General features: G+C 45.0%; 1 protein-coding gene across 1 annotated transcript; it reads right to left on the reverse strand.

The window, feature by feature from the left end:
- Positions 1-41274: 41274 nt before the first annotated feature.
- LOC134400383 (ubiquitin-ribosomal protein eL40 fusion protein-like) lies at positions 41275-160250 on the reverse strand. The gene is made up of 2 exons (XM_063128713.1): positions 160237-160250; positions 41275-41751 (listed from the first exon to the last, which is right to left on the reverse strand). The coding sequence occupies exon 2, from the start codon at positions 41737-41739 to the stop codon at positions 41353-41355; it is 387 nt and encodes a 128-aa protein (XP_062984783.1). The 5' UTR covers positions 41740-41751; positions 160237-160250; the 3' UTR covers positions 41275-41352.
- Positions 160251-235000: the final 74750 nt, after the last annotated feature.

Below are 235000 nucleotides of genomic sequence, written 5' to 3' on the forward strand. Positions count from 1 at the left end.
AGTTACTTCCTAATCAGGTGTCTTACAGTGCAATCCTAAGCATGTCTACGCAAAAACAAACAAACCTTTGAGCTTTATCCTTGTGGAATCTGGGTTTAGTATATAGTAAGAGGAGGCAGAAGTGTCACCAGCCACCTTTGTAACAGTTACAACTTCCGTAAAGCTATTCTGTTTCATTTATGTGAAATAATTAGTGCTAAAATGTCATAATTGAGGCTCCCACCCACTGCTAGCCATTTCAGAGCTGACCAGCTCCATCACAGTTTTTGACAAAACCATTTTCTAAAAGCAGGCAAAGGGGGGCGGGGGGGGGGAAGAACCAAAATGATTAAAAACTTCAATTCACAAAGTGACTTTTATTTTGATAATAAATAACATACGAGTCACATTGCAAAATGAGACCCTTAATCATTTCCTGCCACGTTATCTGTCAAAATATAGACAGTGGGGGGGGGGGAATGATCAGTCATAAATAAAAGGTAACTTTCTATTTTTGCTATATGAGAGACAGGACAGAGAGGGGGGGGGATTGTTCCATCACTGTTTTCTGATACCGATCTTTGATGCAAGTGGGGAGAATGCTCAACGTGCATAACCTCATATCCTCTTTGTTCAACAGCATCAGGCACTTATTAATTTGTGCATAATTACTATCTCTCACTCTCAATAGGAGCTAGGGGGAAAGTAGCATCATGATTAAAATTATTAATAGAGGGCTTTCAATGGGGGGATTCTCAAATATGCCGAGAGAAAGTAGGAGACTGATAATGTAGAAATTCATATGAGTTGAGAACTTAATGGGCTTTGGCAAGTCACTCGGCTGTGGAACAGGAGGGGTGAAAAGTAGGGTTTTAAGAGAACTTCATTGCAGTTCATTTTGACCAGGCTCTATTTATTTCACACCTTTTGGAACAAACACGGATTCCAATGCAGCCTGCAGGCAACGTCCATACATTTCTGAGCGTATACGTTTGACAGCATGTGTATATTTGAAAAAAAATGTGCATAAATAGACTTTAATGTCTATTAAAGACATTAAATGCATACATTTCAAAGATGTACACATTTGGAAAAATGCACAAAATACACATGGATTTTCATGCGAATGAAAGAAGAGGAAGATGAAGATGAAGACGAAGACAAAGAAGAAGAAGAAGATGCAATCTGAGATGGACTCGAGACATCATTATTATTATTATTATTATTATTATTATTATTATTTCCCACCTTTTCCCCAGTACTGGGACTCAAGGTGGTTTGCAAGATTTAAATACACAAAATTAAAACATATAAATATAAATTTACAAAAGTTAAAATAGAATTAAACCTGCAGTAAAATTAAAAAACATATTAAAACAACAACAACAGTAGAAACAGATTCCAATATATTAACACAGGTCCAATATAGTTCCAAAAGCCTGCTGAAACAAAAAAAAATTTTTTTTGCTTGTCTTCGAAAGTGTAGCACAGAGGGAGCCAGCCTAACCTCTCTGGGAAGAGAGTTCCAGAGCCTTGGAGCAGCCACTGAGAAGGCCCTCTCCCCCATATCCATCGGGTGTGCCTGGGATGTTGGTGGGACTGAGAGATAGACTTCCCCAGAAGATCTCAGAGCACGGGCAGGCTCATATGGGAGAGTACAGTCTTTCAGATAACCAGGACCCAAGTTGTAGAGGGCTTTATAGGTGATAACCAGCACTTTGAATTTTACCTGGAAACAGACCAAAAGCCAGTGAAACTGTTTTAACAAGGGAGTTGTATGCTCCCTGTAAAAATGAGCTTTGAGATGGAATTATTCAGTGTTTCAGCAAGCTCAGGTTTGGTTGATTTGCAGCTCCCTAGTTTAGACAACATGTGAATAGACTAGAGCAGTCCTAAACTAGCTAGCTAGGTAAAGGCATTCAATATGATGGTCATCAAAATAATATCCTGAGACCTTTTACTTCACTTCTGACTTTTCTCTTCTCCTCTTCCTCTGCCTTCTCTTCTTGCCATGACCTCTTTTAATGCCATTGGTTGATTGGTTGTGATGTCACAGTCTGATTGGTCTTACTTCTGCTGATAAGTCATCTCTCCAGGGCGGGCACTCAGCTCTTCACCATCACAACCTTTCTCTCACTTAAAAGGTATGTATGTATTTATTTATTTGATTGATACCCCACCTTTCTACATCCCCCCAAACAGCTTAATCTTCAGTTTTCAAAAATAATTATTTCAGCTATTAAAGCAGTTACTTTATCATTATGTCTAATGCTGCAATATGAGCCTCGTGTGGTGTAGAGCGGTAAAGCAGCAGTTTCTGCAGCTGAAACTCTCCCCACGGCCTGAGTTCGATCCCAGCGGAAGCTGGTTCTCAGGCAGCCGGCTCAGGTCGACTCAGCCTTCCATCCTTCCGAGGTCGGTAAAATGAGTACCCAGTTAGCTGGCGGAAAGGGAATAACGGCCGGGGAAGGCAACAGCAAACCACCCCGCTATAAGGCCTGCCAAGAAAACGTCAGCAAAAGATGGCACCCCTCCAAGAGTCAGTAATGACTCAGTGCTTGCACGAGAGGTTCCTTTCCTTCCTAATGCTGCAACCCTGTACACACTTACCTGAGTTATGGGCAGGACTGTAAAAATTAGGAAATGGTATGCTTTGAGGACTAAGAATAAAGGAAAAGGCAATGCAAAATGTCAATTTATTACATTACATTTTCTGAGATTTGAAAAGAAGCTTGATGCTTATATCTTGTTTAGCATTCTGTTCCAATAGATCAGAGTAAGGGCCCATCTAATTCAGTATTCTGTTTCTGACAGAGGCCAGCCTGGTTGCTCTGAATGCTCACAAGACAGGGCATGAACGTGACAGACATTCCCTGTTATCATATCTTAGCATTTGGCATTATTCAGTGGTATAGGGATTCTAAACCGGGAGGCTCAATTGCCACCAGAATGAAGAAATGACTACAAGGTTTGAAGTGCCACCCCATTGTGTAGAGAACGTGGATAACAAGACACTATTCTCCCTTTCTCATAATACCAGAACCCAATGGGATCATGCCATAAAACTGTTTGATGGGAAATACCAGACAGGAAGGACTACTTCACACAGCACATAGTTAAACAAAGCCCTATGAAGAGAGACTGAAAGAATTGGACATGGTTAGCCTGGAGAAGAGAAGATGGAGGGGAGATATGATAGCACTCTTCAAATACTTGAAAGGTTGTCACACAGAGGAGGGCCAGGATCTCTTCTCAATGCTCCCAGAGTGCAGGACATGGAATAATGGGCTCAAGTTAAAGGAAGCCAGATTCCAGCTGGACATCAGGAAAAACTTCCTGACTGTTAGAGCAGTACGACCATGGAATCAGTAACCTAGGGAGGTTGTGGGCTCTCTTATGCTAGAGGCCTTCAAGAGGCAGCTGGACAACCATCTGTCAGGAATGCTTTAGGGTGGATTCCTGCATTGAGCAGGGGGTTGGACTCGATGGCCTTGTAGGCCACTTCCAACTCTTCTATTCCATGAGTCTATGATTCTATGATCTATGGAATTCACTTCCACAAGCTCTAGTGATGGTCACCAATTTGGATGGCTTTAAAAGGGGGTTGGACATATTCACGGAGGAGAATGCTATCAATGGTTCCTAATCCTGATGGCCATGTGCTACCTCTGGGCAGCACTCCTAGAATCATAGAATAGTAGAGTTGGAAGGGACCTATAAGTCCATCGACTCCAACCCCTTGCTCAATGCAGGAATCCACCTTAAAGCATACCTGACAGATGGTTGTCCAGCTGCCTCTTGAAGGCCTCTAGTGTGGGAGAGCCCACAACCTCCCTAGGTAATGGGTTCCATTGTTGTACTGCTCTAACAGTCAGGAAGTTTTTCCTGATGTCAAGCCAGAATCTGGCTTCCTGTAACTTGAGCCCATTATTCCATGTTCTGCACTCTGGGAGGATCAAGAATAGATCCTGGCCCTCCCCTGTGTGGCAACCTTTCAAGTATTTGAAGAGTGCTATCATGTCTCCCCTCAGTCTTCTCTTCTCCAGGCTAAACATGCCCAGTTATTCCCATCTCTCTTCATAGGGCTTTGTTTCCAGACCCCTGATCATCCTGGTTGCCCTCCTCTGAACATGCTCCAGTTTGTCTGCATCCTTCTTGAAGTGTGGAGCCCAGAACTGGATGCACCAGTTGCTGTTAAACATGGTCAGGAGGGTGCTGTTGCACTCATATACTGCTTGTTGGTTTCTGGGTTGACAGCTGGTTGGTCACTGTGTGAATGCTGCTGTAGATGGACCCTTGATCTGATCCAACATGCCTATTCTAAAATTCTTAAGTTCTACCTTTATTAACATGAACATGAATCTAAAATCAGGGAACAAATACACAGGTCAAATGTGGGCATAATCTAAATCTCAGAGACGTCATCCAGCATCCAATAGTCTTCCCCTGTACTGAAGCTCCAGTTTCACAGTCGCCATGTTGGAAATCAGCCAAATCCAAATAGCTGCCAGCACTTTGATGTAGGTGAGAAAAAAAATGCACCCATGGCCACACATGGAGCCCCATAAAATCCTACTCAGCCCTCTATCAGTCAATTAGTTGATTTTACACTATTGCACAGGGGTGGGAAGGTGGGTGGGAACTGCATTAGTATCCAGGGGCCAGGTGAACGGCAAGATTCACCTTAGACAGACATGCCTCTGGCTACCCGTCCCAATGTTTACCCACATTGTGATGTGGGGATACTTTTCTCTGCATCCCCCATTCCAGTGTAAATGAAGAGACAGGCAAATCTGCCCCTGGTAAGAGCCATCGGAATGGACACTTTCTTTCTTCGTGCTTCATTCAAAGCATGCATCAATATTGGGTTTTATAACTTTTCCTGAATTTGTAAATGTCAGAAAATAGGAAAATAATGGCCAGCAAAATCGATGGTCAATCTGTCTCGGTATTACCAACACTGACTGGCAGCATATCTCCACTGTTTTAGAAATTAGTCTTTCCCAGTCCTATCTAGAAATATCAGGTATTACACCTGGGATCTTTTCTGCATCCATGCATCTGCTCTACCACTGAACCACAGCCTGTCTCCTCAGAATTAAACGGCATTCAAGACCCTATGGTTCTGAATAAATGGATGATTAAAATAGGAAGCAGGACTATACCTAGTCTATCTGGCTCAGTATTACCAACATGCCCTGACATCAGCTCTCCTGGCTTTTAGACAGGGGTCATAGAATCATAGAATCATAGAATAGCAGAGTTGGAAGGGGCCTACAAGGCCATCGGGATACAAACAACAACAACAACAACAACAACAACAACAACAACAATAATAATAATAATAATAATAATAATAATACTGTCTCCCAGGCTGCCTGCATGTCCTGATCTGAAATGGCCCTATGGGAGGAATAAACTGATGATGACTTCCCCTGGGCAGAAATGAAGGAAGCCAAGGAGGCTCAGAGAGGTGACTGTACAGTGAGAGACAGGTCACTCACACACACTCCTCAGCCATCTCATAAATTAAAGCAAGCACAAGAACCTTGAACCAAACCCATGAGAATTTCTCCACAATTTCTACTCCTTTGAATTTCTTTTCGAAAGCAATTTCTTTTATATCAAAGTGGATGAGAATGATTGGCATTTTTGTGGGAGAAATTTTTGGTACAGCACTAGTATTTCATAGAATCATAGAACCATAGAATAGTAGAATTGTAAGGGGCCTATAAGGTCATCGAGTCCAACCCCTTGCTCAATGCAGGAATCTACCCTAAATCATACCTGACAGATGGTTGTCCAGCTGCTGCTTGAATGCCTCTAGTGTGGGAGAGCCCACAACCTCCCTCTGTAACTTGTTCCATTGTTGTATTGTTGTACTGCTCTAAAAGTCAGGAATTTTTTCTGATGTCCAGTCGGAATCTGACTTCCTGTAACTTCATTCCGTTATTCTGTGTCCTGCACTCTGGGAGGATCAAGGAGAGATCCTGGCCCTCCTCTATGTGACAACCTTTTAAGTATTTGAAGAGTGCTATCATGTCTCTCCTCAATCTTCTCTTCTCCAGGCTAAACATGCCCAGTCCTTTCATTAGTCTTTTCTAACTTTACCCAGAGATGCCAGGGATTGAATCAGGGACATACTGAATTCAAAACATGTGTTCGGCGACTGAGCTATGGCCCTTCCCCAACTTCTTAATGGAATTGCTTCCGTCACTTCAGCCCAAGGTTAAATAAAGTCACCTTTCACTGTGGGAACAATACCTGTCTCGGTTTACTGTTTTCTACACACAGTTAGGTGAGGAGAACAGAACAGAGACTTTGGACAATGCCTGCATGCACATTCCCACCTACCCACCCCAGATACCTTATGCTTTTTGGAATCCTCCCTATACTATTGTGGTGGCTGTTCATCAGTAAATACTGCAGATGGCCACCTGGACTCAATCACTGTTCTGTTTCCTACACAACTCCTCGAGTGAACATTTGGGGAACAGGTGTTCTCCTTGCCCTGGAAATCAATAAAGCAAGAGGAGAATGAATTCTTCAGCTCCTGCAGCTGCCCTTTCCTACAGCCCTATAACAACCCAGGACTGAATTCCTTCACAAAAGAGGAATGTCCACGAGCTTCACCTCTTTGTGGCAGCACTGCAGTGGGTGTGTTGGGGGGTGAGACTAATTACATTTGGATGTGAAATCCATAAAGACTAATGAATCCTGCAGACCAGCGATCAAGTCTGTTGTTCCTCGGTAACAGCTTGTGGGCTTTATTTTCACTGCAGGTGAGTTTAAACGCCACCCTTGTTTTTATTTGCCCAACAAGGAAAATGCAGCTGTTCCACGATTGTGCGCATTTCTTCTCGATAATTTCAATAAAGGCCTTTCCAATTTATATGCAAAGTAGGTTCAGCTCTCAGACCTCTAGCAAGCTGTTGGTGCGGCCTTTGATATCTGAAGTCTTGGATGGCGGCCACATTTGGGAACATTTTCTTCAGAAATGACTGCAGAGGAATACAATGCTCTCTCTCTACCCCTCCTCTCTCTCTTTTACCCAGCAACATTTTGCAAATCTCATTTCATGCAGATGAGCACTGGCTCACATAAGGGCTGGTCTTTGCATAAGATGGAGGGGATACATGTGGCATCATGTTGGCACTCCAGTAGAAGTAGGTGGCTGGCTGAACGTTTCATGTTGTGATTCCCTAGTGACCACAGACAGCTTCCCTTCTCCTGGAAATTGTCAAATGGCTAAGCAATGAAGCTAGCCAACCAGCTGCTCAAGCAAGTCATAGAATCATAGAATAGCAGAGTTGGAAGGGGCCTACAAGGCCATCGAGTCCAACCCCCTGCTCAATGCAGGAATCCACCTTAAAGCATCCCTGACAGATGCTTGTCCAGCTGCCTCTTGAAGGCCTCTAGTGTGGGAGAGGCCACAACCTCCCTAGGTAACTGATTCCATTGTCGCACTGCTCTAACAGTCAGGAAGTTTTTCCTGATGTCCAGCTGGAATCTGGCTTCCTGTAACTGGAGCCCGTTATTCCGTTTCTTGCACTCTGGGAGGATCATAGAATCATAGAATCATAGAATGTGGGAGAGCCCACAACCTCCCTAGGTCACTGATTCCATTGTCACACTGCTCTAACAGTCAGGAAGTTTTTCCTGATGTCCAGCTGGAATCTGGCTTCCTTTAACTTGAGCCCGTTATTCCATGTCCTGCACTCTGGGAGGAACGAGAAGAGATCCTGGCCCTCCTCTGTGGGACCACCTTTTAAGTATTTGAACAGTGCTATCATGTCTCCCCTCAATCTTCTCTTCTCCAGGCTAAACATGCCCAGTTCTTTCAGTCTCAGAAAAGTATATGAAAGAAAAGGGGGGATAGTGTATTTTCCTGGCCTGACCCATACTAGAAACCTATTTACAATTCTATAGAAATATGATGTGACATTCTGCACTTCCAGGTCAATAACATCAAGTTGTATGGGATTCCATGCCCCTTGAGGCAGGTAGAAGCTGTAGCTCAATGGTAGAGCACAAGCTTCGTCTGCAGAAGGTCCCAGGTTTGATCCCAGGAATATCTGAAATCTTGGAGAGCCATTGCTGCCAGCCAGTGTTGACGATACTGGTATAGATGGACCAGTGTTCTGACTCAGAATAAGAACATTTCCCATGTTCTCATGTCCAAGAGGGAACTGACAGCATCGCCCCTACTGCTCTACCATCTCACTTTGCAAATGGTCACTTGGTGTGCTGCAGCCTTCAGCCCAGCAGGATCAGTTGACCTCAGGATCCAAATTGGTCCTTTTCAGCCCTATGTAAGTTGTTACTCTGGGCTGGATCCTCAATCTAAGCAACTCCTCACGCATAGAGCTAAAAGTGTCAGCTCCAGGTTTGGTGTTGCTGAGGGGCATTGGACAATGCGCTCTGAGTAGCCTCACCTCCTTGTGACTTCTCACTCATACTGTTCGTCATCTGTGCCATCAGCTAGAAGGAGAGGCAAACTGAGATTGCTGTAACTTCTCCTTGCTCTTGTCACTGCTCACATGCCTGGAGAAGGCACATGAAAAAGCAGTTACAGTTAGGAGGTCATGGCTTAGAGGGTCAGCAGTGGATCCACACCTGGGATCTGGGCAGGTGCTTAGTGATGCAATAAGAACATCAGAAGAGCCATGCCGGATCAGACTGATGGTCCATCTTGTCCAGCACTCTGTTCACACAGTGGCCAACCAGCTGTCTCTGGACCCACAAACAGCACCCTCCCACCCATGTTCCCCAGCAACTGGAGCTTATAGGCTTACTGTCTCTGATAGTGGAGGTAGCCATCAGAGCTAGTAGTTATTGATAGCCCTTTTCCTTTGCTGTCCCTCCATTTCCTGAACATGACTGAAGCATCCACGTTTGCTGGGCTCATTAAGCAAGGAGATTACGCTCAGTAGGATAATCCTGGAGAAAGCAAGAGGAGGAGGGGGAGAAGAATCAGGACCACAACACTTTCTAAGTTTTCACCTGTAGGAAGGTCAGCTGATCATGTTTATGAATAGGTTCTGATAAGAAGAGCCCTGCTGGACCAGACCAAGGGTCCATCTAGTCCAGCCCTCTGTTCACCCAGAAGCCAATCAGCTATTGACTAGGATCCCACAGGCAGGACACAGATGCAACAGCAACCTCCCACCCACCTTTCCTAGCAACTGGTGTATATAGGCTGACTGTCTCAATACTGGAGGTAGTGCATAGCCATCAGGAGTAGTAGCCATTGATACCCACATCCTGATGCTGGCTCTTCCAGCTATTATAGGTTGAAATACCTTGAAAGCTTTCTTTAACATACTAAACTGGTAGGCTACCTCCTAGTTACCCACATGGAATCTAACACACACAGAGAGAGAGAGAGAGAGAGAGAGAGATTGCAATTCATCATACCATCTAATGAAATTCACATGACATGCCATAATGTTATAAAGCAGGACAATGTGATGATGTGAAATCAGATGATTTTCTTATTCTGTAGTTCCTTGAGACTTAGCAGGTAAAATCCAATGGATGTCAAAAAAAGAAAAGAAAGAGAACCTTGAATAGCTGCAAGTGGGTCCTGCTGACTGGAACTCTTTCCTACTAGGACAAGAGGATGTTGTCTCAGCAGGTAGGTAAGGCCAACTGAATGAATCCTTATGTAGGGTGACAAGACCTGCAGTGTCTAGAACATGTGACTGGATTGTCCTTGCCTGGTTGTGTAGCCTCAGCCTGAGACTTCTCCAAGACTGGGCAGATGGAGGCTCTTCCAGGGACTCATCCTCTGAGCCAGAGGGCAAAGACAGGGCTGTGTCCTCTGGCTGGGAGAGCCTTGAATAAGACACTGACTGTTCTATCACTAGGGATGTAGCCTGTGCTTCATCTTCATCAGAATCCTCTGCTAAACACTGGAAAGTCTGAGTACTAGGGGTCATGATATTGATGAAGTTCACTAGACATATTGGGAATTGGGAAGAACTAAGCACAGGAGTGCCAACTTTCGTGGCAGTTCCGTGTCAACCTGGGCTGAAACATTATTCTGTGAAAATCCATGATGTTTGAACTTTCCATGCTATACGTGTCATTTACAAGTATAGATGGCATGTAAAATGTGTACCGAAAAGCAACATTGGCGAAATTCCAAGAAAACACACACAAAAATGTTTCAATTAAGCTAGGAAAATTGCCTGTAAGTGTCAATTGGAGCTGAGATGAAAGAGAGCCAAATTTTGTGAATATTTTTATATCCCTCTTGTTTAGGGGCTCTTCAGAGTGTTTTAGAATGATGTGAGGAAAAACTCAGTGAGGAAAACTTTTTGGGGGTGGGGGGACAGCCTAATTCCAAATGTTCCTTTCTCTCTTCAAAAGCCATCAAGAGATAGATAAATAAATAAATAAATGGTGTATCACTTCTCCATTGAATTTCTTTTTGAAAGCAATTTCTTTTATAACAAAGTGAATGAGAATGGTTGGCATTTTTGTGGGAGAAATTTTTGGTACAGCACTAGTATTTCATAGAATCATAGAATCATAGAATAGTAGAATTGTAAGGGGCCTATAAAGTCATCGAGTCCAACCCCTTGCTCAATGCAGGAATCCACCCTAAATCATACCTGACAGATGGTTGTCCAGCTGCTGCTTGAATGCCTCTAATGTGGGAGAGCCCACAACCTCCCTCTGTAACTTGTTCAATTGTTGTACTGCTCTAACAGTCAAGATTTTTTTCTGATGTCCAGTCGGAATCTGGCTTCCTTTAACTTGAGCCCATTATTCCGTGTCCTGCACTCTGGGAGGATTGAGAAAAGATCCTGGCCCTCCTCTGTGTGACAACCTTTCAAGTATTTGAAGAGTGCTATCATGTCTCCCCTCAATCTTCTCTTCTCCAGGCTAAACATGCCCAGTTCTTTCAGTCTCTCTTCATAGGGCTTTGTTTCCAGACCCCTGATCATCCTGGTTGCCCTCCTCTGACCATGTTAGCATTGAATTAGGGTTGCTATCTTTTCTTTTCTTTTCTTTTTTCTGATAGGATGGTAATACTTAAACCTACATGGCAGAGAGGAACCAAATTAGCCTTTCTGCACAAGGAATAGTTGCAGCTATTGAATTTGGCATGTGCAAATGGGTGAGAATTTTGTTTTAAGTTGTTGTTGTTTGTAAATACACATTTACTGAAATTCCATTATATGTTCATATTTGGGATGGAAATTACTTGAGATTTAAAACTTTGTAATGCTGGAGAAATTGAAATTGGCAAAGCTGTCCATCCCTACATCTGTAGAGTCTTGACAAATTCCATATAAAGGTAAATTCTAACTAAAAGTATATGTTCCTCTCTGAGGAGTTTTGAGAGAAGCAAAAAGAGTTTCAGGAAGATTAGGGAATTTCTCAAGGGCTTTCACAACTTCTCATTTACAAGTCATTGCTCTGTTGATTTTAAGAACTGCAGTGGAGTATAGAAAGATGGCAAGCGACCAAAGTCATTTAAGGCTCCACAATGTAGCCCACTTGGCATTCAGAGTGGAAAAAAGAAGCCAATCTCATACCTTGGTCGAGAGAGATGAGTTCCTCTTAATGTGATAAAGACTGACCCCATAAGGCTACAAGCGAGGTATATTAAATGAAGTGAGTTAAAGCTGCCTTCTGCTCATCTATACTGAATCTGGCCTACAGATGATAAAGGTTTGATCCTCCACTGTTTCTTCTCCTTTCTTTTCCACACCCTCCATTTCACGAGCACTAAATTTATCTCTTTCCACCCCCCTCAATGTTAAAAAGGGAAACCAGATGCCGTCGCTATTAACTTTTGGAATCGACTGTCATCTTCCTATTAAATCCTTCCATCCAAGTAAAGCCAATTATTTGCTTGATCTAAAAAGGTGCCGAAAATGGAGACGCACAGGGTTTCCGAAAGTCCACTTTAATAAGACAGGTGGGTAACTAATAATGTGGAAAATTGCCTGCAGATTGAGGAGACTGGGAATGACTAATGGCCAAAACTAAGCGAGTAAATTAGTTGCCAAATGATACCATTTGCGGGAGTTGCGCGAAAGGGGGACTCGATGGCCCAGAAGCATGTGGCACTCCTCGTCGAGCAGAGCACTTGAGTGTGGCCCAAATTCAGAAGAGCATGCTATCGACTTATGGCCGGGCGAGTTTTTTGTTCCCTCTCCCCTTGACTTTTTAATTGCTATTATTCTTTCCACGGAAAGGATGCTATTTGGGTAAATGCTTAATATCACGGGCACAGGAGCCTACTTCCGTGACAAAGTTGTGATCAAGGTCAAACGTGCTGAAGCAGAGATGCTCAGGTTGTTCTGCAAACCAAGCTGACCTGGTTTCGAAAAGAAGAGAAGAGAAAAGTCACCGGGGTGAGGGGTCACCGTATTGTAGAAAGGTAGCCGTGTTAGTGCGTTGCATTGAAAAAACAACAGAATCTTTTGGTACTTTAAAGATTAACAAATGTATTCAGGCATAACCTTTAATGGGATGTCAGGGATGCTTTAGGGTGGATTCCTGCATTGAGCAGGGGGTTGGACTCGATGGCCTTGTGGGCCCCTTCCAACTCTGCTATTCTATGATTCATGTACATAAAAGGGTAGATGGTCGAGAGAGAGAGAGAGAGAGAGAGAGAGAGGCATTCAAGAGGCAGCTGGACAACCATCTGTCAGGGATGCTTTAAGGTGGATTCCTGCATTGAGCAGGGCGTTGGACTCGATGGCGTTGTAGGCCCCTTCCAACTCTGCTATTCTATGATTCTATGATTCTATGTGGAAGAAGAGGGGGAAAGCACTGCGAAAAGGCTATGAGGGAAAGAAGAGGCTGGCTCTGGTGCCATAAAATATGAAAGGAGGTTTTCTTTATATTCCTTATCCAAAATAGAAAAAAAAAATTGAAAAACTTTCATCTGTAAACCGCCCGGAGAGCTTCGGCTATGGGGCGGTATTATAAATGTAATACATAAATAAATAAATAAATAAATAAACTAAATTTGTACAGACGCTCAACGTTTCGGACCTGGAGATCCTTCGTCAGGAGCTATAAAACATTCAGATAAAATATATACCAAGTCATATTGCATTATAAACAAATTCAACCAACTTACCATTAAGTAAAAGGAAACAACACTTATAGTCTGATACAATATATAGAGACTTACACTGAATTGTCACTGGACTATATCACAATAGTGAACCTACTTGTGAACCTATATCACAAGTAGGTTGTCACTGGACTAACCTACTTGTGATATAATCACTCTACCAGTTGTATTAGAGTCAACAGCCATAATTTACTGAGTTTGTATTTTTTACTATTATTACAGCAAGTCTAATTATACATATTAATATTAACTCCACATTCACCACCACTCCCTAAATCTATTACTGGCTGTATAGTCATAAATAACGTCTTTCATTTATCTCTTAATGTTATTCGTTATATCATAGAATCATAGAATAGCAGAGTTGGAAGGGGCTTACAAGGCCATCGTGTCCAACCCCCTGCTCAATGCAGGAATCCACCCTAAAGCATCCCTGACAGATGGTTGTCCAGCTGCCTCTTGAATGCTTAGGGAGCCCACAACCTCCCTAGGCAATTGATTCCATTGCCGTACTGCTCTAACAGTCAGGAAGTTTTTCCTGATGTCCAGCCGGAATCTGGCTTCCTTTAACTTGAGCCCATTATTCCGTGTCCTGCACTCTGGGAGGATCAAGAGGAGATCCTGGCTCTCCTCTGTGTGACAGCCTTTCAAGTATTTGAAGAGTGCTATCACGTCTCCTCTTCTCCAGGCTAAACATGCCCAGTTCTTTCAGTCTATCCTCATAGGGCTTTGTTTCCAGACCCCTGATCATCCTCATTGCCCTCCTCTGAACACCTTCCCTATATGACGGATGTGCATCAGATTCGAACAAAGCCCAAAGGCTCAGCACAATTGGTTGACTTCAATCCAGTTCTGTTGCTTCAGGAGGTGAAGCAGTCATCCCTTGGAAGCCAACAGACATGGTGCCTCTCCTGAATGAGGATGTGTTGGTGCCTCATATTTCAGAGATGCAGAAACTTCATGTCTCCTGCAACTAGTATCTTTTGGTTTTTTTTCTCTAAATGCTGATTATGAACAAAGAGAGGGAAGGAGAAAGTGTAGCTGACTGACTGACAGGTCCCATTTCTAATCCTAGGTCAGACTTTGCCTGGGGTCCAATCATTGTGCTTTGGGGAAGGACAAGGATGGGGCTGTGAGATGGGAAAAACACCAGTAGGGAAAAAAGCCTTTAATTGGTTTTCAATCATCATGATTTCCTAGCCCCTGCACCTATCCTTATGGGGTGGGGTGGGTGGTATTTCTTGGCTGCCTGTCATTTGTAAAACAATGTTCCACAAGATATAAATTGGGATTAGTGTCATGCCCGTGCTGGAGGAATCCTCCTTTGAGGTGGAGCTAGAGCTTCCAGAGATATCTAACACCAAATAGCTCTAGAAGGAAGGGAGTTCTACCTCTGAGGCAGAGCCTGGACAACTACCTGGCCACTGAGAGAATCATTGCCTTAAGAAGCAGGACATACGACTTCTTTAAGGAAGAATGCTTGAATATAAAGAAGGACTCCACAACAGAAAGTTACTCCTCAAGAGCATATCCTCTAGTGAACTGCAGCTGAGCCTTGGGTGGGGCTCTGGAAGCTCTGGCACTTAAGGTTTTATGAGTTTTGTTGGCATCCACCCTGCAAGTGCTAGGCTTTAGAGCAGTGGTTCTTAACCTTTTTTGAGTCACGGACCTCTTTGAAACTCTAGTGAAAGCTATGGACCCACTCCCTAGGAAAATGCACATAAGCACATAAACACAACTTTGCATGAATACACTTTATTTTATTGAAAATTGATTGCCTCTACAGTGTATGGCATACACAAAGTATGAATAAAGTGAACAAGCTTAACAAAAAATATGTTTCTCACTCTTTTTCATGCAAAAATTAATGGCAACTCCATACAAAAATGGAGATACAGTGTTTTAATTTTTTTAAAAAACCAACTTCAGTGATTCCCATAATAAAGTGAATATAAATTTTTATTTTACTTTCACGGACCCCCTGAAGCCCATCCATGGACTCCTTGGTATACATCTGAGCTGAGGGCAATGAAGCAAGAGGGGAGACGGCTAGAACGCAGGTGGAGGAAAACTCGTGCTGGGTCTGATCGAACACGGGTTAGAGCTCACTATCGAGCCTACTCTGTGGCGGTGAGGGTGGCAAAGAGACAGTTCTTTTCCACCAGCATTGCATCTTCTCAGTGTCGTCCGGTGGAGCTTTTCCGAGTGGTTCGTGGCCTGTTACACTCTGGGCCAGGGCGAGAGATGGTGGAACCCTCGGTAGCACGCTGTGACGAGTTTGCACGGCACTTTGAAGATAAAGTCGCTCAGATTCGTCATGAATTGGACACCACACTTAATGCAGCACCACTAGTAGAGGCATTCAGAGTGCCGTCCGGTTCAGTTTTATTGGATGAGTTTCAGTTTTTGAGGCCCGAGGATGTGGACAAGGTGCTTGGCCAAGTCCGGTCGACCACCTGTGTGCTTGACCCTTGCCCCTCGTGGCTCATTACATCAAATAAGGAGGGGATCGCCGGCTGGGTCCAGGAGGTTGTAAATGCCTCCTTGAGAGAGGGAGTGGTGCCGGCCTCTTTAAAAGAGGCGGTAATTAGACCACTCCTGAAGAAGCCTAATCTGGACCCGGAGGATGTTAACAACTACAGGCCGGTGGCTAATATCCCTTTCCTGGGCAAGGTGCTTGAGCGGGTGGTTGCAGGACAACTCCAGGCACTCTTGAATGAAACGGATTATCTAGATCCATTTCAATCGGGTTTCAGGCCTGGTTTTGGAACGGAAACTGCCTTGGTCGCCCTGTGGGATGACCTCTGCTGCGAGAGAGACAGGGGGAGTGTGACCCTGTTGGTTCTCCTGGACCTCTCAGCGGCCTTCGATACCATCGACCATGGTATCCTTCTGGATAGGTTGTCTGAGCTGGGAGTTGGAGGTACTGCGTTGCAGTGGTTCCGCTCCTACTTGGATGGCCGATTCCAGAAGGTGGTGCTGGGGGATTATTGCTCTGTGCCGTGGCTCCTAAGCCATGGGGTTCCGCAGGGCTCTATCTTATCCCCTATGCTGTTTAACATATACATGAAGCCGCTGGGGGAGGTTATCCGGAGATGTGGACTGAGGTGTCATCAATATGCGGATGATACCCAGCTCTACCTTTCCTTTTCATCAAATTCAGGTGAAGCAGTGACTGTTCTGAACCAGTGCCTGGGCACTGTAATGGACTGGATGAGGGCTAACAAACTGAGACTCAATCCAGACAACACGGAGGTACTGTTAGCGGGTGGTTCATTTGTCCGGCGAGGTGATGTTTGCCCTGTCCTGGACGGGGTTGCACTCTCCCTAAAGGATCGGGTCCGTAGTTTGGGGGTGCTCTTGGATCCAGAACAGTCACTTGAGGCACAGGTGAACTCAGTGGCAAAGAGCACCTTTTATCAGCTTAGGTTGATATACCAACTACGCCCTTATCTGGACAGTGATAGCCTAGCTACAGTTAGCCAAGCTCTGATAACCTCTCGCTTGGATTACTGCAATGCGTTATACGTGGGGCTGCCTTTGAAAATGATCCGGAAGCTTCAGCTGGTACAAAATAGGGCAGCCCGTTTACTAACAGGGACTGGCCGGCGAGATCACATTACGCCAATCCTTTTCCAGCTTTATTGGCTGCCAGTCCAGGTCCGGGCTCGATTCAAAGTGCTGGTATTGACATTTAAAGCCGTAAACAGTTTGGGGCCAGGTTATTTGAAGGAACGCCTCCTCCCATATGTACCTACCTGGACCTTAAGATCATCTACAGGGGCCCTTCTCTGTGAGCCCCTGCCAGAGGAAGTGAGGCAGGTGGCTACTAGGAGGAGGGCCTTCTCCACTGTGGCACCCCAGTTGTGGAACGAGCTCCCCAGAGAGGTCCGCCTGGCGCCTACACTGTACTGCTTTCATCGCCAGCTGAAGACCTTTTTATTCACTCAGTATTTTAACACTTAATTTTAACTTAAATTTAAATTTTACTGTTTTAACTCTGTATTTTAATTTTATACCAATTTTGCTGCGTGGTTTTATCCTGGTTGTGCTTTTTAGACTGTATTTTGTATTTGTGCTTTTAACCTGTTGGTTGTTTTATTATGGTTTTAATTTTTGTGAACCGCCCAGAGAGCTTCGGCTATTGGGCGGTATAAAAATGTAATAAATAAATAAATAAATAAATAAATAATAGGTTAAGAACCCCTGCTTTAGAGAATTCACAGGGGGCCCTCCCCATGAATTGACCAAGCCCTGCTCAACTGACCCTGCTCCAAAGAACCAAGCTTGCTGAGTGTTCTGGAGGCTGTGCGAAACTCTCAAACCCTTGGCAAAGTGCACTTTCTGGGGCCTCCAGAAAGTGAACAATTCCCCCCACCATGGCATTAGTGTGGCTGGGGGAATTGAGCACTTTCTGGAGGCCCTGGAATGCACATTTTGCTCCCCCACACACACCAATTAGGGCCTTAAAGGCACTCTTAATACAAAGTTAAGAGGGCCTTTAAGTCCCTGATTGGTGGGGGGTGGGGGAAAATGGGATTTCCCCAAGATTTCCCCAAATCTCGATTCAAGTCTGTTACATGAGGTGAAGTAGGAAGCCTCCATACAGCATTCTCCTGGCTTCTACGCTTTTGGCCAGGAAGCAATGATAAGAGATCTGACCAAGGGCATGTCTACAACCACTGGAGGGACGGGGTGGATCTCACAATATTCTGATTGTGAGATCCTTCCCTTTGTACAGACACACGTGTGACATCCCAGAAGGGAGGAGGGATATTGTGCCCGCCATTTTCTTTTCTTACCTTTTTACAGATGGATGAGCGCATGTGCACTGCAATGAAATGTGAGGTTTGTTTATTTAAAAAAGGACCTGCTCCCACTCCGCTCACCCAACCCTCGATGGGCACAGAGCACCTGAAGAGCTCTGTGCCCTGTGCCAGGTTCCCACCTCCTCACGTTTACTCATGAGGAGCTGGGACAAAACCAGGATGGGCACCCACACCTCCTGCGGTCTCGGGATGATCCCGAGACCACGGGGAAAACTGGGGAAAAAGTGTCCCAAGGTATTCCCGGGAAATGGAGAGATCATCCTTCCCTGGTCCTGGGATCCCCTGTGCATCATGTGGACACACAGGGATGATCTCGGGATGATCCCTGGGATATCGACTGGTGTAGACATGCCCCAAGTGTTCATTCCCCATGATTAGTAAAAGGCAATTCCACATTTGGATGTGTAGATAATGGTATCATACGAATTCAAGAAAAAGCATTCATTGACCGAAATGTGCCAACGGGGGTCTCAATATTGCAATTCCCCTTGTGTGGAAGAGATTTGAGAATAGATCATTTTAAAAGGCTGACTTGCTGAATGTGGGTAAGTTCTGAGTAGCCAGGAAAGAGATCTTGGGGTTAGGTTGCTGAGTTCATTCAAAGTGGTAGGTGAAAGGAAGGGCAGGCACGGAACTGGAAACAGCAAACTCTGTGTGAGGGTGTGAAGGTTTGAGGCCTACAGAAGCAAAGTAAAAAGGTCAGGCCTTAGAGCCCAGTGTTTGTTAGTTTGTTTGTTGTTTTTGCCCCCCCCCCTCTTGGGAGGGTATATTCCTAAGAGGAATAGTTCCATTTCTAAAATTAAGATTCGTCTCTCAGTTAAGTATCAATTCCTGAGTTAACTTTCATTTCTTCTAGTATGAAATGATACTTTCATTACGGAGGGAAGAGGGGAGAACAGGGGAGAACTCCAGAGAAAGAACACAGAGAAAAAGCAGAGCATGAGAAAGCAGCAGCTGGGAAACCCTAGTGCAGCTAGGGTAAAAGAATTTGCATTTTTGCAACTTCTATTTTCTTTCAATGCCTTTGTATCGCTCAACTCGATGGAATAAATATATATAATTGTACATTACTTGTTTTACTTTACTAGTAAGGAAAGGAAAGGAACCTCTCGTGCATGCACTTGAGTCATTACTGACTCCTAGAGAGACGCCTGCTTTCGCTGACGTTTTCTTGGCAGACTTTGTAGCAGGGTGGTTTGCCATTGTCTTCCCCAGTCGCAGTTACCTTTCCCCCAGCTAGCTGGGTACTCATTTTACCGACCTCAGAAGGATGGAAGGCTGCGTCGCCCTGAGCCGTCTGCCTGAGAACCTGCTTCCGCTGGGATCGAACTCAGGCCATGGGGAGAGTTTCAGCTGCAGTAACTGCCGCTTACCACTCTCCGCCATACTAGTAAAGTGTTGTGTTAAACCTCAAGTGTCTGGAGTGTCACTCACTCCATGTCTACAGCTTAAACCCTACATTACTAGGAAGGGGAAGATAAAGGAAGGAAGGTTTAAGAAGTTGTTCAGGGTGTCCAGAGAATTCTGAAAGAGGAATTGAACTCCAAACTGTTACTATTGGAATGTATTTTTTATATGTTTCCATGCAGCTAGTTGCCCCATCTCAATATATAGTGCAACACTGGAAAAAGTGCAGAAAAGAGAAGCTAAAATAATAAGGGGGTTGAAGAAAGGCTAACATATTTTGGGTCCCTTAGCTTAAACAAACAAGATAAGTAGAAAGGGAGTATATGACTGAAGTTGATCAAATTATGAATGATGTAATAAGAGTGTACAGAGAAATAGTCCTTCATCTTACACTAGGAATAGATGAAGCTGTCAGATTTATTTGGTTTCTTCCAGTTTCTTATTTTTGCAGTCGTAAGTTTCTTTCCTTTAGAACTTCAATTATTTTTTCTTCTAATCTTATGATTGGTTCATCCGAAATATTAAGATTTTTTTTTTAAAAAAAAAAGTCTGCATGAAAATCCATGCACATTTTTATGTACCTTTGTCTGTATTCATTAACACAGATAATTTTATATGCAATTTGATAATCTTTTCCCCGATATAATGCCATTTTCACTATTATATGCATTTTTGTATGCAAGTCCAGTAATATAAACATTTGTGCATGCATTCTTTTGAAAACTGGGAACTCTATTACAAAATTCAGGCGAAGGAGAGCTGCTTGTGTATTCATGTAGGATTGCAAAATTAGATAAATTCACATTAAAATGAAAACTGAACCAATTCCCGTCCTTCACAACTCAAGGTCATACAGTCAGAGTTCTTGACACCAGTGTCAGAACAGACCAAAAGAAGTACCGTTTCACACAACACATAATCTATGTATTGAGCATCAAGGTATAGGTGATGGCTATTAGCTTTCATGTTTTTTTGTTTTGTTTTGTTTTTAAACAGGATGAGACAAAATTATGGAAAATTGGGGTATCAAATCCCATAAGCCACAATGTTGTTTTTTGTTGTTTATTTGTTGCTTCCGACTCTTCGTGACTTCATGGACCAGCCCACACCAGAGCTTTCTGTCGGCCGTCGCCACCCCCAGCTCCCCCAAGGTCGAGTCCATCACCTCCAGAATATCATCCATCCATCTTGCCCTCGGTCGGCCCCTCTTCCTTTTGCCTCTCACTTTCCCTAGCATCAGCATCTTCTCCAGGGTATCCTGTCTTCCCATTATGTGGCCAAAGTACTTCAGTTTTGCCTTTAATAACATTCCCTCAAGTGAGCAGTCTGGCTTTATTTCCCGGAGTATGGACTGGTTTGATCTTTTTGCAGTCCAAGGCACTCTCAGAATTTTCCTCCAACACCACAGTTCAAAAGCATCTATCTTCCTTCGCTCAGCTTTCCTTATGGTCCAGCTCTCGCAGCCATAGGTTACTACGGGGAATACCATTGCTTTAACTATGAGTACCTTTGTTGTCAGTGTGGTGTCTCTGCTCTTAACTATTTTATCAAGATTTGTCATTGCTCTCCTCCCAAGAAGTCAACGTCTTCTGATTTCCTGGCTGCAGTCAGCATCTGCAGTAATCTTTGCACCCAGAAATGCAAAGTCTGTCACTGCCTCCACGTTTTCTCCCTCTATTTGCCAGTTATCAATCAATCAAGCCACAATAGCTGCATGGAATCTCCATGTTCAAAGACAGTATTATTTCAGAATATGAGATGTTGGGGACAAACCATTTTTTAGGTTCATTCTTTTCATGTCCTCTTTGTGACCTTCCTGGAGGGCCCTAGCTGACCACTATTGCAACAATAATATTTTAATAAATTAATGATGGATTAGTTGGAGCTCTGGTCCAACTGAGCAGGGCAACTCTTACATTCTTAATCATGAAGGATAGCTTGGGAACCAAATCAATAAACATTGGAATACAATAAAGGTTTGAAAGATAACACATCAGCCTGGTTCGAAATCACATAGCTAGCTTCTTTTCACTCTGTCTCACAATTTCCTTCTAATGATATGCACTTCCTATTTCAGATTTATTCTCTTTCTGCTGCATGCAACCCATCACTTCTGGAATGCTCCCTCCAATATATTTCCTAGGTGGAGTGGTAAAAAGTCTATAATTTGATACAAGACTTCACAACAGGTGGCTAATTGTTTTTGCTCTCGGCCCTCCAGGACCTTAATGTGTGAGTCAAGCTTTTGAAATCAAGAGTGAATGTTGAGCAAATAAGCAAAAGATTGGAAAAGAAAGACCCATCATAAGGAACACAAGGGGAAGGATGGAGCACTATTTCTCAGGTTTCAAGGCCCAGGGTGAATTAACATGTTCGAAAGAATACCTCAAGATACGGTTGCCAGCCAATCAAGGATTTTCCTGGACCAAACGGAAATGTATTGTTTTGTTTGGTTGCCAGAGTTGGGGAGGGGGTGAAAAGGGAGGGAGGCCCAGAAGGGCTCCCCACAATACATAAAGTTGTAACCAGACTGGGGTGACAGCCATTTAGCTGCCTCTGTCCTAAGGGCTATGATAGACTCTATTTCTTCGATTCGAAGACACACTTTTCCCCCCATATAAACATCTCTAAAAATGGGGTGTGTCTTAGAATCGCGGGTGTGTCTTAGGATGTTTTTTTTTCTGTTGGTGGTACTGAAATTAGTGTGTGTCTTACAATCGACGGTGTCTTACAATCAAAGGAATACGGTAATTACCCTTAAGATGCACTTAGCTTTCACCATGGCAGATCTTTGTAACTTTGTAATTCAGTAAAGTTGTAGCCTTAGCTTACCCAACGTTTTATCTCCCACCCCTGTGTATGGTCACAAATCAAGGGACAGGTTTTACACAACTTTACTTATTATGAGATTTGCCAGACTATGTCCAGTCCATCAGAATTAGGAAAAAATGTAACAGTCCTCCAAAGCTATCCGAGGAAGCCCTGTATTGAGTGCATTATCCGTACTCACGCAGTTCCTAATGAAACTCCTGCAAAGTCTTCATTTTCACGCAATGGAAACTAGGTACCATTCCCCCCCGCCCCCAAACCCCTTTCTTTTATTCTCTCGCTTTCCGTAATTTTCCTCGACATCAGTGAGAATTATTAGTTGTGCTCACCCGTGCCACACGTCTTGGTTACCTCTAATTGAAATGGAGGTGATCTTGAGTGGCAAAATTGGTTAAGAAACTCTTTCAAGTGCCTCGTTTGTATAATTTATCAGGGGAATCAAATGCTTCTGAGTTTGGATCATTTAGTTCCTGGGAGCTTTTAATCTCTGATCATATCAGGAGGTGGGACAGGACTTGATCATAGAAGAACTTGATGATGACTTAGAAATTTATTTACTGTGTCAAACGCTGATGTTGCCAGAAGAGCAGTTTGAGGTGAGAATTACCTTTCACAGAAAATTAACTACAGGAAGCTACTTAATTTGAAGGAAATGCAGACCTTATAAGTTTTTTTTCCTCAATAAATTCCTGACATAGAATGGGAACATATTTGTACTTGCACACGCTTAAATGATTTCTTTCATCAAGCACCAGAGTTAAAGGAGAACTGCTTACAGAAGGGCATTAAAGTTGTCTTGATGTGACTGAAGAGGGAGAATTGATTTGATAAAAGCTATCCACCTCTCTGTTCCAAATGTAGGGTCACATATACATGTTCAGAATACACATCTCAGCACGCAGATATGCTCTGTACATATAACATAATGAGGTGAAAATGAAGTTGTAGAGCCTGTGGTCTCATCTACACCAAGCAGGATATGGCAGTATGAAAGTGGTATATAAAAGGCAGGAGCCACACCGAGCAGGAAAAAGCACTATGAAAGCGGTATATGGTATGTGTCAATGGGCCCCAACGGTTGTCAGTGCACTTCAATACCGCTGTAAAGCAGTAGTGTGGCTCCTACCTTTTATATACCACTTTCATAGTGGAATATCCTGCTTGGTGTAGATGAGGCCTTGGGGTGGAGCGTGGTTCAGTTTAGGGTGCTGGAGAAATTCGAGATAGACTGAAGTGAAATTGAATTTCTAGGAATCCAACCTTTAGAATCCACTGTGGACTGGCTATGAAGTATCTTCGGACATCCGAATTTGTACTTTTTCCTTCCCCCAAATTCATGCAAATTCATTTGCTATAATTTGCTTTATGCTGTAAAGCCATAATTTGCCATAAAGACTGATCTCTTCCAGCAGGCCTACCCAGTTGAACTTTAAGATGCCTTTTTAATAATGTGCTGCTTTTAATAATGTATTTGTTTTAAATGTTTTAAATAGTTATATGTATTTTATGGTGTCTGTATTTGTGTTGTACCCTGCCTCGATCCAGAGGGCGAGGTGGGTAACTATTATTATTATTATTATTATTATTATTATTATTATTATTAATTATTATTGGAATATGCACATTTCTGCTGAGACAGATGTCCTACTTGAAAATATGCGAGGGGAAAAGTCTAATGGAATGGGGGACTATATGCTAACAATTGTGAAACCATGGGCTTAGCTAGGCCGACCGTTCTAGCGGGACAGAGGGGTGAAGATCTCGCAATATTTTTAATGCAAGATCTCCCCCTCTGTTCACATGCAGCATGCAGCGACCTCAGAGGGAGAGGCGTTGCGCCCACCATTTTGTTTGTTTTTTCTTAGAGAAAACTTGTTTTTTCTTAGAGAAGTTGTGCATGAGCTCTCACGTGCAAAAGATAAGGTGTTGTTGTTGTTTTTTAAAATGCCCAGCTCCCCCCATCCTGAGGAGCTCTGTACCCCGTGCACAGGTCCCGGATCCTCGCGAGGAACTGGGACAAACTGCACCGCCCACACACATGTTCTGCAGTCTTGGGCTCAGCCCAAGACCGCAGAGAAAGCAGGCCTAAAGTGTAAGGCGAGATCCCAGGGCAAGGGAGGGATCATCCCTCCCTGATCCCGGGATCCCCTGTGTGTCATATGGATGCACAGGGATGATCCCAGGGATTGCCCCGGGATTTCACCCCGTCTAACTAAGGCCCATGGATTGGCCAAGCACCTGATGACACCATGGTTACTGCATGCTTTGAAAATAGCAAGGCCTGGCTCCTAATGTCCCTGAGAATTATCATGTACAAGCATTACTCTCCCCCAACTTATTGAATACATGGCAACTCTCACTTGCTTTCTGAAATGCTGCAGAATCATTGTACCACCTCATTCTCCAGCACATGCACACCAGGCCCCAGTGATTGGTTGTTCTAATGTTTTCTCTGTCCTGGTGATTTCACAAGTGCAGTCAATCTCAGCTACTGGATCAAATTAAGATCCAATACAGAGGCCACGTCTACACCAGCTGTTTATTCAGGGATTATATCGAAGCCATCCCCACCGGGTCACATGACGTCCACCTACTCCAGTGGTGATCTCGGGTCGAACCTTCAGTTATTCAGGAATATCGCTGACTGCTTTTGTCACATTTTTCCAGTTCTCTCGCTATGATCTGGAAGTCCACACCGGTGTGCCCCCTTCACTAAGCTGCTGCTGTTCGGTGTGTGCTCCTGACAGTGAACAGCCAATCCGCTGTCAGGGGTGTGTGCCTGGGCGTCAGCATGTTTCAAGTGTTTCTTTTTTCTTTTCTTTTTTTACACATATTGATCCGCAGGAGCGCATCTTCAACACGGTACCTCTCCCCCCCTGCGTTGCTGTGTGTCTGCACTGATGTGCATCCTGAAAGTATTTTTTTTAAAAAAAAAAAAAATCTGTGCCCTGTACCCATCTGTCCAGTCCTGCCCACTTTTCCTGATACACATTCAGAAGAGCCATCATGGGGTACACATTCTTCCGCAATGGCTCCTCTTTACTTTTGGGATGCTTCCCTTGCGTGTGTCCCATGAGAGATCATCGCGGAAGCAGGAAACTTTGTGATTATCTCTCCTTCATTGTGAAAGGGCTGTAGGTGCAGATTAGGCCTTAATTTCCTGTAGTGGTTTGACAGCTACCACCAGAAATTTACGAGCAAAAACAAATTGTGATTGCTACCCCATGCTAGCATCTGGTGCTCAGATGTAGATTGTTGAAATGAAACCAGATGATCAGAGGCAATCACGGCTAAGACATGGTGATAATTTTCCCTAAGTTCTCCCTAAGACATACCCTGAACTCGGAAAATTTCCACATTAAAGAGAAACCTAGGACACTCCCATTCCCTGTGATATCTTTTTTTCTACATGGAAGGATTATGGAGAAACAATCAGTTATTTGAAACACCCCGCCCCATCTTCAGTCTGAAATGGTACAGTTCAGACACAGGTAGATTTCCTTGCGTGAGAAGTAGGCCTTGCTTATACTGTGAGACCACACCAACAGCAAAACAACTGTACCGATCACAAGCCAGGAAGTATCTAAGAAGCAGAAGTTATTTTAATCTTGTTTCTTTCTTTTTCTTTTCAGGTTCCAGTCTCTCTCTCTGTCTCCTACCCCCTCCCCCTTACCTCCAAGTCTGAACACAGGTCTTCAGCAACAGTTTTGACAAATAATATACCCTTTTGGAAATAACGGTCATGAAACTAATCTACAAAGGACTAAGATAAGTATTAAGGATAGCAGGCAGTGTGGATTGCAGACTCCCATAGGTTCAAAGGAAACTCACAGTAAATATTTACCTTGGTTTGTCTGCCATGGAATTACTTTGTGAAACTTACCATGAAGAAGATGGCTTTTCCCCCCAGTTATTTGCAGTATCATTTCTCAGAGTAATCTGTGCTTTTCTGTTATTGGTTTATTTCTTTCCTTCCTTTCTTTCCCTCCCTTTCACACTGTAAAGTTAGATTGGAAATGTTTAAGCTGTGCTCACACAGTGTGGCAAATTCCAAAAAGTAGTTATCCTGGTGAACAAACACAACCTCTTCCCTCAAAGCAACATGGCTTTTTCTCCCTTCCATTTTACTGTGGTCACTGTCAACCCATTACTTGGGGTACAGCCAAATTGTCCCTTTAGATAGGTTTTTAAAAAAGACGTAAAATACAAAGATAAACAGTTTCAGCTTTCTAATATCACTACTATGCCTTTTCCTTTCCTTTTCCTTTTTAAGAAGCTGTGCATCCTTATATTCAGTTGCAGTTTGTAATGCTATTTTCTGCCCTTAATAATAGATTCCATTATAGCTGCTATTGTAAAAAAAAAAAAAAGAACCTGATGAATGCTTACATACACATGGACACGACACAGTTTCTTCTTAAGAAAGCTGAGTTCATACCAGCTCAAACAATCAGCCCAACAAGTCCAGTATTTTATTTATTTATTTATTTTATTATTTTTATATAGCGCCCCACAGCCGAAGCTCTCTGGGCAGTTTACAACAATTAAAAATAGTAAAAATTAAAAGTATACAAAATTTAAAAACCATCAAAAACATAAAAAGTATAAAAACAGTATCCATTTAAAAACAACAATTCTGGGGTCCATTAAAAACAAACTTAACGTTATTAAATGCTGTTAAAATGCCTGGGAGAAGAGAAAAGTCTTGACCTGGCGCCGAAAAGATAACAACGTTGGCGCCAGGCGAGCCTCATCGGGGAGATCATTCCACAGTCGGGAGGCAACCACTGAAAAGGCCCTCTCCCTTGTTGCCATCCTCCAAGCTTCCCTTGGAGTAGGCACCCGGAGGAGGACCTAAGATGTTGAGCGCAGTGTATGGGTAGGTTCATGTCGGGAGAGGCATTCAGTATAGTATATTCTGATTGGGAAGATTGGTATTCTAACCTCCAAGTTAGATTACTGCAATGCACCCTACGTAGGGGTGCCTTTGAAGATAGTTCGGAAGCTGCAGCTTGTGCAAAATGCAGCGGCCAGATTGATTTCGGGAACCAGAAGGTTCAACCATATAACACCTGCTCTGGTCTGCTTGCACTGGCTGCCTGTATGTTTCCGAGCCCAATTCAAGGTGCTGGTTTTGACCTATAAAGCCTTACACGACTTGGGACCACAATACCTGATGGAATGCCTCTCCCGACGTGAATATACTCGGTCACTACATTCAACTTCTAAGGTCCTCTTCTGGGTGCCTACTCCAAGAGAGGCTCGGAGTGTGGCAACGAGGGACAGGGCCTTTTCGGTGGTGGCCCCCAGACTGTGGAATGATCTCCCTGATGGGGCTCGCCTGGCACCAACGCTGTATATATTTCCGGCGCCAGGTTAAGATTTTCCTCTTTGCCCAGGCATATGGCTGCACATTTTAATCACCCACATGTTCATTTTTTAACGGTTTTTAATGCTTTATGTGTGCATGTTTTGTGTTTTAAAATTTTAAATTTTGTATACTTGTTTTAATCTCAATTTTAGAATTTCTGTAAACTGCCCAGAGATCTCTGGCTATGGGGGCGGTATATAAGTGTAATAAATAAATAAAAATAAATAAACAGCTATCCGTGGACTCAGGCCAAGGTCTTTCCTACCACTGACTACCTTTTAACTGGAGAAGCTTCAGACTGATCCTGTGGTTTCCTACAAGCAAATCATATGACTTCCCATCTCTCCTTTCCTAATTTCATCCCTCCCCCTAAGCCCATAGTTTTAATAAAACAATTTCCCGGAAATTGAAAGTTCCTTGAAACTTTCTCAGGGCTTCCTCAAGGAGAACCAATTAGTGGCAAACATGTTTCCTTTAAACTCCATCACTTATCACCCCATGTAATGTCAAACTACAATGTTGGGTAGGGTGACCATATGACTGGGTTTTTGATGGCAAATCCAGGAGGGGGAGGAGAAATCCGGATTTTTTCCCCAAAGAGCAGCTCTAATGGGAATTAACAAAAATGCTTATAAATCTGTCATTTTTAAAGATAAAGAGATGAAACTTTGTACAATGATAGGATTTAGGTAGAGCTTTAGCCACACCAAATTTGGAACAGATCCGTTCATCCATTGATTTTTTAGGAATTTTTTTAAAAAATGAGGTTTTAAAAATATTATTTTAAAAAACTGTCATTTTTAAAGATAAAGAGATGAAAGTTGGCACCATGATAGCTTTTAGGTAGAGCTTTAGCCATACCAAATTTGAAAAAGATCTGGGGCCAGTAGCAAACACTGTTAACAACAACAGCAGCTTGCATTGAGTGAAGATACAGTCAGAAAAGATATTTGAGGGAAGGGGAGAATGTAACACACAGAGTATAGCAAAAGCTTCAAAGTACAGCAAAACCTACAAAAGTAGGAGTGAGTGAAGTTAATTTCAGATACATTGAATCTCTCACTTGTTCTTTATTTCAGTGATTTTAACATTAAGATGTTATGTAGAACAGATTTGTCTTAAATGTATGCTTTAAAATCAGACATGTGACCAAGGCTATGATCTGGTGGGCACACCCCCTTGGTGCTGGACATGCCCCCTTGGGGCGACCATGTTGTCCTCCTTTTTGGTTTCCAAAATATGGTCACCCTAACGTTGGGTGTTTTCGATGTCACACTCAAAGTTCATTCAGGACAACAGGTTATGCCAACAGTTGAGATTAACGCCCTGTATGAAGTGAATGTTCACCCCAAACTATTTCCCAGAACCATCAGCAACATGCTAGAATTCTGTGGAAAAGATGCAGAGGGCATGTCTATACCAGCCCTATATCCTGGAATCGTCCCTGTGCAACCACATGATGCACAGGGGATCCCGGGAGCAGGGAGGGATGATCCCTCCATTTCCCTGGGATAACTGGAACCACTTTCCCCCCAGTTTTTCTCACAATCACGGGACAATCTTGAGGAGCATGGGCAGTGTGGGCACCCATCCGGGCTTCTTTCCTCCTCCCCATGAGTAGTGGGGGTCAGCAGAGGGAAGGAGCTGGGACTGGGGGAGACCAGGGACATCGGGGGGGGGGCTTTTTCTTTTTTAAAATGTTCTTTTGCACTGGATCACAAGTGCGCTCCATCTCTGTCTTTTTCTCTTTTAAAAAAAAGGCAGGTGTGAAGGTTTGAGGCCTACACAGGCTTGGGTTTGGTTTAAGCCTGAACGCCCAAAATTCTCCTGATGGGAGGGGGCATTCCTTGAGTTTCATTTTCCCCCTAAAGGAGTTAAGTTTCATTTCCCCAGTTTTAGGTTACCTAATTGTTTGGTTTCAGTTCTGGGGGAGGGTATAAAAAAGGGTGGAGTTAACTGTTCAGGAGGAGAGAGTGGAGGAGCTGCAGAGAGAGCCAAGGAGAGGAACTCTGAAGAACAGCCAGGAGAAGGCTGGAAGGGACTCTAGGCCAAAGCCTACTGGTGAAAGAGTAGCTAGGCTAGAGGAAACTGTGTTTGCATTTCTTTTATTTCTATTTTAAATGCCTTTTAAAGACTTACAGCTCTGTTTGAGTAAATGCCTTAAGTTTATATATCTTTGCCTTATATCATTCAACCAAGTAAATAGTTGTGTTAAAACCTGGTGTTCAGGAGTGTCATTTACACCTCGCCTAAGGCCAAACCCCCACGTGACTAAGAGGGGAAGGTAAAAAGATATTGGATGAGAAAAAGGGCTCTTAAAGAGGCAAGATATCTTTAAGGAGCTAATCAAGTGGTCCAGAAAAAGGAGGAATCTTGACAGAGGGCATGACAGGTATAGGTACCCAAGGACGATCCTGGAAGCAGGTAAGTCCGGGATCGTCCCCCCACCCCTCACCTTCCTATGGTGTAGACATGCCCAGAGTTTCCTCAGCAGCTGAGTTAATGTAGAAAGTTTTTTTGAAGGCAAAATGTGTAAAATGAGTAAACAAAACAAAACAAAATGTGTAAACAAATGTGTAAAATGTGTAAACAAAACAATATGTGTAAACAAAAAAAATCCAGTAACTGTGCTTCAAATCAAAATAATAGTCAAATGAAAGCAAAAGAGGAGACCACCCTACTTCCAAAGCGACTACCAAGGTCTCTCTCATGCCCTTTTACATAAGAACATGAGAAGAACTAGTCCAAGCATTCTGTTCAACCAGCCGCCCACAAGAAACCCAAAGCAGGGCATGAGCGCAACAGCACCCTCCTGCCCATGTTCCCCAGAAACTGGTGTACATAGGAATAATACCTCTGATACTGGAGACAGTATGTATCCCGGTTGTGCTTTTATACTGTATTTTGTATTTTTGTTTATAACCTGTTGGTTGTTTTATTATGGTTTTAATTTTTGTGAACCACCCAGAAAGCTTCGGCTATTGGACAGTATAAAAATGTAATAAATAAATGAATAAATAAATAAATCAGGACTAGTAGCCATTGGAATTTGTCTAAACTTCTTTTAAAGCCATTCAAATTAGTGACCATCTCTATGTCCTGTGGCAGCAAATTCCATAGTTTAACTGTGTGCTGTGTGAAGAAGTCAAAATCTAAGAATGTTTAGGTGCAGGTTGGTTTTTCCATTACAGATGAAGTGTCTTAAAAGTTCTCGCTTTCTCTCTTTCAAAAGAGGAAGTTTTGTTACTGCTTCAAGCATGCTTTGGCTATCTTCACCAGCCCAGTAGTGGTAATTTGGGACAAAATGTCCCATGGGGATGATGCTATCTCATGGTGAAGGAGAGCAGCCATCTCCTGTAACCCACCCAAGAATGCACATGGGAACAATGTTCCATCATGACACAGCATTGTTTCCTTGGGGCATGGTATCTAACATCACAAAGGAATGCTACCAGGCTGCTCATCAATCAACAGAACATTCAAAGAATTCCCACCCACAAAGTTCTTGATTCTCAGCCACACACACATGCACACACAGCCTCCCGCTTCTGTGGCACAATACTCCCTCTTTCTCATAGAGTAGAAAGCAAAAGTAAACAAAGAGCACATGACCCATTCACTGGGCATTTTTATCGTGCCACTTTTCCTGCACACAGTAGATCATGGCAAGCTTCACTTCTAAAAAAAATAATCGAACTTACTGGGGTCTTATTTTGTGACGGAAAGAAGGCCAGAAGGAGCAGGAGACTCATGGGAGGTGGATGGTGTCGTCGAAAGGACTGGAGGAAAACCATGAGTGGGCAGTAATGAGTGTGCGATAAAAAGCTCGTCTGAGGATGCTCAGAGTTTTTAAAGACTGAATCATGCTCCAGTTTCAGTCCTAGTGGATTTGAAGGAAAGCCCACTTTTCCTCAGGAAGTACAATGAACTGCCCAAAGGGGTCCAATAGAGGTCAGGATCGGGTCAAATCTGACACATAATACCTAGATCAGCCTTCCTCAACCTGGGGTGCTCCAGATGTGTTGGACTACAGCTCCCAGAATGCCGCAGCATTCTGGGAGATGCAGTCCAACACATCTGGAGCGCCCCAGGTTGAGGAAGGCTGACCTAGATGGAGGTACAATTGCCGCTGATGTGTACCTGTTCCACTATCACGTAACAGTTAGCTCTGCCTCGAAATAGGATGAGCTTTATCTGCCCATGAGTGGGAAGCAGTGTCATAACTACCCCCTTCCCCTTCTTCAGGTGTTGAGGGAGCCTTCCTGAGCCACTCCCCCATCACCTTAACGGGGCCTCAGAGCGCTCACTGATATTCTTACCCATCTGCATTACATTTCCACACAATCCTGCCACTCTGACCAAATAACTTACTAAACAGATTAAGACAAGCTCCAGTCAATAATTGTCAGTCTCACCAGTTGGACAAGTCTAGACAAGGAAACAACAGGAACAACAACAACAACAACAAAGGCCCTGCCACTGTATGCCAATCTGGAAACAGGCAAACATTACTACTTGGCTCCGAAGAAACCAGTTCATAGAATCATAGAATCATAGAATAGCAGAGTTGGAAGGGGCCTACAAGGCCATCGAGTCCAACCCCCTGCTCAATGCAGGAATCCACCCTAAAGCATCCCTGACAGATGGTTGTCCAGCTGCCTCTTGAATGCCTCTAGTGTGGGAGAGCCCACAACCTCCCTAGGTAGCTGATTCCATTGTCGCACTGCTCTAACAGTCAGGAAGTTTTTCCTGATGTCCAGCCGGAATCTGGCTTCCTTTAACTTGAGCCCATTATTCCGTGTCCTGCACTCTGGGAGGATCGAGAAGAGATCCTGGCCCTCCTCTGTGTGACAACCTTTTAAGTATTTGAAGAGTGCTATCATGTCTCCCCTCAATCTTCTCTTCTCCAGGCTAAACATGCCCAGTTCTTTCAATCTCTCTTCATAGGGCTTTGTTTCTAGACCTCTGATCATCCTGGTTGCCCTCTTCTGAACACGCTCCAGCTTGTCTGCGTCCTTCTTGAATTGTGGAGCCCAGAACTGGACGCAATACTCTAGATGAGGCCTAACCAGGGCCGAATAGAGAGGAACCAGTACCTCACGTGATTTGGAAGCTATACTTCTATTAATGCAGCCCAAAATAGCATTTGCCTTTCTTGCAGCCATATCGCACTGTTGGCTCATATTCAGCTTGCGATCTACAGCAATTCCAAGATCTTTCTCGTTTGTAGTATTGCTGAGCCAAGTGTCCCCCATCTTGTAACTGTGCATTTGGTTTCTATTTCCTAAATGTAGAACTTGGCATTTATCCCTATTAAATTTCATTCTGTTGTTTTCAGCCCAGCACTCCAGCCTATCAAGATCACTTTGAAGTTTGTTTCTGTCTTCCAGGGTATTAGCTATCCCACCCAATTTTGTGTCATCTGCAAATATAGTTAGTCCTATATAAAACAATTTGGGACCAGGATACCTAAGAGAGAGCAAGAAAGAGAGTGCCTTCTCTCTTACCAACCTGCCCTGTTGCTGAGGTCATCAGTGATGGTTCCACATGGACCTAGGGCCTGACTGCTGGAGTCCACCAGGAGAAGAGCCTTTAGGGTGGTGGCCCCCATTCTGATGAACTCCCTGCCCCCCTTGAGATCAGGCAGGTGCCAACGCTCCACTGTTTCCAGCGTCTCCTGAAAACAGCTCTTTCCCAGGAAGCATTCCTTAACTGGCCAGCCACGTTTTTTATTGGTGTTGTGTTTTAAAATGAACAATTTTAATATGCTGTTTTAATCTTTTTATCTTTTTACTGTTTTAGATATGCAGCGGTATATAAATATTGTAAATAAGTAAACTAAATAAATAAAATGGGGGCGGTGGGACTTCAGCCTACAGCTCAGGATGTTTTTAGAACATTTTTAGGATGTTTTTAACAACGTATAGGAAAGGAACCTCTCGTGCAAGCACTGAGTCATTACTGACTCTTGGAGGGACGCCAGCTTTCGCTGACGTTTTCTTGGCAGGCCTTATAGCGGGGTGGTTTGCCGTTGCCTTCCCCGGCCGTTATTACCTTTCCCCCAGCTAGCTGGGTACTCATTTTACTGACCTCGGAAGGATGGAAGGCTGAGTCGACCCAAGCCGGCTGCCTGAAACCAGCTTCTGCTGGGATCGAACTCAGGCCGTGGGGAGAGTTTCAGCTGCAGAAACCGCTGCTTTACCGCTCTGCGCCACACGAGGCTTCAATGTACAATGTATATTATGTTTTAATTCAGTTTTATGTATTTTATATTTGCTGCTATTCCCCACCTTGATCAGAATGGAGAGGCAGGTAAGAAATAAAATGATGATGATGATTATGATGACGATGATGATGTGGGAGAAGGGATCTTCTCTGTAGCCTCAGTCTTCAGGGTCTTTTCTGCCATTTGAGTTCACTTCTAGCAGCAAAGCTCAGCTGGGGAGAAAAAATGACTGTCGTAGCTGAACAATACTCAATTTCTCCCCCCCCATTTCCATGTGTGCTAACAACAACAACAACAACAACAACAACAACAACAACAACAACAACATTTCTTACCCTCCTCTCCCTCTGGATCAAGGCATGGAACAACATAAAATACAAAAATATTATAAAATACATAAAACTGATTTAAAACATAAGAACATCAGAAGAGCCCTGCTGGATCAGACCAAGGGTCCATCTAGTCCAGCACTCTGTTGACACAGTGGCCAACCAGCCATCGGCCAGGGATGAACAAGCAGGACATGGTGCAACAGCACCCTCCCACCCAGGTTCCCCAGCAACTGGTGCATGCAGGCTTACTGCCTTGAATACTTGAGATAGCACACAACCATCAGGGCTAGTAGGCTTCCTATTATTTCTCCTGGGTCTCCCACCAGTCAGCTTCCTGTGATGACCACACTGGGTTCCTCTAGAGAGGGAGGAAAATGTCTCCCTATCCACATTCTCCACACCATGCATATTTTTGTACACCTCTATCATGTCTCTCCTCAGCTTCCTTTTTTCCAAGCCAAACAATTCCATTCTTCATTGGAGAGTTTTATTGAAAGCCTTTTGGAAGTCCAAGGGCCTTGCTAGATGAGGCTTTAGCCCGGTGTGAGGCCTGAGCTCGTCCCTGTGCGTCCAGATGACACACAGGGTATCCCAGGCTCAGGCAGGGGTGAAACCTCCCTGGGCCCAGGGTAACCGGCACCTCTTTTAGCCCAGTTTTTCCTGCGGTCTTGGGCATGTAGCCAGGTTGGCCGCTTTTCCCGGCTACCACATTTACGCCCAATTAGCCGGGAAAAGCGGCGGATGGGTCGCAGCGCTCCCCCTGCCGCCGATGTCCCCAGCCTCTGTTCCCCCCTGCTGCCAATGTCCCCTAGGCTGTGATGCCCGCCGCTGATGTCCCCCGGCCTGTGATGCCTGCCATGCAGGACATCGGCAGCGGTGGGCATCACAGGCCGGGGGACATCGGCGGCAGCAGGAAACGGAGGCTGGGGACATCGAGGGGGGAATCGGAGCCAAGGGGAGATCGGGGGAAGGGGGAGCAGGGGCCCCATTTTTTTTTAAAAAAAAAACCACTTACCTTTAGCGGTGGTGCGCTCCTGCGCATGCGACCCCTTTACCTGAAAATAAAAATGGCGGACGCGACGGGGCTTTCCTAGACCCTGTCGCATGTTGCGTGTAGACAGGAGCAACAGCCCACGCTACTTCTAGCACGGACTGGCCCCTCTACATGCCCGGATTTAAAGATAGGTCAAGCAAGGCACCAAGTAAACCATGTCCACCAGATCACCCCTGTCTACATGTTTGTTGACATATATAAAACAAATACATTATGAAAACAACAGCCAGACATCTTAAAATTTGACTGGGTAGGCTATGGGTTTGTGTATTCCATTTTTTTCTCTTGCTGTTCAAATATACCCTTGGATTCTGCTGCACCTTCAACACACCTCCCCCCCTGCATAAGACATAGCAAATTCTAAAACTTGCTAAACAGTTTCTTCTTTTTTCCTGGTGTATTACCCAGTCCTTCAGTTGCCAGCATCTCTGCAGCTGTGGGAGACCAGTAGCCGTAGCCAGTAGCCACAGACTGTATGATTTAGGAATGTATTTTGAAGAAAAATGGAAATTTAAATATGTACTAAAAGAAACTGCCCCACCCCACTTATTTCAAAATATTAAAACACATATTAAAATATGCATTTTCATACTTAAAAATAAATAAACAAAACTTGCAAAACTGGCATGGACTGGAAAGATTTGTCCTCTGTCGTACCACTTCCAGCACTCTGAAACACACACACACACACACACACACACAAAATACATAAATAAATAAATCTGTCTCCGGTGGGGCTCAGAGCTTAATTCTTTTCATGCCTCAGTATTGTCACCTATAAAATGGGGATAAATGGCTGCTTACATGCTACATTGGTCCAGGGACTCGGCGACTTCTTCCGCTACCACGAGGGCAAATGTGGAACAAATAGATAATAATACGAATTAACATTTCAAATGTCTCTCAGATCCGTCACTCAAAGGGCCCCATATAAATGCCAAACATTATTAATACTAAGACGGCCTCATGTGGGAGCCGTGAGGATTAATTAGTTAATGTTTGCACAGTGGCTTTGAAAATGAAAAGCGTAATCTCGGAAGTACGGAGTAGTTGCCGATTATTTATTATCCTGAAAGATATATAAGGCCCCTCTTGAGTCACTTTTGTTCTGCTTCAGTGGAGCAAAGTGGACCCGCTGAAAGCTGTTGCACTAGATAAGAGAGGGGAACTCTGAGCTAGTGTATTGCACTGTGCCTCCCCTGCCCAGCTCAACACATCAGTTCTCGAATAGCCTCGCCTCTGAAATTTGGCCTATATTGAGATTTGAGCTACGTTTGGGAAATACTCCCCTCCCTTAGCAGGGATGTGCAAATCGAAAAAGAAAAGGGGGATGTGCAAATCAGAAAAACAAACAAACACAGGAGCTCATTGCAGGTGAATAGAGGGAAGGGGGGAATAAAGAGATGAGACCAGGAGGGGATCTACACAGTGTCGTGAAGGCGCTTGCGTGCGCCTGCAGTGCGCCCTGAAACTCATTGTGTAGATCCTGCCAGAAGAGACGGAGGAGGAGGCAGTGGCGGCGGCCCCGCATCGCCCCTCGTGGGACGGGGCAAAAAGTTTCCGGGCTCGGCGCGTCCTTGTCGCCGCCGCCACCTGCTGCCAGTGAAAGAGCCACCCAGGTCAGAGAGCTCGGCGGAAGAAGGCGGGGCATGTCCCACCATTGGCATCATGTAGCCTCCTCTAATAGTGAGGGGCATGTCTCTTCCACACACACACACACCCCTCCTGCAATAGCCCCCCCGCGGCCACGTGAACGGGACATGGGGGAAGGGCATTTGAGGTTTTTATGGATTCCACCTCACAGATCATTCCAAATGCATCTGTATCAGATTACAAGCCTTGTGCAGTTTTCATTTGCACAGAAATTTGTGTGCATTTCAGGGCCACCAAAAGTACATTTTTTTTTTAATCCCGTTGGTTCAAGTATGTTTGTGCAGATTCCCCCCACCCCCCGAGGGTCATTTTTCATGTACATTTTTCAAATGTATACATTTTTGAACACATAATTCTTTGGCCTATGAATTATTATTATTATTATTATTATTATTATTATTATTATTATTTCTTATTTTATTTATTTATTTAAAACATTTATATCCCACCCTATATCGTTAAGATCTCAGGGCAGCGTACAGATGAAAGCATACAGTATAAAACAGTAAATATACACAGCTAAAAACAAATTAAACCATGAACTAATTTAAAACAATATGTAATTTAAAAGCAGTAAAACAATTAAAACAGTTAAAACAATGTACCATCTTAGTGAATTTAACCATTAACGGCTTATCAGTGTTGGTGCCAGTCAACTCCCTTTGGATCGAGGCGGGGGATATTATTAAATACAAAAATACTATAAAATACAGTAAAAAAATGATTTAAAACATATATAAAACAACTAATACAGGTATGTACAGACTTTGACTTCAACTTGCATTTGAATCTGTGTTGAATCTGTAAGGTGTGAAATGGGTCAATTCTGGTCTAAAATGAACTGAAATCAATTTCTTGAACATCCCTACACTTTAGAGAGAGCAGCTGGAAAAGTAAATGGACTTTAGTGCTGAACAGCAATGCCCCATTGCAGCCTCGATGTCATGGTCCCTCCTGAGGAATCGTCGTCTGAGGAGGAAGTGGATTTACCAGAAGTTGTAGACTCTCCTTCCTCCGAGGACATACCAGAGGCAGCGCTGCAACCTCCATAGTGCTACTCAGAGTACTGGAGTGGATGGTCCTTCTCCTCCTCCTCCTCTGCATTTATATCCACCTTCTTCTTCTTCTCCTCCTCCTCCTCCTCCTCCTCCTCCTCCTTGTATGTATATCCACCTTCTCCTCCTCCTCCTCCTCCTCCTCCTCCTTCTCCTTCTTCTTCTCCTTCTCCTTCTCCTCCTCCTCAGATGTCAGGGTTGGGCTATTCCAAAGTGCTGAGCATGCAAGGTGTTGACACCAACCCTACATACCTACTTGAAGTGGAACAATGCAGGGAACCCAGAAGCTTTTCCATTTCATTCAGCCAATTATATGAACCGGCCCTTTGAGTGGAGAACACAAATTAAGCATATTGCCATGACTGCAACATCTGGGTCAAAATGCTGACATGGAATTGCTGTTCAAAAAAAAAAAGAAAGAATACAAAATGTCACCCTAAAGCAAGCTCGACTTCTCTAGTATTATTTGGCTGTCATTTCTCAGTAGATCAGTGTTATTAGCATTGTTTTGTTTTTGTTTTCAAGAGGAGAAATTAAAAGTGGTTTATTTAGAAGAGTAAGGCAGGAGTGTATCCAAGCAAACTGTAGCTCGGGGTCCCTGCAATGACATTTTCTTCCCGGCTTCATTAACTTGCATAGCTTGTTGGGCTTTAGCCGTTTCTAATTAATTCTTTTACTGGCTTTTTTTGAATGTGTATCATATCTGGCAAACCATATAAAATGAAGAAATCTCTCTAAGGTTTTACCCTTTTAATTATTATTTTTATTGCTTAAATGGCGCTCCCGAATTGCAAATGTTGACATTTTAGTTGATTCTCTTCATTAGAGTTTTCAAAAGGAAGGGGGTTGGGAAAGAGACAGGGAAATCATACAGATAGGAGGAGAAATTAAAGATAAAATAATGCAAATATATATATATATATATATATATATATATATATATATATAAGACAAACAAACAGATTTCCAAGGACACAAATAAATCAAGTTCTCAAAGGTCTTTTTAAAGTCCTTTTAAAGGCTAAGAAGGAAAGGAATGTTAGTGGTAGGTAGGGATGATGGGTGCAGAATTCAATTCAGTTCGTTTTTGACCAGAATTTATCCAATTTGCATGCTCCAGAACTGAATGCAGACCCAAATGCAATCTGTGGTCTGAGATCCATATATTTCCAAGCTTGCAAAATTATGCACATAGCAAACCAAAAAATAAAAAATCCTAAAAAGTATGTTTTAAAAATACAGGCAAACATGCTTTAGTCAATAGAAGAAATGTATGCAGATTGTTATAATACACACAGCTGATGTATACATTCATATATATATATATATATATATATATATATATATATGCACAGATTTTTATGCAAGAAAAAAAACCCCAAACTCATAATTCACCCACACAAATACTCATTCTATCTCAAATGAAAAGCCGGCACCAGTACCTGATATAATCGGGCAGCTATGAAGTCCGCAGCAGGGCCTACCACTTTTAATTTCCCAGAGTGCCTAACCTAGTGTTGGTCGAGAGCATTGTTGAAAATGAACAATGATTGGTGCTGGGCATTGATCAGAGGAGCAGCACTGCTGAGTAGGTCTGTTGGCACTGGCAGGGCAGTGGTGTAGGACAGGGCCATCAAAGGGCTGTGTGCCAAAGGCCCCTTCAAGCTTGCAGCTGTTCCTGCTCCAACATCCTCCTCCAATGAGAAGAACCATTGATACTAGCGCTGTGCTGAAAATTTTGATTGTTCCATTTTTGGCAAGAAGGGTGGGTGGGTTTAAAACAAAAACTCTGGTGGAAGAGGCTACAAGAGGTGAAAAAATTGAATAACGTTTCCCTTTGGGAGGATGAAAGGATTTCCACTTACCTTGATAAGTGTAGGCCATGGCTAAGGGGATTCTTCTTCTCGTTCTCCTTCTCCTCCTCCTCCTCCTCTCCTCCTCCTCCTCCTGCACTAGCTGGAGCCCAGGATTCAACCCAGCAGCTCTTTCTGAACTCCCAAGAGACCACGTGACCTCACCCACTCCTGTAGGTATTCAGGAAGGGGTCCCAGAATGCAGAAGCTTCTTTGCAAAATCATCATCATCATCATCATCATCATCATCATCATCATCATCCTGTTCTTGCAGCAACACAGAACAAGCAAGGTAAGTGTTTTCCTAAAGCTCCAAAGTCCCCTTTGTTCATGTTTGCAGCAGCCTAGGGCTCTTCACAAAAAGGCTTCTGCAGCCTGGAAGTTCTTCCTGAATGCCTACAAGAGAGGGTTATGTCAGTGCTGTAAAGAGTCTCATGCTGGGGAAATTGAAAGAAGATCCTTCAGCCATTCCCAAAACTTTAAAAGCTATGTGAAAATGCTGCTCCCCTCCCCAAGGGGAAAATTATTTTAAATTCCCCCAGTCCCTGCAAAAGAGGCAGAGAACACAATGCCTCTTTTGTGGGGAGATAAATAATTCCTGAAAATAAGGGGCACTAATTGATACACTATGATCAGGTGAGGAGACACTCCTGCTAGGGTGACCATATTTGGGAAACCAAAAAAGAGGACACCTAGTGTGTGTGTGGGGAAGCAGCTTTCTGAGTCCTGCAGAAAGTACATTATTCCCCCGCCACCTTAAAGAACCCGATTGGAGTGGAGGAGGGGAAAGGATTTCATTCTGCACCACCACCATCCACTCCAATTGGGGCCTTTTCTATAATGTCCACGAATGACCCACTTTCCCCTTTAAGACCTCAATTGGAGCTCAGGGTGGGGGAATGACGTGCCTCAAGAAAGCATGTCATTCCCTCCTGCCATGCTAATGGCAGCCTTAAAGGGGAAGGTGTGTCATTCCAGGACATTATTGAAAATTATAGAAAATCCCCCCTGACACCATGGAAAGAACAAAAACCAGGACAAATCCGGGGAAATCCTGACAGTTGGTCACCCTAACTCCTGCTCACGTTGGATGCTAACCTATTTGGTTACATTGGTCTGAGGCCTTAGCTAGACCTAAGGTTTATCCCGGGATCATCTTGGGGTCATGTAAATGACACACAGGGGATCCCGGGAGCAGGCACGGACAACCCTGGGATGATCCCGGGATAAACCTTAGGTCTAGCTGAGGCCTTCGACTCAATAACACACTTTTAAGGAAGGACACACTATTCCACTGTAGCCACTGTGGGTTTCTCAAGGTAACAGTAGCATCAAGAGGAGCAGAAGAGAGGACTTCTTCACATCATGGCCCACTTACCATCTCCTACATCTCCTCCACTGAGAATTCTGAAAGCTCTGATACCACCTGTCCCATGAAGCTGACGAAACTCAAGGAAGAATGCAGATGAATAGAGGAATACACTGAGAAATTCTTTCTAGACTTCAAGCCCCAACTGGATGCTTACATCATCCCTTTTTTTTTCTTGGTGCACTGGAAGTTTTATTCTAATGGGGGGGGGAAAGTACCCTGGAGACCGAGAACTTCGCTGCAACAGCGCAGACGTGGGGGTGTAGCAGAGAGCGATGCAGCCGTACCCTTTACTTCACCTTCTTCTTTGGACGCAGGTTGTTGGTGTGGCCGCATTTCTTCTTGCGGCAGTTGACAGCACGGGGGTGCAGGTGGGCGTAGCACTTGCGGCAGATCACCTTGTCGCAGTTGTACTTCTGGGCAAGCTGGCGAAGGGACGGCTCGATGATCCCTCCACGGAGACGCAGCACCAAGTGAAGGGTGGACTCTTTCTGGATGTTGTAGTCCGAAAGCGTGCGCCCGTCTTCCAGCTGCTTCCCGGCAAAGATCAGACGCTGCTGGACTGGAGGGATACCTTCTTTATCCTGGATCTTTGCCTTGATGTTCTCGATGGTGTCACTGGGCTCCACCTTGAACGTGATGGTTTTGCCCGTCAGGGTTTTCATGAAGATCTGCATTGTGGCAGCTGAGTGTCACCCTCCATGCGCCTCTTGCTGCCTCTCCTCGTCCAACGGAAAGAGCGCTCACATCATCCCTAAGGAATTCATGGCCCTCAAATTCCTCATGCATCCCTCACTATTTTATGGATTGTAAAAATTTTGGGGAATACTGTCCAGCATAAGTAGTAAACCTATTACGGGCAGTTTGTCCCTCCAATTTCGCATAGCCAAACATGACATAACTGTGGGTGACAATTTAAAATAAAATAAAATAAAAGCTGCTTCTAGAGGCAGCAAGACACAAAAGAAAGTGCTCTTTAAAAACTAATCTGTTTTGCAGAAATAGAGAGCATTGCATCTTTTGTTTGTCTGAAAATTGAAATAGCTATTTGGAATAATAAGGGTCATTAGGCCTTAGTGACTCTTTTTCCGAACCTCTATCTAATAGTTAATATAATTTTAATTATTTTATTGCATACCCTTGATTAAACTGTGTCTTTTAATAGGACCCATTATGTCCAACTCATTTTAGACCATTCAAGCCATTAATGGCCAGACAGTCCCCAATTTGCCAGGTTCAAAGGTGGCAACTCTGAACATATGAGGTATGAGACAGAGTACATTGTATGAGCTTCTGCATGAGCCATTATTCTCTGCAAGGTTCCTGATAGTTGTGAGGACCTAATATGCAAAAGTCTGGAGTTCTCTACCCGCTTAACTGGGGATAAGCCCAATTGAAAAAAATGGGACTTATTTCTGAGTAGGCAAGGATAGGATTGTGCTGTAGAGCACAAATGCATACTTCCTCGGAGTAGGCATCATTGAACTGTATGGGGTACTGGGCTGCCAAACTGCAATGCTGTGCATGCTTACTTGGATGAAATCCCCATTCAGTGCAATGGGTTTTGTCTCCAAGTAATAGCCTTGGATTGCACAGCAGGGAAAAAGACACCAAGTGGGAAACAGAATTCCCAAGGATATTCTACTTCCCCGCTCAGAAAGGATCTTTTTAACAGACCCCTCTACCTGCAATCCTATATGCACTTCCCAGGGAGTAAGTTCTGCTGAAGTCACCTGGGTGACCATATGAAAAGGAGGACATGGCTCCTGTATCTTTAAGGACATTTCTAGCTATACTAGAGTCAACACTTACAAAAGAGGGCAGGGCTCATACAGCTTTACCTGTTGTGATGAAGAGGGGATTTCACCAGGTGCTGTATGCATAAAAATGACACCTTGCTGAAATTCCCTTTTCTCTACAACTGTTAAAGATACAGGAGCCCTGTCCTCCTTTTCATATGGTAATGTTAACCTGGGCTTACTTCTGAATAGAATTGTATAGGGTTGCACTGCCCATTTCACTGAGTATCTCCCAGATATTTTGCCCTAGCAGAAGCCTATAAATAATAAGAAATTGTTTTGCTTTTTCCAAAGCTTAGATGCTGCACTATTCCTTTAAGCCTGAGAGTAGAGAAGTCCACTAGGCCTGAATTCTTGGAATTGGGAAGAGTAGAATGTCACCAGTACCACTGCTTAACCAACAACCTATTTTCCATAGAGCATAATTAGAGAGATGAGAAACTCCCTGAAGAAATTTGGCTATTGTTATCAAAACCATCAGGGCTGGGGGCTTCATAACATCTTCCAGTGTTCCTTTGATGCCTTCCATGATAGATTAAGAAAGAAGAAGGGCTGTAAAATAGGACTGTGTGGTCGATATTGTGTGGGGAAAGAGATCTCTTTCATGCAGGTGGTGAAGCTTGATCATCTGCCAAACACTTTGGACAGCAGCCTCTTCAGTTCAGGGCATAATGCCATTGTTCTAATTTTCCAGACTGCAACACCTTGAGCAGAAGTGATTGCCAGAAGAGTAAAGCTCAGAAAATGTCATGGATTAGAACAGAGCATTTGGGGGCAAAACAGAGGTATTTCTTGTGCAGGAGGGGAGAAAGGAAAATGTTGAGCAGCTTACTGTGAAAGATCAATTTGAGCATGTGCTTTCAATTGATCTGGAGACTTTTTAAACTCTGTATTTTTCAGATCTCACAAGATCTTTGTAGCTTAATCTTACATAATTGTACTGGCTACCGGGCCAGGTTTATGCTTTTGGTACTAGTGTTCAAAGCCCTAAACAGCTTCAGTCCAGGATACCTGAGAGAGTGCCTTCTCCCTTACCAAGACTGAGATCATTAGAGGGCATGCTCCTGGTGGTTCCACATGGACCTATGGCCCAATTGGAATCCACCAGGAGAAGACCAGCTGGACATCAGGGAAAACTTCTTGACTGTTAGAGCAGTACGACAATGGAATCAGTTGCCTGGTGAGGTTGTGGGCTCTCCCACCCTAGAGGCCTTCAAGAGGCAGCTGGACAACCATCTGTCAGGGATGCTTTAGGGTGGATTCCTGCATTGAGCAGGGGGTTGGACTCAATGGCCTTGTAGCCCCCTTCCAACTCTGCTATTCTATGATTCTAAGAGCCTTTACTGTGGTGGCCCCTTCTCTCTGCCCCTGGAGGTCAGCCAGGCACCAACACTAGGCTGCTTCTGGCACCTCCTGAAAACAACTCTGTTTTGAGAAGCCTTCCTCAACTGACCAGCCACTGTTTTTTCTGGTTCCTTTGTTTGTAAATTGAGCAATTTTAATTTGTTTTTTGTATTTATTTATTTATTTATTTATTTATTTATTATTGCATTTATATCCCACCTTTTTTCCTCCAAGGAACCCAAAGCAGCATACGTAATCCTCCTCCTCCTCTCCTTTTTATCCTCACAACAACAACGCTGTGAGGTAGGTTGGGCTGAGATGTCTGTGATTGGCCCAAAGTCACCCAGTGGGTTTCCATGGCTGAGTGGGGGCCTAGAACCTGGATCTCCCGGCTCCCAGTCTGACAATTTAGCCACTACCCCACGCCAGCTCTCACACCACGCCAGCTCTAAGGTCCCTAAGGTCTCAGACAAATTCATCTGCTTTGTATGGCAAAGTTTTTATCAGTAGGGGCTCTCATCTTCAAAGATAATTCGTCTCATCAAAACTCACTCTGATCGACACATAGCTTATTTATCGATAAAGGCTTTCAGCTTAGATCATCATTCATGATTAGGGCAAAGTTACCACAGCCTGGGTCACACACTGCTGACTGGATCCTCACCATCCACCTGACCTTACTTGCAGCAACCTCCTCCTCCCTCAGCAAACCGCCATTTTGTAAAGGGCCGTTTCCATAAATGGCAGCTGCAAAGGAGAGATTTACACAAAATTACAGGCATAAAAGATTTATTTATTTATTTTTTACCTTTATATACCGCCCCTTTACCAAAGCTCTCTGGGCTGTTTACAAAGGTTAAAAACAAAGAACATTAAAAAATATAAAAAATTAAAACCAACAAAAGCATAAAAACAACAATGTCCATTTAAAACAACTATTCTAGGGTCAGTTAAAAACTCAGCATTTAGACCATTTATGCCTGTAATTTTGCATAAATGTCTCCTTTAGGAAAAATTGCTAGGCCTTGAGAAATTGCCAGGCCTCAAGCCCCAGCCGGATACCTGCAATATCCCGATTAATGACTGCTCTGTGGTTTGCTGAATTCAGTGGTTCTTTGAGCCTGACAGGACTGAGTGAACATTGGTGAGTGTCCTGCTGCAAACAATGGCCGAATCTACATTACTGCAGCTGTAACGTTATAGATAGCTCTGGATGACGTCAGTGATCACGTGATGATGTGTTCCTTGTATCGTTATACCGAAAGGTTTTGTACCGTTTTACCTTTCGTTGTAACGCTTCTGTGTCGTTAGACTTCTTTCAATGTGCTCTGTTGCTACGATGTCTTCTGTGTCGCATTGCAAAACTAATGTCACATGATAGCATTCTTCAAATACTTAAAAGGTTGTCACACAGAGGAGGGCCAGGATCTCTTCTCGATCCTCCCAGAGTGCAGGACACGGAATAACGGGCTCAAGTTAAAGGAAGCCAGATTCCAGCTGGACATCAGGAAAAACTTCCTGACGGTTAGAGCAGTGCGACGGTGGAATCAGTTACCTAGGGAGGTTGTGGACTCTCCCACACTAGAGGCCTTCAAGAAGCAGCTGGACAACCATCTGTCAGGGATGCTTTAGGGTGGATTCCTGCATTGAGCAGGGGGTTGGACTCGATGGCCTTGTAGGCCCCTTCCAACTCTGCTATTCTATGATTCTATGATCCCTCACCGGGCATCCTGTCTGATGCAACTTCCTCTACGCGCCTTCAGTAACCATTGTTAGAACTGGTGAATGGAATGTGCTAAATCTTTCTAATTTTTAAAACATTATTTCCGAGGCATTACATGCAACCTACCTTGGGTAAAAACTTTTTTTATTTTTTATTTTTTTATTGAAGGATGTGCATCCTTAATTTAATTTAAAAAAAAAAAGTAAGTTTTTACCCGAGGTAGGTTGCATGTAATGCCATGGAAATAATGTTTTAAAAATGAGAAAGATTTAACACATTCCGTTCACCAGGCATCCCTACACTTTCCTCAAAAGACAGACAACTCCGACAATTAAGAGCATGTGCATAAAGGAATGTTAGCTAGAGAGGCGCAGAAAATACAAAAACAAGGAAGTGGGAGGCGCAGAGAAAGGACAGTCTGGGAATTGCAAGGATCACAGAAACGAGAAGAAGAAACAACACAGACAACAGGGCAACGAACAGTGTGTTCTGCAACAACGTTACAAGAAAAGGTAAGTAATGCTACTGAGCAACGGTATACAAAGTAGCGATACAAATTACAATGTTACAAAGGCTCAAAAAATCGATATGAGCAGAAGTGTAGATCCACACAATGCTTGAAGAAAGAAGGCAAGCCATATATACTGTAAGTGATATGTACTGCGTGGTTTTATCCTGGTTGTGCTTTTTATATTGTATTTTGTATTTGTATTTTTAACTTGTTGGTTGTTTTATGATGGTTTTAATTTTTGTGAACCGCCCAGAGAGCTTCGGCTATTGGGCGGTATAAAAATGTAATAATAAAAAAAAAAAAGTGATGGGAAATTCCCATAGAGGCCTGGAGAGGGGTGAAATTGGTCTCAATCCCTCCCTAGTCCTATACTTGATTTCTAGCAACACAAAAAATAACACACACCTCCTGATGGGATTCTCTGTGACAGAGGAATCTGTTGCTGATACTTGAGCACTTCAGATCACGTGCAATGCATGACATCTAATATTGTGCTTTAGAAGACCTTTAATATTCATAATCTGAGCTAGTATTGAAAGGCTTTTCAGAAAGAGAGAGGCAGATAAGGGAAAATAACGAGAAGCAAGCTCATCAGGAATGGCAAAGGCATTTTGATGGACTAGTTCTGAAAGCCTTATTTGAGAAAGAGCTACAGCTCACAGATATGTGAGAAGTGACCATATCTCAGTGCTGGTGCCCATGTTTTACATGCATAAGGACCCAAATTAAATCCCTAGTATCCACTTAACGAATTACAGGCTGTAAGGCTGAGAAAGGCCTTTGAGAGACCTGTAGAACTGTTTCCAATTAGATTAACTGGGTGAGATGAACTGGAGAACTGACTTAATTTTTCCCCATTTTTTTCATTGTGCATGTTAATAAAGCAGAACAAAAATAAATAATGAAAAACAAAAACAAAACAACATTACATATTTAGGAATATCATCATTTTCCCCATCAAATATACCATTTGGTGTGTTTTTTTTTTAAAAAAAGGGGGGGAGTTATGCATAGGTTTCAAGAAAAGCAGACCAAACATCCATGTATTTATCCACTCACAAGTCATGCCTATAACACCCATTCAAATGTTAGCATTGTTAAGTCCTTAGTCAACTGCATTATGGGATGGGAGGTGAGCATTTATCCTTCCAACGTGATCAGGTAAGTCTTTTAGCTGTCCTAAGGGCTCTGAAAATCCATTTGCACTGACTCTGTGTTAATTTCCAAGAAGCCGGTAGGTAGTTTAGGAGGACATGCACATTGTTCCATATTAAAGATTGTTTCAGTACAAAGTTTATCCTTCTTATAACCTTCTCCCAAAAGGGAGGCAGCTTCAAGTCCTATGAGTAAATGTGGAAGGAATTTGGCATGTTTAGCCTGGAAAAGAGGCAATGTAATAATACGGATGTCAGAGGGATCAATTTTGGGGGTGGAGATCAGTGGGTTTTTGCCAGCTAAGACCCCGGGAGGCCAACTCATGGATCCCTGAGGTGGCTCAACTTGGCACATACTGACTCAGGTGAGCTTGCAATTTCTGCTCTTTTTTATGTGCAAATCTTGATTTGCGCAAATTCATGGCTGCTCCGTTTGGCTTAGCAATTCCCCGGCAGGAGAAGGGGGGGGGGTCTGACTCAACCAGCCCAGACACACACCCCTTCACTGCTGCTTGTTAATCCTTTACAGTCTAGGTTCTCAAGGAAACCACACCACACTCCAGAATAGGGACCAAACACTCTTATTCTTCACACACATACACTGTCATAAGGGTCCACACATTAATGTTAACAATTAGGAGGTTTGGGGGAAGAACACGGACAAAGGAATAACAAAGGAAGGGCACTTCACCCTTCCCTTTCACACTCTCAAGCTTAACAGAATTCACACTCGCTCCCCGATTAACCACCCCCACCAGCCATAACTCTGGCAAGGTCCCTTGCCCCAATTGTACTCAAATCTATTCTAAAACAAAATAAACACCTAACTCTGTGACTCAGCCTTTGTTGCTCACCCTGACTTGGTTTTATGCCACTCGAGCTAAACTCCTTCTCTCAGCGGCCACGTGGGGCCTCCGCCATCCAGCCAGTCCGGCCTGGATGCTCTGACTCACCACACACACGCTGGACTTCTAACACCCACAGGAAAGAGACCAGACCCTTAGGTGCCTACACCTTTTATCCCTTTCTGGAACCCCCTTGTCACCAGACCCACCTTAACCAATAGAAACCCCATAGCAACCCATACCTCTCCCGAAGGGAAGGGGTAATGCTCCCAGACATTGCACATCTGCAACTTTTTACTTTCCCCCCAGTACCAGCCTGGGGAGGCTTTATCAAATGCCAGGCACTTCTCGCCCAGCACAGCCTTGGCACTTCGCTTACTACTCCCTTTTCAGACACAAAGAAACCCCTCTCCCTGGGATGAAGCAAAAGATGTTCTTTTAAAGGGACCATGGGCTCAGCCCATGACACGGACATTATAATAAAATGTGATTTGTGCAAAACTGCAGCCGTAAATAGCGTGAGCAGCTTTGTTGTAGCCAACATTCCATCACGGCACCTTCATTCAAATACAGAACCATCAGACATCCTCAGGTTGTTTAGCATTGAGCAGGGGGTTGGACTCGATGGCCTTGTACGCCCCTTCCAACTCTGCTGTTCTATGATTCTATGATTCTACCCTCTGCTCAAATGGGACCGATTTCAATCCAACCTTACTATATAGAAGACAGAAACCTGGCCTCATATTTCCCTTGTAATGCAAACATCAACTTCCACTGCACCAGCACACCCTATTTATGACACATCATCACTCAAACGTAAGTCTCAACTCAAACACATACATTTTACCTATTTACCACTTTGCCTCCAGTCACTGAAACAAAAACAAAAAAATAACGCTTGAACATATTCAAGTTTTATCTCAAAAAAAGTCAGTTTCTTTACAGTGCCTTTTTCTACCAGGAGAAAATCCCTGACTTTGAAGGGGGGTGGGGACTTCAGGCAGCATGGGAAGAGTCAGGGATTCAGGGGAAGGGCCTACTACCTGACATCACCACTGGGAGGTGAGCCAGAAAGCAACGTGCCCCCCCAGCAGCTGAACAGTCCCCCCCCCCTGTTTTCTAGGAGGCTGAGAAAAAGGAACATCTCAAGGTTCAGGAAAAACTTCCTGACTATTATTATTATTATTATTATCATTATTATTTATTTATATAGCACCATCAATGTACATGGTGCTGTACAGAGTAAAACGGTAAATAGCAAGACTCTGCCGCATAGGCTTACAATCTAATAAAATCATAGTAAAACAATAAGGAGGGGAAGAGAATGCAAACAGGCACAGGGTAGGGTAAGCAGGCACAGGGTAGGGTAAAACTAACAGTATAAAGTCTGCAGAACATCAAGTTTTAAAAGCTTTAGGAAAAAGAAAAGTTTTCAGTTGAGCTTTATTAGAGCAGTATGACAATGGAATCAGTGACCTAGGGAGGTTGTGGGCTCTCCCACACTAGAGGCCTTCAAGAGGCAGCTGGACAACCATCTGTCAGGGATGCTTTAGGGTGGATTCCTGCATTGAGCAGGGGGCTGGACTCGATGGCCTTGTAGGCCCCTTCCAACTCTGCTATTCTATGATTCTATGATAAGGATTTCATACAAAATACATAAATAAATATTTTCTGAGGAATTTTGGTTCAGCTCTAATTTTTACAAAACATGAGGGAGAACTTGCTGATGGTATTTGCTGTGCAACAGTGGAACAACAGGTAATGGACTATCCTCCACAAGAGGTTTTTCAGCAGAAGGTGGGTAGTTCCAAATCAGGGATGACATAGCTGACGATGGGAGTTGTAGGCCAAAAATCTGGAAGACCACAAGTTGCCCACTCCTGTATTATAGGTACTTATTTTGTGCATGAGCAGAGGGATGGATTAGATGTCCTCAGAAGCCCTTTCAATGATTCTATAGATTTGCCTCCATTCAGAATCTTGCTAAACTCAGCTGAGTTGCTCTGGTCTTGTTGCCCTACTTCCATAATTAACTGGAGTGATTCAGCAATTTCCTTCAAGTGCCTCAGGTCTGGAATTGATTTACGCCACCTCGCTTTGTACTCGACACAGGGAAGATTGTGTGGGAGTGTGCAAGACAAAAGAAAATACTATTTGATGGCATGCAGGTGGGTATCTCAGGAAAGACGATGAAGACTGTGGGATCACGCAAAGGCAGAACTGTTTAAAGATTCTGTTAGGCGTCATGGTTGATACACAAAACCTGTTTTCAAGGAGATACAGTTCTACTAGGTAGAGAACTGCAGAATAAGAACAGAGTTGAATATATGCCATTATCACCAGGTTCAATTTTTGCACCTCTCTGATTGACTCGTGAGAATTGTCGCAAATGGAGTCTGCTTTGAGAGGGAGCATGAGCTCCACAGTGGGGCGTTTTGTTTGAAGTTTCAGTCCCCTGGTACAGTCCTCAATTCTTCTGATAGCAGGGCTGGGAAGTATCTCAGTTGGGTATCATTCAGGGGCCCTCACAAGCAGAGTAGGGATGGACTGATCTGTCAATCTTAGCCTCACTGAGATTGTTTGGATTTTGAGGTCCACCATGTCCTGTCCTGTTTCAGCATGAGCTTGTGTTGATGTTGTTGTTGTTAAAAAATCGATACAGAGAGTAGTGCACATATTTTGTAATTTCTGCATTAATGTACACATTTTTGTATACAGATTTAAACCTACACATTTTTTGATATTTCAGACTATGAATCAGAATCTGATTCTGAACCAGAGGAAACAGGACTAGAAATATACCAGCCAACACAGGAAGTGAGGGAGGAGATTCTCTGAGGCTATTCAGGAGCCAGAGATGAATCATCACCAGCCTTTATCAGAGAAAATGCTCACAACTCAAACTGGCAGAGCTAAAAGAAGTCGAGAAGTGATCAACTTGGCTAGCTTCTTCTGAAAGTCTTTTTCAAAAGAATCCTCCCTGAAGTAAAGTGGCTCAGGGAAAAGACCTTCCCTTTTGCTGAAAGGACAATCGTCTTGCTTAGCCACCCAGGTTGTAGCCTAGAGGAAAGTTCCTAGTCTTTACACTCTTCAGGTGTGAAGAGATGTTTATTGGCTGAATAAAGTTTTGTGGATAACTTGGCAGACCACTTCATTGTCTCCCATCACAGCGGGAGGGCCTGGAAAACCTCAACAGCATGTTTTGTGGAATGTATCACAAGCCCAGAAATAGATGTACTTCCAACCACAAATTCTCTTTGAGTCTACATTTGGATCCAGGAGGTGAAAATTGGGTAACTCCACAAACAACAACAGCACCCCTCAACTGAGCAAATTTATCATACAGCCTTAAATCAGAATCCACAACCCTGGGCAAGGTGACCGATGGTCTGATTTGGTTATGGAAGCTTCATATGACAGCAGAATCTAGCCTGTTACTGGGTTCTATGCTGAACAGGGCATCTCTGTTCCACCTATTTCAGTGAATGTCTTAATCTGGGTGACACTTGCTCAACCCTCTTCCCTGTGGAGTCTCCTCCAGCCTGGTTCCTACACAGTCAGGCTGTAAATCAGAGGTTTGTCTCAAAGCTTTATCTTGCAGCTGTGGCTGAAAGGGAGTCTTGCTTTCCTTCAGCCTGTAATCAAATGGGAGGCCAGGCAGAGCCAGGCTCCCAGGACTTGAGTTTCCCACAATTAAACTGGATCCCCAATTATCTTGTTCTAAATCTGAATCAGAGTCTGTCTCTGAACTCATACACCCCACAGAGGCTAGTGGCAATGGCACTGTGCTTGACAAGCACAGATGAAAGAGTACAGGGTTTAAACATGATGTATCTATCCCACCTAAAAAACATTGTAAAAATGAATGGGGTGCTTTTTGCCAGCACTCTTCCAGAGATGAAGGTTCTAGACTGCCCAACCAATAAGACAAGCAACACCCTCTTTGTAGAACTTTGTAGGACCTTAAGATCATCTACAGGGGCCCTTCTCCATGAGCCCCTGCCAAAGGAAGTGAGGCAGGTGGCTACTAGGAGGAAGGCTTTCTCCGCTGTAGCACCCCGGCTGTGGAATGAGCTCCCCAGAGAGGTCCGCCTGGCGCCTACACTGTACTCCTTTCGTCACCAGCTGAAGACTTTTTTATTCTCTCAGTATTTTTACACTTAATTTTAACTTAAATTTAAATTTTACTGTTCTAACTCTGTATTTTAAACTTATATCAATTTTGCTGCATGGTTTTTATCCTGGTTGTGCTTTTTATACTGTATTTTTTGTATTTGTGCTTTTAACCTGTTGGTTGTTTTATTATGGTTTTAATTTTTGTGAACCGCCCAGAGAGCTTCGGCTATTGGGCAGTATAAAAATGTAATAAATAAATAAATAAATAAATAAATAAATAAATAAATATGCGTCTGACATAAAACGTATTGCTGGTGCCTCTCCCATTCCAGATGAAGGATCCGTCCAATGTGATAGCTGAATCTGGCCTCAACATTGTCAATGGGACAGTGCCCTCCACCATGCCTAAGCACAGCAAGCTAGCTTGGGGGTGCAGGAGAAAGGCTGCAAAACACCTACAACTCTGTCCCCGGACACCTCTCTCCTGCCCCTTCACCCTCTCCAAGCATCTGCCACCTGAGGCCACCACAGTCTGCCTCATGGTAGGGACAGTCCTGTTCCAGAAAGACACACATGCAGACAAACATATATACAGTTACTCTCAATGATTCCCATAAATCTTAGTCGGCTTTATTCAAAGTGTTTTATTGCTGAGCAACACAACACACAAATGTCATAGTGTGGATTGTGTATCAGCTTTCCAATTATGCATTAAAATCACGTCCATGAACTTAGAAGAAATAAACAATCAACTCACTATCGACAAACGATCAATTGAAAAAAACAAGAATTGGCGAACAAGGCAGAAACATGTTCTTGAACAAGAAAAACGCTTTCTACAGCCTTGTTACATATTAATGCCTAGATGGGGTGGGGAAGTCCTCAAATTTGAATCAAACTGAAAGAATGATGTTACAGGAATCACACAGTTTTATGCTGTGTTCCCACAAATACACATTGGAAGATGTGTGAATTTTGTGTGTGTGTGTGTGGGTTTTTTTCTTTTTCACCACAAGAGCTTCTACAAGGAAAGCTGAAATAATCTCTCTTTAGCAAACAGTAGCCCTGGCTAAAGCAAACTTTGATTACACAGACAAGAGGATCTCGTGTGCCTGATAAAACCTCCAACTCCAGCACCCTGTAATCCTTTCCTGATAGGTTTGGGCTTCCTCCTGAAGCACACTGAGGCCATCCAAGTCAGGAGATCACAGACCATTAATATCTAATGAAATATGAATGTGTGGCCCAAGGATATATAACTAGAGGGCAACACAAGACCTGGACTTCAATCCTGGGCCTGAGCAAATGGAGCAGATCTTATGGAGAGACGTGTTAGGAAGACAGGAATCAGACCGTTTGTCCATCTCATCCAGTATTATCGACACTGACTGGCAGCAGCTCGGGAAGTTTTCCTAGAAATTCTGGAGTTCGAAGCTGGGACTGTCAGAATTCAAAGCAGATGCGCTTCCAATGTGCTAGGCCCCCCTCCCAATCCCCCCCCTGGGTAGGGATGGAAGGACCGTTCTATTTCTAGTCCACGTCATTTTTCATATACATTCAGTCATAAGTCCATTCTGTCCCATATCTGCAATGAAAAAGGAAAATGTACAGAGGCTCACATTTGTGAGTGGAGAAGGAAGCGTAGAATAAAGATGCAGACACCAGAGCTTGGGTAAACTAAGGCCTCTTTATTAAACAACTGGGTAGCTTCATCCCTCCCTGAATCTGCATGTGAAAGTGCGGGAATTAATGTCCTTCTCTCAGGCCACTTGCCTGGCATTATGGGTGAGCCACTCTTCAAAGCAAGGAGTTGGGAAAGCCAGCTCCTTCCTTATCAGACACTTTGTTAGCGTGGGGAGACCGCCCTATTCCACCCCACTTGCTACCATAACAACAGCAAGTAGGTGAAGCAGGTCTTCAAAGGCATGTGATATCCTGACATGGGAGCTGCATATCCCCCGAGGAGCAGGAGCTCTGGTTATACCAGTCACCAAAAGGTGCCAGAGTGCTCAAAGTCCCTATCTACTATAGCCAATTCCCTCACCACCTTGCCACGAATTAACCTATTTATTCGTCCTTCCCCCATAAAACTCCCAGTATGAAGTAGGCAAAAACCCTGCACAATGTGGAAGGAAAAATTCCGACTCAGCCCTCCCTGCAAAGGGAGCGACTGGCTGATCCCATACTAGAAGAAAGGAGGGGCGGTGGGGTCAGTGACCAAAAGAGGCTGTTGCCTGGCGCGGACTGCCTTTATAGGCACAGCCCTGCCCTGCCTCACGTGGCACATGTGTGCACTTAGGGGAGCTTCATTCAGCAGCTCCCCAGATGCAATGCCCGGCTTCCCGCCCAAGCCATTGGGCTGCGCAGACGTCGGGTTTATTTTCATCCGTAGCGTTCCCTCACAAATATGGTTTGCACACAACTGTTTCTAATATGCACATGAGTGCACACCACTTTCTCTAATATAGGCATTCTTGTAGACAACTTTCTCTAATAACTGCATTTTCTTTAACAGATTTTTAAGCCAAGGACTGCATCACAGAATTCACAGAAGTCTGCAGTCCCAAGGGTACTTTTCTTCCAATCAGCATATGTGTCCAGGACATGTAAATTGGGCTCTCTTAAACATGTGGACCAAAGAAAATTCACCCCACATCCTTACCCTAAAGGCACTCACTGCCTGTGTACTTGTTTCTGCACCTCTGTAATGGCCGGTCAACCTGTACATTTCTAGATAAACAGATCATAGAATCATAGAATAGCAGAGTTGGAAGGGGCCTACAAGGCCATCGAGTCCAACCCCCTGCTCAATGCAGGAATCCACCCTAAAGCATCCCTGGCAGATGGTTGTCCAGCTGCCTCTTGAATGCCTCTAGTGTGGGAGAGCCCACAACCTCCCTAGGTAACTGGTTCCATTGTCGTACTGCTCTAACAGTACGAGAATGGCTATGAAAACACCGTAGGTTTCCACTGTTTCATCATACAAAGCATCGGTGGGCAACACATGGTCCATGAGCTGTATGCAACTCCAGTGGCCTTCATTTTGACGCCCCACTGCCCCCCACCCACCCAGTAACCAGATTCTGCTTCTCATTATGGACAGATTCTCCTTTCTTTTCAAACCTAATCCATTTTTTAATTATTACTTTTTGTAATTTCAATGGCAATCTTACCAGCTGAGGACAGGGGTGCAGACCACAATAAGGGCATGTCTACTCTAGTCTTTACCCCAAGGATCATCCCTGTGCGCCCACATGACACACAGGGGATCCCAGGGGCAGAGAGAGATGGTCCCTCCATTTCCCTAGGATAAACGGGATGGCTTTTAGCCTGATTTTCCCCACAATTTTTGTCCCATCTTGGTTTCATCCCGAGCCTCGTGTGACGCAGAACGGTAAAGCAGCAGTTTCTGCAGCTGAAACTCTCCTCACGGCCTGAGTTCAATCCTAGCGGAAGCTGGTTTCAAGCAGCCGGCTCGGGTCAACTCAGCCTTCCATTCTCCCGAGGTTGGTAAAATTAGTACCCAGTTAGCTGGGGGAAAGGTAATAACGGCCGGGGAAGGCAACGGCAAACCACCCCGCTATAAGGCCGGCCAAGAAAACATCAGCGAAAGCTGGTGTCCCTCCAAGAGTCAATAATGACTCAGTGCTTGCATGAGAGGTTCCTTTCCCTTCCCTTTCCTTGGTTTCATCCCACCTCCTTGGAAGTAAATGCAAGGAGTCAGGAACTGGGCACAGGGCACAGAGCTCTTCAGGCGCTCTGTGTTCTTCAGGGGGGAAGCGGGATTTGGGTTGTTGTTGTCTTCTTTCTTACTTTTTTGTTGGAGCGCACATGTGCTCCTCTCCCTCTCTCATTTTTTTAAAAAATGGCGGCCGCGACATCCTTACAGGATATCGCACAGCTTTCTGGACACCCAGGGAGGATCGCGGAAGACGGTAAGTCTGTGATCCTCCCTCTACACCCTTGTGGTGTAGAGATGCCCTGACTTCCAGGGGCAGCAAAGCAGCTCCCTGACCACTAGAAGTTGCTCACCTCTGCAGGTAAAGGCTCTGCTGAATTCCTGTTTGCTTGAAGAAGGAGGAACACAGAACAGTATGAATCACTCTGATACCTGCATCCTGCCAATACTTCATTTAAGAAATTGCATCTCACCATGTCTGAGAACAGTGATTCAAATGTAGCATGTTTATAGCTAGGCAGAGGTAGTGTTCTCCAATATACCACATTCAATGTGTTCTTATGCTGCAATGTCCAAGTCATCCCTCAATTAGCGCACTCTGGAAGTGTCCAATTTTAGACTGGGCTGTGTCGGACTGCCATCTTGTGCCATCTAAATTTTAGAAAAGGGAAAAGGCCAGCCAACCTTAATTACAGAATGACAATCGATGGGTTCTGCAGGACTAATTGAGATATGCAGTCTTTTGTTAACTGGGTCAAGCCTGGGTCATGAGAACAGGTGGTTGAGCACACTGTCATAACTGCTGGCTTAATATTTGGCTCTGAAATGTCCCCAAAGTTGGAGGGAGGAGGGCTAGGATCATTATCCAAAGATTGCTTAGAGAGGTAGAATGGAGACTGATGGGGAAACAGCTAATTATCACCTAATCTTCCAATTTTGGAAAGCAATAAAATTCAAACAAGACTGGCAAATGATTGAATATTTGATGAAGAAGCTGTCCCCTCTGCCACCCTGGTCAGCTGCTCCTCTCTGGCCTCAATGTGTATCATGTTGAAGAAATATGGACTCTGTATGGTGCAGATCTATCACTGGAGGTAACTGACAAAGCTCTCAGTTCTTCTCTAACGTATTGCAGGCTTTTTGCCTTGATGGCCATTCTTTGGCTCTGCCCTTTAACAGGAGTATTTCTTGCTGAAAATGTGTACCCCTGTGCTATGCATCTTTACTCAGAGGTACATAAGAAGAGCCACCCTGGATCAGACCAAGGCTCCATCTAGTCCAGCATTGTATTAACACAGTGGCTGACCAGCTGTTGACTGGGAACTCCATAAGCAGGACATGGATGCAATAGCAACCTCCCACCCATGTTCCCCAGCAACTGGTGTACATAAACTTATGACCTCTGCTACTGGAGGTACCACATAGTCATCAGGACTAGTACCCATTGATAGCCTTCTTCAGGAATTTATTCCACTCCCTCTTAAAGCCATCCAAATAGGTGGCCATCACTCCATATTGGGGTAATGAATTTCATAGTTCAAATACATGCTGTGCGAAGAAGTATTTTCTTTCAACTGTCCTGAATCTCCCACCAATCAAATGCAGGTTCAAACAAGTTTCAAGCAGAAAAGTAGGCAATCTAGTGCCCTGCAGCTGTTTAGACTACAACTCCCATCAGCCCTGACTAGCATGGTCCAAGGTGAGTGATTATGGGAGTTGTAGTCCAAAACATTCAGAGGGCACTAGAGTGTCTACTGAGAACATCAGAAGAGCCCTGCTTGATCAGTCCAAGGGTCCATGTAGTCCAACATTCTGCTTACACAGTGGCCAACCAGCTGTTGACCAGGAACACTCAAGCAGGACACAAGTGCAATAGCACTCTCCCACCCATGTGTCATACAACTGCTCTGCATAAGTTTACTGCGAGGTAGCACATTGCTATCAGGACTAGTAGTGATTGATAGCCTTCAGAAACTTATCTAACCCCCTTTTAAAGCCATCCAAATTGGTGGCCATTAGTGTGTGGAACTGATTATCAACTAATAGATTACAGGATTATAATCACCTCCCCTTACCACCACCCCCAATAAAAACCCAGTAAGCACCATCCCATGCAAAAACAGAAAGCAGCCACAACTACAGTGAGAGCATTCATACACTCCTTTGTTATCTTTCATTTGGACTATGTAAGGCTGTCCTTGAAAAATGCCTGGAAACTGCAAGTTGATCAACAAGAAGAAGCTTCATGTTCTTTCAGCTCAGGACTCATCTGACATATGATCTTTATTTATTTATTTAAAATATTTGTATCCCGCCCTATTTCATTAAGATCTCAGAGCGGCGTATTGATAAAAGCATACAGTATAAAACAATAAATCTGCACAGTTAAAAACAAATTAAACCATGAACCAAGTTGAAACAATATATACAAAGTTGGGCCATGGCTAGACCTGGCCTATATCCCAGGATTGTCCCAGGATCATCCCTGTACATCCAAATGACACACAGGGGATCCCGGGAGCAGGCAGGGACGACCCCTCCATTTGCCCGGGATAATCCTTAGGTCTAGCGAAGGCCTTGATCTCTTTGGATTGCATGAAGGGATGGAAAGAGCAGTGATATGCATTAGGGTGGATTGATCAGGGGGCTGGACTTCATAGAATCATAGAATCATAGAATAGCAGAGTTGGAAGGGGCCTACAAGGCCATCGAGTCCAACCCCCTGCTCAATGCAGGAATCCACCCTAAAGCATCCCTGACAGATGGTTGTCCAGCTGCCTCTTGAATGCCTCTAGTGTGGGAGAGCCCACAACCTCCCTAGGTAACTGATTCCACCGTCGCACTGCTCTAACAGTCAGGAAGTTTTTCCTGATGTCCAGCTGGAATCTGGCTTCCTGTAACTTGAGCCCGTTATTCCATGTCCTGCACTCTGGGAGGATCGAGAAGAGATCCTGGCCCTCCTCTGTGTGACAACCTTTTAAGTATTTGAAGAGTGCTATCATGTCTCCCCTCAATCTTCTCTTCTCCAGGCTAAACATGCTCAGTTCTTTCAGTCTCTCTTCATAGGGCTTTGTTTCTAGACCTCTGATCATCCTGGTTGCCCTCTTCTGAACACGCTCCAGCTTGTCTGCATCCTTCTTGAATTGTGGAGCCCAGAACTGGACACAATACTCTAGATGAGGCCTAACCAGGGACGAATAGAGAGGAACCAGTACTTCATGTGATTTGGAAGCTATACTTCTATTTATGCAGCCCCAAATAGCATTTGCCTTTCTTGCAGCCATATCGCACTGTTGGCTCATATTCAGCTTGCGATCTACAACAATTCCAAGATCTTTCTCGTTTGTAGTATTGCTGATACTACAAACTGATGGCCTTTTAGGCCCCTTCCAACTCTGCTATTCTATGATTCTATGATTCTATCACTGGAATTCTCCAAACTTCACCTTGAAACTCAGGCCATAGCTAGATGTGGCTTTATACCGGTATGATCCCCAGGATCGTCCCGGTGTGTCCACATGACACACAGGGTATCCCAGGATCAGGGAGGAATGATTCCTCCCTTGCCCCAGGAGATCTCGCCCTCCCCTTTAGGTTCAGTTTTTCCGCGGTCTCAGGCTGAGCACTAGGAGGCAGGGGAAAATAACTTTCAAGGGTGCCCAGTTCCATTCAAAATAAGAATCATCACAGAGAGTTATTAAAAATCCAGAAAACGCTCCTTCTAAAGAAACAATGTGTACTAAATACTTGGATCACTCTAAATTTTAATGTTCACATTTGTTTCCTTCACCACAGCTCGACATTGTTGAATGTTGCAAATAATTTAGCATTTTTCTCTAAAATGTGTTAGGAAGATGCAGCAAAAATTATTAAAATGTATTAAAGGAACAAAGAATGGGATTAATTTTCTTCTTCTCTTTTAATTCCAGGGCACCAGTGGGGTATTTAATATGGGTTAAACCACATCCAAAGCTCTTTTCATTAGACATTTAACATCAATGACTAAGAGCTTAATCAGCACATACCATTTAAGGGCTCTGAATGGAAGAATTGGACTGTACATTGCATTATAATTTATGGGTTTTTTTTATGATTACATAAGGGAAATGCATTTTTCATGCTTTTAAAGTGTTCTTTTGTGATGCTCCCAAAAAGTACATTATTGTTCTGAAAATGGTGTTTCAATTTGGTGGCAGAGCTGAAAGTCACTGGAGTGGAGAAGATAACTAGGAAAATCCTCAAAGTCTTGCCTCGTTTTCTTTTTTTACTAGAAGTTTTAAAAAGTGCCTTTTTTCCAACACCTGATAGTGATCATTAAAGATGGATGAATCTGTCTCTTGCTCTTTTTTTCGCTTTCCTTTCTTTCTTTAACCTCAAGTTCTTTCTGTACCTAAAATGAAGAAATTTGTGAATGTTGGTAAATTCTTATTAAAAATAAACAACAATGAATTGAAACTAAATCCTCGCCCATCTGCACCAGCTATGTTCAATAGGTACAGTAATTCCCAGAATGGCGAGGAGCAAAATCTACCTGTCTGTCATATAGCTGTTGAGGATGAGAAGTTAGTCAGGAAAAAAGAGGTGGGAACTTTAACTCAGCACTGTCATGGTTGAATATGAATAGCGATTAAATCCAGAGTATTAAGAATTAAGCACTCAAATCCATGGGGTTGGATAGATGGATCTAGAAATTTGGTTTCTCCCATATTCTTTTCATTTTTTAATCTCAAGTTATTTTCATCCCAGATATAAAGAAAATTGTGTATTTTGATAATTTCTTATAAAAATAAAGAAAGAAAGAACTGAAATGAAATTTTGAATGTCGCTTCTGCCTTCCTGACTAGGGATGCTGGAAAAATTCAAAATGGATTCAAGCAATTTTGGATGTCTATGAATCTGAAGATACTGCAATGGACAGCTGGACAACCATCTGTCAGGGATGCTCTAGGGTGGATTCCTACATTGAGCAGGTGGTTGGACTCGATGGCCTTGTAGGCCCCTTCCATCACTGCTATTCTGTGGTTGTATGATTCTATGATTCTATGAATATCTTCCAAGTCACGTGGATTCTGTGGGTTTGCAAACTGGTTTATTAGAACATAAGAACATAAGAAGTGTCATGCTGGGTCCATCTAGTCCAGCACTCTGTTCACACAGTAGCCAACTAGCTGTCAGCCAGAGACTAACAAAGCAGGACATGGTGCAACAGCACCCTCCCACCCATGTTCCCCAGCAACTGGTGCACACAGGCTTATTGCCTCAAATACTGGAGACAGCACACAACCATCAGGGCTAGTAGCCATTGATAGCCTTTGCCTCCAAGAATTTATCCAACCCCATTTTGAAGCCATCGAAATGGGTGGCCATCATTACATCCTCTGGTAGTGAGTTCCAGAATTTAAATACGCACTGTGTGAAGAAGTCCTTTCTTTTGCACACAAAAGGTGCCATCCCATGAAGCTGAAACTCCCACCAATCAGCTTCATGGGATGACCCCTTTGGATTCTAGTATTATGTGAGATGGAAAAAAAATGTCTCCCTACCCACATTCTCCACATCAGGCATCATTTTGTACACCTCAATCATGTCTGCTCCAAGCTAAATACCAGCTGTTCTTACCTTCCTTCATAGGGGAGATGCTCCTGCCCCTTGATCATTTTGGTTGCCCTTTTCTTCACTTTTTGCTGCTGCTGCTGCTGCTTCTTCTTCTTCTTCTTCTTCTTCTTCTTCTTCTTCTTCTTCTTCTTCTTCTTCTTCTTCTTCTTCATCATCATCATCATTATCATTATTATTTTCCAGGATTGTATGCAAATTTGGTCATATGAAAGTACAGAAGTTGCTGGGAAATATGTAATTTTAAACAATAACAACTACAACAACATATACATCTTTGATCTCTCTTTAGCCCCTTCTGTATAGCAATCCTGTGTGTGTACCCACACACTCTTTGATCATTGACTGTATGTTGCTCTAAGAATATGCAAAACGTTACGTGCCAGTGAACTTTCTATAATTCTGGTGGACTTGTTTACATACATCTCTAAAGGGGGTGGGGACACCAAATCCATCAATGAGTGAATGACAGAATGAAAGACACCTGGCAATCAGTGAAAAACAGAATGGATTTAACAAAATCTGTGTATTCCTATTTTCCACTGCGATGCTTTGGCCATTTTTTCCACATCATACACACCTTAAGCCTCATCTAAATATCATGAATTATTTTATATGCAGTAAAAATGATTCTAACGACGTTATCTTGTGGCAAGCTCAGAGCAGAAATGCCGATGAGTGTCAAAATGGTCTATTTGTGTATCATTTCACAGTCGTCTACAAATAATTCAGTCACCACTTAAAGAGTACCTGGGGTAAACTGCGCGCACATCAGCTGTTCTATCTGAGATGATTACAGCAAATTAAATGACTGTCAAGGCAAATGTACATTCCACTTTAAGGATCTTTATCAGAATTTTAAAGAACCATCATATTCCAAAGAGCACGCATTCTCATTTCTGCTTGCCTTTAGCAACACTGGGTATTGCTAGCTGTTGCGATATAAAGCTCACTTCCCCTTCTTTTCCAACCAAACACGTGATTTTTTTTACCTCTTGCTTCTATCTTTGAACAAAGCAGTATCTTTTCTTATCCTGAAATGCTCTTATCAGCAGAAAGGTAAGACAAGGAAGTATCAAGCGACAGCATTTGTTTGGTATTGAGAGGAAGGGGGGGGGGAACATTTAGGTCATCCAAAGGAGATAACCCCATCTTCTCAGATCCAAGTCCTTATTGTTCTGGAAGGAAGTTGAAAGCATATGCTGAAAGCTACCTGACCACTTTCTACTTTGGAAATCAAAGGAAGTGTCAATTTGCAACTTGAGAATTGTATATCCGTAGTAGTTCCATTTTGGAACACTTACTAAAAATAAATAAATCCTCCATTCCCTCAAGCAAATGTCCAAGGATTAGATTTCGAGCTTTGGAAGTTGAGCTGACTTCTTTATAATTCCTCCAGTGTAGGGGCATGTCTACACTAGGCGATATCCCAGGGATCATCCCAGGATCATCCCTGTGTGTTCACATGATGCACAGGAGACCCTGGGAGCAGAGAGGGATGATCCCTCCATTTTCCCGGGATAACCAGGATGGCTTTTAGCCCAATTTTTCCTATGGTCTCAGGATCGTCCTGAGACCACGGGAGGTGTGGCCACCCATCCCAGTTTGATGTCGGCTCCTTGTAGGTAAATGTGAGGAGGTGGGAACTGGGCATGGGGCACAGAGCTCTTCAGTTGCTCTGTGACCATCAGGGGTGGTGTGGGGAGAGCGGGATCTCTCAGTTATTTTGGGCTGCATTAATAGAAGTATAGCTTCCAAATCATGGGAGGTACTGGTTCCTCTCTATTCGGCCCTGGTTAGGCCTCATCTTGAGTATTGTGTCCAGTTCTGGGCACCACAATTCAAGAAGGACGCAGACAAGCTGGAGGGGGTTCAGAGGAGGGCAACCAGGATGATCAGGGGTCTGGAAACAAAGCCCTATGAAGAGAGACGGAAAGAACTGGGCATGTTTAGCCTGGAGAAGAGAAGATTGAGGGGAGACATGAGAGCACTCTTCAAATATTTAAAAGGTTGTCACACAGAGGAGGGCCAGGATCTCTTCTCGATCCTCCCAGAGTGCAGGACACGGAATAACGGGCTCAAGTTACAGGAAGCCAGATTCCAGCTGGACATCAGGAAAAACTTCCTGACTGTTAGAGCAGTACGACAGTGGAACCAGTTACCTAGGGAGGTTGTGGGCTCTCCCACACTAGAGGCCTTCAGGAGGCAGCTGGACAACTATCTGTCGGGGAAGCTTTAGGGTGGATTCCTGCACTGAGCAGAGGTTTGGACTCGATGGCCTTGTAGGCCCCTTCCCATTCTGCTATTCTATGATATGATTCTATGATCATTGTTATTGTTTTTTTTTTTAACTCACATGCGCTCATTATCTGTTAAAAAATAATAATGGCAGGTGCGACATCCCTCATTCCTCTCAGGATGTCGTGCACGTGTCAGTCCAAAGGGGAGGATCTCACGAGCAGAATATCCCGAGATCCTCCTCCACCCTCCCATGGTCTAGACATGCCCTAGGAGTCAGGACACTGGAAAGAGAGTTGGGGGGAGGTGATAATAGGTCATGGAGTATTTCCATCCTACCCTTATTTTTGAGGCATAGGTGCAATAAGTGGACAAACACCACAACAATCCGATCATATCAATAAGAATATATATCAGCAGATCATTGTGTTTGCCCACTTATTTAACCTTTGTTGACACCTTTGTGGTGTTGTTGAGGCTCTAGAATCTCTGCTTCTTTCTCAGAAGGCTAGCTATGCAGAAGCATACGATCAGAAAGTTGTCATTTATAGTTGCCGTCCTCCAAACTAAATAAACTGCAAGAAGCAACCCGTGCTTATGCACACAGTACAAGGACCCTGGCTTATGCAAATATATTCCCAGCATGGAGAGGATCTTGATGTATCTGCCTGCCATACAGCTGTTAATGGGGGGGGGAGAGGTGGCAACCCTAAATCAGCACTAACATGGTTGAACATATAGAAATTCAATCCCAGATGTTGTATTTATTTATTGCATTTTTATACCGCCCAATAGCCGAAGCTCTCTGGGCGGTTCACAAAAATTAAAACCAAGAAAAGCACAACAAAATAACCACCAGTCTAAAAACACAAATATAAAACAGAATATAAAAATAGCAAAGCACTCGAAGCCCTGGGCCTGGATGGATGGATGTGTTAATTTCACTATATCCTGCATTCAACGTTTATTTAAAACTCAAGTTCTTTTTGTCCCAAATATCAGGAATTTTGTGATATATATATATATATATATATATATATATATATATATATATATGTGTGTGTATATATATATATATATGTATTTGTGTGTGTGGACTGAATTGAAATTCTCAGCCATTCTTAATCAAAAGGCACATTCAGGTAAAACACTCCAAAGCCTGTTTATCTTTTAATTCTGCATCCCCGGAAACAAAGATTGTGCCATCCAATCATGCTCCAAAGACATGGAACTAGCAATCTCGGCAGCACCCAAGGCCACCTTCTTACTTTTAGCATCTACGTGGCTACCTGGTTTGATCAGATGGGCAATTGACAAGTAGGAGGTATCTCCAATTTGTAATTTGAGCTAATAACATCCCAACTCCTTTGACTAAATCAGGTGTCCTGTATGTCTCACTCAATGGTTCTATTGTTTGACTACATAAAGTCAACAAAGGTACAGTAACAGATTCATCATGTAAAAGGAAAAGGGTGGAGGAGGTTTTCACTGAAGATGTGTTCTCTCTCTCTTTCTGGACATGGCTAGATGCGGGTGGTAGAGGGCGATGATCTCACAATTTTATGATTGTGAGATCATTGCCCTCATCTACATGTGGCGTGCAATATCCCAGGAGGAAGAGGATGTCACACCCGCCATTTTGTTTTGTCTTTTAATTGGAAAAGAGAGCAGGAGTGCCCCTGTCAAAAGGTTAGTTGTTGTTTTTTAAAGGAAGAAAAACACCTCCCCTTGCTCCTCCACCCCACCCCCGATGGGCACAGAGTTCCTGAGGAGGTCCCTGCTTGGGTCCCGGCTCCATGTGGTTACTCGCAACAAGCCCTGAGAAAATCGCAATGACAGGCCACATGTTCCGCAGTCTTGGGATTATCCTGAGACTGCAGAAAAAATCAGAATTAAACTGTAGGGCAATATCCCAGGGAAAAGGTGGAATCATCCCTTCCTGCTCCCAGGATCCCCTGTGCATCATGTGGATGCACAGTGATGATCCCGGGCGATCCCTGGAATATCACCCCATCTAGCCATGCCCTCTCTCTCTCTCTCTCTCTCTCTCTCTCTCTCTCTCTCTGTGAGTGTGTGCGTGCCGATGACAAAATTATTTACATTTTGCTATTTCATTACACAGAGGCCTAACCTACGCCAAACAGGATATTGCACTATGAAAGCGATATATAAAAGGCAGGAGCCACACCACCAATTTATTGCGGCATTGACGTGGACTGATTACTGTTGGGGCCCATTGACACATACTATACACCACTTTCATACCGCTTTCATAGTGCAATATCCTTCTTTGTGTAGATTAGGCCAGAGAGAGAGAGAGAGAGGATAAGTGAGATCTTTGCATGTGAATGATAAATCACAACCTGCAGATATAATCTGGTAAGAGGGAAAGGGAAATTGTGGGGGGGGGGATCCAAACCAGCTGGAATTGAAAGAGTGAACATCAGACGACGAATCAAGGAACGTTTGTAAGCATCACTTTTTTACTATTTTGTCAGTAGAAAGTGTAAACCAAATGGAACCAGAAAATGCACAGGGTGCTGAAGAAGTTTTATAGTCTTTGTTCATTGTCGTCACCATTTTATATCTCTACCTAAGTTTTGGGGGGGGGGTCTCCCCCCCCACACACACTCTTTTCTATTTTTATTGAAAAGGGAAAAAAAGTTAAAAAAATATGAACTTAGGAAAAAGCCAATTTCATGTGCTGTTAATTTAATTCCTAACATAAAACCTCACTTCTTCTGATGGAAAATGAAATTACCCTTTCTACATCCTTTTTATCTGTCAATTAAATTCTTTTTCCCCACCCCGAGCCGACACCAAAAAAAAAAAAAAAAAAATCCACCTTCCTTCGCATATGCAAATATTGGTAATATTTCCCAAGCCTGTGAGAAAATGAAAATCCAGAGAGGTAGCATTTTTGATGGTACGTATTAGAAGAAACCTGCCTGCTTTTCACACAAAGAGGCTATAATAGCATCCTCAAGGCACTCACTCACTTTGCACAGGGTTTGTGATAGCTTAGACGAGAAGCAGTTTAGCTTCTCATCTTTTCATGATTTTCTGCAACTCTATATCTAAAGTAAGCAAAATCAGCCTATTGCTAATCTGCTATCTCTCAAACATTGGTCTCTCTTCATTTGTTGAGCTACCATGATGTCACAGCATTCTCTCCAAATGGTGCTGAGGAAGAAGGAACAGCCATGGAATGTAGAAAGTCAGCACTCCTTGGGAGAATGACATAGGCCTTAGCTAGACCTAAGGTTTATCTTGGGGTCATAGAATCATAGAATCATAGAATAGCAGAGTTGGAAGGGGCCTACAAGGCCATCAAGTCCAACCCCCTGCTCAATGCAGGAATCCACCCTAAAGCATCCCTGACTGATGGTAGTCCAGCTGCCTCTTGAAGGCCTCTAGTGTGGGAGAGCCCACAACCTCCTTAGGTAACTGATTCCATTGTCGTACTGCTCTAACAGTCAGGAAGTATTTCCTGATGTCCAGCTGGAATCTGGCTTCCTTTAAGGGGATGACCCCTCATCCCAGTGTCGTCCCTGCCTGCTCCCAGGATATCCTGTGTGTCATTTATATGAACAGGGATGACCCCGGGACGATCCCAGGATAAACCTTCAGTCTAGCTAAGGCCATGGAAACCCAGCTGACCAGGGTCAACCTCACATAGATATTCAGGGCTGTGGGCTGCAATGTGTGAGACTATTAAAGCCTGATTCAAAGTGCTGGTTTTAACCTATAAAGCCTTACATGGCTTGGGACCACATTACCTGGTGGAACGCCTCTCTCGACATGAACCTACCCGTACACTACGCTCAACATCTAAGGTCCACCTCCGAGTGTCTACTGCGAGGGAAGCTCAGAGGATAGCAACAAGGGAGAGGGCCTTTTCTGTGCCCCCCCCCAATTATGGAATGATCTCTCCGATGAGGCACACATGGCACCAACACTGTGATCTTTTCAGCATCAGGCTAAGACTTTGCATTTCTCCCAGGCATTTAACAGCATTAGTTGATTTTTAATAGGGGTGTGCACGGACCCCCCGCTCCGCTTCACTTGCAGATCCGCCATTTTCCGGATCAGGCCGCTCTGCCCCGCCCCCGCTCCGCCCACTTCCGCTCCGCTCCGCTCAGAGCTCCGGATCCGGATCCGGAGCTCCGGTTCCCCCCCCATAGGCTTGCATTGAAAGCTAAAAAATTATACAACTTTTTTTCTGTTCAAGTTAGAAACCTCATGTTTGGCACATGACACCTCATGGGGATATACACACGCACGCCAAGTTTCAAAGCAATCCCATCATCCCCTGATTTTTGGCGAATTTTTGAAAATCGGGCACCCCACACACAACATCCCTGCGAGGTGGGCAGGGGAGGAGGGAGGGAAGGCAGGCAGGCATGCAGCTGGCATTTCTGGGGGCATAAGGAAGTGAGCCAAGGATAAGCCAGTAATGCATATAAAATGGAATAAATCAATAAATAAACAAAGGAGGGGTGGAATTAAAAGCAGCAGTGTTGCTCAATAAACAGCAAGAAGAATTTTTAAAAAAAGGCTATATCTGTCTTTTACCAGCAATAGGGGGACGTGCCCGGGGGAGGGGGAAGTAGCTGCCAGTTCAAGACAGCCACCAACAGCTCTGAGAAGAAGTAAAACGCTCACTTCAACTCATAACAGGCATTGCTCTACCACTGAAAAGTGACCATTCACTTCAACTCATGATAGGCATTGCTCCACCGTTTTACTCTCTTTGGAAGGCTCTAATGGCCTTCCAGTGCAGGAGAGAGTGGGGGCACGTCCACGATGAGATGCCCTAGGGGAGCTCATCCCCTTGCACCACATCTATTCAGTTGTTCACCAAGGTTAGGGTGGGGAGCAGTGCTGTGTTTTTCTATCTCTTATTCTTGGCTTAGTATATGATTTCAGGTTGTGTTTGTGCATTTGGTGGGGCTACTGTGTTAAAAAACACGGGGAAAAGCCCGTTCAGATGAAGAAAGAGAAGTTTCCCAGAATCCCAAGTTACCTGTTTTGCCTATGCCCTCCTCCAACTTTGGGATCATCATGACCGGGAGCTGACTCTGCCCCTCAGCCCTTTGAAAAAGGTATTTTTCCCGCCGATTTTTTAAAAACTTCTAGCGCGCGACCCGTACGACGCAGAAAGTTGAGAGTAGTCTCAAAATGACCCCCATCCACGACTCTCTGTGCACAAGAATTTTCAGAACGATAGCTTAACCCCCCCCCCAGTTATCCCCGATTCTTTCCCTCAATGCAATCCTATGGGCGAAAAGCCGAAAACGCCGTTTGAGCCGCGCGGTTGACCCGATTTTCACAAAAATATAGCACGCGACCCAGACAATGCAGAGAGGTGAGAGTGGTCTCAAAATGACCCCCATCCACGACTCTCTGTGCACAAGAATTTTCAGAATGATAGCTTAAACCCCCCCCCCAGTTATCCGCGATTATTTCCCTCAATGCAATCCTATGGGCGAAAAGCCGAAAACGCCGTTTGAGCCGCGCGGTTGACCCGATTTTCACAAAAATATAGCCCGCGACTCAGACAACGCAGAGAGGTGAGAGTGGTCTCAAAATGACCCCCATCCACAACTCTCTGAGCACAAGAATTTCTAGAACGATAGCTTCAAAAACAACCTAGTAATGCGCGATTATTTGCCGCAATGCAATCCTATGGCGAAATGTTTTCAAGATGGCGACCGGAGCGCTCCGCCTGAACTAGGAGCTCTGAAAAATGGGCGCTTCTCTTCGCCTTGCTTCTAGGGGGTCCGCGGTCCGCTCCTACTCCGCCTCTGGGTAAGGCGGAGCAGGCCAATCCGCTACTGCTTCTATGCTCCTAATCGGAGCGGATCACACCCCTAATTTTTAACTAACTCCAAAACTAGCTTTGCCCTGGCTGAGTATTTAAAAACTGTTTTAAATGTTAGCTGTTTTTATGCTTTTGTTTTTAAATTTTGTATATTGATTTTTAATGTTCAGTCTTTTTAATCTAATATTTTTAATCTTTGTAACCGCCCAGATAGCTTCGGTTATGGGGTGGTATATAAATGTAATAAACCATAGGGCTGTGCACGGACCCCCCAAACCGCTTTGTGGCCTGATCTGCAACTTTCGGATTGGGCTGATCTGTTTCGGGTCAATCCGACCTTCCCCCACTCTGCTCCACGGAATGAGATCCGGAGGGGCGGATCAAGATTTTGCTACCTTCCCTACTTACTTGCCTCCGTGGCACACGGTGAAGGCAGGTAAGTAGAGGGGGGGCAAAATGGGGGCCGAATAAGCCTCCTTCCCCCTGCCCCCTTACCTGGCTCCACCACCATTGCTGCACAGACTGCGGCAGCGGAGCCAGGTAAGCCCCCCTCCCCCCACTTACCTGCCTCCGTCGTGGTCTGGCTCAGGCTTCAACTGAGGCCCAGGTCTCAAAGCGGAAGCAGGTCACAGCCTGCTTCGGCTTTGAGGCCTGGGCCTCAGTTGAAGCCTTCGCTGGATTGTGACGGACACAGGTAAGCCCCCCCTGCCCCCTGCCCCCTTACTTGGCTCCGCTGCCATCACTGCATGGACTGTGGTGGTGGCAGGTGAGAACCCCCTCCCCCCTTACCTGTGTTCGGAGCTCCGGATGGAGGCGAACTGCTTTGTCTCGATCTGCAGCTCCTCTGACCCAATCCGGATCTGCCTTTGGCGGAGGCGGATGGGGTCGGTTCGCTCCGGATTCGCGATCTGAATTGGAGTGGAGCACAGCCCTAATGAATAATAATAATAATAATAATAATAATAATAATAATAATAATAATAATGCTCTGGGTTTCAATGAGGATCCGCAAAAAAAGTGAAAGTGTGTCGAGTGAAGGGGAGCCTGATGTTTCTGCTCCAAAACAGCTCTTGTTATTTGATTTGTTTGATTGCTTGTTTGCTTCTCAATAAATAGTGGAGCTGAGAAGAGGGAAGGCTAGGAAATCCAATGATGCATCCCAGAACACAGGATCCCTGTTTCTTCTATTCCCACCACAGCCAGGCAAGTGGGGGAGATACAAAAGGGCTACATGGGTGGGTGGGAATGGATGGGGTGAAAGTAAACCCAGTTAGGATGCATGGAAGCATCTCAGATTGGAGGAAAACATTACAGTTCACTGTGGTTCATATTCCAATTGGCTGGCTGTGTGTCTTTTTTCCATGCCTCACGCTGTAAGTGGGGTGGGAGCATGTTAGGTTGATTTGGTGGATTTTCTTTCAATTGGTCACATTCCCCTAAGTAGACTGGTTTGATTAGGATATGGATTGGGATGGTGAACATTTATTTATTTATTTATCATATTTATACCCCGCTCCTCAGCCAAAAAAGTCTCTCGGAGCGGCTTACACTTAGCAAAAAAGACAGTCCCTGCCCTCAGGCTTACAGTCTAATAAAGACATGACACACAAGGAAAAGGAGTTCAGGAGGGAAGAGGTAAAGAGAGAGAGAAATTAAGTGGACTGGGAAAAGGGCTGATGGGATTGTCCTGCTCCCGAAGGAGGGGAGTCCAACTGGAGCAGGCCCCGATGTTTCCTCGGCCTGCTCCTGTCCCCTCGGTCCTTCTTCTTCCCCACAGGGCCAAGATGGCAGTTTGCCCTGTGGAGGTGGGGGAAGAGTCCAACAGGAGCAGGCCCCGATGTTTCCTCTGCCTGCTCCTGTCCCCTTGGTCCTTCTTCTTCCCCACAGGGCCAAGATGGCAGTTTGCCCTGTGGAGGTGGGGGAAGAGTCCAACAGGAGCAGGCTCCGATGTTTCCTCGGCCTGCTCCTGTCCCCTCGGTCCTTCTTCTTCCCCACAGGGCCAAGATGGCAGTTTGCCCTGTGGGGGTGGGGGAAGAGTCCAACAGGAGCAGGCCCCGATGTTTCCTCGGCCTGCTCCTGTCCCCTCGGTCCTTCTTCTTCCCCACAGGGCCAAGATGGCAGTTTGCCCTGTGGGGGTGGGGGAAGAGTCCAACAGGAGCAGGCCCCGATGTTTCCTCGGCCTGCTTCTGTCCAGTCGGTCCTTCTTCTTCCCCACAGAATCCCCACAGATTCTGAGGCATCGTTGGTGGTGACAATGATGAGGGCCTCCTGCTGAGGGTTTTGCAGCCCCAGTGGGGGGCGGGGGATAAGGATTGCCTGAGGACCCATCTCCCCTCACACACCTGGTGTTTCACAGCCCAGGGGTGCATGACAATGGATGTCCCCCCTTTCCCCAAAGGGGGAAATCTTGGGGGTGCCAATTCTATAAGCGACATCTAGCAAAGAACGTTTTGCACAATAACATTGTCCAGCTAGTGTCAGCATAGAGGAAGAGCTGTTCGGGAATCCCCTTTTTCAGATCAAATTTTCAATCCATACAGTTGTGTCATCTCTTTATTGTCCCACCTTCTTCACTTGCAACTGGTAAATGCCAATTATTACCTTACGGAGGATGTCACTGTTTGAAATGGATGTGGCACAGTAAAAGCTTGTGAAAAGCTTACCATGAGTAAAAGTCATATCTAAACCACCGCCTACTTTTGCCACCATTGGTAAACAAACAAACATACACCTCTTCTGGAACGAAGACTTGGAAGAAGGAGTTAAACTGTAAGGTTCATGTTGGAAGTTAATGCAGCCTCACAGGAAGCACAGATTTTCTGTAAGTATTCCAATATTTTTCTCCTTGGACACTATAGCACCTTTTGCACAGGTCAGTTTCCTTGGAAGGAGGTAGGGCTGGTGGTTTAGGAAGACACATAGGTGTGTGCAAGGGGTGTTCTGGGTGTGCCCAGGCACACCGTAATGTCTCAAGCAAAAAGCGCCGAATTGTGGGAACCATTCAGTAGGGATGCAGAGGGGGATCCAGATGCAATGGGAACGGTCCTCTGCCTGCCCTCCGGCTACTCTACTGCCACTGTCCTCAGCAGCAGGAGTGAGAAGGAATCGTTCTGCTGGGAGACTTTCTCCTGGGAGCCACACTTCAAAGAGACCAGGAGGAGGGCTAATGTCGCCTCGTAAGCCCCTCCTCTGGACAGCGTCACCACAAAATCCCACCAATGCCGGGGCTCGAAGAGTGTCTCCTTATATCCCCCTCACCCGCAATGGCCCTCCTGTAGCCAGGTAAGCTGAATGCAGAGTAGGGTATTAGTGTCTACAATTTTTAATAAATAAATAAATAAAAATAATGTTTGCCTTTAAAAATATATGTTATACTGTGCAATCACTGCGAATTGTGTACAAAGGGAAGTTTTCCAGTTTATAATCTGCTTTTACTGTGAAGGACTCCCAGGGATCCCACTTTAATTGTGCTTCTTCGCCAAAAGAAACGTCGTATTTTAGTACCCCTTTAAGAGCGAATCTTTTGTTGTTCTCCGAGCGGCCACTGGGGGCGCAGGAGGAGGACTTGATATGTTTAAAGTACAAATTAAACAAATGCTTACATCTGCATAAGCTATAAAGATAAAGACATCAAAATTGGCACAGTAATAGATATTAAGAAAGGGTTTCAGATTACCAAATTTGAATCAGATTGGGTAATCCATTGACTTTTTATGATTTTTGTTTTTTTTTACATTTCTCCCCCTTAAACTCTTTCCTGGTATGCAAAGGATCTTAGGAGCGCCGCCTCCGCCAAGGGTGTGATTTAGCTAACAACAACAATGACAGCTTTACGGTATGGGGATAATTCGAGGGAAACAGGTATGTGGGATGAAGCTTTCAGTAATACAGCTGAAGAAAGAATGTAGTCAAAGAATGTGCACAAAAAGAGTCAACAAAGCATTGGCATTATTGTAAGAACACCATTTTACAAATGGTTTCCACGTGCCGTGGAGGCATTGCAAACCAGTGTTTGCTGTCATTTGTCACTTCCAAATGATTAAAGTAATTCATACTCTTTGATATGAGAAATCTGTTGTACACACACTTCTATTTTTCTCTCCTCCGCCACCACCTTTTGGTAGCGTAATCAAAATGCGAAATGCATTGGGAGAAATTAAACGAGAGGCAGAGGCGTGAATCATAGACTCAATTTGCATGTTTGGTCCTTTGGCTCATTAGGGAGTTCAGAGTTTTCCAAGTGGGGAAGTGTCACATTTACATATCGTTACACAGGCATGCAAATGTTACCCAAAGACGATCATTTATGCAAGGTATTATACCAGGCTCGTGGGCTGCCAAACAGTAAATCCGGCCTTTAAATAATATGTATTTTTTGCAAACTTGGCATAATGTGATTGTATTAGAGGATTGGCCACTGGGGCCATTTCTGGAGATGTCAGCATTTCCATTATAAACTCATACATTGTTGGGCGGGGGGCACGTCTATTGTAGGTCAGCCAAAAATCCACCAGCTGAGACAAAAAAATAATAATAAAAAAATCTCTAGGCTTTCCAATCATGCTCTCTGTCCCACAGCAAATTTCTTTTGCAGATTAAAAAAAAAATAAGACAGTTCACTGAGGCCATTTCACAAAGGCAAACACACAACAGCTACACAGCTGCAGTGGAACAATCCTTTATTGTAATTCGAAAAGGGAACCAAAAAAAACCCCAGCTTTACTAAAGTTTAACCTCGAGGTCAGGCTGGGCTTGACCCAGAAATTACTAGGTGAATTTTTATGACCTGTGTTACAAGGGAGGTCACCCGAGATGCTGATAATGGTCCCTTTTGGCTTTCGAATCCATCAGTCTATGAAACTACCCAAATTGCTCTGCCTAGCAATCTGACATAACACACACAAAATTGCTTGCCATTACAGTCCATAATGGGAAGTTGTAATGCCTTGGAGAATTAAAATAATACTCCCAGCTCCTGAATGCATGCTGCTGTTGCTACGTTATTTCAGTTTAGAAAGCTTAAAGGCAGACAGATCCTCTGATATAGCTGAGGCAGTGGCTAATTTCTGAAAAGAGAGGAAACAGTGCATTCTGTCTGCTACTCCCAGTTGTCTCTGGGCTTGCTGTGAACATATAAGAAGAAAACTACAAATTGTATTCACCGACATGCTTGATACCCTCTCTCTCTCTCTCTCTCTCTCTCTCTCTCTCTCTCTCTCTCTCTCTCTCTCATTTTGGACATTTTCTTTCCTTTTAAGTATGCTTTGCAGAAACATTAGGATCTTCAATTAAACTGCCCTCAGATATAGTCCTGTGATATACACTAGTAGCCAAATCCAATTGGCTTGAGGGCATGGTATTAAAGGCAAAACTGAAGTACTTTGGCCACAAGACAGGTTACCCTGGAGAAGAGGCTGATGCTAGGGAAAGTGGAAGGCAAAAGGAAGAGGGGCCGACCAAGGGCAAGATGGATGGATGATATTCTGGAGGTGACAGACTTGACCTTAGGGGAGCTGGGGGTGGCAACGGCCGACAGAAAGCTCTGGCGTGGGCTGGTCCATGAAGTAACGAAGAGTCGGAAGCGACTGAACGAATAAACAACAACAAAATGTCACATTGTGGTGTTTACCCTGTGATCTCTGACTAGGTGGGATCCCTCATGTGACTGATCCAGGAAGGAGAAAGTAATGGGCCATTGGTCAGATCCAGCATGGTCCTTTATTCCACTATAGGGAATGTAAAGCCATTAAAGAGTGCCAGTAATAAAAATCAGGATCAATCATGAAAATTGCTTTTATGAAACAGAATTGATTTTCCACCCTCCACCCAAAAAATAAAAATAGCCATCATCATCATCATCATCATCATCATCATCATCATCATCATCATCCTTACACACAAAAATGGACATTGTGAAGTTTTGGTACAACCCACCCAAATCCCATCACTTATTCTTTTATGTTCAGAATTGACTCTTACCACGATCACATCAGGATATTTAATACACAATTGTCTTTGCAATGGGTGGGTGGGTGGAATCCATCTTTCCTTGAAACAGATTACAAACGCTTTGAAGAAATGGTGCCATCGACTCCATAGATGATCCATTCATTCAGCGTTTCTGAAATGGCAGCATATTTTAAGGGGCAATTTTACTACATCAATACTGTGAGGATTATCAGGCACTTGTTATGTGTTTGAACCACACTTTGCAATCTATGGTGGTGTTCTTTGAGGATTTGTTGAAAAGAGATAAAGATCAATGTATTTCAACAGGACTCAAAAGGGATGCTAAGAATCTGCATATCAGAAAAGTCCATCTGAACAAGGTGGGGAAAAAAATCACAGGACTATTTAATTTAGAATAAAGGGAAGTAATCTGTGACATGATAGTGGTGTACAAAATCATGCATGGTGTGGATACAGTAAATAAAGAGACTTTTTATCCACAGAATTCACTGTCACAGGATGTAAGGACAATCACTAATTTGAATGGCTTTAAAGTGGTTAGACAAATTCATGGAGGAGAAGTCTATCAATGGCTACTAGTCCCAATGGTTATATGCTATTCCCAGGACACAGCTAGACCTAAGGTTTATCCTGGGATCATCCAGGATTTGCCCCTGCCTGAGCACTGGATCCCCTGTGTCTCACCTAGATGAATAGGTTTGACCGCTGGATGATCCAGGGATAAACCTTAGGTCTAGCTATGGCCTCAGTATCAGAGATGGTGTACTTATATACAGCAGTTGTTCGGGAGTATGACTGCAAGGGTGTTTTGCACCCATGTCCTACTTGTGGGTTATCACCGTCAGAACTGGCTGCCTGCTGTCTGAACAGAATGCTAGGCATGGATCCTTGCTGTGGTCCAGCAGGGATCTTCTAATATTCTTATGTTCATTTGGAACTACAATTTGAGTTAGGGCATGTCTACATCAGCTCTATATCCTGGGATCATCCCAGGATCGTTCCTGTGCATCCAAATGCCACACAGGAGTGCCTGAGAGCAGGCAGGGATGATCCCTCCATTTTCCTGGGATAACCCTAAAGTGTAGAAAGGGCCTTATACTTCCAGTAACCCAAGCAAAATAAATATTCTTAAACACATAACACTTGCTTGACCTGATCATAGATCCATTTACTCCCGTGGGCAGTTGCTCAGCCATTGTGTGAACTTAATGTTTACTCTGTACAGCACCATGTACATAGATGGTGCAAAATATAAATAAATAAATAAATAAATAAATAAATAAATAATGGATGGAAACTGCCCTGATCCAGAACAGCTCTTCTTATATAGTCCAGCATAAGTATAGTATTTAGCTCAAAGCAGTTAACCGTCATGGTTTGGCATGTTCTCTGAACAGTGCCATTGAGTATGGTTGTCCAACTAGCTGTGGACCCACCTAATTGTAGTTTTGTCCAAACCACATTTTATTTATTTGATTTATTTCCTCCAAGGAACCCAAGGTGGCATACATACATAATCCTCCTCCTCTCCTTTTTATCCTCACAACAACAACCCTGTGAGGTGGGTTGGGCTGAGAGTCTGTGACTAGCCCAAAGTCACCCAGTGGGTTTCCATGGCTGAGTGGGGACTAGAACATGGACCTTCTGACACATGGACCTTCTGACCAGAACATGGACCTTCTGACACATGGACCTTCTGACTAGAACATGGACCTTCTGACACATGGACCTTCTGACTGGAACATGGACCTTCTGACACATGGACCTTCTGACTAGAACATGGACCTTCTGACACATGGACCTTCTGACTGGAACATGGACCTTCTGACACATGGACCTTCTGACTAGAACATGGACCTTCTGACACATGGAGCTTCCAACTAGAACATGAACCTTCTGACAAATGGACCTTCCGACTAGAACGTGGAACTTCCAACACTCTAGCCACTACTGGCTCTACACCTCCGACTAATGTAGTAGAAAATCTGGGTTCAAATCAATACGGTGTCTGTGTGTTTGTATGTGGTGTGTGCATGTGTGAACGACATTTAAGTATCTACATAATAACCTAGATTGACTCCATTTAAAGTTAATTTAACCTTTATTTAATTCAAAGGCAGGTAATTTGACTTAAACCTTTTAAACTGGTTAACAGACAGAGAAGTACAAAGACTAGGTCAGGAGGGCTGCTGTGATCTGGGGTTTGTGTTGCCGTATGTCTGTACGTGAGAGCTCAGAGCACCGCATAAAATAAACCGTTCATTAAGAAGCAGGAATGGCAGGCCTTAAATCATGCCTTTATGCCATTTTAACTGTTTTTAACTAGCACAAAATGGTTTGTTGGAATTATGCAAGTATAGATCATTTTAATTTGAATCGTTGTAGAATCATAAAAGGCTCGGTTCTTTCATTTTCCTGCCTTCAAGTCAGCTATTTTGATTAAAAAATAATAAACCGTGGGAGGCCACAGGGTCCTTGCAGGTTCTCCGAGCTATCACGGATCCCTGATCTTTGGTGCTAATTCTTCTCATTAATATTAATAAAAAGAAGGGGGGAACCATGATAAGCTATCTCACAGCGCAGTGCCAGGAAAAAAAAGAAGGGAGGGGGTGCACATGCAATTAATTCCTTGTAGTACTTTTAAATGCTTATGGTGCACAATGGAAAGAGATGCCTCCAGAGTCCAAATATCAGTTAATCAATAATATATTTTCTGAAATAGAACTATGTTTCACACACACACACCCTCTACTTTTGAAGCTACATTAAAATCAATTACATGCTATTTGGGTTTAATTTTTATTTTAATTTAAACTCAAAACAAAGGGGAAGTTTGCATTTTCCCTACACTTTTCTTGCCAGTTTCTGGTGTGTGTGTGTGTGTGTGTAATATTCTTGTTGCTGTGTCTTGGAAACTTGTGATCTTCAAAGTGAGCAGCGTTATGACCAATCCAAGGTTAGCAGCATCCCCAGGTAATAATACTTGTCCCATAGTCCAACAGGAGAAAACAAAGCTGGAATTTCAGAACATGGCGAGGACCAGATGTCAATACAGATTTCACTGTCTAGAGGTGTGTGTGTTACATTCTCACTTTAGAATCACAGAATCATAGAATAGTAGAGTTGGAAGGGGCCTATAAGGGCATAGAGTCCAACCCCCTGCTCAATGCAGAAATCCACCCTAAAGCATCCCTGACAGATGGTTGTCCAGCTGCCACTTGAATGCCTCTAGTGTGGGAGAGACCACAACCTCCCTAGGCAACTAGTTCCATTGTCGTACTGCTCTAACACTCAGGAAGTTTTTCCTGATGTTCAGCCGGAATCTGGCTTTCTGTAACTTGAGCCCATTATTCCGTGTCCTGCACTCTGAGAAGATCGAGAAGAGATCCTGGCCCTCCTCTGTGTGACAACCTTTCAGGACTTGAAGAGTGCTATCATCTCTCCCCTCTATCTTCTCTTCTCCAGGCTAAACATGCCCAGTTCTTTCAGTCTCTCTTCATAGGGCTTTGTTTCCAGATCCCTGATCATCCTGGTTGCCCTCCTCTGAACACACTCCAGCTTGTCTGTGCCCTTTTTGAATTGTGGAGCCCAGAACTGGACACAATACTCTAGATGACGCCTAACTAGGGCTGAATAGAGAGGAACCAATACATTACGTGATCCCTTGCCTCTCTCTTTCTGTGTTCAACATATCTGGATATTCCATATGACATGAGACATCCTGCTTGTCTCCCATTTTGTACAAGAGAGCCCCTCTGGCTTGCAGAGGTTAAGGTGGGTCCAGTGAGGGTCTGTTGTACAGGTGCTCACAGAATGTAACTGAATGGAAACTGCTCACCTGGTCTGGAGGGTTACGATACTCTCTGGAGCAGGCTTGAAAGTCATACGGTGGGCTGCAGGCAAAGGGGAATCTGCTTACATGACATTTGGTTTAAGACTGAATGGAGATGACAAGAGGTAAAGTTTGAAGGCCAAGTCAGAAATCATTAATCTACCAGGTTTGAGCAGCATGCATAAAAGGCTTCTCAAATAAGAAATTCTTGATCTTCTTCTAACCCACCCACTGTGAATACAACTTCACTAAAATCTCTTTCCTTACTTAAGGATTGGAAGGTGGTCAATATAAGAAAGGGGTGGAGGACATGTTTTGCATGCAGTAAGTCCTTGGTTCAGTCCCTGGCATCTCCAGATCATGATGGGAAAGATTCCAGTTTCAAACTTCAGAAAGCTGTTTCCGGTCAGTGTAAACCAGGGGTGGAGATGGTGTGGCCTGACATATGTTGTTGAACTGCAACTCCCATCATCCCTCACTGTTGGCTATGTTGGTTAGAGCTGATGGGAGTTGGTGTCCACCAACATCTGAAGAACCACATATACCCCAGCCTTGGTATAAATGATGGTGAGCTAAATGCACCAATGATCTAACTTCATACAAGGTCACATCCTTTCTAAAACCGTGTGTGTGTGTGTGTGTTTTAAATGGGGGCAAGTGAGGCATCTGCCATATTCTGCTCCAGCGAGGCTCTTCTTATGGCCTCACCAGAGCAGGACTGGAGAGCTCAGCATCAAGTACATCCAGATATAGACATCATTTGAACTCAAATTGTTGCAATTGTAGAGGATCATGGCTCAATCTGCCAATAACCCCTTTGTGCAGGGCACATAATGTAGTCATTTTGAAGTTCTAAGCAGCGGAAGCTGGTGGCTTCAATTTTAGTCGGGGTGTGAATCTGTTCTGGGTTCTCTAGAATCCAGAAGTCTAAAGGTGCTGTCGAAGGCGCTGAACCCAATTTGGTGATAGGGTTCAGCACGTTTGAGAGTTCTGTGGTGTTACCCCACAATTTAGTATCTTGTATATGTCTAGTTAGTATGTTGGGTAAGAATGGAATGATAAAACGGAGTGGGTGTGGTTTGTGATGTAATAGGTGGGGGGGAAAGAAGTATAAAAGGAGAGTGTTGGGAGTTTGTGTGGTGTGTGAGTTTGAGGAGTGAGAGAGAGTTGTTTATTGTGGTGTTTGGATTCTAGGGAGTTAGGACTGGTGTGAACGGAGTGAAGTGGTTGGTGTGTGGAGAGTTTAGCTTAGGCAGGATTGAAAGTATTATATTTTGATTTAAAGCTTTTAAATAACAATAAACTTATTATTTATTCCCACAGTATGTTTTGAGAGATCCTATATTAAACCTGCTTCCCTCATAGCTAGGGGAACAATTTTATTTAACCCTCAGGTGCTGGGGCTTGGCCTGAGAAGGGTTTATGCGACGGACCTAGTGGAAAAGTCGGTGATGTCAAAAGCTCCGCTAGAGTTCTGGCTGTTTCTGACTGAAACCTAGAATGGATTCAGAGCCCCACCAAAATCAGAGCACCCAGCCTCCACCAGTTCTAAAGTTACTTCACGAATGGTGATGGCAACCTTCTCCCGATGCCACCGTATTTTGGTGCAGGACCCTATGACATGTTCTACGGCTCCCTCAGTGATGCAGTGTCTCCACATAAATTAATGAGGGACGTGTGCACCAACAGAAAGGGAATTGATGGAGAGTGAGAAGCATGAACATTCTGCTTGAATCTCCTGCTAAAGGTCACCTGAGGCACTTCACACTTCAGCCCTTCACATTTTATATTTATTTGAAAAATTGAGCTCCTCGGCAGTCTTTTCTAAGAGCAACGTAATGGCATTGGAGTTAGATTTTAATGGCATGCCACTGAAGTTCAGGGCAACTACAGCACAAAGGTATCAATTCTACAACGAGCAGTGGCGAAATGGCAATATTGAGGTCATATTTTTTCCAGGGCCTGAACACTGGTGGAGCAGAAGTACAGACGGGTAGTTATGCTACTTTGGGCTGAAACTTATGAGGCCATTTTTCAACCATCTTCTTTTTGCTCCAAATAAAGACACAAGTAGACATCCAACCTGCAAGCTCCCATGATTATAAAACGTCATTTTTGAGCCACCCAGATGTCTGCGAAAATTTTGCAGACATCAGGATGGTTCAAAAATCCAAACACTTTGGATAGATGTATGGTATGTGAATTGTCCAGGGATTTGCAGAATATTGCAAATCTTGGGTGACTGTATTTTATAGTGTTGTGCTGAAAAGTTCTCCCGCATATTTTTCCAACCATTCTCATTCAATTTGATAGAAACAAAATTGCTTTTGAAAAGAAATTCAAGGAGGAAGAAAAATTCAGAGAAATTCTCATGGGTTCCATTTGGTTTTCTTGTGCTTATCTTAGGGCATGTCTAGATGAGTCGTTATCCTGGGGATGGCCACAGGATCATCCCCGTGTGTCCACATGACACACAGGGGATCCCATGATCATAAAATGTCATTTTTGAACCATCCGGATGTCTGCGAAAGAGAGGGATGATCCCTTCCTTTCCTTGGGATAACCAGGACAGCTTTAATCCTGACTTTTCCCATGGTCTCAGGATCATGTGGGCTGCTGTCCTGGTTTTGTCCCAGCTCCTCGTGAGTATGGAGAAATTGGGATGGGGAGGTGAGCGGGAGTGGGGGTTTTATTATTATTTACCTTTTTGTTTTTGCTGGAGCACTCGTGAGCTCCAGCTCTTCTGTCTGTAAAAATAAAATGGCTGCCATGACAGGCGTGATGCTCGGGATATTACACGGCCTTGTGTGGACATAGGGGGAAGATCTCAAGATCATCATATCGTGAGATCCTCCCCCTGCCCTCCCCAGGTCTAGACATGCCCTTAGTTAGGAGAAGGCTGAGGACTGTACATAAGTGCCCCACTTTTCATTGTATAATAATCTCTCCAGCACCCTGTAGCCTCTTCGGCTTCCCAAATGTCAATTAAAGCCCAGGGGAAAACATGATGAGGTACTTCCTTTCATAGGGTTTTTTTTCCAGATCAGGAAGGGCAGGCAGCCTGGGTGGCTGTGGAGTCATTGAGAGATGTGAAATAGAAAGAAGGAGGAGGAAAATAACACACACAGCACCCTTGACCCCCCTTACAGTGGAGCTAGGCCAAGGAGAGAAAATGGAGCTGAGGAGGCAAGCACCAGCTGCATGCCTGCCAGGGCCCAATCTCAATGCCACAAATATAGATGGCAGTGTGGCGACAGCAGGGTAAGCCATTGTGGAGAGTGGCAGCAGCGGCCCTGGTCTGGTTTGGAGGCCTACTCACTTGGCATCAACGGTGGGACCTATGGTAGAGTTGGCAGTGAGAGTGGAGACACTGGACAAGAGAGGGAGAAGAACATGAGGACTGAGGTGGCAGGGGTGATCTTCCAGGACCAGGGCAAAGCTGGGTATACCAGCTAGGGCATGTCTGTACGGCTACTGTACCCTGACATAAATGCGCAGATTTGCATTTTAGGACACATGATGCAGCTGCCCATTTTTAATGCGGTAATGTGCATATTCGCATTTGTGATTTACCGTGACTTTTGGAGCAACGTCCGACTTTGCACTGCATTATGGTTACGTGTCGCTGGAGGCGTTAAATCGCATTTTGACATGTGGGCGAAGCTTTGAGTATAGGAATATGTGATTGGCCGCTTTCCCACTTTCTGACCTATCGGCTGTCTCATTCCTTCACACCGTTTTTAGTTTGAATTCTCTGATTCTGCGGAGTTCCACAGAGATCGCTTATTAAAACAAAGAGGGGGAAACGAGCAGCCAGAGGAAGGAGAAGTGTTGCGTTCCCCTCTCGCATCCTCCTCTGCTGCCTCGTTCCTCCACCCCTGTTTGTCTGTTATATGAATCTGTGGAGCTCCGCATATAAAATTTATAGCTCCCCTCATCTCTACTCTGTAGCATTGTATTGTTGTATATGCATATATGCGCATGTGTGCATTTATAGCTGCACTACAAAAATAAATAAATCAGGAGATAAATGTATTTTGCTGCTGCAGTGTGCTGCTCTTTACCTACATTTGAATTAATGAAAATTCAGGTTTATATTCAATGAGGAACAATCCTGTTGTTGTATAGATGGGGGCCAGGTCTAAATATAAGCCTTACAGTAACCCTGTATTTTTTTATTATATTCAGTACAATTTCTAATCTGCTTAATAATTAATGCTCTCTGTAGTTTCAAGCCAGTATTATGATTTCCCCATATTATGGATGGGGGGATTGAATCTGAGAGAGATTAACTTGCCTAAGGACACCTAGTAAGAGGTGACATTTGAGCCCAAGTACTTCCTGTTTGCAGCTCAGCCTCCTAATAACTAGGGCTGTGTACTGCCTAGGATTGAACCCTGAATACAAGCCAAAGTGGGCCACTGCAGCCCAAATCTGGAGCAGCCACAGATCAGGTGCCGCTGTTAGATCTTGGACTGGATCTGGTTTTACTTTTCTCACTGTTTTACAAGTGCCTAGAGGCACGAAGAAAAATGGAGCAACCAGCAAAAAAAAGTGTTTTTTTTAAATGCTAAAGTTATAGCTGGACAGTTATTAGATTATTGGCATGAGATGCTTTGTAATTAATCAATTAGTGATTCTATGATTGTACAGATTTATTTTATATAAGTAGCTGTGTTTTGTATGCTTTTCATCTTTTCATTTTGCACTTATCTTTGTTCTATTCATCTGTAATGCTGCTATAAATTATAATGATCGTCTGTGAGTATGTTGCTGTAACTAAACCTCTGTGCAAGTAAAGACTTTGTTTTTAACTTAAACAAAGATTCTTTGAGCCTTTTTGAGTCTTTCCTGTGTTCTAGCTGAGAGACGTTTCCTACTCTGCTTTAACTCTGAGAGAAAGAGTTAGGGGGAGTCTACACACCGTTCCGAAGGTGCCCCGAAGCCACTTGAGGGCGCCCTGAAAACGCTCATGTACTATGTACCTTAATCGTCCCCAGAAGAGGCGGAGGAGGAGGCGTGCTTCGGTGTTCCGAAGGGCGAGGAAAGGGGGGGGCGGCGGCTTCTTCCGTAGTTTGCCTCTCCAAGGAGCGCGCAGGGGGGAGATCCCCAGCCACACGAAGTGGCTGCGTGGAAGGGGGTGGCGGAGGAAGTAGGCTGGAGACACACGCGCACACACACACAGACACACACACACGGACACACGAGGCAAACTGTTGCTGGCAGTGGAGGGCAAAGGGGAGGAAGAGGCGGCGGTGCGCGCTGCGTCCCGGCCTTTCCCGCGGGGAGGGATTTCTCTCTCTCTCTCTCTCTCTCTCTCTCTCTCTTTCCTGTCTTCCTTTGAATTCCGCGATCCATTGTCCTCCTCGCTCTCGCTCAGGGCTGCTCAGGCGACACACACAAACACACACATGCCTCCTCCTCCGCCTCTTCTGGGGACGATTAAGGTACATACTACACGAACGTTTTCGGGGCGCCCTCAAGTGGCTTTGGGGTGCCTTCGGAACGGTGTGTAGACTGTCTTTTAGACTTCCAACAGCCTCGGCCTAAGTTATGTGGTGGTGAGTCACTGTCCCTGCCCACTGTGAGGGCAACTGGCAGTCCATTGGACTCCCTGCTCACCTCCTTCTCTCCCCTCCCTGCTCACTCCCAGAACACAGAACTTCTGCCCCTGCCACCCGTGAGACTTTCCTTTTCTGTATTGCTGTGGGTTTTCCACCCTCAAAATGCTTCTTACTACACAATCCTATAATGTCAGCTAGGAATTATGCTCCATTAAATGCAATTAGATTCTCTCCCAGGTAAGTATGTATGAGATTGCAACCTTAAAGCTGAATTTTAACGAGATTTTAATCTGTTTATGCATTTATTACTAATGCATAAATTTATGCATTTATTTACTAATTTAAAAAATCTAGACCATCTTTTGGCCCTGGCACTGGAGACAACAATAATGTTTTAAACCAATATAAATTACTAAAATAACTGAACCAGTGAAAATGATTTTATATTTATAAAATATTTATAAAAAGTGAATACGGCCAAACTTCTTCTTATTTTAAAGTATTCGAAGTTTTATCCCCCGTCCTGTTGGCAAATAATGGATTGTGCAAATGCTAATTTCTTCATTGTGTGTATTTTCCTTTTTTATCCATGAAAAGATCCATGTGCGGTTTGCCAACCTCAGTCTCATTGTGGTTTTCCAGTATGCACCACAAAGCTCTAACCTGGCTCTTTAAGGAGTTGGAAAAACCCCACACCCACCCCATTCATTTCATGGAAATCTACGTGCATTCCTCCGTGGCAGCGTTCAGAATATATAAAGTTTTGGTATGCATTTTTTCTATAGTAAACTTTTTCTCCCAGTTAGTCTATTGTGTCTGCACACATTTTTTTAAAAAAAATTATGCCTTTTTTTTTCTTGCTCATGTTGCTGTCTGACTCAGTCCAGAACTGCATGGAATTTGAGTCCATGTTTAGTCCTGGGAGGGGAGAATTGGAGAAACGCTGGTTGGAAATAAACTGAAATGGATTTCTTCCTCACCCCTGGTCTCTCACCTGAGCTTACTGGCACTCAAGTTCACTTGACCTATAATATTATATGCATGCTGCTCTTTGCACAGCGCTGCTCTTTTACCCCTTAGAGGACTTAACCAAGACTTCCTTTCTTGGAGCTTTCAGATCTACTGCCTGCTGAGTATCTGAAGGCTGAATGAGGTCTTCTTCTTCTCCCAGAGTGCAGAACACTGAATAACAGGCTCAAGTTAAAGGAAGCCAGATTCCAGCTGGACATCAGGAAAAACTTCCTGACTGTTAGAGCAGTACAGCAATGGAACCAATTGCCTAGGGAGGTTGTGGGCTCTCCCACACTAGAGGCATTCAAGAGGCAGCTGGACAACCACCTGTCAGGTATGCTTTAAGGTAGATTCCTGCATTGAGCAGGGGGTTGGACTCGATGGCCTTGTAGGCCCCTTCCAACTCTGCTATTCTCCTCCTCCTCCTCCTCCTCCTCCTCCTCCTCCTCCTCCTCCTCTTCTTCTTCTTCTTCTCCTCCTCCTCCTCCTCCTCCTCCTCCTCCTCCTCCTCCTCCTCCTCTTCCACCACCAGCACCAGCACCTCAAAATTACTATCAATAACAACAAAAGCAAAACCATAAATGCCTCATTCAAGTTTTAGGCACTCAGCAGGGAGCAGCAAGGGAAAGCCTCAAAGGAAGAAGTTCTGGGCCTTAGCTAGACCTAAGGTTTATTCTGGGATTGTCCCAGGGTCATCCCTGTTCATGTAAATGACACACAGGGGATCCCAGGAGCAGGCAGGGACGACCCCAGGACAACCCCGGGATAAACCTTAGGTCTAGCTAAGGCCCCGGTTAAATCTTCTAGGAGGTTTTCCTGGAAGCACACGCATCCAGAAAGGCTGCAAAGCCCAGAATAGGAGAAAAGTTCTAAAATAAAGAGTGTGTGTGCCCACACACCACCACCACCACCTATTTGCAGTAAGGCAAGCACTGAAGCCCTGCAGTCTGAGAAATTTCTCTGGAATTCTCAAAATCCCTGCGTAAAACAGCAGCCTCCTCTGCAAGCAAAACATAGAGTTTGCAAAAGGGGCAGGCAGGAATTTGGAACAACACTAATGCAAACCAAACAGAACAAAATCAACATTCAATGCAACCTTCGGAACATTCTCATCACAATGGCAATAAGTTCTTCTCCATTTGTTTGTTCTTTTGTTGCTTAATTCTGCAGTGTGTGATGGGATCATGCATTTCATACAACCCTGCTTTGTAGTCTGGAAGCGAACAGTCGATATCATGTAAACATCCCAAGTGTTTCAGCTTAAAGTGGGGACACTGTGTTTCTGAGAGAGCCATTGATCTCCAACGACAGAGTTAGTCCTTTGTTGTGCAAAGGAATCTTTCAAATAAAGCTACTCAAGTGTTTGTAGTTGTTGGCTCTCTGATGTTTCAAAGGCTCAATTATGTAGGTACCACACAGCTGTGTATTGTTGTCTTCAATGTCATACTACATATATATATATATATATATATATATATATATATATATATATCAAGTGGCAATGATGTCACATTTTGTTCAAAGTCTTTGCATCTCTGCAATTAATAATAAAAAAAATTCAGTCCCCTGAATCTTTACTCTCCACTCCCCATGTGTACTCTTGGACTTCATTATAACGTTACGAAAAAATTGATTGTCATTTCATTGTCAACAGCACAGGTTGATTTTAAAGATGAAAATTATACTTATTTCTTTACTTTGGGATATTTTGATACCACCAAGTTCAAGAAAATAAGAAGAGCCGTGCTGGCCGGGTCAGTCGAATTATCCATCCGTGGTCAATAAAATCCCTAAGTGAGTCACATATAAATATTAAAATCACGTTTAAAATACAATGTTAAAAACACAACATTAAAAATAATTCCAGTTACAATAAAAGGAATACAAGGAGCAGTAATTTGGAGAAGCATGATTAATTTAATTACAAGCCAGGGAAATCCTGGCTGAAGAAGTGCATTTTTGGGAGACGTTTGAAAGACGCCACACATGAAAAATATATATGTTTTTACTAGGATGGCAAAATATCCACATTGGTACAAGTGCACTGTATCCAAGCCCTAATTCCTAACCACATACAAAGTGCTGGTTTTAACTTATAAAATGTTAAATAGCTTGGACCCAAGCTACTTGAAGGACTGACTTCTTCTTTACCAGCTTTCACACACTCTGAGGTCAGCAGCAGAAGTCCTTCTCAGTTGTCCACCACCAAGGGTGGTTAGACACTCTGAGGTCATCAGGAGAAGTCCTCCTCAGTTGTCCACCACCAAGGGTGGTTAGACACTCTGAGGTCATCAGCAGAAGTCCTCCTCAGTTGTCCACCACCAAGGGTGGTTAGACACTCTGAGGTCATCAGCAGAAGTCCTTCTCAGTTGTCCACCACCAAGGGTGGTTAGACACTCTGAGGTCATCAGGAGAAGTCCTTCTCAGTTGTCCACCACCAAGGGTGGTTAGACACTCTGAGGTCATCAGGAGAAGTCCTTCTCAGTTGTCCACCACCAAGGGTGGTTAGACACTCTGAGGTCATCAGCAGAAGTCCTTCTCAGTTGTCCACCACCAAGGGTGGTTAGACACTCTGAGGTCATCAGCAGAAGTCCTTCTCAGTTGTCCACCACCAAGGGTGGTTAGACACTCTGAGGTCATCAGGAGAAGTCCTTCTCAGTTGTCCACCACCAAGGGTGGTTAGACACTCTGAGGTCATCAGGAGAAGTCCTTCTCAGTTGTCCACCACCAAGGGTGGTTAGACACTCTGAGGTCATCAGGAGAAGTCCTTCTCAGTTGTCCACCACCAAGGGTGGTTAGACACTCTGAGGTCATCAGGAGAAGTCCTTCTCAGTTGTCCACCACCAAGGGTGGTTAGGCTGGGGGGTTCAAGTAAGGGTGCTGTTGCACTCATGTCCTTATTGTGGGTTTCTCATGGGCATCTGGTTGGCCACTGTGTGAACAAAATGCTGGACTAGATGGTCCTTTGTCTGATCATAGAATCATAGAATCATAGAATAGCAGAGTTGGAAGGGGCCTACAAGGCCATCGAGTCCAACCCCCTGCTCAATGCAGGAATCCACCCTAAAGCATCCCTGACAGATGGTTGTCCAGCTGCCTCTTGAATGCCTCTAGTGTGGGAGAGCCCACAACCTCCCTAGGTAGCTGATTCCACTGTCGCACTGCTCTAACAGTCAGGAAGTTTTTCCTGATGTCCAGCCGGAATCTGGCTTCCTTTAACTTGAGCCCGTTATTCCGTGTCCTGCACTCTGGGAGAATCGAGAAGAGATCCTGGCCCTCCTCTGTGTGACAACCTTTTAAGTATTTGAAGAGTGCTATCATGTCTCCCCTCAATCTTCTCTTCTCCAGGCTAAACATGCCCAGTTCTTTCAGTCTCTCTTCATAGGGCTTTGTTTCTAGACCCCTAATCATCCTCGTTGCCCTCTTCTGAACATGCTCCAGCTTGTCTGCGTCCTTCTTGAATTGTGGAGCCCAGAGTCATGGATCCAGCATGACTCTTCTTCTGTTCTTAACAATTTCTCAGTTGTCACCCCCACAGTACTGGAAACAGCTTTCATCAGGTTTTTCACACCTTGAGGAAAGCTCTGAATACACACCTCTATTTTATGGCTTTCTGACAATGCTTTCTGGAATGTTATTGGAATGGAATTATTGGAATGTTCTGTTTTCTTTTATTTTTAATGGCAATTTCTGTTTTCTTGGCTTTTTACTGAATCAATCCCTATTGATTTTTATTGCATCCACTTCATCTGGTTTTTATCTTGTGCACCACCTTGAGATGGTTCCAGACTGAAAAGTGGCAAAAAACTAATTTTGAATAAATAAAATGTACATATTTTGATGGTTTGTTTTAGTTCTGCAGGACTCTCACTAGACCTTGTTAGATCAGACTAAAAGTCTATCTTGTCCAGTATTCTATTCACACAGTTGCCGACCAACAGTCAATGGGAAACTCACAAGCAGGGTGTGAGTGCAATGGCACCCCCCACTTCTGATCCCCAGCAACCAATATTGAGAGACTCTGATACTTGAAGCCAGACAGAGAGATCATGACCAATAGTCATGGGCAGCCTTATTTCCCATGGATTAGTCTAATCCTCCTTTAAAGTCATCCAAGGCCCTTTCTACACCTAAGGATTATTCCAAGCAAATGGAGGGATCATCCCTGCCTGCCCCCAGGATCCCCTGAGTGTCATTTGGATGCACAGAAACGAACCTGGGATGATCCCGGGATATAGGCATGGTATAGGCATATCCCAAGTTATGTCTGGCAATGGCCATCACAACATTTTGTGGTAGAGAATTCCATTGCTTAACTATATATGCTGTGTGAAGAAGTAGTTCTTTTCATCTGTACTGAATCTCCCACTATTCAGCTTCATTAGCATTATTGCCCAGGGAGAAAAATGTCACCCTACCCACTTTATCCACAGCATACATCATTTTATGCATTTCCATCACAGAATCATAGAATAGCAGAGTTGGAAGGGGCCTACAAGGCCATCGAGTCCAACCCCCTGCTCAATGCAGGAATCCACCCTAAAGCATCCCTGACAGAGGGTTGTCCAGCTGCCTCTTGAAGGCCTCTAGTGTGGGACAGCCCACAACCTGCCTAGGTAACTGGTTCCATTGTCATACTGCTCTAACAGTCAGGAAGTTTTTCCTGATGTCCAGCTGGAATCTGGCTTCCTTTAACTTGAGCCCATTATTCCGTGTCCTGCACTCTGGGAGGATCATGTTTGCTGTCCTCACTGGGATTTTTTCCCCTAAGACAAAAGGTCTCAAACATTGTAACCTTTCCTCATAGCAGAATTGCTCCAGATGTTTGATCACTTCAGTTGCCCTTTTCAGCACCTTTTCTAATTCTACGGTATCCTTTTTGAGGTTCAGTTCACAGGGATGAACTGAACTACAGGGATCAGTTCACAGGGATGAACTACATCTAGGGATGTAGTAGCTGAATAAAATCATTTCTGTATTTTGTGAATTTTCAGCTGTCTTTCATTCATCCATTTGGTGGAATCAGATGGTGATGATGATGATGAATTTTTGCCAATGTGCATGTGCAAAAATGAGCAAATTCTTTCCAAGTGAACATTTTTGGCCATTTTTTAAAATTGCATATTTTTTCCTATGGCAAAACATTCCCGAATGTTAGAAAAATGTCCTGCAAGTTTGCAGATGCCACCCGAGCAGAGACATCCTGATCAGCTGTGGGATCTATAGGTCAGTTTCATAAAATGTTCTTTTGTTCATTTGGTTCTTTTGTGGATTTCTCCATCATTCCTAGTTATATTTAATGTTAGTGCTATTTAGGGTACACACATTGAAGTGAATGGGACATAAGTCAGAGTAACATTTGATACAAACTGTAGTATCCCATATTCACCCCATAAGGTTACACTATAGTGGAACAAATAGGGGACTAGTATCAATGAATGCAAAGCACATTTTATGACAGGGAGGCATAACAAACTCCAATCCATGTAGATTGACCCAGGTTGATCAATGTACCTTCACCTGGGAAATATTTGACCTGTGGGAAACCTCTCGATCCATTGCAATATGGAACTTCACAGCCTGGGGGCTATACTGTCAATGTCAGAGGAGGACACAGGTTCTCTCTATGTGATCCAATCAATGTGTACCTAGAACTGCCCCAAAGACTTCTAAGACCCCAGGTTACTACATCATACCTCTACATAACCTCTCGTTTGGATTACTGCAATGCGTTATACGTTGGGCTGCCTTTGAAAATGGTCCGGAAGCTTCAGCTGGTACAAAACAGGGCAGCCCGTTTACTAACAGGGACTGGCAGGTGAGATCACATTATGCCAGTCCTTTTACAACTTCATTGGCTGCCAGTCCAGGTCCGGGCCCGATTCAAAGTGCTGGTATTGACATTTAAAGCCCTAAACGGTTTGGGGCCAGGTTATTTGAAGGAACGCCTCCTCCCATATGTACCTGCCCGGACCTTAAGATCATCTACAGGGGCCCTTCCCCGTGAGCCCCTGCCAAAGGAAGTGAGGCAGGTGGCTACTAGGAGGAGGGCTTTCTCCGCTGTGGCACCCCGGTTGTGGAATGAGCTCCCCAGAGAGGTCCGCCTGGCGCCTACACTGTACTCCTTTCATCGCCAGCTGAAGACCTTTTTATTTACTCAGTATTTTAACACTTAATTTTAACTTAAATTTAAATTTTACTGGTTTTACTCTGTATTTTAATCTTATATCAATTTTGCTGCGTGGTTTTATCCTGGTTGTGCTTTTTATACTGTATTTTTGTATTTGTGCTTTTAACCTGTTGGTTGTTTTATTATGGTTTTAATTTTTGTGAACCGCCCAGAGAACTTCGGCTATTGGGTGGTATAAAAATGTAATAAATAAATAAATAAATAAATGAAATCATCTTGGAGAGTAAAGTGGAATTTGCTAATTGACTCCCTGTACTCATGAAGTTGCATTTCAAAGAGAGAGAGAGAGAGAGAGAGAGAGAGAGAGAAAGAAATTGACTAGTAAGCCAGACTAACTTTAATTTTCCCAGTTTATTAAAGCCTATCCGTGTTTTTGATGGTCTATGAAATCTACTCTCCTATCAATTACATTCCTAAAAAATTCTGAGACATTTTTTTTGAATAAGAAGTAAGTGATGGGTTTGTCTTTTAAAGTGTGTTTTATTGTGTCATTATTTCAAATAATGCCAGTAACTCAAAAGCAGTTTGAGAGGCTATGGAACATTTGTAAATCAAGGGGGTGTGATTGTGTGTGTGTGAATGTGTGTGTGTAAGCCTTCAGCCAGATTACATTTTATCGGCTCATGAATTTAGATGCAGTTTCTTTAGCTCCATAATGCAGCTGTCTAGGGGCAGATATATGCAGTTCTCAAGATTGGTTGCTATTGAAAACTCATAGAGTGAAACTTGATAATTTGGGGGATCTATTTGTATGTTATTAGTTTGCCAATGAAAAACAAGCCACTTTGCAACAAACGTATGCAGTCAACCATCCTGGCATACAAGGGTTGCCCCAAATATTCACGTCAATGGAAAAGACAACTCCATACATGTGAATTCCTACAATGAGGAATGTGGTGTCCTTCATATCATGCCTTTGGCTAAGGTTCCCATCAGCCTTAAGCAGCATGGCCATTGGCCAAAGGTCAGGGATGATGGACATTGTTGTCCATAATATTTGGAGGTTGACAAGCTGGGGAAGGCTGAGTAATATATTTGCATTCAGCAACCATTCGGAGTAGATGAATATATTTGGTGAATACTTGATTGCTAAAACAGTTCTGTATGTTTTAACTTTTGTCCACCAGGAAAATCATAGCTGTCAGCAGTGAGAGAGGTTTAATTTAAATGCCAATCAATTCTTTTCACATTGTCTTTTTGCATTTAGGTGCTTGAAAAAAATAAAAATAGATTGGTGGAAGAGTTTTGGAAGGGAGTGACGAGAAGCAGAATGGCAACAATTGTCATGTCATTGATAATAAATCAATGCAGCATTTTCTCCGTATAGCTCCACAAACATGATCGCGGGGACCTTCAGATGTTTTAATTGGCAAATGTGTGCCAACAAAATCACCAACAGTTGTAATGCAAAAGTTAGCCATGTGAACTCAGCCAAGGCAGGTCTCAACAATGGGAAAATAAATCTTTTCATATTGGAAGAAAGAAGATCAACTTCTGGTTACTGCAGATTAGCCTTTGACTAGCAGGATGTTCTTTGTTATATGGAGGGGGGGCGGAAATAGCTGGACAGCAACAACAAGGTTTACTCACATTTTTTGGCAGTGTAAGAAAAAGAACACACATGGATGACCTATGCAGCAGGTGAACGGCACACAGAATTCAATGAATTATAATTAGCCATGTAGAATATGCAGACTGATCCACAGATGGATTTTCAGCCTTTCTTAGGCTAGCCAGGCTGGCTGGGAAGATGGGAGCTTGAGTCCAAAGTATCTGGAGGGCAATGGGTTTGGGGAAAGCTGATGTCTACCATGCAAAGACAGTGGGAGGGCACAGCTACAAGTAAGCCATAGAAAGCAGTGGGGGGGGAGGGGCAGAATGCAGATGGCCGCTTACCAAGAGGAAAACTATTATGGTCTAGGGTCATGTGAATCAGCAAAACCCAAGTTCAGCAAAGTTCTCTGCGATGGCACTGACCTCGCACAGAAGGCCTTGCTTAGCCCACCCTTCTCAAGCCACCTCTTGAAAAGCCTGCGGAAAGGGTAAAAACAACACAACCTCTCCCCTATATGTGAGGGAACAAGGTAAAGGGTTTTGGCAAATAGGTTCTGTCACTGAGGTACTGAACTGCAGGTGTATTGTTAGATGTTTTTACACTGCGTAAAATAGCAGGTAATAAATCCGAGCTGACATGTGGTTTGTGGTAACAGAACACCAAGTAAAGTTTATTGAAATTTAACAAATCTTTAGTATTTCAATTTAGGTCAAACCTGCATATTTTTATATTTAAAACAACAATCCCAAGTCCCTTAAAATTCTATCTCTTCTCACTCCTCACACCAAACACTCTCACGAAGCACAAGCCAGACTAAAACTCCCAGACTAAAACCAAACTAAACTTACAATCCCCTCAGCCAACCTATTTATACTCCTTCCACACACACCCTCTCACCGCATCACTAGCCCTTTTACTAACAGGGACTGGCCAGCGATAATACATCACGCCAGTCCTTTTACAACTTCACTGGCTGCCTGTCCAGGTCCGGGCCCGATTCAAAGTGCTGGTATTGACATTCAAAGCCCTAAACGGTTTGTGGCCAGGTTATTTGAAGGAACGCCTCCTCCCATATGTGCCTGCCCGGACTTTAAGATCATCCACAGGGTCCTTCTCCGTGAGCCCCTGACAAAGGAAGTGAGGCAGGTGGCTACTAGGAGGAGGGCTTTCTCCACTGTGGCACCCCGGTTGTGGAATGAGCTCCCCAGAGAGGTCCGCCTGGCGCCTACGCTGTACGCTTTTCATCGCCAGCTGAAGACCTTTTTATTTTCTCAGTATTTTAACACTTAATTTTAACTTAAATTTAAATTTTACTATTCTAACTCTGTATTTTAATCTTATATCAATTTTGCTGCGTGGTTTTATCCTGGTTGTGCTTTTTATTAGGGGTGTGCACGGACCCCCCGCTCCGCTTCACTTGCAGATCCGCCATTTTCCGGAGCGGGTCGCTCCGCTCCGCCCCCGCTCCGCCCACTTCCGCTCCGCTCGGAGCTCCGGATCCGGATCCGGAGCTCCGTTTTTGCCCCCCCATAGGGTTGCATTGAAAGCTAAAAAAGTAAACAACTTTTTTTCCGTTGAAGTTAGAAACCTCACGTTTGGCACCATGACACCTCATGGGCGTATACACACACACGCCAAGTTTCAAGGCAATCCCATCATCCCCTGATTTTTGGCGAATTTTTGAAAATCGGGCACCCCATTCACACCCCTTGGGATAGCTCCGTCAATTTGCATGTTAGAAACCTCAAACTCGGCACCAGGGCAGCTTATCCATGTGTCCACATGCACGCCAAGTTGCAAGCAAATCCCATCGTCCCCTGATTTTTGGCGCGGCTCTACCCTCTAACGCACCACCCATAACCCTAATTCACACCCCTTTAGATAGCTCCGTCAATTTGCACGTTAGAAACCTCAAACTCAGCACCATGATAGCTTATCCACGTGTCCACATGCACGCCAAGTTGCAAGGCAATCCCATCATCCCCTGATTTTTGGGGAATTTATGAAAATCGGGCACCCCATTCACACCCCTTGGGATAGCTCCGTCAATTTGCATGTTAGAAACCTCAAACTCGGCACCATGAGAGCTTATCCATGTGTCCACATGCACGCCAAGTTGCAAGCAAATCCCATCATCCCCTGATTTTTGGCATGGCTTAACTCACCCCAAATTGTCCCATTCTACAACTACGTCAATTTGCATGTTTGAAACCCCAAAGTTGGCACCATGATAGCTTATCCACGTGTCCACATGGACGCCAAGTTTCAAGGCAATCCCATCATCCCCTGATTTTTGGGGAATTTATGAAAATCGGGCACCCCATTCACACCCCTTGGGATAGCTCCGTCAATTTGCATGTTAGAAACCTCAAACTCGGCACCATGAGAGCTTATCCATGTGTCCACATGCACGCCAAGTTGCAAGCAAATCCCATCATCCCCTGATTTTTGGCATGGCTTAACTCACCCCAAATTGTCCCATTCTACAACTACGTCAATTTGCACGTCAGAAACCTATCCTTTGGTCCCATGACAGCTTACCCATGTGTCCCCATGGACACCAAGTTTCAAGGCAATCCCATCATCCCCTGATGTTAGGGGAACTTTTGAAATTTGAACACTCCAGTATGTCAGGGATTTAAAGTTGCAATTGCAGACAGCTCAATGGGGCCAGTTCCAAGGCAATCCCAACATGCCACGAGATCACCCTAAATCTTCTGGCACATTTGAAAAAGGGATTATTGAACTTGATAAAGTCTAAGTGAGCGCAGGAAGGACTTCTCCCCTTAGTCAAAGCAAGACACATACACCATCGCTGCAAGGCGGGAAGGGGAGAAGGGAGGGAAAGCAGGCAGGCAGCATGCATTGTAGTGCCGCAAGGATGGCTTGAGCACTAACGCATAGCAAACCAACCCGTAAGCGGGCGCAAGGAGCAAGTGAGGCAAAGATGGCTGGTTGTTTCTTTCTAAGCCAGCAGTTACGCCTTGAGGGGCACAGAGGAGGACGACTGGGAGCAAGCATGCCGGAGGGTGCTGGGCACGAACCGCAAAGCCCATCTCCCAGGCACCAGGCGGGCAGAGCAGGCGAGGAGTCAGTCCTGGCAGATGCCCCACCACAGCAGCTCCCCGGGGGAGGCGGGCAGACAGGCAGGCAGGCAGGCATGGGTTGGCGGGCCCAGAAAAGCTGGTACCTTGCACAAGTAAGCCATAGATCTGTGGGGGAGTCAGTCCCAGCAGATCCAGCTACCTCACAAGGACGGCTCCCAGGCAGGCGGGCAGGCGCCTCCACTGTAGTGGCTGTGCTCAACTCGGCGGGCGCACTACAAGACGAGTTGAAGTGAGAGCTCACTTCTCAGGAAACGTAGTGGCTGTGCTACGGGAGATCGGTGGACTGCTGGAGCTTAGCTTTTTCTCTGAGGGGAAGTCCATGAGTTGAAGTGACAGCTTGCTTCTCAAAGACAGGGTTACAGCGGAAGAGGGGTGGGACGAGACCGGGGAGAGAAGCTCGACCAGTGACTACTACTAATCCCCACATCCTGGAGGACCACAGCATCCGCAGTAGTGGCTGTGGTGAAGTCAATGGCTGTCATGAGTTGAAGTGAGTGCTCACTTCTCAGGAGGAAACTTAAACTGTCCGTACACACTAAGTGGCTGTGGTATGGGCGATCGGTCGACTGCTGGAGTACCACCCGCACATAGGGGAAGTCCATGAGTCGAAGTGAAAGCTCACTTCTCAGATAACTTGAATTGCGAGACTGGGGAGAGACGCTCGACCAGCTGCTGCAACTAATCCTCCTCACCCACATCCTGGTGGAACAAAGCATCCACCGAGAAGTGGCTGTGGTGAAGTCAATGGCTGTCATGAGTTGAAGTGAGTGCTCACTTCTCAGGAAAATTAAACTGTCCGTACACACTAAGTGGCTGTGCTATGGGAGTTCGGTGGACTGTTGGAGTACCAGCCGCAATTGGGGAAGTGAATGAGTTTCAGTGAAAGGTTGCTTCTCAAAATCAGCACACTGATCGGGTCACCCAGAGGACCACAGCCTGTACGTAGTGGCTGTGCTGAAGTCAATGACTTCCATGAGTTTAAGTGAAAGGTTGCTTCTCAAAGGCGAGGACTTGCCTGTTTCATTTTCGCAGCGAGACAGGCAGCTGCAGTAACACTCACAACCACACACACAAGGACAGCTTTTGCACAGAGGCTCATGAGTTGAAGTGACAGCTTACTTCTCAAAACCATACTTCTGGATCAGGGAGTACGTCTTCCACTCCCAGGGCACTCCAAAGGGCGACCCGTGGACTGCTGGACTTTACCTCCCTCAGTTGGGGAAGTGAATGATGAGTTTAAGTGAAAGCTTGCTTCTCAAAGACGGGTTACAGCAGAAGGGGAAGAGGAAGAGGATGAGACTGAGGAGAGAGAGAGAAGAGAGCATCCACTGTAGTGGCTTTGCTAGTGGCTGTGCTACGGGCGATCGGTGGACTGCTGGAGTACCTCCCGCACATAGGGGAAGTGAATGAGTTTCAGTGAAAGGTTGCTTCTCAAAATCAGCACACAGATCAAGGACTCCATTTGATCCCCGAGCTATCTAAAGGGCGACCCGTGGACTGCTGGAGTGTAACCTCCATCACCCTCAATTGGGGAAGTGAATGAGTTTCAGTGAAAAGTTGCTTCTCAAAATCAGCACACAGATCAAGGACTCCATTTGATCCCCGAGCTATCTAAAGGGCGACCCGTGGACTGCTGGAGTGTAACCTCCCTCACCCTCAATTGGGGAAGTGAATGAGTTTCAGTGAAAGGTTGCTTCTCAAAATCAGCACACTGATGGAGTCACCCAGAGGTCCACAGCCTCTATGTAGTGGCTGTGCTGAAGTCAATGACTTCCATGAGTTCAAGTGAAAGGTTGCTTCTCAAAGGCGAGGACTCGCCTGTTTGCTTCTCAAAAAACCATACTTCTGGATCAGGGAGTACGTCTTCCACTCCCAGGGCACTCCAAAGGGCGACCCGTGGACTGCTGGAGAGAGGCAGCCTGGCTAGTGGTGGTGGTGCCAGGCATTGCCTTGCCCCCTGCTTGCACCTCACCTAAACGTGCAGTCAATCATGGACAAACAGTTGTAAACCGCCCAGAGAGCTTCGGCTGTGGGGCGGTATATAAATGTAATTAAATAAATAAATAAATAAATAAATAAATGGAGTCTTTTGGAACTGGGTGGAAAACTATCCGGATGAGTTGACTAAGCTGTACCGGACGCCACAGAAATGAAATGAACTCAAGTGCGGTGCTTTGCCCTCACATTCAGTCACACACACGCACGGTGACAAACTCTGCCTAGTGCCTACAGAGAAAAAACCAGCCTGCCTGAACTGTAGTGTGCCTGCCAACCCAAGGAGGGGTGGAATTAAAGGGAGCCTGCCTGTCACTCCCACGAGGGCTTGAGGGTGGGGTATCCCAGCAGGGGGAGATTGCCCTTCAGAAAGACCAGCTGCTCCACCAAGTCCGGCTCCAAGCGAGAGCGGTGAGGGGTCACTATGTCGCCCGCCATAGAGAACACCCTCTCGCTTGGAACACTGGTGGGTGGGCAGCTGAGTCGATCCATGGCCACCCGCGCCAGGTCCGGCCAAATCTGAAAACGGGATGACCAGTACGCCAGGGGGTCCATGGAGGAGTCCTCGATGGGCTCTGACAGGTAACGCTGCACGGTGGTTGCAGCGTCATCCTGGCTGGTGGCTGGGGAGGGTCTCTGCCCAAACACGGTGTGCAGAGCCTCTTCCCAATACCCCTCGCCTGTGCTGCTGCTGGGAGGGATGCACGTGAGGCTGCTGCTGGTGCTGCTGGTGCTGCTGCGGGGAGGGGTGGCCTGCTCCTCTGCCTCACTCTGCCCCACCCTCTTGGCCCATGCCGCCCGCACTTCGCCCACCAGCGTTTCCACCCAGTGCTGCCTGCTATTTGGCCCACAAAGCCCATCCTTCACACGAGGGTCGCACATGGCTGCCAACATGTGGACCCTGTCGGTTTGGATGGGCTCCAGCCTCCGCGTCACGCCGTCCCTCAGCCTAGTCACCGCTTTGCGGACCTCGGGCTCGAAGCGCCTGCCGGTGACGGGATCCCTGTACTCCAGAAAGTCGCCCATCTGTTTCTGGAGATGCCTGCATACAGGGATCACCTGGCTGAGGAGGGCAGAGCTTTTGCTCAGGGTCTCGGTGGCGTTCAGGAACGGCTTGAGGACCGCCACCAGCTGGGACATGGCGTCCCACTGCTGCTTGCCCAGGTGGTGGACGCCCATGTCCCTGACCCTGAACAAGTCGTGGATGGCACGCTGTTGCTCCACCATCCGCTCCAGCATCAGGTAGGTGGAGTTCCAGCGTGTCACCACATCCTGCACTAGCCTGTGCTGCGGGAGATTCAACTCCTCCTGCTTCTCCCGCAGCAAGCGACTGCCCTTGACGCTGTGGTGGAAATGGCCTGCCACCTTTCTGCAGCTCTCCAGGAGGTTACGGATCCCGGACAGGGGACCGAGGTTGGGCTTGCTGCTGCCCATCCCAAGGCCATCCCTCACCACCAGGTTCAAGACGTGCGCGATGCAGCGGACGCCCTCGAATCCGCCGTCGCGCACCGCCTTCACCATGTTGGCTCCCCCGTCCGTGACCATGTAACCGCGGGTGACCTTCTGCCCAGCTAGCCACCCATCCACCATGCGGTTCATGGCCTCCGTAATCTCCCCTGCCGTGTGGGACTGGTCCATCACTTGCGTGTGGAGGAGGGCCCAGCAGTAGCCCTCCTTGCCAGTCCCTGTAGTGCTGGATCCTTCCTGCCCCACGGCTGCCCACCAGTGTGCCGTCAGGGACAGGTAAGCGTGCACTCCGCCCTCGCTGGACCAAATGTCTGAGGTGAAGTGCACCATCCGTGCCTCTGCCTGGCACAGACGACCCAGCACTAACTCCCTGCAGGAATGGTACAGGGAAGGCACCACCCGCCTGCTCAGGGTGGTGCGACACGGCAGCTTGTAGTATGGCACCACAAGCGCCATCAGCCTCTTGAAGCCTGCGTTGTCGACGAGGCTGAATGGCTGGTCGTCCAACGCCACCATCTCACCGATTGACGTGGTGATCTGGGAGGGCGTTGGAAAACGCCATCTTGTGGTTCCATACTTCCCCCACCCCATTTCCGGCAGGGTTGCCTGCCTAACCCTTGTGGGGATGGGAGATGGAGAGCTGAGACTGGAAGTGCCAGCAGCAGCAGCAGCAGCAGCAGCAGCAGCCGCCGCCTTCAGCTTTCCCCTGGAACCAGTCGCCTTGCCCGCCTCTTTCCCCAGCAAGACCGACTGGTGCTGCCTCTTAAGATGCATCTTCATGCTGCTGGTTCCATAATGCCCTGTCGATGAACCCCTGCTTAGGCTGAGTTTGCAGTGGCGACAGACAGCAAAGCGGGGATCCGCTCCCAACTCAAAGTGGTCCCACACGATGCTTGTCTTTCGTTTCCGTGGTGACACCACCAATTGCCCGCCTGAGCTCTCTGGTGTTGCCACAGAAACAGGGGTGTGGGATGAGACTGGGGAGAGAGCCTCGGCCTGCTGCTGCTCCTCCTCAGCCCCCACATCCTGGAGGCCCACCGCCTCCTCCTCCTCCTCCCCCCCCTCCACTGTGCTGAGGACCTCGTCTAGGTCCATCATCGGGCTCGTGGGCTGAAAGGAGAATGAAGGAGTGGGGGATACTCCTCCTCCTCTAATGGCACTGCTGCCACGTGCCTCTTGCAAACGGGCACTTTTCCCATTCCCACCCTCAAAAAGAGAACGCCGGGCACAAGTTGCAGAAGAGAGTGGCTCTGCCTGCTGCTTGTCCTGCTTCTGTTTTGGAGCAGTCAGCCAAGGAGTTGCCCGTTTGAGTTTCACAGGAGGAGAGGAAGCCTGCTTACTGCTGGCAGACTGAGCCTTGCTGCTTTCAGCACGCCTGCTTCCTCTTTTCATGATGACTAACAAAATATTAATACTACTAATACTATGTATAAGGTACTACTAAGAATATGTATAAGAAGATATAATATGTTTAAATGTAGGGAAATGGGACAAGAACAATAAAATATACTACTACTAATATGTATGAGAATATACTAATATATATATATATATATATATATATATCTACTACTAAGAATATCTACAAGAATATAATAATATGTTTAAGAATATTACTAATAAATGTAGGGAAATGGGACAAGAAATGGGACAACCACTACTATAACAAGAACAAAATATGAATACTACTACTACTAATATGTATGAGAATGTATACTAATAGACTACTAAGACTATGTCAAAGAATATAATATAATATGTTTAAGAATAGGGAAATGGTGTGCGTATGCTTTCCCCAAAATGCTCAATCTGTGGCTGCACAAAAGCAGCCCACTCTGTCCAAGTTACACAGAGAAGAAAAAGAGAATCCAATTTTTTTGGTATATTTGGTATATAGAAGATAGAAGGAAACACAATCAGGATTTAAGAGAGGGGAGGGGGGAAAAGAACCAACCACTACTATAAGAAGAACAAAATATGAATACTACTACTAATATGTATGAGAATGTATACTAATAGACTACTAAGACTATGTCAAAGAATATAATATAATATGTTTAAGAATAGGGAAATGGTGTGCGTATGCTTTCCCCAAAATGCTCAATCTGTGGCTGCCTGTTGAACTTGACAAAAGCAGCCCACTCTGTCCAAGTTACACAGAGAAGAAAAAGAGAATCCAATTTTTTTGGTATATTTGGTATATAGAAGATAGAAGGAAACACAATCAGGATTTAAGAGAGGGGAGGGGGGAAAAGAACCAACCACTACTATAAGAAGAACAAAATATGAATACTAATATAATATGTATGAGAATATATACTAATGGACTATGTGAAAGAATATAATAAAATATGTTTAAGAATATAAATGTAGGGAAATGGGACAAAAAGTGTGTGTATGCTTTCAAAAGAAAGCTTTCACAAAAGCAGAACAGTCAGGCTTTAATACAGGGAAGGGGGGGGGCAACCAACCCAACCACACACTCCAAAATTCAAAAATAAAGTTTATATTAAATCAAAGTAAGGGGAAAACACAGGGCAAACTAAGCTACAAGTCAGAAAGAAGCAAACAAACACACACACGCGCCAAACTAAACCTATCCTAATCTATCTCCAAAGTCCAAAGCAGGAGCACTAACTAACTAAGTGTTCCCTCCACGAACGCCAACCCACAAAGAGACACAAAACAGAAAGTTCTCAGGGTGGGTCTGCCTTAGTCCCCCCTCCAACGCTGGGATTGGAGGAGGATGCTTTCTGAGGAGATCAATTCTCATCAGGATTGGGAGTTGAATGTGCCTGTCATCGCTTCCAAAAAAATAAAAAAATAAATAAAAAAAACCCAAACCCCGATTTTTTAAAAAATATTGCACGTGAACCACAGCACGCAGAAAGTTGAGAGTGGTCTCAAAATGACCCCCATCCACGACTCTCTGTGCACAAGAATTTTCAGAACGATAGCTTAAACCCCCCCCAGTTATCCCCGATTCTTTCCCTCAATGCAATCCTATGGGCGAAAAGCCGAAACGCAGTTTGAGCCGCGCGGTTGACCCGATTTTTAAAAAAATATTGCACGTGAACCACAGCACGCAGAGAGGTGAGAGTGGTCTCAAAATGACCCCCATCCACGACTCTCTGTGCACAAGAATTTCCAGAACGATAGCTTCAAAAACAACGTAGTTATGCGCGATTATTTGCCGCAATGCAATCCTATGGCGAAATGTTTTCAAGATGGCGACCGGAGCGCTCCGCCTGAACTCGGAGCTCCGAAAAATGGTCGCTTCTCTTCGCCTTGCTTCTAGGGGGTCCGCGGTCCGCTCCTACTCCGCCTCTGGGTAAGGCGGAGCAGGCCAATCCGCTACTGCTTCTACGCTCCTAATCGGAGCGGAGCACATCCCTACTTTTTATATTGTATTTTGTATTTGTGTTTTTAACCTGTTGGTTGTTTTATTATGGTTTTAACTTTTGTGAACCGCCCAGAGAGCTTTGGCTATTGTTAGGTATAAAAATATAATAAATAGATAAATAAATAAATAAATAAATAAATAGCCACACCCTCTCAGTCAAACATTCCTCACTCACTAGACATACAAACCCCAGATATACCTAAGGGACAGAAAGTTGGGTATCATCACATTCTCCGAATTCCACTTTGAAGCTTATTCCAACTTGTGTTCATATTACATTGCAAGCTTTGTTTGTGAATATATTGCATCAATATATTGCAGCAGCCTACGCCTGAGGTAGCAGCATGGTGTAGTGGTCAGATCCCCATTCAACCATGATGCTCATTGGGTGACTTCTGAACAGTCACTATCTCTCATCAGACACAGCTCTCAGGTTGGTTATGAGTGTGACATGGAAGAAGGGAAGGGCTAATATCTGCCATTGAAGTGGAGAAGTTAAGGGAAAGGTCAAGTCATAGAATCATAGAGTTGGAAGGGCCCTACAAGGCCATCGAGTCCAACCCCCTGCTCAATGCAGAAATCCACCCTAAAGCATCCCTGACAGATGGTTGTCCAGCTGCCTCTTAGAATCATAGAATAGCAGAGTTGGAAGAGGCCTACAAGGCCATCGAGTCCAACCCCCTGCTCAATGCAGGAATCCACCCTAAAGCATCCCTGACAGATGGTTGTCCAGCTGCCTCTTGAAGACCTCTAGTGTGGGAGAGCCCACGACCTCAGCTTTTCTCCATGGAGCAGTGGTGAATAGAGTGGGAAAAGGAATATAAGTTAACATTCCTCCCTCTTCTCTTATTCCTAAAACTAGATGAAGATTTAGCTTGTAGTGGTAATAATATTCCCATTAAATAACCTGGTACTGGTAGCCCATATGCATTAAATCCCCCCTCCTCTTGCCCCAATGAATTTTGTAAAAACTGGCCCTCCAGCCTTAGTTTAAAATGACAGGAAGTACTTGACTGATTCTTCACACTGATTGGCAGCGGGCATCAATCATTATTCTTCTGGCAATGCACGGCAGCAGTACATCACTTTGCAGCAAATCTGGCAGGTCGGAATGGGATTATTTTTGGATAGGTTTACCAATAAATGTCATGCCGAAAAAATCTCGACACAACAAGAATTCATCACCGCTGCCAATCACTTGCTTGGTGCCAATCCTCATTTGCAGCCTTCCTTGGATGGAGGTGTGAGCTGCACTGATGCCCCAAAATATATCAAATGGAATAACAAGCCATCGGGGCAAAGGAAGAACATGCCAGGAATGATCTTTAGGAGGGGAGATAGTAGGACTGTGTGTAAAGGGATAAAACAGACTGGCAATAAGAACAGGGGATACAAGAGGGGAGGTCCTTCTTCACACAATGTAGAACTACACCTTTCCATTTGCCAGAAGCCAGGCCTGCTAGCTTGCAAACCACCAAACTAATGCAACTTTATTTATTTATTTATTTATTTATATTTTTTGTATAGCACTCCATATCTGAAAGAGATTCTGGAGCAGTGAACATAAGCATTAAAACAATAAAAGTACAAAAAAAATAACACCAGTACTGAAAATCACAGAATGCCAATTAAAAAACAGTGGCGAGTGATTTTATATATTTATTCATTTATTTATTACATTTTTATACCACCCAATAGCTGAAGCTCTCTGGGTGGTTCACAAAAAATAAAATCATAATAAAACAACCAACAGGTTAAAAGCACAAATACAAAAAATACAGTATAAAAAGCACAACCAGGATAAAACCACGCAGCAAAATTGATATAAGATTAAAATACAGCGTTAGGACAGTAAAATTTAAATTTAAGTTAAAATTAAGTGTTAAAATACTGAGAGAATAAAAAGGTCTTCAGCTGGCGACGAAAGGAGTACAGTGTAAGCGCCAGGCGGACCTCTCTGTAGAGCTCATTCCACAACCGGGGTGCCACAGCGGAGAAAGCCCTCCTCCTAGTAGCCACCTGCCTCACTTCGTTTGGCAGGGGCTCATGGAGAAGGGCCCCTGTAGATGATCTTAAGGTCCAGGCAGGTACATATGGGAGGAGGCGTTCCTTCAAATAACCTGCCCCCAAACTGTTTAGGGCTTTAAATGTCAATACCAGCACTTTGAATTGGGCCCGGACCTGGACCTGGATTTAAGGAACACTTCCTGGAACAGGCTGTTCTCAAGAGGCACTGGAAATAACACAGTGATGGCACCTGCCTGACCTTCATGGGCAGGGAGTTGCACAGAATGGGGTTCCAACATGCTGAAGGTTCTTTTCCTGGTGGACTCCAATAGGGCCACAGGGCCATGTGGAACCACTAGGAGCATGTGTTATGATGCCCTCAGTGACTGGGTAGGTTGGTAAGGGTGAACACACTCTCTCAAGTATCCAGGTCCCAAGTTATTTAGGGCTTTGTACACTATTACCGAAATGTTATAACTGCCCCGGTAACCAATAGGCAACCAGTACAGTTCCTTCAGTAACATGCTGAAAAGGGGCAACTATCCACAACAACATTCTGCATTATCTTCAGCTTCCTTAGCATCATTAAGGCAGCCACATAGAACACATTGCAGCAATCCAGTTTTGAGGTTACTAATGGAGGTGTCCCCTTCCTCCATCACCGCTCCACGTGTGTCCCTCCCAAAGCTGCATGCTCAGTGGAAGGGGATGGCCATCCCAGATAGCTATGGACAGTCAGTGGCTCATCAAGGGAATTAAGATGCCAACTCCCCACTGCCTGGCTCAGAATGAGCCTTGGGCAGAAAGATTTGAATTGGCTGGGCATTTGTCAGATGATCAGAATTAATGTCATGTTCATTCATTTTCATGCCCTCTGCAGTTCTGGGTCCCATGGGGCTCTTGTTGATTTCCATCAGGAATGTGATGGGGCTTAGATAATACCGCCTTCAAAAACTCTCACTATGATTTCCCCCAAGTGACAGGTGGAATGTTACTGCTGGGAGAGATGGTGAGGATTTTGTTTCAGTTCAGTATAGATAAGAATTCATCAGAATTCACAAGGCTCTCTATATCTGGGACAGAAATAACATGAGGAGGAGGAGGAGGATTTCCCCAGCATGAGACTCTTTACAGCAATGACATAACCCTCTCTTGTAGGCATTCAGGAAGAACTTCTAGGCTGCAGAAGCCTTTTTGTGACGCACCCTACGCTGCTGCAAACATGAACAAAAGGGACTTTGGAGCTTTAGGAAAACACTTACATTGCTTGTTCTGTGTTGCTGCAAGAACAGGATATTTATTTATTTATTGCAAAGAAGCTTCTGCATTCTGGGAGCCCTTCTTGAATGCCTACAGGAGTGGGTGACGTCACGTGGTCTCTTGGGAGTTCAGAAAGAGCTGCTGGGTTGAATCCTGGGCTCCAGCTAGTGCAGGCAAAGAAGAAGAAGAAGAAGAAGAAGAAGAAGAAGAAGAAGAAGAAGAAGAAGAAGAAGAAGAAGAAGAAGAAGAAGAAGAAGAAGAAGAAGAAGAAGAAGAAGAAGAAGAAGAAGAAGAAGAAGACATCATTCAGAGGGCTTTGAGCATGTAGCTCTTAAAAGCATTGGTTTGAATCCCTGTATATGCAGCCATGTTAGAACTTAATTAGGGTTTCCACCTGATATATATATATATATATATATATACACACACACACACATGCACGCATAAAACATGGGGCATAGTTTTATAGCTGCACAGATGTAGTGCTAAGATCGTTGCTAATAAAAAGTTTCTTCAGCCATAGTCTCTCCTCTTTCTTTTCAGCATCACAGGTGCCACATTGGTATGTATCGCTGTGAATCATAAGGCTCTTTGTCAGGTACCCATAGAAAATGTAATAGCATCTGGGGGAAAGGGAAAGGAGTTGAGCAGAAATGCAGTCCTGCACACCTCAGATAAACAGAGACTTAGTCCATTCACCGCCTTTCCCATTGTCCTGATTGACAAGTATCACGTCAGCTCATAGAGAGAGGGGAGATAACGTAGCTGCAGATGGGGTCAGGGAAACAGGCATGGGGAGGGGGCGGGGAACAGACACCAAATGCGTTTGAATTGGTTTGTTTTCCACTTTGGGACCAATGACTTCATGATAGTTTGCTGTTGATCCATTCAATGCATAGAACCTGTGAGGGTTTTTTCCCCCAAAACTAGATCAAAATGACTCCACAGATGGACTTGCTCCGTTAGAGTAACCTTTGTCACAAGCTGAACTCAAGCACATGGCAAGGCATATGAAACAACCAGGCTCCATGGTAGGGAAATGTCTATCTACGGATTGCCATTCCCTAAAGCAGCCTTCCCCAACCTGGTGCCCTCCAGATGTCTTGGACTCTGGGGATGTCTACACCTAAGGGTATAGAGGAAGGATCATGGACTTACCTGCTTTCACGATCCTCCCCCAGTGTCTAGATGACCGTGCAACATCCTGGAAGGGAAGAGGGACATCATAGCTGACATGTTGTTGTTTTTAAGAGGAGCTGCCCACGCACGGGGTGAAAAATGTAAGGAAAAAACCCCACGTCCAACCCCCATGCCATTGCAGGGATGGCGAAAATGCTGTCCCCCCCCACACACACCCTGAAGGGCATGGAGCCTCTCCCTGCAGATCCTTGCCCATTTCCAGTGCTGTGTTTACTCATGAGGAGGCAAGATTGTACACCACACCTCCCGCAGGTCTAGGGATGGTCCCAGGGCTGCGGGGAAAATCGGGATAACTGGGCAACCAGTTATCCTGTGAAAACGGAGGGGTTATCCTTGGTTAACCCAGGATCCCTTGTGGTCATTTGAATACAGAGCGACAACCTTGGGCTGACCCCAGGAAAAATGGCTAGTGCAGACATGACCTCTAACTCCCAGCATTCCTGACCATTTGCTATGCTGGTTGGGGCTGATGGGAGTTGAAGTCCAAAACATCTGGAGGGCACCAGTTTGGGAAGGCTGCCCTAAACCACAAATGTATATGTTAGGATGTGGATAAGAGTCCCTAAAAGAAGGGTGTTGTTTGATGAAAACTTCCTCAGGTCTAATTCACACATGGATATACATCTTCTGTTATCTTTCATTCTCATCTCTTGAGGATTTAGACAAAAAGTTGAAAAATACACAACTTTCTCAAACTACATAAATGTTAAAAAATCCACAGCATTCTCAAAAGGCACAACTTTTAAATCACCCATGTTTTAGTCTGTCGGGGAATACCCACTTGCACAAAACAAACAGCGATTGTAAACGCCAGCACAAATTAAGGAGAGATGAGTAGTGAGCTGATGTTCATAGAATCTTGGTGAGCTTGAACAAGTCTTGTTTGCCAATCCCTATCTGGCAGGATGGTTTTCCAGCCCTCTCCGGAGATGCTTGGGATTGCAACGGATACCTTCGGCATGCAAATCACTCAGGTGCTCTACTACTGAGCCACGTCAAGAGATGTCACGAGGAATCTGCAATGGCATCAAATGAGTTTGGTTTTCTATGAATCCAATCCAGGGATTCTGCAATGGGCAGGCTTTTTCTGAGTCACAGACTTAGAGAGATTTTTTAAAAAAACTTTCCGATTGTTACTCAAATTTAGTCATAGAAAAATGTAAACACCATTGGTTGAAAATGTTCATTTCCCCCCATAAGCTAAAACATGAAAATGCACATGTATGTGTGTGTGTGTGGGGGGGGATTTAGGCATTTGGGGGAATTCGTGCATTTTTGCCATTCACATTTGCAAATTTGCACAGTTTGGAGGAATTGAAATATCTGATTCCATCAACGAGCGGATGATAGAACGAAAGGCACCTTGCAATTTGTACAATGCAGACAGAAGGAAGTTTGCAAATTCCATATGTCTGTAACTACAGCCCTTCGTGGTAATTGGTTGATGGAACCGCCACTAATTTAAGACAGGGGTGCACAACCTTTTTGACCCCAAGGACTAGATGGTGAGTTGGTGGAAGGGCTGGGGACTGCTTATGGCCATGAGTGCATGCTTGCAAGCAGATATGAAGACATGCACTCTCCACCCATACCAACATTCTTACATATACCCACACACACATGCACTTTCCCTCAAAACCCAGAAGCAGGCCCTCTTGAGTTCTAGTTTCTGGAGTATCCTCTGGGAAGCTGGAAGAAAAGATTGAGGGGAGACATGATAGCACTCTTAAAATACTTAAAAGGTTGTCACACAGAAGAGGACCAGGATCTCTTCTCCATCATCCCAGAGTGCAGGACACGGAATAATGGGCTGAAGTTACAGGAAGCCAGATTCCAGCTGGGCATCAGGAAAAACTCCATGACTGTTAGAGCAGTATGGCAATGGAACCAGTTACCTAGGGGGGTTGTGGGCTCTCCCACACTAGAGGCCTTCAAGAGGCAGCTGGACAACCATCTGCCAGGGATGCTTTAGGGTGGATTCCTGCACTGAGCAGGGGGTAGGACTCGATGGACTTATAGGCCCCTTCCAACTCTACTATTCTATGATTCTATGATTCAACATTGTTCTCCTGGAAGCAAGTCCACTGGGTACCAATTTCTAAAGGATCCTATAGAAAGGCGCCCCTCAGAGAGCTGATTCCTAGAATGTTTGGGACAGATGCAGCCACTAATTAGGTGGTAATTTGGGATGCAGTGGTCATGGGGAGCCAGGAAAAAAAAAACTTTGGGGGATGCATGTGAGCTGTACATCCCTTATTTAAGGGCCTTACCTGTGTCCACTGCATAGAAGTGAAATTGCACCTCCATCTTTTCACATAGCAGTGGAACGGTAAAACCAAATTGGTACGTGAGGATCCTAAATCAAAGGTGGGTTTCTAGAATATCCATGAGCATCATACATAAATCTCCTTTTATTTCAGCTGCTGCCATTGTCTGGTAAATCAGGGTATCAAAATAAGTATGGGTGAATGAGCCTCTTTCCAGTCCACGAAACTTTTTCATCTATTCAACCATATGTCCATGCAATCCCACTTCTGCATTAATCAGCATTCAAAAAAATCTGCAGAAAAAATACATTTAAGTATACATCTGAAAATGTGTTTATTCTCAAAATATGATTAAATTTTTTAATGCATTTTTTTAGCTGAGAACTACATCATCGGAGCATTCAGGTAGTATGAAAACTGCTGGAAAACGTTCTGCTCTTCACATTAGCTTGGGAGGTATGGATCAGGTCAGTTGGATTAATCTGATCCATAGCGCAAAATTTGGAGAAATATTTCTGTTTTTTTCTGAAACCAATTCTGGGTGTTACTGGTGGGGTTGTCTCTATTAGGGATGTGCACGGACCCCCCGATCCTCTTCATGCCCGATCCGCAAATTGCGGATCCGCCTTCACCTCGAGAAGTATCTGCCTTCACCTTGATCCGCTCCGCAACGCTCCGTGGCTCCCCCGATCCTCTTCGCCTCTGCCTTAAGCGGAGGCGAAGCCCCTGATCCGATCCTGCTTCTCCGGTCCGAGGAGAAGTGGAGCACATCCCTAGTCTCTATCACTGCTAAAAAAAAAGCAAAAAAAACCTGGCATGGATAAGGGGGGAATCCGCGCATCGTTCTGAGATCGCTTCTAAGCGACCCCAGTGCGGCATGAGAGTGAGCGTGTAACTTGCCTATGGAAGAGCTGACGAAGAGACCCCGCCTTTTTCAGCCGAGCTCTCCTCGCTGGTCGGCGAGGAGGTCTGTGGGTGGCGGTGGCGGGAAGGACGTCTCTTCGTCGGCTCTTCCAAAGGCCAGTTACACGCTCGCTTTCACGCCGCACTGGAGTCGCTTAGAAGCGATCTCGGAACGACGTGCGGATTCCCCCAAGGACATAGGAACCCAAAGCGTGGTGGGCTGTGAGCCCATCTTCCTGCATCATGTCCAATCCACCCCATGCTAGATCCATACTTCAGCCTCAAATATTTCTGGGATAGCAGAGAGAGAGAAATTAACTGACAGTCCAAAAGTTGAACTCAGAGTCGTGAGTGTGCAAACACTCAACAATACCCAAATTGTATACTCTCTCTCCATTTTATAGCGATCCCCCTCTGGAGAAGATTAGAGAGAATCCTTGCTGTTCTCCACAACAGAAAGGTAATAAACAGCTTCTTTGCCACCCCTTCTTTTCTCCGCTCCAAACCTAATGTGTCATTCAGCAATACCCATTTGTCCAGTAAGGATATAATGGAATTATTCATTACCTCACTTGATGCCCCAAAGACTGAAAAATAGTTGTTACATACCAGAAAATGATTGCGCACTAAAAGATTAATAGGCACGAGGATTCACCAGCTGTCCACTGCGTTCAGATGAGGGGGAGAGATATGTAAATCATGGAGGTTTCTGGCACAAAATGTGGCACAATTTGCGCCTGGCGTCAGGGTCACAACAATAAAAACTCCACGGGTGCGTTTATGCCTCCGTACTTTCCTTCTTAAAGCTGGGCCTATGATTAACGGCGTCACTGGCCCCTCAAGCGAGAGCAACGGCTTTGGCGGAGCGGGAATCTGGTTTGCACGAGGCCTCATACTTTTAGCACTTCATGCTAATGATCCTTTTGTTCGCCTGTGAGGAAAAGTTTAAATAAAAATCCATTCCAGGAAGCTGTTAAACCAAGTGATTGTTTTCCCCCCTCCGTGTAGAGATGGAGGCCTCTCTCTCTCTCTCTCTCTCTCTCTCTCTCTCTCTCTCTCTCTCTCCTTTTCCAAAATGGCTCCTTGTAAATCTATCGCTTGCCTCTCTCATATCCCAACACAAAGCAGCTTTATTTGCTAGAACATTTTTCTTACAAGCAGCAGGTTGTCCAGGTTGCAACCCAGAGTTAAGTATCACCCATTACACAGATTAATAACGAAACGGTAGTGCAGGGAAATTAAAAGATATATGGGCTGATGTTTATTTTTTATTTTATTTTACTTTCTACGGGGATTTTGGAAATGAGATGAAGAATCAATGAGGCAAAAAACCAAAAACTACAAAGCCAACTACAGGAAGGCCATTTTACTACTGCTCATTATTTTTATCCAACCAATGACTAGAAACAGCGGATGAAGACCGTAGTAAAGTCAATCCAGACAAGACTGAGATGCTGTTAGTAGGTGATTCCGCTGACAGGATGGGGGGGTGTTCTACCGGTTCTGGATGGGATTGCACTCACCCTGAAGGAGCAGGTTCATAGCTTGGGGGTTCTTTTAGATCCATCATTGTCACTTGAGGCTCAGGTGACCACGGTGGCACGGAGTGCCTTCTACAAACTCCGGTTGGTGGCCCAGCTACGCCCCTATCTGGACAGGGATAACCTGGCTTCAGTTGTCCATGCTCTGGTAACCTCCAAGTTAGATTACTGCAATGCACTCTACTTAGGGCTGCCTTTGAAGACGGTTCGGAAGCTGCAGCTCATGAAAATTCAGCAGCCAGATTGATTTCAGGAACCAGAAGGTTCGACCATATAACACCTGCTCTGGTCCGCTTGCACTGGCTGCCTGTATGTTTCCGAGCCCAATTCAAGGTGCTGGTTTTGACCTATAAAGCCTTACACGGCTTGGGACCACAATACCTGATGGAACGCCTCTCCCGACGTGAATATACCTGGTCACTACGTTCAACATCTAAGGTCCTCCTCCGGGTGCCTACTCCGAGAGAGGCTCGGAGTGTGGCAACGACAGACAGGGCCTTTTCGGTGGTGGCCCCCAGACTATGGAATGATCTCCCTGACGAGGCTCACCTGGAGCCAATGCTGATATCTTTCCATTGCCAGGTTAAGACTTTCCTCTTTGCTCAGGCGTATAACAGCACATCTTAATCACCCACATGTTTAGATTTTTTTTAACCAATTTTAATGCTTTCTGTGTGTATGTTCTGTGTTTTAGAATTTTAAATTTTGTATACTGTTTTTATCTCAGTTTTAGAATTTCTGTAAATTGCCCAGAGAGCTCTGGCTATGGGGGTGGTACATAAATGTAATAAATAAATAAATAAATAAATAAATAAATAAATAAATAAATAAAGTCTTAAGAGTTGTCATCCAGTCTAGAAGCATTTTTTTTAAAGGAACACAGGAAAGTTGCGTTCTAGCAAGCCACACTATTGGCATGTACAGTTTAGCATCAGCTACACTGACTGGTCACATTTCTCCAGGGTTTCAGATAGCAGCTTCTCTCAACCTTACCTAGAGTTGCAAGAGATTGAACCTGGGGCTAGTGATGGGTCTACAAGTGATGTTTGAACTCACAAAATTTCTCTGAACTTCAGGACCCTGCTCATCTCTACTTGAATTGTGCTCACATTTGAGATTGCTGTTTGTTTCGTGTGATTGAGGAAATTGTGCCAAACAGAACAGCTACTGAAAGGGAATGTGGTGCAAACAATCCCCAAATTTGTGCAAATTCACAAATTGGGCAAATTTCCCCCCATAGACTAAAGTGTGGGTGATTTTAAAATGTGAACGTTTTGAGCAAGTTGTGCATTTTGTGAAAACTGTGCAATTTTGAGCAATGTCTATATTTTGAGGAAGTTGTGCATTTTGAGAAAATTGCGCAGTTTGAGCAATTCACATATTTTGAGAAAGTTGTGCATTTTAAGAAGAGTAGGCATTTTGAGAAAATTGCACAATTTGAAGTACACCATTTGCAAACATGAAGGCAAGTTCAGAAATGTGCAAATATTTTCCGAGAAAATGTGTTAAGAACATAAGAAGAGCCCTGAGGCTGGATCAGACCAAGGGTCCATCTTGTCCAGATCTCCATTCACACAGTGGCCAACCAGCCATCGGCCAGGGATGAACAAGCAGGACATGGTGCAACAGCACCCTCCCACCCATGTTCCCCAGCAACTGGTGCACACAGGCTTATTGGCTCTAATACTGGAGATAGCACACAACCATTCCCAGAGAGATCACATGGGAGTAAAAAAGATGGCTGCCTCCATGTTCTAGACCCATTGTGGCTCCAATTAATATGTCCATGGCACGCCAAGCTTCAGGGTTTCCTTTTGGCCCCAAACCTCCACTTTAAAACAATTTAGAATATTTAAATGTCATGCATAGGGGGCGGGGGAAGGGGGGATATACACAGGGACCGGAGAGCTTTGGCTATTGGGGAGTATTGAAATACAATAAATAAATAATACTTTTTAAATGACTCAAAAGCAATGCAGAAATTACTTACACACAAACACACATACATACAACCTGCCTAAAGCAAAAGAAAGAAGGGGTCAGTCTAACCTCCTTCCTGTTTCATGGTTGGGAACCACCATAGATAAAAGCCTGTCACCAACCTCACCCTTCTTGGGGGGCGGACGACTCACAGAAGGTCCCCCAAAGCAGAACTGAAACTACGGGCAGTCTCAAATGGGAAAACAGGGTTCTTCAGATAAAAGACACCCCCTCCCACCACCACATTTAATATTAAGAACCCACCCAAATTTAGCACCCTCTGAAATGGTTGCCTTCAATCTCCAGGATGGTATTTGCTCCCCGAGACACACTCACACACCCACATGTGCTGGGGGGTGGCGAAAGGGCTGAACTTAGTTTACAGAGTTCCCAGACTGTTTCAAAGCACAAGTCAAAGTGTTGATGCTACTTTAAAGCAAAACAGAGCTTGGGATCTGGAGAAACACCAGCACCAGTCCACCCATGTGGGGCAACCACTTTGGAAGACTTCCTCTAAGTACACTTTCCATCTGAGCTGAACCAGGAAGTGATTAAAGATGGGCTTCGAAGTTGTGAATTAGAGAATTCTGGGCCCTATGGAGGCTCACTTGCTGCCAATGTTGATATACAGACATTCGAGGCAAAGACTCTTAAAAACCTATTTCCCCAGTATGTGGTGTGTGTGTGTGTGTGTCTGTGTTGATGTTTTCAGCTGAAAGCTAACTAAAATAAATAGGAACAACAAAACAATAAATACAAACTGAAATCCAACAGCTCAGTAATCGGTCTGAATCATTGAGTAGAATTGATTTGCAATATATTCAGCTCACCTGAGATCACAGACGATGAAGACTTGACAGAAACAGGGAGAAAGAAAAGGGAAAACATTACATGTATTAGCATCTGATGTTTTAACCTCTGCTGGGGTTGTATTGCATGGGCCTTTAACCTGTTGCTTTAACTATTTGTGGTTGTGGCATCCCCCATCCCAAATTGCTGCTAGTGGTTGTGGTGGTGAAGATAATGATGATGATGTTTTCATACTGTTGTTGTACACCACTTTAGAATTGCTTTAATTAAAAGGCAGTATAGGAAAGTTTCAAAATAAATGGATAATAAAGGAGAGACTACCTTTGTACAAAAAGAGCATACTGATGTATCATGAAAAACTGTAGGCCATTCTCTCCCCAAAGAGCTGAGGTTGGCATACCCAGGGTTAGATCCTACACTCATGCAATGAGGCCTTCCTGGGACTTTGGGGAGCACAGCCTCTTGTGCTCGCCCAAAACTGCTCACGACAGCTAATGGTAGGGTGACCATATGAAAGGAGGCCAGGGCTTCTGTATCTTTAACAGTTGTATAGAAAAGGGAATTTCAGCAGGTGCTATTTGTATGCATGCAGCACCCGGTGAAATTCCCTCTCCATAACAACAGTTAAAGCTGCAGGAGCCCTGCTCTCTTTTATATCTGCTCATGAGGACAGGACTCATGCAGCTTTAACTGTTGTGATGAAGAGGGAATTTCACCAGGTGTTGCATGCATACAAATGTAGGGTGACCATAGGAAAAGGAGGACAGGGCTCTTGTATCTTTAACAATTGTATTGAAAAGGGTATTTCAGCAGGTGTCATTTGTATATATGGGGAAACTGGTGAAATTTCCTCTTCATCACACAAGTTAAAGCTGCAGGAGCCTGCCCTCTTTTAAATCTGGTCACTCTAGCATAGCTCCTGCACCTTTAACTGTTGTGATGAAGAGGGAATTTCACTAGGTTCTCCATATATACAAATGACACCTGTTGAAATTCTTTTTTCTATGCAACTGTTAAAGATACAGGAGCTCTGTCCTCCTTTTCATATGGTCACCCTATACAAATGATACCTGCTAAGCAACTTTCCATATGGCCACCCTAGCTAATGGACCTTATGAAATGGTGGCGTGGTGGGGGGAACACAAAAAGCTGCAGTGGACAAGAAGAATCAGGAGAATTCAGTGGGGCTGTTTGTACAAGCTGCAGAAATGCTTCCCTGCTAGAGGTGTGGCAGATGGTCTGTCAAAATTGCCTGCCCTGTTTGTGGACAGAGCAATGGCAGGGGGAGGGCATTTCCCTGAATGAATGAGAAAATCTGCAACCATTTTTTCAGGCTGAGCATTCGCCGTGGCAGAAAGAGTTTCGTTCTCTTTCCCTAAAGTTCGTCCCTGTTGCTGCTGTGGCTTTCATTGGCACTGCAAGTGGCAGCAAAAGCAGCAACGGCGTGGATGACATAGCTGCCACGTTGCATCCTCCACAATGCCCTAGGCCTATCCTCTGTCAGGGCACTGTTATTGGGAAGGGGGGAACCTAACCAAAAAACATGGTAGACAATATGTCAAACTGATATAAATATATAATAATACATAATATCTGGAGATAATATGAGAGCAAAGGGGCCCTTTTTTTGGACCTGGGGGTGAGAAAACGGAACTTCTCAGAACTTTTCTAAGAAAATTGTTATCTGAGAAATTTTGGCTCGACTCTACTAGCTATTCCTGCAAGACTTCTCTGGATCCAAGCCTCATTCTATCATTACAGTGACACAGTGACTCTTTTCAGACAAAGCACTAAGCCATGGTGGTTAAGCATTTTGAACTAAACATTATGGCTTAGACTGTCAAGTGAACATTGACTTAGGCCCTTTCTACAGCGTTGTTTTTCCCGGGGGTCACCCTGGGGTCATCCCTATGCATCCAAATGATACAATGGCGATTCCGGGGTCAACTGGGGATGACCCCGGGGAATGCCCAGGAAAACAGAAAACAGAGATTTCCCGGTTTTTCTGGATTCCTGGGACCATCCCTGGATCACAGGAGGTGAGTGGGCGCCTGCCTCCTCATGAGTAAACATGAGGAGGCGGGAAATGGGCTTAGGGCACAGAGCTCTTTGGGTGCTCTGTGCCCATTGAGGGTCGGGGTTTATTTGTTTTTAAACTTACATTTTTGGAGCTCAATTGCACTCACCTCCCCTATTTATTAATTTTTCAAAAGGTGAGCGCAACATCCCTCCTTCCTCCTGGGATGTCGTGCATGCGTATGGATCTAGGGGGAGGATCTCGTGAGCAGAATATTGTGAGATACTCCAGAAGAGTGGGTGGTGGTGTAGAAAGGGCCTTATTGAGTCATGTCAACCATCCCTAAATATGGTGGCTTAACAACAGTTCTTTGAACACGCTCACTAACCATTTGCTACAAAAGGCTTAGTGACCTAATCATAGCTTAGCATGTTGTCTGAAGAGGCCTAATGGGTAAAACAGACATGATGGCTCTGTCTCTGCCTCAGCACCTGAGATAGGGTGATCATATGGAAAGGAGGACAGGGCTCCTGTATCTTTAACAGTTGTATTGAAAAGGGAATTTCAGCAGGGGTCATTTGTATATATGGAGAACCTGGTGAAATTCCCTCTTCATCACAACAGTTAAAGCTTCAGGTGCCCTGCCCTCTTTTAAATCTGGTCACTCTAATATAGCTCCTGCAGCTTTTACTGTTGTAATGAAGAGTGAATTTCACCATGTTCTCCATATATACAAAGGACACCTGCTGAAATTCCCTTTTTTATGCAACTGTTAAAGATACAGGAGGCCTGTCCTCCTTTTCATATGGTCACCCTACCTGAGATGCATAATAAGGGATGGTCCTGTAATTTTATCTCCTGCTTTTCATAATGAGGGAAAAACTTAGAGTTCCTTGCCTGTTTCTCCAAGCAAATCGCTATTTGTATAAATCCCAAATAAGGACAAGACTCAGGCCATTGCCTTAGCGTGGCCTTAGCGCGGTGTGAGGGCCGGTCTCCCTCCTGTGCATCCAGATGACGCACAGGGGATTCCGGGGTCAGGCTGGGCTAAGACCTTGCTTGAACCGGCATAAACGGATTCGCTTATGGCCCATTTTTTCCGCAGCCCCGGCTTGAGGCTGGGGCTGCGGAAAGTCTAGCAACTTCCGTGGCTTTTCCTGGCTGCTCGCTTACTCACAAGTAGCCGGGAGAAGCCAGGGACTGGGCACAGCACTCCATAGGACCGCTGTGCCCATCGGGCCGGGGGGGGGGAATCATGGGGGGGAGATGGGGGCAGGGGGAAAGACTGACCCAGCAGGAGAGAGGGGGGAGAAAAGCGGGCACGGGCATGGGCATTGGGCACGGGGGTGGGGAGAGAAGAGTGGGCACAGCACGGGCCTGGCAAGCGGGGGAGGGGAAGAAGAGCAGGCACGGGCCTGGCAAGCGGGGGGAGGACGGGTGAGCAAGCGGGCAGGGGGGGCATCAGGCATTGTGGAGGGGGAATCAGGGGCAGGGGGAGTGCGGGGCCCTTTATTTTTTTAAAAAAAGCACTTACCTTCCCGGCGGTGCGCTCCTGCGCACATGGCCCTTTAAGGGGGGGAAATGGCGGACGCGACGGGGCTTCCCCTTGCCCCGTCGCGTGTTGACGTGTGGAAAAGGGCGACGGCGCACGCTAGTTGCAGCGCGCCGTCACCCTGACTCCTGGCCGGATTATCAGGTAGGTCTAGCAAGGCCCTCAGTGAAAGTCTGCTACTGTTCAAACTGAGGAAAGAGAGAGTTAAAGAGGCCTTTGATAGTGTATCTAAATGTGATGATGTGCTGCATAATAAGGGAGAAATGTCCTTTGCAATGTCTTGGAGGGGGGAGGGTGTTTTCTTTTGGGAGGCATTTGATGGAGTCCCTGGGTTGCCAGTTGCTTGCTTACTCCTGTTCTATAGTATTATATTTTCAGCATATAGGTCAAAATCTCTGACATTTTTAAAATGTCATCTTCTGAAAAGACCTTGCAGTTCACTCTTCAGATGATGACCGGAAGATAAGCAGTTAATACTCAGCTTGCCTTGTATCAAAGAGTGAAATCCCAATAGCCTATATTTCAGAAGGCTTTGATATGCGTATTATCATTTCGATTATGATTTTACGGTTTGCACTATCCTTCCAATAAAACAAAAAAGTGCCTTAGGAAACAGCCTTCTTACTTAGGAAATGGCTTTCATACAGTCTGAGAAAGGGCGGTAGTGTGTGTGTGTGTAAATGTCTGCATACTTTTGAGTAATAAAAGAAAGACCACTAGGAAAGAGGAAGCACTGTTGAAGTCCCAAGTTCTTATGAAAAGGCTTCATGGCAGCAGCCCTGGTTATTTGAAAAGATCTACTTGGGGCGTTGCTAGACGTACCGGGTGTTCCGTCGTTGAGGAGCGGTGAAAGCGGCTTTTCCCGTTCAGCCGTGACGCCTCATCATCCACACCTGCCTTCGATTTGTGGCGGAAGTTTGCGCCGTTTGTGCTGCTGCCGCCGCGAGCACGGTTGCGCAGCCACACCGGCCTGATTGCCGCGGCTTTTTTTTTCGCTCGCTGCACGGTTTGCGCACGTCCGAAAGACCGCAAACTTGCGCAGCCGTCAGCGATGCCGCCGCCGGCCCTGGCGGCGGCAGCGGCGGCAGTGCCAGTGCCAGCCGAAGTGCTGCTGGTGCTGTTGAGGGTCAACATTGATGCGCTCACTTCCTGATGGGGGTCGTGGCGGGTGTCATATGACCCGAGGTCAATCGTCTGCATGGCCACTCTGTGCCTACATCTCCCATCATGCCTCTGAGGTGTCGGCGGCGATGACCGCCTCTGTGCCCTGTGCCCCATCCCAAGGAGCCAACCCACATCTGGCCGTAGCCATGGCAGCAGCCCACAAACAGCTCTGCCCTCTGCCAGCCTGGTACCCACACTAACAGGCAGCGTACAGCACCGCCATTATGCGGCCACGGTAGCTGCCCACCGCAAGGAGTCACCAGCCACTTTTGCGGTCCTCCGTTCCTGCGCAAACTGTCACTGGGGAAATAAAAAAAAAAAGCCGCTCCGCCGCGCTGCCCCAGCTGCCGGACTGCGCGCAAATGGCGGAGGCGGCTTGACCGAAGCCGCTGACCACTCCCCCTTAGCACGCCTTTTCCTGCCCAGTCCGGACCGCAGTGACCTCACATCCTCCCACACGTACTCCGAATTACCGCGGGACAGCAGGAAAAGGCGTCCTAAAACTCACTTTTTTAAAGTCGGGAGAAAGAGGCTTCACCGCGGGATAACGGCGGATCCTCGTGAACGTCATCTGGAAGCCTCGACGTGACTGCGGAAGGTAACGCGCGCTAGAGCCTCGTCTAGTAACGCCCTTGGAGTTGCAAGGAGGATCCCATTTCCTGGAAGTCTTAAGGTGTAATCCTGAGTTAGTAGGCAGCCTTTGACCTCAGAGGCTGACAAGCGTCCAACGCAGGATGGTTGGAAGGTGGAGGCCTTAGGCTCAATCTCCGAATCCAAGTCAAGGTGGTTTGATTCGGCCTTCCTTAGCCCAAATCCGAGGCCGTACTGGGTCAGCCTGAGGCACCCGAGGAAGAAGTGAATTGTTATAGAAGACCTTGGGGTGCCTCAGGCCAATTTAGGGTGGAGGTGGGCTGCTTCCCCCACATGCTCACCATGCAGGAAGCCGGCATGAGGTTGGCCATGAGTCCATTTGAGTCTACTAGGTTTCACCTCCTTCTCCCTCTCTGCCCTCTTCTCCCTCCTGTTGCTGCTGCCAGGACTCACTTTCCCATGCACCCTCCTCCCTGAGAGCTGAGATGTGATTTAAAGAAAGGTAACAGGGCTCTCTTTTTGTAAAAAAAATAGATCTATGGTCACAAACTATGGTAGCTGTAAATGGCCATTTCCCATAGTTTGCAACTGTAGATCTATTAAAAAGAAAGCCTCTTTGATCTTACATTTAGATCGCAGTTTGACGCTCAAGGATGCACAGAAAGGTAAGTTGCAGAGGACGTAGCTCCAGGTTTGGGGACAGGTGAAGAGGAAGCAGGGAGTCAAGAATCCAATGGAGTCCTGATCAGCCTTGTGCCTAGCTTTCCTGGGTACTGGCCACGTGGCCAGCATCCAGGAATTTGCAAAGCTGACCTGCTTCAGTCATGGTGTGTGTGTGTAAGGCCGTAGCTAGACCTGAGGTTTATCCCGGGATCATCCAGGGTTCGCCCCTGCCTGAGCACTGGATCCCCTGTGTGTCACCTAGGTGAACAGGTTTGACCCCTGGACGATCCAGGGATAAAACTTAGGTCTAGCTATGGCCTAAATCTCACTTTGGCTTTGATGCCAAAGCAAGCCGACCAAGACCTGAAGCACCAGAAGTCAAATCAGGACCATTTCAGAGGCTTGAAAATGGCCTCCAAGGCAAGTCAGGGGTCTGTCCCTACTCTCTAGGCACTTTGTATTTTTGCTAGATGGCCGATTTTGCTTTGAAGGAGGGGAAGGAGGTTGCAGCCCCTGTCTCCTCCCATCCCCACACTAAGGAATGCCCTCTTTTCTCACCTCTCCAGTCCGTTTCCAAGTGTGGAGTCGTAGCCAAGACAATGTTGGCTACGAGAGGAAAGGGGAGCATGGTTTCTGGGATCCAAGGTTGTGGCCCTGTCTGTCTGAGCCCAAAACCCAAACTATCATATGACCCTCAGAAGCTGCCTGGGGTGGGTGGGTGGACATAGGATTGCTTCCTCAGTGTAATCATTCAATTATATTCTAAATCAAGGGTGGGCAGAAGGTAGATCTCCAGATATTTTGGAATTCAGTTCCCAAAAGCCTTCGCCAGTTGGTGTCCCAACAGCATCTGGAGATGTACTTTCTGCCCACCTCTGTTCTAATGCAAGCAAGAAGAAAGGAGAAGAGAGATCCCAGAAGAAAAAGATGCATGCAACGGCCATGCCAGCTCTTTTATCAGATGCTCACTCAGATGACTAGTTAGATTTCCCCCTTTGGTTAGTTACATGGATGTGTTTGTCCACAGAAAGGGAGAAACAACGGGGGCTATCAGGAAATAAGACTGTGAACAACAGTATAGAGAAGACAAAGGAGGACATTGAAGCTGGGTGCATGGAAAGTGCTATTATTATTATTATTATTATTATTATTATTATTATTATTATTATTATTATTTATATAGCACCATCAATGTACATTGAAAACAGTAAATAGCAAGACTCTGCCGCATAGGCTTACAATCTAATAAAATCATAGTAAAACAATAAGGAGGGGAAGAGAATGCCAACAGGCACAGGGTAGGGTAAGCAGGCACAGGGTAGGGTAAAACTAACAGTATAAAGTCTGCACAACATCAAGTTTTAAAAGCTTTAGGAAAAAGAAAAGTTTTTAGTTGAGCTTTAAAAGCTGCGATTGAACTTGTAATTCTCACATGTTCTGGAAGAGCGTTCCAGGCGTAAGGGGCAGCAGAAGAAAATGGACGGAGCCAAGCAAGGGAAGTAGAGGCCCTTGGGCAGGCGAGAAACATGGCATCACAGGAGCGAAGAGCACGAGCGGGGCTTTCACTCCAGTGTTTATATATATAGGGATGGGATGGGTAAGCATCAGGCCATAAGTGATACTGAAACCCTTTGAGATGATGCAGGACCCTAAGGACAAAATTGTAGCAATGCTCAAAGTCTGTTATTAAGTAGAGCTTTCTGTTCATTTTGTCATCATTTCATTCACTCCTGTGCTTTGGTTTCCATTGCCTTCAGCATTGTGGTGTACAATGGCCCTCTGAGAAAAGGATGGTGGCCCTTTTGAAACTCTTTTGGCGTCCTTCAGAGTTTGGGCCTCCTTCAGAGCTCCTTGGATAATTCTTCTGAACATCTACATTTGCTTTCAATTTCGCCTTGAGTGAAATCCAGGGGCAATCTTAGCACATGCCACATCTAGTGATATGTGAGCAACCTTGATCTCACCTAGGGATGGGAGAACAAGCAAGGTTTGACCTCACTGAGGACAATACTCATCTTGCTTTGTTCTCTCCCCCCAGAAGAGCAACTCCCCCCCCCAAACATGACAACTAGATATGAAAATACGCACGTTCCCAAGCATCACCTCATACACTAAACTGCAAAAAAATGCTCTTTTGGGTGGAAAAGGGGCATTTTCAGTGGAAATTCTAATTAGAAAACTAGAAATTCTAGTTAGGTGAGTCAGTTCATGGACTTATAGTCCAAACCTAGGTATGCTTACTTAGAAGTAAGATTTCCCGAGCTGTATGGGGCTGACTCCCAGATAAGTAGACATAGCATACAGCCTAGAACTATCTTGTCTTCATGTTTGTTTTAATTTATTGAGAGTTAAATTTCATGCTATTTTAAATGCATAGCAGGTATCGTGTTTTAGCTTTTACTTTAGTTACGGCGACCATATGAGAAGGAGGACAGGGCTCCTGTATCTTTAAAAGTTGCAATGATGAGGGAATTTCAGCAGATGTCATCTGTATGCACACAGCACGCGTTGAAATTCCCTCTTCATCACAACTGTTAAAGCTGCAGGAGCTATAGTAGAGTGACCAGATTTAAAAGAGGGCAGGGCACCTGCAGCTTTAACTGTTGCGATGAAGAGGGAATTTTACCAGGTGCTGCATGCCTACACCAGCTGAAATTCCCTCTTCAGCACAACTGTTAAAGATACAGGAGCCCTGTCCTCCTTTTCATATAGTCTCCCTACTTTAGTGTACATGTGTGGGACCCTGATGTAGACTGGGACCATGGCACATGGGTAGTTGTTAAACCTTTCCACCCGGCCACTCTTTCCCCTTAACTTTGCCTCTGATACACACGGGCTAAAGAAAAAACACCACTGGGACCAATGAGGGTTTGTTTTGGTTTGTTTAATTAAGTCTCTCTGTGTGTGCATCGGGGGGGGGGAAGCCAATTTAGTGGGGTGAAGCAGTTAGGTAGGAAGGTTTTACCTCCTACCTGTTTGCAATGGGTCACTTCTGGATTGAGGCCGTGCACACTTACACTACAGGTAAAAATGCCTTTCTTCCACACCCAGCACAGCCTGGGTGTTGGGAGGTTATTGCTGGTGGGGTGGGAGATGAGGTGGGGAGGCATGCCATAGGTGGCCTCCCTGTGGTGCCAACGGAGAGGGGAGGGGGAATCTGAGCCCATATATTGGCTCTCGCCCCTCCTGTCCTCATCCTCTTTGAAGCGCGGCTCCTTCCCTCCCTCCGTGTAAGCAGTGTGGGCTTGCTGGTCGTCCTTTCAGAGGCCGAGTAGGATTTCATAGAATCATAGAATCATAGAATAGCAGAGTTGGAAGGGGCCTACAAGGCCATCGAGTCCAACCCCCTGCTCAATGCAGGAATCCACCCTAAAGCATCCCTGACAGATGGTTGTCCAGCTGTTTGTTTGCTCATAATCAAACAATAACAATAACAGATTGTTTGCTCATAATCTGTCATTTGTTATGAGTTTTTTTTCCGCCTACTTCACACTGTCAGGCGGAGAGAAATAATTTGGTTGATTTGCAGCATTAACAGTTTGGTCACATTTGCTGATAGGCAGGTTTGTGCGGGCATCCGGAGCAGGTTAGGGTCGGTGAGCATTCAGAGGCCCCGTTGCTGTGATGGGTAATGCCTGAGGCTCCCCAGCTGTGAGCCCCGTGGCCCTGCTGGAGGTGATAAGGTTACCTTTGAGGCCGACCTTTCTCACCCACTCAGAGCCCCACGGCGTGAGGTGGGGGTGACACGGAAGGCCTCCCTACCCCAAAAGGTGAAGCCTGGGAGATGGCGAACTTTGAGGCGTCACTTTCAGGCCGTGAATGTCTCGCCCGATAAAAAACGGCATGTGGCAGGATTAGAGAAGATGCCCGCTTAGGTTTTCCCTTTCTGCAGATCTATTAATAAATAAATCCCAACTTTGTGTCCATCTTGTTATTTTCCACACTCCACATTCCTACAAAAGCAAGGATTTGTTATACAAAGTATTCATTTAATACTCTGTTCAGATGACATGCTAAGCCATGGTGGTTAAGCATTTTGAGCTAAACATTACAGCTTAGTATTTCATGTGAACCATAATTTCACATGTTGTGTAAACCATTCCTAATAATGATGGCTATGTAGAGTGATCACATGGAAGAGAGGACACAGGAGGACTTATTTCTCAGTAAATATGCGTAGAAATGCTCTGTCACTGATGGAACTCTTGTCCATTTAGCTAATCTATGCAATTACACACCTTTCCCAACTCCTTTCTCAACATTGTCATTCACTTTGTCACCATTGTGTTGCCATTACGCAAACTAATTGCCCTTTGGATGCGTTGAAGGCGCTCCCTGTGAGACTCTCAGCTCTGGGGGCCTTCCTTGGCTAATCATCTTGCCCTGTAACTCAGAAGTGATTGGGCTGCGGAATAATTGTTTTGTTGACAACGTGCGGCAGTAGCCATATAATCACAGGGCAATTATGCATCATTTATAAGGATATTTGTGCCTTGCAAATGTAATTTACCTTTTTCTCCCCATGAAGAGGACACATCCTTAAGGTCAAACTCTGGCTTCTACTTAGGAAATGGCTGAAAGAAAGAAAGAAAGAAAGAAAGAAAGAAAGAAAGAAAGAAAGAAAAGAAGACCCTTCTGAAACACCATAAAATTTACCCAAATTTGTGTCTGTTCCATGCATTCAACATTTTTGTCCCCCCATCTCTGACAGCAGATGAATTGGAAAACAAGAGTTAGGAAGGGGTGAGGGAGAGAGCACGCCCTAAATATTATAAACCAACTAATGAAACAAAATTGTACCTATCAAGTTCTATCTGTCTCCTGACACTACTTATCTCTTTATACCAAGCACCAACCAGGTGCGGGGGTGATTAAGATGGTCCAAAATAAAACTATTATCTATCAAGTTAACATTTTGCCCACATCGTCAGGAGCGGTACATTGGCTGCGGCTTGGACTCTCAATCATGTGTAGTGCGCTGTTGGATGACACATGGATAAGAGCCATTCTGCTGCAGATTAGGAAGGGAACCAAGGTTTAGTAGGGCGGAGAGAATCAGCGAAGGGCCTTGACAGCTCTAAGAGAAGTGGAGTTGATGAAGTACTGAGAGTTGCTGTCTAAAATATGCAAAGTTGGGGCTGGAGAAAAAGGGAGCCTCCAGTGATGTCAGGAATTCATTGCAAGCCTCCCTTAGTGCTCTCCTCCACCTCTCCTCCACGACTTTATCTTTGTGCCATGACCTTGTGAGCTGCTATTCCAGCGTTGGAGGCATTGTCAGAAAGCTAAGAGGAAGAGGGAGGCTTTTGGTGAGAGGACTAAAGGTGTGTATTTGTTTCATAGTGAATGAAAAACAGTGCCCTTAGCTAGACCTAAGGTTTATCCTGGGATCATCCCGGGGTCGTCCCTGCCTGCTCCTGGGATATCCTGTGAGTCATTTACATGAACAGGGATGACCCCGGGACGATCCTGGAATAAACCTTAGGTCTACCTAAGGCCAGTGACAGCCATTACTCTAGGACTCATTGTGGCGTTACACCACACAAGTCAGTTCCCAAATGTATGTCTGCAGTTTGTAAGTCTGTGGTGAGTTTAGAATGTTGGCCTGAGTGGGCGGAGTTAGAATGTCTGGGGAGGGGGAGGAGTGATATATAAGGGAAGGATGGAGGGGATTGAGGGGGATCGTGTTAGGTACTCTTAGGGCGTTCCTAGACGAGGCCTTAGCGCGCCTTGAGAGCCGGTTTCCCTGCTGTGCTTCCACATGACGCACAGGGGAATCCGGCTCCAGGCCACACTGAAGCCTCCTCTAACGCGCCATAAGCGAAGTCGCTTATGGCGTGCCTTTTCCCCAGCCCTGGCCTGAGGTGGGGGCTGGGGAACGTCTAGCTACTTCCGTGGCTTTTTGTGGCTACTCGCTCGCTGTGCTGTGCCCATCAGCCGGGGGAGATCCCGGTAGGGAGAAGGGTAGACGACACAGGACAGACACACACACACGCAGGGAGAAGGGGAGATGACACAGGACAGACACACACACACGCAGGGACAAGGGGAGACGACACAGGACAGACACACACACACGCAGGGAGAAGGGGAGACGACACAGGAGTGGATGGAGGGGTTAACTAAAAAAAAACTTAACTTCTCCGCAGTCTTCAGGCCGCACGTGGCCCCTTTAAACTTTAAAAAAAATGGTGGACGCTGCAGGGATCCGACGTCCCTGCGCGTCCTGCGTCTGGAAGCCTGGGTGGCGCGCGCTAACATCAGCGCGCTCCCGCCTCGCCTCCCTGCCGGTTTATCCCGGCAGGTCTAGCAAAGCCCTGAGAGTCTTTAGTGCTCTCTGTGTTTAGGGTACTTAAGTTCTGGGAAATTTGAGGTTCAGGGTAGAGAGTGGTGTCTTTGGAGTGTGGTGTGCACGTAGTTGATGTATATTAATCAATACTGATAATAAAGAAAGCTCAAGAGTGATTGCGTAAGAAAAAGGAAAGTGCGTATGTGAATGAGTGAAAGGATTGGGTGAAAGGTTTCAAAAAGGTTTTTAAATGTTTTATTTGAAACAAAGCTTGTGAACTTTTAAAAATAAATTTTAATTATTTTGTTTTTAACTACCACAAAAACCCCACGTGTCTGTTTGGCATTTATCATCTGAAGTTTACACACTTAGCACCCACTCTGACAATAATTCACCTCAGCACATATAACTCACAGTGTTTTATTTTATATATTAAAATCCTTCTCCATTTAAACCCCTTTCTCCACATAGTTTGGAGGAAGGTGGGCTTATCCCTTGCCTCAGGCATATCAAGCGGTGGTGCTTGGCTTGAGCAGGGAGTAGCCGCGGCCAGGCTTGGTGTTCAGAGCCTGTGTCGTGGCACTCATTAACTCAGGTCTCTTTGCATAGCAAGGAACAATGGATTTGAGGATAGGAGGTGGTCCATTCCATCCAATTATTTATTTGGAACAAAATCCCCGCCCAGCCGATGATTTGGGCAGGAGATCGGCCATTGTGTGTGGGAGGAGCAAGGATAAGGCACCTCACATGGCTCAAAAATGTGAGCCACGTGAGGAAGGGCAGGGATGTAGCTATAAAAGGCTGCCCAGCCCGAGGCTTGGCCTCTTTCGATTTCGGCTCCCACCCTCCTGCCCTGCTTCTAGTATGGGATTAGCCAGTCGCTCTCTTTGGAGGGAGGGCTAAGTAGGTTTTTTTTTTTCATTCATGGTTTTTGCCTACTTCATACTGGTGGTGTTATTGTGGAAGGGTGTATAATTAGGTTAATTTGTGGCAGGAATGTGCTTTAATTGACTGTATTAGATTGGGACGGTGAGCACTCTGGCACCTTTTGGTGATTGGCATATCCGGAGGACCTGCTCCGTGAGGGCTATGCGGCTCACGTGTCAGGATACGGTGTGCCTTTGGGGACCCTCCTGTCTCCACCTACTCACTGTTGTTATGGCAGTGGGCAGGGGGGGCGTAGGGTGGTCTCCCCACACTTACAAAGTGTCACATAAGCAAGGAACCTGACTTTCCAACTCCTTGCTTTGGAGACGGCTTTGCCCTTCAGCCAGAGAAGTGGCCTGAGATAAGGATTTAATTCCCGCACTTTCACATGCAGATCCAGGGAGGGATGAATTCTATTCATTTAAATAAAGAGGCCTTAGTTAACCCAAGCTCTTGTGTCCATGACTTTATTCCAAGCTTCCGCTTACACACGCAAAGAAATATCAGGAGTATAAATATCAGTAGCTAAATCCTGTCGTTTCTTCCTGTATAATATTGCCAGGATTCGACCATTTTTGTCTGTCTCTTCTGCCAAGACTCCCGTTCACGCACTGGTTATCTCTCGGTTGGACTACTGCAACCTTATTCTCTCTGGCCTTCCTTCGTCTCACATCAGTCCGCTGGTCTCTGTTCACCACTCTGCCGCTAAGATCATCTTCTTGGCCCGCCGCTCTGATCATGTCACTCCACTTCTGAAATCTCTTCATTGGCTTCCAATTCACTTCAGAATCCAATATAAACTTCTCCTGTTGACCTTCAAAGCTTTTCACGGTCTAGCTCCTGCCTATCTCTCCTCTCTCATCTCACACTATTGCCCCGCTCGTGCTCTCCGCTCCTCTGATGCCATGCTTCTCGCCTGCCCAAGGACCTCCACTTCCCTTACTCGGCTTCGTCCTTTTTCTTCTGCTGCCCCTTACGCCTGGAACGCTCTTCCAGAACACTTGAGAACTACAAACTCAATCCCAGCTTTTAAAACTCAGCTAAAAACTTTTCTGTTCCCTATAGCTTTTAAATATTGAATTTGTTCTGACTCTATACTGTTTAGCTTCACCCTACCCGGTGCCTGTTTACACTTCCCTGTGCCTGTTTGCATGCTCTTTCCCTCCTTATTGTTTACTACAACTTATTAGATTGTAAGCCTATGCGGCAGGGTCTTGCTATTTACTGTGTAATCTGTACAGCACCATGTACATTGATGGTGCTATATAAATAAATAAATAATAATAATAATAGTATTGAACAGTACTCATTGGCAGCAGATATCCTCTGGGTGGCTGTCTCCTGTCAGCTGCCATTTGATTTTCCCAGAATGCCCCCGACATTCCAGGAAAAGTCACATGGTGATGGCCAGCCATTTTACTCACCATGCAAAGAGCTTGCCACCAAGAAGATCCCTGCAGCAAGTAAATGTAAGAATATATACATAATTTAAATTCTATATGATGTGTATGTAATTTACATGAATGAGGAATAAATCAATGAAGTCTTTTAATAAAGAAAATGAATGTGATCAGTCAAACAAAAAAATTCTTACGCACCCCTATCAGTCATACTTCTGTTTTCACCACAGAAACATTTCTTCTAAATTCTCCCAGCTGGAACAACTTTAGCACAGCTCTCCCTTCCTTGAGGGAGCCATCCAGGCTTAGATATGTACTGCTGTTAGTGGGTGGTTCTGCTGACCAGGTGGAAGGGGCTCAACCTGTTCTGGATGGGGTTGCACTCCCCCTGAAGGAGCAGGTTCATAGCTTGGGGGTCCTCCTAGAACCATCTCTGTCACTTGAGGCTCAGGTGGCCTCGGTGGCACGGAGTGCCTTCTACCAACTTTGGTTGGTGGCCCAGGTACACCCCTATCTGGACAGGGATAACCTAGCTTCAGTTGCCTATGCTCTGGTAACTAGAGGTGTGCACGGACCCCCCCACTCCGCTTCACTTTAAGATCCGCCATTTTCGGATCGGCCCGCTCCGCCCCGCCCCCACTCCGCCTGTGCCCACTCCGCTCCACTCGGAGCTCCGGATCCGGATCGGAGCTCCGGTCCCCCCCCATAGGGGGGGTTACCGGGCCCTGCTGCCATCGCCGCCCATGCGGCGACGGCGGCAGAGCCCGCTAAAGAGGGGGGGGCCTTACCTGCCTCCGTCCGTGGTCCGGCGCCGTCTTCAATTGAGCCCGTGGTTCCACCAGGAAGTCTGGGCCGCAAGTGCGGCCCAGACTTCCTGCTGGAACCACAGGCTCAATTGAAGACGCTGACGGACCGCGGACGGAGGCAGGTAAGGGAGAGGAGGGCGGGGGGGTTACCGGGCCCTGCTGCTGTCGCCGCATGGGCGACAGCCACAGCGGCAGGTCTCGGTAAACCCCACTTACCTTTCCGGCGGAGCTCCGGATCGAGGCGAAGGATCCGCCTTCACCTCGATCCTCTTCGCCACGCTCCGCCGGCCCCCCAATCCTCTTCGCCTCCGCCTTAAGGGCAGGCGAAGCCCCCCGCTCCGCTACTGCTTCTCTGGTCCGATTAGAAGTGGAGAACATCCCTACTGGTAACCTCCAAATTAGATTAACACAATGTGCTCTACATGGGGCTGCCTTTGAAGATGGTTCAGAAGCTGCAGCCTGTGCAAAATGCAATGGCCAGATTGATAACTGGAATCAGAAGGTTCGAACATGTAAGACTCACTCTGGCCTGCTTGAATTGGCTGCCTGTATGTTTCCAAGCCCAATTCAAAGTGCTGGTTCTGACTTATAAAGCCTTACTCAGCTTGGGACCACAATACCTGATGGAACACCTCTCTCAACATGAACCTACCTGTATGGTATGTTCAACATCTAAGGCCCTTCAAGGGAAGCTCGGAGGATGGTAACAAGGAAGAGGGCCTTCTCAGGGGTGGCTCCCCAATTGTGGAATGATCTCCCCAGTGAGACCCACCTGGCACCAACATTGCTATCTTTTCAGCACCAGGTTAAAACTTTTCTCTTTTCCCAGCCATTTAGCAATATGTGATGAGCTTCCTTGATCCTGGATCTGTTTTTATAATTGTTTATAATTGTTTTTAGAAATATGTTTCTGTGTAAGTTGTATGTTTTTGTGGTTTTAAATTTTGTATATTGTTTTTAATTGTTTTAATCTTATGTAAACTGGCCAGAGAGCTACACAATAGAAATGAATAAATAAATAAATAAATAAATAAATAAAATAAAATAAAGTGTCCCCATCTTTATCTGAGAACTTTTTGCATACCAAGAGAAGTAGCAACAGGGGGAGGAAACAAAGGATTTCAAATGTATATGGGTGCATGAAGACAATAAAATACAGGACCAGTTGGTGCTAGTACAGGACCTAGGACTCACCTACACTAAGTAGGATATTGCACTGTGGAAGTGGTATGAAAGCAGTACATAAAAAGCAGGAGCCACACCAAGTAGGATATAGCACTATGAAAGCGGTATATGGTCTGTGTCAATGGGCCCCAACAGTTGTCAGTGCACTTCCATACTGCTATAAAGCAGTAGTGTGACTCCTACCTTTTATATACTGCTTTCATAGTGCAATATCCTGCTTGGTGTAGATGAGCCCCTAGAGAATGAGGGACATGTTCTCCCAAGTTTAGAGAAAATAAAATACAGCCATGCTTGGATATGTATTGCAGCAACTTCAGAGGAGCAGGTATAGAAACATATTGATAATAATCCAAAGGCACATCTTGGTAAATGGTGTGGACCCTACAATTCTTATCCAAACTTTCCGCAATCCTTAAACTAATGTTGCATCTACTTTGTCCCCAGCAGGGACCCATGGATAAGAGTTTCCTCTTCACCATTGCAACCAGCTTGTTCACCTGTCTTTAGCTGTGGTCCACCTAATGGTGGTGGTTAGAAGGAGGAGGAGCAGATGCCAAAGCTGACTTCCTCATTGGCTCTCTGCCTGTCAAACAAGCAGGTTTTATTTATTTATTTATTTATTTATTTATTTATTTATTACATATTTATACTGCCCAACAGCCAAGGCTCGCCTGACAGTTTACAATTAAAACCATAATATACAAAAATCAAGTTTTAAAACTTTAAAACTTAAAAAAAAATCATATAAAACTAGAATAAGTTATAGACCACGGAAAGCTTATCTAAAAAGATATTATTATTATTATTATTATTATTATTATTTATTTATTTATATAGCACCATCAATGTACATGGTGCTGTACAGAGTAAACAGTAAATAGCAAGACTCTGCCACATAGGCTTACAATCTAATAAAATCATAGTAAAACAATAAGGAGGGGAAGAGAATGCAAACAGGCACAGGGTAGGGTAAGCAGGCACAGGGTAGGGTAAAACTAACAGTATAAAGTCTGCACAACATCAAGTTTTAAAAACTTTAGGAAAAAGAAAAGTTTTTAGTTGAGCTTTAAAAGCTGCGATTGAACTTGTAGTTCTCAAATGTTCTGGAAGAGCGTTCCAGGTGTAAGGGGCAGCAGAAGAAAATGGATGAAGCCGAGCAAGGGAAGTAGAGGCCCTTGGGCAGGTAAGAAACATGGCATCAGAGGAGCGAAGAGCACGAGCGGGGCAATAGTGTAAGATGAGAGAGGAGAGATAGGAAGGAGCTAGACCGTGAAAAGCTTTGAAGGTTAACAGGAGAAGTTTATATTGGATTCTGAAGTGATTTGGAAGCCAATGAAGAGATTTCAGAAGCGGAGTAACATGGTCAGAGCGGCGAGCCAAGAAGATGATCTTTGCGGCAGAGTGGTGAACAGAAACCAACGGACTGTTTTCAGGAGGCATTTGAAGAATGTTACATTTCCCACCTCCCACCTCCCGGACCTCATGAGGGAGGGTTTTCCGGGGGGTGGGTGCAACTACAGAGAAGTTGTAGCAACGATGAGAAAATGGAGGAGGAGCAATAGCCATTGGTGACAATGATGGTGAGAAAGCAAACTCAACTGAAGGAGAGGACCTATTGAGGGGTGCTTGCCCAATCACCCCCCTCAAAACCTGGAGTCAGCACTGCCCTCCCCCAGCCTGAACATTACCTTTTTTACTTTACTTATTTGCTTATTATATTTTTATGGTTACATTAAATCACTTATTACAACTTATATGGTTGTGTGCTACCTCCAGTATTCCAGGCAGTAAGCCTGTGTGCACCAGTTGCTGGGGAACATGGGTGGGATGGTGCTGTTGCACCACGTCCTGCTTTTCCCCCCTGGCTGATGGCTGGTTGGCCACTGTGCGAACAGAGTGCTAGATGGACCTTCGGTCTGATCCAGCATCAGGGCAGTTCTTAGGTTCTTATCCCGCCTTTTTTCCTCCAAGGAACTCAAGGTGTCATCCATAATCCTCCTCCTTCTCTCCATTTTATCCTCACAACAACCACCCTGTGAGGAAAGTTGGGCTGAGAATCTGTGACTGGCTCAAAGACACCCAGTTGGTTTCCATGGCTGAGTGGGGACTAGAACCCAGATTTCCCAACTCCTAGCCCAACATAGTAGCCACTGTAACCCGCTGGCGCACTACATCTAAAATTTGTCAGTTGATAATTTTCTGTCCAGCGTGAATATAAACTCACTTCGCTACAATGAATAACTACCGGTGTGCTGAGATATTCCTCACCTCTGATAGCCTTCTGACTCCTTGTATCTGTGCCAGGAAAGCTCGACTGTCCATTGCAGTAGTGTACTAAATTATCTTGCTACCATTATAATTCATACCGCATCTGTTATTGCAAAAAAAAAAAAAAAATAGACAATAAGTTATAATTTCTGATAACTCTGAACTGTCGTCAGTGTTGCCAGAAAAGAGATAAAGCTTTATTTTTCACCATGGTTCTATTCCCCCCACCCCTCTTCCCCTGTCCTTCAAGAAAATTGTCATTTTATTTATTTTTGCTCTAGCAGAGAGTGGCAGCTGATTTTGAAGTGCCAGGGCATTATCTCTTTCTTTTCCTTTCCTCTCTTTTCTTTTCTTTTTCTTTTTTCTTTTTTGGATGTAACCATTTATTGCAAAAGGGATAAAATCAATGTGACATTTCAAAAACAATGATGGATGAATATGATGAGTGGTCTTTAAACGCAGGAGGCTAATTTTTTTTATTTTTTTATTTTCCCCAAAAAGAAAAAGAAAAAAGAAAAAATGACACCAGTGTACTATTTCAGAGTTAGTCAAAGATAAAAAAAAACAATAAAAGTTATAGACGTGAAAACCTGTCATATTTCAGAAGCTGAGTCTATAGATAAGGAATCCGTAGAGTATGCAAGATTCCCATGTCTCTCTACATGTAGGGCGACTGCAGAAAAGATTATCTAATCACATCTCACATGTCTCCTAGACCATCTATCCATCTGTCCGCAATTTCCTCCTCTACTACATTGTTAGCATGGGTGGAAGATCACTGAGGAACTGAGATGGAAGGCTAGGTGACAAATGGTATTGGGGAATGTGCATTTCACATATGAGAGAGCACCCCAACATCCTGCTTCACTCCAGGACTTCTACAAGGAGTTTAGTGCCATTTATGGATGGGTTAGAATTATCATAGAATCACAGAATCATAGAATAGTAGAGTTGGAAGGGGCCTATAAGGCCATCAAGTCCAACCCTCTGCTCAATGCAGGAATCCATTGTTCAGCGTGTTCAGGCAACCAGGATGATCAGAGGTCTAGAAACAAAGCCCTATGAAGAGAGACTGAAAGAACTGGGCATGTTTAGCCTGGAGAAGAGAAGATTGAGGGGAGACATGATAGCACTCTTCAAATACTTAAAAGGTTGTCACACAGAGGAGGGCCAGGATCTCTTCTCGATCCTCCCAGAGTGCAGGACACGGAACAACGGGCTCAAGTTAAAGGAAGCCAGATTCCGGCTGGACATCAGGAAAAACTTCCTGACTGTTAGAGCAGTGCGACGGTGGAATCAGCTACCTAGGGAGGTTGTGGGCTCTCCCACACTAGAGGCCTTCAAGAGGCAGCTGGACAACCATCTGTAAGGGATGCTTTAGGGTGGATTCCTGCATTGAGCAGGGGGTTGGACTCGATGGCTTTGTAGGCCCCTTCCAACTCTGCTATTCTATGATTCTATGATCCACCTTAAAGCATCCCTGACAGATGGTTGTCCAGCTGCCACTTGAAGACCTCTAGTGTGACCTCCCTAGGTCATTGGTTCCATTGTCATGCTACTCTAACAGTCAGGAAGGTTTTTTTCCTGATGTCCAGCTGGAATCTGGCTTCCTGTAACTTGAGGCCATTATTCCATGTCCTGCACTCTGGGATGATTGAGAAGAGATCCTGGCTCTCCTCGGTGTGACAACCTTTCAATTATTTGAAGTGTGCTGTCATGTTTCTCCACAATCTTCTCTTCTCCAGGCTCAACATGCCCAGTTCTTTCAGTCTCTCCACATAGGGCTTTGTTTCCAGACCCCTGATCATCTTTGTTGCCCTCCTCTGAACACATTCTGACTTCTCTGCATCCTTCTTGAACTGTGGTGTCCAGAACTGGACACAATTCTCAAGACGAGGCCTAACCATGATGTTTCACTTTGGTTTTGGTAGGAATTATAAAACACACACACACACACACACACACACACACACAGAGAGAGAGAGAGAGAGAGAGAGAGAGAGAGAGAGAGAATGTGGGAGACTCCAAAACTTTTAGATCCATCCATCCAGGCCCAGGGCTTTTGAGTGCTTTGCTCTTAAAAGACAGGGTATGAACTTCTCTGCAATCAACTGCCAGTGTAGTGTAGTGGTTAGAGTGTTGGACTGGGATGTGGGAGACTTGGGTTCTAGTCCCCATATGGCTCACTGGGTGACTTTGGGCCAGTCACTGACTCTCATGAGAACATAAGAACATAAGAAGCGTCATGCTGGATCAGACCAAGGTTCCATCAAGTCCACAACTCTGTTCACATGGTCAACAGGGAACCCACAAACAGGACATTGCCCAACAGCCAAACCTATCAGAGAGCTTCGGCTATGGGGCGGTATATCAATGTAACATATAAATAAATAAATAAATAAATAAATAAATAAATAAATCATACAGTGTTGTTCCTTGAAGGAAAAAAAACAGGATATAAATGCAGTAATAAATATATAAATTGTTGTGAGGATAAAATGGAGAGGAGGAGACTATGTAAGGGTGTCCAACATATTTAACATATCAGGTGCTGCCATAAAAATGGTGGAGAGCTATTGCCAGCTAGTATAAATATAGGGTGGACAGGCATCCTCTTCTACAGAGAGTAGTCATCTATTTAAAGGGCTGCCAGATGACAGTCCTTTATTTGAAGGTGTCCTCTATTTGAAGGGTTGTCCAGTCCATGTCCGATTTAAAGGACCATATGAACTGTTGACCGTCAAAATGTCACTGTCTTCCACAGTATGGTGACTGGTGAGGTACACTGTATTTCCATGTATATTATAATGTTGTTGTTGTTGTTTCTAAATTTGCATCTATATATATACGTTGCCCACCAAGTTGCTGCTGCCACACAGCCCCTGCATGAGCTTCTTCATGGCCTAGTGTGACCCCAAGTAGGAAAGAGGGGGGGAGGGAACCACCACATATGAGACAAGCTCTGGTGTCGCTGAACATTCTTACTACTACTACTACTACTACTGATAATAATAATAATAATAATAATAATAATAATAATAATAATAATATATTCTTCAGTTGGTAAAAAAAAAAATCTTATCTTTAAGAAAAAGATAAGCTCTCCAGCATTTCATTTCAGGTGGTGTCTTTCCCAACTCTACCTGGAGATTCCAGGGATTGAAAGGAAGCCAGATTCTGGCTGGACATCAGGAAAAACTTCCGGACTGTTAGAGCAGTATGTGTCGAGGAACCCAAAAGGGCAGGTCCCCATGGTTCACTGAGTGGTGGACAAAGACTCTCAAGACACATTTTCTCTCACTTTAGAAGGTTTATTAGGAGCAGCGCTGCAAGGTGACAGCCCCAGAAGACCTGAGGAACTGCCCAGTAATTTCAGGAAAGGCTAACATAATTATAGGGTCAGTTCCCCTTAGATACAATGGCAGAACTTTCCCACCAATCAGAATACAGTTTTGCAATACAATAATCAATGATATGCAAGGCATTTAGGCATGTGCAGAGTGATCCTGCATTGAGCAGGGGCTTGGACTCGATGGCCTTGTAGGCCCCTTCCAACTCTGCTATTCTATGATTCTATGATCTTGGACTAGAAAAACAATACATAGATGGGTATTGCAATTAGTACAGCAACTAATTCTCCATCTGTTTTCTTTTGCGGTACAGTCTTGTGACATGATTTCAACCTCGGCCATTAGTTGCGAAAAGTGGTTGCAGTCTTAATATATGTGTTAGTTATGTGGAAAGCTATGAATCTTATGATTTATAAAACAAAGGCCAAAGCATACATTTTCTTGTGGAGGTGGTACCTAACCCTGATTAGACTGAATAAGATAAATGATCAGCAGTCAGCAAATTGTTGGAGAGGTTGTGGGGAAAAAGGAACATATTTACATATGTGATGGCAATGCAAATATGTACAAAGATTATGGAAGATGGTGTTTTCAGAAATTGAAGAAATAGTGGGAATGAAAATAGAACAAACACCAAAGATTGCATTGCTGTCACTATTTGAAGATATAAAGTGTGGAAAAGAGAATATAGAGCTGATATCGAGTTTGCTGGTTGCAGCACGATTGATGGTAGCTAGGAACTGGAAGATTCAAGGGGAATATTCGATTGAAGAATGGTATAAAGAAGTATGGGATATAGCCATTAATGATAAACTGACATGTAATATTAAGTGGAGAAAAGGCGTAACTAAAATAAATGAGTTTGAAGGAATCTGGAAACAGTTCCTAATATTTGTGTTTACTAAGGGAAGTGGGAAACTGCCAGCAGAAGAAACGATAAGATTTTGGATTCAGGAATAGATCCCGAGGTGGGGGGTGCACTTGTATGTTAAGAATGATTATGTTGTAGTATGATAATGTATAGGTAATACTTATTCAACATATAAGTACTCAACATTTATTCAATATGTATGTAGCAGTTTTGATGTTTTTGTTTCATTATTATTATTCTTGTAATGTTGTATGTTTATATAGTGTAGAATTATTTTTTTTTTAAAAAAAGCATACATTTTCTTATACCTGTGGGCATAGGTAAAAGAACCACCCAGCTTGATTTCCTTGACATATGACAATGGAATCAGTTACCTAGGGAGGTGGTGGGCTCCCCACACTACAGGCATTAAAGAGGCAGCTGGACAACCATCTGTCAGGGACGCTTGAAGGTGGGTTTCTGCATTGAGCAGGGGGTTGATGGCCTTATAGGCCCCTTCCAACTCTACTATTCTATGATTCTGTGATTCTATGAAACTGGGACCTTCTGCAGGCAAACCACATGCTCTGAAACTGAGCTATGGCTCTTCTCCTTGACCTTCATGGTCAAATGGGCATTCCACATAGACTGAAGTCAGGGATGAAAAGAATGCCACTGGTTCTTGGTAAGATAAGAATTTTTAACAGCACCAGAGTTTGCCTCACTTTTTGCATCTGGTGTGAGCCCACCATTTTTATGGACGCCATTTACACAAATTGAGAAATATGCAAAACTTATGTCAATAACTAGAGAAAAATCAACATCGATGTTTTTAACTGAATGGAAACCTCTTATAAACTTTTTGCAGAGATTAGAAAAGAATGATTTGTTCATGTGTGGATTCAACGATTAAGAAGAAAACTTTAAGATAAAAGAAAGAGGGGAATTTTAATTTTTGTAATTATAGAGTAAGAGAAGATATGGACCACAGCTAGACCTAAGGTTTATCCTGGGATCATCCAGGGTTCACCCCTGCCTGAGCACTGGATCCCCTGTGTGTCACCTAGATGAACAGGTTTGACCCCTGGACGATCCAGGGATAAACCTTAGGTCTAGCTATGGCCATGGTCACTTATTTTTGCTGCGGAGAAAATGGGAAGTCCATCTTAACTTCGTATACTTTTTATGTGTTGTGTTGTTGTTTTTATCTTTCTATATGTTTTTTCCCCTCTCTGTTGTATTGTGTGTTTGTAAGTTGGTTGTGTTTTGAAATAATAATAAAAATAATATCGAGAAATATGCAATTTCCGGAGCTGCCATTGTAGTGCACAGTGGAGGGTTCCAGGCAAGAGCAGTTGGCTACTATTGAGTGCTTTAAGAGCGGACCCATGAACGCACTGTGGGTCAATGAGCTGGGTCCAGGGGGCAGTCATGGGGTGGTCCGCTGGACTCATGGACCCAGTTGGGCACCTGCGACATCCCAAAAATCAACATATGGAAATCACTGTCCTCTTTTGTCCTCTTGCTTAGTGATTATCTCTGGGAACATCTCCTCTGGAATGAGCACTTAAGACCTTCAGGGATGGCCCTACTCCAGGGGGTGGTGGGGCTAACTTATTTCCCACAAAGAGCAAGGCCTTCTCAGTGGCAGCCTCAGTTCTCTGAAACTCCCTTCTGAGGTATATGCAGCCCCTCCCCTTGCTGTCCTTTTAAATCTCCCTTTTTCTGTTACTGATCTGATATTTTCTATTATGTCTATGTTTTGTATATCAACAGCAGTATCATATATATATTATTCAGCCTTCTGATGCTTTGGACAATGGCCAAGAAATTCAGGTTCTTGTGCCACCAAAACCAACCTCAAATACTGCAACTATGACAAATATGTGATAGGGATGTTGTTTACATGTTGACTTTTGCATGTTTTATTGTGGTGGTGCGTAAGTCTTGCACCATCTTAAATGTGCAAGAGAGCTCCGGCTATTGGGCAGTATAGAAATGTAATAAATAAATAAATGTTTGTTCTCCTGCTTTCCTTGATATTTTCTCCTGCTTTCCTTGAACTGCCCAGGGAGCTTCGGCTATTGGGCAGTATAAAAATGCAATAAATAAAATAATAAATTAAAAAAATGTATGTATTGAATCAACCTTGTAGAGGATATTGAGCTAGTTGTACCCTTCATGTTGTTGTTTTTCTTATTTTAAAAAAGATGTTGCCAGTAGAGCACTATCTGTTTCATTGTGCCAAAACAATATACCTCTACCAGGTCAAACAGGTCAGAAAACAATAATAATTTCTGTTCTTTCTTTTTCATCTGCAGCTGGCATTCAGAAAAGGGTGAGGTGGGGGGGGGATGAAATAGGTTTCTTAGGCACTTTGTCGAGACTCCAGCTTCATAAAGGAATTATCTTAATCATATCATCAAAGGGGAAAGGCCTGAAATACAATCTCCGATGAAAACTGCAACTGGGGTATGGAGGTTGCGTGGAGAGGGGGGGGGGGTTGAAGTACAGCATAAATTTCTCAGCACTCAAGCCTGGGAAATTACAGCCCTTATTCCATAGCTCAGCCTCTTGAAAGGAATAATAATTACTCCTTGGCTATTTGTCAAGGCAAAGCTTCCACTGGAGGGAATGTCTCATTCAATTGGGGAGCAGAGAGTGCACAGCCAGCAAGATATTAAAGCACAACAAAGAGCAAGAAAGGTATATAAAATGAAACAGAGAGAAAACAAATCTAACGTAAAGGTGAAGAATTCGGAGGAGAGAGGACTCAAGAAAACTCAGGCCCTTTCTACACCTAGGATTTTTTTTCCAGGGATCATCCAAATGACGCACAGGGGATCCCAGGATCAGGGAGGGATGATACCTCCATTTCCCCAGGATAACTGAGACCTCAGTTATCCCGGTTTTACCCGCAGTCCCAGGACAATCCCAAGGATCACGGGCAGTGCCCGTCCCGGCTTCTTCCCTCTTTCCCACAAGAAGCCAGAGTCGTCAGAGGGAAGGAGCCAGGATGGGGGGAAGTCCAGGGACATCGGGGTGTGGAAGAGGGGAGCAGGGTTAGGGCCTTTTTTAAAAATTAATTTTTATCTTAAAGTTTCGCAGGAGTGCTCATGGGTTACAGCTCTTGCAGCTTTCAAAATAAAAAATAAAAAATGTTGTAATGAAGAGGGAATTTCACCAGGTTCCCCATATATAAAAATGACACCTGCTGAAATTTCTTTTTTCAATACAACTGTTAAAGATACAGGAGCCCTGCCCTCTTTTAAATCTGGTCACTCTAGTATAGCTCCTGCAGCTTTATCTGTTGTGATGAAGACGGAATTTCACCAGGTTCTCCATATATACAAATGACACCTGCTGACATTCCCTTTTCTATGCAACTGTTAAAGATACAGGAGCCCTGTCCTCCTTTTCATATGGTCACCTGAAGATATCTATCCATCTTTCTATCTATCTAGGGTCACCTGAAAAGGAGGACAGGGCTCCTGTATCTTTAACAGTTGCATAGAGAAGGGACTTTAAGCAGGTGTCATTTGTATATATGGAGAACCTGGTGAAATCCCCTCTTCATCACAACAGTGAAAGTGAAGGAGCTATGCTAGAGTAACCAGATTTAAAAGAGGGCAGGGCTCCTGCAGCTTTAACTGTGATGATGAAGAGGGAATTTCACCAGGTTCTCCATATATACAAATGGCACCTGCTGAATTTCCCATTTCAATACAGCTGTTAAAGATACAGGAGCCCTGTGCTCCTTTTCATAGGGTCACCCTAGTTGAGGCCCAAGATAAACTACATATACAGTTTTCAAAATGTTTTCAAAGTGTTAGATCCTGCTTAGTGTAGATCTGGCCCTAGTTTCCTTTCCACCCTGTGTTTCAACCATGTAGTGAAGGAAAACTGCCTCTTCTGGACATTTATGTCTCAGGGCTTGGCAAACTCAGCTTGCTTTCTTTTTTTTTTAAAAAAAAACAGAAAATAGCTCATACGTTTTTCAATTCACTCCCTCTTGCAATTTCAGTGACATCATCAGGAAAAGCACAGGGTCTGAATGCCTCCCCCATAGCACTGTTAATGGCCTGTCTCTGGCAAAACACATCCTGTTTCCACATACTTACCTAGGCCTTAGCTAGACCTAAGGTTTATCCTGGGATCTTCTCAGGGTCATCCTTGCCTGTCCCCAGGATATCCCCTGTGTCATTTACATGAACAGGGATGACTCCGGGACAATCCCGGGATAAACCTTAGGTCCAGCTAAGGCCCTAGTGGTAGTGGGGAAGTCTTGCTAATTTCATGGCCTACTTCCCTTTTTGCTGGAATGCTGTGCCATCAGTGCCAAGGCAACAGGGAGACTGGGACATATAATTTCCCAGGGTGCCTTACTCCATTTTTCTCCAGTGTCCCACGCTCCTCAAATGCACAGTTGCAGTATTTAATGCAACATGGATGGTGACCTCACAGAGAAACCTCTAGTGAGATCTCTCGATTTGTAGGGAAATAAGTATCATAGAATCATAGAACTGTGGAATTGGAAGGGACCACAAGGATTATCTAGTCCAACCCACTGAAATATGCAGAAAAAACAATTAAACCAACAATGAGTGGTGGCTGTCCAGCCTCTTCTTAAAAACCGCCAAAGATGAAGAACTCACAACCTTCGTAGGTAGACTGTTTCAATGTTGAACAGAATTTACCATCAGGAAGGTCCCCCCTCCCTTATATTTAATTGAAATTTATTTATTTATTTATTTATTTATTTAGAATATTTATATACCGCTCCTCATTGAAAAAATTTCAGAGCGGTGTACAAGGTAAAATGAAAATAAAAACAGAATAAAACAGTTAAAACAAAATTTAAAAAGAAAAAAAAAACCAACAACACAAGGCTGCATGTTAAAGAAAGGCTTCTTGGAATAAAGATGTTTTCAGGAGGCGCTGAAAGGAGTACAAGGTTGGCTCCTGCCTGACCTCCAGAGGCAGGGAATTCCACAGGAGGGGCGCCACCACGCTGAAGGCTCTTCCCCTGGTGGACTCCAATCGGAGGATGGATCTAGGTGGGACCACCAGGGGCAGGCCCTTGGATGACATCAGTGACCGGGTAGGTTGGTAAGGGAGAAGGCGCTCTCTCAGGTATCCTGGTCCCAAGTGATTTAGGGCTTTGTACACAAGTACAAGAACCTTCAACCTGGCCCGGTAGCGAATAGGCAGCCAGTGCAGTTCCCTCAGCAGAGGAGTTCCATGCTGGAAAGGGGCAGCTCCAGACAACAGCCGAGCTGCAGCATTCTGCACTAGCTCCAGCTTCCACAGCAGTTTCAAGGGCAGCCCCACATAAAGCACATTGCAGTAATCCAATCTTGAGGTTACCAATGCCTGTACCACCGTGGTCAAGCTATCCCTGTCCAGGAGAGGCCGTAGTTGGCAAACCAACCAAAATCTAACTTATACCCATTATTTTGGGTTCTAATTTCTGTGGCAATGAAAAATAGTTCTTGACCATCTTCCTTGTCGCACCCTTTTATGTACCTAAACACTGCTAACATGTATCTCCTCTGTCTCCTTTTCTCCAGACTGAACTTCTCAATTTACTTCAGTCTGTCCTCATAGGCCATGTCCTGAAATCCCTGTATCATCTTTATTGCCTTCCTCTGAACTTGTACTAATCAGTCAACATCCTTCTGGAAATGTGGTGTTGGGAGCATACACAATAATCCAGATGTGGTCTCACCAGTGCTGACTAAAGGGGAATAAGGACTCCATGTGCCTTTGATACAATGCATCTTCTAAAGCAGCCCAGAACTGCATCAACCCTTCTAGTGGCTACCTTGCACTGCTGACTCATGCTCAGATTGCTGTCAATGAGGGCCAGGATCTCTTCTCGATCATACCAGAGTGCAGGACACGGAATAATGGGCTCAAATTACAGGAAGCCAGATTCCGGCTGGACATCAGGAAAAACATCCTGACTGTTAGAGTCATAAGGCAATGGAACCAATTACCTGGGGTGGGGGTTGTGATCTGTCCCACACTAGAGGCCTTCAAGAGGCAGCTGGACAACCATCTGTTGGGTATGACTTAAAGTGGATTCCTGCTTTGAGCATGTGGTTGGACTCGATGGCCTGATAGGCCCCTTCCATCTCTCCTATTCTATTGTTTTATGACCACAGCCAAATCCTTCTCTGATGTAGATGGTCTTTAGATTAGTGTTTTATAGTGTGCTTCTGACTGGCAATTCACAGAACTTTGCAGGTCATTTTGATGACACAGTGATCCTCCTGCACACCTCCTGCTCTGTTGTTTTCCTCGCTACAAAATAAAACCTGGAAAATCCGATGCTTCTCAGCTATAATGATAATTGGCACTATTTCCTACTGTGTGCAGGAGAGACTGTGCTATAAAAATGCCCATTGAATGGGCCGCATGGTCGCTGCTTGCTTCCTCTGTCTTCTCTGTGTGATTCTGCGCATCCCTATTGTGGAAGAAAAGCGTGAAGCAAAGCGATGGTAAAGAAATGTGATTCCTCTATCTGAAAACGCTGAGTAGAGCAGAATAAGACCTTCATGTGCAATTGGACTCGATGACCTTATAGGACCCTTCCAACTCTACTATTCTATGATTCTATGATACAATGCTTCTTCTAATGCAGCCTAGAACTGCATTTGTCCTTCTAGTGGCTTTCTCGCGCTGCTAACTCATGTTCAGATCGTTGTCGACATCTGCACCCAAATCCTTCTATGATGTACTGCTTCCAAGCCATGAATCCCCCATTTTGTATGCATACCCCACATTTTTCCTCATCAAGAGGAAAGTGCAGCGAAGGCACAGCCAACAAAGGACAGGGGAGAGAAATGCAGGCATTCTCGCTCAAATTCAATTCCAGTTGGAAAAGAATTGTATAGGGTAAATGCTGCTCACTTTGAAATACAACTGAATTTTGGCAGTTTCTGTAATCTATATTACGGAATTCAACTGGTTTTTTAAAAAAATCTCCTCGCCCCAGGGAACCCCCAAGTCCTGCTATTCTGTGAGAGGCGTGACATGTTGAAAACAGGGAACTCTCAGCATCTTCACAGGGCTACAATTCCCAGGATTATTAGGTTGGGCGGCTCTGTGATCGCAGGATCACAGTTAACCTGCTGTGAAACACATTTATGTTTGTAGTATGGAAACACCTCGACACAACTGAACAAACCAGATATTGAAATTCAGAGATAAGGGATCCTACTTTGATCCCAGGATGGCAACTTGTTCATAATTGATATCATAATTGGGGTACTTTCTCCATAATAGGTCAAAAAGTATTATGGAATGAGTTCATACGAGACCACATCACGCCAGTCTTTTTCCAGCTTCACTGGCTGCCAGTCCGGGCCCGATTCAAAGTGCTGGTATTAATATTTAAAGCCCTAAACAGCTTGGGGCCAGGCTATCTGAAGGAACACCTCCTCCCATATGTACCTGCCTGGACCCTAAGGTCATCCTCAGGGGTCCTTCTCTGTGAGCCCCTGCCAAAGGAAGTGAGGCAGGTGGATATCAGGAGGAGGGCCTTCTCTGCTGTGGCACCCCGGCTGTGGAATGAGCTCCCTAAGGAGGTTCACCTGGCACCTACATTATATGCTTTTAGACGCCAGGTGAAGACCTTTTTATTTTAACAGTCTATAAATTATTTTTAACTTTGTTGTTTTCAATTTGTTTTTTTTATATCTGTGTTTCTGCACTGCTGCTGATTTTATCCTGGATGTCCTTTTATACTGTATTTTAAATCATGTTTTTATACTGTTGTTTTATACTTTGAATGGTTTTAATTTTTGTGAACTGCCCAGAGAGCTTCGGCTATTGAGCGGTATAAAAATGCAATAAATAATAATAATAATAATAATAATAATAATAATAATAATAATAATAAATTCTCTTTCTTTCTCTCTCTGAGTGAAGAACTGTGTGTCTGTAGTGCCTTAGGTGTGAAAAATAAGTGCTTCAGAGAAAAAGGGAGGGGAGAGACAAAATTTATTTATTTATTTATTTATTTATTACACTTATATATCGCTCCCATAGCCAGGGCTCTGGGCGGTTTACAGAAATTCTAAAATTGAGGTAAAAACAAGTATACAAAATTTAAAATTCTAAAACACAGAACATACACACATAAAGCATTAAAAACCGATTAAAAACTAAACATGTGGGTAATTAGGATGTGCTGCCATATGCCTGGGCAAAGAGGAAAGACTTAACCTGGTGCTGGAAAGATAGCAGTGTTGGTGCCAGGCAAGCCTCATCAGGGAGATTGTTCCACAGTCTGGGGGCCACCACCGAAAAGGCCCTGTCCCTCGTTGCCACACTCCGAGCCTCTCTCAGAGTAGGCACCCAAAGGAGGACCTTAGATGTTGAACGTAGTGACCGGGTATATTCACGTCGGGAGAGGCGTTCCATCAGGTATTGTGGTCCCAAGCCGTGTCTGGCTTTATAGGTCAAAACCAGCACCTTGAATTGGGCTCGGAAACATACAGGCAGCCAGTGCAAGCGGACCAGAGCAGGTGTGCATTATAGTTAAATTGACAATACCAATGTGTATTGGAGATCATTGGCAGCAGGTGGTGCCAATGCATTAGTAAGGGTACAGCAACAGAATATCAATCCTCCATGGGACAGGATGGCATCTGCTTAGATCTCCATATTAATCCTATTGTCTTCAGAAGAGTAATTCTTTCCTTCCTCTAACATCAACATCCCTGTGTGTTGTTTTATTTACTCATTTGCTTTAAGCTCCAGCATGTGCCAAGCAAATCCCAAATCTTTTCTCGGATTGATTGCAAAAATATTTAGATAGAGATCTCTTATCTCCCTTCCCAGGTTAAACCAAGGACAGAGGGTTTTTCATGACCAAGATAGAAAGGTGTTCATTAGCAAGCCTTAATCCTGAAATTATGCATGCTTTGTCACACTATGAAAATATACATATATACATGGCATGGGTGTATGTCACTGTCTGTGCTACAAGTAAGAATCCCATGCCTTCCATTAAGGCTTCTCATTCAAGGGATGGTTATTTAGAATTTGCTGAAAGCTCGAGAGCTGTAAATTTCTTTTACAGGTCTTTGTGGTATGAACTTTAACAAAACAGCTATAAAGAGGTAATAGGAATGAACAGTGGATCACATAAAGCAGAGTTAGGAGGGGAGAAAAGGTGGGAACTTATTGCCAAAAGATTTAAAAGGTTTAATCTCTCTCTCACTTTATTTATTTTAAATTCTGAAAGAAGGTGGTGGAAGGAGGAAACACGTGCATAAAATTCCTGGCAAATGGTGATCTCTTCTTTAGCCTGTGATTAAATACATATTTCTTGCCAATCTTGTGCTCGGTTTAAAAATGGGGGGGAAATTAAGAGAAGCTGTGCATTTACTTCTAACTGCCTTATCTTTATTTTCCTGATGGTCGTTGACAAATGTTTGGCTGCGTTAATGTTAATGCAGGCAAGATTTCGTCTGCAAGGGAGAGAAAAAACCTTGCACGGCTTTCGGCTAATCGCTAATGCCATGTTACAAAAGATCGCACCCTCTCACCCTGTGCGAATCTGTCCAGAATATTGACTCAGAGAAAGCATCAATCGTGTGAATTAATATGTCGTTCAGATTAATAAATAACAGCAATATAAGCTCTTTCTCATTGAATTCAATGGGATGTAACAGTGCTTAAATTGGTTGAGTACATCATGACTAATGTACATTTCTTTATATTAATCTTACTACTACTAGTACTAACAATGATGATGATGCCATCCTGAAGTTCTAGATTCAAAGCAAACATAGCAACCCATTTCAGAAATGTTTGAAGCTGCTTGGATGGAACAGGGCAGGCTTGCAACACTTGGTCCCACCCAAGGCATCCACACTTAATTCACATTGATGAACACAAGGAGATGGAAGACAAGGCCACCAGGAAAGACCCTGCTCTCCTTCCCTCTAAATGTCATGTTGGATGAATGCATGAATGGACAGATCTGTCAGTCTCTGTCTTACAGAGACCAACGATTTCTCAAAATAAGAACATCAGAAGAGCCCTGCTGGATCAGACCAACTGACCATCTGCTCCAGCTTTCTGTTCACACAGTGGCCAACCAGCTGTTGACGAGGGACCCACAAGCAGGACACAGTGCAACAGCACACTACCACCCATGCTACCCAGCAACTGATGTATATAGACTTACTTCCTCTGATCCTTGAGGTAGCACATAGCCATCAGGACTAGTAGCCATTGACATCCCTTCTCCTCCAGGAATTTATCCAACCCCCTTTAAAAGCCATCCAAATTGGTGGCCATCACCACATCTTGTAGTGAACTTCATAGTTTAACTACGCCTTTTTTCCCCTCTGTCCTGAACCTACCACCAATCAGCTTCGTGGGATGATCCCATTAGGTTCTAGTATTATGAGAGAGCGAGAAAAAGGTCTATCCACATTCTCCACACCATGCATAATTTTGTACATCTCTATCATATCTCACCTTACCCTCCTGCTCATACCATCGCCTTTCTACATTAGCTTGCGATTTAAAAAGAAATAAATGTAAGGGAATGTGTATGCATTTTTCATATTGTATGCATTAATGTATGCATTTTCCAACCTATGCATGTTGGAATGCAAGCATCCATTGACTAAAGTCTGTTCAACCAGGATGATCGGGGTCTGGAAACAAAGCCCTATGAAGAGAGACTGAAAGAACTGGGCATGTTTAGCCTGGAGAAGAGAAGACTGAGGGGGGACATGAGAGCACTCTTCAAATCCTTAAAAGGTGGTCACACAGAGGAGGGCCAGGATCTCTTCTCGATCCTCCCAGAGTGCAGGACACGGGATAACGGGCTCAAATTAAAGGAAGCCGGATTCCAGCTGGACATCAGGAAAAACTTCTTGACTGTTAGAGCAGTATGACAATGGAATCAGTGACCTAGGGAGGTTGTGGGCTCTCCCCCACTAGAGGCCTTCAAGAGGCAGCTGGACAACCATCTGTCAGGGATGCTTTAGGGTGGATTCCTGCATTGAGCAGGGGGTTGGACTCGATAGCCTTGTAGGCCCCTTCCAATTCTGCTGTTCTATGATTCTATTGTGTGTGGTGTCATGCTCTCTGTGATGCTATAAACAGCCTCTGTTATACAGCCACCACATGCTTTTTCAGAGGGAACTTTAAACCTCTTTTTGTGTGTATGTGTGTCATCGACCCTTGTAAATGTGGTTTCATTTACCCCCTTTTTAATAATAAAATAAAACTGAGCAAGATGTGTCTTAAAATAGCAAAACAAAATTTTGCTTTATTCGCAAGGGAAAAGGTGTTAAAATGAATGTACCACCCTCCATCTTCCAGGCAACACTAACCACCCTACAAATCTACAGCCCCGATTCCCTAATGCTACCCCTCTGACAGCCAATCTTTATCTGCCTAAAAGAAAACCCAGGGCATGTCTGAAGCATGCCTATATCCTGAGGTAGTCCTTGGCTTGTCCCTGTGCATCCACCAGGATCACCTGTGTGTCATTTGGATGTACAGGGACAACCGAGGGACAACCCTCAGAAAAATGGTTAGTGTAGGCATGGCCTTAATTTCCCAATTTTTTTGACCATCACATTAAATTGAATGTGATTGAAGAGAAATTTATTTTGAGAAGCAATTTAGGGATGAAGAACATTTTGGATGAATACACATGGGTCCAATTTGGGGTTCTTGTGTTTACCTTGCTTAGGAGGTGGCCAAGGAGTTTGTGTGAGTATCCTGTCTTTCATTGCCCAATCATTTTTCCAGCAGCCTGTAACCTCATCCTAATCTACACCTGGATATTTTAGTATGAAAGTTGTATGAAAGCAGTACATAAAAAGCAGGAGCCACACTACTGCTTTATAGCCATATCGAAGTGCACTTACAAGTATTGGGGCCCATATACTGCTTCCATACCACTTTCATACCGCTATATCCTGCTTGGTATGGCTCCTTCTTTTTATCTACTGCTTTCATACTGCTGTCATAGTGCAATATCCTGCTTGGTGTAGGGTGACCATATTTTGGAAACCAAAAAGGAGGACAACATGGTCGCCCCAAGGGGACGTGTCCAGTACCAAGGGGGCGTGCCCACCCAAACATAGACTAGGGGCGTTACTAGACGAGGCTCTAGCGCGCGTTACCTTCCGCAGCCACGTCGAGGCTTCCAGATGACGTTCACGAGGATCCGCCGTTATCCTGCGGTGAAGCCTCTTTCTCCCGACTTTAAAAAAGTGAGTTGTAGTGCGCCTTTTCCTGCTGTCCCGCGGTAATTTGGAGTACGTGTGGGAGGATGTGAGGTCACTGCGGTCGGCACTGGGCAGGAAAAGGCGTGCTAAGGGGGAGTGGTCAGCGGCTTCGGTCAAGCCGCCTCCGCCATTTGCGCGCAGTCCGGCAGCTGGGGCAGCGCGGCGGAGCGGCTTTTTTTTTTTATTTCCCCAGTGACAGTTTGCGCAGGAACGGAGGACCGGAAAAGTGGCTGGTGACTCCTTGCGGTGGGCAGCTACCGTGGCCGCATAATGGCGGTGCTGTACGCTGCCTGTTAGTGTGGGTACCAGGCTGGCAGAGGGCAGAGCTGTTTGTGGGCTGCTGCCATGGCTACGGCCAGATGTGGGTTGGCTCCTTGGGATGGGGCACAGGGCACAGAGGCGGTCATCGCCGCCGACACCTCAGAGGCATGATGGGAGATGTAGGCACAGTGGCCATGCAGACGATTGACCTCGGGTCATATGACACCCGCCACGACCCCCATCAGGAAGTGAGCGCATCAATGTTGACCCTCAACAGCACCAGCAGCACTTCAGCTGGCACTGGCACTGCCGCCGCTGCCGCCGCCAGGGCCGGCGGCGGCATCGCTGACGGCTGCGCAAGTTTGCGGTCTTTCGGACGTGCGCAAACCGTGCAGCGAGCGAAAAAAAAAGCCGCGGCAATCAGGCCGGTGTGGCTGCGCAACCGTGCTCGCGGCGGCAGCAGCACAACCGGCGCAAACTTCCGCCATAAATCGAAGGCAGGTGTGGATCATGAGGCGTCACGGCTGAACGGGAAAAGCCGCTTTCACCGCTCCTCAACGACGGAACACCCGGTAGGTCTAGCAACGCCCTAGGTCACATGTCTGATTTTACAGCACACATTTAAGACAAATCTGTTTTACATAACATCTTAGGCCACAGCTAGACCTAAGGTTTATCCTGGGATCATCCAGGGTTCACCCCTGCCTGAGCACTGGATCCCCTGTGTGTCACCTAGATGAACAGGTTTGACCCCTGGACGATCCAGGGATAAACCTTAGGTCTAGCTATGGCCCCACTGTTAAAATCACTGAAATAAAGAACAAGTGAGAGATTCAATGTATCTGAAATAAACTTCACTCACTCCTACTTTTGTAGGTTTTGCTTTACTTTGAAGCTTCTGCTATACTCTGTGTGTTACATTCTCCCCTTCCCTCAAATATCTTTTCTGACTGTATCTTCACTCATTGCAAGCCGCTGTTGTTGTTAACAGGGTTTGCTACTGCCCCCAGATCTGTTTCAAATTTGGTACAGCTAAAGCTCTACCTAAAAGCTTTCATGGTGCCAACTTTCAGCTCTTTATCTTTAAAAATGACAGTTTAAAAAATAATAATTTTAAAACCTCATTTTTTAAAAAAAAATCCCAAAAAAATCAATGGATGAACAGATCTGTTTAAAATTTGGTGTGGCTAAAGCTCTACCTAAATCCTATTATGGTACAAAGTTTCATCTCTTTATCTTTAAAAATGATGATTTTAAAAATAATAATTTTAAAACCTCAATTTTTAAAAAATTCCTAAAAAATCAATGGATGAACAGTTCTGTTTCAAATTTGGTGTGGCTAAAGCTCTACCTAAACCCTATCATGGTACAAAGTTTCATCTCTTTAACTTTAAAAATGACAATTTTAAAAATAATAATTTTAAAACCTCAATTTTTAAAAAAAATCCTAAAAAATCAGTGGATGAACGGTTGTTTCAAATTTGGTGTGGCTAAAGCTCTGCCTAAATCCTTTCATAGTGCAAAGTTTCATCTCTTTATCTTTAAAAATGATGATTTAAAAATAATAATTTTAAAAACTCAATTTTTAAAAAATCCCTAAAAAAAATCAATGGATGAGCAGATCTGTTTCAAATTTCGTATGACTAAAGCCCTTCCTAAGAGCTACCATTGTGCCAAGTTTCATGTCTTTATCTTAAAAAATGACAAGAGTTATAAGCATTTTTGTTAATTCCCACTAGAGCTGCTCTTTGAAAAAAAATCTGGATTTCCCCTCCCCTCCCGGATTTGCCATCAAAAACCCAGACAAATCTGGGCAGATCCGGTCATATGGTCACCCTAGCTTGGTGTAGATTAGGCCTTAGACCCTCCTTAGCCTCAATTAAATCTCAGGACAAGACATCATGAGTTAACACCTCCAAGAGGGCTTTTTTTTCTTTTCAGATCAGGAAGCATAGGCAGCCTGGGAGGATGTAGATCAGTGAAGAAATTTGTAATAGAAGGAAGAAAAATATGCAGCAATCTCAGCCAACTCATAGCAGGAATGTTTATTATTTATTTATTTATTTATTTAAAACATTTATATCCCACCCTATATCATTAAGATCTCAGAGCAGCGTACAGATAAAAACATACAGTATAAAACAATAAATATGCACAGTTAAAAACAAATTAAACCACGAACCAAGTTAAAACAATATATAATTTAAAAGCAGTAAAAAGCAGTTAAAACTGTTAAAACAATGTGCCATCTTAGCGGATTTAACCATCAAAGTCTTTGTTAAAAAGCCATGTTTTTACTTGGTGTGGAAATAAAATCAGTGTTGGCGGATATGCACTTGGAATTCAAGCTTGGTGGGTTTCCACCAGCTTTACCCCCTGGACACCAGTCTACAGACCCCCATACTTGCCTAACCCAGTGTTCCAAATCGGGAAAGCTTTGGGATCTTTGTATATCATGTGAGCCACCATTTTGCAGAAAACCACAGGATAGATTTTTTTTTTTAACGCAAATCCCTATTTCATGCAAAAATAAATCATTTATGCCTGGAATTTTGCATAAATGGCCCTATTTAGGGCTGCCATTTAATGCAAAACGGGGATTTACATAAAAGGCTTAGCCACCAGTTTCCGCAAAATGGCACTCGTGGGGAAGAAGGGATGCTGTGTGCTGCTGACCCCATGTCCATGGACTGTTTGGGGGCTTCCCTGACACGCTTGCCAGAGGAGGGTAAGCAGTTGGGTCTGGTGAGCCGACACTGTTGTCAAAGGCATAGAGAAATATATTTGGGTGTCATATTGATAGCACCCCGCCCGATGCCTCCAGATGATCTCTCCTAGTGGTTTCATGAAATGTTTAACATCGTTGGGGATAGGATGGGGCCTTTTGATACACCATACAACAGCTGCTTCTTTGAGGAGCAGCTATCACCAAGCATCACCATCTGGAACCTACCCAAGAGGAAGGACCAGAACCACTGGAGCACAGTGCCCCCGATTCCCAAACCCCTCAGGTGTTCTAGAAGGATACCATGGTTGATGGTATAGAAACCCACTGAAAGATCCAGAAGCACCAGCAGGGACACACTCCCCCTCAAGCAAAGGTCATCCACTAAGGTGACCATAGTGGTCTCAACTCCGTATCCTGCTCTGAAGCCAGTTTCAAATGCGTCTAGAAAATCTGTATCATCCAAGACTGCTTGGAGTTAAAAGACAAGTGCCCTCTCAATCACCTTGTGCAGAAATGGAAGATTAAGCTCAAAAACACCTTCAAAATAAGCTGTAAACACCCTGCAAATGAGGCAGAAAAATGGAAGCCTATTTAATGAATAAAGAAAAGTTTCAGTAAACCCAAGGCTGTGCTACAACCCCTGCCAATGGTGAAACATACCTGTGAGAAACTGCTGGAGAATTTCACCTCTCCCTGGAGAAATTTGGTGCTTTGTTCCTTGAATTTCATAAATGGGGGGGGGGATATTTTGTGAAGCCATTTGAGCACAACTTTAGCTCCAGAGTAAGCTGATTGAGGCAGATCTAGTCTAAATCAGACCCATCCCTAGCTAAGGCCACAGCTAGACCCAAGGTTTATCCTGGGATCATCCAGGGTTCGCCCCTGCCTGAGCACTGGATCCCCTGTGTGTCACCTAGATGAACAGGTTTGACCCCTGGATGATCCAGGGATAAACTTTAGGTCTAACTATGGCCTAAGTATTGATAGAGATGGCTGGATCTATCTGATATATAATATTCCTATCATTTTGACTAGCTGGCAGTGTATTAGATTCTAATTCAATGCCAAGTAGTCACAATTAGAGGTGTGCACAGACCCCCCGATCCTCTTCGCGCCCGATCTGTAAATTGCGGATTGGGCCCGCTCCACCCCGCCTCAATCCGCCTGGGGGCCACTCCGCTCCGCTGCAGAGCTCCAGCTCCAAATCGGAGCTCCGCAGTGGTGGGGAGTGGCGTCAGGTAAGGTGCCACTCCCTCCTCCCCCTTACCTGTGTCCGTCGTGACTCATCCCAGCTTCACTAGAGCCTGCGGCTCAACCACGAACTGTAGGCCCCGATTGTGGCCTACACTTCCTGGTTGAGTCCTCGCGCTCAATTGAAGCAGCCGCAGGACCACGGATGGATGCAGGTAAGACCCCACTCCCCCTTGCTCCCTTACCTGGCTCTGCCACCATCGCCGCACGGGCGGCGGCGGTGGCAGGGCCAGGTAAACACCCGCTCCCTCCTCTCCCTTAGCTGCATCCGTTGAAGCAGCCGTCACAATTAGGGTTGTGCACTGAACCTGAGTTGAGGCAGGCTGTTTCAACCTGCTCCAAATCTGAGTTGAGGTGGGGTGATTCAGCCTGCGTATGCCCAAATGAGGCGGTACTGGGTTGGCCTGAGGTCACATGAGGCAAAGTGGCTCAGTTCTAAAGACCTCAGGGTGCCTCGGGCTTATTCGGAGTGGTGGTGATCCACTCTCCCACCCACCCGCTGGAAAAGCTGGCTTGAGGCTATCTGTGACTCTATTCCCGCCACCCTTTCCCTCTTCAGTCACCCACTGAACTTGCCTTCACAGCTTCTGTCACCTGCTGCCTGGACTTACTTTTGCTGTGTGTCCTCCTCCCTTGGAACCATGACTTAAAGATAAGATGGGGGCTTGCCTTTTTTATAGATCCATGGTGCCAAACTAGGGGAATGGACCTTTAAAGCCACCATAGTTTGCAGGTGTAGACCTATGAAAAAGAGAGATCTCCCATCTTACCTTCAAATCACAGCTCTAAGGGCAGAAGATACGTGGCGACAGTGTTGGTGGCAGTGGCATCCATGGTGGCTCCAGGTATGAATCATATCATAGAATCATAGAATAGCCGAGTTTCCTCCCTAGGAAACTGGTCCCATTGAACCGCCCAGAGAGCTCCGGCTATTGGGCGGTATAGAAATGTAATAAATAAATAAATAAATACTGCTCTAACAGTCAGGAAGTTTTTCCTGATGTCCAGCTGGAATCTGGCTTCCTTTAACTTGTCCTGCACTCTGGGAGGATCAAGAAGAGATCCTGGCCCTCCTCTGTGTGACAACCTTTTAAGTATTTGAAGAGTGCTATCATGTCTCCCGTCAATCTTCTCTTCTCCAGGCTAAACAGGCCCAGTTCTTTCAGTCTCTCTTCATAGGGCTTTGTTTCCAGACCCCTGATCATCCTGGCTGCCCTCCTCTGAACAGGTTGAGGGAGGTGAGCAGGTAGTCTAATGGACCCCTTGTCAGCCTTGCACCTGGCCTTCCTGGGTGCCTGCCGTTTGGGAGTGCATCTGACCTGCTTCGGGGTGGGTGGGTGAGGTGTGGCTGAACTTTGCTTCAGTTTCAGTAACAAAGTGAAAGCCCCAAAGCACCCTGAGTTGAATTGGAGCCATTTGGGAGAGTCCAAAATGGCCTGTGAGGTAAATTGGGGAGACTCTGCACAGCCCTAGTCACAATGCTCTGTCGTATTTGTCTCAGGACTCCTTTTCTTCATTTAAAAAATGAAACAATAACCCACACATATATAAAAAAACCCAAACACCCAAACCCATCCCTGTAAGTAAACAAGCCGCTAACTTCAGTTGTGGCATAAAATGAGCTTAATAACAACAGAGATCAAAATGAGCCGTGGCAGCGGGAGAGAGACCGGTGGGGGATCACTCGTAAGCCTGTTTGCCCCTGAAGGGAGAACGACGATGATGACCTTGTAGCTTTGAGCAGGCGTGTGCTGCTCTTTGAATCACAGAGCGGGCCTTGGCATCGCTCTCTGCCGGGAAAGGCTGTCGGCGCGGCGCGTTCGCAACGTTACTGGAGGTGCTGCTAGGGGCATCGAGGCATGGGAGCCAAATCCAAGCGAAGGGAAATAATGAAAAATGCTGATTAGTTGCTCAGAGAAAGCAGCGGAACATTGTACTCAACTATAAAATGTAATGCTCTACTAATCGGTTTTTTGGCTGTCTTTACCAGCTTTTTTTAAAGTATACTTTTCTTTATATATTACTCTATAGGTTATTTAATATACTTTTCATTCAGTAAGTTGTTTAAAATCTTTAAAGGGTAACTTCCCCTATCCATTCTTTCTGTTCATTTAGTTTGCTTTTTTCCCCTCTCTCTCTACAAAATCCTTTGTTCTAAATTGTGCTGATTGTAGCTTTCTTGTCTTCCCAAAATACCCTCCCTTTCTCTTCCTCCCTGAGGGCCTACATTGATGAAACATACAAATTACTGCTAAGTATCGTTCATATAGCACTTACAGTTTCCAGAACCCCTTGTTCTCATCCTTTTAAGGACTTTGTAAGGCAGGGAAATAACAGCCCCATATTACAGATAGGGACCTGGAGTGGAAGAGGCTCTAGGTGGACCAAGATTTGCTTGAAATTCCATCAACAACAAATTAACTGAGGATTTGCATGTGTGAATGGACAGCCAAGATGGAGATTTAGTTTATCTTGTATCACCTAATCACAAAGCTTTTTGATTCCAACATTTTCTAGATGAGGCTTGTTAAACCCACTACTTCTTCTTCTGGGTTCTTTTTCAGGTTAAGATTGGATCTCTACTCAAAGGTTATGTTTTGTTTTTGTTTCCCTGGCTTTCTGTACTTTCCACTTCATAACCTCTAGGTGGCAGTGTGTTACCATGGGATGAAGTGGAATAACACAACTACACTGGAAGAGAGTTGCAGTTTGTTCCATATTTCCAAAAAGTACTGCTTTTTTCCCCACCCCTCCCCCACCACATGGAAATGGAAAAAGTGATTGGAAAACACAGGAAAGAAACTGGAAGATGACAATGATATCTTCCTGACTGTTAGAGCAGTACGACAATGGAATCAGTTACCTAGGGAGGTTGTGGGCTCTCCCACACTAGAGGCCTTCAAGAGGCAGCTGGACAACCATCTGTCAGGGATGCTTTAGGGTGGATTCCTGCATTGAGCAGGGGGTTGGACTAGATGGCCTTGTAGGCCCCTTCCAACCCTACTATTCTATGATTCTATGATCTTAACTACCTATAAACTGCCATGAGTGAAGGATAGTGAGCCTGCAATAAAAAACCTTATCTAGAAAAAACTTCCATTAATCAAGCACTAGAGTTTGGGGAAATGTCCAAAACACTCATGTTCTAAATTTTGGAATTCTGAATTACCTGATATGTTTCTGAAGTAATTCTCTCTCTCTTTCTCTCTCTCTCTTGGTATGTCTACACCAGGGGATGGGAGGGGAGGGGGAGGATCTTACGATATGCTGATCGCGAGATCCTCCCCTTGGGTTCACATGTGGTGCACGACGTCCAGGGAGGAAGGAGGATGTCACACCTACCATTTTTTTTAAGAACACAGGAGCTGGAGGGCCCCTGCGCTCCAGTGAAAAAGTTTTTCTAAAAAAAAAACCTGACCCCACTCCCCACCCACCCTTGATGGCCCTGGATTCTCCCTGTCCTGGCTCCTTCCCTCTGATAATCCCTGCTACTCATGGGGAGGAGAGAAGAAGCCAGGATGGGCGGCCACACCACCGGGATCATCCTGGGGCTACAGGAAAAATGCAACAAAAGGGTATGGCGATAACCCGGGGAAATAGAGGACCATCCTTCCCTGCCCCCAGGATCTCCTGTGCGTCATGTGGATGCACTGGGACGATACTGAGATGATCCCCAGGATATCGCCTGGTGTCGACATGCTCTCTCTCTTTCCACAGAGCAGTGTATGTTCAATTTGCCACAGATTTGGTGCTGCCCACCATTCCATGTTACCAAAAGCTGTGAACATTGGTGGTTTGGGTAGCAGCAGTTTTATTTTTATTTATTTATTTATTTATTTAGAATATTTTTATCCCGCACCTCAGCCAAAAGGCTCTCAGAGCGGCTTACAATGTATCAATAAAGAAGACAGTCCCTACCCTCAGGCTTACATTCTGAAAAAAGAAAAGAAAGACATGACACACAAGGAAAAGTGGATGGGGAGGGAAGAGGGAGAAAATAAAAAGAAATTAAGGAGACTGCTTAGGCTGGTGGGAAGGCCCTGCTCCGTCCTCTCATCTCCCAATGGAGGGGCAAACCAACACCTCCTTCTTCCCCACAAGGTGAAGATGTTAGCCCTGTGTGGGGGGGGTGTTCCAACTGAAGCAGGCTCTGATGATGCCTGCCTGCTCCAGTCTCCCTCGCATCTTCTTCCCCACAGGATGAAGATGGCAGTTATCCCTGTGGGGAGGGAGGGCAACTGAAGCAGAGATGGGTGAACTCACCTGGGTCTGACTCTTCCAACGCTCTTCTGGCTCTTCCAACTGCCATTGCTATTCAGCTCCACTTCTACGCTGTCTGAACTTCTTTGGCCAGCATCTGACGAGCACCCAGCAGCCGTCTGTCCCCATCCGGGGCCTCCAGTGCTGCGCAAAATGGAGGCTTCAGAAATTATGTAATTCCCCCTGCCGAGTAAATTCCTCCTGCTCTGGAAATTATGTAATTCCCTCTGCTGTGTAAAAGGTGTGAACGCTCCTTAACTTACAGCCACCATTCATGCAGCAGAGGGGGGGAATTGCATAATTTCCATAGGCTACATTGTTGCACAACAATGGAGGCTCTTCATGGGAGTGGATAGCTGCTGGGCGCTCACTGGGCTGTGTGATCCTATTATTATTTTTATTAGCCTTTTTTTTCCTCCAATGAACCCAAGGCAGTGTACACCCTCCTCCTCCTCTCCATGTTATCCTCACAACAACAACAACCCTGTGAGGTGGGTTGGGCTGAGAGTCTGTGACTGGCCCAAAGTCACCCAGAGGGTTTCCATGGCCGAGTGGGGACTAGAACCCGGATCTCCTGGCTCCCAGTCAAACACCTTAGCCACTACATCACAATGGCTCTCATATGAACCTGCACTCGCTCCTTGGCGTGGGGATAACATGGTGCAACCCCACAGGAGTGAAACCGGAGTGTCTTGGGGGCTTGCAGTGCCATTGCGCCATCATCGAGACAGGCCCTAAGAAGCACATAGGTAAGGGGAGATGAAGTGTCCCCTCTTCCTGTACCTCCACACTTTCCCCAAACGCCTTTCTTCCCCGCCTGGCTCCAGTACCAGTAGCAAGGTAGATTACAAATGATAAAGCAAGGCCGTAAGACAAAGGTTTCCATGTGCCCATTTTCAGATTCTCCAGCCCTTTCTTGATATGTGAATGAAGCAGGCATAGGCTTAAGCAATCACAAATGTGGACATTTGACCCCATATCAAATCATCCCCCCTTGTTTTCATCTTTGATAAATGACTGTGTTGTGGTTCTTTCCTGTGCAACATTTCTACCTTTCTGTTGTGTCCCTTCCTAGAGTTGGAAGACCTAAAGACGGTTGTGCACGCCTTCTGCAAACCTCAAAGTTTGCAGAAGCCAAACTTTGAGGTTTGGCTTCTGCAATGCACTCTCCGTAGGGCTACCTTTGTGCCTAGTCCAGAAACTTCAACTAGTTCAAAATATGGCAGCCAGGCTGGTCACTGGTACACCTAGGGGGGACCACATTACACCAGTCTTAAGATCTCTTCACTGGCTGCCAGTTAGTTTCCACAGACGAAGTATAAAGTGTTGGTTATTTCCTTTAAAGCCCTACATGGTTTGGGTCCAGGCTACCTGCAGGATCACCTTCCCCATACAATCCTCCCCGCACACTCAGGTCCTCTGGGAAGAATCTGCTCCAATCAGCCAAAACTAAATTGACAGCTGTTACCCAGAGGGCCTTTTCTTCTGCCACTCCCAGACTGTGGAATGACCTGCCGGGAGAGATTTGCCAACTTAACAGTCTTTCTGATTTTTTTTTAAAAAAGCTGAAAAGACTGATCTTTTCCAGCAGGCCTACCCAGTCGAATTTTAAGATGTTTGCCTGTTATTTTAATAATGTATTAGTTTTATATGTTTTTAAATCAGTTTTATGTATTTTTGCATTTAATGTTGTTCTCCGCCTCGATCCAGAAGGAGAGGCAGGTAATAAATAAACGTTTTATTGATTGATTGATTGATTGATTGATTGCCCTTTGCCTAAGCACCTAGAATAAACATGCACGGTGCGAGCAGAATGACCATTCATTCACTTCATTCATTTATTGCATTTCTATACCGCCCAATAGCCAACGCTCTCTGGGCGGTTTACCATGTATTTATGCGGATTAATCAGATACTCAAGTTGTACCTGGGACAGGGGAAAGCATTCCAATCTCTAGATCACGCCCACACAGCAAAACGTTCAGCAAAACGTTCCTTTCCCACCCACCCCGGGCTGGGCTGGCCTTGGAAGAGAACCACAAGCCGAGAATGGAGCTCTTCCAGAGTAGCAGGCTTGTTTTACTTCTACTGCATGCCTACAGCCATATTGCAACCCGTTAAAATCCTATTCTCCTCCGGCACTTTAACCTCCCCGGTTCCAACGCCAGCCACCAGCGTGACGTAAACAAACAAACAAACAAGGGAGTGGAGAGGTGAGGAGATAGGCGTGGGGTTGTGGTGGAGCAGGGCAGGAGGAGGAAGCTTGACACTGGCCCAAGGCAGGAGATGCTCTCATCAGGTGGTGTCATTTTAATCTTTCAGTACCGAGCGCCTGATTGGATTTAGCCGAGCAGTTGCGAAGAGCAGACGGAGGTGCTGGCAACACTGGGAAGTTCACTAGGCCAGCCATGCTTTCCAAATGCCGTGATTTTAAAAGAGAGAGAGAGAGTGTGTGTGTATGTCTCTCTGTGTGTGTGTTACAAAGCCAAGCCTTTCAACGAGAACCGGCTTGAGCTTACTCGGAGGAATTCCATTAAATGAACTCATCCGTCATCTTGCCTTTTATTGATGAGCGGCACTGTTTGGCAGCGGGTGACACGGCAGAACAAATAGCACCAGAGCCCAGGCTTCCTCTTCATCTCACGCCGAGACACCCGGACCCCCCAAAAAATGAGTCATTACTTATTACATCCATTATTAACTCAGCTCAGGGCTCATTAGGCATGGAAATTGAGGATGGCAAAAATCGGGAGCTAAGTAGCACCGCGTAGCCACGCGTGGAAGGGAGGGGAGTGGTGATGCATGAGCGGGGGGAGGATCCGGATGGAGGAAGGAGGGCAGTTAAAAGCCGGGACTCAGCATTTGTGACATTTTCAAATCCTCAGGGCTGCGGGTTGTTGATTGTAGGCTTCCCCTTTTCTGACACCATTGCACGGAGGACTACATTCGAAAGTGCTGGGGCCATGGCGCAGGAATACGAGAAGTACATCATTAGCTCCACATAGACCTCTCCTGATGAAGTTTGTTCAGCGCCTGATGCTGTTCTGTGAAAGGGGAGCCTGCGAGAAGGCAGCGAGAAGCCACAGAAGAAAGGAAGGCCCAACGAAGTCACCGAAATAAATTCATCTTCTCGATCCTCCCAGAGTGCAGGACATGGAATAACGGGCTCAAGTTAAAGGAAGCCAGATTCCAGCTGGACATCAGGAAAAACTTCCTGACTGTTAGAGCAGTACGACAATGGAATCAGTTGCCTGGGGAGGTTGTGGGCTCTCCCACACTAGAGGCCTTCAAGAGGCAGCTGGACAAGCATCTGTCAGGGATGCTTCAGGGTGGATTCCTGCATTGAGCAGGGGGTTGTAGGCCTTGTAGGCCCCTTCCAACTCTGCTGTTCTATGATTCTGATTCTATGATTCTAGTCACCACCTTTTTGTGCTTTAAGCCGAGCTCAAGGTGAACTTTATAGGCCCGGCTCAGGCGAAACCTCTGGGCAAACAGAAGGCTTCATCCCACATACCTGTTTCCCTCGAATTATCCCCTACAGCGCAAAGCTGTTGTTGTTGTTGCTAGCTAATCACACCCCAGGCGGCAGTACTCCTAAGATCCGTTGCATACCAGGAAATGGGTTTAAGGAGGAGGGGGGGGAAGTAAAAAAATCATTAAAAAAATCAACAGATGACCCAATCCAATTCAAATTTGGTATGCTTAAAGCCCTCCTTAATATCTATTACTGTGCCAATTGTGATGTCTTTATCTTTAAAACTTACACAGATGTAAGCATTTGTATAATTTGAAGCTTAAAAGTATCAAATCCTGCTCCTACGCCCCCAGTGGCAACTCGGAAAACAACAAATGATTTGCTCCAAAAGTAGTGGCAAAATAGGTCGATTCTTTTGGCTTTATAGCACAATTAAAGCAGAATGCATGGGAGTACACAGTCAAAGCAGATTATAAACTGGAAAACTTGAGCTCCTTTGCACGCAATTCGCAGTGATTGCATAGTATAACACTGGTGTGATAAAGCTATGAGAGGGACGTAGAGTGGGAGGGTTCTGTTGCACCATGTCCTGCCTTTTTGGTCCCTGGTCGATGGCTGGTTGGCCACTGTGTGAATACAGTGCTGGACTAGATGGACCCTTGGTCAGATCCAGCAGGGCTCTTCTTATGTTCTTAGAGCGTTGTTGTTTTTCTGAAGCAAAACTGAAAGCAAACCTAGGAATGGGTTTGCTTTCATGACAGAGGTTTCCAAAATTATGCACATGGTGGAGAACGTGCATAGGGAGACATTTTTCTCCATCTTTCCTAATACTAGAACCCAGGGTAGGGAAGGTGGAGAAATTCAAGATGGACTCAAATGAGATTGGATTTTTAAGAATCCGATCTGGAGAATCCACTGTGGACAGGACTCACCAGGCTGTGCAGAGTCCGTGGACTTCGGGATTCTCTTTCTTTCGTTTTTACTTTCCCAAAATGTATGCAAATTTGTTGGCACAAGTTTCTTTTGAGACATATGCCATGCTGGAAAATAAACATGGGGAACAGTTGAATGGAATGGGGGACAATATGTTAAATGTTACGTATTAACATACATTATCTAAATTGTTGTGAACTTCCTTATGGAATTATTTATGTATTTTTCCACGTCACAGGGGTGGGGAGTCGAATCTGTCTGTGAACAGACACTGGAACAAACAACACCGCACAATCAACGAAACACACATGACCAATTTCATAAAATCCGGACATCCCTAAGTCCCTTAAACATTCCGTGAAGATGATTGGTGGGATGTTCTGGACAGATAACAGGAAGTATTGCTTCACATAACATGTAGTCAAATTATGGAATTCTCTACCTCAAGATGTAGTGATGGCCATGGATTTTGGATGGCTTTAAAAGGGGGGGGGTAGACAAATTTCTTGAGGAGGAGGCTATCAATGGCAATTAGCCCTGATGGTAATGTGCTACCTCCAGTATCAGAGACAGTAAACCTATGTACACCAGTTGCTGGGAACATGGACGGAAGGGACCTGTTGCACTCCTTTGGGGTTTGCTGTTGACAGCTAGTAGGCTGCTATTTGAAGAGTATGCTGAACTAGATGACCCTTGATCTATTCCAGCATGGCTCTTCTTATGTTCTCCCCTCTGGGGGACAACATCTGGGTAATTTTTAGGGATGTGCTCCGCTTCTAATCGGACCGTAGAATCAGGAGCGGAGCAGGGGGCTTCGCCTGCCCTTAAGGCGGAGGCGAAGAGGATTGGGGGGCCGGTGGAGTGTGGTGAAGAGGATCGAGGTGAAGGCGGATCCTTCGCCTCGATCCGGAGCTCCGCCGGAAAGGTAAGTGGGGTTTACCGGGCCCTGCCGCTGTTGCTGTTGCCCAGGCGGCGACAGCGGCAGGGTACAGTAAACCCCCCTCCTCCCCCTTACCTGCGTCCATCTGCGGTCCATCGGCTTCTTCAATTGAGCCCGCGGTTCAACCAGGAAGTCTAGGCCGCACTTGCGGCTCAGACTTCCTGGTTGAACCGCGGACTCAATTGAAGATGGCGACGGACCGCGGATGGAGGCAGGTAAGGTCCCCCTCTCCCTTGGTCCCTTACTGGGCTCTGCCGCCGTCGCCGCATGGGCGGCGATGGCGGCAGGGCCCGGTAACCCCCCCTATGGGGGGGGAACGGAGCTCCGATCCGGATCCGGAGCTCCGAGTGGAGTGGAGTGGGCATAGGCGGAGTGGGGGCGGGGCGGAGCGGCCCGATCCGAAAATGGCGGATCTGAAAGTGAAGCGGAGTGGGGGGTCCGTGCACACCCCTAGTAATTTTTAGAGAGGCCCAAAGGGTTTTGGTAAGCTTAGCAGAATGTGCCTTCAGCACTACCTACCACTGGAATGTGGCTCCTAAGAGTTTCTCCAAAATTGAATTTGGACCTTGAGCTGAAAAAGGTTCCTGACACCTTGCTCATCCATAATGATTAGTAGCCATCGATAGCCTTACCTTCCATGAACTTGTCAAATCCCGTTATAAGAACCCTAGGAAACTGAAAAGGATTTTGATCAGGTTAGTGGATTTTTTGTTTGTGAGATGGTTATTATCTTCAAATTACTAAATAAACAAAACCTGCAACATATCCAGCAAACTTTTGGAACATGCAACGTTCTCTCCTTAATATGTCTACTTAACGCTTGGGATTTTCAATCAGATCATAAAGAATTAACAGGACGGAAGAGACTAAAACACACACAAAGAAACACAGTTTGCCTTGCAAATAGTAAAGGTTAAAAGGACCTGAAATTGGGTGATCAACGTTAATGACGTATAACAGAAATGTGCAGACAAACAGATCTATCTGAACAAGGGCTGAGATAAACACTGGATAAATGTGCAAACTGATAAATATTTTTTATTGCCATTTACCAGGATCAAAGCAGTTTTTAGTTTTAACTACAGAGTCTAACAATGTGATCATATACATGTTTACTCAGAAGTTATTCTTCTAATGCCAGTGGTGCTTATCAAGTAAATGAGCTGGTCTTTAAAGCCCAAAGACTGGATTGAGAATGTCATTTGTGATGTAACGCATGTGTAAAGGATTAATGCGTAGCTGTCTTGAAGCTGGTTCCTTCACACGTGAACATGAAGCAATGACTTGAATGTGTGAATGGCCCATCGTAGATAAAACACTACAGATAGAACGTTCTGATTATATCAAATAATGTATCAGAGCTTTCCATTGGCGATTCAAAATGTCAACTGCCAGTTATCCAGTGTTCAGCAATCAAGTGCAGGGGAAACAAATTATGCACAAGGATACATGAATCTGTCCCCTTGGTGTCCAAGCAGAATCTATTCCAATGTCTTATCACAATGCAGGTTGACCAATACATGACTTGCCCTGATGCTCAACCTATTTACTACAGACAGTGTTTTCCCCATCTCACTGTCATTCCTGGAGACCACTAGATAAAGATCCCTCAACTCCCTGGAGGGTCATTTAGGAAAAGCAGTGGCAATGTGGGACCTCAGAAGCTGCTTATAACACAACACCCATAATGTAGTGTGATTTCAAGCAAAACACCCATGTATGGACAAAATCTGGTGAATGTAGTCATTCCTCTAACCACTACAGCCAGTATGGTGTAGTAGTTAAAGTGCTGGATTGGGACTTGAGAGATCTGGGTTCTAGTCCCCAGTTGGCCATGAAGTTCACTTGGTGACTTTGTGCCGGTCACTGCCTCTCAGCCTAAGCTACCTCACACAGTTGTTGCAAAGATAAAATGAAAGAGGACAATTATGGAAGCCATCTTCCCTTCCTTGAAAGAAGGAAAAAAGTGGGACATAAATATAATACTAAATAAATAAATAGCCATTATTTGGTGATGTGAACTGGAAACATGCCAAAATTCATACTGGCAGCCTAATATTATAGGGAAACCAACTAGCTTCTGAAACCCAAATTGAAATATTCCGTTGAGTTATATACAGGTCTAGCTTAAATCTCAGCCCAAACTGATGGAAGCTGCCATGTAGAAATGTCCTTTGGATTTTTCATAGGTTATATGTACAATCAGAGCAGGGTCATGCCCTCTGGCTTCATGGGCATTCAGTATAACATGTGGAATACCCCCCTTAAATGTCTGAACTGAAAACCTGTCCTCAGATACAATTACAGAGTGCAGGACACGGAATAACAGGCTCAAGTTAAAGGAAGCTAGATTCCAGCTGGACATCAGGAAAAACTTCCTGACTGTTAGAGCAGTACGACAATGGAACCAGTTACCTAGGGAGGTTGTGGGCTCTCCCACACTAGAGGCCTTCAAGAGGCAGCTGGACAACCATCTGTCAGGGATGCTTTAGGGTGGATTCTTGCATTGAGCAGGGGGTTGGACTCGATGGCCTTGTAGGCCCCTTCCAACTCTGTTATTCTATGATTCTATGACCTTCAAGTCCTTCCCCCTTGCCCCAACATACATACAGAAAAGTAGGAGAACACACCTTTATCGGTTTTCAAGAAAGTCTTCAAATTTGTCACTGTCTTGCCTTTAATTGATTTTGTGTAGGTGCAAGTTGGATCTATTGTTCATGGAAATCAGAGTGGTGTCTAGCTACACAGGAACTGAATCCAACCTGTTCTAGGCTGGTCTCTTTTCCTTGGCTCTTTAGACAATGCCCTTCTTGAACTATGAAGAAGATCTGGTAATCAGCAACTGAAAGGAAGGAAGGAAGGGATGGGGTTTCCTCTCCAGAGGTATGTTGGGGAACAGGAGGCAAGAAGAAAAGTACAGAATGGCTTCCAAGTCTTCTTGGCAACCGGGTAGATGTCCCTTCTGTTAATTGATTCAGAACAGAGTAAACACAAGAAACTGCCATTCCTTGACAGCTGCCTTGGATCTCTGAATGTCAGAGTCAGTTAGTACATAGCACTTATCATGTGCTTTCAGTTTCTGAGCATATCAGCATGGAAGCAATGAGGAGTCCTTGAATCATCCTGCAAGCTGAAATGAATAGATTGAGAGCCAGTGTTCCTACAGTCGAGAGTACATTTGACGAACCTTGAGCGATGATGTCCAGATGGTCACCTTAGGCCAGTCACTAGCTCTCATCCTGACTAACCTCACAGGATGGTTGTGAAGATAAATTTTGGAAGAGGGGAGCCATGTGCCTCCTTAAATGGAGATACAGCACCTGATGATATCTTGGCAGTAGGGATGTCTGAGAAATTTGTCTTACTACATTTTTTATCAGGGTTTACCCAGTTCACATCTAAGATGAGCATAGAGGAACATACACAATCTACAGTTGAAATCCATACATTTCCTAGCTTGCAAAAGGATTTGTGGACCAGTGGCTGCCTGTTCGCTACTGAGCCACATACAAAGTTATGTTATTGTCTTACAAAGCCCTAAACAACTTGGGACCTAGCACACAAATCACGTGAGGTACTGGTTCCTCTCTATTCTTCCCTGGATAGGCCTCATCTAGAGTATTGCGTCCAGTTCTGGGCTCCACACTTCAAGAAGGACGCAGACAAGCTGGAGCGTGTTCAGAGGAGGGCAACCAGGATGATCAGGGCTCTGGAAACAAAGCCCTATGAAGAGAGACTGAAAGAACTGGGCACGTTTAGCCTGGAGAAGAGAAGATTGAGGGGAAACATGATAGCACTCTTCAAACCCTTAAAAGGTTGTCACACAGAGGAGGGCCAGGATCTCTTCTCGATCCTCCCAGAGTGCAGGACATGGAATGTCCAGCCAGATACCAGCTGGACATCAGGAAAAACTTCCTGACTGTTAGAGCAGTACGACAATGGAATCAGTTACCTAGGGAGGTGGTGGGCTCTCCCACACTAGAGGCCTTCAAGAGGCAGCTGGACAACCATCTGTCAGGGATGCTTTAGGGTGGATTCCTGCATTGAGCAGGGGGTTGGACTCGATGGCCTTGAAGGCCCCTTCCAACTCTGCTATTCTATGATTCTATGACTGCCTTCCTTTATATACACACAGATGACAATTACGATCTTCAGAGGAGGCCCCACTGGCCATTCCAAAATGAACAGAATGTCACAATGAAGAACCTCAAAAGTGGGCCTTCTCTGTAGCAGCACCCACCCTCTGGGAGGCTCCCCCTTGTGCAGTTCGGGAGATTCAAAATATAACATCCTTTAAATGCCTCCTGAAAACATATATTTTCACACAGGCTTTCCCTGGGCTATAATTTACTTGGCTTTTATATGATACCTTAACTTTTATAACTTACATTATGATCTGATTTGTTGTATTTCTGAACTGCCCAGAGACCTTCAGCTATTGGGTAATATGAAAATGTAATAACTAACTAAATGAACAAATCATCATGATAGTATGCGTACATTTGAAAAATGTGCATGGAAAAATGTGTGTGTACTTTTGAAAAATGCACAGAAATATACTTTTGCTGATTTGCATATCCCTAGGAAGGCCCTCTATGGGGCCGAGTAACATTAGCCTTTGAGGCAATTAGTAGAACCATCATTCAGGTTGACCATTTAGGTGACTTGGGCTCTCCTTTGCTTTTGAGTATCCTCATTCTTAATCCTAACATGAGACTTATTTGTGATTGGTTATGTACCTCAACAAAAGAGAACATGTTCTGCATGTAGACTGTAGCATCTCCACTAAAAGAAAAGAAAAGTGTGGCAAGGGGACTCATAGAATCATAGAATAATAGAATCATAGAATAGCAGAGTTGGAAGGGGCCTACGAGGCCATCGAGTCCAACCCCCTGCTCAATGCAGGAATCCACCCTAAAGCATTCCTGACAGATGGATGTCCAGCTGCCTCTTGAAGGCCTCTAGTGTGGGAGAGCCCACAAACTCCCTAGGTAATTGATTCCATTGTCGTACTGCTCTAACAGTCAGGAAGTTTTTCCTGATGTCCAGCTGGAATCTGGCTTCCTTTAACTTGAGCCCGTTATTCCGTGTCCTGCACTCTGGGATGATCAAGAATTGATCCTGGCCCTCCTCTGTGTGACAACCTTTTAAGTATTTGAAGAATGCTATCATGTCTCCCCTCAATCTTCTCTTCTCCAGGCTAAACATGCCCAGTTCATATACTCTGAAGTATATGAACTGGGAGAGACACCTGTCTGAAACCCTGGAGAGCCTGTCAGAATATATAGTACAGGATGAGCTGAAGCTTCATGTATTCATTTATATTTGGCTATCCATTGATAAGAAAACAACGCTCGTTATCAATTTGTACTTTGGACTTGTGTGCAAAGCCCATGGCTAGCAAACCTGTTCAAAACAGGTTCAGCTCAAGGTTCATTGGTCCATCCCGATTCTCTACTCCATCCCGATCCTGTAGTCTTAATCCTAGCTAGACCTATCTTTCGTTCTGGGACAGAGGAGGGAAGATCTCGTTTTGGGATTAATGCGAGATCTCTCCCCCGTTTACACGGAAGGTGCGACAACCTCAGGAAGAGAGGAGTCACCCCCGCCATTTTTTTAAAAAAAAATCTTAAAGCAACTGCAGCGCATGAACGATCGTGCGCAAATGTAAGTGTTTTTTTAAAAAATAAATTAATTTCTCCGCTCCCCCCACCCTTTGTTTTTAAATTTGTTTTTAACTGTTTATATTTATTGTTTTATAATGTATGTTTTTATCTGTATGCCTCCCTGAGATCTTAGTGATATAGAGCGGGATATAAATATTTTAAATAAATAAATAGATAATGCCGATGGGCGCAGTAGCTCCTGGCTCCGTGTGAGTAATCGCGCAGAGTGGGGTCAAGCTGCAGAAACAGGCCACAAGTTCCGTGGTCTCGGGCTCAGCCTGGGACTGCAGAAAAAGTGGGCCCAAAGGGGAGGGCTGTATCCCTGGGCAAGGGAGGGATGATCCCTGTCTGACCCCGGGATCCCCTGTGCGTCATGTGTATGTACACGGACGATCCCAGTTTTCACCCCAGGATATAGCCTGGGCTAGCTAAGGCCTTAGCAACATCAACAAAACAGTGATGGTTGAATGGTGGCAGTGTAATGAGCAATCCACCAACGATCTGAAATATTAGTCATTCCAGCTAGGGATGGATGAATCAATCTAATCTCAGTCCAGGCAACTTTCCCATGTGTTCGTTCATAAGTCTGATCCCTCCTGCTTCTGCATCCATCTAACAAAGTTCTACAAATCAAATCAGCAGAAACAAAACCATATTTTTGAATTACGTCTCATGAAATATGCATGGATAAATATTTTATCTTAGTGTGCATTTCTAAATGTATTGTTTATCCTTTAAAAAAAAAAAGCATTTTTATATGCATTTCAGTACATCTGTTTGTTCCAAGATTCATTTCAATATTCAGAGAAGTGCAAAATCAGAAGGGTAATTGTGGTCCAATCCACACATTAGTCTGGGTAGTGCAAATCAGTTTTGTTTGCTTTGAAATGTTCAAGCATCCCTACTCTCATCTGGCTGGTAGGGGCTACTGAAATCCTTTCTCTCTATGCAAGGACTGCTTAGAGAGAAATTACTGCTCTGTGTCATGAATTAGTGAATCAGAGACAAATCTAACTGTGTGGCATCAACTGAGAATCTTTTAAAAACTGCACCCCAAGGATGCAACTGTCAAAGATATTACACTGGGATCTCCTTCACCTGCTTGTGTTCTTGCTTCTGTATTTCCTCATGAAAACATTCTTATAAAGGCATCACAACACTTCAGTACTCTCTTTTCCAGTGGAAGTGGTCATTGGGCATGTCTACACCATGCCTTTTCCTGGGGATCATCCCGGGATCATCCCTGTGTGTCCACATGATGCACAGGGGATCCTGGGGTCAGGGAGGGATGATCCCTCCATTTCCCCAGGATAAGTGGGATTTATTTATTTATTTATTTATTTATTTATTACATTTCTATACTGCCCAATAGCCGGAGCTCTCTGGGCAGTTCACAAAAATTAAAAACATTCAAAGAATAAAACAACAGTATAAAACCATAATTATAAAATACCATATAAAAGCTCAACCAGATAAAAACAGCAGCAATGCAAAAATTACAAATTTAAAACAACAAGTTAAAATTTATTTATAGACTGTTAAAATGCTGGGAGAATAAAAAGGTCTTCACCTGGCATCTAAATGAATATAATGTAGGTGCCAAGCGAACCTCCTTAGGGAGCTCATTCCATAGCCGGGGTGCCACAGCAGAGAAGGCCCTCTTCCTGGTAGCCACCTGCCTCACTTCCTTTGGCAGGGGCTCATGGAGAAGGACCCCTAAGGATGACCTTAGGGTCCGGGCAGGTACATACGGGAGGAGGCGTTCCTTCAGATAGCCTGGCCCCAAGCCGTTTAGGGCTTTAAATGTTAATACCAGCTTTAAGCCTGATTTTTCCCACAGTCTCTGGATCATCCCAAGACCGCGGGAGGTGTTGGCAGCTGTCCCAGCTTCGTACCACCTCCTCATGAGTAAATGAGGCACGGGGCACGGAGCTCTTCAGGTGCTCTGTGCCCATTTAGAGTTGGGGAAGGGGGAAGGGGAATTGGGTGGTGGGTCCTTTTTGTTTTGTTTTTTAAACACCTTACTTTTCTGTTAGAGTGCACATGCGCTCATCTTTAATAATAATAATAATAATAATAATAATAATAATAATAATGATGGCAGGAATCGCGTGGAGCCAGGTCAACCCGCGGCAACGGGCCACACGTTCCGCGGTCTCAGGCTCAGCCCGAGACCACAGGAAAACTGGGTCCAAGTTGTAGGGCTCTATCCCAGGGCAAGGGTGGGATAATCCCTTCCTGATCCCGGGATCCCCTGTGCATCATGTGGACGCACAGGGATGATCCCGGGGTTTGTCCCAGGTTAAAGCCCCGTCTAGCTAAGGCCTGAGTCTAGGATCCCTGATTGGTAGAAAACCCTTGACAAGGAATGGAACAGAGAAAAACGTGGCTGTTGCTGAAGTAAAAGTAGAAATGGGGAATGGTGGGAAACTCAACTGACTGTTGCTGACTGTGATGGGTTTTGAGGGGAGAGGGTCCCCTTGAAGTCACTATTTTTGAGGATAAAATTGAATCTGGAGAATATTTGTCTCAGCTCTAGCAGCTACTGCAACCACCTTTCCTGATTGCTAGACTTTGGTTGCTTTTGAATCAAAGTTTGATTCAGGGTGATTTTTTTCTCCCCATCACAGTGATGGCTCTCTTGATGTAAGTAATTTGGGCTTGTCATCTCGGTCTGTCGCTGTTCCATCGGCAGCTGCATTCACAGGAGAGGCCTCCATTTGGAACAGCATGTCGGGAGTCTAGACTAGCTCAGCAGAAGCAACAACATAAGGACAGATGTAAAATCAGTGGTGGGACGACTTTATATCGGAAAAATACGATGTAAAATCAATGAGAGGTTTTAAAGACCAGGGGACAACCCAAGCTGAACAAGAAGCCGGGGGTGGGGAGGGAATTAAAGTTTGCTCTAGAAAATGTCTCATTTTTCCTGCAAGCTTAAAACAGACGAATAAAGGAAGGAAATGAGAGATGCCCCAAGATTTACCTGGAGTGTAATCTGAAGCTGTATAGTTGTCAGGGAAGCAGGATATAAAACCACCGCCTCCAAGTATATGTCCAGCGTTGTCTTCATTTTCTTACTTATATTAGATGCACTAAAAACTTCAGAGGGGGATTGTCTATATGGTCTCAGGGGCAATCTGACCTTGCATTATGAAGGAATGCTGGTTGCCACTGATGGAACATGGAGAAGAGCAGGGCAGCCAGAAAGGTCTAGGACAAGGAGGACAAACCTGCCAGATGGTTGAGAAAGCAGTAGTCCAAGAAAAGGGAAAGGTAAGAAAACTGCCACCTTACTTTTCCCAGAATGCCTCTGGGCCCTGATGAAAGGTCCAGAGGAATGCTGGGGAAATTAAATGAATCCACCTCACTTGGTGCTTCCAGTAAAGAGTGCTGAGCTGGATGCCTCTAAGGCTATCGAGTCCAACCCCCTGCTCAATGCAGGAATCCACCCTAAAGCATCCCTGACAGATGGTTGTCCAGCTGCCTCTTGAAGGCCTCTAGTGTGGGAGAGCCCACCACCTCCCTAGGTAACTGATTCCATTGTCGCACTGCTCTAACAGTCAGGAAGTTTTTCCTGATGTCCAGCTGGAATCTGGCTTCCTTTAGCTTGAGCCCGTTATTCCGTGTCCTGCACTCTGGGAGGATCGAGAAGAGATCCTGGTCCTCCTCCGTGTGACAACCTTTCAATTATTTGAAGAGTGCTATCATGTCTACCCTCAGGCCTCAGCTAGAAGTACAGATCTAGCGCGACGGAGGGGTAAGGATCTTGCGATATTGTTATTGTGAGATCTCCCACTCTGTTTACACGTGGCGCACGACGACCTCGGACGAGCAGGACGTCACACCCGCCATTTTGTTTGTTTTGTTTGTTAAAGGAGAAGAGCGCAGGAGTGCTCATATGCAAATTGTAAGGGTTTTTAAAAATTTTAAACATTTTTTCCCGCTCTCTCCACTACACCCCCAATGGGCACAGAGCTCCGGAGAAGCTTGGTGCTCCATGCACAGTTCCCATCTCCTCACAAGTAACCGGGAGTAGCCAGAACAAACCGCGACACCTGCCTACACATTTCACAGTCTTGGGATCATCCCAAAGCTGTGGAAAAAGTGGGCTACAACTGTAGGGCCATATCCTGGGGAAAGGGAGGGACTCAATTGCCTTGTAGGTCCCTTCCAACTCTGCTATTTTATTCTATGATCCCTGTGGACACAGAGGGATGATCCTGGGGTGATTCCTGGGATATCACAGCATCTAGCTATGGCCTTAGGCTTCTCAAGGCTAAACATGCCCAGTTTTTTCAGTCCCTCTTCATAGGGCTTTATTTCTAGATGCCTGAACATCCTTGTTGCCCTGCTGTGAACTTCCTCCAGGTTGTCTGCATCCTTCTTGAAGTGTGGTGCCCAGAACTGGACGCAGTACTCAAGATGAGGCCTAACCAGTGCTGAATAGAGGTGAACCACTACCTTGCATGATTTGGAAGCTATACTTCTATTAATGCAGTCCAAAATAGCATTTGCTTTTATTTTGGAGCCATATCACACTATTGGCTCTTATTCAGCTTGTGATCTACAACAATTCCAAGATTCTTCTTGCTTGTAGTACTGCTGAGCCAAGTATCCCCATCTTGTAACTGCATTTGGTTTCTATTTCCTAGATGTAGAACTTAGCATTTATCTCTATTAATTTTGTCTTTTCTTTTCAGCCCAGCGCTCCAGCCTATCAAGCTCACTTTGAAGTTTGTTTCTGCCTTCCAGGGTATTAGCTATCCCACCCAGCCTGCAAATTTGATAAGCTTTCCCTGCACCTCTTCATCCAAGTCATTAATAAAAACGTTGAAGAGCACTGGGCCCAGGACTGAGCCCTGCATTAAATTCTCCTCCAGGAATTTATCCACTCCCTTTTAAAGCCATCCAAATTGGTGTCCACTGGTGTCCACATCCAAAAAGTGTCACTCTGGATCTATTTGAATCCACTTGTGCTACCACTGCCTGTCTTCTTGTGGTGTCAACCCACCTAATACTGCTCCTTTATTCCTGAATACAAGGACCCAGCTCAGGTGCAGGTGTTAAGGGTTTTTTAGACTTGCTACAACCGTCCCTGTGACTCACCTCTCTATCAGGCCCCACAGCTAGGCAGCTCAGCAACCCCCCCAAATCTCTCTTCCTCTGCCACCATTTACTGGTACCTTTCTCAGGTACTTCCAATGACCACACCAGGTTGATGTAATTAAATGTAATTTATTAACAAAATGATTGGTCAGGTAGTTAAAACTTAATGCTTTCCTCAGTTCAAAAGCATATTAGTAAGAGGCACAATGCTTAATGGTTTCAATCAGTAATTTCTCTTAGCCATAGCTAGATGGGGCGAAATCCTGGGGCGATCTGCAGGATCGTCCCTGTGCGTCCACATGATGCACAGGGGATCCCAGGAGCAGGGAGGGATGATCCCTCCCTTGCCCCGGGATCTCGCCCTCCCCTTTGAGCCCATTTTTTCCAGTCTCGGGCTGATCCATGGAACGTGTGTGCGGGCATCGCAGTTCGTCCCGGTTCTTCATGGAGGTGGGGTGAGGGGAGCGGGAAAAATATTTAAAACGAAAAACCTTACCTTTTGCGCACAAGCATTTGTGCGCTCTTCTTCTTTAACAAAAGCACACACAAAATGGTGGGCGCAATGTCCTCTCGCTCCAAGGTCATCGTGTGCCGCATGTAAACAGAGGGTAAATCTCATAATAAAAGTATTGTGAGATCTTCAACCCTCCATTGAGCTAGCCCAGGTAGGTCTAGCTTAGGGTGACCATATGGAAAGGAGGACAGGCTTCCTGTATCTTTAACAGTTGCATAGAAAAGGTGATTTCAGCAGGTGCTATTTGTATATATGGAGAACCTGGTGAAATTCCCTCTTCATCACAAATGTTAAAGGTGCAGGAGCTATACTAGACTGACCAGATTGAAAAGAAGGCAGGGCACCTGCAGCTTTAACTGTTGTGATGAAGAGGGAATTTCACCAGGTTCCCCATATATACAAATGACACCTGCTGAAATCACCTTTTCTATGCAACTGTTAAAGATACAGGAAGCCTGTCCTCCTTTCCATATGGTCACCCTAAGCTAGACCTACCTGGGCTAGCTCAATGGAGGGTTGAAGATCTCACAATACTTTTATTATGAGATTTACCCTCTGTTTACATGCGGCGCACGATGACCTTGGAGCGAGAGGACATTGCGCCCACCATTTTGTGTGTGCTTTTGTTAAAGAAGAAGATTTATCTGTATCTGTTAAAGATACAGGAGCCCTGTCCTCTTTTTCATATGGTCACCCTAGTCTAGCTGAGGCCCTAAAATGTTTCAAATAGAGACTTCAAGGTTCTCCTGCCTACTCTATCCTTCTCTAGAATACTCCATTCTCCTTCTCTCCAACCAATTCCACCAAAATTATAAAGCACACAGACCCTTCCTAGCGCTAATCTCTTTCTCCAATCACTTCTTTACTCAACTCCAAAACTCCTGTCAGCAAAATTGTATATACACATAGTCCTCTGACTCCTCCCATTCTCTTACAGCCAGCCAATCCAAGCACTCCACAAAACATTGAGTTCCAGTACTGGGGAAAAGGTGGGATATAAATAAATATAATCATAATCATAATAACAACAACAACATCCAATCGGCACTCTCCTTTCATCTGGGGATTTCCCCCATCTAGAGCTCTATACTTGCCAACATCCTGTAAATACAAACAGTGAGTACATTTTTAAATACAGTGACCATATGAAAAGGAGGACAGGACTCCTGTATCTTTAACAGTTGCATAGAAAAGGGAATTTCAGCAGGTGTCATTTGTATATATGGGGATCCTGGTGAAATTCCCTCTTCATCACAACACTTAAAGCTGCAGGTGCCCTGCCCTCTTTTAAATCTGGTCACTCTAGAATAGCTCCTGCAGCTTTAACTGTGGTGATGAAGAGGGAATTTCACCAGGTTCTCCATATATACAAACAACACCTGCTGAAATTCTCTTTTCAATACAACTGTTAAAGATACAGGAGCCCTGTTCTCCTTTTCATATGGTCACCCTACTTTAAACCTTCTACATACTTACACTAATAAAATTTAGTAGCAAACTTTACAAGAGTTACAGTATACTGCAGTAGAATATCACAATGACCATCACTACTTCTTTTGGTAGTTAATTCCATAGTTTAACTATGCACTGTGTGAAGGAGTACTTCTCCTACTTCTCCAGCTTTCATACATCCATAGAAAAAGCATGGAGAATGAACCATGGGCAAGAGGAGGTGTTTACACTGCCAGGTGAAGTTCACATATTGATTTACAATAATCAGCCAAATCTTTTCTCTGAACTCTAGATGTAATAGGAACAAAAGTATACAATTCGAGTTAACCCTGGATGAGTCTAAAATAATGCTTTCCTTTCCTTTCCAACAGGACCTCTGTGCTAGCAAATTAACAGCTGGTAAAGATCTTCCTGTACTGAATTTCTATGCTGTAGAAAGCTTCACCTGATGAATGTTGGCATCTCATGGAACTGATAAAGGAACAGGCGCTTTTCTGGAAATGATCCCCAGACTCTCTCCTCCCACATAGCTATGAGTTTGGTGAGGCTCCAGGATATCACACAGCATAAGGCTTCCTACATTCTTTAATCCAACCCTGAGGGAAATCTGAAGCGTCTCCATCTTTCTCCCCCACCCTGTTACGGTCTCAGCTAGACTGTTTCCAAGAGCTCAGTTGCTTGTGTATTCCAGGATGCAAAATGACATCCGAGGTTGGATTTCTTTCCCAGATGTTCAATTTGACCCAGGGCAACTCAATCAAACTCTGTAAGGCTTCCAACATTACTAGCGGGGATTTATTTTTTATTATTTATTTATCTATTTTTAAAATGAAGCATATGGATTTTCTGGCAAAAAAAGAAAGAGAGAGAGAGAGAAAGAAAGATGGGTTTGCAAGGCTGCTGAATAAAACCGCACAATTCACATTTTCAAATGAGGTCTGCAAATGGGATGGGACAATATTAAGAAGGGAAAGGAGCCTAAAAAAGATTCATGTGTTTCTCTTTCCGGGGAATGGAAAGTCCAAAACGGTCTTGAGAAGTTCTGTTTCCAGTAGCATGGTGTGGAAAAGGACAAAGAGATCTTAAAAGCTACCCAACAGTTTTTGGCATGAGGTTTAAAAAGCGAAAGTCTAGTTCAGGATGTAGCCATGTGAGATGTCAGCTTTTATCATCACTCAGAGTGCGGGGAGAGTCTTCTCTTTACCCCACAAACACCAGTCTGGAATCCTGTCAGTAGAAGGCTGGGACAGTGGTTTCAGTGGGACAGGACTGGGCAGATAAGATAAAATAAGAGTAGTGAGATTTATTAGAGGAAGGGGCTCATGAGTCTTAAAGTTAGCGCTTTTTATTTTTTGCAAATTTGGAAGATCACCCTCTGTTAAACTCATGCTTCAGGATGCAAAAGTACTGCTGTGTTGAAAATTTATCCCACATTTTTCCCCCTGATCATCTCATTCAATTTGATTTTAAAAAGAAAAGAAATTGCCTTCGAAAAGAGATTCATAGGAGAAATAAAACTGGAGAAATTCTCATGGGCTAGGTTTGGGGTTCTACTGCTTAAAGTGGTTAGGAAGTGCCCAAAGAGTGTGTTTGACTGACCTGCCTTTGCGGAACAGAGGTCAATAAATAATGAGACGGGACACAGAACACTGGATTTAAATAGGGCCACATTTATTAAAGATCTGCAAAGGGGATATCCTATAGGGCATCCAGCCTGGCCTGTTAACAGGCCTTTCCGAGTTGGGCGAGCCATTCATGGCCTGTGAGTTGGTGCAGGGCAATTTGCCCTCCCACAGGCCTGCCCCTTTTGGGGTAGGGAGACCTTCCAGTGTCACTCCCAACCCAGGCCGCAGGGCTCTGTGTGGGTGAGAAGGGTTGGCCTCAAAGGTAACCCTTACCTCACCAGCCAGGCCATGGGGCTCAAAGCTGGGAGCCTCAGGTATTACCAGTCACTGCAACAGTGCCTATGAATGTTCACCATTCCAAAATCCCTCACTGGATGTCTGTTCCTACCTGCCTAGCAGCAAATGTGACCAAATTATAGAACCATAGCCAAATCAAACTATTTATACTTCTAGGCTGTCTTACAGTGTGGAGTAGGTGAAAAATCTCCTGAACAATTTAGAACATGAGCAAAAAAAATCTTACTTTGCCCTGAATGGCGACCAGCAAACTCCCACTGCCTACAGGGAGGGACGGAGGGAGCTGTGCAAACAAAGAGGAGGCTGGGAGGGGTAAGTGCCCATTTATAGGCCTGTAATTCCCCTCCCAGTCTAGTGGCACCATGAAGGCCCAGCCACTGGTGGGAGGGCCTGGGCCGGGCATGGCAGAATGGCTCTTTATTGAACACTCATAAGAGTGTTCAATAAAGACATCAGGAGAAGACATCAGGAGGTAACTCCTCCCATAAGTCCTTTTCAGACCAGGAAGCACAAGCAGTCAAGGAGATTGGAGCACAATGGAGAGATGTGTATAATACAAACAAAACATACACACAGCACTCTGTCAGCCACCTCATAATGATTAACCTCAAAAACGCCATCAAGGTAAATTCAAAATAAAACACCCTGAGAATGACGCAGAAAAATGGAAGCCCATGGAGGAATAAAACTTCCAGGAAATTGGAGGATGGATTTTTGGCATAGTACTAGCTCTATCTGTTCCCTGAAGCTCGACACAACACACACACCCTCACACTTGCATTGCGGTTGATGCTGTTGTCACTTGCAGTGGTAGGACAAAAACAAACAAGCAAGCGAACAAAACCCTGAGGAGCGGTGTGAGAAAGAAGCTGTGATGAAACCACTGTTTAAAGTGAATGCAACCTTAAGAAGCTGTTTGAAAAATTCTCCTTCCCCTGGAGAAATTCAGTGAAATCCACCACCACCCATTTCTCTACCCACAAACAGTGTTGAGAATTTTGAGATGACATTTCTACACATCTTTAAAGAAACTAATTTCAGTAAGGTCGCTGGTGTTTCTTGAGAGGTTTTTGTTTTTTTAAAAAACATCCATTGTTATGTAATCAAGGTACAGGGCAGAGGCTTGGAACTAGGGATGTGCTCCGCTTCTCTTCAGTTCAGAGAAGCAGGAGCGAGGTGGCCTAATTCGCCTCCGGAAAAGGCAGAGCTGAAGAGAGTCAGGGGGGCTGCGGATTGAGGCAAAGAGGATTGCCTCAATCCTGAGCTTCACCTGCAGGTAAGTGGGGGGGAGGGGAACTCATCTGGTGCTGCCGGCGCCGCCATCCACGTGGAAGTGGCAGCGCCGCCGCCAGGTAAGAGAGCAGGGAGGAGGGACGCTTACCTGCCTCCATCGCAGGCTTCAATTGAGGCCCCGGTTGAAGGCAGAAGTGAAGTCCGAGGCCTCTTCCGCTTTCAACCGGGGCCTCAATTGAAGCCCGTGATGGATGCAGGTAAGGGGGCAGGGGGGGTTGGCTTATTTTGCATGACTGCCACTGCCGCCATCCATGTAGCGACGGCGGTGAAGCCAGATCTCGCTCCGTGGAGCAGAGCGGGAGACAGGCGGAGTGGCGCGAAGAGGATCAGGCCTGATCTGTATTTCCTGGATTGGGCCACGAAGCGGATTGGGGGATCCGTGCACACCCCTCCTTGGAACCATTGATTTCTTTTCAGCTGCAAACAATTGCCCATTAATCTATGTCCATTGTTCCCCAATATGTTTTTTTCCACCAACCTCCAGTGGTCCAGGGGATTGCAAGTGGCAGGAGCAACTACTGACCAGTTGGCTTGGACCAGCTAGGAACTGTCCAGTGGGAATTGAAATGTGAATGTGTGTGTGTGGCTTGGCCAGTATGCCCATTGTCCAACAGAATTCAAGGAGGAATGTGATGGGCCTGCAAAGCTATGGGAGGAGCTTTCCCATGCTGAACCAGCATGGGTTAGGGACTGATGGTTTGGTAGTGTTGGTGCTTGTGCGGTAGCTCCACATCTTCCTTCATCTTCTCAGGAAACTCACCTATTATGCTTCCCTCAGAATTCTCATCATCAGAGGATGAAGGGGAAAGAGCAAACTAGTGGTCAAGGTGAATAGGAACCCTTACTCTCAGAAAGCAGGCAAGACCTGGCAGAAGCCCCTTTAATGGACTCAGAGAATGATGAAGGGGATGATGAGGCTCCTCCAACCACAGGATCTGTTGAATCTTGCTCTTCCCCTTTGTCCTCTGATGATGAGCACTCTGGAGGAAGCATGACATCACCCAGAGCATGCATGGATTGCCCAATCCTTCCTAAATAGACCAATTGAAGGGATATCTGGGTTCCCTGAGTATTAGCCTAGGCTTCTGATTGCTGAAATCCCAAGCACAATGAGGAAGACTTTGGAGGTGAAATGAGGGTTCTGATGGGGCATTGGGCCTTTCTGAATTTGCAGACTCCCTGGGATGGATCCAGGGGGCAGCCTCTGAATGCTGGATCCTTGTTCTTTTCCTTCAGAGGAGGTCTCAACAGATTTGGAGCACCAGTGGGTCCTAGCACTGATCACCTGTGAGACCAATGCCTACAAAGAAGTACTTCTCTCTGTATAAGAAAAGTATGACTATAACAGGATCTGTTTTTGAAGGATATACCCTTTAAGGAATAGAGAGACACATCAGTCCAAACTTTGGGGGCAATGGACAATCATTTTCCTTTAACTTCAGAATCCAAGTTGATGTCTACATTTTTCATTGGTCACACCATTCTATCTCACATCCATTTTCCGTGTGTGTGTGTGTGTGTGTGTGTGTGTGTGTGAGAGAGAGAGAGAGAGAGAGAGAGAGAGAGAGAGAGAGAGAGAGAATCTAACCTTCCTCACAAGATTATCCTGTTTGCTCTGAGGGCAAGGAAAATAAAGATTGTAAAACACCTTGCTATCGATGACCTATGTGCTCCTCATTGCCAAATTCAGTTCCCAGAATACTCAAAACCAGTAGTCACAAAAAACTGATGGAAATCAATACATCAAACAACTCAATTGCTCAATAAATCCCAAAGTCAATATTAGAGTTGTTGGAGAATTTGAAATTTGCCGACAAGGAGTGATGTGGAAGCAAGATGACAGGTGTGGATAAAATGAAGGGCACTTGGAATGTAATAGTTTGGGGGATTATGACTTGGAGCACAATCATTCAGACTGGTTGGTGCGGTAGCATCGATATTGCTTCTCTGGACTTGTGTAGAAGCCAGCAAGGAAGTGTGCCATATTTCAGTGTACCATTTTCTTTCACTACAATGACTAAATCAGTTGAATTTTACTAGGGCTGTGCTCTGCTCCGATTCGGATCCCTGAATCGGGAGCAGAGCAACCCGATCCACATCCGCTAAGGGCAGATCCGAATCGGGTTGGGGGAGCTGCGGATCGAAGCAAAGTAGATTGCTCTGCTGCAGATTGCTTTGCCTCGATCCGGAGCTCTGAACGCAGGTAAGTGGGGGAGAGGGGGGCTTACCTGCCTCCGTCATGGTCCGGCAGCATCTTCAACTGAGGCCTGGGCCTCAGTTAAAGACGCTACCGGACTACGACAGATGCAGGTAAGTGGGGGGAGGGGCTTACCTGGTTCCGCCGCCACCGCAGTCAGTGTGGCGATGGTGGCAGTGCCAGTTAAGGGGTGAGGGGGGCTTACCTGCATCCATCGTGGTCCAGCGGTGGCTTCAACTGAGGCCCGAGCCTCAAAGTGGAAGTAGGCCGCAGCCTGCTTCCAGCTTGAGGCCAGGGCCTCAGTTGAAGCCACCACCAGACTGTGACAGACGCAGGTAAGTGGGGGGAGGGGACTTACCTGACTCCACCACTGCCATGGTCCATGCGGTGGCGGATGGTGGAGCCAGGTAAGTGGGGAGGAGGGCTTATTTGGGCCCCATTTTGTCCCCCCTTCCCACTTACCTGCCTCCGCCGCCCGCTGCAGAGGCAAAATGGGGGGCGGGGAATCTCGATCTGACCCTTCGGATCTCGATCCGGTTCTGGAGTGGGTCAGGGGAGTGTCGGATCGACCTGAAGTGGTCGGGCCCGATCCGAAAGTTCTGGATTGGGCCATGAAGCGGTTCGGGGAACTGGTGCACAGCCCTAAATTTTACAGTCCCCTTCCTCTCCCTTAGACAATGCTGTAGAAGTTAGTGGAATGGAAGGAATGCAGAGCTTGTTGCTCCTCCTCCTTCTTCATGCTAGTTCCCTCTGCCCACTGAGCCATGCACCACTGTGGATATTTCCATACCACTGTGAAGAGCATGATTCTGTCTAGATGTTATACACATTTACCAGATGAAAGACGGAAAGGTAAATGGGTCAGTGGTATTCATGGAATCTGCCCCAAGTGGATTTCAGCTGAATTTTCCAGTTCTGTACATCCAGAGCAGTTTCCAAATCAAAACATGGAAAGGTGGAATCTGATTGGATTTTAGAGGGGTGTTTTGGGATTTTTCCAAGGCAGGTTCTGGGTGAAAGTGTTGGTGGTGCCATGTGGTTCCCATAAAAAACTGCAAATCCCTAGCTATTCAGGCCTAATCTACACCATGCAGGATAATGCACTATGAAAGTGGTGTGAAAGTGGTATATAAAAGACAGGAGCCACACTAGTGCTTTATAGTGGTATAGAAGTGCACTGACAACTGTTGGAGCCCATTGACAAAGACCATATATCACACTCATAGTGCTATATCCTCCTTGGTGTGGCTCCTGCCTTTTATATACTGCTTTTATAGTGCAATATCCTGCTTGGTATAGATTAGGCCTCAATGAAAATGAAAGAAATATTCCAAATCTGTAATTATTTAACTGAAATGCACAACCCATGCTTCATGCAGCAGATTAAATGAATTCAGGTTGCAGTAAATTGAGTTCATTTTTAAACTGCCATGTGATTTAACTTTTCTTATTTATTTATTTTAAAGATGCAAATTTCAGATTTGGAAATTTGAATTCTGCATCCAATCTCCCGTTGTGAAGCATGAATTGTGGCACTGAACCTAAAAAGTGTTGTTTGCAACTGCCAAACAGGAACCGCATGCTACAAGGACCAATTCCAAAATAACCACCTTGACAATGGGATTTTGGAAGACAGTAAATCTTCCAGGTTAAAGTTTCCAAATTCAAAGTTTAAAGTCATTTCCGCCCCAGATTCAGTGATGTTCTAAGTGAATTGCATCTCTTCTCTTACTCATACTTGCACCCTCCAACACGTTGATCCCTTTCCAGTTCACAATAATTCTTGGAATAGTTTCTGTCCATCACGCTTCCATTCTTAACTCCTACTTCTCAAATTTCTGAATTAAGTCTTTGCCAGATCCCTTTACTGCCATCCTAATTGTACCAGATCATTACTGAGGCCATGTAGTGGTATACCACTGTACTACATTCCATTTTTGCACTCAAATACAAAGTCACATTCCATTCTCATATGAACAGCCCTGTTGGCACTCAGTAAATAATAATAAATAATAATAATATAACTCCAATTTAATGGAATAATTTGCTGCCTAATCACAGCAATAAAGGAAGTCCATTATCGCACCCAAAATGTTTGCAGAAAATGAGGTTTTCTACTAAGTGATGAGACCAGCTGCTACTTTGGGCTTATCATATTGCCGGAGCGCTCTGCTGGCCAAAAACGTCCTGGTGCAGAGACATCAATCTCTTTCCCCGTTGGCTGCCGAATTTACTCAGTAGAAAGGCGCCTTTGCAGTCTGGCCTGCATCAATGATAGATGATGGAATTCAGGACGAGAGGAATGGAGCAGCTGAAACGTGTGCTTACTAGAAGATAAAAGATGCCGGTGGAGAAATGCAGTGGAGATGAGGTGGGAAATGTGACAAGTCATGGATGCCTTTAGAAGGAGAAGAATGATAGGATTGAGAGTTCATGAAAGTCAGCATTGCAATCTCCCCCCCCCCCCCACAGCTCCTCATAGTCCCATTTCTGAATGGAAGACCAGAGAGCTCACGGTCAGAGAAAGGCCATAGCTATATGTGGCGATATCCCGGGGCGATTCCCGGGATGATCCCTGTGCATCCATATGACGCACAGGGTATCCTGGGAGCAGGAAGGGATAATCCCTCCCTTTTCCTGTGATATGGCCCTACCCTTTCAGCCCGCTTTTTCCGTGGTCTCGGGATGATCCCGAGACCCCAGAACGTGTGGGTGGGCGTCGTGGTTTCTCCTGACTCCTTGCAGTTACTCACGAGGAGATAGGAACTGTGCACGGGGTGCAAAGCTCCTCAAGAGCTCTGCGTCCATCAGGGGTGGGGTGGGAGGAGTGGGGATTTTTTTTAAAAAATAATAATCATGCCCTCCTTCTGTTTCTTTAAAAAAACCAAAATGGTGGACGCGATGTCCTGTTCATCCGAGGCTATCACACGCTGTGTGTAAACAAAGGGGGATATCTCACGATAAAAATATCATGAGATACTCACTCCTCCATCACATTAGACCCATAGTTCTATCTGAGGCCAAAGACATTCATGTCTGGGAACACAAATGAGGTGAAAGAAGTTTTGGAGAACTTCAACAAGTTTGAAAAATTGCTACTTAGAATCATAGAATCATAGAATAGCGGAGTTAGAAGCGGCCTACAAGGCCATCGAGTCCAACCCCCTGCTCAATGCAGGAATCCACCCAACAGCATCCCCGACAGATGCTTGTCCAGCTGCCTTTTGAAGGCCTCTAGTGTGGGAGAGCCCACAACCTCCCTAGGTCATGGGTTCCATTGTCGTACTGCTCTAACAGTCAGGAAGTTTTTCCTGATAGAAACATAGAATAGCAGAGTTGGAAGGGGCCTACAAGTCCATCGAGTGCAACCCCCTGCTCAATGCAGGAATCCACCCTAAAGCATCCCTGACAGATGCTTGTCCAGCTGCCTCTTGAAGGCCTCTAGTGTGGGAGAGCCCACAACCTCCCTAGGTAACTGATTCCATTGTCACACTGCTCTAACAGTCAGGAAGTTTTTCCTGATGTCCAGCTGGAATCTGGCTTCCTTTAACTTGAGTCCATTATTCCGTGTCCTGCACTCTGGGAGGATTGAGAAGAGATCCTGGCCCTCCTCTGTGTGACAACCTTTTAAATATTTGAAGAGTGCTATCATGTCTCCCCTCAATCTTCTCTTCTCCAGGCTAAACATGCCCAGTTCTTTCAGTCTCTCTTCATAGGGCTTTGTTTCCAGACCCCTGATCATCCTGGTCGCCCTTCTCTGAACACGCTCCAGCTTGTCTGCGTCCTTCTTGAATTGTGGAGCCCAGAACTGGACGCAATACTCTAGATGAGGCCTAACCAGGGCCGAATAGAGAGGAACCAGTACCTGACGTGATTTGGAAGCTATACTTCTATTAATGCAGCCCAAAATAGCATTTGCTTTCCAAGGAGGCTCACCTGGCTGAGTGGCTCCATGGTTTTCAAAAATGGTATTAAGATATTCCTGTTTAGGAGAGCCTTCGAGTCTCTAGACTGAGAGCAAGGATGGCTTTCTCTTCTACTCCATTGGAAATTCTGTCACCAGCTTGGTGTAACCCTTCAAACAAGGAAGCACAATTTGGACAGATGAATGTATCAGGAGCAGGTTTAGTACCACAACCAGCCCATGACCTGGAGGGATGTCAGGACCAATGAGAGCAGTCCTGCAGACAGAGCAAGTTATTCCAGCACCAGCTCGGAACAACTGGCAGTGAGGAATTTATAGTTAAGCCAAGAGAGACTTTCGGGATGCTCCCCCTGTCATGTGCTGCATTTGACTCTTAAAGGGCCAGCAGAGTTGTCCTCGTAAGCATTGGGTTTGCCTGGGGAGTGAAAGTTGGAGGAACAAGGAGTAGGTGGGGGGGGACTACTTCTAAAGCCTCCCTGTCCACAGGAGGTGTCTGAGGTCAACTCCTCAGAGTCATGGGGCAAGGGCACCTCCTGGGGTGTGCAAGTGACCAGGAGATGAGATCGAAGGGAGAGGGAGCAAGTTCAGTATTGACTGGCTGTTATATCGATTATTTTAGACATGGAATTTGCTTTTCAATTTAATTGTAGTGCTGGTGAATTTTGGCAAGCCACATCAACAGCCCAATAAGACTGGTCACGTGGGACATGCATTTGAAAATCAATAAATATCAGCCTTAGGTGACATCTGGTGATGGGGAAATGTACCTCTCCCCCCCAAAAAAATCTTTGGATCTTATCCTGGCTCATAATGACTTAAACTTTGGTCTGATTTGGGGATGGGGGTAGCTACACCCCTATCTAGACAGGGATAACCTAGCTTCAGTTGTCCATGCTCTGGTAACCTCCAAGTTAGATTACTGCAATGCGCTCTACGTAGGGCTGCCTTTGAAGACGGTTCGGAAGCTGCAGCTCATGCAAAATGCAGTGGCCAGATTGATTTCGGGAACCAGAAGGTTCGACCATATAACACCTGCTCTGGTCCGCTTGCACTGGCTGCCTGTATGTTTCCGAGCCCAATTCAAGGTGCTGGTTTTGACCTATAAAGCCTTACACGGCTTGGGACCACAATACCTGACGGAACGCCTCTCCCGACGTGAATATACCCGGTCACTACGTTCAACATCTAAGGTCCTCCTCCGGGTGCCTACTCCGAGAGAGGCTCGGAGTGTGGCAATAAGGGACAGGGCCTTTTCGGTGGTGGCCCCCAGACTATGGAACAATCTCCCTGACGAGGCTCGCCTGGCACCAACGCTGCTATCTTTCCGGCACCAGGTTAAGACTTTCCTCTTTGCCCATGTGTATGGCGGCACATCTTAATCAACCACATGCTTAGTGTTGTTGTTGTTTTTACCGTTTTTAATGTTTTATGTGTGTATGTTCTGTGTTTTAGAATTTTAAATTTTGTATATTCATTTTAATCTTAATTTTAGAATTTCTGTAAACCGCCCAGAGAGCCCTGGCTATGGGAGCGGTATATAAGTGCAATAAATAAAATAAATAAATACCCATCTGGGTCAAATCAGATCCGGTTATGCCCCTGATCCTGAATTTCTAAGGGTTCCTTTTTTGTGTGTCTGTGTCTTTCTCCTAATGTTAGACTCTCTAACTTCATCTCCATAAACTAGACATGGAAGTAAATGATGGAATTGTTTTCACAGAATAACTGCTCATGCACATAGGGCTTTATACATAATAATCAATGCCTCCGGGTTATGTCTTTTGTTAGTTTTGGCACAAATAGCTGCCAAAAGCACTCACATATTTGTCTTTTCCCAGCTTCCATGCTCCTATTTTAGCCTTGATTTTCAGTTGGAGGCACATGTGGGGGTCTTGTTTTTCTCTTTTCTATTTTTTGGGGGGGTGAGGGAAGTGGCACCTAGTACTCCGCTACCACCCACACCCATTTCTATTTAGCTCTAAAGTGATAATAACAAAGCAGGCAGAGGAAGAATTAAAAATAATGAGGTGCATCCACCCTAAGCTGCTGAGAGAGAGAAAAATACAGCATATGGGGAACTATTTTGAGCACTGGGCTTGGCTTGAAATGGGCAGCTTCTTCTTGGATCCCAGAGTGAAACTGGGTAAACAGCTGAGTCGGTTGACTAAATAAAGCCTTTGGTACCTGCAGAGAAACAGACAGTTGAACAGAAGATGCAAAAGAATTCAGTCCAACCCTGCGAAATCTAGGACGGAAAGGTGTGTACGGCAAATTGCACCGAACATTTTCCATGGGTACGAAGTCGACCCACGTGGGGAAGATGCAAAAGGCAGCATTTGGAATTGATTTGTTCTCTCCACCTCGATTTCATTTCGGCCACTGAGTGTGTCTGCAAAATAATGTGCTTGCAAGCTTTTCTGATGCACTCCTTTGTTTCCACAGTGTGTGTGTGTGTGTGTGTGTGTGTGCATGTGCAAGGGTTGGAGGGTATATTGTCAACAGCAAAAATATGTGAAACGTTCCCTAAATTTATTTATTTATTACCTTTTTATACTGCCTAATAGCCGAAGCTCTCTGGGTGGTTTACAAAAATTAAAACCATAATAAAACAACCAACAGGTTAAAAGCACAAATACAAAATACAGTATCAAAAGCACAATCAGAATAAAAACCACACAGCAAAATTGATATAAGATTAAAATACAGTGTTAGAACAGTAAAATTTAAATTTAAGTTAAAATTAAGTGTTAAAATACTGAGATAATAAAAAGGTCTTCAGCTGGCGACGAAAGGAGTACACTGTAGGTGCCAGGCAGACCTCTCTGGGGAGCTCATTCCACAACTGGGGTGCCACAGCGGAGAAAGCCCTCCTCCTAGTAGCCACCTGCCTCACTTCCTTCCTATACATTCCATGGCTATTTCAATTTTGCAAAAAAACCACGAGACTGCATATTTGGGACATGCATTTGCAAATATATAGATGTGTAATGTTTGGAAAAGGGAGTCCATTCTAAATGGTTAGTCTGCCTCTTGCATGAGATGATTCGCCTTTCAAAGGGTCTTGTCATGGCTAGGGGAAGCACCATGTGAAACAGGTAGAAGGAAGAAAGAGGAGAGCTAGGAGGGGAATTGACGCACCTCCCCATAAACCATCCAAATATGGAGATTCCTTTTGGCTCAGCCTTAGCTAATACTAGATTTGAATTATTGCAGAAAAGGTTCCCAAACGAGAAACAGATTTAGGAATATAGGAATCATAGAATAGCAGAGTTGGAAGGGTCCTACAAGGCCATCGAGTCCAACCCCCTGCAGGAATCCACCCTAAAGCATCCTTGACAGATGCTTGTCCAGCTGCCTCTTGAAGGCCTCTAGTGTGAAATCTGGCTTCCTGTAACTTGAGCCCGTTATTCCATGTCCTGCACTCTGGGAGGATCAAGAAGAGATCCTAGGGTGACCATATTTGGGAAACCAAAAAAGAGGACACCTAGTGTGCGTGTGGGAAGCAGCTTTCTGAGTCCTGCAGAAAGTACGTTATTCCCCCGCCACCTTAAAGAACCCGATTGGAGTGGAGGAGGGGAAAGGATTTCATTCTGCACCACCACCATCCACTCCAATTGGGGCCTTTTCTATAATGTCCACGAATGACCCACTTTCCCCTTTAAGACCTCAATTGGAGCTCAGGGTGAGGGAATGATGTGCCTCAAGAAAGCATGTCATTCCCTCCTGCCATGCTAATGGCAGCCTTAAAGGGGAAGGTGTGTCATTCCAGGACATTATTGAAAATTATAGAAAATCCCCCCGACACCATGGAAAGAACAAAAACCAGGACAAATCCAGGGAAATCCTGACAATTGGTCACCCTAAGAGATCCTGGCCCTCCTCTGTGTAACAACCCTTTAAGTATTTGAAGAGTGCTCTCATGTCTCCCCTCAATCTTCTCTTCTCCAGGCTAAACATGCCCAGTTCTTTCAGTCTCTCATCATAGGGCTTTGTTTCCAGAGCCCTGATCATCCTGGTTGCCCTCCTCTGAAAACGCTCCAGCTTGTCTGCCTCCTTCTTGAATTGTGGAGCCCAGAACTGGTCGCAATACCCTAGATGAGGCCTAACCAGGGCCGAATAGAGAGGAACCAGTACCTCACGTGATTTGGAAGCTATACTTCTATTAATGCAGCCCAAAATAGCATTTGCCTTTCTTGCAGTCATATCGCACTGTTGGCTCATATTCAGCTTGCGATCTACAACAATTCCAAGATCCTTCTCGTTTGTAGTATTGCTGAGCCAAGTATCCCCCATCATGTAACTGTGCCTTTGGTTTCTATTTCCTAAATGTAGAACTTGGCATTTATCCCTATTAAATTTCATCCTGTTGTTTTCAGCCCAGCACTCCAGCCTATCAAGATCACTTTGAAGTTTGTTTCTGTCTTCCAGAGTATTAGCTATCCCACCCAATTTTGTGTCATCTGCAAATTTGATAAGCATTCCCTGCACTATCAAGTCAGAGCCTTGGTCCATCTTGCTCAGTATTGCTGACTGGCTGGCTGGCAGCAATGGCCGTCCAGGGTTTCAGACCACGGTATTTCCCATCTATATGTGAACATGCCAAGGTTTGAACCTGTGACCTTCTGCATGCAAAGCAGAACACTGATAGTGCTATATAAAATAATAATAATAATAATAATAATAATAATAATAATAATAATAATAATAATAATTTATTACCCACCTCTCCCTCTGGACCAAGGCAGGGAACAGCATTAGATACCATAAAATACAGAAAAACTGATCAAAACATCAAAAACTACCGTATTTCTTCAATTCTAAGACACACACTAATTTCAGTACCACCAACAGAAATAAAAGCTTTGGTTCTAAGAAATAATACACACCTGTGATTCTAAGACGCACCCTGTTTTTAGAGATGTTTATACGGGGTGGGGAGTGTGTCTTAGAATTGGAGAAATACAGTAATACAATATTTAAATAACAGTCAAGTATCTTAAAATCCGTCTGGGTAGGCCTACTGGAAGAGATCCATCTTTATAGCTTTTTTTTTTTTAAAAAAAATAATAATCAGAAAGACTGTTAAGTTGGTGAATCTCTCCCAGCAGGCCATTTCACAGTCTGGGAGCAGCAGACGAGAAGGTCCTCTGGGTAACAGTTGTCAGTCTAATTTTGGCTGACTGAAGTAGATTCTTCCCAGAGGACCTGAGTGTGCAGGACAGGTTGTACGGGGAAGGCGATCTCGCAGTTAAACTGGACTCAAACCATGTAGGGCTTTAAAGGTAATAACCAACACTTTATACTTTGCCCAGAAACTAATTGGCAGCCAGTGAAGTGATTTTACAGTTGGTGTAACATGGTCACCTGTAGGTGGTGACGAACTTGGCTGCAATATTTTGAACTAGTGGAAGTTTCTGAACTAGGCACAAAGAGATGTTGAATTTCTTTCAGCATGAGGGCCAAATTCAGTTTTAGAGAGGTTCGCCAGGCTTGGACTCCATTGGGGGGGGGGGCAAGGCAAAAGGGGCAGGACAAAAATACCCCCCCACAAAAAAGTCAGCATATTTTAGCATACTGCCGTTAGATGAGGCATTTCCACCTTTATCAATGGTGGGTGGTGGGGGAGGTTTACACAAAACCCAGAAATGATTGGTGGCTGTGGGGGAAAGGCAGGGCTAAAGAAAGGGAGGAGGACCCTCTGGGGAACTCCAGAAGGTCAGAATGGGATTTAGCTTGCAGTCCTGGATTTAGTAACTGGATTTATTTATTTATTTATTTATTTATTTATTTATTTATTTATTTATTACATTTCTATACCGCCCAATAGCCGAAGCTCTCTGGGCGGTTCACAAAAATTAAAATCATAGTAAAACAACCAACAGGGTAAAAGCACAAATACACAATACAATATAAAAAGCACAACCAGAATAAAAACCACGCAGCAAAATTGATATAAAATTAAAATACAGAGTTAAACCAGTAAAATTTAAAGTGAAAATTAAGTGTTAAAATACTGGGAGAATAAAAAGGTCTTCAGCTGGCGACGAAAGGAGTACAGTGTAGGCGCCAGGCGGACCTCTCTGGGGAGCTCATTCCACAGCCAGGGTGCCACAGCCGGGAAGGCCCTCCTCCTAGTAGCCACCTGCCTCACTTCCTTTGGCAGGGGCTCATGGAGAAGGGCCCCTGTAGATGATCTTAAGGTCCGGGCAGGTACATATGGGAGGAGGCGTTCCTTCAAATAACCTGGCCCCAAACCGTTTAGGGTTTTAAATGTCAACACCAGCACTTTGAATTGGGCCCGGACCTGGACTGGCAGCCAATGAAGTTGTAAAAGGACTGGCGTAATGATCTTGCCAGCCAGTCCCCATTAGTAAACGGCCTGCCCTGTTTTGTACCAGCTGAAGCTTCCGGACCATTTTCAAAGGCAGCCCCACGTATAATGCATTGCAGTAACCCAAACGAGAGGTTATCAGAGCATGGATAACGGTAGCTAGGCTATCTCTGTCCAGATAAGGGCGCAGTTGGTATATCAACCTAAGCTGATAAAAAGTGCTCTTTGCCACTGAGTTCACCTGTGCCTCAAGAGACAGTTCTGGATCCAAGAGCACCCCCAAACTACAGACCCGATCCTTTAGGGAGAGTGCAACCGCGTCCAGGACAGGGCAAACATCACCTCGCCAGAAAGATGAACCACCCGCTAACAGTACCTCTGTCTTGTCTGGATTGAGTCTCAGTTTGTTAGCCCTCATCCAGTCCATTACCGTGCCCAGGCACTGGTTCAGAACAGCCACTGCCTCACCTGGGTTTGATGAAAAGGAAAGGTAGAGCTGGGTATCATCCGCATATTGATGACACCTCAGTCCACATCTCCGGATAACCTCCGGATTTAAATTGCAGCTCTGGCATTCAACACTCCTCAGTTAGAGAGATGGTGAACCTGATGCCCTACAGTACAATTAACATGCAGATAAAATGCAGCTTGGTTCTGCATTGTGAAAAATTGGTTTTTTCTGGGGGATGTCTTCACAGGGGGAATTGGCACCGCTCCATTGCCAACTCCCCGCTATTGCTGGTGGGTGGTGGTGGTGGTGGCAAGTTGTCCTTACGAGGGGAGGCAGTGCAGTCTTTCTGGTGGCCATTGGGCTCACCGGTGCCACCCCTCCCCCTCCCATGGCTTCTGGCGACCAATCGGAGGTCGCCTTCCACCCAGGAATGCCCCCGGAGTGGCTCTGAGTGAGGACAGACCGGCGGAAGAGCCAGGCTGGCCTCGCTCCGGCTGGAAAAGTCAGGGTAAGTCCCTGACTTTTCAGCTGCACATTTTCACCTCTTTGCTCCGGGGTGGCTTCAGATCTGCAGCTGCATCACATAACTGACACAGTGCAGATTTGGAGCCAACTTGGGGCAAAGACGCCATCAAGACAGCCCCCTGTTCTTATAGATAGGTGCCTATAATGTGTGCCGGCAGCTGGCCGGAAAGCAGAAATATCAACAAAATTAAAGGTACGCGTTTTGCAGATTGCAAGTAGAAAAAATAAAATCAATGATGCCTTTGAAAGAGGTGGAAACAAGCAAAACCATTCCAGCGCAGTCTTCCAAAGGGGCTGAGAGTAAATAGACTATTCTGTGCATTCTTCTTTGATTCCATTTGGATCCAAATAATATGGGGGGGGGGATTTTAGCCTTCAGATCTAAATGCATGTGCACTTCAAATACAGCCTATGAGAATTCTAACAAGAAAATGAATGGGAGTGGGGAAAAGAGAGAAATGTATCATATAATGGGTATTTGCTAGGTTGGGTGGCATTTTAAATTATCTTTGGAGGGTTTCTTGGACCAGATGAATCAATATTCAGCCTCTCCTTTTGTCTAGATGGGATTGTGTCATGAGAAAGAAAGAAAAGGGGGAGAGAGGGAGAGAGAGAGAGAGAGAGAGAGAGAGAGCGCTTTTGTTTACATCCAAAGATTAAAAGAAGCACAATGTTAGAATATGCAGTGGAAACACTGTGATAGATAAGGTGTCAAGGAGAACTCTAGGAACTACAACAAAGCTTCCCAAAGATAAATAAATATATGCTGTTATCTCTGCAGCCTCTCGCAAACTTCACTTTTAAATATGTATGACCACAACTTCCTCTATGCTGCTCTCATATTCACCCATTTGTAAAAATGTTCCCTTACAAGGCCAAAGGGGGTGGGGGAGTGGTGGAAAAGATTGCTGAGGGATGATACATTTGCGGTAAGGATTCAGAAACGAGGAAGGGAGAGCATTTGTGGGATTAATAAAGGTATTATTATTATTATTATTATTATTATTATTATTATTATTATTATTATTATTTTGACACCCACTGTACAATGGCAAATACTCTGCCTGTCTTTCACAAAATTCAAGCAAAGCATGCTCTAGGTCTAGAAGCCCAACTCGCCACTGTCCTGCCGGCCCCTTAAGCAACTCTCTGAACACAAACATGAAGCCAGATGCCTCTCCCTTCAAAGCTCTTCTAGGGATGGACATACAAGCCCAGGTTCAGAAGGGCGGGTGCTTGTGGGCCCTTTCATACCTCCTATCTTGCAGAAATGGCTACTTATGGCATTGTCTGAATTGTGGCTGCAATATGCTTCATTTGCACACATCACAGGCCCAATTGGCACATATCAACCAATCCCCCGCCCCCCGCCCCTGAAAATCCATGAGCTAGCTCGACTCAATCTGCATTGAGTTAGTCAGGCTCATTATTATCATTATTATTATTTATTTATTTATATAGCACCATCAATGTACATGGTGCTGTACAGAGTAAAACGATAAAATAGCACAACCCTGCCGCATAGGCTTACATTCTAACAGAATCATAATAAAACAATAAGAAGGGGAAGAGAATGCACCAAACAGGCACAGGGTAGAGTAAAACTAACAATATAAAAGTCAGATCAAAATCAAGTTTTAAAAGCTTTAGAAAAAATAAAAGGTTTTAGCTGAGCTTTAAAAACTGTGATGGAAGTTGTAGTTCGCAAATGTTCTGGAAGAGCGTTCCAGGCGTAAGGGGCAGCAGAAGAAAATGGACGAAGCCGAGCAAGGGAAGTGGAGACCCTTGGGCAGGTGAGAAACATGGCATCTGAGGAGCGAAGAGCATGAGCGGGGCAATAGTGTGAGATGAGAGAGGAAAGATAAGAAGGAGCTAGACTGTGAAAAGCCTTGTAGGTCAACAGGAGAAGTTTATATTGGACTCTGAGGTGAATTGGAAGCCAATGAATAGATTTCAGAAGTGGAGTAACATGGTCAGAGCGGCGAGCCAAGAAGATGATTTTAGCGGCAGAGTGATCTTAGCAGCATTCATGATGGGTAAGCGAGTTAATGTCCCAGGGGCTGAGTTGATGAAAGCTCATTGAACTTCAACCCTAGGCCAGATCTACACCAAGCAGGATATTGCACTATGAAAGTAGTATGAAAACAGTATATAAAATAGGGCTGTGTACCGCCTCGGATCCGAACCCCGAATACGAAGTGGATCGGGGTGATTCGGACCTCCAAATCACAGATCTGAGGCAGTTTTGGCAGATCTCCGAATTGGTCCAAACCGAATTGGCTTGGTCCAAATCGATTCGGTAATTTGGACTTTTTTTTCAAGGAAGGGCTGTACATGGGAGTTTACAAAAATGCATTCATCTCCATCATTTTTAAAGGTAAAGACATAGAATCATAGAATCATAGAATAGCAGAGTTGGAAGGGGCCTACAAGGCCATCGAGTCCAACCCCCTTGCTCCATGCAGGAATCCACCCTAAAGCATCCCTGACAGATGCTTGTCCAGCTGCCTCTTGAAGGCCTCTAGTGTGGGAGAGCCCACAACTTCCCTAGGTAACTGATTCCATTGTTGCACTGCTCTAACAGTCAGGACGTTTTTCCTGATGTCCAGCTGGACATCAGGAAAAACTGATGTCTGGCACCTTGATAGCATCTAAATAGAGCTTTAGGCATGCCAAGTTTGAAGCACATCAATTTTCCCTCTGAGTTTTAGGATTTTTTAAAAAAAGTTTGAGGTTTTAACATTATTTTTTAAAAATACACTGTCATTTTTAAAGGTAAAGACATGTAATTTGGCAACATGATAGCACATACATAGGGCTTTAGGTGTGCCTACTTTGAAGCACATCAGTTCATCCCCTGATTTTTAGGAATATTTGTAATATTTCCCCCTCCCCATTTACAAAAATGCATTAATCTCTGTCATTTTTAAAGATAGAGGACACTTAGCACCATGATAGCTTCTAAATAGGGCTTTAGGCATGCCACGTTTGAAGCACATTGCTTCATCCCCTGATTTTTAGGGATTTTTAAAAAGATTTCTCCCTCACTATTACTCTCCCCATATTGCTCCCAGCCTGGTAAAGTGTATTGCAGTCCATACACAATTGGTTCTTTTCTTAACGGGAAATGCATGAGTTAACTTGAAAAGACTCAAGAAAGAGAGATTAGCACTTCAAATCACATAAGGAACAGTGTGTGCTGATCATTGAGACACCGTCTGAAATTGCTCTTTGCGAGTGGCTGCTGTTTCCTTGAAAAAAAAAACACATTTTAAAAACATTTATAGCAACCAAACTGCTTCACAGAACTTTCTGAAAATGTACAGACATGACAATCATGACTCCATCTGTTACCTCAACAAGTTTCATGTTTCTATCTTGAAAAATAAAAAAAGTTATAGGCATTTATTTGTCCAAATGCATTGCTATGGGGGAAAATGTGTGATAATCCAATTCATGATTCGGACCTCCAAATCTCGCTTCGGATCCAGGTCTGAGGCGAATCAGGGGAGGTCTGGATTGATCCAAGGCAGATTGGGTCCAATTCGGAAGGTCCAAATCGGGGTCCAAAGTGGATCGGGTTGGTCCATGCACAGCCCTAATATAAAAGGCAAGAGCCACACTACTGCTTTATAGCCATATGGAAGTGCACTGAAAACTGTTGAGCCCCATTGACACATGCCATATACCACTTTTATACCACTTTCAAAGTGTTATATCCTGCTTGTGTAGATATGTCATGGGCTCCAATAATTGTCAGTGCACTTCAGTACCACTATAGAGCAGTAGTGTAGATCCAGCCCTGAAGAGATTCATAGAATCATAGAATAGCAGAGTTGGAAGGGGCCTACAAGGCCATCGAGTCCAACCCCCTGCTCAATGCAGGAATCCACCCTAAAGCATTCCTGACAGATGGTTGTCCAGCTGCCTCTTGAATGCCTCTAGTGTGGGAGAGCCCACCACCTCCCTAGGTAATTGGTTCCATTGTCGTACTGCTCTAACAGTCAGGAAGTTTTTCCTGATGTCCAGCTGGAATCTGGCTTCCTTTAACTTGAGCCCGTTATTCCATGTCCTGCACTCTGGGAGGATCGAGAAGAGATCCTGGCCCTCCTCTGTGTGACAACCTTTTAAGTTTTTGAAGAGTGCTATCATGTCTCCCCTCTTCTCTTCTCCAGGCTAAACATGCCCAGTTCTTTCAGTCTCTCTTCATAGGGCTTTGTTTCCAGAGCCCTGATTATTATTATTATTATTATTATTATTATTATTATTATTATTATTATTTATTTGTTTATTTATATAGCACCATCAATGTACATGGTGCTGTACAGAGTAAAACAGTAAATAGCAAGACCCTGCCGCAATCCTGGTTGCCCTCCTCTGAACACACTCCAGCTTGTCTTCTTGAATTGTGGAGCCCAGAACTGGACACAATACTCTAGATGAGGCCTAACCAGGGCTGAATAGAGAGGAACCAGTATCTCACGTGATTTGGAAGCTATACTTCTATTAATTCCTCTGACTTCCCTACCACCCAGTCCTCCTGGTGACAGCACAAGGTTATTAAGCTGCTTATTTACTGAGAAGGAAAAAGGTGTTCTGAATTCTAGGGTCTTGGATCATGCGTAGTAATAGTCGTGGTGCTAATTAAATAGTTTCAGTCATTTTTATCACAACAGACAGGACAGTATAGGGGGTATGATGCAATTATTCAACTTGCAATCTGAGATACTGATAGAGTGAAAATGGGAGTTTCTTGAGACCAGCCTCTCAGAATGTATATAAAGCTACTGAAAGCCATTAAAAGCAGTTCACCTTTTAAAAGAAAAAGAAAGTTCAATGGCGAGAAACCAGGGCTTGTGGAAAGGTATAAGAGGGGAGGGAAAGAGTTACCTAAACATTATAACTTTAATAACTAGCATGAAAAATCCCATCTGAAATCACATCCACTTGCTACTTCCTTTTTTAGTGGAAATATCTCAAGCCATTTTCTTGGAGAAAAGAGGTCAGAAAGAGAGAAAGTGAGAGAGATAATATATATGGACACATCAGCAATGACAACAATCCTTCCAGCGCACACACTCAGATAAAATATCTGCTCTGTTTTTCTTCACTTCTAAGTTAACACATAAGAGAGATAAAACAGAGATATAACCCCCTCATACTCAAGCCCTTGATAGAAACTGCAGGGGAGACAGAAAAAGACAAATATTCCCCTAATGACAGACTCCCTGATAGTGCAAGTCCAACTAATTTATTTTCCAATATAAGAAGGATGAAAGAGAGGCTTTCCTTGTGGAGATGTCTGGTAGCCCGAAGGAGGCATGGACAAGAAAAAGAGCCTTAAATATAAAAGCTCCATCACACCAGGGGTTAACATGTTTTCGTTCCTCAGTTACTTCCTCTTTCAAAAGAGGAAGTACACAAGCATGAAGCCCATTGAGTTCACTGTTCTAATGGCGCTGCTTCTCCTGCACACAGCAGGAGACAGCAGCAATTTCATTTTTTTAACTACGTCGGACTTAACCAGGGGTTTTTTTGTCGCAAAAGGAAGGCCAGAAGGGGCAGAAGGCGTGCGGGAGGCAGATGACATCATGTGAGGGACCTGAGCAAACTGTGTAAGTGCCCAGTAACAAGCATGCAATAAAATGCTCATTGGATGGAGCTTTAAGTTAGAAGAAGACTATGTGTACTACATCTGGAATGAATCTTTGCAAACATTTGACATTTGTTGAAATAAACAAACAAACAAAAAAGACAATTTGCCTGTCCCGGTTTTAACTGTCGAAATTTCAAATCCAAGTTTCAAATCGGCATTTTAAAAATCCATATTTTAATAACAGCATTATATTGCTTTTGAAATTCAAGTATTCCAGATTGGTCAATTCCAGAGGGGTCGCTGTATTTAGCTGCGGGAGGGGGACATGGCCTAGAGTTTTGACTAGTAGATTTATTGTGACATTATTTTCCTGGAATATTGCCCAGTTTGTTACCTGCATGACATATTTTTCCTTTATTGCTGGTGTTACATACACATGGCAACATATGGGCCAGACTTTGCATGGATTGGACTAGCCCTTAGTTTGGTACAGCAAAGCCTTAAGTTACACAGCTTTCAGAGATGAATATATTATGACTGCCTTATCAGAGTGAAGCCATTTCTGCTGACACCTTTATGCATGGCCTCTTCCATGGTGTATCCTTAATGCCCTCCGCTGGAGAAGTCAACCCATTCCATTCCCCCAAAGGGGGCTGCCTCATAGCAGGTGGAGTGACACCTTTACAACTCAGTCCTTCAGACTGCCATCTAGTGACTGAAGATGGCATGGCAGGATTCAAACTAGGGGTGTACGGATTAGGGATGTGCTCCGCTTCTCCTCAGACCGGAGAAGCAGAAGCGGATCGGGGGGGGGGGGGGGCTTTGCCTCCCCTTAAGGCGGAGGCGAAGAGGATCGGGGGAGCAGCAGAGCATTGCGGAGCGGATCAAGGTGAAGGCAGATCCTTCACCTCAATCTGGAGCTCCATAAAAAAGGTAAGGGGCGTTTACTTGGCCCTGCCGCTGTCGCTGCCGGCCATGTGGCGATGGCGGCAGAGCCAGGTAAGGGGGAGGGGGGTCTTACCTGCATCCGTCCGCGGTCCCACGGCTGCTTCAACTGAGCCCGAGGACTGTTTGAGTCCTCGGGCTCAGTTGAAGCAGCCATGGGTCTGCAGAAGGACGCAGGTAAGGGGGAGGAGGGAGGGGGGTCTTACCTGCGTCCGTCACAGCCTGTCGCCACCTTCACTAGAGCCCGCGGCTCAACCAGGAAGTGTAGGCTGCAATCAGGGCCTACAGTTCCTGGTTGAGCCGCGGGCTCTAGTGAAGCTGGGATGGGCCGGGATGGATTTTTTTACTCCTGTACTGAACTGTGCAGGAGTTTTTTTTGCCTACTCCACACTGTGAGACAGTCAGGGTGTATTACTTAGGTTAATCTGTTATCTAATTCGGTCACATTTTGCTATTTGGCACTAGGTACAGGCATCCAGAGTGGGAGTGGGAGTGGTGAGCGTTCACATGACACTGTTCACAGTGACTGGTAAGTCCGAGGCTCCCAGCTTTGAGCCCCATGGCCTGCCTAGGAGATAAGACTTAACTTTGGGGCTGACTCTACTCACCCACTCAGAGCTGGATGGCCTGAGATAGGGCGTGACAAAAGAAGGTCCCCTGACCCCACAAGAGGCAGACCCGGGGGAAGACAAAAGATGCAGCACCTACCCTTGGGCCACGAATGGCTTGCCCAACTTCAGGGGTCTGGCAACAGGCCATACTGGATGCCCGGTAGGATTCACTCCCTTTTGCAGATCATTTAATAAAATGTGGCCCTATTTAAATCCAGCTGTGGTTGTCTCATCTCCTTATTTATCAACCTTCGCACCACAATGCGCAAAGCCCAGCTCAACATGTGCATTTTTTACTTTATAGTGTTTAGAGGGAAATGTGCATTTTCAATTGGTGCTTCCCTCCACCCTATTTTTCAGATTTTTCTACAACTAAATTTGTGCAAAGTTCCAAAGTTCCGATGGGCATGCAGCCCCTCCCACAGCTCCATGCCCATTTGCTGAGGCCTTACTCACGGGAAGGAGGGAGGAGCCAGGAGCCCGCACCACGCTGCCCACGGTCCTCAAGGTTGTCCTGGGACCATGAGAATAATCATGATAAAAATAGTCCATTTTATCCCGGGGAAAGTGAGTGGTCACCCCCAGTTGACCCCGGGACCCCTGTGCATCATTTTGATGCACAGGAATGACCTCGAGCTGACCCCAGGATAAATGGATGGTGGAGCAAAATGGACCTCCAAGGATTCAAAATTATTATTATGAGGGAACCCATGAAGACATCCCTTTCCATTCAGAATGTTTCTATACATGCTACCTTCTTATTAACAGCCTTCTGTGGTCGCTATAATCTATGACCACAGTTTTTTTTAAAGATGTTCCCCCATTTTGCCTCATTAAAATTTCTCCTGCCTGGGCAATAATTAATCTCTCTCTCTCTCTCTCTCTCTCTCTCTCTCTCTCTCTCTCTTTCCAGAGTTTTCTGATTAGGTCTCTGTGTGCTTATGACCAAATGCAGGGCAATGTAACCATTACCCACAAAGCAGAGGTGCCATCAAATTGTTTTCTCTCTTCTCTTGAAACAAGGACATACATTTGCCCCATCCTTCCCTCTTCATCCCCAAAGAGCTTGCCGCATATCAAATGCAGATGGAGAATATCAACCCTGCAGCAAAAGAGACAGCCGCGGCAGAACTGCAACGGTCTCTTGGCTTTGCAGTGTGGGATCATTTACTGTAGCAATGACACTTGTGCCTTTGCCAAAATCCTTCTTTCTGGCTTCAGAACAAATTGAAATGGCCTGCCTTTGTCCACCGGCACTAATGAGAAAGTAGCTGAAGAAAAAGAGGCATGATATTTGCTAGCATGGAAGCCAAGCTAGAAAACATTGTACACACCCGAAGGATAACCAACTTTGTTGATGCAAAAAGGAAGGAAACCTGAGCCAAAGCCCTGTGTGAATGCTGATGGATCCAAGGGCCAGATACACCATTCTTTTCACACCAAATACACCATTCATTTCAAAACAACACCTTCAGATAGGAAAGCTTCCATAGTTCTGCTGCTTCCATTGAAATTAACGGAGGAGGCCTTGACAGGATTGGATATTTCATACCCAGAAGACATTACTTGAAGCCAATTTAAACAGAGATGCCATAACCTAGAGGTAGAACGATTGCTAGGTTTGCATGTAAGGCGGGTTGGGTCCAGCTTGTAACATGAGTCAACCAAGTAAATGGAGACAAAATAGCTCGGTGGAAGCCGTTGACCCAGCAAAGGTCTGAGAAAGACTGGAAGCTTATATGCTGGCTGTCCTTGATTCACCAGTTGCAGCTGGGTCTGCCTCATCAGTAGCCATAGCTCAGTCTTCTTTCTCATGAGTAGATCCTTGCTCCTGAGTAGAACGTCATGTGCACACCATGAGGGAAAAGGTCTTCTGACAGTCAGGCGGACACTCCGTGAACAGTTGTGAGCATCCTACCTGATTCATCACCACTGGTATTTGGTGAACCATGGACAGAGAGAATTGAGTCTGGGGCCCTGGCTGGGCTTGGGTCAGGTTGAAAGGGGTTGTTGTAGTCTCAATGAGACATCCCTGCCACAGGTCCTCTCAGGTGTCTCGAGGTCTACTACAGGTGAGGGTGGTGCTGGGAAATCAGACTCATCTTCCTCCAAAGATGAATCCTCTGTACTTGGGTCAGCTGAGAACTTGTCAAACGATCTCATATTATATGCAGTAAAAGAATCCTATGCAGTTAAACCCCCCAGAGATTTTGACTGGAACTTCCATAAGCATGTCCAGTGGTCAGGAATGTCTGGAGAGCACCAAGATGGGGTAGCCAGAGTTCAAGGATCATGGGTGCAGGGGAGGCAGTTGTCTGTGATGTCATGAGGCAGTGAATCCACTCTGGGTTTCAGTCAGAAGTCTCAAGGAGCTATCCAAGGTGCTGAACCTCACTGACGTTGGAGTGACTGGGTGGGCAAGATAATTGTTTGACACCTCGGGTGTGGCTCTGTCAGCTGGAATGTGAGACTAGACAATACCGGAAGAGATGGAGAAATGATGATCTGATTTAGTATAAGGTAGATGATGATGATGATGATGATGATGATGATGACGATGACGACGATGTTCTCCTTCACTGGATCAGAAGAAAAAAGTGTTAGGGATGTACCCTCAAAATGTTGAAATGCACAGTGAAGGTTTGTGCTCACACAACTAAATTTATTATTAGACAAATGAATTGACGGGCATGGGATAATCTGCCAATTTTAGATTCTTGAAGGTTTTTTTTCTAATCTTAAATTTGGTTTCACTTTGAACTCTGAGAATTTTGTTTTAATTTTCATAAAAATATGTATGTGTTTTGTGTGTGTGCAGTTCTCCTAATACATGCATTCCTGTATGCATTTTTGTCTAATATATGTGTCTTGTTAAACTTTTTTTTTTTAATAGGATGCATTTCATCATAATTTTCACTAGAAAAGTTGTGTCTGCACTTTCCCCCTAACTCAGGAAAGTGTACATTTCAAAGGATGGAGAAATTTTGGTTCACATTTGGGTTTGGATGTATGTAATTAGGTAAGTTTAGATCAAAATGTGAAGTGAATGCATTCATCCTTTGTCCCTAGCAATGGCTGTTAGCTCTGGTAGTTAAATGGAAATTGTATGTTCAGAGGTTTTATAGTTTTAAGTATGAGTTGGGAGAGGGATAGCGAACAGGCCAGTTACCTTTATGCCATGAGTGAGCTTCCTGGAAGTATCTGTTTGGCGACTGCTGGGAACAGAATGGCATCCTAGATGGATTAAGGATAGAGAAGAATTTTGTTTTTGCTCGCAAAACATCGGAGTGTGATGCTGCAAACATGGGCACCTCTCTCGAGCATCAAATACTTGGAAATATATGAAAATATTTCCAAATAATCAAACCCATGCTCATGTTCGTCCTGTACCCAATTCCCAGTTCAACTGGCACAAATTTCCTCCGTAGACTGAATCAGCCCCACTTTAGTCTATGGAGGAAATTTGCACAACTCATGAAATGGGCACATTCGTGCAGAGTGAGCAGCAATTGCAAATGTAGATGGGAATCAGACATAGGGATGGGGGAACTCACCCCCATCTGCATTGCTGGAGCGTGTTCAGAGGAGGGCAAACAGGATGATCAGGGGTCTGGAAACAAAACCCTATGAAGAGAGACTGAAAGAACTGGGCCTGTTTAGCCTGAAGAAGAGGAGATTGAGGGGAGACATGATAGCACTCTTCAAATACTTAAAAGGTTGTCACAGAGGAGGACCAGGATCTCTTCTTTTGTCTCAATGAAGATGGGAACAAACACTAGTTCTACAGCTATCAGGTAAAAGTTGGGTGTGGATGATTAAGTACAGGGCAGTCATTCTAGGGAATACTTTGCTGGAAAATTTGGCAGTAGCTTCTCTGAAAGGAGGGAAAGTGACCAGTCAGGAACAATATTGGTTCCTGGAAACAAATTATTAGGGGGTGAGATTACAATTTCAGTGATGTTTAGATATATGAACATGTGAGTTTGCCTTATCCAGCATCAGAGCAGTGTTCCATGTAACACAGTATTAGCTACTCTGACTGGTGGTAGTTGTCTAAGGTCACTGGTAGAGGTCTTCCCCTTCCCTGATACTTAGATAATTGCTACTGAAGATGTGAATGCTTGAACTTGGGACCCTAGGCATGCACATTTATTATGTGATCTGCCCCTGAGTGGCATTACAACACACTGTCAACAAAGAAGTAAGGAGATTCAGAGGTACTTTTAGCAGTGGATCCCCTCATTTCCACCTCTTCAACATGCCTGTATACAGTGTGGGCTTTGCTGGTCACCGTTTTGGGGGGCATGTAGGAAATTTTGGCTCATCGTCTGATTGGCCTGGCCTACTTGTCTTTTCACTTACTTCACACTGTAAGGAGAATCTATTATGTGGATCTGGTTGTCTTTTGTTTTAGTTAATTCGGTCATATTTGACAGGTGGGCAGGTATGTGCAGGCATCTTTAGTGGGAACAGGGGTGATGAGCATCCAGAGGCACTGTTGCAGTGACAGGTAATGGCTAAGGTTGACAGCTCAGGTTGCCATGCCCCCAGTTGGGAGGGTGGCAACAAGAGAGAGGACCTTCTCTGTGGTGCCCCCCCCCCAACTGTGGAACAATCTCTCTGACGAGGCCCGCCTGGCGCCGACATTGTCATCTTTTCGGTGCCAGGTCAAGACTGAAAGAACTGGGCATATTTAGCCTGGAGAAGAGAAGAATATGGGGAGACATGATAGCACTCTTCAAATACTTAAAATGTTGTCACACAGAGGAGGGCCAGGATCTCTTCTCGATCCTCCCAGAGTGCAGGACACGGAATAACGGGCTCAAGTTAAAGGAAGGAAGTTAAAGGAAGTTAAAGTTAAGGGAAGCCAGATTCCGGCTGGACATCAGGAAAACCTTCCTGACTGTTAGAGCAGTACGACAATGGAATCAGTTATCTAGGGAGGTTGTGGGCTCTCCCACACTAGAGGCCTTCAAGAGGCAGCTGGACAACCATCTGTCAATTATCTCTGAAGCCAACTCACCCCATTCACTCAGAGTTTTGTGGCCTGGGAGGGGGTGACATGGGAAGGTCTCCCCTGCCCAAAAGGGACAATCCTGGGTGGTGGCAATCTCACAGGCATTGAATCTCTCTCCCGATTCATGGCACGGCAGGGTACAGGCCTAGACAGGATGTCCGCTTAGGTTCTTCCCCCCTTTGCAGATCTTTCAATGAATGTGACCCAATTTTAAATCCCATATCTGTATGTTGTCTTGTTATTTCCCACCCTCCATTCACTCACAAATTTATTTATTTATTGCATTTATATTCCACCTTTTTTCCCCCAAGGAACCCAAGGTGCCATACATAACTCTCCTCTTCTCCATTTTATCCACACAGCAACAACCCTGTGAGGGAGGTTGGGCTGAGAGTCAGTGATTGGCCCAAAGTCACCCAATGAGCTTCCATGGCCAAATGGGGTCTAGAACCTGGATCTCCTGACTCCCAGTGAGCCACTACAACACACTGGCAAAATGTCCTAAGGTGATCTTAAGGCAGCAAACATCACGTACTGTCCTTTTCTTATTTATTTATTTATTTATTTATTTATTTATTACATTTCTATACCGCCCAATAGCCGAAGCTCTCTGGGCGGTCCACGCGGTTTTCAAGCAAGGATGATCAAAAACAGGTCAAGGCAAGATACGTTTCTCAACAATGAAGGAAGGAGTTGGAAATGGAGTCTTCCTTAAATTCTTCCCCCAGTCTATTGCTTAACCAACACAGTACAAGCACCACCGACATCCTGCTACTCCTGTTTCTATCACCAACCTTCCTTTCGTTGATGAAGCTGTGCCAGCCCTGCAATGGTAAGCAACCATCGTGCTTATTTGGGTTTGATGCACAAAGAACAGTTGTTGGCACGGCAGGTGCATTTTGTCCAACAACTCTACAGCAAGAAGCGGCAATTAAATGGCTTATTAGACAAACCTCAGGAGACGTGAAAGTCTGTCTCAAGCGCTGGAAGCACTATTGCAGCTGAAATGGTCGTCAAACCTGAGAGTCTTTCAGAAGGTAATTAGAGGTAGGTTAACTCCCCCTCCCGGTCCAATTCGTAATTAATCGGAAGGGGGAAAACGATTCATTAATTGAATGTCTGGTGGATGTCAGAAAATCAACATATATGCTTTAGGGTGGATTCCTGCATTGAGCAGGGGGTTGGACTCGATGGCCTTGTAGGCCCCTTCCAACTCTGCTATTCTATGATTCTAAGATCTCTCTCTCTCTCTCTCTCTCTCTCATACCAGCCAGCAGATATCATTGGTGCATGGCAGTGCCTTGAGCAGAGGTGAGCAGAAGGCCAAAAAAAGATCTCGTGGCAGATCTCTGGGTCATTTGCAGTAAATCCACAAGTGTTTCTGACTGTCAATAGTTTAACAATAGGGAGCAAAATGGAAAGTTTAAACAATAGATGTATTGTCATGGATGGCCAAACCTGTAGCTCTTAGCCACAGTGTCCCTCACTGTAAAGAATGCACATTAATGGATGACTATTAATTGGTTGCCTTTGACCTGGTCTTCATGTGCAACTCTACTAGCTGCTTTAAGAGTAACTCAGGGGCCATTTTAAATTTGAATATACAGTGCATCGCTCATTGAGGGCAGGAGATCATAGAATCATAGAATCATAGAATAGCAGAGTTGGAAGGGGCCTACAAGGCCATCGAGTCCAACCCCTTGCTCAATGCAGGAATCCACCCTAAAGCATCCCTGACAGATGGTTGTCCAGCTGCCTCTTGAAGGCCTCTAGTGTGGGAGAGCCCACAACCTCCCTAGGTAACTGATTCCATTGTTGTACTGCTCTAACAGTCAGGAAGTTTTTCCTGATGTCCAGCCAGAATCTAGCTTCCTTTAACTTGAGCCCGTTATTCCGTGTCCTGCACTCTGGGAGGATCGAGAAGAGATCCCGGCCCTCCTCTGTGTGACAACCTTTTAAGTATTTGAAGAATGCTATCATGTCTCCCCTCAATCTTCTCTTCTCCAGATCAATTGACTCCATTCCTCATCTCGTCCTACCACTATTTAGCTTTGGTCTTTAATAAGTGGGCTTCAGGATTTGAGTAAAACACAAAGTAGATCCCACAGGGAGGGGGGAGATATCAAGCATCTCCATGGTCACAGATAGGGATAAGAACATAAGAGCCCAGCTGGATCAGACCAAGGGTCTATTTAGTCCAGCACTCTCTTCATGCAATGGCCAAGAGCTGTTGACCAGTAGCCCACAAGCAGGACATCGGTGCAACATCACACACACACACTCTCTCACACACACATATTCTCCAGCAACTTGTGTTTATAGGCTTATGACCTTTAATACATAGAGCCTTCAGGACTCGTGGCCATGGATAACCTTCTCCTCCAGGAACTTATCCAACTTATCCAACGCCCTTTTAAAGCCGTCTTGTTATATTGAAACCCATAGTTCAACTATGAACTGTATAGAGAAGTCCTACCTTTTATCTCTCCTGAATCTTCCACCAATCAACTTCATGAGATGACCCCAGGTTCTAGTATTATGAGAGAGGGAGAAAAATATTGGTGGTGAACAGAACTGGATGCAGTACGCTAAGTATACACTGAGTAATCTGCAACAGAATGAAATGACTTCCGGTTTGTAAGACTCTATCCCAGAGATTCTACAGTGGCTTTTCCCATGTTGCATGGACCGTGTTGCATAGTCTGGTTTTTTTTCACTTTCTCGAATTTTACACAAATTTAGACATGAAAAAAACCTAGAAAAAAAATCACCCAGAGAACTTTGGCTATTGGGCGGTATAAAAATTAGGGCTGTGCTCCGCTTCACTTCAGTTCTTAGAACCGATAGCAGAGCAGCCTGATTCGCCACTGACAAAGGAAGAGACGGATCGGGTTGGGGGAGCTGCGGATTGAGACGAAGCGGATCAAGACCAAGCGGATCCTTGGTCTCTATCCGGAGCACTGAAAAAAAGGTAAGTGTGGAAGGAGGGGGGCTTACCTGGCGCTGCCATAGTCCGTTCAGCGATGGCAGCAGAGCTAGGTAAAGGGGCAGGAGGGGAGAGGGGCTTACCTGCCTCCATCGCAGTCCAGCGGCAGCTTCAACTGAGGCACAGGCCTCAAACCGGAAGACTAGGCCGCAGCCTAGTCTTCCGGTTTGAGGACTATGCCTCAGTTGAAGCTGCCACTGGACCACGACAGAGGCAGGTAAGTGGTGAGGGGGGCCTTACCTGGTGCTGGCACCGGTGCTGCAGTCTGTGCAGTGATGGCGGTGGAGCCAGGTAAGGGAGCAGGGGGAGGGGGCTTACCTGCATATGGCACGGTCCAGTGGCGGCTTCAACTGAGGCCGCTGCCAGACCGCAACAGAGGCAGGTAAGGGGGGAGGGGGGCCTTACCTGGCCCCGGATACTTGGATTTGCTTCAAACTGGGCATGAATCTGGATACATGTATAAGCTCTCATGATGCTGATTTTGAGGTTTCTAACATTAAAAGTAAAAAAGTTATAGGCATTTGATTTTCAATGCAAGTCTATGGTGGTGGGGGAATATGGAGCTCTGATCCAGATCCGGAGCCCTGCAGCGCATCGGAGCAGAGGATAGGTGGATCAACGCGGGGCAGAACGGACCCAATCCGGAAGTTGTGGATCGGGATTCAGAGCAGATCGGGGGGGTTCGTGCACAGCCCTAATAAAAATCCAATAAATAAATAAATAAATAAATAAATAAAATATGTAACTAACCAACAAACTCTGGCTGAAAATGTGTATTTCCCCCATAGGCTAAAGCATAAAAATGTGCATTTGTGGGAGGGGATTTTTGGATTTTTTTGAAGGCTGCACATTTGGGGCGGGGGGGGGATTTGCACATTTACCCCAGTAAATATGTTGCGAGTGGGGGATCCATGCATCCCCCACTCGCAACATATGTCTGCTCATTTCATTTGGCTTGATGGGCCTCAGGTTTTGTCGGTCTGCTTTGAGATGACTGCCGTCTGCTTGTACGTTCTGTACAGCCTCCATCCTACCCCAGCAGTCCCTGCATCTCTTTACATGTCAGAACTAAAAAAAATATCGCTGTGAATGAATCGGATCTCTCCGCTACCGCAATCTGTTGCAGGATGTGATGACATTTCTCCAACATATCTCTTTTGGTTGGTGTTTATGAGCTAGCCCAGGTCCCCAGATTGGAAGCTGATGTTTAGAAATCGTTCTGAGTGTCTGGGTAGGCTGTTGTCATCAGCAAATGTCACTGGAGGAACAGATCAACACAATTATCCTCATTCTTCGTTGTTCCTCTAAGGAACATTTCCAGGTTGTACACACCTATTGTGCATGCTTTGGGAATAATGAAAGCCATTAACAGATTGTTAATGTGAATTGGTAACAGACCAAGCAGAGGCTTATAAAACAATAAAGCTTCCCAATCAATCTGATGTGTAACTAGGCACTGATGGAGCCTCCTCAAAGCCAGTATAAAACTGCTTAGGGACTAATCTGAGGTCTCAACAGCCCACCTGGCTTCCATGAATAGATATTCTGAGACCCGTTAATTCCTGAACCTTGGAGGCAATTTTTGGATTACTGAATTTTACCCAAGGTACTCTTGGAATTAAAAGCCTTCCACATAGGGACACATCAGGCAATTTTCTTACTTGGGGTTTTTAGTCTACAATGGTTTCTGTTCACCACTCCGCCGCAAAGATCATCTTCTTGGCTCGCCGCTCTGACCATGTTACTCCGCTTCTGAAATCTCTTCATTGGCTTCCAATTCACTTCAGAATCCAATATAAACTTCTCCTGTTAACCTTCAAAGCTTTTCACTGTCTAGCTCCTTCCTATCTCTCCTCTCTCCTCTCACACTATTGCCCCGCTCGTGCTCTTTGCTCCCCTGATGCCATGTTTCTCGCCTGCCCAAGGGTCTCTACTTCCCTTGCTCGGCTCCGTCCATTTTCTTCTGCTGCCCCTTACGCCTGGAACGCTCTTCCAGAACATTTGAGAACTACAAGTTCAATCGCAGCTTTTAAAGCTCAACTAAAAACTTTTCTTTTTCCTAAAGCTTTTAAAACTTGATGTTGTGCAGACTTTATACAGTTAGTTTTACCCTACCCTGTGCCTGCTTACCCTACCCTGTGCCTGTTTGCATTCTCTTCCCTTCCTTATTGTTTTACTAGGATTTTATTAGATTGTAAGCCTATGCGGCAGAGTCTTGCTATTTACTGTTTTACTCTGTACAGCACCATGTACATTGATGGTGCTATATAAATAAATAAATAAAAAATAAATAAATAAATAAATAATAATAATAATAATAATAATAATGAGCAGACCTTAATTTGTTATATCCATATCCAGGTGGCAAGTTTTTTGGAGCGTATATGTCAAAGAGGACTTGAAACCCTGCTGCAGACCCTATCATGGATAGGGGCAGGTGAAAATTATTTTTCCAGTTTGTTTCTGATCAGAATTCATCCAATCTTCACCATTTATTAATTAATTAATTTATTTATTATATTTTTACACTGCCCGTTAGTCAAGGCTCTCTGGGCAGTGCATATTTAGGCTGACATCAGTTTCCCAGAGGACCTTTTTCTTCTGTCGCCCCTGGATTATGGAACGGCCTGTCAGAGGAGATTTGTAATATTAACTCCCTCTATGATTTTGAGGCAGCTTTGAAGACTAGCCTTTTCCGGCAGGCCTACCCAGATTGATGTAAAATCAAGAATTTTAAAGATGAGTTGATTCCTGCACTAATGTTGTTCCCCGCCTCGATCCAAAGGGAGAGACGGGTAAGAAATAAATACATCATCATCATCATCATTATTATTATTATTATTATTATTATTATTATTACTATATTTAAAACCATAAAATGCAACAAGTGTCAGATAAATTTTAAATGTTAAAGGGTAAAAGAAGGCGATATAAAACCAGCTAAGTTAGGCCTTAGTTAGACCTAAGGTTTATCCCGGGATCATCCCGGGGTCATCCCTGCCTGCTCTTGGGATCCCCTGTGTGTCATTTACATGAACAGGGATGATCCTGGGACAATCCCAGGATAAATCTTAGGTCTAGCTAAGGCCTTAAAGTCTAGGGAAAGCCTGCATGAAAAGACATGTTTTCAGGAAGCGTTTAAAACACGTTATGGTTTCCACCTCCCAAACTGCATGAGGGAGGGTTTTCCAGAGGATGGTGCTGCTACAGAAAAGGCCTGCCATCAAGGTTCATCACGGTGACATTACATTTATTTCAGAATGGCCAGCAAGTCTTCCTCTAAGGATCGAAGCTGTCATCTGGATGTGTATAATGGAAGGCGGTCCACTAGGTATCCTGGTCCCAAGTTGTTTAGGGCTTTGTAGGACAACAGTATAACCTTGTATGTGGCTCAGTAGCTAACATGCAGCCAGTGCAGTTCTTTTAACACTGGTTTTATGTGGGCAGAGCTAGGTGTCCCTGTGACCACCCTAGCTGCTACGTTCTGCACTAGCTGAAGCTTCCGAACCATACGCTTGGGTATGGAGTGCTCCACATGGTAATGTGCTCCACATGGAGCACAATACAGCAGTCTTATTGTGAGGATACTAGTGCATGAATGACCATGGCTAGGCTATCCCTGTCCAGGAATGGACGTAGATGGTGTACCAGCTGAAGTTGGTAATGGACACTCTGGACCACCAGTGACAAAGATGGATCCAGGAGCAACCCCAAGCTATGAGGCTGCTCCTTCAGAGGGAGTGCAAACTCATCCAGAACAGGCAAATACTCCAATCTCCAATTCACTTTTTGGAACCAAATGCAGTCTATGGTCTGGAGTCTGTATGTTTTTGAGCATTTGATGTGATTCCCGCAGCAAAAAAAAAAAAAATGCATTTGAAAAATGTATGTTACAAAAATCATAGAATCATAGAATCATAGAATAGCAGAGTTGGAAGGGGCCTACAAGGCCATCGAGTCCAACCCCCTGCTCAATGCAGGAATCCATCCTAAAGCATCCCTGACAGATGGTTGTCCAGCTGCCTCTTGAAGGCCTCTAGTGTGGGAGAGCCCACAACCTCCCTGGGTAACTGATTCCATTGTCACACTGCTCTAACAGTCAGGACGTTTTTCCTGATGTCCAGCTGGAATCTGGCTTCCTTTAACTTGAGCCCATTATTCCGTGTCCTGCACTCTGGGAGGATCGAGAAGAGATCCTGGCCCTCCTCGGTGTGACAACCTTTTAAGTATTTGAAGAGTGCTCTCATGTCTCCCCTCAATCTTCTCTTCTCCAGGCTAAACATGCCAAGTTCTTTCAGTCTCTCTTCATAGGGCTTTGTTTCCAGACCCTTGATCATCCTGGTTGCCCTCCTCTGAACACGCTCCAGCTTGTCTGCGTCCTTCTTGAATTGTGCATAGAAACAGCCTTTAGCCAATGCAAGAAAATGTAAACTTTCAAAAATGTGCACAGTTGAGGGTACATTCAGGAAAAATGTGCAAGGAAATACCCATGAGGTTTTTCAGAAAACACACACACACAGCAAAACAGACTTCTACTGTTACTTTCTACTGTTAGTTTTACCCTACCCTGTGCCTGCTTACCCTACCCTGTACCTGTTTCATTCTCTTCCCCTCCTTATTGTTTTACTATGATTTTATTAGATTGTAAGCCTATGCGGCAGGGTCTTGCTATTTACTGTTTTACTCTGTACAGCACCATGTGCACTGATGGTGCTATATAAATAAATAAATAAATAAATAAATAATAATAATAATAATAATAATAATAATAAAAGCTCTCAAGCTTTTTTCAGTGGAGGCATTCTCCTGTTTGTGTCTTTGTCCAGGATCATGAGTAGGGCATGTACAAGTGTTTTGTGGACACAGTCAATATTCTTGCACATACTTATTCAGTGTTATGATGCTGTATTTTACTATCCTGAACTTTTGCAAACTTCCCAGAGAGCTTAGGTTATTGCGTGGTATATAGGAATGTACGAGAATTTTGTTTATGTTCTCAAATCCTGCAAACATGTGCTGTTCACATCCCCAAATGTGAATGTGAGCAGGCAAGCATATCCTAAAAAATGCTTGCAAATTCCTGAACTTGTGTTCACTCTCGAAAACAAAAATGTGTGTTTTCATATGTTGTGCTATAGCAAGAAAACACACATTTTGGAGGCTGTACGTTTTCCTCGTTTCAAATGGACTCTTTTCCTATTTAACTGAATCAGAAAAAAGGTACCAATGAATGCAGGAAATAAAACGAGACAAGCTTCAGACTGGTGTACAGAGAATATGGACAATCATGAAAATCGGTTGTTTGCCTTTCACTACTATACAAATGCTATGAATGGTTGAATAAATAATAATAATAATAATAATAATAATAATAATAATATATTTATTTATTTCCCGCCTCTCCCTCTGGATGAAGGCAAGGAACAACACGGAACACAAAATATTATAAAATACATAAAACTGATTAAAACATATAAAAACTAATACATTATTAAAATAACAGCTGGCCAGACACCTTAAAATTCGACTGGGTAGGCCTGCCAGAAGAGATCAGTCTTTATTGCTTTTTTTTATATTCAGGAAGACAATTGAATTGGCTGATTTCTCCTAGCAGGCCATTCCACAGTCTGGGAATGGCAGCAGAGAAGGTCCTCTGGGTAACAGTTGTCAATCTAGTTTTGGCTGGTTTAAGTAAATTCTTCCCAGAGGACCTGAGTGTGTGGGGCAGATTGTACAGGAGAAGGCGAACCCGCAGGTAACCTGGACCCAAACCATGTAGGGATTTAAAGGTAATAACCTACACTTTGTACTTTGCCTGGAAACTAATTGGCAGCCAGTGTAACGATTTTAAAGCTGGTATAAGTGTACCAGTGACCAACCTGGGTGTACCAGTGACCAACCTGGCTGCCATGTTTTGCACTAGTTGAAGTTTCTGGACTAGGCACAAAGGTAGCCCTATGTAGAGCGCATTTCAGAAATGAATACGTTTGAATAGTTTTCATTCTCCCATTTGTACACTACCTTGGGATTCCTTTGATTAAGAGCAGTCAAGAAAGGTGTCAAAGAAACAAATAGGAAAAGGAAATGGTGGCATCAAGGATAGGCATGACTGGACTTTCACTCCATCTGGGGGCCACTGAGAAGAGCCCTTTTCACCATTGCAACATGCTTCATCCTTGTTAAGTTGTCTCTCCCTCTGGACCAGAGACACAACAGTGGTGCTGAGAAAGGAGAGAAGTAGATGCTACTGCCTACTAGCTCTTTGCTTGTCATGCAAGCAAGTAGTAGCAATGATGAGTAAGTGGGGGAGGAGCAAAAGCACCTGGTGACAGTGGCCATGAGAAGGTAGAGTCACTGAGGGAGGAGTTCCCCGTGAGGGTGTCTTGCCCAACAGCTCTCTAAAACCTGGATCCAGTGCTGATCCTACCAACAGACACACCACACAGTGGCTTCTCTCTAGATGCAGTGTAATGGGCCCAAGTTACAGGAAGCCAGATTCTGTCTGGACACCAGGAAAAACTTCCTGACTGTTAGAGCAGTACGATAATTGAACCAATGACCTAGGGTGGTTGTGGGCTGTCCCACACTGGAGGCCTTCAAGAGGCAGCTGGACAAACATCTGTCAGGGATGCTTTAGGGTGGATTCCTGCATTGAGCAGGGGGTTGGACTTGATGGCCTTATAGGCCCCTTCCAACTCTACTATGATTCTATTATTCTATGACCTCAGACTTGAATCGTGATGGGGGATTACACTGAAATAAGAGAAATAAGTAAAATAAGTTGTTGATTGTTTTCCCCTTATGAAGTGCTTCAGTGATAGCCCTGTATCTTTCTCTGGCTTTTCATAAAGCATTGAAATGATGTTGTATATATTTATTTCTCGGGTTGTTAAGAAAACAGCACAGAATGAAGAAATCTTGCCACATAAAAAAAGAGAAACAAAATGCAATCTTTTACTTTGGATTCATTCAGTGATAGCTTATAAAAGCTGGGGGTTTATATGAAGCTTTTAATCCATCACCTACAGTCTTGCCTTTCTCATTGAAAAAACATTTTTTCCCCTGAATTGCATTTTAAATTATTTAGTCTTTTTTATAGGCAGAAGGTGATCAGATAGATAATGTGGCATTGGCACTCTTCAAAACAGCCCTGATACGATCCAGTTTCTGCTAATTAAAATCACACCATTCTTAGTGAAATGAGGAAGAGGTGGGGGGGGGGGAAGATAAAGGTTTTTTCTTTCCTCCTTTTTATTATACTGCATGGGTTCATCCTTTTAAAAAAAACTGGGAAAAATAAAGGTCAGCCGTTAATTAGTGGCTTTCTGAAAGTATCCATTAATATTACATAAATTACAGGCTCAAAAATCCAATTAGAATCCTGGGCTGTATTGGAACTAAATAGATCATTTAATTTTTGGGCCCATGGTATGAAATGAGTTCTATGGCAGAAATCAATAGTTGCTTGGAAAGGAAACCTAAGTAGTCTCTCCTCTAGCCCTCCATTTCCCTCTCCATATACTGAGATTTATGAGTACCAAATGTTACAGATTTGGGCTCCCCCACAGTTGCCATTTATGGTATCATAGGCCTTGTTTACATATTACCTGGAGCACTGACATTGCCTCCATCTCTGTCTTCCCTCCGTAGCTAGTTTGGATAACAGAAAAAAATGTCCACCTTTTATTAGGGTACAAATCCATAATAGCCTCTGTGTGTTGTCACAGTGACCCACATCCATGTCACCTATGCTCACCACATGGGTGGAACATGTAGTGATAACCATGATAAGAGAGGAAACATAGAGACTTAAATGTAATTCCAGATCCCATTCAGAACAGGCTTAACGTTAAAGCCCTAAATGGCTCAAGGCCAGGCTATCTGAAAGAACGCCTCTTGCCATATCATAGAATCATAGAATAGCAGAGTTGGAAGGGGCCTACTAGGCCATCGAGTCCAACCCCCTGCTCAATGCAGGAATCCACCCTAAAGCATCCCTGACAGATGGTTGTCCAGCTGCCTCTTGAAGGCCTCTAGTGTGGGAGAGCCCACAACTTCCCTATGTAACTGATTCCATTGTCGTACTGCTCTAACAGTCAGGAAGTTTTTCCTGATGTCCAGCTGGAATCTGGCTTCCTTTAACTTGACCCCGTTATTCCATGTCCTGCACTATGGGAGGATGGAGAAGAGATCCTGGCCCTCCTCTGTGTGACAACCTTTTAAGTATTTGAAGAGTTCTATCATGTCTCTCCTCAATCTTCTCTTCTCCAGGCTAAACATGCCCAGTTCTATGTACCTGTCTGGACCCTCAGGTCATCCTCAGGGGTCCTTCTCCATGAACTCCTGCCAAAGGAAGTGAGGTAGGTGACTACCAGGAGGAGGGCCTTCTCTGCTGTGGCACCACAGCTATGGAATTTGCTCCCTAAGGAGGTTCGCCTAGCAACTACACTACATTCTTTTAGATGCTTTTTTATTCTCTCAGTATTTTAACAGTCTATAAATTAATTTTAACTTTGCTGTTTTAAATTTTATTTCTGCACCACTGCTGATTTTATTCTGGTTGTGCTTTTATATTGTATTTTATATCAAGTTTTTATACTGTTGTTTTATACTTTGAATGGTTTTTGTGAACTGCCCAGAGAGCTCCGGCTCTTGGGCAGAATAGAAATGCAACAAATAAATAAATAAAATAAGCAGGGAAAGTTTATTTTTTCATCTCTTTTGAATGAGTGGCACCAGGCTTGACAGAAGTGCTTGTCAAAAGCGTCTACTAATTTCAGTAGACCACAAGCTAAACATGAGTCAGAAGTCTGATGCAGCAACAGAAGAATAGTGTCCAGATCAAAAGACGTAATGGTGACACTCAGTTCTGCTTTGCTCAGATCTCACCTGAAACACTGCAATTTACAAAGGATATTAAGAACCTGGAATGTCACCAGAAGAAGGTGTGAGAGAAGGCTGGAGACACTATGAGTTAAGGTTGAAGGAGTTGGGTATCTTTAGCCTGGAGAAGAGAGATACAAGAAGTGATCAAACTGACATCTTTAAACATGTGAAGGGCTATTACACAGGTCAAGGGAGGGCAACATCTGATCCAAGAGCATAATCCAGCCCACAGACATCATCCATACAGCCTGCAGTGCCTTTCAGGATTCCTTCCATGTGCAAGGTATCTCTGCTGTTATCCGATACCAATGGTGGTTATAGGCAGGCACTGGGGGAACACTACATGGATGAAATATGGGGGACTGAGCAGAGAGATGGAGGAACACTCCTCCATCCACCATTTCAGTTCCTAATGTTTCACCTGCCCTGTGCCTTCTCCCATTGGAAAGAGGGTACAGGGTAGGTAAAACTGCCCAAATCAGCCAGCAGCTGGAGAAAAGTTCCCCCAGTGACTGGCTCAGTCATGGGTACTTTGCTCACAAATTGGCTTCCCCAAGCCACAGGTTTCAACTCAACTTTAAGAAGAACTCCCTGCCACCATGGCCTCTTTGACAAAGGAACTCATTGGCTTCGGAAGGAATGAACTATCCTTCTTCTGAGGTTTTAAATCAGCTGATGGATAGCAAAACATTGGGGATGTTTTGGCAGGGGGTTGACTACATGACCTTTAATCTACCCTTCAACCAGTGGACACTGGTGACTCCTATGTCAGTGGGATGGTGAATCCGCTCTGGGTTTCAGTCAGTAATAGTCAGAACTCTAAGGGAATTGCCAAGGTGCTGAATCCATGTTGGGAATGGAGTTCAGCACTGTGGATAGCTCCTTTAGAGTTCTGATTGGTTCTGACTGAATAGCAGACCAGATTCAGTGCTCCGCTGACTTAGGAACCAACCGCCTCTCCTGCTTCCAACACTATAACTGTCCATAGAAAACTGTATATTTTCCATGGACATGGAGCAGAAAACAGAATTCAACATGCATTTTCCCACATACCTAACAATCCTACGAACATAAGAAGGGATGTGGGAAATCAGACCAAAAGTCCATCTAGTCCAGCATTCTGTTCACACAGTGGCCAACCAGCCATTGACCAGGAAACCACAAGTAAGATGTGAGTACAATAGCACCTTCCCACCCATGTTCCCCAGCAACTGGCTCAGATACTGGAGGTAGTACATAATCATCAGGGCTAGTAGCTATTGGGATGTGCTCTGCTTCTAATCGGACCGGCAAATTAGAAGCGGAGCGGGGGGCTTCGCCTGCCCTTAAGGCAGAGGCGAAGAGGATTGGGGGGCCGGCGGAGCGTGGCGAAGAGGATAAAGGTGAAGGCGGATCCTTCGCCTCGATCCGGAGCTCTGCCAGAAAGGTAAGTGGGGTTTACTGGGCCCTGCCGTTGTCGCTGTCGCCCGTGCAGTGACAGCGGCAGGGCCCGGTAACCCCCCCCCCCGCCCTCCTCTCCCTTACCTGCCTCCGTCCGCGGTCCATCCCAGACTTCCTGGTTGAACCGCGGGCTCAATTGAAGATGCCGACGGACCGCGGACGGAGGCAGGTAAGGCCCCCCTCCCCCTTGGTCCCTTACCGGGCTCTGCCGCCGTCGCTGCACGGGCGGCAATGGCAGCAGGGCCCGGTAAACCTCCCGCCCTCCTCTCCCGGCCTTACCTGGCACCACTCCCCACCACTGCGGAGCTCCGATTTGGAGCTGGAGCTCCGTGGCGAAGAGGAGCGGAGTATGGGCGGCGTGGAGCGGAGCGGGCTGATCCGAAATTTTCGGATCGGCCCGCGGGGCGGAGCGGAGGGTTCATGCACACCCCTAATTGATAGGCTTCTCCTCCAGGAATTTATCCACCACCCCCTTTTAAAGCCATCCACATTGTTGACTATCACCACATCTTGTGGTAGCAAATTCCATAGTTTAACTATCCACTGTGAGAGGAAACACTTCCAGAACTGAGAATCTGTACCCTTCCCTCTGTTTTCATTTGGCGTCTCTTCAATTCCCATTTTCCATGAGATGGACACCTGCCTGGTGTCCCAGTCCAGCCCACCTGGGTTCCCTGGAAGGCCATGACCCCATCCTTGGCCCCAATCTCTTCCTCAACCACCAGTAGCTTGGTGCTTTTGCAGCTTTTGTGTGGTTTCACCACCCATTTGAAAGCGCAAAACCTCTCCTAAGACTGAATTCCTGGCTGTAAGGCCTTGAAGCTAAATCATGCCGAAATGCAGCCCCTGAAGGTTCTCTGAAATAGAATTTGGCCCTAAGGCTGAAAGGGGTCCAACTCTTAGGCCCCAAAGACTGAAAGTTTGTTCACACCAATCCCAAGGGGCTTTTTGAAACGTCACGGCTCTCACAATCCTGGCATGAACCTGGCCTCCACGGTCATCGTGCAAGATGGAGCTAAATCACTCTGCCGTTTCCTTTTAACGCAGCCCTGGTGCTTAATGCATTCCCTTCCTGGGCTTGCTAACACCTTGGAGAGAAATAAGAGCAGAATGCACCAGCAGTTTAGAACTAACAAGTCAATAAAGTCACATTTACACTGCTTCTTTGTTCCCTTCCTTGCTGGGGGGCGGGGGAGCTAGTTAGGGGAGTGAAAAGAGGACAGAGAAGTCATTTTTTCTTACAATTAGCCTCCGTGATGCCCCTCTAACATACTGAGTGGCATGCCAGAAGAGAGCATGCATTTTTTTAAAGCACGCTAATGAGGGGTGAGAAATGCACGGGTTCCTTTGCCAGCAGCTACAGAGAACAAGTCTGGATGGTAAGACACAGAGGTTGAAATCAACACGGGTGGCTTCTGATATTATTATTATTATTATTTATTTATATAGCACCATCAGTGTACATGGTGCTGTACAGAGTAAAACAATAAAATAGCAAAGCCCTGCCGCATAGGCTTACATTCTAATAGAATCATAATAGAACAATAAGAAGGGGAATAGAATGCACCAAACAGGCACAGGGGAGAGTAAAACTAAGGGCCTTACTAGACGAGGCCTTAGCGCGCCTTCTGACCCGGCTTCCCTGCTGTGCGTCCAGATGACGCACAGGGGAATATGGAGGAAGGCCGCGCTGAGGCCTCCTCCAATGCGCCATAAGTGAATTCGCTTATGGTGCGCCTTTTCCCCAGCTCCGGCCTCAGGCCGGAGCTGGGGAACGTCTAGGGACTTCCGTGGATTTTTGCGGCTCCTCGCTTACTCGCGAGGAGCCGCGAAAAGCCGCGGACCTGCCTGGCACAGTGCTCATACGAGCGCTGTGCCCATCGGCCCGGGAGGGGGAAGAGAGGGGAGGGTGAAGGATGGCAGGGTGGGTGGCAAGGGGGGAGGGGGGGAGATCGCGCCGCCGCCGCCCGAGCAAGCAGCCGAGCGGCGCTTGCCCGGGCAATGCCTGGCAAATGCCAGGCATTGCCCGCCGGACAAGCACCGCTCGGCTGCTTGCTTGGGTGGTGCGCGGCGCGATCTCCCCCCTCCCCCTTGCCACCCACCCTGCCGTCCTTCGCCCCCCCCCCCCGTTTTTTTAAAAAAATAATAAAAAAAAACCCCTTACCTTGTTCGCTGTCTTCGGGCCACACGCGGCCCCTTTAAACAAAAACAAAAAATGGCGGACGACGCAGGGCTTGTATCCTCCCTGCATCTCCGCCGTCTGGAAGCCCGGGGGAGGCGCGCTAACGTTAGTCTAGTAAGGCCCTAACAGTATAAAAGTCTAGTAAGGCCCTAACAGTATAAAACTCAGATCAAAATCAAGTTTTAAAAGCTTTAGAAAAAAGAAAAGTTTTTAGCTGAGCTTTAAAAACTGCGATTGAGCTTGTAGTTCGCTAATGTTCTGGAAGAGCGTTCCAGGCATAAGGGGCAGCAGTAGAAAATGGACGAAGCCGAGCAAGGGAAGTGGAGACCCTTGGGCAGGTGAGAAACATGGCATCTGAGGAGCGAAGAGCACGAGCGGGGCAATAGTGTGAGATGAGAGAGGAAAGATAGGGAGGAGCTAGACAGTGAAAAGCTTTGTAGGTCAACAGGAGAAGTTTATATTGGATTCTGAAGTGAATTGGAAGCCAATGAAGAGATTTCAGAAGCGGAGTAACATGGTCAGAGCGGCAAGCCAAGAAGATGATCTTAGCAGCAGAGTGGTGAACAGAAACCAACGAACTGATGTGAGAAGAAGGAAGGCCAGTGAGAAGAAGGTTGCAGTAGTCCAACCGAGAAATAACCAATGCATGAACAAGAGTCTTGGCAGAAGAGACAGACAAAAATGATCGAATCCTGGCAATATTATATAGGAAAAAATGACAGGATTTAGCTACTGCCTCAATATGAGGAATAAAGGAGAGCGAGGAGTCGAATATAAAGCCAAGGCTACGAGCTTCCTTGACCGGAGTAAGCGTAACATCATTGACAGTAAGAGAGAATGAGAGATGAGGAGAAGGTTTAGGAGGAAAAACAAGCAATTCAGTCTTTGCCACATTAAGTTTCAAACTATGATGAAGCAACCAAGCTGAGATATCTGAAAGACATGCCGAGATACAATCATATTTCAGTGGCCATATTTCAGTGACCATATTTCAGTGGCGGTGTTCAAATAGTATTAGCAAGGTTGTACAGAGGTCTGTGCTGGAACAGCATGGGAATCCAATTCAGGAATTTGGGGATAGCGAGTGGATTTCTTTCTCCATATTCTTCCTTATCCACTGCCCCAGGTCCTTTTTTAGTGGCCATAGCTAGACAGGGCAAAATCCCAGGGTTATCCCTGGGATCGTCCCTGTGCATCCACATGACACACAGGGGATCCCAGGAGCAGGGAGAGATGATCCCTCCATTTTCCTGGGATCTCGCCCTCCATTTCTAGCCCGCTTTTTCCATGGTCTTAGGATGATCCCAAGACCATGGAATGTGTGGTGTGGGCATCATGGTTTCTCCTGGTTCCCCGTGAGGAGCTGGGACCCCTCGCACAGGGCTCAGAGCTCCTCAGGAGCTCTGCACCCAACGGGGGTGGGGTGGGGGGAGTGGGGAATTTCATTAAAAAAAATTCAAAAACCCTCAACTTTTGTGCATGACTATTTGTGCGCTCTTCTTCATGGGAAAAAAAGACAGTCATGACGTCATCTCCCTCCGAGGTTGTCGCACGTCACGTGTAAACAGAGGGGGATATTTTTATCGTGGGATCCTCACCCTTCCTTCACGCTAGACCAGGTAGGTCTAGCTGAGGCCAGTATTTCCAACCAGGAACATGGTGTTCTGCTTATGCCAACTACCTGACCTAGGGCTTTCACCATCTTCTTCCTAACTACCACTACTAAAATTAAAGGTGGGCTTGTATGCATGGCTGCCGTATTGAAACACAGGCAGAGATATACGGCAGATTGCATTAATGAGCACCGCTGCCCCATTAGATTCTATCAGCAGCCATTAAAATGGACAGTATATTTTAAGGAGTTAGGCTGAAGAACCCAGAGGAGGTTAGAGTGGGCAAAGATTACATGTCAGCAGTTTCAGAGTTTCAAACATACAGCCATCCTGGTCTTAGCTAATGTCACCTGTGGAGGACTGAGTATTAGAGATTGTACAAGTGGGACCTACAGAAAATAGTTGCAGTGTACAGTTTTCCTGTCCAGCCACTCCTCCCCTCCTCTGCTCCTTATTTATTTATTGTTTCCCACCCACTCTGTCCCATTTTAGTGTGTGGGTGGGGGTGGGGGTGTGGGGGTGTTTGTGTGGGTGGGGGTGTATTGGAGGGAGGTACTTCTGAAAACTTCCTGGAGCCTGCTGATATATCACTCTTGTGTGTGGATGGACCTATTTGGGGTATATAAGCAATAGTATGTAGGGTGACCATATGGAAAGGAGGACAGGGCTCCTGTATCTTTAACAGTTGTGATGAAGAGGGGATTTCAGCAGGTGTCATTTATATGCATGCAGCACCTGGTGAAATTCCCTCTTCATCATAACAGCTAAAGCTGCAGGAACCCTGCATTCTTTTGTATCTGTTCCAGAGGGCAGGTCTCCTGCAGCTTTCATTGTTGTGATGAAGAGGGAATTTCACCAGGTGCTGCATGCATACAAATGACACCTGCTGAAATTCCCTTCTCTATGCAACTGTTAAAGATAAAGGGCCCTGTCCTCCTTTCGATATGCTCACCCTAATGGTACGCATAGCCTGAACACAGAATCAATGTTTGGTTTTAAACAGTGTTGGGCAACTCATTTTTTCTACGCTTTCTCCAAGAAAGCTCAGACAAACATAAATAAATGGTGTGAGGTCAGAGATTTTCTAAAGGCAGAGTGGACAATAATCCTAAATTGAATTGGGAGGCCTGGAAAACAAAAATCCCCATTTCAGCAGGAAATGTAGAAGCCTCATCTTCAGTTAAGCAAACGTCTGCAAGGTATCTTCTAGCAAAAGACTGAGAGGGAGGGCTGGCAGTGGGATGTACCCCATTATGGATTAGGCCCACATTCGGAGAAGACTAACGCTGGTTCATAATGGGGCACATAATTCCAGACTGCCCTAATTCTGAAATCACCCCATCAATATTTGGGGAAATCACCCCATCAATATACCCTGTAAGCCATTATTATTATTATTATTATTATTATTATTATTATTATTATTATTATTATTTAGCACCATCAATGTACATGGTGCTGTACAGAGTAAAACAGTAAATAGCAAGACCCTGCCGCATAGGCTTACATTCTAATAAAATCATAATAAAACAATAAGGAGGGTAAGAGAATTCAAACAGGCACTGGGTAGGGTAAACAGGCACAGGGTAGGGTAAAACTAAAATTATTATTATTATTATTATTATTATTATTATTATTATTATTAATAATAATTTGTTTATTTATTTATATAGCACCATCAATGTACATGGTGCTGTACAGCGTAAAACAGTAAATAGCAAGACCCTGCTGCATAGGCTTACATTCTACTAAAATCATAGTAAAGCAATAAGGAGGGGAAGGGAATGCAAACAGGCACTGGGTAGGGTAAACAGGCACAGGGTAGGGTAAAACTAACAGTATAAAGTCCGAGCAACATCAAGTTTTAAAAGCTTTAGGAAAAAGAAAAGTTTTTAGCTGAACTTTAAAAGTTGTGATTGAGCTTGTAGATCTCAAATGTTCTGGAAGAGCGTTCCAGGCGTAAGGGGCAGCAGAAGAGAAGGGACGAAGCCGAGCAAGGGAAGTAGAGACCCTTGGGCAGGCAAGAAACATGGCATCAGAGGAGCGAAGAGCACGAGCGGGGCAATAGTGTGAGATGAGAGAGGAGAGATAGGGCAGAGCTAGACCGTGAAAAGCTTTTAAGGTCAACAGGAGAAGTTTATATTGGATTCTGAAGTGGATTGGAAGCCAGTGAAGAGATTTCAGAAGCGGAGTAACATGGTCAGAGCGGCAAGCCAAGAAGATGATCTTAGCAGCAGAGTGGTGAACAGAAACCAACGAACTGATGTGAGAAGAAGGAAGGCCAGTGAGAAGAAGGTTGCAGTAGTCCAACCGAGAAATAACCAATGCATGAACAAGAGTCTTGGCAGAAGAGACAGACAAAAATGATCGAATCCTGGCAATATTATATAGGAAAAAATGACAGGATTTAGCTACTGCCTCAATATGAGGAATAAAGGAGAGCGAGGAGTCGAATATAAAGCCAAGGCTACGAGCGAAGAGCACGAGCGGGGCAATAGTGTGAGATGAGAGAGGAGAGATAGGGCGGAGCTAGACCGTGAAAAGCTTTTAAGGTCAACAGGAGAAGTTTATATTGGATTCTGAAGTGGATTGGAAGCCAGTGAAGAGATTTCAGAAGTGGAGTGACATGGTCAGAGCGGCGAGCCAAGAAGATGATCTTAGCGGCAGAGTGGTGGACAGAGACCAACGGACTAACAGTATAGAGTCCAAACAACATCAGGTTTTATGATCTTCTCTGGCAGAAGAAATAATAAATAATCATGATAGTTAAATCATGGAATTCACTATCACAGGTCGTAGTGACGGCCACCAATTTGGACGGCTTTAAAAGGGAGTTGGATAAATTCCTGGAGAAGGCTGACAATGGCTACTAGCCCTGATGGCTCTGTGCTACCCCCAGCACCAGAAGCAGTAAACCTATGAACATCAGTTTCTGGGGAACATAGGTGGGAAGGTTCTATTGTACTCATGACTTAGTTGCAGTTCATGGTCAACGGCTGGTTGGGCACTGTGTGAACAGAAAGCTATCAGTGGCTGCTAGACCTGATGGTTGTGTGCTACCTTTGGTATCTGAGACAGTAAGCCTGTGTGCACCAGTTGCTGGGGAACATGGGTGGGAGGGTGCTGTTGCACACTGTCCTGCTTTGTTGGTCCCTGGTCAACAGCTGGTTGGCCACTGTGTGCTGGACTAGATGGACCCTTGGTGCTCGTCAGGCACTGCAGCAGCTCATGCGATTCAGCGAGCTGGAGTGGGAAGCAGCAATGGCTCGGCCAGTGTGTGGCGAGAGTGGATGGAGGTGATTCCATCTATCCTACACCTGCTTAGCTTCACCACTGCCATACCAGCTCTGGTGCTCTCAGACCATTCTACAAGTTTGAAAAAGAGCTCTTGCCATTTGCAATTTCAGACTCATGGTCATCTCCTATGCTTCTGTAATAGCTACACAGACTGTATTTGGGCGTGGCTGTCTCCCTTGAAATTGAACATGCCAGAGTGGAATTAATCCTGATTGATGGGCAGAACAATCTTACAAGCCCGGTGAAGGCATCCCTGGGACCACAGGAGGGTGTGACCTTGAAAGAGGCTTGATTAAGAAGAGAGGAAAGGTCATGGATGGAGAGGGGAGGGGAGAGATGAAACATCGATCTGCTAAATCCACAGGCCTCTCCTTCGCGTCTCCTGACCACAACATGGTAAGTCATCTGGATGGGCTGAGAGGTCCATCTAGCTGAGTATGGTTTTAAAGGTGGAATAGAGGGTGAAAATGCCTCCATTGTTCCACCTGCCCTACCTGGGCCATTCAAGCAGGGCTTTGGAAAGGTGGTGAGGTCCAAACATTGTGCTAACCATCTAAAACAACAGTGATCTGGGCCAGATCTCCACCAAGCTGGATATAGCACTATGGAAGTAGTATGAAAGCGGTGTATGGTATGTGACAATGTGGCCCAACAGTTGTCAGTGCACTTCAATATCACTGTAAAGCAGTAGTGTGGCTCCTGCGTCTTATACACTGCTTTCATACCACTTTCATAGTGGACTATCCTGTTTGGTGTAGAAGTGGCCCAGATCAGATTGTCCTGCAAATGACCTCTTCAATTAGGGATAGGCAAATCATAGAATCATAGAATCATAGAGTTGGAAGATGGCCTACAAGGCCATCAAGTCCAGGCCCCTGCTCAATGCAGGAATCCACCCTAAAGCATCCCTGATAGATGGTTGTCCAACTGCCTCTTGAGGGCTTCTAGTGTGGAAGAGCCCACCACCTCCCTAGGTCATTGATTCCATTGTCATACTGTTCCAACATTCAGGAAGTCTTTCCTATGTCCAGCTGGAATCTGGCTTTCAGTAACATGAGCCCATTATTCTTGTGTACAAAGCCCTAAACAACTTGGGTCCAGGATACCTGAGAGAGCGCCTTCTCCCTTAACAACCTGCCCAGTCACTGAGGTCATCCGAGGGCCTGCTCCTGGTGGTTCCACATAGATCCATCCTCCGACTGGAATCCACCACGGGAAGAGCCTTCAGCGTGGTGGCGCCCCTCCTGTGGAACTCCCTGCCTCTGGAGGTCAGGCAGGTGCCAACCTTGTACTCCTTTCGGCGCCTCCTGAAAACATCTTTATCCCAAGAAGCCTTTCTTTAACATGCAGCCTTGGATTTCTGTTTTTGCTTCTTTAAAATTTTGTTTTAACTGTTTTATTCTGTTTTTACTTTCAGTTAACCTTGTAAACCGCTCCAGAAATTTTCAATGGGGAGCGGTATATAAATATTCTAAATAAATAAATAAATATTCTGTGTCCTGCACTCTGGGATAATCGAGAAGCGATCCTAGCCCTCCTCTGTGTGACTTGTTGAGCATGGCCAGTTCTATGACTGGCCGCACCCAATGTGTCAACCATTTTATGAATGTGTGGCACTTCTATGGCAGCCATTTTGTGAGAGTGCCCATAACACTTGCAAGATTCCAAACAAAAGGCCGAGGAACTTTCTCACCAAGAACAAAAACCTCTGACCAAATAAAATGTACACACACACACACACACACACAAAAGCAGGAAAATAAATCACCATTTGATCCTTCGAGATTATGACTGGGAGAAAGTTTTGAATACGCCCCAGGGTAAATTCACCAAAGCTCCACCATTTTAGGATGAGCAGTGAAATCCTTATACCTCCCTTCAGTTCAGCTTCAAAAATGGCCACACAGGGCCTTGCTAGACCTACCAGAAAATCCGTCTGGGAGGAAGGGCGATGGTGCGCTACAGCTAGTGCGCGCTGTCGCCCTTTTCCAGATGTAAACACGTGACGGGGCAAGGGAAAGCCCCATCGCGTCCTCCAGGTTTGTGCGCAGGAACGCACCGCCGGAAAAGCTAGGGTTTTTAATAAATAAATAAATAAATAAATAAATAAAGGCTCCCCTGCTACCCCTGCCCCTGATTTCCTCCCCAATGTCTGATGCCCCCCCTGCCCGCTCCCTCGCCCGTCCTCCCCCCGTCTGCCAGGCCTGTCTCTGTGCTTCTTCCCCCTCCCCCGTCCACCATGGCTGTCCCTGTCCCCATCCTTCTTTCCCCACCCCGTCCCCAATGCCCATGCCCGTGTCCGTGCCCATTCTTCTTCCCCCGATGCCCGTGCCCGTTCTTCTCCCTCCACCCCCATCCCCGATGCCAGTTCCCAATCCCGTTCTTCTTCCACCGCCCCCGTCCCCTATGCCTGTGCCTGTACCTGTTCTTCTTCCACCGCCCCCCGTCCCCGATGCCCATGCCCGTTCTTCTCCCCCCCTCTCTCCTGCCAGGTCGGTCTTTCCCCCGGCCCCCATCTCCCGGCCCCCGTGTTTCCCTCCCCCAGCCCGATGGGCACAGCACTCCTATGGAGAGAGCGAGCAGCCGGGAAAAGCCACGGAAGACGCTAGACTTTCCACAGCCCCGGCCTCAGGCTGGGGAAAAGCCAGGCCATAAGCACATCCACTTATCCCGGGTTAAGGGAGGTCTTAGCCCGGCCTGACCCTGATTGTCATCTGGATGCACAGGAGGGAGACCGGGCCTCGTCTAGCAACGGACACAGATTCCACACACACACACCAGTGCTAGACATGAAATGTGGTAAACAGACCCTGTGTAATGCAGCCACCCCACTGAGTCTCATTTCCCTGGCTTTAATGTAGAAGGAAAGAGAAGGTGTTCTAACCATCATTTTGCATTTCATTGTGTTGTGTGGTGCCTCTTCCTCTGCGCCGTGATGCACTGTCATATTCCCCACAATTTGCTGAGAGATTGTTCTGTATCATGTCGCATTATAATAGTCTTTTTCCAGAGGCATTAATTCCTACCTGGACTGAAGTGGTAATGCGCAGGTGACAAAAGCTTCTGTCATTATGCACTCAGGAACATCTCCAATACAAGGCAGAACATTTGTACCACTCTGGAAATTATTATGTGGTGCTTATATTTCCAGGAATGCATATTAAACAAGACACCTCCAACAGCTCCCCTTCTCAGCCTATATTTTCACAAAACCATCCCAGTCACCTGGGTAATTGAAATTTTAAATGTCTGTGAGCATTTTTTCCCCTCCCAAACCATGCATCACCTCATCCTTCTACACCAAACTGGACTGCACTATGGTTAACGCAGAACATTTCCAGGGCAAGGAGAAATAAGAAAGATGTATTTCTTTCAGCTGAAATTGTATTACTGCATTTAGTATACCCATTGTATGTATGAGCATTGGATATGGCGAGCAGACGGGCGGCCGGGTGGGTGAGCAAACATGGTGAGCAGGGGGCCGGGCGGGCGGGCAAGCAGGCGAGCGAGCGGGGGGGCGGACATGGCGAGCGGAGGGCCGGGTGGATGGGCAAGCAGGCAAGCGAGCGGGGGGCGGACATGGCGAGCGGAGGGCCGGGTGGATGGGCAAGCAGGCAAGCGAGCGGGGGGCGGACATGGCGAGCGGAGGGCCGGGTGGATGGGCAAGCAGGCAGGGGGGCATCAGACATTGTGGGGGGGGAATCGGGGGCAGGGGGAGCGGGGAACCCTTTTTTTTTAAAAAAAGAAAGACTTACCTTATCGTTGGTGCGCTCCTGCGCACATGGCCCCTTTAAGTTGAAAAGAAAATGGCCGACGCAACGGGGCTTTCCCTTACCCTGTCGCATCTCACATGTAGACTGGGGCGATGGCCTGTGCTAGCTGCAGTGTGGCCTCGCCCCTACTCCCCACCGGATTAACAGGTAGGTCTAGCAAGGGTGGGAGTCCCTTCCTATCCATTCTGTGTACCCCTTTATTCATGAAATGCCCAAATAGCCCTCCTGCCTGAGTTGAAGAGGCATCTACAGTTCATTGGCCCACAAGTCCCTTCATCCCTCATCATTGGCTATGCTGGTTAGGGCTGATGGGAATTGTAGGGCAAAACATGTGGAGGGTCAAAGGTCCATCCCTGCTCGTAAGAACAGAGAAGCTTCTTGATCTTGGCCTTTCTCCAAGTCACATTTGTAAGTACGTAAGAGCCTTGCTGGATAAGGCCAAAGGTCCATCTAACCCTACATCCTGCCCAACCAGATGCCTCAATGGGAAGCTCACAAGTAAGTCATGGAAAAACACTTTTAACTGGTATTCAGTTCTTCCATATAAAGAACAAGACTAAAAGCCATGGATAGACTGAGGCCACGGCTAGACCAGACCTATATCCCGGGATTGTCCTGGGAACATCCCTGTGCATCCAAATGACACACAGGAGATCCCAGGAGCAGGCAGGGACGACCCCTCCATTTGCCTGGGATAATCCGTATGTCTAGCTAAGGCCTGAATGTCCATGAATTTGACTAATTCTGTGAAAGCAGTCTAAGCTAATGGTTAGCACCATATATTGTGCCAATGAATTCTATAAATGAAACATCCTTTTCATGTTGCTTTTTCATCTACGGGGGGGGGGGGGAAGGATGTGGGGTGTCCATATCTCCTACTATTCCCAAGATGAAATAGTTAATCAGGATCTCTGACATTAGGGACGTGCGATTCTGCAAATCTTGAGCTTCTGAAGTTTTCCAAATCCCATCTCAAAACTCATTCTAACTGGAGTATATATTAGATCATGAGCTCTTTTCTTTCTTTTCACATGAAGATATGTGCGTATTCTTTTTTCCAATTTAATGCATCAGTTGTGCATATATTCTCCCATTGATTAAAGTGTGTTTGTGCATATTTGCAAAAGTACGTTTTTTATGCACATTTTTCAAATGAATGCATGCCGTCAATGCATTTTATTTGCATTGCCAGATTGGAATTGTACAGACGTCAGCAGCAAATTCTGTCTGAATCCAAGTTTAGTCTGGAAGTTATGAACTGGGCAAATTCTGATAAAAACGCCCTGAAATGAATTTCTCATGCAACCCTATATCTACCCTTCTTCTGCTCAAACCTGGCCAGGTTATTTTGATTTAAAAAATCAATGTGGAGGAAAGCATTACAGAACACTATGGAATCTGTAGTTTTAGCCTATACACAGTTCTAGATATTTAGGAATCTGCAACACTGCTTTCATGAAGGAGACAGCCAAAAATAACTGTTCAACTCATTCCGTGCACCAAAGGGACTCTTGCTTTTCTTGAACAGCTGCTTCCCACCCCTCACATCATATGGCACCACGTTTGAAGCTGAAGGGGTGACAAAAATAGCATGTATTCTGGCACCAAAGCCAACAGACTGGTGTGGAGGGAGGGAGGAGCCACAAATTCCAGGGAGTGTTACAAGCCCATGGCAGAATCTAAAGTAATTCCTTGGGTCTCATCAACTATAGCTTGTAAGGTACAACCCAGGTGTTGTAGCAGATAGAAGACGTTTCATAGAATCCATATTGAATTTGTAATAGGACATGCAACTAGGCTGGTCACCAAAGAGTCACTCTTCAAAAATGTTGATGTGCTGAACAAGAAGAAGAAGAAGGAGAAGGAGAAGAAGAAGAAGAAGGAGAAGAAAATAATCTTTGTTATTGTGAACTTTGAATTGGCAGCACTTCATGTTCTTAAATATGCTTTCTTAAAGTTCTCATGATTTAATTGTACCTACTTTATTAAGCTTTTGTTCCACAATATTATAATTTATCTTCAGTAATGCTTCAGATGGCAGAATGAGTACTTGTGTATGGGGGAATCCGCACGTCGTTCTGAGATCGCTTCTAAGCGACCCCGGTGCAGCGTGAAAGCGAGCGTGTAACTTGCCTTTTGAAGAGCCGACGAAGAGACGTCCTTCCCGCCGCCGCCGCCGCCACCCAACTCCCTCCTCGCCGGCTGGGACGGAGAGCTCGGGGGAAGAAGGTGGGGTGGAGAGCTTCTTCTGCTCTCAACCCCGCCTTCTTTAGCCGAGCTCTCCTCGCCGGTCGGCGAGGAGGTCTGCGGGTGGCGGCGGCGGGAAGGACGTCTCTTCGTCTGCTCTTCAAAAGGCAAGTTACACGCTCGCTTTCACACTGCACTGGGGTCGCTTAGAAGCGATCTCAGAACGACGTGCAGATTCCCCCTATGTCATTATTTGATCATTATATTTCTTCCTTTATTTCATTTCTATATTGCCCAATAGCCGAAGCTCTCTGAGCGGTTCACAAAAGAAGTTAGAGTGGTGGTGGGAGGGAAATTCAATGTCAAACTGCTGGGCCAGTTTAAAAATAAATAAATAAGGCCATCTTATTTAAAGCTAGGGATGGGCGAACGAGGGATGTTTGAGATCATTTCAAATTTCCTCTCGCCGCTCGGCTTGTGACCAATTCCCATTCGCGTTTGTAACCGCTGCTTGCTTTTCATGAACAGCAAACGTTCGCAAAGTGATCAGCGACTGAATGGCAGATCCATGCAAATCTCCCCAAATTTGCATAAAGACCTGAATGTACGTATGTGAGTTTCCTCCATCGGCTAAAGTGGGGCTGATTCCATCTACTGAGGAAATCTGCTCAAATTAGGACATCGACCTGCGAATGAGGGACAAGGTGAGCACCAGCATGTATTCGACAATGTGGGAGTATTTTGGGTGAACATAGGCCTGGGCAGGATCTACACTAGTGCTTTAAAGTGCTATATTACAGTTTTGACAACTGTTGGGGCCCAAGACGCACTCCATATACAGTTGTCAAAACTGTTATAAAGCGCTTTAAAGCAGTAGTGTAGATCCAGCTTGTGTTTGGGTTTTTCAACAGGACATGCTCACACGTTTTGCAAGCAAAAATGAATTTCTCACACATCCCTAATAGAAGCACCGACCCATTCATAGATCAGAGCTGTGGAGAGAAAAGTATGGGGCATAGATAGCAGGGAGGGGGGCAAATCTCAAACCAAGGAAGGAGAGATGGAAAGAAGTCGGCAGGAAACTGGCTTCGCTCCATCCACTGTGCACAGTACACACCAGGACCCTGCTCAGAATTCATCTGCCTGGGGGACCCAAGTGACTATGACTTCCACCACAAGGGCTCCTATTTGAGCCTCCCCACTTGAGCAGGGCTGGGCCAAGACATTTTGCTGCCTGAGGCAGAGAACAAAATGGTGCACACTCCATTCCATGGGCAAAAGCTGACTGGGCTAGCAGTAGAATCTTACTTAAATCCTGGGGAGGGGGCAGCATCCTCTATGGTACTGAAGGCAGCAGGCTAGCTGCTCCACCAATGCTTCAAGAGATCCAGTCACAGATATCCTATATAAAGTGTCATAGAATCATAGAATCATAGAAGAGTAGAGTTGGAAGGGGCCTATAAGGCCATCGAGTCCAACCCCTTGCTCAATGCAGGAATCCACCCTAAAGCATACTTGACAGATGGCTGTCCAGCTGCCTCTTGAATGTCTCTAGTGTGGGAGAGACCACAACCTCCCTAGGTGACTGTTTCCATTGTCGTACTGCTCTAACAGTCAGGAAGTTTTTCCTGATGTCCAGCCGGAATCTGGCTTCCTGTAACTTGAGACCATTATTCTGTGTCCTGCACTCTGCGATGATCGAGAAGAGATCCTGGCCCTCCTCTGTGTGACCACCTTTCAAGTATTTGAAGAGTGCTCTCATGTCTCCCCTCAATCTTCTCTTCTCCAGGCTAAACATGCTCAGTTCTTTCAGTCTCTCTTCATAGGGCTTTGTTTCCAGACCCCTGATCATCCTGGTTGCCCTCCTCTGAACACGCTCATTTGGCCCTAACCAAGTTAGGGCCTTGTCATTGCTAGGGGAAGAGAGTTTTCA

The sequence above is a fragment of the Elgaria multicarinata genome, chromosome 6 (assembly GCF_023053635.1).
Source record: "Elgaria multicarinata webbii isolate HBS135686 ecotype San Diego chromosome 6, rElgMul1.1.pri, whole genome shotgun sequence".
In the NCBI taxonomy this organism is placed as follows: domain Eukaryota; kingdom Metazoa; phylum Chordata; class Lepidosauria; order Squamata; family Anguidae; genus Elgaria; species Elgaria multicarinata.

Coding starts and splice junctions, on each gene's coding strand:
- LOC134400383 (XM_063128713.1), bottom strand. CDS start 41,739: ATGCAGATCTTCATGAAAACCCTGACGGGCAAAACCATCACGTTCAAG.